Here is a 236,300-nt window from a genome sequence, read left to right as displayed (position 1 = left end):
TGGGTTGTTTTCCCAGACATGGACTAAGCCTAAAAATAAAGTACGTCTCTCTGTGGAATCTTCATTGGAAGACACATTGGCAACAGGCAAATAGATCTGGTCTCAAAGAGCACAAAACACAATCACTGCATCAACAGAAAATTGACCCTGACTGAAGGAAGAATACAATCATTTCGTCACTTCAGACTTCATCTTTTCCCGGGAAGCTGCCCACATTATTTCCCAAACAAAATACAGCTTGGCCGTAAGCAGGTTAGCTTAGAAACATGTGGGTGTAGTCCCTTAAAATAATGTGATAAATGGAGTGTCGCACATTACAGTAGTAGTTTAGGCCACGCAGGAGTGTTTATGCGAGATGTCTGTAGTGTGGAGAAAGTTTTCATGGGTAATTAATGAGCGGGAGGCAGAGGCAGATACATTGTGGTCTGAGTCCAGCTATGTGCTGTATAGACACAAGTTTCATGGATTATTCATCGCAGGGATATCCAGAGAAACGGAGAGGAATGAAGGCGGGAGAAGAAATACTGAGAGTAGAGGGCGAGAAATGCAAAGTCAGCTTTCCTGAGGTTTTGTGTCTAATTGCCCAGTGGCTCTTTTCCTGTTTTGTCTTTGCGTGTCTCTTTTCCGTTCCCTCCTGTTGTGTATAGTTGACTCATCTACAGTAACCTCGCTGTAACTTAATCTCAAAGGGAGTACACCTCACAGATCATCTCTCTTGCTTCCTGTTGCTCTCTATCTCATCTGCTTGTTGTTTTTTTTTTCTGCACTCTTGCAAAACCTTTTGCGTTCGCACTCCCCCTCTCATTTTACCGTCTCTTCTGTACCGTGCACTTCTCTCTGTCTCTCTTCTTGTGACGTCAACCACTACTGAGGCTCAGTGAGTGTGTGTGCGTAGGAAGGATGTGAGATGCCTCGGAGGTCAGCCCCCCGCTCTGCTCTGTGGCATCAGCTGCTGCTGGCCTTTTGGCAGTGCTGTTTACTGGCAGCTAATGACCCCAACAGAGGTCCACTAGTATTGGCTGCCTTGAAAGGTGGAGCGTTTTCTTTTTACCCCGGCAGTGTGTGATGAGAAGACGGAGAGAGACGCAACTTCACACAGTCCCTTTACAGAACCTGGGTTAGGATATGCATGAATTAAACAGCTGACCTTCCCGTTATACGCTTTGCATTTTACCCACTGTGTATTAGGTTTCTGAAACTTTACTGCACTTCTAAGCAGGGGCTAAAACACTTTAATACCAGTAATGTTTCCCGATTGATGATGGAGATTAGCGAATGTTAAGTCGAGATTAGAGAAAAAAGGCACTAATAGCAATGAGCTCAAGGCTGAGGGAGGCATCGTATTATTTTAGTATGCCAGTAAAAAGAAAATGCCCCTAAAGCTTCCAATCGTCACTTTCAACAAAACAATGTGCGGTTCAATAAAACTAGAAAACAATTGAGGGTATTGTGACCTTTTGTAATGACAGTCAGGCAGCAGTATCTGATCTGTCCAAAGAAATCTCTTTCTTTGTTGAATATGGCAAACAAAATAAACCTCGTTGTGTTTTCCAGATCAACGTCCGTGTGACCACCATGGATGCAGAGCTGGAGTTTGCCATCCAACCTAATACCACAGGAAAGCAGCTCTTTGACCAGGTGAGTGACATAACCACAACCTGAAAGCTCAAGGTTTGTACGCTCTGCAGGAGTCTTGGGGGTTAAAAACCCATGGTTTAACATCATTTTTAACATGATGCTTTCAGCACCTGTAAGACTTCCGATTTGTTTTGTTGTCAGGTGGTGAAGACGGTTGGCCTGCGGGAGGTCTGGTTCTTCGGCCTCCAGTATGTGGACAGTAAAGGTTACAGCACTTGGCTCAAACTCAATAAGAAGGTCTGTCTTACTCTACGTTCACTGTCTCTACCTCCTTCTCTTTTTAGTTCTTTGTCAGGGCCTTTCTCTTTTGCTTTTCTTCCCATGTTATCTGTTTGTCTTTCATCAGTCAGTGTCTTTTGTTTTGCCTAGAAGCTCTGCTGTGGTCTGGAGACTCTTTTTTTTTAACAGACTTCCTCTCTCGTTCAGGCCAACACACCCTTCAGCCTTAACACTCCTGCTGTTACAGGGTGTCTGTGTGTTTTTAAAGTATGCCTGAGAGAAAACCCCCCTCACACTCCACAAGTGTGTGTGAGAGGCAGCAGGGGGTACAGAAAAAATGAAGTGAATTCTGCTTAAATTGAAGTGCTGTGAAAACCGTGTGTGTTATGAGCACAGATGTGTTTGTTGTCCCCCAGATATATCAAAAGATCTGACCAGATTACAAACATTTATGCTGATGAATAGATGATCGGATGCTGATGTTGTGTCTGTCTTCCAGGTGACTCAGCAGGATGTGAAGAAAGAGAACCCTCTGCAGTTTAAGTTCAGGGCCAAGTTCTTCCCCGAGGATGTCTCGGAGGAACTCATTCAGGAGATCACCCAGAGACTCTTCTTCCTGCAGGTAAGAAGCCTCTCACTGGTGTAGTTCAAATGAGCCGATATTTATAGTTTAAGTACATTTAATAAGTTCCGTTTGTTAACTCCCTCCCTCCTGTTTCACCAGGTGAAGGAGGCCATCTTGAACGATGAGAACTACTGTCCCCCAGAGACAGCCGTGCTACTGGCGTCATATTCGGTCCAGGCCAAGTATGGAGACTACACCAAAGATGTCCACAAGCCTGGGTACCTCACCCATGACAGGCTGCTGCCTCAGAGGTACACACACACACACACAGCATATGTCACAATGTATAAGGCTCTGCTGTGGGTGTCGAGTTATCATACACAGACCTGTTGAACCCTGGAATGTTGGTTTGTGCCCTGTTGGAATGTTCAATGATTTCCTCTGGAGGAAACCGTTGTGTGAGGTGAAGTCATTGTGTTTGTGTGCACAGAGTCCTGGAGCAGCACAAGCTGACCAAGGAGCAGTGGGAGGACAGGATACAGACCTGGCACGAAGAACACCGAGGAATGCTCAGGTATGCGTCAGACGTTCCTTCTTCTTCTCCTGAGAACCAGATCACTATATTTCATATATATATATATATCTCTTCTAACTCCTGCTTGTCCTCCTCTTTAGAGAGGACTCGATGATGGAATATCTTAAAATTGCCCAGGACTTAGAGATGTACGGCGTCAACTACTTTGAGATCAAAAACAAGAAGGGCACACAGCTGTGGCTGGGCGTGGATGCCCTTGGCCTCAACATCTACGAACATGAAGACAAGTAAGGGACATGCACACACACGGACGTTGAGTTTATTTACAACACAAGTGATGCATTCTGGGGGGAAAATTCAGTCTAATCCTATAAAATGGCCTATTGGCCCGACAGTGAAGTTTTTAGTTACCACTGAGACGTGTTAAGACCTCAGCTTTCAGTCTAACAATCTTTTATTTTTCTAATTTTGCATGTGTTGTGCTTAGTGTGGGAACCCCGATAAATAATCAATACTGATGTGTATACAAGCTCATGATTACAAGGGCATCGGAGCTGTGGCTTGCAGTTGATTACTTAACCGCAGCAGACATGAGGACGACTGAGGAGGAGGAGGCTTATGATGCAACGCGCCACAAACCGATGTGTGTCTGTTCTACTCAACCTCATCTCAAGATCAGAGCCTTTTGTCTTGTTTGTTGGCAAAATAGATGAAAAATACAAAGCAAAACACAATAGTGTGATTCTGTAAGTTTCTGTCTTTGTCTTTTGGATTATTTTTCATAAGAGTGTAGTTTTTAATATGTTTTATAGATTTTTCAGCTTTGGAGCATTTCCTTTCACTGCTTTTCCCTTCCTGTTTGTTATCTGAAGTCATCACTACTGCCATCCTTGTTCTCTTGTCCAGGGGACAAAGGAAGGAAAGAGGGATAGTTTCTACTTCCTCTATCTATTATTCCCTTCTATTTTCTTTCTTTCCTTTTGCTCTTTTTGAGTAAATAACACCCACCATGCTTGCCACTCTTGGCAGGAAGTGATCAGTTTCATCCACCTACTTCTCTTTTCTGTCACGCTTCACTAAAACTGAAAGTGTGTTCAGTCTCATGATTTCCTGTAAGATGATCTGTTCACACTAGGCTCTATCTGCTGGCTGAAAGTTAGAAAACCTTCCACAACCAACGGAGTAACACCCACTATTCTGAATATCACCACATGAGTGGGACGCAAGTTGAAGTGTTAACTGTTCACCACTTATTTTCTCAGGTTGACCCCAAAGATTGGCTTCCCCTGGAGTGAGATTCGAAACATCTCCTTCAATGACAAAAAGTTTGTCATCAAACCGATTGACAAGAAAGCGCCTGTGAGTGTCCCATTTGTTAAAAGTATAACGAAGTCAACAAATGTCTTTCTTCTTAATGTATAGCGGAAACTTGACCTGCGTCACATTAAAGGATATGTTTCTCTCATGTAGGACTTTGTGTTCTACGCTCCTCGACTGCGCATCAACAAGCGTGTGCTGGCGTTGTGTATGGGGAACCACGAGCTGTACATGAGGAGGAGGAAGCCCGACACCATCGAGGTGCAGCAGATGAAGGCTCAGGCCCGAGAGGAGAAGCACCACAAACAGATGGAGAGGTACTTCATTTGGTTTGGTCCTACGGTCAGAGAAAAGAAGTTCAAATATTATATATGATTCCAATTGATGTATATGCCTGTCCAAAGTTTTGCAGATACGATACAATGGATATACACTTCACTGACTTTTGACAATGCATGAATATATATCCAAACACTTCCACTTGAATATTTAAGTCCAATGGAAATCAAAAGTAGCTGCTGTAGTAGAGCTTCTCCACCAGAGGGCAGTCTTTCCTCTTTTACTTTCTTTATCTGAGGCGTTCAGTTAAAGCTTCTGCAGAATTTACCAGCCCTTCATTCGGGTCAGGATAATTTGCTGCGTTCCTCTGTGTTTGTCACTATATTAAAGTAAAAAGCCTGAAAGATGTAATTACAAAACTTCTCAGGGCTCAGCTGGAGAATGAGAAGAAGAAGCGAGAGTATGCAGAGAAAGAGAAGGAGAGGATAGAGCGCGAGAAGGACGAGCTCATGGAGAGGCTGAGGCAGATTGAAGAGCAGACGATGAAAGCTCAGAAAGGTACTTTTTTATTCCTCTTTGCTGCTGCCCTCCTGATGAAAGATGAAAGATGAGATCATGTGTCACATGTTGGTGTGTCTGCCCTCCACAGAGCTGGAGGAACAGACTCGCCGGGCCCTGGAGCTGGAGCAGGAGAGGAGGAGAGCGAGGGAGGAGGCCGAGAGGCTGGAGAGAGAGAGGCAGGTGGCGGAGGAGGCCAAGGCAGAGCTGGCCAGACAGGCTGCAGACCAGCAGAAGACCCAGGAACAACTGGTGTGTGTGTGTGTGTGTGTTCACTGATGGTGTGAGCAACTACAGGCTGGCTTACATGGATATTCAAAAGTTTTTGTTCACACAATTCTCTGGTGCGGGGTCTATATTTTCTCCAGGCTGCTGAACTGGCTGAATTCACAGCCAAGATCGCTCTCCTGGAGGAAGCCAAGAGGAAGAAAGACGATGAGGCCTCAGAATGGCAGTATAAGGTACAGGATTACAGGGGAACACCGGCTTCTTTAGATGTCCCCAGACGTTCAGCCATGTCTTGTAACATGATGGGTATATTTCACACTCTGTCTCCATGCCCTCCAGGCTCTGTCAGCCCAGGAGGACCTGGAGAAGACCAAGGAGGAGCTGAAGACTGCCATGACTGTGGTGCCAGCACCTCCGGGTGACTATGCTGAAAACGAGCACGATGAGCAGGATGACAACCACACAGAGGCCAGCTCAGAGCTCTCCAATGAGGGCGTCAGCCAGCAGGACCTCCGCAGTGAAGAGGCGCGCGTCACCGAAGCCCAGAAGAACGAGAGGGTGAAGAAACAGCTGCAGGTGAGAACGAGGGTCCAATGTAGCATGGCCAGACCTGCCAGCCTGTGCACAGTTTGCACCCCTCCCGCTTCCCGCGTCCTGTCTCGCTGCAGGCAGGGTTGGGGCTCCAGGAGGGACCGTCAGCCGGGGCGGACTATGCTCAGTCTCACAAAGTCCTGTGATATATGCAACTTTGTGCAGCAATTCATTGTGCGGACAGCGGTGATTCCTGTATCAAGGTTGCCAAAGTGGGACTTTAAAAATTGGTCCAGGGTTGGCGTGAATGCGTCCAAGTAAAATCTGAAACGTTTCATTGAAAAGCTTTATTGATTAATAACAGAATTGTATGACCCTGCTCACTGCTTTTCCAAATGTCAAATGAACTCTCACACACTTCACTAAAAACTTCACTGTCGGGCCAATAGGCCATTTTATAGGATTAGACTGAATTTTCCCCCCAGAATGCAATATACAGTTCATTTAAATCCCCAAATATACAAGTACCATCGAATATATGAGAAATGACCCTCGTATAGAAAACAACCTGGGGTCGAAAATGAGTGCAAAACTTACCTTTTTGAATAAAACTTTTCAAATAAACGCACCTCTTCAATTTAACCAAAAGAGATTTGCGTCACACAAACACAAATAACAAGATTATATTATTTTCTAACAGCAGTTTTGTTGCAAAGAAGAAACACCAGTCAAGAAATGGCAAATAAGGGTAAGATAATGCATCCTTCTCTGTCCATTCTTTAAACTCCTGCTGGCTTAGACTGCTCTTAAGAAGATCTACTGGTCATGATCAATCAATCCGACAAAAGTGCATCAAATCTCTGAATGTCTTTCCTCACTTTGAATACACGACAGGGCCTGTAGATCTAGGCTGGGCTACTGCATAAGCCAGGACTGAAGCTATGGCAAGAAAAATTTTAACCGCAACCAAAGAGATTTTTAACAACCAGAGCGCCCCAAAAAGTATGACATCGCCATCTGAAAGGGCCAAGTTATGTTCAGGATCACATGAACATTGAAATGGTATTTATGGACCAGAGTGTTTTGTGAGTATGTTGTGGAGGCAGCGCACGTCTTTTAAATCATACTTCACTCAGAGGAACGTATGAGTCCATTTCTGTTCCACCAGCAAGATCCTCATTGAAAATGATCTCTAGTGGGAACCCTGATTTACATATTGGACATGCATAGAGGCTGTATATAAGTGGCTTTGCATCAATCTGATTTTAAATGATTTTTTTGCGCTTCTGTCCCGTCTCTTCTCTGCAACCTTTATACCTTTTCTTTGCCCTCTGTTGTTTTTCCTCTTCTTTCTTTTTTACCTTTTGCTTCTTTCCTTCATCTTTATCCTTCCTCCTCCTTCCTCATCGCACTCTCGTCCTTCCGTCTCTTTTCTCTCCCAGACGTTAAGCTCAGAGTTGGCCGAGGCCAGAGACGAAACCAAGAAGACGCAGAACGACGTTCTCCACACGGAGAACGTGAAGGCGGGCCGAGACAAATACAAGACGCTGCGGCAGATCCGATCCGGCAACACGAAGCAGCGCATCGATGAGTTTGAGTCCATGTGAGCGCAGCGCCTCAGGGGTACCTGCTCCAGAACTGTCCCCTCAGCAGCTGCTCAATTTCCATGGACAACAGTTGCTGCCCCCGACACCCCGAGGCAGTCTTGAGAAATCCTCTTGTCGAACTTTGCCAAAGTCCCGCCCCCACATCTCCATATATGGACGCCACTCTGAACAAGCAAATCTTGTCCTGCAGAGATCCCCTGTGATCCTTAAAGCACAGACGAGAAACTGTTCAACCGAAAGGGAAGCAATTGGATTTTTTTTTTTTTTTTTTTGAGCAAACATGGCCATAGAAAGCTACTTTTGTTGTTGCTTTTTTGCTTTGCTTGACAACTTGAATGCAAAGGTTTAGAATGATTACCTGTCTCCTTGTTTTTGAGTGACTTCCCTCTGCTTTAGTTAGACCCGCCCTTCTTTTTAGTTGGCCATCGAACACATTAAGCTACAGGCTGTGTATAAACCCTGGAGTTTAGGGATAAATGAGGTCACTACCATGATTCAGCCTCTAAGCTATATCCATGTCGAAACATATCACAAGCTAGTCATGCTACTTCTCTTAGCATCTGTGAGGTCTTTTCACTCTAATCAATCAATTCAAACTGTCATTTCAATGTTACATTTACAGGTTCATGTGAAAAATGACACTGCAGTATTTTTTTAAGTTTAATTTCAGGCTGGATATGAAGAATAGCAGTAAGTGAGTTGACCCTCGTAGGGAAAAGAGCCACCCAACTTGTCACGTGACGGGTTTCTATGAAGTAATGTAGCAACGGTAACAAAGGGAAAGTATGTTCTTTACATGCAGAGGTGATAGGACAGCATGTGAGCCTAGAAGTGTTATAAAGATATGCTAACTGGTAGCTGTTTAGTGTTTCATTCCCAGTCACCGTCGATGGTTTTCTCTGCCTACCGGCTCACAGAGGAAGCCAGCGCAACACACGGGACAGAGAGACGAGTACTTTGTCCCAGCTGTTTGTCTACCTGTCCAACCGTTTGGGTGAAAAGTATATACAGATGTGTAAGCTGAGACCTGGCACCTCTCTGGCTGGGGAGCTTCTGAAAACATCGGTCCTTGTCCCAGAACGAATCTCTACCTCAGTAATGTTAGCGGTGGTGACTGACAGTCAAACCCCCCCCCCCCCCCCCCTTCCAAAAATACTAAACAAAAAGGAAGGTCACATCCTTGAGTGGTGGTCCTGGGAAGGCTCCATTGGTTGGGTTCAGGATCTCAAGAGAACATTAAGGGTCGAGGGTGGACATTTTTTGCATTATGGGTCATTCTAATGTTAAGGGACCTTGCTATTGTGATTTCTACAAATCTCTCCCGAGTCAAATAAAAGGTTTGGCCAATTTCTTGCTGTAAAATCGTATTATGAATGAATCATTTGTGCTCAAACTAACTGACTCCATCTTTTGTGGGGTGGAAATATGTTCCAGGGTGCATTTTCTTTTTTTTAATGAGTGAATAAAGTTTTCTTCTTTTTTTCTATTTACAAAATGATGACAATGTTACGGAATAATTTGTTATGCTGTACTTGACAGCTGGTGTAGGTTGATATTTTTTTTTTTTAATAGTTTTAAAGTTAAAGCACTGAAGCGTCTAGTGTTAACGTCAGTGTCTATTGTTAGTTTGCCATAGCGGGTGAAAAAGTGATCCTGTGCTTCCAGCTCATATTTTTGTATTGTGTTCAAAGACCCTAAACCAGCAGCACACATCTCTACTGGGCAGCTTCATGAGAGGGGAAAACTCTAGTTGACACGTCCACACACACACACACTCAGTCTGAAAGGCTTCAGTTAGACTACGTTGTTCTTCAGACTGTTATCGGCCCTCCTGTCCCCTCCATTGAAGCCAGTGTCTGTGATGTGATCTCTGGCACCAGCTGTCATGTTTTGCCGCTTTTTTTTTCTCATGTTGGTATTCTTTGAGATAGATGGCACAGATGGATTGCAGTCCATTTCATTAGTTCTGAAATAAAAGTTTTAAATTTTGTTCTTTTGTTCTGACCCATTTGTATCACAGATTTATATCCTGATAACCTATCTGGATTCAGTTCTAACCCTTTTTTTCTTTCCTAATATATAAAGGATGATTTATCACCATCTCTAGATTAATTCATACGTTTGACTGATTTGGCTTCAAGCCTGAGCGACTATGATTAAAAACATATCTTGTGTAAATGATACAAAACATTTGACCAACAGACTGGTTCAGAAGTATAACCTATGGTGTGTGTGTGTATATATATATATATACACGTGTGTATGTACAGTATGTCCTCTGTAAAGCTCCTTCAGTTTTGTTGTTAGTGTTTCAAATGTGTGGAGGAAACAGACTGGACCTTCCTGAAACACAGTTGGGGTTTCATCCTTTCACCTCATGTTGTCACGCATCACTAGTGTCAGCACTTTCACTCAAAAATCACTGCACCTCACAAGGAGCGAACTCATGACCTCAGGTCTTCTGAGCAGTCTGCTAACTGACTGAGCTATTTGGTCACACCGCCTTCACTCAGCTCTGAAACACAGAAAACCTCTGGAACAAAACTAACATTCAAGCTCCTTTACAACAACGAGAGATTGTTCTGCACATTTACAAATAAAACATCAGATCACATTATGAATCGTCTTCAGCTCTGGTGTCTGATCGGTCGTGGAAGCAGACCGGACCTTCCTGGACCAGAGATGGATTTGAACCCTTCTCCTCAGAGCGCCGCGCGTCACTCGCTGTCAGCTGCTGATCTCGGTGAGCTGTCCCTGAAGCACCAGGCCCGCACATCTGTTCTGGGATTTGTTCTCCACACTGCTGCTGTGTTATCTTCTGACAATCACATTCCCAGCCCGCGAGTCGAGAACCGAGCAACATGTGAAAAACGAAATCCAACCCGCTTGACCACCTATGACGCTTTTCGACATTAATTCCCAGCCCGCGAGTCGAGAACCGAGCAACATGTGAAAAACGGAATCCAACCCGCTTGACCACCTATGACGCTTTTCAACATGTTATACGATGACTTTAAGAGACTTTTTTCGAAATGAACTCCACTTTTTACATTTTTTACAGAAATGTAAAGAAACACAAGGTTTGATAAGATACAACATTATATACACAGTTAATAAGAATTATTTAATAAATAATTTAGAATAAATATTTAAACATAATTATTTAGAAATTAATATTGTATGTTTACAACATACTATACTGTTTACTACACTAAGTTTACTAAACTTAGTACAGGTTAGGGTTCAAAACGTCATAGATAGTCAAGCGGTTTGGATTCCTGGTTTTTCATACGGCCGGTTCTCGACTGGAAATTAATGTCGAAAAACATCTCATGAAAGTCATCGTATAACATGTTGAAAAGCGTCATAAAATGAATTAGAATAGAAAACCCCTTACTGTATAATTGTCCTGTAACAGTAATAGATTACTCAGTATTACTTTGAGTCATACAAGTATATTTCTTGTGACAGATAATTTACCTAAAAAAGGTATTTTATAATCAAGCACGTGGTATTTTTAGTTGCTGTAGGCCTAAATGATAATTCAATCTGACATTTAATCGATAGAAAGAGAATAATTGTGATGATGTACTAATGTATTAAATACATTTGGGGTATTGTGTTGGGAATATATCACTATTTGACATGAGGCTCTACTTCCCTCTCACCGGTGAACTCTGACCCGATGACGCATGCGCACACGAGTGACAACAACTTGAGTGGATCCTCACACGGGAGAAGTTCTCGAGTCCTCCTGAACCTGCTCCACAGAGACTTATGGAGGATGAAGTGAAACAGGAGAGGAAGGAAAACAACATGGATAACTGGAGTTCATTGTGAGTTATTCTGTCATTATTGGGTTATTTAGTCAGAGGCTGAACGGACACAAACAAACACGGACAGGTAGCTTCATTTGTAGCTAGCCTAAAGCTAACCTATGCTAACGTCTCTACAGTTGGTACTTTGCCTGTTTGGGGTGAATAAATGAATGACGCAGCGGTCAAATTCACCTGAATCATGCGAGACGTAAACAAGAGATTATTAAACATGGCGTTTTATATCGATTTTATTCAGTTTTCCTACTGTTATTGTCAAAGGAAATCAACGCCACCTGTGATGCAATGAAGTTAGCGCACATGCTCTTGAACTACATCCGGATGTGATGATCCTGTCTACTCGGTTTCCGGTTTGTTTTGAAAGTTAATTTATGAGTGAAATAAAAAAAGACTGACGATACATCATCATTTTTTCCTGAGTGATGAAGCTGCTTGTTACATAAATTACACATTGTATTGTTTGACTATCATATTTATTGATACTGAGTGATACATGTGCCCACTGATCACAGAAGAAGTTGGAAACAACTTTGGTGATTTTGTAGTTAAAAGTCAAGCTCAAAGAACAGCCACGTCCACTTTCCAGTAAGGTCTTCTACGACATATTTCTTGACTTAATTTGATTAGAATTATTTAAAATAGTTAACGACAAAATGAACTGAAAGATAATTTATCAGTGCAAATATCCACTCTTTATTTCCTACAACAAGGTCTGTTTGAATGTTTGTGACATGGTTCAACTTGAAATGAATGAAGGACTTTATTTATTCTGTTTCATCGTAGACGCTTCCAGGAGGTCTGGTGTTGACTCGGTCTGTGGGAACTCTGGAGGAGTCTTCAGGTTTGTCCAAATCCTGCATTTCTCTGTCATTTTATCCATGAATGTGTTGCTTTTCAGTGCTTTTATTTGTCTCACACTTTTAGATGTTTGGCCTCAATGACATCTGGGAAGAAGACGTGATGAAGAGCAACTGAGAGAACATCGTCTCTGTGTTACAGCTCTGAGGTAGGGTATTTATTTTCTCATTACCAGCTGCATTGTGTTGAATGTTGAATATTGACGGCATAAGAAATATTTTAAATGTAGTGGCCTCTTTAGCTTCATGAACTTGTTGATATGATCTGTAATGGACGTTCAGTGTGAATATCATTATCTCTGATGTCTCCTCAGAATAACTGAAGATGATATTACAGCACATTTAAGGAGCTCATTTTCTTCTTTGTTGGTTCTCAGAGAAAAGACAAAAGGCGGTGGGGGAGGAGCAGCAGACAGGATGGAGACAAAGTGTTCAAGGTGAGAGACGGGCCCCAAAAACACCACCGTTCTTCCACATCTGGAAACTGCAAATGACATGATACTTGTATGTGAATGGTTGTGTGTCTGTAATGTGTTTTGTTTGCATCTCTGTCCTTCAGAAAACGCCAGCGGAGCAGCTGGAGAAGCTCAGGGAGGCTCATGAGAAGCAGCTCAGCCGTCCGAGATCTCAGACAGAGGAAGCTGGACCAAGTCAAAGTAAGGGAACACCAGTGAATCAAAATGTTGTCTTAATACTGTGATTATTGTTTCAGCAAGTAAAGTATGCCATAAACATATCAGTATAGTTTGTCATGAAAATGTACTAATATAGTTTGCACTCATGAAAACGTTGTTGTATTTATTGTTGCAGTAGTAATAATACATGTATGTGATGCATTCTCTAACGTTGTCCTTCTCTTCTTCTCTCCTCAGATGAGTGCAGACTTTCCAGACCAGACCAGACCAGAGGACGACGGGGTTTCTTCTCTTCACCGCACAGCAGCAGAAGAAGACGTGTGTCTTCTTCTGCTGCTGTGCGGTTACTCTGAGATCTAAAATAGAGAGTGGGGGGTGGAACAAATTTTGAAAATTTGCTGTACAGCTACATTTTTGAATAAAAACATTTACATAACCCTCGCCGGTCATTTCTCTGAAAACCCAGGAGGAGACGGACGTCTCGACTCCCGGGGTAGTGGACATTGATGTCTTCACATAGGTGGGGAGCAAACCCGGGTCTGCGCGATCCAAACCGGGAACCTTGTAAACGCACCATCATGTCACTCACGCTTTGAACTCTTCTCTCGCTACATTTGACTTCTTCCTTTGGCTGTTGGACCTCAAAAGTTACTGCACCACATAAGGATTGAACACACAACCTCCTGTCTTCTAAGCAGTCTTCTAAGCAGTCGTCTATCACCACGAGCTATCTGATCTGATGCACATATCTGGCTCATTGCATCTTTGTCTCCTCTGTTTTGACTGGTTGACCTTAAGATGTAACGCATGACTGAAGGTACAAACTCATAACCTCCAGTCACTCATAACCCAGCCTCACGTATGTCAAGTCGTACATCTTCATACAATATTTAACTTCCTCATCTTGGGTGTTGGACCTTAAAATTCACCGCACCACGGGATGGAGCCCACAACCTCCAGACTCCTGATCGGTCCTCTATCACCCTGAGCCATCGGATCTGACACGCTGAGCTGCTGCAGCGTCACACATCCTCCTGCAAAAATAAACCATCACTCTTCTCTGTGAAGCTCCTTCAGTTTTGTTGTTAGTGTTTCAAATGTGTGGAGGAAACAGACTGGACCTTCCTGAAACACAGTTGGGGTTTCATCCTTTCACCTCATGTTGTCACGCGTGATGCGTGTGTCAGCACTTTCACTCAAAAAGCACTGCACCTCACAAGGAGCGAACTCATGACCTCAGGTCTTCTGAGCAGTCTGCTAACTGACTGAGCTATTTGGTCACACCGCCTTCACTCAGCTCTGAAACACAGAAAACCTCTGGAACAAAACTAACATTCAAGCTCCTTTACAACAACGAGAGATTGTTCTGCACATTTACAAATAAAACATCAGATCACATTATGAATCGTCTTCAGCTCTGGTGTCTCTGATCGGTCGTGGAAGCAGACCGGACCTTCCTGGACCAGAGATGGATTTGAACCCTTCTCCTCAGGGCGCCACACGTCACTCGCTGTCAGCTGCTGATCTCGGTGAGCTGTCCCTGAAGCACCAGGCCCGCACATCTGTTGACCCACCTATGACGCTTTTCGACATTCATTCCCAGCCCGCGAGTCGAGAACCAAGCAACATGTGAAAAACGGAATCCAACCCGCTTGACCACCTATGACGCTTTTCGACATTAATTCCCAGCCTATGACGCTTTTCAACATGTTATACGATGACTTTTATGAGACTTTTTTCGACATTAATTCCCAGCCCGCCAGTCGAGAACCGGCCGCATGAAAAACCAGGAATCCAACCCGCTTGACCATCTATGACGTTTTGAACCCTAACCCTAACCTGTACTAAGTACACAATGTAAAACATGCAACAATGTAAAGAAACACAAGGTTTGATAAGATGCAACATTATATACACAGTTAGTAAGAATTATTTAATGAATAATTTAGAATAAATATTTTAAAATAATTATTTAGATATTAATATTGGATGTTTACGACATATTACACTGTAAGTTCAGTAAACTTACTATAGTGTACTTAGTACACGTTAGGGTTAGGGTTTAGGTTACGATGACTTTTATGAGACTTTTCAACATTCACAATTTCATAACAATTTCCATGCCGCGAGTCGAGAACCGGCCGCTATCTATGACATTTGAACCCTAACCCTAACCTGTACTAAGTACACAATGTAAAACATGCAACAATGTAAAGAAACACAAGGTTTGATAAGATACATTATATACACAGTTAGTAAGAATTATTTAATAAATAATTTAGAATAAATATTTTAAAATAATTATTTAGATATTAATATTGGATGTTTACGACATACTATACTGTAAGTTCAGTAAACTTACTATAGTGTACTTAGTACAGGTTAGGGTTAGGGTTCAAACGTCATAGATAGCGGCCGGTTCTCAATTGTTATGAAATTGTGAATGTTGAAAAGTCTCATAAAAGTCATCGTAACCTAAACCCTAACCCTAACCTGTACTAAGTACACTATAGTAAGTTTACTGAACTTACAGTGTAATATGTCGTAAACATCCAATATTAATATCTAAATAATTATATTAAAATATTTATTCTAAATTATTTATTAAATAATTCTTACTAACTGTGTATATAATGTTGCATCTTATCAAACCTTGTGTTTCTTTACATTGTTGCATGTTTTACATTGTGTACTTAGTACAGGTTAGGGTTAGGGTTCAAAACGTCATAGATAGTCAAGCGGGTTGGATTCCTGGTTTTTCATGCGGCCGGTTCTCGACTGGCGGGCTGGGAATTAATGTCGAAAAAAGTCTCATAAAAGTCATCGTATAACATGTTGAAAAGCGTCATAGGCTGGGAATTAATGTCGAAAAGCGTCATAGGTGGTCAAGCGGGTTGGATTCCGTTTTTCACATGTTGCTTGGTTCTCGACTCGCGGGCTGGGAATTAATGTCGAAAAGCGTCATAGGTGGTCAAGCGGGTTGGATTCCGTTTTTCACATGTTGCTCGGTTCTCGACTCGCGGGCTGGGAATTAATGTCGAAAAGCGTCATAGGTGGTCAAGCGGGTTGGATTTCGTTTTTCACACGTTGCTCGGTTCTCGACTCGCGGGCTGGGAATGTGATTGTCAGAAGATAACACAGCAGCAGTGTGGAGAACAAATCCCAGAACAGATGTGCGGGCCTGGTGCTTCAGGGACAGCTCACCGAGATCAGCAGCTGACAGCGAGTGACGTGTGGCGCCCTGAGGAGAAGGGTTCAAATCCATCTCTGGTCCAGGAAGGTCCGGTCTGCTTCCACGACCGATCAGACACCAGAGCTGAAGACGATTCATAATGTGATCTGATGTTTTATTTGTAAATGTGCAGAACAATCTCTCGTTGTTGTAAAGGAGCTTGAATGTTAGTTTTGTTCCAGAGGTTTTCTGTGTTTCAGAGCTGAGTGAAGGTGGTGTGACCAAATAGCTCAGTCAGTTAGCAGACTGCTCAGAAGACCAGAGGTCATGAGTTCGCTCCTTGTGAGGTGCAGTGCTTTTTGAGTGAAAGTGCTGACACTAGTGATGCGTGACAACATGAGGTGAAAGGATGAAACCCCAACTGTGTTTCAGGAAGGTCCAGTCTGTTTCCTCCACACATTTGAAACACTAACAACAAAACTGAAGGAGCTTCACAGAGAAGAGTGATGGTTTATTTTTGCAGGAGGATGTGTGACGCTGCAGCAGCTCAGCGTGTCAGATCCGATGGCTCAGGGTGATAGAGGACCGATCAGGAGTCTGGAGGTTGTGGGCTCCATCCCGTGGTGCGGTGAATTTTAAGGTCCAACACCCAAGATGAGGAAGTTAAATATTGTATGAAGATGTACGACTTGACATACGTGAGGCTGGGTTATGAGTGACTGGAGGTTATGAGTTTGTACCTTCAGTCATGCGTTACATCTTAAGGTCAACCAGTCAAAACAGAGGAGACAAAGATGCAATGAGCCAGATATGTGCATCAGATCAGATAGCTCGTGGTGATAGACGACTGCTTAGAAGACAGGAGGTTGTGTGTTCAATCCTTATGTGGTGCAGTAACTTTTGAGGTCCAACAGCCAAAGGAAGAAGTCAAATGTAGCGAGAGAAGAGTTCAAAGCGTGAGTGACATGATGGTGCGTTTACAAGGTTCCCGGTTTGGATCGCGCAGACCCGGGTTTGCTCCCCACCTATGTGAAGACATCAATGTCCACTACCCCGGGAGTCGAGACGTCCGTCTCCTCCTGGGTTTTCAGAGAAATGACCGGCGAGGGTTATGTAAATGTTTTTATTCAAAAATTTAGCTGCACAGCAAATTTTCAAAATTTGTTCCACCCCCCACTCTCTATTTTAGATCTCAGAGTAACCGCACAGCAGCAGAAGAAGACACACGTCTTCTTCTGCTGCTGTGCGGTGAAGAGAAGAAACCCCGTCGTCCTCTGGTCTGGTCTGGTCTGGAAAGTCTGCACTCATCTGAGGAGAGAAGAAGAGAAGGACAACGTTAGAGAATGCATCACATACATGTATTATTACTACTGCAACAATAAATACAACAACGTTTTCATGAGTGCAAACTATATTAGTACATTTTCATGACAAACTATACTGATATGTTTATGGCATACTTTACTTGCTGAAACAATAATCACAGTATTAAGACAACATTTTGATTCACTGGTGTTCCCTTACTTTGACTTGGTCCAGCTTCCTCTGTCTGAGATCTCGGACGGCTGAGCTGCTTCTCATGAGCCTCCCTGAGCTTCTCCAGCTGCTCCGCTGGCGTTTTCTGAAGGACAGAGATGCAAACAAAACACATTACAGACACACAACCATTCACATACAAGTATCATGTCATTTGCAGTTTCCAGATGTGGAAGAACGGTGGTGTTTTTGGGGCCCGTCTCTCACCTTGAACACTTTGTCTCCATCCTGTCTGCTGCTCCTCCCCCACCGCCTTTTGTCTTTTCTCTGAGAACCAACAAAGAAGAAAATGAGCTCCTTAAATGTGCTGTAATATCATCTTCAGTTATTCTGAGGAGACATCAGAGATAATGATATTCACACTGAACGTCCATTACAGATCATATCAACAAGTTCATGAAGCTAAAGAGGCCACTACATTTAAAATATTTCTTATGCCGTCAATATTCAACATTCAACACAATGCAGCTGGTAATGAGAAAATAAATACCCTACCTCAGAGCTGTAACACAGAGACGATGTTCTCTCAGTTGCTCTTCATCACGTCTTCTTCCCAGATGTCATTGAGGCCAAACATCTAAAAGTGTGAGACAAATAAAAGCACTGAAAAGCAACACATTCATGGATAAAATGACAGAGAAATGCAGGATTTGGACAAACCTGAAGACTCCTCCAGAGTTCCCACAGACCGAGTCAACACCAGACCTCCTGGAAGCGTCTACGATGAAACAGAATAAATAAAGTCCTTCATTCATTTCAAGTTGAACCATGTCACAAACATTCAAACAGACCTTGTTGTAGGAAATAAAGAGTGGATATTTGCACTGATAAATTATCTTTCAGTTCATTTTGTCGTTAACTATTTTAAATAATTCTAATCAAATTAAGTCAAGAAATATGTCGTAGAAGACCTTACTGGAAAGTGGACGTGGCTGTTCTTTGAGCTTGACTTTTAACTACAAAATCACCAAAGTTGTTTCCAACTTCTTCTGTGATCAGTGGGCACATGTATCACTCAGTATCAATAAATATGATAGTCAAACAATACAATGTGTAATTTATGTAACAAGCAGCTTCATCACTCAGGAAAAAATGATGATGTATCGTCAGTCTTTTTTTATTTCACTCATAAATTAACTTTCAAAACAAACCGGAAACCGAGTAGACAGGATCATCACATCCGGATGTAGTTCAAGAGCATGTGCGCTAACTTCATTGCATCACAGGTGGCGTTGATTTCCTTTGACAATAACAGTAGGAAAACTGAATAAAATCGATATAAAACGCCATGTTTAATAATCTCTTGTTTACGTCTCGCATGATTCAGGTGAATTTGACCGCTGCGTCATTCATTTATTCACCCCAAACAGGCAAAGTACCAACTGTAGAGACGTTAGCATAGGTTAGCTTTAGGCTAGCTACAAATGAAGCTACCTGTCCGTGTTTGTTTGTGTCCGTTCAGCCTCTGACTAAATAACCCAATAATGACAGAATAACTCACAATGAACTCCAGTTATCCATGTTGTTTTCCTTCCTCTCCTGTTTCACTTCATCCTCCATAAGTCTCTGTGGAGCAGGTTCAGGAGGACTCGAGAACTTCTCCCGTGTGAGGATCCACTCAAGTTGTTGTCACTCGTGTGCGCATGCGTCATCGGGTCAGAGTTCACCGGTGAGAGGGAAGTAGAGCCTCATGTCAAATAGTGATATATTCCCAACACAATACCCCAAATGTATTTAATACATTAGTACATCATCACAATTATTCTCTTTCTATCGATTAAATGTCAGATTGAATTATCATTTAGGCCTACAGCAACTAAAAATACCACGTGCTTGATTATAAAATACCTTTTTTAGGTAAATTATCTGTCACAAGAAATATACTTGTATGACTCAAAGTAATACTGAGTAATCTATTACTGTTACAGGACAATTATACAGTAAGGGGTTTTCTATTCTAATTCATTTTATGACGCTTTTCAACATGTTATACGATGACTTTCATGAGATGTTTTTCGACATTAATTTCCAGTCGAGAACCGGCCGTATGAAAAACCAGGAATCCAAACCGCTTGACTATCTATGACGTTTTGAACCCTAACCTGTACTAAGTTTAGTAAACTTAGTGTAGTAAACAGTATAGTATGTTGTAAACATACAATATTAATTTCTAAATAATTATGTTTAAATATTTATTCTAAATTATTTATTAAATAATTCTTATTAACTGTGTATATAATGTTGTATCTTATCAAACCTTGTGTTTCTTTACATTTCTGTAAAAAATGTAAAAAGTGGAGTTCATTTCGAAAAAAGTCTCTTAAAGTCATCGTATAACATGTTGAAAAGCGTCATAGGTGGTCAAGCGGGTTGGATTCCGTTTTTCACATGTTGCTCGGTTCTCGACTCGCGGGCTGGGAATTAATGTCGAAAAGCGTCATAGGTGGTCAAGCGGGTTGGATTTCGTTTTTCACATGTTGCTCGGTTCTCGACTCGCGGGCTGGGAATGTGATTGTCAGAAGATAACACAGCAGCAGTGTGGAGAACAAATCCCAGAACAGATGTGCGGGCCTGGTGCTTCAGGGACAGCTCACCGAGATCAGCAGCTGACAGCGAGTGACGCGCGGCGCTCTGAGGAGAAGGGTTCAAATCCATCTCTGGTCCAGGAAGGTCCGGTCTGCTTCCACGACCGATCAGACACCAGAGCTGAAGACGATTCATAATGTGATCTGATGTTTTATTTGTAAATGTGCAGAACAATCTCTCGTTGTTGTAAAGGAGCTTGAATGTTAGTTTTGTTCCAGAGGTTTTCTGTGTTTCAGAGCTGAGTGAAGGCGGTGTGACCAAATAGCTCAGTCAGTTAGCAGACTGCTCAGAAGACCTGAGGTCATGAGTTCGCTCCTTGTGAGGTGCAGTGATTTTTGAGTGAAAGTGCTGACACTAGTGATGCGTGACAACATGAGGTGAAAGGATGAAACCCCAACTGTGTTTCAGGAAGGTCCAGTCTGTTTCCTCCACACATTTGAAACACTAACAACAAAACTGAAGGAGCTTCACAGAGAAGAGTGATGGTTTATTTTTGCAGGAGGATGTGTGACGCTGCAGCAGCTCAGCGTGTCAGATCCGATGGCTCAGGGTGATAGAGGACCGATCAGGAGTCTGGAGGTTGTGGGCTCCATCCCGTGGTGCGGTGAATTTTAAGGTCCAACACCCAAGATGAGGAAGTTAAATATTGTATGAAGATGTACGACTTGACATACGTGAGGCTGGGTTATGAGTGACTGGAGGTTATGAGTTTGTACCTTCAGTCATGCGTTACATCTTAAGGTCAACCAGTCAAAACAGAGGAGACAAAGATGCAATGAGCCAGATATGTGCATCAGATCAGATAGCTCGTGGTGATAGACGACTGCTTAGAAGACAGGAGGTTGTGTGTTCAATCCTTATGTGGTGCAGTAACTTTTGAGGTCCAACAGCCAAAGGAAGAAGTCAAATGTAGCGAGAGAAGAGTTCAAAGCGTGAGTGACATGATGGTGCGTTTACAAGGTTCCTGGTTTGGATCGCGCAGACCCGGGTTTGCTCCCCACCTATGTGAAGACATCAATGCCCACTACCCCGGGAGTCGAGACGTCCGTCTCCTCCTGGGTTTTCAGAGAAATGACCGGCGAGGGTTATGTAAATGTTTTTATTCAAAAATTTAGCTGCACAGCAAATTTTCAAAATTTGTTCCACCCCCCACTCTCTATTTTAGATCTCAGAGTAACCGCACAGCAGCAGAAGAAGACACACGTCTTCTTCTGCTGCTGTGCGGTGAAGAGAAGAAACCCCGTCGTCCTCTGGTCTGGTCTGGTCTGGAAAGTCTGCACTCATCTGAGGAGAGAAGAAGAGAAGGACAACGTTAGAGAATGCATCACATACATGTATTATTACTACTGCAACAATAAATACAACAACGTTTTCATGAGTGCAAACTATATTAGTACATTTTCATGACAAACTATACTGATATGTTTATGGCATACTTTACTTGCTGAAACAATAATCACAGTATTAAGACAACATTTTGATTCACTGGTGTTCCCTTACTTTGACTTGGTCCAGCTTCCTCTGTCTGAGATCTCGGACGGCTGAGCTGCTTCTCATGAGCCTCCCTGAGCTTCTCCAGCTGCTCCGCTGGCGTTTTCTGAAGGACAGAGATGCAAACAAAACACATTACAGACACACAACCATTCACATACAAGTATCATGTCATTTGCAGTTTCCAGATGTGGAAGAACGGTGGTGTTTTTGGGGCCCGTCTCTCACCTTGAACACTTTGTCTCCATCCTGTCTGCTGCTCCTCCCCCACCGCCTTTTGTCTTTTCTCTGAGAACCAACAAAGAAGAAAATGAGCTCCTTAAATGTGCTGTAATATCATCTTCAGTTATTCTGAGGAGACATCAGAGATAATGATATTCACACTGAACGTCCATTACAGATCATATCAACAAGTTCATGAAGCTAAAGAGGCCACTACATTTAAAATATTTCTTATGCCGTCAATATTCAACATTCAACACAATGCAGCTGGTAATGAGAAAATAAATACCCTACCTCAGAGCTGTAACACAGAGACGATGTTCTCTCAGTTGCTCTTCATCACGTCTTCTTCCCAGATGTCATTGAGGCCAAACATCTAAAAGTGTGAGACAAATAAAAGCACTGAAAAGCAACACATTCATGGATAAAATGACAGAGAAATGCAGGATTTGGACAAACCTGAAGACTCCTCCAGAGTTCCCACAGACCGAGTCAACACCAGACCTCCTGGAAGCGTCTACGATGAAACAGAATAAATAAAGTCCTTCATTCATTTCAAGTTGAACCATGTCACAAACATTCAAACAGACCTTGTTGTAGGAAATAAAGAGTGGATATTTGCACTGATAAATTATCTTTCAGTTCATTTTGTCGTTAACTATTTTAAATAATTCTAATCAAATTAAGTCAAGAAATATGTCGTAGAAGACCTTACTGGAAAGTGGACGTGGCTGTTCTTTGAGCTTGACTTTTAACTACAAAATCACCAAAGTTGTTTCCAACTTCTTCTGTGATCAGTGGGCACATGTATCACTCAGTATCAATAAATATGATAGTCAAACAATACAATGTGTAATTTATGTAACAAGCAGCTTCATCACTCAGGAAAAAATGATGATGTATCGTCAGTCTTTTTTTATTTCACTCATAAATTAACTTTCAAAACAAACCGGAAACCGAGTAGACAGGATCATCACATCCGGATGTAGTTCAAGAGCATGTGCGCTAACTTCATTGCGTCACAGGTGGCGTTGATTTCCTTTGACAATAACAGTAGGAAAACTGAATAAAATCGATATAAAACGCCATGTTTAATAATCTCTTGTTTACGTCTCGCATGATTCAGGTGAATTTGACCGCTGCGTCATTCATTTATTCACCCCAAACAGGCAAAGTACCAACTGTAGAGACGTTAGCATAGGTTAGCTTTAGGCTAGCTACAAATGAAGCTACCTGTCCGTGTTTGTTTGTGTCCGTTCAGCCTCTGACTAAATAACCCAATAATGACAGAATAACTCACAATGAACTCCAGTTATCCATGTTGTTTTCCTTCCTCTCCTGTTTCACTTCATCCTCCATAAGTCTCTGTGGAGCAGGTTCAGGAGGACTCGAGAACTTCTCCCGTGTGAGGATCCACTCAAGTTGTTGTCACTCGTGTGCGCATGCGTCATCGGGTCAGAGTTCACCGGTGAGAGGGAAGTAGAGCCTCATGTCAAATAGTGATATATTCCCAACACAATACCCCAAATGTATTTAATACATTAGTACATCATCACAATTATTCTCTTTCTATCGATTAAATGTCAGATTGAATTATCATTTAGGCCTACAGCAACTAAAAATACCACGTGCTTGATTATAAAACACCTTTTTTAGGTAAATTATCTGTCACAAGAAATATACTTGTATTACTCAAAGTAATACTGAGTAATCTATTACTGTTACAGGACAATTATACAGTAAGGGGTTTTCTATTCTAATTCATTTTCTTTTTAAAGTGTAAATGTTGGAAACAACAGTCACTTAAGACAAGACTTTCTTAACCAACAATACAAATGGATATCACATGTTTTGTAGCAGTACTCTCTTTAATGAACAATCACAAGTTACAGTTGAGAATGTTACAATAATCAATTAGCTACACCATTATTCTACTGGCAAAATGGAAATGTAATTTGAAACAGAGGGTTTTCATTGTGTTAGTGTCGTGACTCGTGGCCGGTCGAGAACTTGAATGTCTTCAGCACTTCCAGAGCAAACAATGTTGGAGAAAAGTGTGATGCTTTCCAAAACATGCTTCCTGAACCTATGGAGTAAACATCAAGCCTTATACAAAACAAATACTATCCCCTCTTGACTTTATACTGTGTGTCAAAGGAGTGTGTTTTCCTGAAACAAACTCTCACTGATGTGTAAAATAAAACATGAACAAGTGTATCAGTAAGCCTATAGAGGCGTCTCAGCTGTGGTCATGTCACAGTAACATCAAGACAAAGCTTCCAGGACTTTGTCCACAAATTAAAAAACACAAGGAAACGTGCAGAAACAAAATCAAAAACATGCATAACAGTTAGCTGAACATAGTTCAGAGTATTGGATGTGTCATAAGCACAATGCCATGAAGAGGCATTACTTTGGGCCCACGCTCAGGGGCCACACTGACACACAGTGCCAGGAGGCCGGAGAGAAGGCGCTTCTTCAATACACACAAAGGTTCTCTCTCATCAACGGCACGCGTTGTTGTACAACTAATCATTATTTGCACAATGTGACACGTTGCGGTGAACTGTGTGACGAGCTCACTCTGCACACTCTGAAGTCCTCGGCGGCCATTTTGAAGTTGCGTTACACTTTGGTCGCGCTCTACCTGAAGAACAGCTGGTCGATACGAGCTTTCAGAATATATATCGCACTATGACTAGAAGTGTGGGTATTTCTACTTTCCCAGCATGCAATAGGCCACAGGCAGCTTAAGTGCTGAGGTAGCTTCCTGCGTGTGGAGAAGTTGAAACTTTTTCGTTGTTGATGTCGTTGTTTTTCAAGCTACATTTATGCCCTGTGGCCACATTTAAAAAAAAATAATTGTCCTTTGTGTCTGGAAAGAAGCGAGCAGATTAGATATGTAAACAGTTGTACCGGTAGTTGTTATTCTTGAGATTTCTTCAAAAACAGCTTTATATATCAGCAGATACTCCAGGTAGAGCTTTGGTAGAGCGTTACAGACATTCAAAATGGCCACCATGGTTTATGGGACTGACCCAAATATAAAACTTCTGAAACATGGTCGGGGTCCGTCCACTCAATTCATGATTCAACAGAAACAATAGATCAGCTAATGATAATACGTCAATTCTCTGTTATTTCAAGCATCCGCTTCCTGACCCCAACCTCACCGCCAAAAAACTGACTCGTTCACTTTCAACCAGGAACCAAAAGCATGTTTCTCACAGGATATAAATGGAGCTTCTGTAGCAAATAAGCCAGCTTCAAACCCAAAAATAGCAAATAAAGAAGTTGCGATACCTAAACATAGGCAGACAACTCCTCTCGCTTCTGAACATATTTGAAATAATTGTCTCAAAGCAATTCCCACAAGATTAAAAGTCGGAGCATCTCGATTGGAACGTAACTGTTGTCAATGCATTTTAATCGTATGGCAACACATCAAGAGTGTTTGATGGATACGGATCAACACGTCCATGGACTGTATGTGACATCAGCGACTTAGTTCATGATACAATTTGTATCAAACAAGGTTTTTCTCTGTCTCGCAAATGGACTCAGCCGGGATCTGCTACAGCCGGAGACGCTGTTAGGCAAAAGCACAGCAGGGGGAGTCTGTTAAATATATTTACAATACATACATGTCTGATTTACTGATGTTCTGTCTGTAGCAGATACCAGAGTTGACCCGAAATAAAAGGGCCAGAGAGAGAGCGAGAGAGAGAGAGAGAGAGAGAGAGAGAGAGAGAGGTCCCTTACTAAAACTAAGGTACACACGACAGGGTCACCCATCTCTACAGCTACAACTCTGACCAAAATGCTGACGTCATCTCAAATAAGACGACCGTCTTTCAGACAGCCACTTCAACCAACATGGAAAAAGCCCCACAAATGGCCTCACAACACACATCAAGAGATTGATATAATACACGGACCGTGGCCAAATGGTAGTTTTGAAACTGTCACGTGATGATGATGATGATGAGAGTTTTACAGATGTGGATTTGCCACTTAACAAATGAAGAAAAATCAATCAGAGCACAAAAAGGTGCCTTTTGAATTTGATGCCTGCGTGTGAAAGACACATTTCATCAAAAAACGGCTCACTGGGCAGGTCTGGATCGATCGGCCGACACTTCTTACAGGTTGAGTTGTCGCTGCGTAGTGACCAGAGAAACGTATGCGTTGTCTCGTTAACATCAGGAGATCGACAATCCAAAAGCATTGCAGTCTTTAAAGTTCCACCATGCAAATCCAACGTGCTTTCAAGTGTTGCAAAGGCAAATTTAAGTTTGCTCTGCTGATGCAAACCACCCACACTTTGTGTTTTCCTATTTGCACTCTAGACTACATGACTGCTTTCTAATGGGAGACTCGGCTTTCCTCCGTTCTTCAGTAGCCGGTTTGGGCTTTCTCTGCAAGTATAGCAGCTGCCAGCTGCTGGGGGTCTGTGATATGGGGGCTCCTGGCCATCACGCGGCTCACCAGCTCCGAGGGGAAGATGTTACACAGGTTGACGTACACTTTCTCCCTCGTGTCCCCGTAGCGGCTGTGTGCGGGGGATTCTGGGTGCTGCGGCATGTAGGAGGGAGCAGCGTGGGAGGGCACTCCGAGGTGAGCGCTGTGAGACGGGTATGGCGGGAGGGGAGTGCTGGATGGATGAGGTGGGTGGGGAGAGTGGGCCTGGGGCGGCGGGTGGCTCATGTAGTGTGTCGGCGATGGGTGGAGAGCTGGGTGGGAGGAGTGGTGGTGGGCGTAGCCGTCCTGTGCCCAGGGAGGGGCGTGCCAGGACGCCTGGCGTGTGTCCGGCAGACTCTGATAGGCGGACGGCTCATACCTGGACGGCGGCAGCAGAGGCTGCCGGTAGTACGTGTCCCAGCCGGGCAACGCTTTGGTCCGGTGGTGATGGTGCGACGTGGAGAGGCGTTCATACAGATGCGAGTCTGACACGCTCTCTCCTCGCGTCGGGGCCAGGCAACGGCCCAGAGGGGACCCAGGGGGGTGAGGGTTGGACTGGGGCAGAGAGTGGTAGTCGCCCGGGCAGCTGGAGCGAGCGGTCAGCGGCTGGTGCTGGAGATGAGGGGGCAACGGGTAGAGAGGGCGCTTCGGAGGAGCCTCCGGTGGAGGCTGATCGTGAGCGCAGCTCTGTCCGCGCGCCACACTCAGGTGGTAGCTGTGTGCTCCAGCGTTAGACGCGTGGCTGTGCTGCATGCTCGAGTAATCGGCAGGATGAAGGCCGCACAGCTCATGGTTCGCCGCGGCATGGTGGGGATACAGCCGGCTGTGGGGATGAGCGAAATGGACGCCGTCGTCCAGTGAGGTTTCCGGGGGGCAGCCGGGACACGGCCTCTCGCCGTACGAGTCGCAGCTGCTGCCGCAACTCGCGCTGCTCTCGCTGCCGCATTCGGAGCCCGCTGAGCCCACGGAGCCCAGACGCAGGTCCGTGTCGTTGGCGAAGCGGCAGTCTGGGCTCCGTCTGGAGGAGAGGCTCAGGCCGGAGTAAGCGCGCGTCGCCGAGTAGTAGCTCAAGTCTGGAGACTCACAGTGAAGGTAAAGGTCATGGCTGGGGGCTGGTAGACTGTGGGGGGTCACTGCTCTGGACTGCTGGTCCTGGGGAAGGCTGAAACTGGATGGGGGGCCTCCTGGGGCTGAGGGCATGCTTATACCCCCACTGCTGCTGCTGCTGCCGCCACACCCGCTGCTCTTCTGGCTTTCCGCCCTCCCCTTCGCCAGCTTCTCCTCGGCATCGCTGTACGACAGAGCTCGGACGCTGGGGTCCGACTGCCTTTTTTGGGCGCCTTTTCTTGCCTCAATGCTGCCAGCTGGCACGCTGTGGCTCTTCACCAAGCCGGCGTCCCCCTGGTTCTTTGTGGTGACGCAGGTCTTGGCACTGGCACGCAGCTCGTCAGCCACAGCGCGCTGAGGCTGAGCACCTCTTTCTGGGTGGTAGTACTTACACTTGTGGCCGTAAGTGCACTTCTTTCCTGGAGGCAAACGGTCTCAGTTTCATTTACATGGTTTCAACAAACATGATGCAAAACCTGCAATACATACGTGATGTTATCACAACATGTTTTGTGCGTTTCTCACCGTATGGACAAGGCTGTTTCTTCTGCTCAGGCATGATGGGTCTTTTCCTCAGGAAGTTGTCTAAGCTGGGGCCATGACGACCAAGAGGGTCATCTGGGGGCATGAATCTGAGAGACAGGACGGGAGGATCAGAAAGGACAAGTAAGTTCTATGACTTTTAGGTTAAGGACGACGGGGATTGTAAAAATAGATGCCCGTTCTTTATGTTAGGTCTCTCAGTTTCGGGGTAAATTGATGCAACGTGGAGGAAGTAGACAGAATAAAAACAACTGTAATTCTCCTTTTTAAACCAAGAGAAAATGTCAGCCTTCGTGGCATTTGTCAGACTAAATGTCAGATATGATAATGGGGGATGCGATGTGAAAGGTGTCGTGTAACTACGACCTCCGAGTCCAAAACTAGAGACATAAATGTCACAGTTGTTTTGACACCAAGTCACGGAGATCTATCCGATTGACAGAATCGGCCCGCTGACGAATCCGCCTCTACTCACTTGTCATTGACAAAGGAATACATGAGCAGCCGCTCGTCGATGAACTTCTTCCACTCGGGCTTCTCGTTAGCCAGGTCTCGGTAGTTATCGTTGGAGACGATGATGCCGTCTGACTCATAGGCCAGCTTCACGATGAAGCGGTCGTCGTAGCAAACCACGCGCCGGCCTTGGACGCGGCGCGAAGGAGTGAAGACCAGGATCTTCTCCTTCTCCAGGCGACGCAGGATCTCCTGATCTGTGTGGGAAGGGGGGGGGGGGCCATGGTTAAGGTTTAGAAAACTGAAAGCGTCTCTCTGTGCGTGTGTGTGGGTGTCACTCAGTCTCGCACTGACCTGTTATCGGGGCGTCAGGGCGCGACTGCTCTTTCCTCCAAGCAGGCACAAACACTGTGATGTCATGATGGCCACGCTCTAGGAACCAATCCACAGCCAGCTGGATGCCCTGGCAGGAGAACACTTCCTTGTTGCCATGGCTGAGACACAGAGGAGGCAGACGGTCATAGAAAATGAACATTTGGGGATTTAATGAAGGTTATTCAGCACATTAGCTGTGATGGAATCAATGAAAGGACATTTTGCAGTAATGATAGTAATGTGTCCACTATCTGCTCACCTCATGGCGACATTACTGCCGTCCACCACAACCGGCCGCAGGTTGTCCTGGTCGCTCAGAGAGTCTGACGGACAGGGCGAGTCCGACCGCTGGCTATCCAGCAGATCAGAACAGCCACAAGAAGAAGAGGACGACGACGAAGATGAGGTCGAGGCCAATGATCCGGCCGGCTGCTCGCTGTCCGACTTGGTGCCCAGTTTGACCAGCTCTCCCAGTATGTCATTGATGAGGGTGTCGGGGCCCAGCTTGGACAGCACCAGTCGCACCGTCTCCTCCGAGTAGCCCAGCTTCAGGGCAAACTCCAGCTTCGCCTGGTACTCCTTACCGCCGGCCTCGGGCAGCGGCTCTGATGAGGAGGGGTTGGAAGGAGGCCCTGGTGGGTGCTTGCATGGCGAGCCGGACAAGGGCTCGTGTTCAAGCTGTGATGAGGGCTCAGACGGGGGCTCAGGAGGACCCTCGGTGCCTAAGTCCACACATTGGGTCCGACAAAGCGGCTGGTGGGCGTTCTTACTGTGAGTTAACCCTCCCTCTCCTCCATCCGGGTCGGTGCCAGCAGCGGGGGCGGCGCTGGAAGACGGTGGCGGCGGCTCGCACTCTGCATCAGACCCGGCGTTTTCCTCCGCCGCAGCAGGGGGAGGGGAATCGGCGGTGTTGCCGGAGCGCTCCCCCTGCTCCTCCATAGCAGGGGGCCCGTCAGAGGCGCCAGCCTGCCGGTCAGACCCCGCTACGTGGAGATACTCCAAATCCAGCCCCAGGTCGAGGATGTGGCCTGCTCCTGCCTCCACATGGTCCTTCTGGCCCATGGGTCTGTCACAGACATCCAGCACACGGGGGCCGACTGCTGCCCTCTCACAAAGCTCGACTCATTGGTGCCTGAAGAAAGAGACGGACAGGAGGACGGGTCGGGAGTGAGACGTGAGGAAATAAGATCCCGACCGTGTCACTTCAAAACCACTTAGTATCACTTGATCGACTCTGTGGTGGGCCCTGGGAAACGGTGGAGATGGAGAATACTGGGGAAAGAGGTGCAGAGATACTGAAACTAACATCAGGGTAACAATATAACTATTCTCCCTTTTGTTTTCCCGGAGAAACACGCTGGCTGCGAGCTGATGCTCGGGCAGTTGGGGACGCCGCTGAGGCCCAGACTGGCTGACACAAAGAGCCGATGGGGCCTCTCACCCTAATTAATGGACTCCCGCGTTTTCTTTCCCGTCTGGCCCCAGTGTGTTATTACAGGGCCATGCGACGGCACATTAATCTGAGGGGGAACAGAGGGTGATCTGTTTCAAAAAGGACAGTTAGGGATGGGGCAGACGGACCCTTCCCCCTCACATTCTACCTGGTAATTAAGGTCCATATGCTTCTCCCCACCGGGGTGGTGGAGTCACTCATTAAAATCCAGAGGGAATGTGAATCTGAGATCAGGAAACTGATATATGTTCCGGGCTGTTGTGCTGTATTCTGACTGGAGTACAGGAAATGAACACCTAAAACCTTTAGACTCTGTGGTGTGGTGGTAATTCCCCCCAAAAAACATTGCTTTTCCAGGCGCAAACAATTTCCACGAATGTAAACGTGCAGATGGACGTTGCCTAAAGCACTTCATGACTCAAACTTCAACTCAAACCAATGCTATCTGGACAAAACGGATGATGGAAGGGGAAGTAACTTAAAGGGGGGGGGGCGCATTTTATGAAAAAGGGCTGCCTAGCAACGCGGCTGAGCTACTGTTGCTAAGCTACAGCTGTTGAAAGCATTCTCCCCTCCACATGCCAAGACAGAGGCTGTGGCGTTCAGCCGGCGGCCCGCCTTCCTCTCACACACACACACACACACACACACACACACAAAAAGATCTGGTGTGGGGGAGGGAGGGGCTTAAGTGTGCCTCACTGGCAACCCACCCCGCCACCAGGGACAACAATGGACCCGCAGGAGTGATTAGGACTGGGACCTTGGCGTCAACGGACGTGGGCGTTGACGGCGTCCACGCACACATGAACGCCTGCCTCACAAAGTGACTCATCCTGCTGTGGAGAGAGCGGGGCCATTGGGAACACACACACACACACACACTATTCCCTGAGCAGTGCATCAACGCTGCGTCCACATGACACCAACGGTCAAGGATGTCAAAAGTATTTCAATGCGACAGCAGTCTGTGGCTTCATGTTGCCGGGCATAAAAACGCCACACACTGAGGTGATTTTAAACGAGTGGAGCACAGCACCAGCAGATGTATGGGAATAGGTGCTGGAAGAGGAAAAAGTTGGATCAGTGCATCCTTTTATAAAACCCTCACTTTAGGTACCAAACTGTGGCAAAAGCACCAAGTATCTGGTGTCTATATGTCAGATAGATTAAAATAGTTACATTTTATTCTTGCTGCTTGTGTTTCACACTCAACATTCAAGAAGTTTGCCTTCTTCTTTTTTTTTTTTTTTTTACAATCTGTACAAATCCTACAGTAATCCTGTTGTCTTAGCTGCTTAACGGCAGAGATCTGAACAGTCACTATCAGCCCGATGAATGTGTGTTCTGATGAAACACCAGTCTTGGGATTTTAGAAGTCTTCTGGTGTGGTCCAAGCTCTGCAGAATTATGCATCCAGGGACTTGTGTAATCCCCAAATTCAGGCTTAGAAGTGTTAACGGCCCCACCGCGCCATCTCCAGACCTCCAGGCTGAGTGGGTGCATCTTTCAAACATCAGCGGGGCCGGCCCCTCTGTCACCCCCCCTCACACACACACACACACACAGCAGCTCTGCTGGCTTTGATGGAGGCAGTAATGAATATGTAACACAGTCCTTACAGCGCTTTGTATGTGGGAGCTTTGTGTAAAAAAGTGTGTGTGTGTGTGTGTGTGTGCAGCGGGTGACAGAGGGGGTAAAGGGTTTTGGGTTCAAAGAGAGAGGGGGGGGGGTGGAGGGGATTGTCTGGCGGGTACGTTGCTGCATGGCTGATACTGTGAAAAAGTTATTGTAAAAAAAAAAAAAAAAAAAAAGGACGGGGGGGGGCAATAAGTTGGTGCATCTTTATGGCGCGCTTGGCTTTCCCCGCCGGCAGCAGGGCAACAGATGTCTGCTGAGTGGTACTCGCAACTAGTGTCTCCCCTTCACACACACACACACACACACACACACACACACACACACACACACACACACACACACACACACACACACACACACACACACACACACACACACACACACACAGTAGAGCGGGAATAAAGACGCAGCAGGACAGACAGTCTTTGACACACTCACACACACACACACACACACGGTCAAATGTGAAAGCTGCATACACACAAACACTCACCGAGGACGACAACATCTTTAGCCAGCGCACTATTTTGCTTCCTCCAGCCGAATGTGACCCAGATAAGAAGACATCATGTTTCATATCAACACAGATCACACTGTTTGAAATTCAAGCAACTGCAGCACCAGAGCCACAGCTGCAGACTGAAGCAGCAGGTGTAGTCCGGTGCTACACACACGCTCATGACTCAGGGCTGCACATGAAGAGCTCTTGTGCTGTACTGGTTAAACTGGGGCCCTGTGGTACGCACGGTTCAAACTCATCTTTTCGTGTGCAATATGTCACATCCCAGAAAACCATCATCACACAGAGAGCACCGTGTCCTCTTTATTCCGAACTTATCAGTAATTTAGGTCAAGTATTTAGGGAGGTCAACATCAACGTGTTTTATGAAGCTGCAGCCCTGCAGCCTGTCCCGCACGAAGCACTGTTACAGCTACAGCCCTTTGCGTCATCTCACGGAGGTAGTGCACTTTCTTAAGCCAGACATCAGCCAAAAGAAGAACGATGCCTAGAGGGCAGACACACTTACCAGGCTTTAAAAGATCAACGAACAATGGAGGAAGGGAAGTCGATCAGTTCATTTCCACACATTTAAATCCTTGAAAACCAGATTGGAGAAACACGGCAGGTGACACAAGAGGAGAAACAAGCCCTGAAGTCCCAACAGCAGCCACATCCGAGGCCGACGCTCGCCAGCATCCGACTCCAGACCAACGCCTCTGTCCTCCCCGGTGTCGTCGGGGAGCTGTGTGTTTATTTTAATTTGTTTTACTACACAGTAGCAGGCAAGTTGGACAATGAGTGGCAGAACAGATGGAGCAACAACGTCTGCCATTCCCCTCGTTCCACCAATCAGGGAGGAGCGGCCTCACAATGAGGAGCAGAGACAAGGGGGGGGGGGGGTGGAGGAGGAGGAGGGGGAGGGGGAGTGGCTGTGGGCAAATGCCTGCAACACCCAGTTTCCCCAAGGCACGCGTACTCAACGTGCACCAGCACACACACACACACACACACCACTCTCCTCGGCCTGAAAGGGCTTCCCCTGTGTGGCCGATGAATCAATGAGGGGTGGGCGGCCGAACAATAGAGCTACACAATGGGAGGCCGTGGAGGGCAGCTGCAGTGTGAGGGCTGGTGCTGTTACGGCTCGGGGCAGCAATGGAGAACACCTGGCTACAGAGCACCACAGTCACTCTCCGCTCTTTGTCTGGGGCATGGGGGGGGGGGGGGGGGGGGGGGGGGGGGGCTCCACACAGAAAGAAAAGACCAGGGCTGGCTGACAGACTGGCGTGGCCTTTAAGAGAGCGCAAGAGGAAAGAGGAGAGTGTGGCCGGGCTGAAAGGGGCGAGAGACATCAAAAAGTTGTATGTCCCAATGAGGAAGAAGAGGGGAGCTGTTCCTCATTGTTGCAGCACACTTAGGGCAGATGACTCGGAAGCACAAATCTTTGCCGATTCTGTCTTTTATGTGATTATGGAGCTCATGTGAGAACAACAGAAACGGAATGATTTCAAAACAAAGTCACGTCCCGGTTATTATGATCTAAAAGTACTATAATAACATGTTTATTTGCACCAGTGTCATTGATGCAAATACATAAAATAAACAAACATGTTTTACATTGCATGATTCACTAAAAAGCTTTAGCGCAATACGATCCAGACTACTGGAACATGCACACAGTTTGAAGCCATCTTCCACTTCACAAAGCCGTCGTCCTTATTACAACTGAGGAATCTGGATCAAAGCCAGGAAGCAGGATATGTTCCAATGAAAGTAAGCTGTGCTCAAATACTAGCTGCTGAACGATCACGGGCTTCACCTGCAGATTCTTGAAAGGCCAACAAAAAGGCGTCTGTTCGACTTCAACCGAATCAAATCAGAGTTCTCTCAGCTCAGTGGCTCAACAGGAAAGCAACTGCCTGATTAAATGAGAATGTGGTCCGAGTCAGCTTCGCCCAGAAAGATAAGGCCGATGAGGGGGAGACACAACAGCTGACCAGCTGCACGGTATCCACACACACACACACACACACACACACACACACAGAAGAACACTCTGTCGACCATCTGTCCTGACAAACAGGTGTATGTGCCGCTCCCAACAACTGCAGCAGCAGGATGATCGTTTTTCTCTCTGGAGACAGATGAACGCGCACACAAAACAAACTGAAGCCGTTGGGTTCAATAGCAGAGAAATAGCAATTATGAGACCGCTCTATTGCTCCAACTAAAGGTTATTTTTCATTGTTGATTACTTTTCTTAATTCATCTTTGATCTCAAAAACATAAAAAACGGTGAAACTGTGAAAAAAAACTCAGAGACTTCTTAAAGCTGCTCACTCAACAGTCAAAAACGCAAAATTAAAAAAGCCGAAAACAACCCCTGCTGCAGCTCTTAAACCACCCAGATCTTTAAAAAACACAATCAAATTAAGAGTTTTTATCTTTTCTGGCTCATAAAACTGTTTGCAAAAGAGCTCTTTGCAAGGAAGTGCTAAGAAAGACAGAAGTGAGAGGGGTTTAGTTCAAGTTGAGAGTCAGGGAGGATGCACAAAAGTTGAAAAGAGAGGATGGAATAAAAAAGACAGCTGCTGGGGCTCGTGCTCACAGCCCTGACTGGACTGCTACTGTTATGATCCTCGGGGAGCCACCACCAACCATTGAGTAACAAAGACACAGCTGTCAGAGAGGACACACAGATGAACACTAAACAGGTGGGTGAGGAGGAGGAAAGGGGTCTACAGTGATCCTTTATGAATCCAGCAGAGAACTAGAGGAAGATTGTATGTTGATCAGGCCTTCTTGCACACACATTATATTTCCTCTGGTTTCAAAACGATAAAAAATATATGATTTAAAAAAAGAAGCCCCACACAGCAGCATCCCCGTGATCTGCCTGTTGAACTATATTATGGATGTTGGGGGGAGCGCGCGCAGCGGCGTGCACGGTCACTGCAAAACCCGACAACCGTCACGACCTCCCTGCAGCTTTCACCCACAGCAACCTGCGGCTCCTCTCGCTAACGAGTCCCGCTCATTGGACGCTGCACACGGTACTCACCCGGTCACCTGCAGCCGCACGGTTTACCTCGGTGGTGAAATGAGCAAAATCTTCACCATCACATACTGGCGCGTGCGAAAAAACATCCGGCTGGATTTGCAGCGTGACCCACAGCCAAAGTGCGTCAAGTGACGGGCAGAGAGTAGCGAGGCGGCTTCCGGTCTAGCTCGTTTTTCAGAATAAAAGCAAACATTTTAAAGCGTTTTACGTGGACATAAATGGACTTAAAATGTGTATTTATTTTTCCAATACGTCTAACATTTATTTGGTGTACAACATGACAGTGCAATTCTACGTGGGGGAAAAAGATGGCAGTTTACCCTGTTTCCGGAAGTTATATTCACATTGACCTCCCTTGCAATACATTTCCTATTTGGACACATATAGGTCTCTAATAAATAATCCATTTCTTGGCGTAAAGGGGAAACTATGTTGGGATGTATCGAGGCAAGCTTTACTAACGGATGGGCCGTGAGGTGCGCTACGGCGCCCTCTCGTGGTTGAAATATATAACGCAGTGTACGTTTAAATTAAGATTTTAATGGAGGATGTGAGCAGAGCACGAGTTTTTCTAATTGGAATAATTATGTATTTAATTATAAAGACCTTCTGGCATTTAAATAGCTTAAAATGTTTTTTATAGGAAGTTTTATAAGTCTTTACTTTCCCTTTCCACTCATACTGAGGCATGTGTTAGAATAAATAAGTTTGGGGGAACCTTGAGAGGTTTTGTGATAGGTTATTATTGTCAGGCTATGGAATAGGTGAATTAATATGGCTGATGGCAAATATATTGTATCATTTTTACTCCCCTACATCTATATGACAATGTGATTTTACATATATATTTAACCTAGACGAAACCTGTACATGACCGCTTATACAAGAGACCTGGGCAATATGGCAGCCTGGAGCAGTTAACTCACTTTAATATACAACAAAATTGCATGCATCAGAAACAGAAAGTACCCCGGAGGCATAAATGCGAGAGTCTGACCATTTAAAACAGTTAAAACGCTTCATGAAACATGTGAATGCTGCTTTTTCATGCCTGTTAAAAAGAACGACACCACACTGTAAATTACTTCTGATTTTATTCAATGGAAAAAAAAAGGACCTTCAGGAAAATACAGTAATTCCCATAGTACACACAGAGAGGACATAAATTAGAGAGACATGGCAGAGAGAGACGCTTGAGGGGGGACATGTCACCTGGGTGGTAGAAAACATTTGATCCACGCTGCCACACAGCCAGGGGCACACTGTGCAGGATGTAGAGGAGTCAGTGAGATCACACTCGACACTTGTGTAATTTATAACGTGAGCAAAAGTTGGTTATTCCTGTACACAAACGTCTAAATGATAGTACAAAAAGGGAATACGGTAATACAAAATACAAAACGGGGGGAAAAACTGCCCTCAAAATAAACCATAAATATTCATATCGATGCACATTGGTTTAACGAAACAATTGCTTCTGTAAACATTTTCAACATAAGGTGTGCATTACAATTTAAAAACCACTGCAGTCCCATACTTATCTGAAGGATTACATAATAAAAATTGCAGAAACAAGACTAAAAACTAAGTCAGAGTTAAAAAATATGCCGCTTAGTCCACGCCGTCTGGAGTGGTTTTGTAACACTGCTGTTAGAACGTGACTTCCTTTGCTTTTCACAGATGATCAGGACAGTGAAAGCATCTCATTCCCTTGTTCTGCAGCTCTCAGCGGGTCCCACCTTGGATAGTGAAGGCACCACTTTTACCGAGAGCAGGGTCAAGGGGTTGAAGTTTAGGCAGGAGGAGGAGGAGGAGGAGGAGGAGGAGGAGGGGGGGGGGGGGGGTGAAAGTCCCGTAATATAGTTTTCTCATTCACACAAACACACGGCTGCAGGATGGACTCTATATTTTAACAGTGGTTATGAGGATGTCTAACATCAAGTGACAAAGGCTTTCCTCGTCATTCGGGTTAAAAGAGGATGAGAGGAAGAAAAGTTAAGTGAATTCCATTCTGGGATGGAAAAATGATCCAGTTAAAAGCGTTTGCCTCTTCAATCCAGACTGGACTGAGAAAACAAACTAATCGCCTGTCTGAAGCCCAAAATGGCAAAAAAAGAAAAGAAAAAAAGAGGTCCAATATTGAGTCACATGGCTGATTCAGACTCAAGTGTTCCTACAGTACATAAAATCCAAACTTCACCGTCAACTTGTCAAAACCTGCAGAGGATTTTGAGCAGTTGTAATCAGCTGGAGACCCCTTCAAGGCAACTGTTTAGCTACACGTTAAGCTAAAGTCTCCTTCAAAATACAGTTGGATGATCGTAGATGTGAAATTCAAAACGTGGCGCAGACGGAGGACAGCCGGCTGATCCCGGTTTCCTCCCCACCAGTGGAGTGTGATGTTCAAAGCTTCTTCTCAGGAACTATGCACCTTCATTCCCTTACCGTCACTTCTGCCCACTGGCCTCAATGCTACCTTAATGGCCACCTGCTAACTCGGCATGTCTAATTCACAGTTTATCCTAGCCCTACCTATGACTGACGTTAAAGGGAAAAATCCACCTGGTGGTGCGTCTCACATTTCTGGGTCCATTTGCGGTTTTCGGTTGCGAGTTGTAGCAACAAACACAGCTGGTTGACCAGAGAAGCAAATCGCTATTTGGAAAGCCGTAAAAAAAATGACAGCTTGATGATAAATAGGGTGAATTCTTCCTTTGAAACTCATCTAGGGGTGTGTCCTAAATGCCTTATGCTTTATTTATGTGCAGCAAGTCACACACAAAATATACAGTGTATGGGGGGGAAAAGCTAAATTTTGTCGATAACACCAAAGCAACATGCGGTCATAAACAGGGCTACTTCTGTCCGCCATAACCTACAATATGTGAGGCAATGTGGTCGAGATAGTGTCTGTAAAACCTGGGAGAGTCTGAAGCCTACAAGGTAGCTGTAGTTAGTATGTACACGCTGATATCCAGTACCCTGTATTCAATGGATATATCAAGAAGGTCCCTTAAAAAACATCTTCACTTTAAGGAAGAGAAGGCAAAAAAAGTGAAGATACAGAGGCAGATTTACATGTCAAGCGTTTATCTACGTGGCGGTGAACTCGTGTTAAATGGCATGCTTGACGTGGAAATCTACCGTGGTGGGAATCGGGAGTTAATTTCACCTGAACGGGACCGCGGACTAAACTACAGCTACAAACGGCCACACCCGAGGTGTGGCACATAAAGTACTCGCCTTCTTTGATACAGTGACAGCCGCGTTTAGCCTCCAGTCGTCCCTTCAGTCATTCACATGCTCAGTGTTTCCTCCATTCACGCACATACACGATGCAAAGTTCTACTGTGACACATAAAGATTTACCACCAACAGGCAACAGATCCCGCCTCCCGCAGAGGAGGAGGAGGGGATCGGCTCCAAGGATGGGTGAGGGGGGAAACCCGGAGGCTTGGAGGGGGGTGGGGGGGGGGTTTCTGTTGTCGTAATATAGTTTACTAGTACACTCAGTGGACACTAACAGAACGCACCTCCTCGCCCCCCCGAACACACACCCGTCCCTGGATTCTTTTTCATGATTACAGTCCAATCCGTTGTTTGTTTCGCCCGAGCGGCTGAGAGGAAGCCGCGTCATCGTCGTCGCCGGCCGTGGTCACAATCGTCATCTGTTGGTCACTGCTTAGGTATGGTCGTCGAGTTGGCCGGCAGAGGGGAGGGGGGGGGTGGGGAGGACGTCCTACCAGCTCATGAGGGAAGTGCGTCCCAGGGTCATGAAGTACACCTGGCTGGCACCTCCGGCGCGCACGGAGGCGAAGAAGACCTGACGGACGAAGGCAAACGCGTCAGCCGGAACATTTGACCGTTATAAAACAGAAAACGCAGGAAGGAAGGAGTTGTGTTCTCACCTTGTCATTCCTCTCACAGAGGAACTTGAGTCTCTGGGCTCTCTTGTGCATGAAGACGCCGTCCAGGTGGCCCGTCTCCACTGAGCGGATCTCTATGGCCTTCTCACCCCAGCCCATGATCTGGTTTGACCTAATGTAGGCTGCTCACACACAGAGGATAACAGAAGGGGACGACAAGTGATTCATTAGACACGACTTCCCCAGCAAACGGAGCCGTTTAGCAGAATGAGTGGGACCGCCTCGGGATTTCTTTCACGGCCACACTTACCCACTGAAGTTGGCATTTCTCCCCACTGCAGCACCACGTCCTTGGTGATGCGGCCGTAGGTGTTGACGTAGACGCCCTCGTCCTCGTAACACACCAGCAGCTCGATGCCGTCAGTGTTGGGCAAGATGATGATGGCGTGGCACTGAATGCTGGTCTGGATCTAAAGGGGAGGAATCAAGGAGGAAGAGTTAGGAGAGTGAAGAGCATGGGAAGGAAGAAGGTGTGATCAGACTGCGCTAAGTGCTCACATGCGTGGGCAGGTAGATGTCGTAGACGGCGCCGGAGTCCACATCCACAGCATGGAAGCCTGAACACGAGCCATAGATCACCTTTAACCTCTGACCCTCCTCCACCGTCAGGTCAACCAGCAGAGGCTTGTGCACCAGATCACCAAACGACTAAGGCAGACCACGGAGCGATGAGTTAGTCGGGTAAACGTGCGTCTTCGTGGGGGTGCAACTACTCTTGCAGAATGACGACGCTTACCTTAAAGGCCATGAATTTGTGGTAGGGCTTGGGAGCCCAGGCGTACACCTCCACAGCGTTCTTCAAGGCCAGCACCAAGAACTTAATCCTCTCATATTTCACTGGGATGAAAAGGGAGTCATTGGTGAGTTATTGCTTCAAGTCAGTTTTATTCATTTGAGGTTCAGGACTCTTTGGAGACGTACCGACTTTGTAGTGGACGCAACCCTCCAGCTCGCCCACATTAACCCAACCCTGCTTCTTCTCCACCTCAGGGTCGTTGTGCAAAATCTTGTTTCTCAGCCACGACAGGTAGTACACTCGCAGCTTGTTCTTTTTACCTGCAGCAGGTGGAGGTGGATGAGAGAAAAGAGATATCACAAACTGTACAATGTGGACTGCGTGTCAACTGAAGGAGTATAGCCATCAATGACGTCGATTCGTTTTCAGAGATGAGCCAGCTCGTGGCATTATGTTTCCGAGATGCATCTAAAAAGTGTCCGACAAACACAACCACCATTATCCCGAATGAATCAAAAACGACTGTCTGTGTTCAGTAGCCCGAAGGCAGCACATGCACTGTACCCGATATGGTGACCAGGACGTTGAGTCCCTCCAGGACGTCCATCTGCTGGATGCGTCTCCTGTTGATCAGAGGGTAGACCTTCCCCTGACCGCTGCGGTCCAGCAGCATCAGACCGCTCTCCGTTCCCACCAGCAGGTTCACTCCTGGAACAATCGGAGAAAAAGAAACGATGAAACACCCATAGCTCGTAGCGCTTCGGTGGACACCAGAGCAGAATAATTAGGTTGAACAAGCGACCGCCATGATTGCCACTCTCACCCCAGAGCGCAGCACACAGGATCTCAGAGTTGAACCTCTTCTTGTACTTGCGAATCTCTGGCGTGTCGCTCGGCGGGCGCGTGTTGACCGGGTTGACGTTGACCACCGAGCCTTTACGGGACGGGTCGGATTTCAGCGGGTCTGCAAGCCGTCCGTCCGGCCCAAACGCTGCTGGAGGGGGGGGCACATAGCGGTCAGGCTGGATGCCGAAATGAGCTATTGCTCATAAAAAAAAGCCTCCCTGAAGGGGAACTGAAGCGGAGTACGTTCAACAGTTTTTAATTCCTGAGCCATAAACACATTGGCTACCTACCCATGTTGTTGAGGGAGCTGCCGCTGGATGGAGAGATCTGGAGAAGACGAGGGTCGATGAAGGGAGTGAAGGAGGAGGACGACTTGTGTTTGGACATGGAGTTGCTCTCCGACTGGGACTAAATGAGATTTAAAGACATTTAGAAAACGTCCAACTTGGACTTAACCTGCATAGAAAGCAAGAAAACTGTATTTAATCATGAAAGTTATTTTATGATGGATGTACAGAAGAGAGCTCAGGGGGCTAACACAATCAGAGATAAGGTCCTTGGTCCAAAAATGATTGATTTGTAATGTATAAAACTGACTGCGACTGTTTAACTTCAACAGCAACAGGCCATGAGTTACATTTCTACCTCTCAGGGCTAATTAACAGCTTAACTTTCAATCTAAATACATGTTTTGTGACACAACTCGGAATACAGAGTTTGGCACCGCAATTCAAATGATGACGAAAGAAAGATGACGTGCAGTTATGTTCGTGGTTTTAAAGCCAACGAGGACAGTTTGAAAGGAGGGAAAACAACCACACACTGCTGTGAAGTGTTAGAGGAAAGAGCGGCTGCTGTTAGAGGAAGACTGTAATCCCGCCACCAGAGACGCGTGTTGTTAGCAACGCATGTCACACCACGAAAGAGGCGGTGATCTGTGATAATAAAATAAGATTCTCTGGATTCTCTGTAGCCCCATTGCACCCCTACCATCACACCAGGCATGCCGTCACCCAACACTGCTAAGAGATGCTTGTTCACAGTTCACCCCAAGACGCTGCAGTTTAGTTTCCTCGATGCCGTGACCATGCTCTACCACCAGGTGGCACCAGTGTTAGCAGCGCGACGCAGTGAATTGCAGGAGGGAAGGAGGTTGAAGATCGGGAGGTGTCAGCCAAGCCAGAAGGGGGCAGAGGAGAGAGCCAGAGTGAAGGCAGGAGGGGACACAGAGGGGTCCGGCAGCAAAGAGGGCCGGAGAGGCTCCGAGCAACAATCAAGGACTGGACGGCGAGGTGTGTACAGGCGTTGAGATGCAGAGGTAAATATTACCCAATCCTGCACAAAGTAACTAGAAAAAAAGAGCACTTGCTCATCATTTATTGTACCTAGCTTCACATCCAAGGAGGGGATGGTCATTTAAAAACGTCTCTGTCTTCTCTGTCATTTTGGATACAAACAAATGCAACTGCTGTTTGAGTGAATCTGCTTTGCTGCACGTCGAAGCCTGTACCACCCCGCAACAGTCCACTCCTCAGTCGTTTGTCTCGCCGACGTGAGGGTGACATACCTCTATGGCAGTGAGCTCGTCCAGGGGGATCTGTGGGGACATGGCAGGACTGGCATAGCTAGACGACGAGGGGAAGGAGGAGGAGGAGGAGGAGGAAGGGATGGTTGTGGAAGAGGACGGGGAGTGATGGCTCTGCTGGATAAGGTCTGGTAGGTGGTGTATGCGGCCGGCAAAGCCGTTTTTCTCGGCGAGGCCGTGGCCGGGGGTTTGGGGCTGGCCGCGGACGTGACAGAGGCCAGCCGAGGAAGAGGAGGAGAGATCGACCAACTGCTTTATGTCAACGGTGCTCTGGAAGCAAGAACAGGCACACTTGGGCTCGAGCAAGGCAGGTGGAGAGACGCATGTTTGGCTGCTAGTCTGCCGCGTCGCATGGTGATTCACTATTCGTTTGATTGGTCTTTGGAGACCATCGCTGCTGTGCGTGTCGCGTTAAATGCAATCTACAACAATCTGAGGTATTAGATCTGTAAATGTGAAACGAGAAGCAGCAAGTCTGTAATGACTAAAACATAAAAAAGGCATGGGAATACACAGGAACACAGAAGAAATGGTGGAGAATGTGTGGTTAAACACTGACACTGGACAAAGAAAGATGAAAATGACATTTCTAACAACTAAACACAAGCGGAATGTGCCTTTAACTGTGACGCTAAGAAGTAGATATTCTCATTTCCCGCTTCTTACCTGTCTGATGACCAGCGTACCATCCTTGGAGGGCGTGCTGGCCTGGTCGCTCTCAGAGTCTTCCAGCAGCATGGTCTTAGCCGACTCCGTCTCCCCGTTACTCATCCTCCTGCGGAAGCCATGGGAATATCTGACGTCCGTAACCAGACCAGTGTTAACACTCATGCAGAAAAGCCATGCAGCACTTGAGAAGTGACTGAAAAGATGAATGCAACAGACAGTAAGGACAGTGGGCCGACACGTCACGGCAGCTCTACCCACCCAGCCCTGGAGTCCTCAGCTCCCGAGGTGGACTCCTCTCCCGCCTCCTGGTCCACCTCCTCGTCGTCTTCCTCGTCGGTGGTGCCCGAGTCCTCGCTCGAGGAGGAATAGTCGGTGACCTTGTGGGGAGGCCTCACGTCGTCTACCGCACGAAGCTCCTTGGCCAGAGCTGTCAGATCCTAAGAGGGACAGGAAGGAAGTCAGAAGTCCGATATCTTGGCGAGGGACACTTTCAGGCATGCTCAACAAATCAAATGCGCCACATTTTATCCGACAACAAAGCAAGGTGAGCGATTAGGAGCAAACCATCGGGAGTTACAAGGGAACAGGAGGAATGTGGTCGCATTCAAATCCAGGCTGGGGAGGGTTAACCCTTCCTGTGTCGACTACAAGCGTTAAAAGTGAGGAAGGACTGTGCAGGCACGGGGAAAGACGCCGGCAGAAGGCAAACAAGTCACAGGCACAAAGCACAGTATCCAGTGAGGTCAGACTTAATGCAGTCATCCTCACAAAGGGGGCGACAGCTCTTCTATCACAGACCGTTATCGTCGACATAATGCAATGAAGGGGGCAGTGGTGCAAGCATAGCATAGGTGTGATTATGTAATCTCGTTTAATAGGCTTACCGCATCACCCTAAGAGGTTCCCCAACAATCACCAACCATCGGATTCATGAGCAGTTGAATAATTAAAGTAGAGAAGAACACAAAACAGTTTTCACCTCCTCGACATCAAACAGGTTCAACAGCACTTCAGCAACAGTGGACTTACAGCTGGTCGAGTTGGCCTGGCGAGGTTCTTTTCATCTTGTTTTTTGGGAACATTTTCAGGCCGCTGGAGAGGCGATCCTTCAGATTTGGAGGAAGCTTTGAGGGAACAAAAGGAGGCTGAGTTAGTGAGGAGAACCGGAGAGCTGGCTCTCAAGCGATCTTTAATCGCCTTTATATAAAAAAACAAAGAAGCAGAAAGCGTCCTGGAGCGTGAGCGGATACAGTAAGGAGCGAGATTGGTGTTATTAGTAGAGTGCGTGAAATGTGGCCGAGTACAGTACCAGGGGACTCACAGCGTGGTCGGAAGCGGTCACCAGGACTGGCCTGGGAGCTGGAGTTGGAGGAGCCGGAGGAGCTGCCGCTGCCTGGCCGAGGCTGCAGCTTCTCCACTCGGTCCCACAGCGGCCGCTGCTCCACGTTACTGTCACAGAGAACAACGCCGCATGAACAGGCACAAGCTCCTATAATACTCTTAAAGCGGTTTAAATGTGTGCAGCTGCCTCTCACGTTCACAAACCGATCCGGAGGTCTCTTCACTTACCCTCCAGCGCTCCTCGGTCCAGCCTGGTTGCCGGGCTGTGATGGCAGAGGGGACTCTCGACGCGACAGTACCGGAGACCTGGATGTCGTCCTCACTGGGACCTGGAGGAAACAGATTCAAAAGGTCCTCATATAGGGGCAGCTTTGCATGAGGCAAGATAACATTCTATTTCTTTAGGTATGAAAAGAAGAAAACTTAAATCGAAATTTTACTGAAATACAGTACAAAAACATCTCTTGACCCACAACAACTAAGCGCTCAGAGAAAGCTGGACAGAAGACCAGCCCCCCCCCCCTCACTACTTCATGATATATGCAACGTTTCCTCTTTTTCACAACGGTGTTCAATGTTGATGTTCAAGAAATGGGGCTGAACACATCAAGGCAAACACAAACAGACAGCATGATGAGTGAAGTGATTGGCATGAAGAGGAAGTGAATGAGGGAGTCAAGGGAAGGATGGGGAGGGGGGGGAGGGGAGGAAGGGGGGCCCTCATCAGCTCCTTACCTTGGGAGGTACCTCCTCGCCGCCGGCCTGGTGTTCGGCCCTAGTAGGGGCCTGAGGGTGGTGGAGGGGAGGTTGGGGGTCAGTGCGTGCGGGCGATGGGTGGTGGAGGTGGAGATGGTGGGGGTCCTGGGAACGCAGGTGGAGTTGTGCAAAGTTAGAGGTCACCCCGCTGGGCTCACTGAAGGACTGGGAGCGAGAGACCACGGGCGGAGGAGGAAGAAGAGGAAGAGGAAGAGGAGGAGGAGGAGGAGAAGGAGGAGAGGGAGCGGCGCTGTTGCTGCTTTTTAGAGCAGCCAGGTGGGACCACTGGACCTTTTAGGGGGTGAGGGAGGAGGAGGAGGAGGAGGAGGAGGAGGAGGAGGAGGAGGAGGAGGAGGAGGAGGAGGAGGTGAAACAAGCAGACAACACAGTGAGACATGAGGGAAGATGCGTGTGGTTTTGAGCATACATGTGCTAAGATATATAGCAGACACGTGCAGACAACGCCCAACAGGACATGAAGATGTGATTCACTGTCGGAGCTTTGGGTCGATGCGACGGGTTCAATGAACAGTTCAACATTTTGTGAAATGTGTTTCTTTAGCTGGAGAAGATCGCAATCGCGTCGGTAACTATGAAGCTAAAACCACAACTTGTCGTCGTTCAATCCTCCCGTTTTCGGTCTTTATGCTGAGCTTACCTGCTGCTGCAGGTTGCTTAATATTTAGCGTATCCATATGTAGTGAATAAGCAGATTTCCTATAAACTATTCCTTTCACGTGACTATTGGATATAAGTGCAAATTCCTTCCGTTTCATTGCGGATTACCTTCGATGCCCCCGACTGTTTCTGACCTGAAGGAAGATAAACACACTTCACCGCCCTTCTGCCCAGAAACAGACCCCGCTGTTGCTTCGCTGACTCACAAAACCGTGCGAGCACACAAAGTCAGCGAGTGAGGGGAGGAAGAGAGCGTCGGGGAGGAGAGAGGAATAGGCGAGGGCGGGGGAGTTACCTGAGGCTCCATGGGCCGGTGCATGGCGGAGGCCTCGGAGGAGGAGCCGCCGTTGGAGAACGGTTCAGAGGAGCGGGGAGGCAGAGGGGGCTGCTTGGGAGGAGGGGCAATCTGAGGGGAGCCCTGAATGTTCTTACGGTACCGCTCGTCGGCCTGGGATGAGGGAATCGTACAGGACAGAGATGGAATGAGGGTCAGGGGAAATATTTCAATGGTTGACAAAATAAATAGTAGAAGGGAACCACTTGTTGAGAGAAATGGTTCCCCTCTGCGTGTTGTTTCTAATATTAATGTCTCTTAAGAGTCTTTTGTCAGACAAACATCTGGTGGCATCAAACATGCTTGAAGCCCATTCGAGGCAGCCGTACAGACAAGGGTATGTGTGCACAGACAGGACTCTTTGGAACAAATACATCCTTATAATTACATTTGCAGGATAAAAAAAAAAATCCTTGTTAATGACGGAACAGCTCTGTTGATGACGGGAGACACAGCGTGGGTGTCCGGCATGTTAGTCTGGGCCTCAGCCATCCACATGCAACGGCCCCGATCCACACAGAGAGTCAAAACAGCATTGCTGAAGAATTTCGCAGCTGGCCACCCAAGATCAAGAGAAATTCCTAAAACATGTTGTTCTGTATTGTTCTGGGGGAAAAAACCCTCCAAGAGAAAAGGATGAAAGGAGAACTTGGACTCAAATGACGGGAGAAAAAAAGTGAAAAAAAACCTAAAAGATGGAAGCATGAAATCTTTGTGTCTATGGGGAAACGAAAAAAACGAATTCTTTGAAAATGGAGCCTAAAAGATTTGAATGGGAGTGAAAGTGGAATCTTGCATAGTTTTCCTACGAATTGATTATTTCTCTTTCTCTTGCTCCGCCCGCTTCAAGTGAAAACAAAGACAAGACGGTTTTAGTCGGCAAGAAAGACGAGCAAGAGAGCGAGAGCGAGTGGAGAACAGCTCTGTTTTATTCAGGACATAAAAAGGCTGCTTGCTGCCAGCCTTTGGGTTTCTATTCTCCATCGTACCCCCCCCCCCCCACTTGTTGCATTCAAAAGGCCAATTAGCTGTTGCTTTGGAATAACGCCACTGCATCCAAAACACTCAGTGTCAATTAAATGTAACTATGGAGGTAAAATGTAAACCATTTTTTGCTGCTCGCACCACCTCTATTATTATGGTCGCAGAGGCTGTGTGAGGATAAGCAAGAAGAAGCTGGAAAGAGCAGGCAGCGGGGTATGCAGAGCCAACGAGGACGTTCACCTCTCTGATAGGCTGAGGAGGAGGACTGACGGGCTCCAAACGTTCTGCCCGGGGAGGTTCAGAGTCAGTGGTGGTTTCAGTCAGAGGGGCGTTGGGGGAGTTTGAGAGCTGGCTGAGACAGGTTTCAACAGAGTCAGTCTTCTCTGGCGCTGCTGCCTGGTACTTAGGGCCGCCTGAGGGGGCTGTCTGAAGGGCTCTGGAGGAAACAGCACTTTCAAGGACCTGAGCCTGAGGGGTTGCGGCGAGGACTCTGCCAGGGGGCAGGGTGGAGGTCTGTGGAGGTGTGCTATGGTCTGAGGGGAGTTTGGTCTTGTCGCCAGGCGGCTGTTTGGGTTCGTGCTGGAGTGACAGCAGGTAGGCCTGCTCCTGCTGCAGCCGCTCATGGAGTCGCTCGGCCTTGCGCTGCTCCTCGAGCTCCCGCCACTTGAACTCCTATTGCAGAGTGTGGGGTTGATTGAAGGCGGTGAGAAGAGACGGCCTCACGAACTGACTAAAAACAAGTGCCAGCCTTTATACGGCCAGTGCTCTGGCAGCATTTGTTCCTGCAGTTACCCGTTTAATCCGCATTACAAGGAGAGTGCACGGCGCGGACCGAATGAAATAGAATCTAATGTCATACAAGAAATGCAGAAGAAGAGTTTGGAGTTCCAATCATTCGGCAAATTATTGATTTGGTTCACTTTACAAAATGAATGCAAAATGTGAAAAAGAAAGAGGAAGCATTAACAACATGATACAACAATGATCTGAAGATGAATCTACATGCTGACAACACACCTGAAATCAGTCTGCAGGGGTGAATTGCAGTGGTTCACTGAACTGAGCTTGTTACTGTAAACACGTGGTGCGTGTGTGTGTGTGTGTGTGTGTGTGACTGACCAGCAGCATGGCCTGTTCACGGAGCAGCTGCTCCTGCAGCATCTCCAGGTGTCTCTGCTCCTCCTCCAGCTGACGTCTGATGTAGTCCTGTCAATCACAGCAAAGGAGAGCGGCCAGTGTGGTTAGCGGTCGTCGAAAGAGCGGAAATACAATGTCCACCTTTACGTCCAGCAGGTGGTCTCTTATCGGACTTTCTCACTTTCTTCCTTTCTTTCACCGCGACGAGCTAATCTTAAAACCGGCGTGCCAGAGCCCATCGCGAGGCCTCGTGCATTGAAGACATTCTACGTAAAGACGTTTTGAAAGCCGACCTGTTCACGATCGTTCCTCCTCTTCTCGTCATCAGCCCGCCGGCGTTCGTCCTCTTCTTTACGCCTACGATCCATTTCTTCGACGCGCCTCTTGTCCTCTTGCTCGCGGCGCCGCTGCTCGCGCTCCTGCTGCCTCCTCATCTCCCGTTCACGCCGCTGTTGCTGTGGGCGGCAGGAGACAAAGAAATGTCAAAATGTCTCACACAAAAAAAAACGCCATGTCCAGCAGCCACATCAGCCTCATCTCTTCGGAGCTCGGTTCACCCTACCTCCTCCAGCCGCCTCCTCTGCTCCTTCTGTTGCTCAATGCGTTTCTGCCTCTCGGCCAGTAGTTGGCGTTTGTACTCCTCCTGCTCCCGGAGCTGCTGCTCCTGGAGGAGCTGCTGGCGGCGGAGCGCCTCCGATCGCTCCTTGTTCTCCTGCTGCAGGCGGATGAAGTCGCGGCGCAGCGTGGACTCACCTGGCACATTGACAATGGAGCTGGACGACGGAAGGAATCCGGACATAGCGGGTTAGTTTAGAGAGACGCTGGGCAATAAGTAGGTACACTCGTTTTTAAGCATACCTGGGCTCTCCCTCCTGCTCTGGGGGATCCTCTTCCTCCTCCTCACTGCCACTGTACTCGTACTCCGTCTCATCTGTACACGATAAAATGAACAAGTAAGAACCACATCCAGACGCTTTAGAAATGCATGATCTGTTACCCCATTCTATTGTCACATTTCTGTGACTAGGCTGTATGCAAGTGAAGACAAAAGAGAGACAGACGCACCTTTCTCTCCCCTCTTCTTCTTGGTACGGTCGATGTGGTCTTTGAGCTGGATGCGGACTTGCCTCTCGTTGGGCTGGTCTCGGATGAAGGGGTGCTTCAGCAGCTGGTCTGTCGGGGGCCGCTGTGTGTAGTTCTTCACCAGACAGCCCTCGATGAAGCTGAAAAACTTTTTGGACCTGTCGGGGGGGTTGTGGAGAAAGAGCAGGGGAGCAGAGTCAACGGGGAGGAACGCTGCACGACAGAGAGACAGCGGGTGCCAGAGAAATACTTCAGCCAGTCGAGCGTAGAGCACATCCAAGGACGCTGAGTAAAACGGACTGTTCTGCAAACAAGCTCCGATTACAAATGACCCATCAGTCCTTGCAACACTCCCACAAGCCTGTGGTTTTCCCAGTATGAATTGAGGTGTATACATGCGGACAGGCAGCATCAAGCCTTTCATCACATACACCATGAAAGCTGCGATGTACAATTACATTATCATCACCATCGCACCTGCTGCCATTAAGAGGTGGGTGAAACAATTCAAACGACACAACAGCAAAACAACCTTTTATACTGTTTGTATTATTTAATGCAAGATAGGATCCACAATAGTGTAGAGGCCCAGCCAGACCACAACTTATGTTCAAAATAGGGACTACATCATCTTAGCTGTGGTGACAGAAAGTCTTTTCTGCAGCAGTGCGTGCCAGGAGAGGCAGGTGTACCACAGATGTTAGACTCGGCAGCAAAGCACAGAGGAAAAGGCCAATTCAAGAGTAGGACTATATGTAAAATAATCCCGTGTCACGATTTCTTAGAGTTAAAATAGGAATGGACGGGATAGAAATGCACAAAGAACATCCTCTCTGGGTGGTACTCACCATTTTTTGGACTTGAGCCTGGGCGGAGGGTTTCTTGGAATGAGGAAGAGCGCACGCATTGGGTGCATGTCACAAAGTGCTGGAGGAAGACGCACACACATACACACACACACACACACACACACACACACATAGCATCAATACGAGAGACTGAACCAGCGTAGAATCACAAATATTAACAAAAACTGGCACTCACGTGGTGCTCCTTCAGCCATTTCTATCGCTGTGATTCCACAAGACCACAGATCACTCTGCGGGACAAGACGGCGGCCGTTAATCGCACAGACACAAATCAAGGCGCAACACACCTTTTACACAACTACATGTCAGCTTTTGAGCGGTGGCTCTTACTCTGTAATCATATGTAGCGTCTGGGTTCTCGTCACAAGCGATGACCTCAGGGGCCATCCAATAAGGGGTCCCGATGAAGGTGTTTCTCCTCCCCACGGTCCGGTCGAGCTGAGCACTCACGCCAAAGTCGACTAGCGAGAGAGAAGAGAGACCTCAGACACTGATCCGAGGAAAAAGTTTGCAAACGCATTGGGAAAAACCTGTGCTGCTACTCACCGAGTTTGACTTCGGCGTTCTCCGTCAACAGGACGTTCTGGCCTTTGATGTCACGGTGGATGACGTGGTGGGCATGTAGGTGGGCCAGACCCTGAGGAGGAGGAGAAACACAGGACATGAGTGACTGTGAGAGAGGCGAGGAGACGAGGCGAGAGGAGAGGAACTCACCCTAAGGATCTCTCTGGAGATGTAGCCGATCCAGTCCTCCTTCAGCTGGTTCCCCTTGGTGTTCTTCACCAGGTCTGTGATGGAACCAGCGCCACAGAACTCCATCACCAACTAGAAACAGGCACAAATCACCAGAGGATGAGCTTGTGGTATTTGAGGAACAATCATACGTTTATTACATGACCCTTGGGGATGACAGAGCTTCGGATAACTAAATAAATCACGGCAGCTACATATTTCTCATACTTCTTAGTCAGCCGTAATATCTTGAATGGATTTGAGGACTTACCCATAGCTGGTCATCGTGTCCCGGGGGGCTCTTCTTAATGAAAGCACCGTAGTAGGTGGCTATGTTTCTGTGGTGGGAATACTTCTTCAGCATATTGATCTCCAGTTTAATTTCCTCCTCTTCATCCTAGACACACACACACACACACACACATGTTACAGAGGTATAAACAGACACGAGGGTGTTTTGTCCTTCCACTGGAAACTCTTCAATGAAACAAGAATTACTGTGGCCTTAAATCATCATTTCAGATGAATTCACTTCCATACTTGGGGTCATGGCAAGTGTCACGCTGTGTGACGACGCCCTGGTTTTATTTCAGCCGGGCCTCGTTCACCTTTCGGCTGGGACTCGGCTACGCAACAATGCAGAAGCGCTCGTCCGTCTACTGCCAAATGATTCCTTTGTTTAGGGCTTAATGATGCATGAGTGAGTCGAAGAGCTGATGAGCACAGTAGCCATTATTGGTCATCCCATGTAAAACAAAACTCACTAAATGTACATTAGATCGTTGGCAAATCCCGGACAGTTCATCCATTAGGATCAGGCAGACATTCTCCTGGATAAAGTTGCTGAGAGCTGTGAAGAAAGCTCAGGAAAGCACTGTAAATATCATGCATAAGTTGTGTCAGATCACTTAATGTTGGAGCATTAAATCAGCAGGAAATGGGTGCTGATGACACAAAGACCATGTACCTACAGAACAGCAAAGGGAAAAGCTTCATCTGCCACTTCAATGCAGCGTTTACAGCCTCTGTTGGAAGTGGCCTTTAGTGGAAGACACACGCCAACCTGTCCAGTATCACATCTAGATACAACAAAAGGTCAACTAGCTGCAGTGCTAACTCCCTGCTTGCACCCAGTAGCAACTTGGCAATGATTGACAGCGACACACTAATTGAACACATGCAGGGGTCGGCCCGCGAGCGCTTTGCTTTAAGGTTACATGGCCTCTCCTATAGAAAGTACAGTGGGAGGAGGAGGGGGGGGGGGGGGGAGGGACCACAGCATTATCACTGCAGACTGTGCCTCTTTGTACGAATAGTGATGCCATTAAATCACCACCAGGCTGCACACAGCTGCCACAGAGAGATGTGATGCTATGTGTGCGTATTTCTTCACTGTGTCGCGTGCACGCATCACCTACAGCAAAATGGCAGTTGGACATACTGCTGCTGCATGACTCGTTGGAGTTGACGTAAGCCTTTCTTACCCCCCCCCCCTCCCTCCCTCCCTCTCTCTCCCGTTTAACCCCCCCCTCTGCCGTGCAGCTCTTGGATTATCACGCTGCCGACTGCGAAGGCCTCGCTGCCACAAGGCACAGGGTGAGGGGAAAGACTGACACAATCAGAGTGGAGGTTTGTCAAATGACAGCACGGAGGATTTGAGGAAACAACGGCTTCGTGTACAATCCACAAATGAGAGTGTAGTGGTCGCACATCGTGCTTGAAGATGCATGAATATTATGAAAAACAGTATTCTTTAAGTAGGGGGCTGTTTGGAATTTCCACGGTCGAGCATGTGGAAGAACATCTGTTTGTTTTCATGTCTTTTCCAACATTACAAGTTTAGACTGTTTAAACAAATCAGTTTAATATAATCCAGAAAGACGCCGACAACGTGATGTTGCAACACACGAACAAAGCCCCCGATCTGCCCAAATCGTCCAGACAACTCTATACCAGGATGATTGGAAATGCTTTTAGATCATATGAAGCCAAGGTAGATAGGCGTCCATTTTTAGCTTCGGGGCTACGAGGCAGCACAGAAAGAGCAGTTGAGGAGTGTTTGAGAATGTGGGTCAGAGTGACACGGGACAGGCCAGCGTGCCTGTGGATGAACGGAGGAGAGCGTGCAACACGGCCTCACTGAACCACAGGGGAGATGACCAGGTACCCGTTATAAGACGAGGATTAAGATAAACAAAACTTGGTACTTCCTTGTAAGGAGTGCCCATGAGGTTTAGGGCTGCGACCAACAATTGTTTCACAGTCACACCGACTTAACAATCCCAGAGTACGATCAACCTTAAAGCAAGCGTTATCGAATGCTGGAGACACCATGAATCATTCAACTGTGTGCAGGTTATGAGAATATGGCTTAAGATCAAGCCGCCGAGGACGCAGGTACGCCTCAGCGTGCACCTGAATCATGAGAAAACATTGCTGCCTATAAGTCACTACACGTCGAGGAGGCACACCTTCAGCCGCGACCTGTCACACAGAACAGGAAATGGTTGAGCAATATTCTCTGGACCGGTTACACACGCAAGTGTGTCACTCGTGGCTCGTCGTGACGTCGGCTTGTGTGAGGAGCGGCAGCAGGCAAGTCGGGGCACACGGGCTGCCGCGTCAGCAGCTTCTATCGGGGTTTATGTGGATCACAGTGCCAGTGCATGTGGCACTCAATAGCGTTAAATGTGTCCTTATAAGGGTAGTGATGCGTGGGTGAAATCTAGCGGATGACTTTAGGGGGGAGGGCGATGGACGCCGCAAGTGAAACTCATTCAGCAGAATTCCCCTGCAAAGCCCGTTATCGGTGCAATGTGTGTGTGCGTGTGTGTGTTCGGTATCATCACACTTCCTCCATCGTTATTATGTCCGTGCGGGTGGTTGGCCCTGCTGGCCTCCACTGCTACTCTGAAACCGTCGGCCTTGTGTCTCTGCATATGTGCTTGTGTGCGTTCTCTCATCTGCAGACTGGACCTCCCACGGCTGAGGGCAGCCTGCTGCCCGCCAAATGACGCACTTTACTCAATAGGCATCCTGTTGCCTCTACCCCGCCCCTGCTGTTCATGATGGGGGGGGGGGGGGGGAGGACTCATTACAGAGCTCAAAAACATGTAGACGTCAGATACGATGGAATGTCTGCCGATTTAAATATTAACCAGACGATAACATCCAAGTTCTTAGCTCATGTTTCCAGCCAGCACGCCATTCCTACAGCTATAAATGTCGAGGATGAAACAGGATGACGTTTAGCCTTACCTCCGTGACGTCCATGACTTTGATGGCAGCCAGCTGTCCAGTCTTGACGTGTCGTCCCTGTGAAGAGACAAAAGACGAGGTGAGCGTCCGCTCATTGTACTCTTACGATCAAGTGGGCGATGATCAGTGAACTACAGAAGTGTGTGACTGACAGAATACAAACTCAAAACACAATGCGAATTGACACATTTGAAGAGACGTGGAACAAATTACTTAAATATTGCCGCCAGTGTCAAATCCTAATAATTGATGAATCCTATTTTCCCCAGTAACAATGCCAGACATTTAGTGGTTTCAGCTTCTAAAATATGATCCGTTTCATGTCACTGTAATTTGAATATCTTTGGGTTTTGGGCTGCAATCAATCAACTGAAAACAACTCGTTCCCATCAGAGATTACAAATCTCAAGACTGATACATCCCACGGTATAAATAAACCTACTATATACAGTGCAAACCGCAGATGAGCATTTTATTCCCAAGCCATATAGCCCCAACATTCCCAGACTCCTCTGCTCTCCGAACACCCGACTGCCACTCCTTACATAAACAAAGGACCGAAATAGAGGTCTCTGTACGACCCCTCCCTCCCGCCCCCCCAACCCAGAGAGGAGATAAAACACGGGACACTTTTGGGAGCTGGCCCAGTCGGGTATTCCCCTTCTGGCTCGTTAGGAGCTCGCTGCAGCGACAGTGCTGCCGAGCCTCTGCTGTGTCACTGCAGTGTGGGAGGGAGGCATGCATCCACGGACCTCACAGGGTTACAGGTTCAGTGAAGGCACGTTCAGACACCCCCGCCAACAACACCGTCGTCATCTTAGCCAGTGCATTCCATAGTCAATTGAAACTGTATGGATTATGACAATAAAAGCCATGCAGGCTTAGGGGCCCTCTTTTTTCACTGGGCAGGATGGGCAGGATGGGGGGGGGGGGGGGTGAGAGGGACACTTTACAATGCTTTTAATCCTCTCCACTTTGATCCCAGGGGTCACCACCACAAACAAATAAAAACACAGAATGGCCGTCAGCTCGCCGTGTTCTAGCTGCTAGCGCTGATGAGTCCTGCTTTACTGGGCCCACTGGTCACTTGTATTGTTCTGTACGATGTAACTTTTGAAGGAAGAAATATCCCGTTCTTCCTCTTACAGGTGTACAGTGAGAGTCCAAAGGCAATAAAACACACCCGTGTTCATTCATACACACTCACCGAACGTTTACGACAAAAGAATCAGTGTTGAATTTGGAGGAAGGATTGCAAAACTCGAAGCGAAATGCAACTGTATTCATCCTACAAACCCGTAGACAGAGTCAACAGTGACTGTCTTGTGACAGGAATCATTGTGGTTTAAAGCCCTCTAACCGGCCGTGAACGCGGCACCTGCAGATGTTAAATGGATTCAAGATCAGACGACTGCTTTCTCTGTCTTCAGGAATTAAAGAATCAAGATGTTAATTGTGTCCCAGCAACCCCCCTCTATTAGCGCGACGGCTCACTCTGAATCTAATAGTTTTCTGAGACAAAGCTCGCTTTGATCCAAGGATACAGTCACAGAGAGGCCATCCAGATCGTCTTGGGATCCAGCCAACTCGACAACAATGCCTCTTTTTGGCCGTAAACAAACTAAAGCTGTTAATTCTCAGTCGTACAGCCGACAGAGCCGAGATAAATGTGCGTAAAACTGACAGCCTCAGAGAAACGTCTGTTTACGCTGGCGTTATTGATGATTTAAAGACGCGTGGTTTGGAAGTGACACCGGGAGGTTTAGGATCTGAATGTGCTGTGATTCCTTCCCTGTGAGCCTGAAGAATTTATGGTCATATAAACCCAAAGATCTCTCAGCTTGTGGGTGGAGATAGTGTTATGTAGGCCACAAGGTAATTGCATTTTGATACCACGAAACAACTGGCTTGGTTGCACAACATTAGCATGCGAGCACTGAGATGAGTTTCTTGACGTGCTTAATCTCCTTATTTCATCATCCATCCTTTGTCCGGGGACAAGGAAACTGAGCAAGTACTTTGGGGATGACACTTCACTGCATCACTACAAATTTTAATTAAATTTTGGAGAATGGATGCTGCCAAATCTGCTCAATAAGTCTTAAAAACGTGCCGTTACCTCGGTTATTCTAAGAGGAACTGGCAAGCAAAATGATGGAGGGCACTAAAAGTCAAGAGATTCAGCATATTTCTCATCTGGACGACTGTAAATTAAGCTTCTTTAAAGCTACAGCTACGGCTGTGATGATTATTTTCATTATCTATTAATTTGCAGGATATTAAGCAGCTGTAACTAAGTGATGTTTAGCATTTTAGCATGAAACCTCACAGAAATGATACAGCTTTGGCTCTAAATGTAGTTTTGTATGCTTGACAGTCTTTTCACTTGTTATATTATATTATGCATCTTTTTGTTTCCAATTGTGCCCAAACACTGCATTTTTCAGGCCGAAACCAAATACCAATATTAGAGTTTAACAAATCCAACAGTGTGTCCAACACCAAAAAATATTTTTTTGTTTGTTATTAGCCGACATAACAGTCATATCTGCGATGAATCATGAATAGAGGATTTTTTGAGGCTGATTCCACAAATATATCATTCAATATAAGTCAGAAAATGTCAAAACGGTGTGAGAAATGCAAATGTAGTATAAAGAGCCAAAGGCCAAGTCTTTAAAAGTCTTGTTTAGTCCAGAACAATCATATTCTATTTACAATTATATTAAAATAATCAGATTTTCCTTGATCAGCAACTCAAACAATCAATTATGAAACTGTTGACGTTTACATTTTCTGCCGATGGACTCATTGATAATGGGCCGATGGTTTCAGCTCTGGCCCTGTGGTGGGGTTGATCACAGGAGGGCCGCGGCCCCGGAGGGCCCCTTGTTGCGGCCCGCTAGGCGTGGCTGTGGAGGGGTTATCTGAGGCACCGAGCGATCACTCAGCCCTGCCTCCATCGCAGCTCCTCTTAACCACGGCCAGATGTGCTGCTGGCCTCTCTCCAGCTCAGCACTAAACCACGGACCTGACTTACTGACTTTAGAGCCAGAGACATTAAGTCAGAATCTACCCCGAAACATGACGCACCGTTCTGTTCACGCCACTGTGGAGACGGACGTCTCGCCCAGCGCCACACACTGGATGAGCGAGGATTTTCACTTAACAGAAGTGAGCAGCAATGCTCAGCAGTACCGTCAGCGGTCGGACCGCTGAGTCGGGAGTGCAGCTTCCCATACACATCACACAAGGCTCGTACCCTCACCCGATATCCAGCCGCTCCCTCCCTACGCCGTTAATGTAAGATCAATCACACTTCGTAGCCATTGCAAAACGACGCCTGGCTTTCTAACCAGGTCACCACCAACAACAACACCTTTCGAACTAGTAAGTGCAAAGCAAACTCGTATTATTAGTTCACACAGCAAGGGGGGGGGGGGGGGGGGGGGGGGGGCGCTGGGTGCCGCGGTCTGGTTCTTCAAAAGGTCACTGGTGGAGCGGTGGTAATGAGGGCGACGTGAACATCTAAGGCGACATTTGAACCGGCAGAGTGAGTCGGTGGGTCGACAGAGGGGGTGATAAACCCGACGGGTTGGTAACACGCACATAGATGCACACTTCAGCCTTTCGTCTTCCTCGACACACATCAGATGAATGCAGAGGGAAGAAATGATCGATCAGTAAGAAGCAGCCCAATGACATCCGGGGCTGTGGCTCTTCCACTTTACACTGCATACCAGCACACTGACCCAAGTCTCACACACACACACACACACAGCCTCGGCCTTGCTGCCTCCACTCCGCCACTCTCGATTGATGGCAAAGACAGAGACGAAGATTTAAAAGACAGGAAGTGAGGAGGAGAGCAGCCGAAGAAGAGAAAACACAGTATGACGTCATTAAAATAACATCAAAACGAGAGGATGAGCTGTTGTGTCGGAAATGGGTTTTGGCTGCATGTGGTAGCAATGAGAGGGAAGTTGAGTGGGTCTTAAAAAGAATCAGAATTTACTCTGGAGAGAAAAACCCCATCCCTGCTTTGGACCGAGAGTTGAGAAGATCTACTCGTCCCGGCGCATTAAAACGAGAAATGTCTTCAGGAAATGTGGCCTCGGAGGCAGAAACACAGGCAAGAGACTGTCTCGTCAGCCGGCGCCTTTGTGTCTCATCTCAACCCCACTCTGGTAATGAGGTTCCTCAATCAGCTTCACACACTCGGACACAGAGAGGTTTGTTCAGGCAGCGTGGCCAGTCAGAGGACGTTGTGTTGGCGAGGCTGCCCGTAAGGTTGGAGGAGAAAACAAAGGAAGGAGATGGAGGACAGAGCAGGAATAAAGTATTAAAGTTGGAGGGATTTTGTCGTTAGCATATATCACATCACTGAGTAAGTCTATGAGAAAAGCCAGTTATGTGCAGTGCCTGTGTGCATAAAAAATATACAATATTATTTTAATTTGGTGCATCCGTGGCACACCCGATGGATGCACAGCAGGCGGGGAGGCAGGTCAGCCTGACTATATATGGCAACTCTGTGGAGCAGAAGGAATCTTCCCCACATACCACGCACAATTTGAGGAATTATGTCTTTTCCTATGTTACCATTACTCTCTCTCTCTCTCCCTTTTTTAAATTCCTATATTCAGAGTGAGGCACCTGAGATAGTCTCCAGAGCCAGCTGGTTCAGTGCCAACTGATAAAGAGAGAGAGAGCACAGCTCTCTTGTGCGAGAGCTGTGCCTTTCAAAGAGAGTGGGTATAAACGCATTATTATAAAATACCTTCAGACTGAGTGCGTGTGGCAAACATATATATATTATGACATCATCTTCCACTGAATAGTTAAACATGGAGGTATCCACAGAGATCATCTGCAACACAAAATAATGTCCCGATAAGCCGAAGGAAGTGATTTAAAAAAAGGGCTTTTTAGCCATAGCGTCATTTTCATTATGGCCGTCAAATTGTGCTGTGTTGACTGTAATGTGGCCCCCCTCCAGGGGCCACGGCTGCGAGACAACCAATCGGACCAGACATTTTAGGTATCATTACACAACCTCTGTGTTTTTAAATAATTTTCAAACAGACGGCAATGCACCAAAAGCTACTCAAGAGCACAAGTCAGCGAAAAAGCGTGCGAAACAAAAAGGTCTCACAGCGAGAAATAAAGGCAAGAGCAGCAGTTACACACTTGACTTTTGTTGTGAAAATGTTGTTCGACCAGATGAGGAATTCTACTCCCGTAGTCCACCTTAAATAACGAAAAGGAGAACGCCTCAAAGGGAATCAAAAGTCACCACGAATCAAAGGGCAGAGCAGCTCGGCCACATTGTGTGACCGAGTGGGGGGGGGGGGGGGGGGGGGCCTTGCGATCTGTGACCAAGTGATTGACAAAGCAGAAAAAAAGGCCTCGGAGGGGAGAAGTAACTCCACCCCGTTTTCAGTTGGGGGGCCAGTTGGGATTATTCAGTCTCGGTTCGGCGTTTTTTTTTTTTTTGAAACCCTGCAGACAAACTCCTCCTTTCTGTGAGACCCGACTGACGGCCCGAGGAGACAAACTCAGCTTTGTGAGAGTGGTGGGCAGCTTCTGTCTGGAGCTGGGCAGCTGCTCTTCTACCAGTTGCACCCCCCCCCCCCTTCCTCCCATCAGGCCACATGCTCATTCAACTGGTTAACATGACAGTCAATGCAGTGACCGACAGCTGATCGAAAACGGGGGCTATGACTTCCCTACAGAGGGTTTGGCTCATCACATGCAGGCTGTTAGGACCGTGTCTTTGTGTTGACTGCAGGCTAATCTGATAGCCTCCATTCCCACACTGCAGCACTCGCAAATAGAATTAGCGGCGGACAGTGAATGGAGCGAGAGATTAAAAAAAAAAGGAGTAATTCTCCGTCCCGTACGGGACAAAAAAACAAACAAAGCATGCCGGCATCCTCCTCCGCACACCGCACAGGGCCCATTCCAGGTGTGGCAGTGGGACGGGCACATGCACACAGATGGGGGTTCGCTCTGTGAGTTGAGGAGGGAGGGAGGAGGGGGGGGGTCTTGGAAGTTCACTGCACGAGGGGATTGAATGCAGGTCACTGGAGCACTGTGGGCTGTCAGAATTAAATACTCAGCTAAGCTTGCTGCTTAGTGCACAAGCAAATTGATGGGTTTTTTCCCCTGTTTCCACCAGCCTGCTAACAGCCGTGCTCAGCAAACTAGAGGTCTGCTTAACATACAGGCATGTGGTTGAATGTCATCTCACAGTGGAGCAGCGGGGAACAAAATGGAGCCTAGCTAGCTGCAGCAACAACAACACAAGGAGGCCCGCTGCAACACAGCTAAAGGACAGATGTGCCTCCGATCCAAGGCCATCGCTCCTATCAAACACAGCGAGCACATCTTTGACTTCCACGTCTCTCTCTCTCTCCTCGGCCGTGTCTTTCAACAGCAGCAATGTTCATTCGCAACGGAGGAAATGTGACACCGAGAGCAGATGGCCCCAGAGAGAGGTGGTGCTGATTCCCATTCAACTGGGGTCCTGATTTTAAAAACAGGATTTGGTTTTGTTACAATAAAAGCTGCAGCAGACGGAGACGTGAGGTCAGCAGGACTAGTCTCGTGACAGATGTTGTTCCTCCATCCTCGCCTCCTCACCTACTTTTCAGGAAGGCAGGTGATGTAATGCGGGTGATGCATCAGACTGTAGACTGATTCACACACACACACACACAATGAACTGTGATCAGACTGATGCATAAAGCAAACTGTGACTCGACCAGCATTGCATCTTTCAGCTTTGTCATCCACGATGTGGCCTGATAGCAAACATCTGAAAAGGATGTTTTTCTCTTCATGTCACTTCCTTTGTTCCCAGGCATGATCAGTAAACTAAATAAATAAATAAAAATAACATGATGTAACCTGAGCATTCACAGTGAAAACAGGCCATGCACCAACCTTGTATACTTGTCCATAGGTGCCATTTCCAACTACCTCCACCAATTCAAATATCCCAGCTGGATCCTGAAAAGAACAAGAACAGAAAAAGGGCGATTCAGTGTGAATAAATAGCAATATTATTGTTTTTCTTCTTCTTCTTCTTTATACACAACGTTGTGCACTGTGAGCCAGCTGTTGCGCCCCTGGTCTATATCCCCTACATGCACAAAATGCATCTCGAACAAAGGAAAACCAGACACTGGCAACACCTCGCTGTGGCTCAGCGGTCATTTTTTTTCAATACTTGTACTCGATACACAGTTTAAACTCGTTCAGTCGGACCGGAGCACGTGTGTTTTTGTCGAGCAACGTGTAAATAAAAGCGAGCAAAAACAACATTATGGAAGAAAAAAAACATAGGTTCGGTTCTGCAGCGCTCACCCGCAATGAAGCCAAGTCTATGTCTGCTAGACTTTTAGCCGGAGAGTCGTTCGCCATCTTTCAAATTAAAGCCGAGCTTTTCCTCTGCGTGCACGAAAATAAAAATATTGCCGCTGTGTATCATTTGCGGGGGGACCTCCTGCGGGAGAATAGGACAGAGGCCGTCGCGTATTCCTCTCTGTGGGATCCGCTTTTTAGCAGTGAATGCTGGGGGTCTCGCTACTCCATGTTGAGGTGGCAGCAGCGGGCAGTCCGCTCGCTCTCTCTGCTCGTGCCACTGACGTCAAGCGTCGCTCAAAACCCACACTTCCGCCTAAGAGTTTCAACATAAAAGCCTCGTTGACGCTGCTCTCCTTGTTTCGGTGTTTTCAACCAGACACGATATTTAATTGGATTTTAAACAATATAATAATTGTTATAATCCAAGTTTGGACTCAGATTCAATTCATTTTTTGATTGACAAGTTATTAACGTTGTAATTACTGCATATAATAGTTTAGTTATTGTGGATTTTCTGACTTTTTGACTTATTTAATATTCTTTACTTATTTATAATACTTGTTTTGATCTTGTGTTTTACTGTATCTCTTGTTTGCACAATCCACTATGCTGCTGTAATCCTGTACATCTATAATATATCATGTTATTTTCTTCCAATTAATGATTAATAAGCATGTAAGCACTTAAATGTTGCACTTGGTAAAGGTGGGGCCGTTTTAACTGCTTTATAGTTGAATTTACAAAAAAAGCCTCCTAATTCATTTGTTGATTGTGTTTAATATGACACATCTGGTTCTGTGAATTAAAGCTCAGTATCATTAAAAAGTAGCAATATTTCCCTCTGATATGTAGCAGAGTAGTTAAGAGGGGTCATACAATGGAAATAAACAAATAAATTACATGAAGGCTACCTCAAAATTGTACAGTATTTAAATGCATGAGTACCTTGTTTGTATGAGTGAATGTAGTTACTCCCCACTACTGATTATTAACAACAATAGCAAGGCTTTAAAAACAAATTAAACATATGTTTGGAATAACTCATAAAGACTCGTACAATGTATAATAACCTGCTTTCCTGGTAAAACAAATTACGTCATTCAGTTACCAAGTTGTGTTTTCTACTACTTCATATTTGTGATCTTTTATTTTGAAAGCAAAACCGCCCCATTTCCGCTGTCACCCTGCCTGCATCTGTCCAAATTGACGCAGCTTTGCTCGAGAACCGCACAAACACAGGAAGCCGGTTGGCTTCACACAGAAAGAAAAGGGCTGGGCCTCCATGCATCGAGCATGGAGGCCTTTTAACGCACTATCGACACACACACTCGAGTTACCACATTTTACACCAACCTGCATGTTTGCATAGAAACAACTCACACGAGCGGTGAGGCAGGTGGGGCAGAAGCAGCCCCCCCCCCCACAAACACACACAGCATCCTTGTGGACATGCGCATGATCGAGTGTCAATATTGGTAATCATGGGTGTGGCAAGTGAGCAATCTCAGGAGTGATGCTGGGTATGTTACCATGGGACATGGGGGGAAATAGCATTATTCAGCACCATTATAATGTATAACACTGTTTTAACTACCTTCTATACAGTATTGATATACTGTATAGCTAAATAACAGTATTTCATGCTTCTCAATTGAGTGTTTGGTCAGTGATGTACTGCAGGATGATTTTTGGTAATTACCTCCTTATTAATAATACATTTGTCAGAGCTCAGTCAATGCAGGCGGTCTGTGTTCTGCTTGAGTTGCAGCCTCAGCTTCCAAACACAGCAGATCAATGTGTAGGTATGCACATACTGGATTCTTAAAGGGCTGTCAGCTGTGCACCCAAAGGTGCTACAACCGCTGTCACCTTTCTGTACTCTCAAGGCAGGCTTAAGTTGAATATAAAGCAGCTACATAACATAGTATATGTTACATAAAGGGAGGATATTTTTAAAGATATATATTGATACTACCTTTTATTGGTGATCCTGGCTCTACTGTCCAGGTTGTTGAGTTGAGTCTACTAGTTGCTAATTTTATTTAATTAATACCACTATATTCATGGTATATACTGTGCATTTCTATTGTCTATTCTATTCTAGCTTATTTTTTATTAATCTATTCCTTCAATTCAATATCTGCTCTGTTATTTTATTGTACTGTAGATATTGTGCATTCCATATGTTATATTTTACTCTGTAAATTGCTGCTGCTACAAACAAATTTCTCCCTGGGGATAAATAAAGTTCACATCTATCTATCTATCTATCTATCTACCCGGCATGGATCTTTTGTGTTGAGTCCACTGCAGAGAGGAAACAGCTGCAGCCTTCCAGTTATTCATCACAAACCCACAACGAATCTCCACAAACAGAAAAGATAAGCTTTTGGTTAAACAGACCTCGACTCAACGTTGAAACGACGGGGCAGGGCGAACCAGTCTGACAGGGTGAGAGCGGCGACCTGGCAGTGGGGAGACACACAACATGAGCATGCATGCACAAAGCCTCAACTCAGACATTCAGTGTAACACATAACAAACGCTTCAGCTCCGTAAAGCAACTTAAAATCCAGCCGGCAAAAGGTGAGCGTGCACAGACGACACTGATACTGTAAATACTGCTCCACCCCGCTCTGTCTGGAAGTGTTTGTTGCTGACTTCTGGCTATGAAGTCATTGTTTTGCCCTGATGCCCATGGTTCAAATGTCAACATCAACAACAACCCTGTGTGGTGACGTTTGGTGGAAGGGTTCAATGTGATTTGTGGTTTCTGAACTCAGCAGTCACATTTGAGATGTTTTACTGCCACCTTGTGGGTGTTTGCTGTTATTGCAGCAACAAACTGACCATGTGGACCACATCCAGATGTGTGACTTGATGGTAAATGTGCTTTTTCAGAGCTCACACCAGTTTGCTTTTACACACACACACAATTTGTATCCGTGAGAAGAAACAGCACAATATTTCACATGGAACTTTATTACCAACTCGTGTCGTCCTTGTATTATAACCGCCTGTCCAAAAAGGGTCACCAGGTGGCTGCAGAGTTGGTGTCAGGTTAATAATGATGTATTATAAATAGCAACATGTAGTACAAATGTTGAGTTGCAAGACAAGTTAAAGAACATTTACACAGTACATTTCTGATAGAAAAACGATCCTCTAAAATCCAGTGCCAATTTCCTTCAATGTCCCAGTGCGGTTGAATAAAAGAAAAGTGTCAGAGATCAGCTTCAGTAAAGGCAGAACCACTGAGGGGCGGGACCAAGGCCTTTGATTCAGTGTGGAAGTATTTCCATGGTATTTGAAGAGTATTTTACTTTCTTCCAAGACATGAAAGGGATAGTTTGCCCCCGTGTATTGCAGTAACTACTGTCTGTTTCTGCTGTAGGAAATAAACTGACCATGAATAGGTACCTCATACAACCCAAAACACCCAAACAATCCCTTTAAATGGAGCAAAACCTGGTAAAAATATATAAAAAGTTAACCGCGAAAAACACTGACGTCCCAGAAGTCCCAGAACCGGTGACCCACGCAGTCCAGTATAGAAGCTACATGACAGGGTACCAGGCCTGGTATTACAGAGAACACCTCTCTCTATGAGGATGCATCATTCAACATTAAATATAAGACAGCAAATGAGTTCTGTACCTGGATTTTATCTTCATATTGACACTTTTCCCCCACACAAAATGATAAATTCTGCAGCTATTATCGCCGCTGAATGTCATTACGTGATACTACTGTACTTCTAAAATAAGAACGTGACAGCCGGGCTTTCGGGTCTGCCAGTTCAGTCAGCTACAATACACCTCTGTCGCAGTAAAGCACAGATGTTGAGAGGATTTCCTATCTTTTAGTCAGTGTGAATCATTGTTTTAGTTCAGTAGAAACTCTGGGCTTGGGTAGCCAAACAGCTGAAAGTCCCCCTGGTATTGTGCGTAGAGACGCCTGGTGTCCCGCTTGCTGATGCCTGAGAAGTATTGCTCCACCTTGGTCCTGTTGTAGCGGGTGATGCCTGGAGGAATATACGGGTAGGACACCATGCCGTCGATGCCCGCTGCTTTGAGGATGTGGGGCGCGTCTTGCGCCAGTGTCTCATGGTGGCCCACCACGCTGTATTGGATTTCGCACGGCGCGCACAGCTCCGCGTAACTCACCCAGTGGATGATGTGCTCGCCGAACTGCCGGTCCATGCGCTGGCGGCCCTCCGCGTCGCCCAAGTACCGGACAAAGTCCTCAAAGTGCAGGCCGGAGGCGGCGAGGTTGCTGTCGCGGTGGATCTTGCGGTACTTGCGGATGATGGCCGGGGCGATGTCGTGCTTGTACCACGGCTCGAAGCGCGGGTTCTTCACGAACTTGTCCTTGAAGGCAGAAATCAGGCGCTCGAAGGGGTCTCTCACGATGAAAAATTTAAAGTAAGTGCTTAATCTGTGGGGACAAACGAGGGTTTTAAGAAAATAATTGGTGTGAGGGGTCGAATCCATCTACTTGGTGAGTCTTAAACCAACCTGTGAGTAATCTCCTGCGGCGTGAGTGACGACAGACGGGGCAGGCCGTTCTTCTCGTGGTCATGAACGAGGTTTTCTGGGATCTCCTCCACAGACGGGAACGCTCCTGCCAATGTTCATAACACAAGTCATCCACTGAATTAAACAATTACGTTTGCCCATGTTTTACTCTCTAAACATTGTTATTACCCTCACTTACCATTGAGCACAATGAGGACCTTCTTCCACTGTGTGTTGCCCACTTTCGGCGTCTGGCAGAACAAGATCTTGTGTTTGTCGCAGACAAAGATGCGGTCCAGGACAAACTTGCTGATGACGGCGTGAGTCAGATTCCTGAGGCTGCTGTTCTTGCACACATTTGAGAGCAACTGGACTCGCCTCTCAACGACCGGATGCCAATCTGTCCCTGTAGGCACCGCTGAGGGCTGACAAACAGGTATACAATATTGTGAATGAGTGAAGTGTTATTACGGGAGATAAATGGGAGTATAATCAGCTGCATTAGTCACCTGATCAGATGGTTTTGGGGCTGGTTTCACTGGGCTGGAAACAGGGATTGGTTTAACCACCTCGGTGCCTGGTACCGTCCAACTCGGACCACCGACCCTCTCTCCGTAGTCTGAAAACACACATCAGAGATGGGTTGATCACATGTACCCCAATAGCTGCCTGTAGTAGTCAATAACAGACATGGCAGCTTACCGTCAACAGCTCTGAAGCTGATGCACTTGCTGACGAACAGCAGGATGAGCAGCACCCAGCCGCACGCCCCGAGGAGCAGCCAGTGGTGCCGCATCGCTTCGCCAATCAGCCGACGGACATGGAAACACCGACGCTCCCACCTGGACAAGCTAACGTAGCTGTTAGCTTAGCTCAGCTAGCGTGTCAGTTAATTAGCCGAACATCTAGCCACACCTGTCCCTCCCAGACATGAAGCAGACGACTTGATCCACGCGAAGTGTTTGTCGGTGAGGTTCATTCAGTGTCTAAAACTGACTCCAGAGCAGCCTTGCGGCTTAGCTTCTTATTGAGTTACAGCTACTTCACAGCTGCACAAACTCTGGCGGAAATGTAGTACGCTGCCGTCATCGTCTCTGTACTTCACAACATCCGACTGCTAGCAAACAAGTAGCTCCCTCTAGTGGCAGCATGGTGGTCGTGCTCATTTACTGCTGCCATCATCAGACTGTCTCCAGCTGTTTACTCTGGGACTTTGATCCAGTTTAATACATTTGGAAGAATGGTTATATAAAAAAAAAATGTATGACGTCTTAAGTTTCATGTCTGTTATTTATCAACCATGAAGCAGCTGTATGTATTGACTTTAGCATCAACACATAGCTCTAAATAATGTGTTAACCTATAACTTGAACATTTAATTCTGATGCAGTTTAATGAGACTGACTAAATTGTTTACTATCCACAAGACCTCAATGCCCTGCCGAAGCACCGTTTGCTACCAACCCATTTGTATCTTAAATACTTTAAAGCCAGAACAGGATCATCACTGTTCAACAAGACTGAAACATTTTCTTTGTTGTAGAAAGAGACATGGTCTGTCTGCATATTTGATACTATGCTCTTTATTGGGAAATGGTAGTTGCAGTCCAGTCAGCTTTCTTACTGTATACGGATTGAGTTGTAAGACTAAATAGTTAAATACATAACTATTCATCTGAAATGATTTTACTACAAATACAAAACACTCCAAATATAACATTCAGTGCAGAAACAGAAATAAAGACAAGCGGTCCTTTTATTTTATTTATTCGACTCGCAGAGTTTAGTTCTCATCAACATTGACTGTCTGCAGACCTGTTGGAAAAAGAAGTAAAAGATTAATTAAATGTCTTTACTGCTTCAGGAGGCAAATGACGGTGTCAGTTAGCGGCGTATTCACCTTTGCATGTGGTGACAGGAACGTATGTGACCAGGGTGTACAGTTTGTTGGGAGAGTCCTCGTCCTCATTACGCTTCCTGGACAGTCGTACGCGCATCCTGTATGGCACGTTTCTGCACAGCACAAAGTTACAATCATAACTAAATGCAAACTAGTCAAGATGTTGCCCAATTGGTCAGCAGATGTGTCACGGCCTTGTTGACAGTATTGAATCAGAGAGACAACTCCTCCAACCATCTTGCATATTCCATGATGCACAGCGGTCAGAGTATGTTCACTGGCTACACATTAAAAATCATAAACCACTGTGACGTCTCAGTCCTTGGTACAGAAGGCACTTCTTGTCTGAGCTGACAGACGGGTGGCGAAATCAACAATTTCACATAAACATTTCTTCTTACAACATCCGTCACCCTTCTTAAATTCAAGCAGGTGGCAGTCACAAAATGAAATGTTTAAGTGACAAATAGACAAAAACACAGTTTCTCTATATCATGCAGTCTCACAGAAACACAAACAAACTATGCTTTTTCCACCACAAACTAATAAGAGCACAAGAATGCAAAGTGAGAGGAGGTTTATACCAACAGCAAACTTAGTCATGAGTACAAATGGAGTATCATCTCACCGGACACCCTTGCTCCACACTGCCTTGTTGAGGCGAGTGTCAATACGGACATCAGGAGTTCCCATCTCCTTCATGGCGAACTTGCGGATCTCCTTGATGGCACGGGGAGCCCTCTTCTTGAAACCACTACAATGAGACAACACTTAATTTCACCGAATTGATCAAATCCAAAACATACACAAATTTTGTCTCCTGTGAGCAAATAAAAGATTTACTGTTAATCACATCTGGATAAACAATTTATCGACACATGGGCTTGCAGTACTCACATTCCATGGATGCGCTTGTGGACGTTGATGGTGTACTCTCTGGTCACTACTTCGTTGATGGCTGAACGCCCCTTCTTTTTCTCTCCTTTCTTGGTCGGGGCCATCTAGAAACAACATACATGGATCACTGCATGAGCATATGAATGCTACGTTAAGTGCTGACGTTATATCATACACACATCTAACGTTAGCGTAAAGCTAGCTTGCTCTAACTAACGTTGCTCTACATCAGCTAGCCTGCAGGCTAAAGGGTAAGCTATACAGCACTTAAGCTAAATAAGCAACTTAAACTACCAGTGGATTAAGCTAGAAACAATATAAACACTGTTTCTAGCTCAAAGTGGGCACTGGACAGGCAGGCTAATTGAAGCAGTTACGGTCGAATCAATGCCGTAACGTTCTTCGACTTTAAATGTATTTTAATACGCTATACCACATCAAAAAGCACACACGAAGGACAACGCAACACTAATGCGTATATTTGTAAAAAATACGCGGTCAGTGCGGTCTTAAATATCACAGGATGGTGATAGATTGTAGAAATAAAATTCTCGAAAAAATACTCACTTCGGCTCGTAGTTGAGGCGGAAGTCGGAAGGACGGACCAAACGCAGAGAATTGTGGGTAAAGGAAACCGGTCCGTTTTATATGATGTTCGTCAAAAACAAACGTAGGAGTAGAGGTTCCGAGAACAAACGTTAGCAGTGTGAGTTTATGAAGACAAGAGATGGAAACTTTTGCATTATCAGACTTTATAAAGAAAACATGGACACAAAATATAAAATGTATGAAAAGTATTTATGTGCAATGTAAAGATTCAGCTGATGTCACTTGTATACAATATGGTATGCAATAATGATCCGTTCTTCTTTTGATCAAGAATGTCAGCTGACCTCAGTGTGGTGAGGTATAATACTGAATAACGTAATCACGTGTGATTGACCTTTGCATACCAACGTAGAAGCATTAATTAAGGCTTTGAACCAGTTTATAAGACAGACAATAAGAAGAGGCATTTCAACCATTCACAGTAAAATAGGCTTTATTTTGAGTGCTAGGCTTATGAGGTCTGCAACCAGCTGAGACACCTGCTCTACTGTTGTCTCAAGTCTTCGTCAAACACTTGTATTAAATGCCCTAAAGCTGTCATTTGAACACAATTGTAAGTTATAAAATTGTGCATTTCCTGAGAAGAGGCTGTGGTTACATGTCAAATTCAACACTTACCTCAAAATGCAAAAAGTCGCATCTCGTAGCTCACCGTGGGAATTTAATGTGGCAATCCTGATAAATCAGCTTTACATTTAAGTCCTCCAGGTCCAAAGTTGCCGTCATTTGGCAAAATGTCATTACAATGTGAAAAATGTCATTCATTTATTTTTCAGTAAAAAAAAAACACGTTAAGTCACACATCACTTGCACATCTCAAAATTGACCTTCTACCTTAAACAAAATAAATATCAAGTAGGAAAAGAGTCAGATTTAAAGATAGGGGGCTACTTCAGAGCCCACTCTCTCCACGTTTGTAATGCCGCTTTGATTTCAAGTCACAGTTGCGTGGCCGGGAGGTGTCATGTTGAATCCAGGTCTCTACGATAACAGCCTTTTCCCACTCCAATTATGCTCTTTATGCTGTTCAGTGCAACACCGAAGCTGGTTTGTCCATTGATTTGCATCAAAGCACTCAAAGCATGCATGACCTGCACTTTTCAAGTGTCAATTGCTGAACTAAGAGTGATGATACAATCACTTCCCAGAGGTTCAGTTTATCCACCTGTACAAGTCTTTTTAAGTCTGACTCTGGATGGTGAACCACTGGAACACAGAAGCTCAAACTATTTATCCTTTCAGTCACTTTTTAAAAACTAAGCAGTCTAGTGTCTTTTCCTATCAGGACATTTTGGCTCCTCTTTTTGATGGTGTAGGCTGGTGAACATTAAGGAGCGGAAGTCCACATGTGGCGTGTTGGAGGTCTGGTACGCTGCAGTCTACAGGGTGCTCTGCACTCACTTCTTTTCAGGTAGAGATTGCCAAACCATTCAACACAAATACATCAAGGAATAAGCAATGACGTCTGCAAAGACTAACACGTGTAACAAATTACATTCAATGACGGAATAGTTTTGCAGTGCTTATTTGTGAGAAACGTTCATTCAAGTCCCTGCAGGATGCTTCAGTGCTGCTGGTCAGTAACACTCTGCAGCAAACGCTGTAGATTTGCTCTGCAGATATTTTGTAATACGACCGAAAACAAAAATAGCAATAACATCAAGCGTCACATGATCTGAAGGCCGAACAGTCACTTGATACAAAGCAAAAGACCCGTTACAAAAATGGACATCTAACCATTTTAATGCACAGTCGTAGAAACCAATGCACAATAAACAAAAACAAAATAGTCATTTGAACTTGGTTAGGCAGGTGAAACTGACAGTGAAAAAGCTGCTCTAAAACATTGCAAAGCACAAAAAACAGGAATTTTAGAGTTTTACGCCTCTCGTACATGGTTCATAACACTCCATAGGCTTGAATGTCCAGTAGTCTATGGCACAGCACGTCATCCAAAACATGTAAAGCACAACTGAGTAAGACTCACAAGTTTGCCGTTTTCTTTTTATTTCCTCTCATGACTAAAAATGCTGTGTATGAAATGAAACGGGACAGAGTCAGACGTGTTCACTTTCATGTGTTTGACTAATCAAAACCAATTTCTCTTAGGACACACACACCTCGGGTTGCGCTGTGCTGAGCTTACTGCTTCCAGCTGGAGCGACCTCGGCTGCTGGTGCCGACCCACTGGCGCCGGCCCGCTCTGGGCCCGCGGCGGGGCCAGCCACGGTCCTTCTGAAGAGACGCATGCTCATCTGCAGCAGCTCGGTGTCCACCACGGGCGTAGCGGGGTACTGCTTGGTGAGACCCTGAAGGAGAAGCAGATTTAAAAACACATCTCTCATAAACAACGCAGTTGAGAATACAGCAAAGATTGACGCAGAGTAACTGCAGTGTTGGATTCATTCTACCTTGTCATTTTTTAACAGCTGCCGGCGGATGGCGAAGTCCCTGCGGGCGCACAGGGCCTTGCAGCAGGGCCCGAGGTTTCTCAGCAAACCTGCCCTCTCCACCCGCCTGTTCAGGGCGGCCATATTCAGAGCCCCCAGGTCATGCTCAAACAGCTTGTCAGCATCTGGCAGGACAGAGTGGACGAAGTTTTAGACGAATGGATCACACTAAACAGACACTAACCCTAACCCACGTTGCCAATTTAAAACAGAAGAAACATAAGAAAGGCAAAAACAACAAGCATTGGTGTTAAATGCTGAAGATGTCCAAACTCTCACCTTTGGGATCGTCCAGCTCAGACTTGCACACCTCTCTGACCTGCTCCAGGAGCTCAGGCCCAGCGAGGCGCTTGGAGATTCCCGCCCTAAGAAGCACGGCCCCTGGGGTGAACCGGAGCAACGCTGCCCCCGCTGCCCGTGGCTCTGGCTTCGTTTTGGGCATCAGGCTGGACCAGTCCACATCAATGACATCCAGAGGACCTGTCGACACACGGCAGTGATGTTGATTAAAAAAGGAGCGTCTAGGTAGCATACATATATATATATATATATATTTTTTGCGATTAATCGCATTGTTATGGCAAAATTCAACAATGAATTCAAAAGTAGTGTATTGCTCACTTTTATTTTAACAGTACTGCTATATGTACAAAAGGGCAATAACATTTGTTTTGCAAACACTTTAAACAAATAAGGTTATTTTTAACAGCAGTATTCCCTTTACACAGTAGCTAACTGCTACGTTATAGTGATTCTGATCATAGATATTCAGCCGGTGTTCATAACTTTATCTTCATGTGTGTAATAGATGCAATTTAAATATACACCTTGAAAACTGCAAACCAAATCTACTTCTTTTTTTATGTTTGTTATATTCTCAGTAACGATAACTAAATGATGCTTATTCTACATATTACAAAGAAAACACTTTAAAAACTCGACAATTTGTATTTTAATATTATCACTGTTGTAAATTGTTTGATTGCATGATTTACTGTTATTGTGAAGAGCATGAAAACAGAAGTGCTTTTAGTTTGAAGAGACAGGAAGTAGAATGGTACGTGTTCGCTAACAATGTTGATACATAGAAAACCACATGTCAGGTGCAAGAGCATGTTGTGTTCACTGCAACACTGTAATACTGCAGTTCAGACAGTAAAGTGTTCCGTTCAAACAAGACCTGTCTTGGTCCTCACTAGAAGCTCCACTTCACAACAGTCACGTTTGATCTGTGTGTGTGTGTGTGTGTGTGTGTGTGTGAGAGACAAGAGTGAAAGAGGTGACGGAGTGTAGGAGGGGTTCTGGACCCGGGGGGGAAGAAGGAAGTGACGCTACACAAATACAGCTGTTCACTGCTTGCTGCCTGGTTCTTGTGTTAAAAATGTCGCTTAATAATAAAAATAAACAAAACTGCGTTAACGAGCGATAATATAATTGTCTGCGTTAATTAATGAATGCGTTAATGCGATAATAACACTGGGTTAACTTGCCCAGCACTAATATATATATTTCATTTTTCTAAGTATTTCCTGGTACCTGTAATTTTTTCATCGTCTTGCTGATCCTCTTTTTTCTGGCTGTCGGCCAGAATTTCATCCAGCTCATCATCACTGATCGGTTCATACTCCTCTCCCACAGATGCGACTGACTGGCCATCGTCTTCTTTCCCATCATCGTCTCCTGAGAACACAATGACTCCTTTAAATCCATGTTGGAAATTCAGAAAGAAAGTGACAAAGTAAAGAGTTTTGATCTTCTTACCATCGATGCTGTCCGTCTTCTCCAGCTCCCGCTGCTCTCCTATGACATGGTGACTGTTGCTTGGTTTCTCCGGCTCTGCAGGGCTGAAGGCCTCTCTTGGCAGCAGAGGCTCATATTCGCTCCTCTCCTGTCTCATCATGTCCCCTCGCAGGTCTCCCCTCAGGTCTCCCCTCAGGTCTCCCCTCAGGTCTCCCCTCAGGTCTCCCCTCAGGTCTCCCCGTCCTGGGGCCCTGGGGTCCCCGTGGGGCGGCAGGTCCATCATCATCACCCTCTCCCTCTCTCGATCGCCGCCTCGGTCACCTCTACTGTCTCTCTCTCGCTCTCTTTCCCGGTCGTGCTGCTGCATGAGTCCTTCGGGGAGCAAGCGTTCCCTGTCCCTGATGTCCCGCTCCCTCAGGAGAGGTTCCCGGCCAGGCCGCATCAGTAGGGGCTCCCGTGCCCTGCTAGGCCAGTCCCTGGGTTCAGGCTCCCAGTCTCTCGGCTGTTGTAGGGGCGGTTGGAGGAGCAGGGGCTGCTGCTGCTGCTGCGGCTGCGGTTGCTGCTGCTGCTGCTGCTGCTGAGGCCGGAGGTCCTTCCGGTCTCGTTCCCGCTCAAACGGCTCCCTGTCTCTCTCCCGTTCTCGACTGTCGTAGGAGCCGGCGCGGGACTCTGACCTGGCCAGCCTCTCAGAGTCAGGGGAGCTGCGCCTGGAGCTGTGGCTGTGTGAATCCTGGCGGTCTGGAAGACAGCGGAGACAGATATGAGTTAAGCTGGAATCGGAGTTCAGTGTTATAATTAAGCATGATCCTGTCAGTAGCGTTTACAAGAAGGTAAATGTAGTGTCAAGATGTGTGTTCATCTACCTGAGGAGGTGCTGCGACTGGGCTCTCCTCTCCGCAACTGGTCGATTCGAGACTTCCTCTCGGCCACTGGAGGGTCAGTCACGACCGGCCTCTCCCTTTCCCGCTCTCGGTCCCGAGAGTTGGCGGCCTGCAGCCTGCCCCGGCGGGGTCGTGGACCTTGGGGGTCTTCTCGGTGCGCTGACTCGTTGGAGGGTGATCGCAGGCGTCTGGATGACGTGCGGCTCTGGTTGCTCCCCATGCTGCTGCTGCGCGTCTGCTCCAGGGGCATTTTGCGGAGCAGCGGCTGGGACATGAGGGGCTGCGGAGTCAGAGTCGGCAGCAGCAGTATTAGAGGCTCTTGGGGGAGCAGAGGGACGATGGGAGGAGGGTGACACCGCTCCCTGTCCCTGCCCACTCTGGGGACAACACCTCTCTTAAGAGGCTCAGCCGGAGCCGGTGGAGCTTGTGTTTCCAGTGGTGCTCCTCGGTCTGTGACTTCCTCATCTGACCAGTCACTGAAGTTGTCCATTTTGGACAGAGGAGATGGCTCTGTGATGCCTCCAGTACCACGGTGATCCAGCCTCATCGACGGTGGTGGCGTCCTGGGCCCTCGCTTCCTCTTATTATGTGGCTGAGGGGCAGATAAATCTTCATCCGACACATCAGATTCTCCCTCTCGTGACCGCTTCCTCTTTCGATCAAGCGCCTTCTTCTTGGCTCCTTTCTTGGGCGAGTGTACGGGTGGAGGTACGTCTACAGCACCGCTGGTTGGGGGCTCGGACTTGAAACGTTCTCCCGCACCTGCCAGAATGTTGCCACTGCCAACCTCCTCTTCCTTGCGACCCTTCTTCAGTCCCTTCCTCTGAGACTTTGTCTTCTTTTTACCCTCCTCGTGGGACTGGGAGCCAGCAGTGTCTCTGTCTTCGCTGGAAGCGGCGAGGGCCGAAGGAGGGGGGGGAGGTGGAGGTGGCGGCGTGGACTCGCGCTGGTCTCTGCCTCTGCTCCGAGAGTCGGACGGGGTTTCCACAAGGGGCTCTCCTCGCTTGTCGCCTCCTCTGCTGCGTTCCCCGCGAGGCTCCAGGTCCTCATGGCGGCTGCATGCTTCCCTTTTGTCCGTGGCTCCTCTGCGCTCCTCATCCTTCCAGTGAGCGGGCTTCTCGTCAGACGGAGCAGCCCTCGGGGGAGAACGCAACAAGGGCTCCTGGGGCCGCACCACCTGGCTCAGCATGCGATTTTTGTCAGCACCTGCACACGAACAGTCACATACCACACTCAGTACTCAGCATAAAAGCAATCATTCTCATATCAGCCTGCTTATCTGTGCCATTTCCAGTCTTTTTTGTAATTGCAGTACACGAGCAGTGAATTCCCCAACAAACAGGAGTGTGTCCTTGCAAAAACATTTCCCCTACTGTCAGGTGGATGCAGACACACTGGGCTGGGGAGGAGGGGCGGAGGGTGGAGCTTGGCCGGCCCTCGGCCGATCGGCCGCTCACTTTTCTCTTCTGCACTGTTGTAGCCGTCGCTGTCTGCAGGACTGACGTCCCGAGCAGCTCGCTTCGGCGAGGCCCTGGGGCTTGGGCTGCTCTCCACCCTGGGCCTCTTGCGACTAAAAGGAGAGAGGAGGAGAATTATTACAAAAAAAGTAAACATACTGGTATTTGAGGAGTTTACATTTGTGAACTTGAGGATTAATTGAGTAGGCTGATACATGCCTCGTCTTGCGGTCATCCCGGGTGTCTCTGATGGGCCGGTCGTCCCTGGTGTCATCTCTCCTCTCCCGCCTTTCCTCTCGTCCTCTCTCTCGCTCCTCCCATTCCCGCTGCCGCTCTCTCTCCCGCTGCTCCCTCTCTCTCTCCCGCTCCCTCTCCCGCTCCTTCCTCTCCCTCTCCCTCTCCCGTTCCTCCCTCTCTCGCTCCCGCTCCTCCCGCTCCCTCTCCCTCTCTCGCTCTCTCTCCCTCTCTCGTTCCCGCTCCCGCTCTCTCTCCCTGGCCCGCTCCCTCTCCGCCTCCTTCTCTCGCTCCTTTTCCCTCTCCCTCTCTCGGTCCTTCTCTTTCTCCCTCTCTCTCTCCCGCTCCCTCTCTCTCTCCCGGTCACGAGTCCTGTCGTCTCTTCTCTCCTCCGTTCTATCTGTCCTGCGGTCCTCCCTCCTCTCCTCCCTCTCAGGCTCATCTGATCTCCCCTGGTGTCTATTTGGAGAGGCTGCTCTTTGATCTGGGAAACAGAAAATTAAAAAGCTTAGCCAAACAAATGTTGGATAAAAAGAAACTACCATAAAATACGATGTTCTTTGCCGACTTAAAATAAAGCAAATCCTCACCTCCACCTCTCTCTCGGTTGTCTCTGCGATCCCGCTCTGCGTGCCCTCCTCTCCTGTCGTAGGAGGAGTCTCTGGCCTGCTCTCCTCTCCTGTCACCCTCATAGCGATCTCTGTCTGCGCCCCTCTCAGAGCTCCTTTCGGTCGCGGTGCGGTCGGTGCTCCTCTCTACACTCCGCTCACGCACCGCGCTGCTCCGTGACTCCCAGTTGTCATGGCTGCTCTCCAGCTGGGAACCCCGGGAGTTCCTGTTTGTGCCTGAAAGGAAATAACAGAGGAACTTTAATGTGCTGCAAGCATTACCTAAAAACCCACTGTGGAACTGAAAGCACAATGTGATGTCAGTTCTTGCCTTTATCAGAAGTTTCATTAGCACGCCCTCTCCCTCGTCCATTTCTCTCAGTTCTGTCTGTCCTGTTGTCCGTCCTTCCTTCAGCTCTTCCGCCATCTTCCCGTCCATGACCTCTCCCATAACTCCTGTCCTCCTGAGCCGGTTCCTCCTTCCTGTGGGTGTCAGACCTCTCCCTCTCTCTCTCCTTTTCTCGCTCTCTCTCCTTCTCCTTCTCTCGTTCCCGTTCGCGGTCACGGCGCTCCAGCGACTCTCGACTGGAGCGGGTCTCTGCTCTGCTCTCTCTGGAGTCCTTCACGTCCCTGTTGTCTCGATTGTCACGAGAGTCTCGGGTCGTTTCCCTTCCTCGGTCGCGACCGTCCCCTCGCTCACGAGCACCTCTGGTCTCGCGGTCATCCCGTGATGAGACGTGTTCAGAGTCATAGTCCCGTTCGTCGCGCTCTTTTTCTCGCTTGCTGCGGCTTTCTGTTTACAAGAGAAACACAAAGTTTACCAACAGAAAGAAATCATTTGAAATGCAATTGCTTAATTGATCAGAATTGTGGCAGTTAAATTTTCTGTTCATGATAAAAGTGGTCAATGTGTTAAATGAAATGTGTTAAATATGGTAAAAAAAAGAAACTGTGAGAGAAACAAGAAAACACAGCACTAGAACAGAAAGTCACCATCTCTGCGCTCATGCCTGCGCTCCTGAGCAGGCGGACTCCTCTCTCTTTCACCACGGCTCCTCTCGCGGCCACTGGAGTGGCGCTGGCTGGGGCTCGATCTGTCAGATCGGCGGTGTGGAGAGGCGGCGCTGTGGGAGGCGGGAGGCGATCGGGAGCGCCGGGAGCTCGGAGGGGAGGAGGCAGACGTCGGGGCCGCCGCGCTCCGGTGGTAGGTGGGAGAGGACGAGCGCCGGCGGCGAGGAGACGAAGAGTGCCGCTGGGCAGAGGAACCCGAGTGGGAGGAGGGCGAGTGGTGGCGTGGAGGAGTGGGGGTGCGATGGTGGCGTGGAGGAGAGGGTGACCTGCAGTGACAAAGGAGAGACATTTAATGATTAAATCATACTGTTATGATCATTTTAACAAATAATACCAACAGACAGACTAGTTTTGTGGCGATTAAAGTCTTCTGCAAGAAAACCTTTGCTCCGTGGCCCAGGTGTGCTTACCTGCGAGGAGGGGAGACCAGTGTGGGGGTCTTATGGGACGAAGCTTTCGGAGAGGTGGATTTCTTCCTGGCTGGGGGCGAAGTGCCCCTGGAGGGAGATGACACACTACCGGAACGCTCCTCTGATGTCATTGACCGCTTGGCCTTGTGGGAACTGTCTGATCGGTCCCTATGTTCAACAAGAGGAATCCTTCGATAAACGACCACACAGAACACTCATAAGAAGACTCAGCTTAATGTTGATTGCACCATTACTCCGATCCACCACTTTACCTGCGTTTCTCCTTCTTCTCTTTGTGTTTTTCTGTATCTCGCCCCCGATCTTTCGCCTCCTTCGGCTTCTCCACAGACTTCTCCTTGTTCTTGTGCTTGCCTTTGTGTTTCTTCCCAATTACAGGAATATCTAGAGGGACTGGGGGAGGAGGACTCGGGGTCCGGGGCCCTTTCTTCTTACTGTGGCTCCCTTTTGAAGGCCTGGACGGAAGAGGATAGAATAAGTCCGACGCTGTTCTTGCTTCCCAAATGACCGAACTTTCCACCAAATGTCAGTGAAAACTGTTGAGTAGTTTATGAGACTCCTCATCCTGGAATCTAAAAATCAAGTGCAAACCCAGACTCTTACCTGGTAGATTCTGAAACCGGCGAGGGCACTAATGCCTTCTTCTCTTTCTTTCCAGAGCCCGGGCCTTTGGTTCCACTTTTGTGTTTTGGGGATCCACTTGACTTCCTGGATGAGGGCGAGTCTTGCTTGCTTAACGGCTCTGGGGAGGCCTGAAGGACAGAGACGACAGATCAAGATGAAATTAAAATCAGTCCCTCCTACAGTCAGCTGCTCTCCTGGAAGAAGATATGCTTTAGAAAACACTTTCCAGCTACATACAAAAAAAGCATTCTCTTCTTTGGAATCCAAACAAAGGCAGAAACGTACCTTCGGCATGGCGGTGGCTCTTGTTTTGGTGGGGGTCTCATCTTTCTTGATGACAATGTCCTCCCTCTTGTCCAAGTTCTCCTGCTCCAACTTCATCAGCTCACGCTGAATCTTCTGTCGCTTCATCTCGAGTGATAACTCGTAGTCGTAGTCACCGATATCTGAGTCTTAATCAAAAAAAAGAGGCTTCTATAGAAAAATCTGAATCTTAGCACCTGTCACGTCAAAGCCCACATTGATGATATTTAGTTCATTTCAAATCTGAAAATAAAACGGAAATCCCCAAATCATAAGGTGATTTGTCCATGAAACTTGAACAAAACAAGCTAACCTTCGCGATTGGTTTCCCACTCTGTGGGCTCTTCTTCACTGGCTGGGGTGCGCTCCTTTGTGATCTTTATATCCTCCTTTTCCCTGTGTCGGCTTCTGGATGAGTCTCTCTGCTGCAGAAGGATACGCACACGGATGTTAGAACGACACCGGCATGTTGCGTCACTTCCTGTGCTTCTTCTATATCGGCTATATGTCTCGCAGTTCCAGGTTCAAAACAACAATTCAATTTACACATTTTGACAATATATTGAAATTAGAGGCTGAGGGAGCAGAGAACTCACTCTTGCTGTGGGGGATGTGGGCTCGTCTAGCTCTCGCTTCAAGTTTTCTGGGTCAACATCCTGTCTTTTATTCTTCATCCTCTCCCGCAGATCACCTGTTGGTCTCTCGGCTGACCTGCTCCATTAAGACATACACAGACATGAATGCACACAACCTATGAGTCAACAACGCTATGGATAATAAGACAAGCAAAAAACTAAAATCATGCACCAAAATAAATTAAAACAAGCCAGCTTACCGGCTGAAACTAAATCCTTTGCCTCGTGGCTGAGTTCCATGTGTGTAGCGACAAGTATTGCCGTAACTGCAATTACCGGTCTTCAGCCAATTTCTGCAGTGACTCTGAAAGACGCATACAAATGAGCCTGATGAGATACAGGGACATCCACAAAAATGAGACAAACATCACAGCAGGGATGCAACAAGGACACAAAGTTCAGTAGAACACAACACAGCAGGCTGCTAAAAAGGGCGTATTATGCACCATCAGGTTATACATACATCAGCAGCATTACTCCCAGTGCTGGGGCCAAGTCTTTCAAACACACTGGGCCGGCGGGACGGGGCGGCGGGGTTGCTGGTGCTGCTGGTCGTGGTGCTGCTGCTGCTGCTGCTATCAGATATGGTTTTTGAATTCTCCACTGTTACCTTCCGCCTGATCTTGGACATTCTGCAGGACTGGGAAAAAAGGACAAGCGATGCTTAATAAAATGTCAACAATTAATCAGCTGCATCAAAACAACACCGAATAAGACATAAGCATGAATGTAAAGTAATTATTTCACATTGCACTAAAATATCAATAGAGGCCTGATTCCATTCATTCTGGATCAGGGATAACGTTACATGATTTAGCAACAGAAATTGCGACTAACAATCATTTAAACCAAGCAATCTTCTTTAAATACTGTAATATAAATGTGGCTACCTGCATTGCTGCAATAGGTGGCAACACATTCAAAACATAAACACCGCAAACGGCCTCTTGATGTCTGTGCAGGTGCTCCTCGAGTAGTCTCGCATGCTAGCTTAATATTAGCTCCAAATTCCGCGCTAACTGCACTATTGTATTTGCTTTTGTTTACATGTTTTACATTCATACACGTGTATGTGAGATTGGAGATTGTTTCGCCCGTTAATGACTGACTGCCTCCTGCTAAAAACACACACAACCGAAGGGAGGCTAATGCTAAAGTTAGTGAACCAAAGAGCAAATGACTTCATGTTTTCTCTCAGCGCGGGGCCTTCGAGCTAGCTTCAGTCGCGTGCTTTATGGATATTGTAGCTAAAAATATAGTTTCACCCAAGATATTGATTCGGCGTCGCATCGACTTGAGTCCAGGAAGTGGATTCAGCACTTGTAGAAATAACAAGGCTTATTCTTTAAAGTCAGGGGCAGAAACTGCCATTGGTCCCTTCATGGTGGCCGAGGGGGAGCGTTTGCCTTTTTCTTCTTCGGTGGTTTTCGAGGCCGTTTGTACTCCAGGGTGTTGTTGCATTGCCGCCATTCACCGAATACTGGTCGTCTTCTTCTTCTTTGAGGTTTATTGGCGGTTGGCAAACAACACATTGTTGCATTACCGCCACCAATTGGTGTGGAGTGTGGATTAGGAGGTCTAGTACTTGAGTATTTGTATGCTTGTAGTTACTCATTGTGGCCAGTAGACGGTGGTAACATTGATGACGGGAATGCAACCCTTACTAAATCAATTATTACCAATATTAAAGGTGATATTGTATTTATAGTAATTCATATTGACTGGAAAAGGCTGGTTATAATGACTCTACAAGGCAGATAGTGCGCCTTCTCCATGCAGAGCTGCTTAGATTGCATTACATCTCACATGGATTCACATTGTTTGCATAACTGAATGTATATTAAGACCACACACATTATTAATATGACTATGACCTTAAAATTGACATAGAGCAATAACAATCAATGTATTATATGTGTGATGTATAAATGATGGTCTTAGCTTTCATTGGAGCTGCTTTCTAACAAATACAACACGAGTACTAAATGTGCCCAGGAAGTAAAAATAAACAGAAGAAAGACATTGACAATTCATCTGTCACAGTTTTTATGTTCACAAAAATGACTTTAAACGTTGAACTCTCCGCCTTAATTGCTCAGTCTGTTTGAACTGGACTTGTTGAAGTTTGTGTTTTCTCAATAACCTTGAGAGCAACGGTCTTCACAGCAAGCAGAGCTTCGTTGCAGGCCCTGGAAATGAACGATGGTGGCAGGAGGAAGCCGTAGCGCCCGCGGTCCTGGAGCTCAAAAGTGAAGGAGTATTTGATGCCAAGGTTGTACGCCCAATCATCAGAACCACCAGGAGCCAAGTCTGGAGAACGGACAGAGACATGCATGAGTTCTTTGTGAGTGACTGAATTGAGCAAAGCTGATTTTTGCCATAAAAAAAGAAGCCCTTCTTACATATTGTCTTTGCCCCGGAACCATATCTGTAGGTGTTCCTGTAATGTCTTCTGATCAACTGGGCAGCTTCTTGAACCATCTCAAGCTTTTACAAAAAGACACAAACACATTTCAGAGTTTCTATGTTTTATCCGAAGAGACCATCTGATCCTTTTTCTGTGGAAACATCTACGACTCTCCACTCACCAGGTCTTTGTGGTTCTCCGCCTCATCCAGGGTGCAGGAGTACGGGAAGAGCAGCATCTGAGAGTAGGAGTGGATGCTGAGGTAGATCTGAACCGAGTCCTTGTGACTGCGCAGGAAGCTGGCCACGGCCCCCGTCTCTGGTTCCGACTCAGGAAACGCACCGCAGTAGATCTCAGTGCAGGGCTCATGAGAGGCCCCCTCCGCTGGAAGACACAGAATCCCCTCACCTTACAGATGCTACTGATACTCCCATGTGTGACAGAAAGAAGAGTTCAATGTCTTCCTCAAAAAGAAAGGGGACTGTAACGCCAGGGGAAGACTTACTGCACCAGTTGGCATCAAAGTTTCGGTTGAGGTCGACCCCGATGCAGTTGCTGCCCTTGCTGATTGAGCGGTTTTTCCTCCACATCCTGTTCTGAGACAAATAAAATCTTAATGTTAAACAAATTGTAAGAGCCATTTTGTTGTTTGTGTTGATGTACAACCTCCCACCACATGGGGCGGTAGTGGCGCTGTGAGTCAGGCCACAGGTAAATATAATCAGTGGGGTCATTGGGCACAGGTGTTGCTCATAGGTAGAAGCAAACAGTTGTTGACCGTGCAGAGGTAACAAAGGCAAGCGTTATGATTTATTGGTGTAATGGAGAAATGCATAACTGGAAGGAAAAGTGGTGAACTCTGATTATGTGAGGAATAAAATACCTATATTCTAAACTGGACTGTTATTTATGGCACGCGTCCGAACAGGCATTACAGCAACCATAGTGACTTTTACCACACAAATAAAACAAATAAATGTTATCTTTACAACTGCTCGAGCACTCAGCGATACAAACAATATGTGTTCTTACTGTTGTCCATGTGTACTGGTATCCATCAGGGTTCATAACAGGCAGGATGTAGACGTCCATGTTGTCCAGGATGTCTGTAATCTCTTGGTTTATCTTGTAAAATGACAACGCCTGTACAAGAAGGGACAATGATTTTAGTGCTCGACCAGTCTGAAACTGACCTGAGAGAAAACAAACAAACCCATGTACTGCAAGACATCCCCACACTATTGATACTACGTTACATGTACTCACATATTGTACAAACCATAAGCAGAAAGCAGGAGAGATCCACTCCCTGGCATGGATCCCACAGTCAATCCACATTGCTTTTTTATTCGGTCTGTTATTTAGAGACAACTGAGAAAAAAAACAGCAACTCCCAAGTCAGCTCTTTGACTGGAAAACAAAAGTCGCTGAACACTCTTCAAATGATTGTAATTCTAAGGGGGGGGGGTGGGGGGAAGATGCTGATTAGCTTGTGATGAATGCGTGCCACAAACATCTGTATCACCACTGCAGCCTGTCAGGCGATGGGTGGCTGTACCTTCAGAACGTAGAGCGGTCGCTTCTCATATGAGGAGCCAATGAGAATGACTTTAATTGTGCTCGGGTTGTCCTCTTGGGTCCTGTTGATCCAATAATAGATCTACAATGGAGACAAGTGTGTTTGGATGTAAATTGTGATATTTACATGAAGCGCAGTACATCAATACACCAATAGTCCACAAAAGTTTGTGAAGCTTAAAATGTTAAATTTGTTGCATTAATGCCTCTGACACAAAATCAGCAAAGAAACGAATGCTACGAAGCTGGAAAAGCGTACGTCCTCAAGACTGTGATATCTGTCGTAGAAAGTTGAGCTGCTTCGTGGGTCAGTGGAGTCGTTCCTCGTTTGCATTTCAATCAGCTCGTTGGCGTTGGCCAGTAACACCCTGAAATAAACACACAAGTAATTCACGAAAGCTCCAAACTAAAGTGCACAACTCTGTCTTCAGACAAGTGACATACTCGTGTGTTATGGCGCCTTTCTGTAGCAGATCCTTGACAGTCTCTGAGCTGTTTGCAGGAACAAACAGGTGGACCTCAGTTTCTTGTTGAATGTAGTGAGATGACACAGGCTGCCACAAGGCTGTCTGGGAGATAATATGCGACAGAATGATTAACAGACGGAAAATAAATAGAGGGATGCAATCACTGATCGAACAAAATCCTATTTCTACCTCATATTGAGTGGAAATATTCTTCAGTATGTCCACTTGTTCCTGTGTTTTCGGGGTGATTGATAGAATTTGGTCTCTGGATGAAAAGAAAAACAAGACATTTAGTCAAAATACAATGTCTCCAGGGAATGATGCAGATGTTGGTAATGTGTCAATGACCTGTATCTGTGTTCGTACACCACATCATACACGGTAGGAGGGTGTGTGTTTGCATAACTGTGTCACAACCTATTTTCTTTGTGGAAAACCATAACCTCACAGGTGACAAACACATTTTCTAGAAAATCAACTTACTGCGTTTCTGTGCAGCATCCTGTCTTCAGGAGTTTGTCCAAATTCATTAAAACAAACAAAAGCAAAAGAGTCCTCATGATGTCAGGATCCAGACTGCAAATGATCAAGGTGTATTCAAACCATGGAGGTAGGGACACAATATTGATTCAAACTGTGTTTATTTAGAAGTTAAACATTACTTCTTTTTTTCTTTTTTTTTAGGGCATAGATCAGCCATCGTGGCCGCGAGGGAGCCGGTTATTATACTGGTGTTGCTGTACAGCCAGCAGGTGACGTATTTGTATAGTTTACACAATACTAAAATAATATAATTGATTTTGTATAGTTACATTTTTTAATACGAGCTGGAAATGTCAGTGCAGTAATACCTCCCCGCCGGTAGGTGGCGCCAGATAAAGGACAGTTGGACAAACTGGAGGAGCGCGACAACCTGGAAGAAGGTGATGTGTTAGATTTCTCAAGGCAAGATGTCGGGCCACGATCAGTTGGTCCTCTGTTTGTGTGAATTAACAAGGTAAGAGCTTATACTAGGTTTATAACAGAGTATTTAAAAAAAGATTCAACGAAAAGATTCAACGCTAATGTGTTTTTTTTCATGCTAAGCTAATGCTACTAGCCACGAAGAACAAGCTCATGTGACGTTCGTAGGCAGCACTCACTTCCTTCGTCGTAAAGTCTGTTGTATAGTTATATATTGCAACGTTATTCTGACAATATGTGGCAATACGTAATGCTCAATTAAACCTGAGTTATGTACTGTATAACGCTATTTTGATAAGCTACAACGTCCTATGTCACATCAATGAATTTAATATTTTAGAGTCACAGCCTTTAATCACAGTATAGTCTTTAAATCTGACTCTGGAACAGCCTTCAAGCCAGTCTCAGAAGCCAACTCATCTTTGCAAAGCATACATTTGTTTCCCCTCCTTATTACTTAATCCTACTAGCTTTTATACATTCTCTCTCCTCCTTTCTCATCGTTTTATTCACTGTGTTGCATCTCTGTGTTTCAGGTTGCTGTGGAAGTTGCTGCTGCCCCTGGTGTTTCTGTGTGTGCTGCTGATCGCTGTCCTGGTCCTGCTGGTGCTGGCGGTGCGCTTCTGGCTTCAAAGCAGTAGGAACGCTCGGAGGGCGAGGGACGGCCGTCCCACGGTGGCCTTCTTCCACCCGTACTGCAACGCTGGTGGTGGGGGAGAGAGGGTGCTCTGGTGTGCCATCAGGGCGCTGCAGAACAGGTAAAGCTGATTTTATTAAAATTGTTACAAAGTCTTCGTTTGCAGTTTGGCGTGTCCTCTTTCCATAATCTATGTGCTTACTCGTTACTGATTTATGGGCATTTTCCAAGATGGAGTCACATTCAATTTAAACTGAATCTTGAATTTCATCTTCTGCTCAGGTACGTGGACATCAACTTCGTGGTGTACACGGGGGACCTGGGTGTGACGGGACAGCAGATTCTGGATGGGGCGCGACGGCGCTTCAACATCGCGCTCCCACGCCCGGTTCAGTTTGTGTTCCTGAGGCACCGGCTGCTTGTGGAGCCGGGCCTTTTCCCTCACTTCACCCTGCTGGGACAGAGTGTGGGCTCCATCTTCCTGGGATGGGAGGCGCTGACTGAGTTTGTCCCAGACATTTACATCGACTCCATGGGCTACGCCTTCACCCTGCCCCTGTTCCGCTACTTGGGGGGCTGCAGCGTGGGGAGTTACGTTCATTACCCCACCATCAGCACTGACATGCTGTCTGTGGTGAGAGAGAGGAACCCCAGGTAATAACTGTGTGTCTTTACCAAATATATTTGTGTCACAATGGCTGTGTTGAGAACATGGCATTTAGGGCCTTTAAAAAAAATCTTATGTCATAAGCATTCCTCAAAATACCACACTGAATAATTTTATACACATACATACAGAAAAGGCAATGACTGCGATTGACTGGTCATTTGATTCATAACTAAAATGTCCTTGCTAACCCCTCAAATAACACAAACTGTTAATGTCCTAGGTTAAACAACCCAGACTACGTCTCCAACAGTCTCTTCCTGAGTGCCTTCAAGGTGGTCTACTACTGCCTGCTGGCTCTGCTCTACGGCTTGGCCGGCTCCTGCAGCGACCTCATCATGGTGAACTCCTCCTGGACCCTCGATCACATCCTGTCACTGTGGCGCGCTCCCAACCGCACCAGCGTGGTCTACCCGCCCTGCGACGTCAGCGCCTTCTTGGACGTGCCGCTGGAGGAGGACGGGGACAGGAAGTGCCACTCGATCGTCTCCATCGGGCAGTTCAGGCCGGAGAAGGACCACCGGCTGCAGATCAGAGCTTTCAAGAAGGTGTTAGACAGGAGGAGGGAGGGGGCGGGGGGCAGGGAGGCCCTGAAGCTGGTTCTGATTGGTGGATGCAGGAACCAGGAAGACGAGGACAGGGTGCTCATGTTGAGGGGGCTGTGCCAGGAGCTGGGTGTGGCCGACAGAGTGGCGTTCAAACTGAACGTGCCCTTCGAGGAGCTGAAGAGAGAGATAGCAGACGCCACCATCGGACTGCATACCATGTGGAACGAACACTTTGGAATAGGTAATTAATCTGAGTGAGGTCTTCTTTAGATTGTCTAATTTGAGTTCTGTGATTTTTAAACGGGCATCTTGGCTCTTCTCTTTGCCCCCTGTAGGCATCGTGGAGTGCATGGCAGCAGGGAAGGTCATTCTGGCACACAAGTCCGGCGGACCCAAGCTGGACATTGTGGTACCTTTCGAGGGAGGCCAGACGGGCTTCCTGGCTGATGACGAGGACAGCTACGCGGAGGCCATAGAGAGGATCCTGGCGCTGCCGCCCGCCAGCCGGCTGCACATCAGACGCAACGCACGTCAGTCCGTGGCTCGCTTCTCAGACCAGGAGTTTGAAGCCTGCTTCCTTGCTGCTATGGAGCCTCTGATGGGAACTCTTGAACGATGAGAAGAGGACTCATTCTTTGTGTGTGTGTGTGCATGTACAGTTAACGTGACAGTGGCTATTTGACACTTTGAGCACCTTTACTTTGATGCACTTAAGGCTGCAAAATCTGATTAAAACGGATGCAGTGATTCCTCACACGGAAGGTTGTTGAAATCACAAACACTGCGCTTCTTTTGCATTTGTAATAACTCTTAGTACAGTTTAGAGGAAGTTCGCATCATGTGTTTAGTGAAAATCCTGCTGCAGAACATTGTGTAATTCTTAGTTGTATTTGTAAATATCAATATCCTGAGCAGTGACATTTTTTCAGTATGCATTCCTTTGTCAGTAGTGTCTAATTCAAAAGAGATGTATTATATTTAGTGAAAATGGCTGAAGGGGAACAAAGACGTCTTTTAGACAGCTGTAAAAGGTAACAGAATATATTTATTGTTTACAGGAACTAGAATTCTCTCCATGCCCAAAATGGGAAGTATTTTTGATATTGATGATGAATGTAATAAAGATGTGATGAGCGTAAGGAATTGTCGCATTGATGTAGTTTCTCAACGGATTATTTGTTCACGTCTATAAAACGTCTTCCACCAACAGTCCAAAAGCCAAAGATATCCAAATTACTATCGTAGAAGTAAAGCAAACATTCACATTTCAGCATTCTAGACCTCATCTGCAATGAGCTTGCATTTTCGAGGCACATTGTATCTGTTGATTTAAACTAAAATACTTTATGGAAACACCTAAAGTTTCCTAAGAAGCTGCTGAATGAATTTGATTTGAGCAGTATACAATAGAGGGTGTGAATGAAAGCAGTCTGTTCTGAATTCTTATCATAGTGCTCATGTAATGTGGGGCGGGATCAATAGTACAGAACAAAGGTTAACAGCCGTCACGTGACGGAAGCTAGAGAGACAAAGGGGGAGGGGGTTTTCAGGAGTTATGGAGGGTTAGGGGCGCTAGGACAAACGTTTAGGTAAAGGAAGAAGTGAGGAATTTCGGTCTGGTGCTCGTCAAGATGAGGTCATACGCGCTTCTCTTGGCCCTGCTGCAGTCTCTGGGATGCTCAGGTGAGTGGCTCTCTATCGAGTACTTCATGAGCAGATGCGGCGACTGACCTCCGCACCGTTGTCCTTGCAGGAATCCCGCTGCACAACGCGGAGCTGGAGGCTCTGGCAGACAGGGGTCTCGGAGCAGCTCTGGCTGAGGTCAACGTTGTGTATGCGGCCAACCATCTTTACCGGGTCACCCGAGGCTCTGTCACAAGGGTGAGTCCGCACACACACAAGTCTTTAGAATATATCAATTACCCATTTTTATAGCTTTTATTGCAGGTTGTAATATTGGCTGTGGATGCTTTTTACAGTATTAACAGCAGTATATGTTCTATGATGTCTGCCAGATGATTCCCATGGGCCTGAACACCGCTGACCTGCTGATGGTGTTTGGCATCAAAGAGACGGCGTGCGTGAAGGCTTCCAGAAACGACCCCCAGACATGCGCCTTCAGACCTGGCTTCTTCGTGGTGAGACATTCAATGACAATGAAATTCATTATGGTTTGTTTCAGTTTACCTGGAGTAACAATGATTTGTAAAACAAAGTAAATTCTCTATTTTCTGCAAACTGCCACTTATAGGTTAAGTGATCAATAGGATCAGTGCCAAAGGTTAAATGTCTAACTGTATCTGTACACAACTCTTGGACACTGGAGGCTTCATATCTCAATTCTGGGTAGGACCCATGTTGACTGACTGATGCAGCCCACTGTTTGTGTTGGCCCGAATTTACTGGGACAGAGTGTGTTGATCAACTCCGCTCTGCCATGATGGAACGGGACGAGATATGTGCATTACGCAGAATATTACAAATGCCATCCTCTCCTTCACTGCAGCCGTCCTTGTCCTGCTCCAGTCGGGTTCGAATGTCGACCACCTCGACCCAGGTGGTGGCTCTCAGATGCGGCCGCGACTCCTCGAGCTCCAGCTCCTCGTCTAGTGAGGAGGTGAGGACAAAGGAGGGGAGGGGTTGTAGTCACAATATGACAAGCGTCCTGAACTATATAGTGCATGGGAGTAATATCAAAGCTTTGGTTCCACAGATGATCTCAAGAGGGAGACACCAGTTCAACATCCCATTTGTAAATAATAGAGGTAAACTCGTTCGAACTAGTGATGGTAAACTACAATCAGGTGCTGAAGTATCTCAACATTCACCAGTGTGGTATTCAATGCACGAAACTAACCACAGCCCCAATGTCTTTCAGCAGTCCCGGCTCCTCCTGCACCTCCTCCATCTCCTCAGCCTGGTCGCTTCCTCCAAGGCCAGAGAGCAGAAGCTTGGCCCAGAGGCGACACTTTCACCAACTACCTGGTGTGAAAGTTCAGCTCACTCTGGAAACATTTCGGGGCTGATGAGAAGACAAGCTTGAATAAATGAACAGAATTTGCACATCAACTGCTCTGAACTGCTTTGTTACCCTTTTCTTTCTTAGTGTAGGACAACAAAAGACCACAAGAGGGAGTCTAAGCTCCACTCACCAACTAACACATTTCCCATTTGAATCATTTGTATGTGGACAGTGAAGTGGTGCTTCACCGACATAGCTCTTCCCAGCTAAACTTGATCTAAACCATTTGAACAAATGAGGACTCTGAGACGGATTGAGGTCTGGTTTGAACATTTATATTGTGATTTTCAGTTTATATGCAGGATCATTTCACTTGGCCCCACATGTTCACATCAGCACATCAATAACTTACATACTGCACTGTAGCAAACATCCTGTTAAGACAATGGCAATCAGTTATAAGAAATGGTAGTCTGCCTACACTAAAGCCAATTTAAAACCAGTTTAAACGGTATGAAATATTGATATGTCATCCTCGCAAAACAAGGACGTGTTGATGATGAGTTCCTTGAAAAGGACAGCGTTAGCACCCTGAAAATAAAAGGCATTGCTGCTAGAAATGAAAACCCCTTCATGATCCAATCTGCAGGTACAAAATCAAGAGAAACCGACGGACAAGCAACATTCAGTCTAATGCAAGTCCGATGTTTCCTGTTGTTGACTACATGATTTAACGCTTTGTACATGAACCAGACACATGTATCCTTTTTCAACCGGGTCACCTTGTGTGGATGAGTATACGTCACAGGGCTGAATCCAGCCTGTACGATCCACTTCCCCGATTTGTGATACCATGTGACGTTAGAAGGCGGCGGGGGCCGCCAGTAACGGAGTAGCAGCTACGACTGCACAGGTACGAACCGAAGGATAAGGTCCAAAAATCAAGCGCACGCACGGGGAACTCGCAAAGTCCACGAAGATACAGTCACAGGCCTCCTCCTCCATTTACAGTCTGTTAAATAAAAAAACGATGTTGGGCAGTCCAGACGCTGCTGAACCTTTGGAAGAAAATCTCCTTTCTGCCTTTGACCTCTGTGCAAGAGTTTGGGGATAAGGCTTCCTTCTGATTTGCATTTGCTAAGTGGTGGAACGGTCTAGAAATGGTTGAGTCGACAGATTTAAAAGTTGAACGGTGTTTATGTCACTGAACCATTGCCTTCATGTGTGTAATTCATGTTTGAAATGACACCGTCCCATATACATTCCATTGTGCCCTGATGTTTTCTTCCTCTCTGGACTTTGTTGAACAGCTATTAAAAGACAGACCTATAAAAAAAAAAATCCTTCCGTTTATCGCTCATTAAATAATGTTATATAAATCCAAACCTAACCGTTCCCGCTCCACGAAGGCCTTCTTAAACGGTTAACTACTTCACCACCATATAATCAGACACAGTCTCTCTCACTCATGCACACACACCAGAACAGCTGCATGTTTTACGGTTTGTTGTTACATGAAGTCCATGCAGTACCAAAGCAGAAAGATCCTGGCGTGTCTTTTTTTTGTTGTTGTTGTTTTTTGTCTCCAGTACGTGGCACAAACGTACGGCAAAGAAGCCGATAACATGGTTTGGCTCAGACCTGGATCCAGTCATATTTGCACAATTCTTATTTGTGTGTGTTGAAATCTGCTTGGTGTACCAGACGGGCGGGGTTTACCGCAACACAATGTCTTCCGGAGAGTTTCGACAATCGCAGAAAATTAAAAGACCGTTTTACTTTTCTGTGACCTCAAACGTACCTGCTCCAGTCTAAATTGTCCCAATAATATAAACCCCACCGATCCAGAATGCCAAGCATGTTAAAAAACTGCAATAATTAGCAAACACTAACTGACCGTGGTCTGGTTTGGGTTTTAGTATGTACACAGTCATCTATTTATCATTGGGATCAAGAGGACAGAAGGTATTCAGGAGTTCGCTCCCATTTCACTTATGAGTGTTCAGTTCCATATATTCTTTCATTGTCTATTCATCCATCTTCATAATGTCCTGATCTCCAAGTTTCAACACTCGCCAGTAAGTTTGGTTGTGTCCCCCCGTTTGGGTGGTGCGGGCGGCGGTCCTCGTCGTATTGTTGCATAGCCTGAGATGTTTCCGGACATGTAGGCACCGTTTCCTCCATTGCTTTGCTTTCCTTGGTCCAGGAGCAGCTCAGGGGGCGGCGGAGGCAGCGCCATGTCGTCCATAGTTCCCACAGGGTCCAACTTGCCCGTGAGGCCGGCCGAGTTGAGGGAACCTTGGCGACCCACTGACTTTCGCTTCAGTGTCCGGTGGAGATCATCCAGGAAATTGGGCTGGCCTGAGCTGCCCTTTGGGGAGGTGGGTGGAGGTGGTGAGAGTGGTGGGGGCTCCGGGGTGGCGTTATTACGCCGCACGAGCGTGGGTGGAGGAGTCTTCTTCAGTGAGCTCTTCCCCCATGTAGAGTTGCTAACAAGGGGGACAGGTGGAGGAGGAGGGGGAGCCTGGGGCTGGGGGTTGACCACGGCTACCCTAGGAGGTCCTCCGCTATGGGCGTCACTACCGGGAGGGGGAGGAGGGGGGAAGAGCTCAGAGGCCGGGGGAGGAGGTGGGAAGTAGGCACACTCAGGTGGTGGGGAAGGGAAGTCACCACTGGTTTGCTTTACCTGGCTCACTTTAGCCTGGAGCGCCAAGGGCAGGTTGGCCAGGTTGAGCTTGCCTGGTTTCGGGGGAGCAGGGGGTCCAGTTGAAGGGTCCTTGGAAGGGGATCCACTGGAGGAGGAGGTGGGACCCGGTGGGGGAGAAGGGGCGTTATTCTGGGGAGCAAACTTGCTGAGCAAATTTCTCCTGGATTCTTCATAAGAAGCCGAGGAGTCAAACTTGGTGCTGGAGTTCCTCTGCGGGGCGGGGGGGGGTTTCTTGGTTCCGAAATTGGAGGACCCAGTGGGTGACCTCCGCAAGGGGGAGCCCATGTTTCCAGGAGGGAGGGGAGGAGGAGGTGGAGTCGGGCCCGTGACAGGGGCTAGGGGAGGTGGCGGGGGAGGAGGAGGAGGAGGAGGAGGAGGTGGAGGAGGAGGGGCGGCGGCAGCGGCAGGGAAGCCAACGTTGCTGTCTGGAGGAGGAGGAGGGAACTCTGGAGATTGCAGCTGCTGGCCGCCCCCGGGCTGCCATCTTGGTTTGGTCTTGACTGCAGGTGGGGAAAGGGGGGCTTTGGGGCTCTCTGCGTGATTGGCTCCTTGGGATGAAGCTCCTGGAAACTGACTTGCTAGTTGTTTCACCAAAGACATGGTAGGAGGTGTTTGTTTAGAAATGCTGTGCTGCTTGGGGAGAGTCGGAGGGGGATGGCTGAAGTTGTGGCCTGCCTGGAGGCTGAACTGCTTCTTGAGGGGCGCAGGTGGAGGTGGGGGTGGAGGTGGCGGTGGGGTCGGGCCAACCAGGGCAGCAGGAGGTGGGGCGGGGGGAAACGGAGAGACAGGAGACACAGGTTTGAGGGCTGTGTGAGGGACAAAACCCGGGGTGAAGGTTTTGGGTGGCGCTGGTGGCGGTGCAGGGGGGGGCGGGAACTGGGCTGGCACTGGGAACTGCTGGGGAGGAGGAGGTGGCGGCGGAGGTGGGGGCGGAGGAGGTGGAGGTGGCGGAGCAGGAGCAGGCGGCGGGGACTCCTCAAGGACTCCATTTGGAGAGAGGAGGTCCCTCGGCGGGCTGGGAAACCTTTCCTTCAGTGCCTGCTTCAGCCCGTTGGGGTAAACAGAATGGCTCATGGGAGCCAGCGCAGGAGGTGATGATGGAGGAGAAGGAGGGGGAGGAAATGCTGCTCCGTTTGTCTGTGGAGCAGGAGGAGCCGGTGGTGGGGGAATGAAGGCAGGCGGGGTGGCCGGGCTGGGAGGGCCCCGCTTCAACATCGCCATGGCCGACCCAGGGGCCGGCATGGACGGCGGAGGGGGAGGAGGAGGTGGAGGTGGAACATTCGTCCTTGCTGCAATGTGATTCACGTTGGGTTTGACGGGCACCTGTGCTGCAGGTGGTCTCAGAGCTGAGGGCAGAACTTGCTGCCCTATTGCATGGAGGTGACTGGGCAGCCTGTGGTGATTGGCAGCCTGGGAGGCCATCTGGTTCTGCAGCCTGGTGATGGTGCTGTACTTGTACATGGTGGGAGCCGGCGAGTGGTGCGACACCGTTTGAACCGGGGGCGGGGGAGGAGGGGGAGGCGGCGGAGGCGGAGGTGGGGGCGGTGGAGCCAGCTGTTGCTGCTGCGGGGGCGCGTGGTTGTAGCCGCCGATGGTCTGCGGCTGTTGCTGCGGAGACTGCGGCGATTGCTGAGGGCGCTGGGGATACTGGGGATACTGGGGAGGCGGCTGCAGAGCCTGTTGAGGAGACTGATGCTGGGGATACTGGGAAGGCGGCTGCAGGGCCTGTTGAGGAGACTGATGCTGGGGATACTGGGGAGGTGGCTGCAGGGCCTGTTGAGGAGACTGATGCTGGGGATACTGGGGAGGTGGCTGCAGGGCCTGTTGAGGAGACTGATGCTGGGGATACTGGGAAGGCGACTGCAGGGCCTGTTGAGGAGACTGATGCTGGGGATACTGGGAAGGCGGCTGCAGGGCCTGTTGAGGAGACTGATGCTGGGGATACTGGGGAGGTGGCTGCAGGGCCTGTTGAGGAGACTGATGCTGGGGATACTGGGGAGGTGGCTGCAGGGCCTGTTGAGGAGACTGATGCTGGGGATACTGGGAAGGCGACTGCAGGGCCTGTTGAGGAGACTGATGCTGGGGATACTGGGAAGGCGACTGCAGGGCCTGTTGAGGAGACTGATGTTGGGGATACTGGGAAGGCGGCTGCAGGGCCTGTTGAGGAGACTGATGTTGGGGATACTGGGAAGGCGACTGCAGGGCCTGTTGAGGAGACTGATGTTGGGGATACTGGGGAGGCGGCTGCAGGGCCTGTTGAGGAGACTGATGCTGGGGATACTGGGGAGGCGACTGCAGGGCCTGTTGAGGAGACTGATGCTGGGGATACTGGGGAGGCGACTGCAGGGCCTGTTGAGGAGACTGATGCTGGGGATACTGGGGAGGTGGCTGCAGGGCCTGTTGAGGAGACTGATGTTGGGGATACTGGGAAGGCGACTGCAGGGCCTGTTGAGGAGACTGATGTTGGGGGGGCAGTTGCTGGTGTTGAGGAGACTGATGCTGGGGGGGCAGGTGCTGGTGCTGCGTCGTCGCCTGGGTCGGTGTCTGGGGGTGCTGTTGGAGGGGCTGAGGCTGCACCTGAAGTTGGGGAGGGGGCGTCAGGGCCGGGTGATCCGCTGAGTGCTGGCTGTGATGCCGGTGACTGTGGGAAGCGTGCGGCAGGGTGGCCCCTCTGGTTGCCTCCATTCTCATATGCTAAAAGGAGACAGTGTGTTAGCTCGGTGAAGTGGATGACATATTCTGTACCAGATTAGCAACTATAACAGATTTTCTTTCATCCCTGCCGTCTTTGAAACAAAGCCGTACCTTGGAGCTTTCCTCGATCTGGGTACCTCTCTTCCAGGCCTCAGAAAATATGGAGCTCACCACACTCTGGGACCGGCCATGAGAAGAGCCCGTGTCCACTCCACTGTCTGACTGGCCTGAGTGATTAGACTGGGACTCTGGAAGCAAACACACAAATGACAGTAAGACTTTTTGAGAGAAGACTATTATCAGTGGAGTAAAATCTGAATATATTTGTCTCTGCTACATCTTATTATGACTGATTAATTCTGACTTTTCTTTTTGTTTTTATGTGTCTCCCTTGAAAGCCCAGACTAGACACTCTGTTTGAAATCCTTTGTGGTGATGAATTAAACTTACCAGGAATGCTGGCAGAGCTGGAGCCTGATCGGATGCTGGAGGTAGAGAGAGAGGACCAATCGTAGGCCGCCTCTGTCCTCTTCATGGCCTCCTGGTAGTTCACATATAGTTGCTTGCCATACTACACACAAGCACACAATGAAATACAATTAACTAACATGAATGCCATGAGTTTTTTGTCTTTTTCGCAGACTAAACAAAGCGGAGCAGAAACTCACCTTGGCGATGCGAATTCCATTCACCCATTGGTGCAGGGTCCTGACGTCATCACAGCAGAGATACTTGATGTACTGGGACTTCTTCTGGATTTGGGGGTGCTGCAAAAAGAAAACGTTCATATCTATTTGACTGCATTATTTTACATTTCCGTGACGTTTGCAGACTGTTTCAGATCTTCACGTCACACAACACGAAAGTCGCCACTCGGAAGGAAGACGGAGGGACAGGGCTTCACCTTCAGGGCCAGGCAGTAGTCGGTCGGAGCCTTGTATTTGCTGCGGTAGTCCTGGCCGTAATACACGTTGACATGGTCCAGCTGCAGGAAGCACACGAGATCTCTGGATGCCTGCGGAGGGGGAGACAGAGGAGGATGGATCGACTTCGAAAAGGGGCCGAGGTTGAGTGAAGCTGCTGCTCTGACGCATGCCGTACAGGTACATCTAACATTTTTGGTGACAGTTTGGACTGACTAAATGTTTAGAAACGTCCGATAAAAAAGTCTTAATTACATACCAATAGCCTTCAAGTATTTTTGGAGCACATGCCGTTTCTATGCTTGAGTGACGTTGCTCTAGATGGGCTTTAAATAATTATGCTAAGAGGATCTAAGTCCCACTTTAGTCAAAGTGCTCATGTTTTTGAGGGTAATTACACAGATCTAAAATCAGTATACAGTGCTCTATTCAATGCCTGAGATGAAACTCGAATGTATTGTAGGACTCAACCTACTTTGTAGCGCACACAAGGTTGCAGGATTTGAATCAGGCAACAAAACAATCAACAGCATTGGTCTCTGGCAGCGCAGCCAGTGAATGCTGCCGTCACTGAAAATGACTTTGGAGGAGGATAGGGCTAAAAGTGGAGCACATGTGTTGTTTCTGTTGTGTTCATTTCGATCAACAGGAAATGCCACAGAGCAGACTGTGTCAATCTGGTTCTCATAACGCCAACCCACATCTCTGAACTCCATCTTTGTTGTGCCTGAACTACTCCCATCCCATGCCTCACGGACCTTGGCTTTGCCTTTGGGGACGTAGTAGATCCCCGAAGCTCTGAGGAGGAAGTAACGCTTCTTCCACGACTTCTTCCCGTCCTCCTTCAGCCACAGGATGCCCTCGATCTCCGGCACCGACACCGAGCCGCCACAGAAGCACTCCTGACGGACGCACAGAAATCGCCATCAAAGTTAGAGATCCATTCTGACGTGTCGGGAAAACGACGGGGAAGTTCGTGCTTGTACACAACCTCACCTCTAATAAAGCCTCTTTATTCCTGTCAGCCATTTCGGATGTCTCCTTCCGCCCCAGCAAGTAGTTCTGGAGATGATCGAGCGGAACAGTTAGGGAAGGAAGGGGGAAGTGTAAAGTCGGCGGCTCACCTCGTCTTATGTTAAATAAATTATTCACCTTTACTCGCTTTAGAGCTTTGACCCACTTCCAGCTCTCCGACACAAACACACTCTCTGGGCTCTGCCGGCACTCAGCATGCATAAACAATGTGTTTGTGTGTACAGCATATGTTGTCAGCATTTATACACGGAACGCAGGGAGTGGATATCGATAAGATGATCCGTCCTCTCGCTCCTCTGTGTGTGTGTGTAATGGTCAGTCACCTGAGGGTTCTTGAAGAGAGCATATTTCTCGATGCGTTCGATGAACATGAGCTTGTTGTGGCTGTCCCGGGTCCAGTTTAATAGATTCTCCACCAAGTTCTCGTGATCCTCGAAAATACGCTCTGAGAGAGGGAGGGGAGAGAAGAGGGAGCAATGAAGATAAGACTGCAAGATATGCAGCGTTTTTTGCTGACTCTTAATTTCCTCCCTCCGGGGATTTCAGTTTTTCGGGATGGGGTTAGGACTTTTAACTGTGAGCCGGAAAATTAGCCCGAGGTCGCAGACAGAGACTATTTTTAGATCACAGATAATAATAATTACACACGTTACCGTTAGTGCCTCCTTTCCGTATGCCACCAGTGCACACTAAGGCAAACCATAAACAATGTTCACTCCTCTCGTACCCATCTGTAGCTCAGTGATGGTTTCCACAAGAGACCAGTCGGGGCTGTAGCCACAGTGCGACTTATCCAGCAGGCTGTCCAGCACCTGCCTGACCGTCTGCCGCTCATCCACCATCATGGTCTTGGAGCTCTCGTCCGACATGTGGACCCTGATCACCAGCTGAGGAAGAGGAGGAGACGGGAGAGTGATCTCGGAAGATCGACTTGTTGTGCAACGTAATGCTAAAAGTTGGGACAACAGACACACCAATATAATCCCTATGCATGCACTTCAGCATTCACTGCTATTTCGGGCTTCCAATCATGTATTCATGGACTCGACAGTAATCTTTTAATCTATATTCTCGATTGGCCAGCATATCCAAATCCTATGGAAAGAAATGATTATTGTCTATAATCACTCAGCAGAAAGCTTGACCGAAGGAACAATAACTCCCAACGTTCATATAATTCCTTAAAAAGGCCTCTTTTTTTGGAACAATTTGCAATAAATTCATGTCTTTTTGCAGCAACAGTCCACCATGAATTAAGCCACAGGATCTGGTTGGGGATTGACATCTTTAAAAAGATGGAACGCAGTCATGTGCTTGTAGAGCTAGTATTAAATACTTGGGGATCACTACAGTCATAATGTCGCATATACGACCACCAAAGATTAAAATCAAATAATCTGAAACGGAATAAAGCGCTCTCAATTCCTTGACCTCATGTTTGTCCCCCCCTGCCGGGGACCCTGACATCCAATCAGAGGGTGGGTACAGTTGATTGAAGGGATCCTTGGACCAATGAGAATGCTGCGAGACAAAGACGTGGGGGGTCTGACCTACATTTCTCACAGGGAGGGACCCCTAAAACCTAAAACCTAGTCTGGCAGAAAAACTGTCAAAGTTAAATCAAAACCAATCCCACTGCCTCAACAAGGCTCAGAACCTTCTATTTATCGCAATCAAACCAAAACAGAGTAAATTGTGAGTCAAAGCTGGCCGGGGAAACCGCACATGACTAATAATTTAGCACATCGCAGCGTTCTACGCCGGCCGAGGGTTTTCCTTTCTGTGCCGGCTGTACCAGCACTCTTTATCTTGTCTTATTGTGTGCAGCCCTGCTCGCTGAAACACTGTTGGGTCTCAACTATTCATTGCATGTAAAAAGACACCATTATGTTGCTCTCATTCACAGAGACAATTCATTCACTGGCGGAGACACTGGTTAAAAAAAATTTAAATAAAGGCCTGCATGTGAAGTCCCATACGGACTTCCCAATGGAGACATGCACGCGCCGCGGCTTTCAGGGCGCCCCAATGTTCACCGGAAAAAAACCAGCACTTGTTTCGGTTGGACGTGGTAAATGAGACGCTTTGTGTCCGCATTGTCTTGCAGCACTTGGTTTTTCCTGAAGCCCGCTTCTGATGTCTCGCTCCCTCCCTCGGCAGATGCACACACATAAACACCGCAATGACCTATTTCTTTCTCTGCGCTTCGCCGTGAATGAAGTTCACAAAGAAATGCAGCGTGCAGTGAATGCGACCAGACAGCAATTTATTACACGAGTCAGAATTGTCTTTTAAAATAAATTAAACTGAGTTAGTGAGCGAGAGAGAGAGAGTGTGCAAAGGAAAGAGGTGGCTCTACCTTTTTGACCTGTGCCTCCTTGATCTTTTCCAGGGCGACTCGGATCTTCTCTGCCTTTAACTTGGCAGCTTGTTCCTCCTAGATGGACACAGGAGAGCATTGTTAACACGGTAATTATTAAAACAATAACACAACCACACATAACACCCTGACAAAAAGAAACCCCAACAGGGTTTCTGATTTCAGAGCCTTGCCTCATCTTCTTCACCGATGTCTTTCATTGTTCCTCTGGCAAGAACAAGACATCATGCGCACAGACAAACAACTTCATCAAATAGTAAGCAGCCTTCTAAACCATTTAAACGCACAAGCCTCTGGCATGATGGCGCTTGGTGTCATGGGCAAAAACGAAATCCAATTTTTGTTTTTCACGCCTTGGGTTGCTTACCTGCCACCTCCAACAAGATGCAATCACCTCCATTTCCGCAGGTTGCGTATGCTTCCACGTGTGTGTGTTTTTTTGTTTTTATTACTCGTGTGTGAATATTTGATCAACTAAAACCGCCGCGTTGCTAAATCGCTGCTGTCGTGACATTGGTCCGGTGTTCCCTTCAAAAATGGCGCTCCATTTGCAGTCTATGGCTCCATATTGGATTGGTATGGCGCTGCAGAGGGTTCCTTTGATCTCGCTATACAGCAGAAGGGGAACAATAGTAGAAGATCCCCGAAGGGCGCGAGGCTGCGGATGAGTGTGGGATCAGTTGAGAAAGCCTCTATGCCCGCCACTCAAAGACACAATGATCTCCTGCAAAGATCAGATTCGGAATTCGAGGGCAAAGAACAGAAAAAATATATCCAGATTCGTCCATAATTACTGATAAAAAAAACAAACACAATTTCTTTCTCATTTGTCTCTACATTGCAAGACAAAAACCCCAATATGTATATTTCTTTGTCCGCTTGCCACCTTTCAGTCAGCTACTGGTGTGTAAAAACTTACTCCACAATGATCCTCAGTGGGGGAAACTCAGCCGTGCATCCACGTCTCTCATCATTCAAAGCGAGACCGAGCGATGGCGCAGGTTCACCGACACGCAGACATGTGCGTCCTCGAGATGACAACTTGACTAAAACCCCAAATGAGACAGTCGGGAGGAGGACGCCCATCCCCCTTCCAACTCTCTCTCTCTTCCTGCTTCCTCCTCTCGCTCTCCTTCTCAATCACCCTCTTACGCTCTCTCTCTTCATAACAGATGCAGGGGTTTGGGAGCGTGCCCAATCAATGGAGCATAATCCCCACAAAAATAGGAGAGCGAGGGGGCGGCCAACCAGCCAGACCCCCCCTACCGCAGGACCCTCTACCCTTCAGCCAATCAGGACGAGCGGGGAGACCGTGACCGACGCCGGCCCCCCGGAGCTAAACAACAGTGACAACGACGGAGAGCGGAATTTGGGTGAATGAGTTGCTGAAGGTGCTGAATATTTCAAGTCGTGTGTGTGTATACACTCAAGAGAAGGGTTGAGGGGTCTTAACAACCTCTCCCCAAGCCTCTTATCTTAAGAGCCCCCCCACCCCCCTTGACCCAGACTACCTTTCCACATCAACGCTCCAGGGCACATGCACATTATAATGCAATGAAGCCAACACTATGTTTGGCCAACACACAGTGGCAGGCTTTTAGTCAGCCAAGTGTGAGCGAGAGGAACGGCGAGGGAGGAGAGGTCACGGGGGCTGTGAAGATTACAGTCCAGAGTCGATCTGCGTCACACCGGAGGTTCAGCTCCATAATTGTCAGCGTAACTCCGTCTCCCCTCCATTATTTCCTCTCCACATGACACCTACACCCTGCTTTTTATTAGACATTAATCTGATTCCTATTCCACAGGGGTTATCCCAGCCACTTTCACACTCGGCCACACCAGAGCCAATTTTGAAAGGCTCTTCTGCCGAGCATGGGGGGGAAAAAAAGAAGAAAAATCTTGGCACCCTCTCCCTTTGATGTCTCTCCGCTCGCTCCCTGCTTCTTCCCAAAAAGCCCACGCTCATTCAGTGTTCTGATTTGCGGGCGAGGAGCGGGAGTCGGGGGAAAAAGTGGAACAGTGAAACATAAACTCCCTTACAGCCTGAACGCCACGGGCAATACATCCTCTCCATTCAAATGCTTTCTGCATCCAGAGAGCCGATATTCCACCAACCTACAGAACTAGATTCCATCGTTTCAGCAATCGATTTTTCCAGGATTTCGGCTGTAAAATTTCAGGGAGGATGAATTGTGTGGATATTACTGAGGGAGTCGGCCAGCTTCACTCTTGGCATCCTTTATATTCAAATGAATGGAAATGACTGAAAGGGTTTTGGAGAGAAATCTGCAAAGCAACGCCAAGCGATTTCAGTTTACCCATACATGAATAATACAAGGCTGTCTTCTGTTTTGAAGTTGTTAAAAGAGCTGAAAATAATCCCCCAGAGTTTTCCAGACCCACAGAAGACCCTTATACTCTCTCAGATCAGCATGATTTGTGATTTGTCTCAGATTCAGTGAATGCTCTTGGTCTATTAAATCTTTGCACTTGGCTATGCGTCGTGTAGCGATGGCAGAATAAATCGCAATCAACGGCGGCCAACTTTGAACCACAAGTCATCACACATCTGATCGGCATAAGCTTTGCACGGGAGCCGAGGGCTGCAGCGAATGCAATCCCTGCGAGAAGCGAGTGCTGCCAAGATGTTTTACAGTAAGGGTTGAGAGACGACCGACACATGATGGATGAACAGATGTGAGAGATACTGTATATTAAACAGTGGAGCACAATACACACAGACGGGTTGTTTAGGTTCTGTAATGTTGGAAAGTGTCTTTTTTGGTCTGACCAACGAGTCAAAAATCCAGAGATGCTCCATTTCTGATATCAAAACAGAGAAAAGCTGCAAATCCTGGACCGACTCGATTTATCGCTGTAGCTCCATTGTTAATATTTCATAAACGGTGCAAATCAAAAGCCAGCTACATGGAGAGAGAAGCAAAATGAAGGAAAACCGAGACAAAAGATCACATGCCAGTGAAAAATGAATGTGGAAGCAAGTCGGAGAAACCTATCACGTGTATTCAATCTATAAGCATGGGACAGTGTGTGCATGGTGAATGCTGAAAAATGATGCAAGGGAAAAATCCAGTCAGGTGCACAGATACTCTCACCCCGTTAGATTACTCGGGATGTGGTCTTGTCATTTTTCTCTCAACTCGGCTCATGTATTTTTCTATTTGTGCATTCCTAAATGTCCAAGAGTATTATTTGTCAGAGCTCACATGTCCCATGAGAGTGCAGTTGGGTAAAGCTGACATCGGCAGAGAAACTGTTATCTCTGCCTCTTCTTCTTAATTAAGTGAAATAAATACGTTTCCTGTGATTTCCAGCAGCTGTTGGGTTTTTCCATGCAAAGCAGAAGAGAGGAGCAGTGCACACACACACAAGAGAAAAAAATTAAAAAACAAAGAAAAGAGTGTATGAGGAAGTCACCTTGGTCAGGAGGTGAGAAGGCTTTCCTGCTATGCTTTTCAGAATGAGCGAGGTTTCTCGGTCCAGATAGGAGTGCTTGGGTGAAGAGAGCAGAGCAGAGGAACAGACAAAATATAGAGGTGTCAGTGCCAGGTGATTCTCGGAGGCTTATTAATCGCAGGTGTTTTGATCTTTATGTATGACAGAAGCGTGGAAGCGAGAGAAGGTCCCATAAACGGAGCGCTCAGCAGTGGTGGTTGTCATTAGCTGCAGCTGTGGGCGAGGAAGCAATGACTGTGAGAAGCACTGTAGATATGCACAGAGCAAACATGACCGCAGTAGATTGGAGTGTGTGAATCTGTAGCATACTGTGCATTCTGGCTCACCATCAAACCTACAGTCTACGGCTAATTTCACACCGTACACACTTTACTTACATGTGCATGCATCACACGTACACAAACGGCTACACACTGCATGGGATTCAATTCAAATTGCTGGTGGAAACTAAAATAATATGTGATTGCCTGCAGCTTTACATGGGCAAATGCCTAAAACGCATTCATGCACACATGCATGCTCGCTCACGCGCACACACACACACACACACACACACACACACACTTACAGTGGCCCGATCCACTTCACCCTCCCGTGAGGTGAAGTCAAGCTGCCGTCTGGCCCGTCGCAGTGTGACATGCTGGGAATATCAGGAGGTGCAGGCAAGGTGTGTGTGTGGGTAGAGACCACAGATATAGGAAAAGATGCAAACACAGATAACATGATGACATGCAGGGGGGGGGTCATGCATGCTTACTTTTTCCTTCTGAACTGAAATACTACCTCTCTGTCACGGTTTCCCTCTCCTCCTTTCTCGAGCTTTTGCCTCTATACATACTGTTTTCGTGCATTAGCTCAGATCTTTTGCTTCTGAAACAGGTTAAACTCCTCTAAGACTTGAGGATGTTGTGCTTTTGTTACAGAGCCAAGATGCTTGGTGAGTGAGCGAAAGAATTCAGCATGTGAACATTTTAAATCCACACGTAAGCGAGCCTTATAGGAGATTACAACGTGCTCGTTAACACACCATCCAACGCACAATACACGTCCGTATTGTGGATTGACTCTCAACATGCAGTTTCTTCCAAACGTCATGCTGTGTGGTTAAACATGCAGGGCGAGAGCTTACCTTGTTATTAGATGTGGAAATGTGCACGCAGTCTTTGGCTCACGCACACTTTGTCATTAGCTGATAATACTTTGGACATCCTTGGTGTGTGTGTGTGTTTTTCTGTGTGTATTTCAGTGTGAGCCGTACCTCTGTGCTGGTCTGGTTCTGTCCCTGTGTGCTCGGGCTGCTCTGGCCCTCCACCTCTCCGCCCGCCATCACTTTGTCAATGTCCAGGGAGTCCATGCTGGACGCTGAGGCACACGCTGAATTTACACTGGACCGCTGGGACGGAGCTTCCTGCTCGCTGACCGCGCCCACTGAGCCCGTCCTCCTGTGCTGGCCGCCGCCGCCGGCGGACGACCCCGACGAGGGCCGCCGGAGCGTGGCGGAGGAGAAAGAGGAGGAGGAGGAAGAAGAGGAGGAGGAGGTCTGACGCGCCGCTTCGTCCATGCTGAGAGAGGCCTTCTCCAGCTGAGAGGTGATGTCATCCAGGGAGATGTTGGCGGCCGCGGGGCGGGCGTTGAGGCTGCCGCCGCGCACCGTGTTGGCCGGAGACGCCCGGGTACTGCTACTGGTGCTTCCTGTTGGGGATTTCAAGCACAGCTCAGAGGGACTGCCTTTGAAAATGATATGTGAACCATTGACGGAATACATTTGTTAACGTTACGCTGGATTTGTGACACATTCCAGTTGGATCTCAGGTGCAACATGTAGCATCTTTAAACATCAATATGAAATAACAACATATATTAGGTGAGATTGTTAGGAAACACTTTTATGATTATTATTAACCAAATGAGACAACAGTAAAAACGACTGGCTGCATTTATATTATACCAGTGTAGTCGTAGCTTGTGTTAAAGACTACATTTCCCTGCTGCAAACAGGATGCTGCTAATTGTCCCCCCTTTCCTCCACGACATCATTACTCTGCATTCGTTTGATATGGCTTCGGTAAAAAGGAAAAACACGTTTGAAGAGATTTTTGTTCACATTCTTCAGCACCAGAAGAAGAGTGACATCTTCCTGTTTTACTCCATGAAGCGTCCCTCTATTGTGTTTCAGAGTCCAAACATTATCCGAGCCCAGCAATGTGTGGCGCAATGTAAAAGAGTTTGGCAGCGACATCATTTGCTTACAATGATTATATACAGTTTTAGGAGTGGAGTAATGATTTCTGTTGTTGCTCAAATAACACATGAAGCTCCACTGTAAATGCAAATGGTTGAGCGGGACTACCTCCGCTGCTTCCCCCTCCGCTGGTGCCTGAGTGCTTGGTGCTGGCACTGCGGCCCCCAGGGGCCCGCTGCTGGCCTTTGTTCTGGCCGCGAGACGCCGAGTTTGGTTTGGAAATGGTGTCGAGCTCCTGTTCAATGGTGCACAGGTCAGCCATCAGGGCGTCCAGGTCCACTGTGTCGCCCTGGTTCAACGCCTCTGCAGGGAGCAAAGATAAAAAGGATAGAGGAAGCACAGAGAAGGGGGAGGGAGGTTTAATGATTTCTTTCATCTGTGCTGTTATTAAGCAGATCGGGATCAGATGAGTGAAGACTCACCGTTTATGTTATACATGGAGAAGCGGTAGGAGAAGTTGGCCATGTTCGTCTCCTGCCTGAGAGGAGGCTTCTGCAGCGGTTTCTGTGGCTTGCCATCATCCAGACTCTACAGAGCGCACACACACACACACACACACACACACACACAGGCAAAGCATGAGGTACGCATATGCAAAAACCACACACATTCTGACATCACAGTCAAAGCACAGGATCTAAGCAACCATCTCTGCCTGCTTGTGTGCGCACACACACACATGCACGATTACACAATACAAAGTGGTGGTGGGAGGAGAGTTGCTAGGATACAGTAAAGGGAGACAGGATTAGCAGTGTTAAGGTTGCTATGGATACAGCCCTTTTCTCCCTGCTCCTCTACCTGTGTGAGTGTGTGTATATGTAGCCAACCACCCTTTCATTGTGTGTGTGTGCGTTAACCTGTGTCAGCTTGTCCAGCTCTCCAAGCCAAGCACCAAACATCTTGTCCAGGTCCTGGTCCTCCTTATCGCTGTCCTCCTCCGCTCCGTGGTCCAGCTCATCGTCTGATACCTGCTCCATCTACAGACACACACACACACACACACACACACATGTATAGAAGATGTATACAGATCGCACCCACATAGCAGGAAGGATCTAAAGGAGGAAAATAAATAAATAAATGAAAACAAAAAACCTTCATCTCAGCTCATGCCAACCTCACTGCCTGTTACCATGACAACCGCTCATGGACCCCTAGCGGGCGCCCTGTGCAGTCTGATCGTCTGATCGGTGGAGTGCACCGTAGCGCCTCGTGTGACACACCCGACACATCAACTTCCAGCTAAGGAGCCGAAAGAGAGGGATGCCGATGGAGCAGAGCGGCATCCAATATCGCCTAAATTGACGTACTCGGCTCTTTCGGGATCTATAAACCTGCAGTGAAACCACGACACCAGTAGTGCACCTGTGGAGAAGGTATCAATGAAAGCACACTGAACAACACCTGGCAGGTGGGTTCTTTAATGCCGCTCATGGGGCAGTGCGAGTGAAGGAAGGCGCAGCCTGCTGGTTGCCAGAGCCCAGCTGTGTTGCGTCAAAGGTGATGACAGAGCTCCCTCTGCTGGACACAAAGGGAAGTGGTGTAACTGCAACATGCAGCTGTGCGGCTGGTTGCTCATATCCAGCAATGCAACAGAAGGAAGGCATCTTGATATTGCTATTTGACGACAGGAGAACATGACGAGACGACACCGTCTGACCTTCTAGTATTGCGCTGAAATAAACTGAGCACAAGAGATAACAGCATACTGCCCGACCCTTTTTCAGTGTATACAAGGACACTTTTCAGGAGACAAAGCACTAAATCAAAACATGAAAATCAAGGAGACGCAGCATAGCAGATGAGACCTGAGAAACAGTGCAAAAATGAGTCCATTCTACAGTATTTAACAACATGTAGCATCAATAACCGCTGATGTCCCTCCCCCTTTCCTTTATATAATTTCTAGGTCAGCTGGGCTGTCAAACTGTTGAAACACTCCGATATTACCCAACCTGCAGGATGAATAAAGACACATGAATGCCAGCGTGCATTCATGAGGAAGGATTTTGACTACAAGTGGAAGGAAAGCATTGTCGAGCAGAGGAGGCGGAGGAGTCACGCCTGGATAGTCAATAATCTGAATCAGACAGTACAACATGACGAAGTACTCGTCCCCTTAAGAGAGCCCCTGTCTCGGTGCAGTTCAGTTCCCCCTAATACTGTGCAATCAGATGGAATATTCCCTCCTGTTAACCACACTGTATGGTGGCAGTCACCAGTGGGGACCGTACCAAACCGGGATTAACCCCTCTGATGACCCCTCGTTTGATCCAGCAAAATGTGTGCGTGTGTGTGTGTGTGTGGCTTAATGTACGTGTGTGTTTGTGCGTGTGTGTCTAACCCTTTGTGGTCGCACAGAGAGCTTGAGAGCGATCACAAAGTCATGCGTTGTTGTTAGGAGGCGATAGAAGCAGGTAATAAAAACAGGCAGTAGGTGAGAGGCAATAAAACAGGCAGCGTTTGACAAAGCAAACGGGAAGATGACATAATATGACAGCAGCGGCATTGAAAAATCGGTCAGCTCAACACAAACACACGCGCAGGAGTCGAGGGGTGCTCGTTTCAGAAGCGGCCACATTCCACACTGCACACTTGTTCTGCTCCTTTAAGTCACTGTATGCAGCGCTGGAAGAAAATATACCCGGCAGTCTCCCATCGCGTCCCGGCCTTAGTGTCGCTACAGCTGGTTTTACAAGCCAGAGCTGCCTCTGCTGTGTGTGTGTGCGCGTGTGTGTAATGATAACCATGAACGTGTGTGGGAGTCAGAACAGGAAATAGCCAGGATGTGCAGAATTCCTAATTTCCCTCATGGCCTGTTTCTTGGCAGGAAGCACCAGCTGTCCTTCGGTTTATCTGTGCCACTTCTTGGGGACGGGAGGGACGGCGTCCTTCAGGACGACCGAGTGGTTTACCAGACAATGACAGAAGTACACAACAGTTTGCCATCAGTTAAATTACACGGGGCCATACCACCACCAAAGAATCATTTGTCTATGTAGCTACCCTCAAATGTGTCGCAATTTGGTCACAGACGCGTCTATTCTGGGATCCCTCGGTAGGAAAAGAGACGAGCATCGTCGCGTTAAGGCGTGACATCATGGCTGGCTGGAGACGGACAGGAAGAGGAAATGGCTAAAATCAAATGAGCTTGCATTGCATTTGCCAATACTCACCGAGGTGCTTTCATATGTAAATACACAAGCAAGAAATAAGTCTAACTGCAGGACACTCTAAAAACAGCTGTGTTTAAACAGCAATAAACCTGCGGGCCTTCACAATGGCTCAAAACACACATATTTGCACACACAGAAGTATACACACGCTGAAGGTACATATTCAATGTGCTTGCAAAAAATTAAAAAAAAAAAAAGAATCGAAATGATGCACACACAAAAACCAAGAGCACTTTGAAAATAGCTCTGCAGCTGTCATTCTAATGGAATCATCGCCTCAGTTGCAGACGATGCTGCAGGTTTAAGTGAATTACCACCTGAGGCCTTGCATTTAAGCTTATGGAGCATGACCTGAGAGGGACGCAGAGATGGGAGGAAGTTTATGTGTGCGTGTGTGTGTGCAAATGCACTCCTATAGGCATCATCGCAATGCAAACAACAGCCTTGGCCTTTTTCCCTCCCTGGCACTGCACGGCCCCTCTCTCTCGTCTGAGCATGACCAGCACTCATCTGTCTCCTGTGAGGGTTGGGTGGCTCAGAGGTCCAGGGTGAAAGGTTAAAGGTCGAAAGGTCTGCCCAACGGTGTCTCCCTCTGGAGACCTCGCCCTCTCTCTCTCTCTCGGTTAAACATTTGCAGTTCCCGCTGATGCTGCAGCACCAACAGATGAGGAACGACGGGAAGATGAAAAGTGTGTTCTGGGAAATCGGATCGCTCTACATCTCAGAGACAAGAGCAGCAGAGGATCCGGTGCTGAGGAGGATGAAGAGCTGGAGGAGGAGGAGGAGGACGACATGTCTATGTTTAGACTAAGTCGCTCATATCAGAGAGTGTCAAGAGGCAGAGAGTGTCAAGAGGATTGGAAAAGGGAGCGGTATGAAGACTAGATGTTAAGTCTCCGAACAACAAAAGAGTTTTCAATAGTTCCTACTCCTAACGACCAACTCTGAGACAACTGGGATCCTTCTGAATATCAATAGAAATTGGGCTTTAGGTTTCAAACTCAAAGCCGATACAATCTTCACAAAGAAAAGGCCCTGGGCTTTGTGTAGTGAGAACCACTACCCAAAAACAAGATCCAGAAAGAAGGCGACAAAGAGAGGGGTTGAGGAAAAACACAAGTATTTGGGTGTGCCAGGCAGAGTGCAACATGACATCATAGGTCAGTTTAGGTCTCCATGGCTCGCTCCTTCATAATCCCGTTTGCATGATGGGAACAGAGCGCTGTTGTTCATTTGGTTCACATTTAGCTGAATTAGGTACACCAACTTTTACCATACTAGCGAGAGGAGTAGTCCTGATGTTTGTGGGCAGTTTAAGTGTTGTTTAGTACAGTTTCCTCTGTTTATTAAAAGTATCTTGGGTGTTTATCCCAGTCAAGGGCTTTAAGACATTGGTAATGCTTGGAAATCAACATTCTGTGAACCTCTATATTGTTCATATAAATGTTCAAATCCTGGGCTGAATAGAATTACTTCTTCAGAAAGCACGAATTGAATCCATACAATCTAAAGAGAAATAAAAACAGGTCCCTACAACAATGCCAAAGCCATTCCCTGCCTGTTTCAGAACCACCTGTTCGGTTCCCAGCTGTCATTGAAATGATGAATTGCCTCCAACATTTAAGTCACAAATAAAAGCCTTTCATGTTTCAATCACACGGGAAATGGGAGGGCTGGGATGTGGAACATGACCCTCGCTGTGTAAACACTATTGTGGCCAGATACTCCCGCTGCGATGACGGCCGAGTGGCTGTTTCCATCGAGCACTCCTAAATAGACTATTTTTGGACTAAACACTCAATAGCGTGCGTGAGTGTAATGTCGCAATGAGGACTGTGGCGGTTAATGAAACCGAGCATCAGCCCTTTGGCTCTCATCAAATAAAAACTTCCACAGCCGCCGTGTCCTCACGGCTTTTTCCTCTCAAACTATCTGCACGGAAAATAACTTTAGGCCTCTCTATTCTAAAAATATTCTCAACACATCATATAATCCCGACAAAGCAAGCCAAACTTGAGAAGAAAGGGACCGGAAAAAGGGACTGGGCACGGGGGCTGGAGAAACAGCGTGGCAGTTATAGAAACTCAGTGAACTGCTATTAGGCTTCTGAGCGCAACGCCACGGAGCGCAGAGTGGGAATCCTTGAGAGTTTAGTGGGACACAAGCGCTTACACTGAGAAGGGTCCACGGGGGCCAAGATGCAGACAAAGCTCAAACTGGGGGGGGGGCCATTAAAAGATATGTAAATTCAAGCACAAATATTTTCATGTAAATTCCCCGGTGACTCTTCAAATATTTAACATTCTAATATATGGCAATATGTCCCTTGGCTTAACATAAAACACAAAAAGCGTGTACATTAAACCGCTTCCCTTTTCTCATGGTAACCAATCACCTGGCGTGAGCGGTGCCTCCAGCCCGACAGCCTGTGAATCACCTCTTACGCGTACATGTGTCCGATTGTCATCGTAGCCATGAAATCCGGCCATAAAACACACACTAAAGTGCCAAGATATCGTAATGACATCCTGTGTCACAGTGAAACCCATCCCGTCTTGTGTGCGTTTGCCGAGACAGCGCAGACGAAAGCATCCGTCAGGAGCGACGAAGCCTTCACCGCCGCTCTCACAATGTTTCAGTGGCGATGAGACATAAAGCGATCTCATTGTAAGACGTGCGAGCGTGTACTTATACTTATATGACTGCGTTTGACTCTGGTATATTCATCAAATGCCAGCGCTAAAGAGTGAGTCTCTCTCTATCGTTCTGGACTGTCATGAACATTGGGATCAAGAAGTGTCAGTGTCATGATGTTATATTAGGATATCGCCCGCCACCTTATTCCGAAAGCAGAGTATCTTTAATGTGAATGTGCACTAATGTCGAGACAATTCAGTCCTATAGAATCAGAAAAACAAGCGTAAAAGAGGGGAGAGAGCATGAAGGGGAAGGAGTGATGAGTAAGAGGCCAGCGAGGAGCCGGGGGAAGTGATGGAGGGGATGATGAATAGCTACAATAATGGAGGGAGGGAGCCGGCTATTAGATCGTGAATAGAGGGGAGGCTTTGACGGCAAAAACAACTGCTTCAGTGTCATTAGTCAAGCACGGCCGACAGGAGGAACTCGCATGCAAACACACACACACACACACACACACACACACACACATATATATGGATCCACAAAACACACGCGACACTCTGGCTGATACAGCCAATTAGGAAGGAGGGGCAGAGAAAGGGTCGGGGGAGAGAGGAGAAAGATGAGGAGGATGTCGGAGGTGGACAGATGGAGAGTGAGTCAGGGGGAGGAGAGAGGAGGCAAAACTGAGACGGGGGAAGAGAGGGAGTGTGAAAGTGCACGGTCACAGTGGTGGGGGGGCGGCATCGGCGCCAAACTCCAGCTGCCCCGCTTCCATTCGAGCAGCCATCGCCATGGCAACACACATGCACAGCTCCACGTCGACGGGCTCCGACAGACAGACGCGCAACTATCACAAGGCCTCCGGTGTGAGCCAGGGCTGGTTCTTCACGTGATAGCCGACGTATCGACGCGATTTTCCATTTTGCATGGATTTCTGGCTCCAATTCAAGCAGCACACAAGCGTACATGTGTCTGTTCTTGTTTTATTTGTGTCTCGGTGTCCCTGGCTCTGACAGTCGCCCCCCCCCACCGACCGAGGATGTGTCAGCCTCCCCGCTTCCCTCCAGGGCAGCAGTGCAAACGTGAAATCAATAGTCTTGTCCCTGCCCACGGGAGATTGGGTTACATCCACACACGCATGCAGGGGGCTCAGGTGGTCTGCTGCGGTGGGCTCACACAGTTTTAAACATGATGCAGCACTGCAGCAGCAGACGACAGCCAGACATTAAAAACAGGCACTCCTTATAAGAAGACGAGACCCACTGCTCAGGGGAAGCGCACGAGTAAAAAGAGCTGCAATGCTGCGATCTTCAGCTGGGTGATTTTCTTGTGTTGTTGCTTAGTAAATGTGTAGAGCATCAAGAACCTGCTGTAGATGATTTGGATAAGTAGGTTGTGGTTGTATCTAAGACACTGGTCAGGATAAAACTGGTGGTAGCCAAAGACTTGAGAACAGGGTTTCTGCAGGGTTCATAGTTCACTTTAAGACCTTTTAAATACCACATGCAATGCAGTTTAATGCCTGTTTCACAATCATACCGTCCAAAGTATGAAGGAAGCCAGTAGGGACCTTGAATTATTTAGTATCATTACATTGTTCTGTACTTCCCAGCAGTATATATACACACATCTACTGTAGATGAATAAAATCATTACGGTGCCAAGTGATTTTTCATCATCCTTTAGTTTCTTGGTCGAGCAAAACAGGAGGTTTACATCTGCCACCTGTTAGGGAATACAAAGCACAGTACCGGAGTAGCACACTGCACAAGCAACACATGCCCAAAAACACACACACACGCACACACACACACACACACACGCAGAGGGATATCCCGTCTGAACAACACATTCATACTGCAAAACGCCAGCATGCTGCACCTAAAAGCAGAGAGAAATGCACACATGCCGCTAGCAGCTGGGAATGTCTTCCTCCGTTGGCGTACGGCGGTTCCTATCTCCGCCTTTAGCTCACCCCATAACCCCCTGCAGCTGGCCGCCGATTGGCTAATGATGAAAAGCTTCTTGTTATCTGAATTCAAAGCAACTGTCCCAAGTGGTGGTTTTATGTTTCTCATCAAAACAGACCCAAGAACAATGACGTATTAACCGTGGCCCTGCATGTACATGTTGAATAATATCGACAGCTGAGCGTCAAAGTCAGCGAGCAGCTCCGCATCACACACACACACACACACACACACACACACACACACACACACACACACACACACACACACACACACACACACACACACACACACACAGAGAGTCACCCGCCAACATACGGCCATAAACCTCTCTGACACACAAGCATCCCGACTTCCTGGAACAGTTTAAGTGGAGGGGAGCAGGCTTCCTCCTCTCAGCCTCGGGCTGCATCACCACTGCTGGGGTCCCGGGTTTAAAACCCGGCTTCCTTCCACATCCGCACCGCTGGGCCTTCTTCTCGAACACATCGCGGGTTTGTTTCTCCGAGAGGAAAATAATACGGTGCGTGTCTGTGACTTTGTCCGTTCACGTTCCACCCGATTGGTGTTTTCTGGACACATTGAAATACTTATTCCAGACGTGCATTTTCCAACTGACAATCCAAGGTATTGAACTCGCATGAATAAGAACACTGTATTCATCCACAAATGGAAGTCATGTCTGGGTATTAATCAGGAAAGTAGATTCATCTTTTACTCCTTGGATACTCGTCAATGAACTATACACCACCCCTGCAACCACACTGCCTCCAGAACATTTGAATTGGCTAAAATGCCACCCAAGAAGCCATTTCATTTGTTGTGATGGTTTCCTTCTGTTCATGCGGCTGCTTTTGCTCCGAGTCTTCTGTCCTCGATATATAAGATATAACTCCCTATAGCCGTTATGATGCACTTTTCTTTCCTCCAATTTCTGATTTGTGAGTCGAGGATAAAATTCTTGGCATCGAATCCGACAGAAAGGCGGCCATGTTAACAGTAAAACAAAATACCCTCGGTGCTGATATGTGTGGTCATGTGTGCATTTCATAATGCCAGAGTCACACAGCCAAGACTGCACTCTCGAATATGACTCGGTTGCCATCCCTTGTGTCAATACAAGTGGAAACACTGAACCGCTGGGCTGCAAATTCAACGCAGATCTGTGATAGCGAGAGAATAAAGGCTCACTGTAAGGGAGCAGCTCTTTGCCACCGACCACAGCCGAGTCGGCCTCACATGGTTCCACTTTAGTCAGGAATTATCTCCTTCAGCGAGGAAGACTCTCCCCTGACATGATCCCCAGAGGCTCGACTCCTCTGTCATTTGGCTTTGATTTACAAGGCTCTCCGACGAAGGCTTTCAGGGGGGGGGGGGGCTCTCTCTCTCCACCAGCTCTGGATTTACCTCTTTTTTTTACAACACACACTCATGTCTGAGGCGCTGCGATAAAACCAGCATTTGAGACCACCTTAAATATAACTTCCCCGGCAGCTCGCTATACAGCGGCGGCTTGTCAAAATAAGAGTCTCTGTGGCATTCGAGCAAAGCTTACTGGCAGCAACGTCAATACTGCTTTTCCTCTGCTCTGAGGTTATTACCCACAAAGAGCAGCAGTGGCACCATTTACTCACTCCAGTTTACAGGAACTCTTACCTCTGAAGTGGCGTTCTCTCCTTCCTACCGAGGTTAAAGGTCAGACGAAACCACCACTCCACTCCACTCTGTGTCGGGGCCTTTTATCCTCTGGAAATGAGAAAAAGAGGGAAGAATCAAATCTATCAGATGTCATTAAGTGTCTATATTTGTGACTAAAGTAGCAGAACACAATCCCAGCCCCGTCATCCAGGGCCATTAGCCGGTGAAATTCCAAACTTATAGATTCGTTCTCACTGCAGTGCGGGAGAATTCAGAGACCTGGCAGGCGGCAGAGCTAGAGGGAGGCAGACCGATTTCACCGTCGCAAGAATGCAAGAGGATTAACTCTGGAGTGTGCTTGAGCGGAGGAGTTAACTGGGCGCAGACAAAAAAAACGACACGCACAGCCAGAGAGACACTTATGGCAGAGCTCTGGAACGCAATCAAGCGCGGCTCTCCCCTCGCCAGAAACCGCCGTCGTCATTACTGCGAGGGATTGGGAACGTGACATTTGAGGCCTTCTTCATTCTCCGACGAAGCCTCTCAGACCCACACAGGCAGCCATCGTGATGAGCACGCTTGACCACCACAGGCCAATCATTCCACAGCGTGAGCCGGGGCAGAAATCCAAACCGTGTCAAAACTTACTGTTCACCGTGACTCATCAGTCTCAGCATTGAAACATTTTGACGAATCATCAACTCATCAGTGCTGACTCAAAACAATGGATGCTGAATCACAGTCTGGTCGTGGAGACGAATGTCACACAGCCTGTTGGTTGTAGGCTATAACATGCTGAGCTGGAGATTTCAATGCTATGATTAGGTCCCAGTGTGTGTTTACCGTGTGTGTGTGTGTGTGTGTGTGTGTGTGTGTGTGTGTGTTAGAGAGGTAGGCAGCTGATGTTGTGGTTGCCTACTGGGAGGCTCTTCCCGCTGGCTTCAGCTGTTCCTTCATTCTTTTCTTTCTACACAGCAACTGTTCATCCACAGCATGTGGCCCTCTTACTCTTGGTCAAAGAGTGCGCGCGTGTTGTTTGCACAGCAAACAGACCTTCCCCGTCCCGACTTCTCTCGCCCGTCATCCATACATGCGTGTCACAAAAACACACACACACAATTGCCTTCTCGGATTACGGGTCACTCCCGTCCACCACCATCTCTGTGGTGTAATTTGCACATGGTTAACGTGTGATATCACTCAGTAAACGCGAGGCCATTGAGCAGGTGTGGCGCGGTGACACGCGGATCCGTGCAGCTGCGGGGGGGGGGGGGGGGGTGGGGGGGGCACAGTCGCTCCAGTCACAACAGCACGGGGGCCGGCGGGGCAGCTGCTCCGATGCTGAGGACAAAGGCACGGCCCGCGGCACACGCACTGACAAACATTAGCAACTTGTGATCAAAGAGGGGAAGACAATCATTTAAAAAAAAGAGCAAGAAATTGCAGACATGACATACCTTTTGCTCCTAAGTGTCCCCTCTAACTTCTGTCATAAAAATAGCAAAAGTATGCACCCGATTTGTATTTATGAAGCCTGTGCATTAAGCTATATAGAGCAAGATGCCCTGGAAACAATATCGTCCCTCATTACTGGATACCGAGGAGACTCCTTTGACTCTTTGAAAGCACACAACTGCCCCAAAAGGGTGCCCTGTGTGTCACTGCGCTACCTACGCTTAGTCTCAATAGACATTAAGTGGCCTAGATCAGTGCCCCACTTCAACAACAGACCAAGGGGAAACACAGGGTCCAATGTGGTGGACACAGGTGTGCCCTTGTCCGCCCACACTCCCTCCCATTAACGGTAATCCTTCGGGGCAGCTCATTTCCTGTCAGGGCAGGAAGTGGGAAGGAGGGCAGGGCACCGTACGAGCAGGGGTGACGATGATGTCAGAGCAGGGAAAGAAAGACGGGACTGTTGTCGGGGAAGTACAGCAAATGAGTAAGCGGGCAGAGCTCAACGCACCGCACAGTGCATGTTAGCCAAATCCCAAATATGTCACCTCTACTAATAACACTGTGAGAAGTGGCTACTGTCTGTGATGTGAATGTAGCGTGATAGACTGGTCTATAACAAGGGTTTTACATGACCACATAGCAGACTGTCATTAAAACACACAGTGCTATCATCCAATAAACACCATAAGAAAAAGCTTTATTTGAAATGAATCGTACTTTGTTAATACACGAATGAGCTGTGTAACAAAGGCTGGACCTGGAGAGCTTTATCGATCAGAAACACCCAACAGCATCTTACTCTGGTCTCAGAACAAGACCTCCGCAGTGACCCTGAGCGGTTTCCCTGTAAGAGCACTGAGGTAAACCATCAGTCAGCTGATCGATGGCTCGCCGCAACGCCGATCCTCGCTGGGAAGGCGCATTAGCATCGATCAAGTCAAGTCGTAAAGCGTCGCACGTTGCCTGACCTCCCGAGCAGTTTGATACAAAATCACCTCGATAGCCTTTAACGTGAACATGACCTTCCGCTATCATCACAGACCACTTTTGTGCCGTTCCCGCTGGCACACGGCGAGGTCTGGTTGCGATTACGAGGAGCTGGTCTCCTCTCCTCTCAGTGGGATTTCTCCACGGTCCGTGCAGGCGAGGCGCCCTGCTCGGGAGAAACCACACATGGTGGGAATTATGGAATAACGCTGCGTCAGGAATGTTCCCACGATGACCAGTGGGATCCTGATGGAGGTCCCACTGGCTGGATGGCTGCCAGCGGGGTTTACGGGTAATGTAACACACACACACAGAGTTACACGCTCAAATGCCTCTTGTGTTAAGTCGACACTTGGACCCGTTCCTCCTGTGTTGGATCAAAATAGTCCTTTGTGTGCACTGGCTTCATTTGACGGCAACATCTCGAACCTCATCGTTAGCGCAGCTTGCTCACAGCTGATCGGGTTAAAGACAGAAATATCGCTTCTCATTCACGCCGTTTCATTCCGATAATCTCCCAGAGGGGGGGGGGGGGGGGGGGGATCACCAACAGCAATGGAAGGGTAAAGGTCGGGCTGATGGACCTCAAATACGCCAGTGACCATCCCCAAAGCCCTTGATGCCGACCACTGTGCCAAACCCAGCGAACCGATCTCGAATCCGGTCACCGGGTAGAGTTGCCCGTGTGCCCGAAATAATCAGGAATCGCTAGAGAGTGAAGATCAGCGGAGCAGATAGAGATTAGCAAACTACTCAGCCACTAACTTAACCCAGAGACTCATTCAATAGAGGCTCGGGCTCACTCGCAGAGCTGCGCACACACACACAGCGCTATTTTGTGAGATTAAGCCTGCAGGTTTGAGTGACTGTCAAGGGATTCTCTTGCAGAAAATAGTGTGTCATTCCGCTTCTACCGCGGCTGTGTTCACTTGGGTTCTCGCTGCGTTGTAGGTCACTGACTCAAACGCCGGATTCCTTCTTCAGCGTCCTTCATGAACCCTGGTGTAAAAAATAGAAGAAAAAAGGAGTAGCCTGCCAACATCACGCCGTACAGTAAACGCGGGGCACTGGGTTGAAGCGAAAAAAGTGCGACTTCCAGACTTTGGCAGAGGGAACCGAAGAATGACATCATCGTTTCCAAGCAGTCGTATTTCACATGACATCAGCTGCACTGAAGAACATTTTATTGATTCTCATAAACCTCGCTGTCCTTCACCGCGTACTCCATCTCTTCCCTTTCCTCACAGGTCTTTTTCGGCAGACATCCCGGTTTGTGGATTCACTGGTGACATGGCGATGGGGGGGGGGGGGGGGGGGGGCCCCTGTGGCTCTTGGGACATTATGAACAAGGACGGGCACCCCCGTCCTCTTGTTTCCCTCTTCCAAGGTTTCACCGCACGCCGAAGTACCGGCTGGGTAGTGTAGCTACGTCTAACAGACATGAGCAGCGGGGTAGCTTTCATGATTATGGCAGAGAGAGTAGTTAAAGTCGGATGGAGGGGGAAAGTAGGCTACATATTTAATGGCAAAAACAAGCCATTTCAGCCCCAGTTTTTGGGTGTACCGCTAGTTCACGGCTTGAACTGAACACAGAAAACACTTGAAACAGTTGGAACATTTAAATAATATGAGAGTGAGCCTGTTTTTCGCCTTCAGTTCAACGCATGTATGTAATGTAGCTGAATCCCTACAACTGCTCCAGTTCAAGAGGATGACAAGTTAAATCCGGGTCTGGAATCTATTTTCTACGTGTGTGGCAAGATGTTTGTTTGTTCCATGACTCAGGCATACGCTGCTGCTTTTGCAACCCCACACAAACAAGACACCACCCCCCCCCCCCCACACACACACAGTGTGATGCTGGGGACACTATAATCACTGTCACTGGATCCTTGAGTTTCTCTGATAGTCGTATAATGCCGCAGTTGTTGGTGTATTCTCAGTGGTATATAACACGGAATCCTCAGTGGATTTGACTGGAATGTAACCCGGAGGTCAATGACGAGAAAGAAACTGTACAAGCATAAACACTTTTGGGCCAAGCGGCAGGCATTTCACAGCGGGGTGAGGGAAAACAGTGCAGTCCACTTTTCTCACATCTGTGTTTGTATGATGGACTGGAAGGGGTTTCCAGAGACTGCAAAAAGGCAAACAAACACCAGCAGCCCGGCCCCGCGAACACACCGACACGCGTAACTCCTGCCATGGTTTCACGAGAACTCGCCGAAGCGAGGAGACGACGCAGGAACTGGCCGCGCTCGATGTTTGTCACATCGCACCACCCGCTGCGAAGAACTGGCCATTCCATTTAATTCAATTAGGGATGCAAAATAGCACATGTGACAGAAAGCAATACAGAGAGTAGGAAATAAATCCCCCTTTCTCATTCCACATTTACGTCTTACACCAGACAGGTCATACATCACCCAGTCGACAGTGCATATATATTTTAATACAGCAGCCAGGCAGCACATGTTTCATTTTCCCTCTGAGTTAGCACTTTGTGTGCTCTTGCTCGCTCCGAAGAACTCCTGCTTGCCTTCAGCATGTTGTGTTCTCTCCATGTCAAAGACCCATTATCCATGGCCCGGCTCAAACAGGACAGGATTACATAGGCAGGTGGGGCGGAGAGAGAAAAACCTTTTCCAACCTTGGATGCTAAGATCTATTTCAAGGGGGATTGCCCAACTGTGTGCAACTTAACTTAAGAGACAGGTGTGCAAAAAAACACAGCAAAGGGCCTCAGGGCTTCATGGCGGTCATAGGTCTTGATGCATGTGATAGACAGTAACAATCCAGACCCGTGCACTTCTACGTTAACAAAGACTGACCCCCTGCAACAGTGAATGGAGCCGACCATCTGTGATACAGTAGAGGAGGTGGGGGGGGGGGGGGGGGTGAGAACCAGCCACCTGCCATTGTCAAAGTCACACCGATTAATAGCTGCCTAAGCTGCTTAAACACACTGTACAGTGAGCGAGGCAGCACACAAAAGGGACAATTAACGACTGAACAATAATGTTTCGTAGCGGATCAGATAGAATATTGGAAAGTAGGTCATGGAAGAAGGGGTGCGGAGATGAAAACTGACAGTTTTGAAGTTCAATAGCTGCATCATCATGACCCGATAAATGACATCTGATAGAAAAAAAGATATCTCCATAAAAATATGCTTTTTAAAAACAAGAACTGATTTAGGGCGTCTGTCCCTCTGAATTAAAAGTGCTTATTTCCAAACCCACAATTGGGGTCAGATGTGTAAAGGAAGAATCCAAAACAAGCAGAAGCAGAGGTATCAGTTTCTCCAATTACAGTAGCCTCAGTAGACCAGAATGCAATGCAAACCAGACATGTTGTGATGAGAGTAAGGTTTTGTTTTTTTATCCACTCGAAAGCTCACACTTTCGCCATCTACAAATTATAACCCACAGGTAGATGCAACAAGTGCAGGCCCGTTTTGTCTGATGGTTGTTGAAAGGTAACATGTGAAATGTAGGAATTTAGACAATGCTGTTCATGAAATAACTCCTGGACCACACCGGCAACTGTGAATGAATAACATCCAGCGATGTAGAAGTACCTAAAAGGGGACTTTTCCCACCAGGACTGACCCGTACTAAAAATGTAAAAACGCGTGAAAGTGCTTCGGGAGAAAAAAAGTTCACCCAGTGGCACAGATATTAAAATCTCACACGGCATCCAATTGTAGAACAAGTTCCGCCGTTTGCATTTCTAGCCGTCTTCACACAGCAGTGTGTGTGTGTGTGCGCTTGAGTGCACCTGCAGAGCCAAGACCAAGATCGTGCATTGCCCCGAGAAGAGCGGAGCGTGCCCTCCTTCTGCCGGCTCCGATCAGCCGTGGAGTCGGAGAGTAGCGGCCGCACAGTCCAGACATCGGTATACGACACACCTTGATCTCGTCCACGTACGCGAGTAAAAGCGCATGTTCTGTTTCAGGCTGCACAACCTTATCCTCACTGTTGACTTCGTCGAAAGAACAGAAGTCAATCATCGCGAAAGAATAGGCTGCATGTGGATTTAAAACAATAAATTTCCTGCCATAGGGGGCATGGATAAAAGTCTGTGTACGAAAAGGCCAACAGGAAGAGCAGGTCTCTATCGGGGAACGCTGGAGAATACGCAGGCTACAGGCGGGCGGGTTAGCCATTTGTCTTTGTTTCCAAATGGCAGGGGCAGCTGCCACCAAAGGTCAGCAAAATGGTACCAGAACAAGGCCCTATAGAGGCTGGGGACCACGTGTCTGTGACAAGAGGAGGGGGGGTGGGGTGGACACACCCAGGTGGAGCGACACACACACTTTCTCTGTCATACGCGTTGTAATGTGTGGCACCTTGTTTGGCATCAAGGAGCTGCGCGCTGATGCAGCTGGTGGAAGTTTATTTGCTGCCTCCCCGACCAGAGCCAAGGTACCTCCCATGTAAATATCAGGTTACCCCCTCCGGGTCTCCACCAGGGTGTGTGTGTGTTGAAGGCTGCGTTTGAAGTGCCATCCTCCCCCTGCCCTCCTTTACCCACCTACACCCGCGGCTGAAACCCGAACTGGGTAAACTTACACCAACCTCCATCGCCACCTTCTAACCACCATCTCTGGAGCTTTTGTGCAGAGCAGTCTTCTGCCCAGGGACATGTGGTGGGTGGAGGTCAGACGTGGCCCTCGCACGACAGAGCCAGTAAAGCGCTGACAGACGGCCAGACCAGCACGCAGGAGCTGCTAACAAACACACACACACACACAAATCTCTCTTCTCTAACAGTGTCATGGGATTATTCCTCAAGCCCAAAATCTATTTGACAACTGTTTTTCGCATCTAACCAACTACATCCCAAGGAAATCAAGCGTGCACAAAAAAAAAGGATGAAAGGCAGCCGAGAGATGGAGAGAGGAAAAGCAGAAGGGTTTTTTTACTCTCCCTTGGATGAATGAGAAAACCATGTTTCTGGTTATGTATTTTAAACTCTTCCAATATATATATACACACATATATACACATACACACACACACCCTCTCTCCCTCGGTTCTCTTTCCAACAGCTTCCAGACAGAAAGCTGACGGAGAAAAAAAATCCTTACATGCGCTTTAAAAACAGGAGCAGTGGAATGACACGCTCTCCTCCAACATGTGTTTTACCTCTGCGGCTGGAAATGTAATCCATGACTGAGCTGTATGCCATACTGCCTGACTATTAAGTCTCCTGACTGAATGTCTTGTATGAGCCTACCACATGACGTGCACGTGCACCGTTAACTTTCTGATGTTGTGCAGGTACGTGTGTAACTTTCTGGTGTGTTTTTTGCACCAATGCACCATCGGATTTTGTTCTTGGCATAAATAAATCACGACGCTGAATGTTGTGGCATTGCTGCAACTACAATAACAATAATCCTTGTTCAAATGGAGCATAAAATATGCCTCAGAAAAGCTGCCTGGAATTAATCCTCTATGCTGCATATTAAAAGTTATTTCATTCATAATGAGACACAATAACAAAACCCAAAAGGAACAAAACAACAGATCACGGGGTCTTCCAGACGTCCCTGTGTCATCACTCATTTTCTGTCCTCTTCTGACTGGATATAATAAGTGACATCTGACCCTACTGAACCCCAAAAACACGACAAACTCAAAGGCATCTCTGCCTGAGGGGGAAGCGACCAGAAGGCCAGTAGTTATTTTCATCCCATTAACTTGCACTGTAAGCGAATGGGCTGCATTGTCTCCACACCCTGAATAATGTGCTTCTCGTCTGGCGCTTTGTGGATGCAAATCAAGCGTGCCTTAAGGACACAGACGGCCCATTATAATGCCTCTTTGGGGGAATAAAAGGCCAGGCCAAGTGGCTTTTTTGTGTTTGTTTGTTTGTTTGTTTTGTGTATTCACCCTTGAACAGAAGAGATACAGTAAAAAAGAAAAAAAGTGCTTTCGTCTGGCCTTGGTAGTGTAAATAAAACTCACAGGGAATGTTGACTGAATGAAAACCCTGGGCCCATATGGTGGCCAGCCAGGCTGTGGCATGGCATGCAGCCCCTCTGCAAATGACCTTTGAACCCTGCTGTCAATGAGGTGAGGGGGGGGGGGGGGGGGGGGGGGGGTCATTTTCTTTCCAATGTTGATGTCTGACTGCAAGCACGCTCTGTGACAGACAGGTAAAACACAGCTTGGCAAAGTATAAACATGTCAGAGCTTTAACTTTAACTTCCCCCACCGGGCTCCACTGAGACGTTTTGTGTGGAACAAATAAAGCTGCTTATTCTGCAGGCTGGAGCGGACGCCAGCATTGTAAACATGATAACAGCCCCGCTGGTCATAGTGGCGACATGTTATCCAATCCGCTGCCCGGCGGCGTCACCCAACAAAGGGAATTAAAACAGTGCTCACGAGCTGCAGTGAAGGGAGGTAGATGAGTAACGAGCCCAACCCCGGTCACACTAACAGACATTGGCGGCTATTTTGCAGGTTTGTAAACGACATACAGTGCGTTACACAAATGCACCAGCAAGATATGAAACATTACGTTCAGCGTGACAGAAAAAAACATCGGCCATTGCCAGCAGCTGGTAGCCTCTCCTCCCGTTAAACAGGGTGGAGGCTGGACATCCCCTCTGCTCGGGGAGGAAAAATACATATATAGAGGACACCTTGTCGGCTAATACGGAGTGAAAGGGCTCGGTTCTTGCGACATAACCAACTAAACCACAACATAACAATAGGGTGTCGCGTTCAAATGCCTCTCTCCGTGGAAAAAGCTGCGGCTCTTTTCCCAGTCGGCCCGAACGCTGCACGCCCTTTCTCCCCAAGAAAGGGGGTCGTTCAATGGCCGCACAAGGGGGGGCACGCACGACCCCCCTCCTTCATTTAGACAGCCTGCCACACAACACACACTCTTACAGGATAACAACACATTCTAAATTGCTGGTAGTGCTCGTCTATAAGAAGTGAGGTGAACATACAGTGTAGCGACTCCCTCCGTCTCGTTTTTCCCGAGGACACTGTCTAGGATGGGCCGGCATGGTAAACTGTCATTTTATTTAGGATTGGCATGAGTCTCTAAGGGTGTTTATTCAAGGAGAGGGAGGAAATAAAGGTGTTAGATAATAAAACATAGAATAGAAAAGAGAAATCCACTTACAGTCAAATGGGATCCACAAAGAGGCTCCTCTCTTCTCCTGTGTTCTCCAATGTGAGAGCAAATATCACTGCCCTCGGGGGGGGGGGGGGGGGGGGGGGAAGAAACCCTCCTGCTCTGTGTGATTATCTGTTTGAAAGATGAATCTAGCTAAAACAAAAACTGCCCGTTATCCTCATGTTTTCACACGTTGCCTCGTCTACATACACAGTCTCGTTCCCTTTCCCATTCTTCTCTCCCGGAGCTGCCGAGGAGACACGCTGAGCGTCCTCGTCGTTTCCTGTCCAGCCCAGAACCCAGCGCTGCCTTCACGGCCTGTCGGAAATATCTATCATGTTATACAGATGATCGCAGAGAAGAGGAATTACGGAGCTGGACGGTAGATATGAACATGAAAAAAAGACACATTGCGGTGTTGCTCGAGTTGACCAAAACACACATTTTAACTCAGTTTTCTGACGATTATTTGGTAAAAATATATACATATACCCACGAAAGTAGGAGTCTTGGAGGAACAGTGAAGGCAGCATCAGTTTCCAGTAGCTATTCCCCGTCAGTGGCAGTCGATAATAATAATAATAGAATATAAATATAAACAATAAGAATGATGATAATTAGGTAATAATTATAATATATATTTAATATTATCATTACAATAGAGCAGATTACAATAATAATAATTATTATTATTGTTGTTATTATTGGAATACTATAATAACAGGGGTTCTTGCTGATGCTCTCCTAAAGCCACCACCACCAGACAAAAGGGACTTCCAGATTAGGAGATTATTGCATGTTATCCATATGGACACATGGCATTACCAACCCGTCAATCCCCCATCATCCATTTTCTGAGTCAGAATTACAGACAACATTTTAGAAATGCTATAATTCCCACTTCACAATCCCATGAATCCAACACCATGTGTTGCCACACAAAGTCAGTATTTTCCACCCTTTAATGGTCTCTAATACCTGCTCTGGGCAGGGAAACCTGTATAAAACAGGAACATGCATTGAAACAACGTGAAACATTGTTGCAATTAAGATACAATTGTATCTGAAAAGCAATTTTCCTGGTTTGTAGCTGCAGAGAACTGTTATTAACGCGTTGGCGCCATCTAGTGGACATATAAAGCCACTGCACTTTTTACTCAACCCCATTTTGTGGACACAGCCATGTCTTTTTTATTAACCAAATAATGAAAACGTGTGGAATGGAATTACCTTCTCATAGAGCTGATACTGCACTATTTTCTTCTCACTGACATATGTTAACTGTGCCAGTGACTCATACAGTATAGCAGCAGCTCCCAAACGTTTTAGGCCACGCACCCTCTTCTACATCCCGACCGGGTTCACGCACTGTGTTCTATTAAACTACGTCTGTGTTCTATTAAACTACGTCTTTATTATATTAAACTACGTCTTTATTCTATTAAACTACGTCTGTGTTCGATTAAACTACGTCTTAAACTACGTATTTATTCAATTAAACTACGTCTTTATTATATTAAACTACACCTTTATTATATTAAACTACGTCTTTATTATATTAAACTACGTCTTTATTCTATTAAACTACGCCTGTGTTCTATTAAACTACGTCTTTATTATATTAAACTACGTCGTTATTATATTAAACTACGTCTGTGTTCGATTAAACTACGTCTTAAACTACGTCTTTATTCAATTAAACTACGTCTTTATTCTGTTAAACTACGTCTGTATTATATTAAACTACGTCTTTATTCTATTAAACTACGTCTTTATTCTATTAAACTACGAATTTATTCAATTAAACTACGTCTTTATTCAATTAAACTACGCCTTTATTCTATTAAACTACGTCTTAAACTACGCATTTATTCAATTAAACTACGTCTTTATTCAATTAAACTACGTATTTATTCTATTAAACTACATCTTTATTCTATTAAACTACGTCTTTATTATATTAAACTACGTCTTTATTATATTAAACTACGTCTTTATTCTATTAAACTACGTCTTTATTCTATTAAACTACGTCTTTATTCTATTAAACTACGTCTTTATTCTATTAAACTACGTCTTTATTATATTAAACTACGTCTTTATTATATTAAACTACGTCTTTATTATATTAAACGTCTTTATTCTGTTAAACTACGTCTGTATTATATTAAACTACGTCAAAATAAATTAAAAATACAGTCTGGCGGCAGGAGCTGAAGTGCATTTTTTTTAAATTATATTTAATATTAATTATTACACCATTAGTCCACCATTACATGTTTCCTCTCGCGCACCCCCTAGAGGCAGCTTGCGCACCCCCACACTTTGGGAATCCCTGCATATAGACACTTTCAGTCCTTTTGTGAAGTTATGTGACTTTGGAAGTCACACAAGTGTCAGTTCAAACCTGCTCGATACCTGTTCTGTGCTTCTCATCGTGTTCAGTAAACCTTTGCACATGATGCACTGGGTCTTTGCAATTTCAGTCACTCACACCACCTCCAACGGTGGCTGCAGCATAACAGTAAACAGCAGAAAATACACATATTTACACAATACTTTCTCATATTCTGTTTTAAAGTGCCTATTTGCATTCATGCCAGGATTGCTACTATGATTAATGTCCGTACTTTCATGCAAAAGCTTTTAAATGTTTAAAATAGTCATAAAAAGTTGTTTGTGTGTGTTTTCATCTCCCTCATTCTTAATAAAACAAACAACCAGTTCACTTGATATGAACAGAACTGTCTTCCAATGACTTTTGGGTCTAAATAGACACAACCATAGTTTTACATGAATTAAACGCTGAAGTCGTCAAAGGTCACAAACCAATGGGAGAGAACGGAAACTTCAGAAGAGGAGGCGTTTTCTGCCACAGGATGTTTTCCCGCATGAGAGGATGTGTGAGGCTCACTCGCTGCAGCACCGTGGGAGTGCTTCGACCTCACAATTGAATTGCACAGTGAGGATATGATGCATTACCAGGTTTGATATCGGAGTACCACATCAGATTTCTCTTGCAGCGTACAGTCAATGCAGCCCGCTGAAGGCGCTTGGACTTTGAGCTGATGAGCGAAAGCCTCGGGGGGCGAGTTCACAGTCTCGGCGCAAAAAGATCACGATGAGAGCTTGCTGGGTGCTCATGATGCTCCTGAGCTGCGGCTTATCTCACGCCACCAAGTCCCAGGACGTCTGCAAAGGTAAAGCGTGGACTTTATTGCAACACACACATTATTAGCATTCAGATGGTTGTGGAATGCAAAGTAGTTTTGCAAGAAACAACTATTACAAGTAATTGCGAGAGACTTCACCGCGTATATGTGGTTACAGTGGGACTGTTTGGGTTCATCCGAGGTTTGCCCCCTCATTCGTGGTGCAGGGACACTTGAGTTGATGAATTGCAGCGTGAAAAGGTTTTGGAGCTACTCTCCGGTTGACAGCTTTGGTTAAGTTTATGCACGTAAAATGTGGGACGTTGAGTCTTAAGGAACAGGACGGTGCTCCTCTGTAGCTTGGTATATATCCTCACTTACTGGCTGTTTATCCGTTCCTAAAATGAACCTCGTTGTCTCCTGATGGCTGCATTTGTGGGGTGAGACATCTTAATGTGAACCAGCATCTACCAGAGGCAACAGAGGAATCTCAAAAGAAAGTTTGCCTCAACTTTAGGACCGTTGCTGTTTACACACAGAACACATTCAGCTCGACACTATTCCCTGCAACAAACGGTACAAAAACAAAAGAAACGCCGCCTCGGGAGCGGCACACTTGAGTCAGGCCGTGGGCCGACTCAAGTGTGCCGCTCACATGGTAAATATCCGTCTCTGCTTTTTGTGAAAGGTGAGGCTGGGTTAAAAGGGAGGTAAATGTAGAGATGTGCTGCAATTGAACAGATTCCATACGGGGGTGGAGTGGCTGTGAAATGACGAGTATCAAATGCTGAATTTCAGTTGGGGGAATTAAAAGCAAATAAATGAATCTTTGCAGGAGTTGTAGCTGTCAGAAGGTGTTTGGTTTTTACTGCATCAACAAACACCATGATGGGCTACTCCATCATGTTTCTATTTCCTCAGCAATCAGAGATCTGACATTATACTGTGTGATGATACTCTCTCTCTCTCCAGACCACATAGAAATTGTCTGTGTGCCTGCCGGACACAACGTGTCCGTGCCCTGCCCGAAGTTGACCGGCCAACACGTGACATTCGACCTTTACAAAGACGATCAAGTGATCTACAACCACACGTGCATAGGTGACAAGCAGGCACCCAACTGTAAACCGAGATACACCAGGGCTGGCGTGGAACTGCGTGAAAACACGGACAATGAATCGTTCAGTTTCACGCTCACCGGGGTGAACGCCAACAGCTATGGTATCTACGGGTGCGAGGGCTCAGCCATGTTCCCTCCTCCCTTCAGGATAAGTACTCTGAGGATGCTAATGCTGGTGGAAGGTAAGCATTCCTAAGAAGTTTGAAAAAGGAGCACACCTCATAGCCCAGTGCACTGACTACTCCCCGATTGTTTCTTCCAGGACACCAATGCAACTTCAACAATGACGACAGAACGCCTGAACCAAGTAGAGATCGGAAAGATGGATTCCTCTGGATTTGGATTCTGGGGCTGGTACTTCTTTGCATCTACAGCGTGATCATCACCATCATTGCCAGCATCATCTGGGTAAGCGATTCCTCACATAACACCAGGTGCGAAAGCCATTCCGTGACTCTGTGAACTACATCAAATATTTAACATTTTTGGGAAACTTTTGTATCTTTTAACCAAAAGAAGCGTTGTGAAATGAATCTCCCCAACAGCTTTCTCACCTTCACAATTAAATTCTCTTTGGGAAAATCGGATTTCTGAGGGTATTATTCATTTCTTGGCCCAAAGATAAGCCTTTACAAATTCCACCTTTAAGCCTTTATTATGACATATGAGCTACAAGTCAGGTCCCCAAAATCCCAGAAAAAAAAAATAAGACGTGCTGCGCGTCCTCGATGATCGCTGCAGCATCATTCTGACCCTTCACAGACGTAACGCTGTCGTTCATCCGTCCTACAGGTCAACTGGAGGAGGTCGGACTCCCAGAGTGACTACATGAACACCAAACCCAAAGCGCACAAGGACCGCAAGAAGAACAGAGGGGTTCAGATTCCAATACCACGACACTTCTGATCACCCGTGCATCTCATCCCCGTTTTCTTCAGTTCCTTTTTTTTGTTTTTCAGTACTAGTTATGTGTCGACGTAGCGAAAGTAGCAGTTCTTCCTTTGGCAGTTGTGGTTTTACAAAACAATAAAAAAAAGAATGCACCCGACTTCCTGTGTCGCTCACTGTTTAACACACAGATCTTCAGCTGGAATCCCTCTTTGTGGTCGAAACACAAGGGGGTGTCTGAATGAGGGGATTTAACCACATTCAAAGGGTTTACTCCACTTGTAAACCTGCGTGATTTATGAGTCACGATCGACCACAATATCAAAATGTAAAAAGTCGTTATAGGTCTAAAAAACATATATCTAAATACACGTATCTCCGTCCACGCTTTTCTTTCTGAGAAGGCAGAAACATCACAGCGTTGTGAAAGTAGATGAGAAAAAGATTTACAACTAGGAGAGGCAAACACTTCAAACAATAACAACCTGCACCGTTTCCTGTCTTCCTCCCTCTACTGTTTTCTGTAATCCGTCGTCGTTCTTTCTGCAGATGCGGCTGCTTCAAAGAGTGACGCTTTACCTTGCTCACCTTGCAGTTTACGTGCAGTTATTGCAAGCGCACGCACCGCTTTTATTGGTTTCATTCTGCGGCATGGTCTTACTCATCAACCTCCGCGAGCATCGGCAAGATTAACACATTGTTTCTGTTAGCAAAAGACGATAAAAGATCATTTTTCCATCCTCACAGTCACGCTTTTACACACTGGGTTATGGAGCACACACCCAAAGAAAAGTTCAGGTTCTCGTCGTTTTTGTTTCTCAATTTATTCAGATGTATTTAAATGCTTTAATTCCTTCCTAATTGTTTACAAGGCTTTAAATAGCACAACGAAATCTGTGTGTTCGTGATGATTGCACAGGTTGGGACTACTCAACCAGATATGGCCCTCGCCATTCGTCCTCAAGACCCCCGGTGGTCCCCTTTGGGTTGCGTGTCTGAGCTGAGGTGTTCTGGATAAATCCGTGCCCTGAGGAAGTCCGTCCTCTTTTCCTCGGACTGCAGCTCCTGCTCCGTTATCTGGAGAACAGGATTGGGATCGTGTAAAGCTTGCCATCGCTGATGCACTCACACAATGTTCAGAAAGGAGGAAAATGAAAATGAAACACTCATGTTTGAAAGGAACATGTGGCTGAAGGCAGGTTACATTTAAGTTGCTGCGACAAACTCATAAATAAATGTAGAAATATTATTCTCACCAAGACAGGGTTGTATCCCAGGATCTTCAGATGGCGAATCTTGACAGCCAGAGGGCCGCGGGGATTGGACGTGCCATGGCAGAAACCAGAGTGTGGTGTGCAAATTACTGCAATTCTAGGACATCAAGACAGGGAGTTTCTCAGCATTAAAAAGGTCAAAATTTGAATTTCGGTACAGGCTCGACAGGGTGAAAGTGGCGGTTTGCTTAGAAAACTAAAAAATCTGATACGTGAAAAATAGACAGAGCAGATTGTGGCTTTCCTTCTGACTTCCTTTGACATACTTATCTACAGATCTTTACCCCGTAAGGTTAATGTAGTTCTGGATTTTTGATTAGTTTGTTTAGAATTATGTTTGTCCATCTTTAAAAATTAGAATTTTTGTTGATAGAACAGTCGTGCAAACTGCATTTCTACTTCGTTTTCTGTACATCTAAAGAACCATTTGGTTGAATTTGCAGAGGTGAAATGAATCAGCAGGGTCAATAAAAAAAACAGTCCTGCTTATAAAGCACTGTTTTATGACGTTCTACTGTCTTGGGTTGAAATGTGTTCACTTTGTTGCATGCAAAGCGGTGGAAACAGACATTGGATGTACGCAATCATGCGTCAATGCCAGAGCAGAACGCCCAGACATCCTCTCCACCTGCTCTCACACCATCAAACCTCCACCAAACATGACATAAGCACATTAGGTCGTGCAAAGCAAAAATGCCACAGCAGCAGATTTGTTCAAGACGGAGTCTGGCGATGTTATCGACTGCACGCCGGCGTCTTACCTTTGACTGCTCTCTGCTGGAGGACACTCTTCTCCTGCACGACTACCGGCTTCAGTCACAGAGGTTTGGTTCGGCAGAGGTTTGGTTATCACAGCGTCTGAGAGTCGACGCACAGTTTACAAAGCAGCTGAAATGATGTCCTGCAGCCATGTTATTACAGTTAAAAAGCAAAATGAAGAGATATTTGGGCATCAGTTCTATCTCCCGGTTTCCCTTGAGGCTTCTTATATGATGAATCAACATTATTAAAGCATTTCTGTGGAGAGACAGGGGAAAACTTAACAACTTCACTTCTTTCCTCCGATATTCTGTCTTTACCTATGAGGTAGAAGTTCTCCACCACCACCATCTCCTGCAGCATCGAGTCCGCCTGGGCCCCCAACACACTCCGCAGGTCCTGCGAGAGCCACGGGTTGACCGGCGGACTGCTGGGGACGGGGTCTCCCAGGACAGATGGGGGGACCGACACGGGCTGAGGGAGCGGAGGACGCTCAAGGCCGAGGCACAAGTTCACTGTCTGAAACATCCTCTCCTGGTTGGGGACAAACTTGGGTGCTGAGGAGAAATAGAAGAAGATGGAGGAGTATAGGACGTCACAAGGCAGACTAGACTGTCCAACGTGACTAGACTGTCCAATGTGAGTGAGTCCATTGTCTCACCTGTCGTGCTAAACTTCTCCAGTGTAGTGCTCTGCAGGAGTTGCTCCAGTGGTGCAGAGGGGAAGTGGCCCAGCAGACAAAGATGGTACACAGCCTTTAACAACTCAAACCCGGACATCTTGGGCAGATAGGGGTCCAGAGCTCGACTCAGACTCTCCAGGAACCTGGAACAGCAACATGAAACCCCCCAAAGGAAACCAATTGTCATGTACGTTACGACTGGCTGGCGTGTGAGTAAAGTCTGACGGACGAAGACGTGCGAGTGACCTACTGTTGTCTTTGGTGCTGCAGGTCATAGTTAAGAGAGGAGTACACCTTGAGGACACAGAGGAGGTCTTTCAGTGTCAGGGCGTCTGGATTGGCGATCACCTTCTTCGCGAATGCCTCCATTAAGGCGGCGGGACAGAAGGCGAGGTTGTCAAACACAGACAGGAAGAGGACCACCTGAAGAAAGACGAGGAAACACTTATGGGTCACTTTTGTTTTTAAAAATAGATTGTAAAGGACATTAGATGTTATTTTAACAAACATACTTATCAATAGCATTGAGAATATTAAAAAGTTCACAAAAAGAGTTCGGAAACAGTCTGTTGCAGCACCTGTTTTTTGGTCCATATGTCCATTATAGAGGCGATGTATTCTGATATCCCAGTGAGCAGATCCAAGTCTCTGTAGTGCAGCTCCCTACAGGACTGCAGGACTTTATACAATCTGTTGAAGGGGATTCCATGGAGGTTTTCTACCAGAGAGGACAGAGCAGCTTATGAAAACTATAAAACAGAAGAATTTATACGAGTATAATATTATATTCCAGGCTCTTTCAATTGAACATGGGCTTACAACTCTGCATTTAAATTAGACTATAATTCAACAATCTGATGTTGTGGAAAAGGTTTCTACCTTTAATCGTCTTACTGCAGACATCCAGCAGTGGTTTGGAGTAGAAGCCCATCGTGGCCATAGTGAAGATCATGTACTGGGTGTTGGGAAGGCTGAACTGGTCCGTCATTGATAGAGCCTTTCTCTGGAGGAGACCGTGTACAGAATGAGTGTCAACACAGAATGGATTCAGTTACAATAGTCATTTTAGAATCACATACACAAAACCAAGACTCATAAACCAACCTCGAGTTTCCGTTTGAGGTCCAGTGGGGCATCTTTCCCCAACAGACGCATCATGGTCTGAAGAGCCATAACATTCTTGATCCTGGGAAGACGGGCCTCAACTACCAACCTAGGACAAAGCCACAGTAAACCTCAATGTAAACGGATCTGAAAAAGAAGTGGTAAAAATCGATACAGTCATCTTTTGATAATCCTGACCTCATGCCCTCTTTAAGTGCACTGACATTGGCGTTGCCCTCCATGTGTTCCAGACAGGAGGCCAAGATGGACAGGCCCTTCTCATCAAAGTCGTTCAGATTCTCCTGCCAGTGGACAATGAAATGTATTTGGATAAACACAACACAAAAAGTAATTCCAATATGAAGACATGTTCGACAATCTTTCTCTGCCTACCTGACAGGTTCGGAGGAAAGTCTGGACCACACGGCTACCTTGGGGAACACCCAGTTTGACCATACCCAGGAGAGAATAAGCCAAGTCGTCACTGCGCATGTGCCCGACTCTCTTCATGGCCTTCTGCAGAAGCTTGTCGAATTCAGGATGCTCGAACATCAGCTGCAGCTCATGGCGCCGCTGGTCGTCGGACATCTTCTTAGTGGTGGACCACATGTGGGTCAGGCTGTTGCTGACCTGTCGAACTGTGGGCGAGTATTGAGAGGCGAGGTCCAGCACGTCTGATGGGGAGCCACAGTGCCGCAGGTGGTCCGAGAAAGGCGAACTCCTCTCATCAGATTGGATCTCAGCGGGCAGCGAAGACTGTCCCATCGGTGAAGAGACATGCTCCTTCGCTTCCAAGTCCTGACTGTGAATCCCACCCCGGGAATAAAACCTCACTGAACTGACAGGACTCCTATCCAGGCACGTCTGGCTTTGCCTTGTGCCCCAAATGTGTGCAAACTGCTGACTTGGGAAAGATCTGTCTTTGATGGATGTTGTCAACAAGAAACTGCGCAGTTGCACTGGAGACCTGCGGCTGCAATAGCGCAGGCTCCATCTCACGACCTCCTCTGTCACCCGGACAGACATATTATTATTATCGACGATCTAAAGGGTGAAACACGACACTAGGACGTCCTTAATTTCAGCACTATAACGCTAACTCAATGGGCATTAAGCTAATATTATCTTTACACCCTCGGAAACATTATGCAAATAGTTAGCACCAATAATTAAATACAATTACAACCTATGACTAAACTGCCTACAAGGTCAACAGACTGCCTCCCTCAAGTCATCAAAACACTGTTAGCATTGATTTAACGTTAGCTAGCTACGTGACGCACCATTACTTATTGCTGTAACGGTGAAAACCATACAAATAACGCTCCCAAAATAGCACGTGGCGCTTTGCTTTGACATTAGAAGTTGTTTAGCAAAGAGGGACAGAGCTGCCTTACACTAAAAAGATGCATAGTCCACTCCATGTTAGCTAGCATTCTCATGTGCTTCTGCTTCGTGCTGTGTGCGACGCAATATTTAGTCCCCCTGTCAACTTGGTAGAGTACACCGCGTGCTCGTCATAATAAAATAAATAATGTTTATTCGGAATTGAAGCTAATATATTTAAATAACAATATTATATGATAATATACTAATACTTTTTGACAATTTTAAATCATATGTGTCACTGTTATCATAACACGTCCTGATCTGTTTTGTTCCTACACGGACCCAAATAAGTACAGCACCCGCGGTGTCCCAGCAACCGACGCCACCCTGATAGATATGGCGAAATTTGTGCTTGCTGGTAAAGTCTGATTTTACTCGCTACGTGATATCATGTAACTATATATACAAATATCACATTTCTGATTTAAATTTGAACCCGTACAGGTAAAAGTGACTGTCCGCATTACGCCAAAGCGGAACTATTAGCAGACAGTCTGCAGAGATCTCTTCCAAACTTCAGGATCCACAAGCTCTCCATTCTCCCACATGAGTGGCAGGTAATTGTCTTATTTCTTTCTTTGTTTTTACAAATCATGAGCATGTTTTTCTTATTTGTCACCTCGATGGGACCTTTCACTGGTCTCTGATAGGAATGGCTGGAGGCCACCTGCAAAAGAAATGGATGGAAACACGAGAAGTCCCCTCTGGTCTGGAGGGAACTGGTGGACCAAGGGGGGAAAGGGATGCTCTTAGGGGGCTTCAGTGACTTCCTAGAGCATTGCCAGGTAGGCATATTAGGTTTTCTTAATTAAAATCACTTCTAAACTTCCATACCTGCCAGTTTATGTAACCATTGGTTGTGCAGGACTACTACAGCGTCACATCAGACATGCCGACGGATGTAATGCTGACTGTTGCAGCAGAGAATCTGGAAACCAAGATGAATCTTGTTGTAGAGGAGCAGCATCGTGTCAGTCTCATCAAACCCCTTCACATATGGATCAGTAGGTGGGTGAGACTGAAACACCAAACCAAAGAAGTATATATGCATATAAATGTTTTATTCTCCCATACTTGTCCAGTGCTCTCAACCCAACCAGCCACTTCCTGATCCCCAATCTGCTCTCTGCTGAGGTGTTCCCCCATGTTTCCACAATCAGCCTCCACCTACTGGACGTGGAGGGGACCGAGGAGGGATTGCAGGGGCTGAGGATGGAGACGGAGGACCTGGCACTCCGTCTGCTCGATCAAGTATTAGGCTATTTCTTTTTGAAGGATACTTTTTGTTGTCACCATATCAGAAGGAAAATAAACAAACTTTATACATCCACAGGTGACTATTCACACAGATCTGGAACAGGCCTTCCAGGATGCGGATGTCATTCTACTGCTGGATGAGGGGTGGTCTGATGACAGCGATGAGGAGGAAAAGAGGAAGGGACTCTCAGACAGGTACAGAGAGTACGGACGACTGATGGACACAAGGGCCAACAAGGAGGTGACGGTCATTGTGTGTGCCGACTCGTTCGCCAACCTGAGATGCTCACTTCTTCTGGACAACGCACGCTCCATTGACAGCAGCCAATTTGTCACCATGTCAACTCAGCTGGAGAATGAAGCCAAGGCCATCATTGCCAAGAAGCTGAAAGTGAGGACTTCAGGTAAGTCTCTCTCCAAACTGCTGCTGTATATTCACATTGCATTTTAGCCACTTGCCAGAATGATCTCTTCTTCTGCTCCAGATGTTACAAATGTCATCGTGTGGGGAAACATCAGTGGTGGTTTCTACATCGACCTGCAGTGGGCGAAGGTTTTCAACTATGACGGGGCAATCAGAGGACCAGCTTTCTTCTCCCAACCAGCTCAAAAGATTCTCCACGACAGGTTTGTTACAACAGTAGATTAATGGCGTATCTCATTTTATTGCCTACACTTTATTGGTCAACTCTACCCACCTGGCACTTTGCAGGCTAAACAAACACACCAAAGGTCTAACATCAAATTACAAAACTCCCGACCAATCCATACCCAACTTCAGTCTGTGCAAAGAACATCCTGTGACATGCCCACAACCTCCTTCCCTCTTCCAGGAAATGGCTGGAGACAGACTTTCAAGACTTGGTGCGTTGTCGGCGTGCAGCCGTGGCTTCAAAGTCCTGCCGAGTAGCTGCCATGTCGGCCGCCAACGGGATCCTCGCTGTCCTAAAGGCCTGGAATGGCATTTGTAGTCCAGATGAGGTCTTCTCTATGGGTGTGCTCTGCCCAGGTGAAGACACAACACGACCCCAGACATTGATCTCGGGCTGATGTAGCAGGTGCTGAACCGTGATTGTCTTTGGCTACTTGTAGGCGACTACAATCTCCCAGATGGCGGCGTCCTCTCACTCCCAGTAACGTTCACGGACGGTAAATGGTCCGTGCGGTTTGACGTGACTGTTGGAGACGAGTTGAAGGCGAGACTTCAGCGCTCTGCGAGTGAACTAAAGCAGGTACGTGAACTTAAAAAACGCAGTCTGTCGTTACCATTTAAACATTAAAGGTACAGGTTAAAGGTACTAACGGGTGTTTTTCTTTCCCAGGAAAAAGAACTCTGATCAGACATTTTGCAGGATTGTTATGAAGACTAATTTGCATATTGACAACACAGACTGAAAGCATGGTTTAAATGATCAACGGAAATAATCCAGACACACCTAAAGTTTGTTTCAGTTTGTTCTTTTATTCTCTTACTTTCACATGTGGTGTCGCACTTTTATTTGACCAGTTTAATGACAATAAATCTTCTCCGCTTCGTGAAACTCGTCCATAGCCGTTACTTTTTTAGATGTAAAAGATCAAACTGAGTACTTTATGGAAAAAGGAGAAATTAGAAAATATATTGCTTTTTTTATTTTATTTTTTTTTAAATAAATTGCACAGTTCAGTAAGTGTATTTGTTATAGTTCCATAAGCGATACTTAAAGCATAAAACACGACTACCATACACAAACTAGTCTGTTAATATCCTCTACATCTGGTGTTATCACTTGCCACCTATTTCCATTTACAGTCCTGAAAATAAAGACATCAAACCTCGCCTTCCCCTCGTTGGTAATGAAATATTAAACAAACTGAATTTAATGGGCTCTTTTAACCTGAAACATTCAAATTGATTTTTCTCCTCAGTACTTTGTCAGCTGACAAGAAGAACTTGAACAGAGTGCTGATTTTACATGCAGAATATACACGTAGCGTTTCTACACTATACACAAGGAGGCGTTGACTGGAAAAACAGGAACGGTTAGTACAGATACAGTGCACTACGACAAGTCGGGAAATGGACACATGTTCTGCAATGTTATATTCAATTTGTACAACCCACCCCTGAGATTTGGATGCTGAGTGGTTCACAAAAGCAGTCGAGCATGGTGCTAGGTTTCTTTTTGTCACGTCCAAAGTTTCCCACAAATCCCCAGCAGATACATCATCACGTCTTTGAACCATCATGTCCTTCCAAAAACAGAAACTAAATCTGCTCCAGTAACTAACGCCTCAGGTATCGATTATGGTAAATACGTGCGTGACCCATGCATGGACTTGTCGTGGCACAGAGAAGGTTATACTCTGGGAATACGCAACTATATTTTAAACCTGGCCGTTCATGGTGTCAAACAGTTATCATACAATCATTATGGGCAACTGAGGGGATTCAATTTGCTTTTAAACTCCCCCCCCCCCCTTCAATATAACAATAAAGTTTCAGCGACTGACCGTTAAATTAAATAATTTATAGCATATATTAATAGTTGTATAATCCAACATTTCAATTCTTCATGACACCATCGAGATAACGCGTTACGCTCTTAGCCAGGTGGAAAATAAAGGCATCGTTATTCTCACGTGAGACGGAACATCGACCGTTTTTTTTTTTTTTTAACTACGGCGTAAGAAATTTGCCTAATAATTTATCAAGCAAATATCAATGTTAGATGCCAACGCTGAACCGGCTCTCATTGAAGATGATACGATGAGGCAGGCCACAAAAAAGTCTCTATGAAAGCAGAAAGCACCAAGTAATCTCAACCATATGCCAAACAATCACTGACCAACTGCATTAAACGCCAAACTCTTTGATAAATGTTTCGTATATAGCAGTATGTGTGGATATAATGTAGGTCTAACGGACAAATAAAAACACGCCAGTTTGGGGCCAGGAGGCGATAATGGGGAAGCTATGACTGTGGTTGATGCTGAGGGGACGGTGGAGTCTCTGGAGCTCCTGAGGCTCCTCCCACCGCCTGTCTGTCAGAGACCAGGTCCAGCCCCCCGTCAAACTGCTCCAGTTCGCTTTGGTCCAGAATCTCAAAGTCCTCTTCCTCGGCGGGAGCTAGCGTGTCGTCGGGCACCTCCTCGCCGGTGCCGCTTTCTGTCGCGATCGCCTCGTCCGGGTCCTCGTCGGCTCCTTGTGAAGTGTTAGCAGTGGTGTCAGTGGGCGGGGTGGAGGTCTCCACAGCGCCCGGTGGGATTTCAGTGGGAAGGAACTCAGCCAGGGAGGGGTCCTCGCTGGACTCGCTGGAGCGCAGCAGGGCCGACAGAGTGTTCTGCACCACAGTGGAGATGGCTGTGGTCACTATCTCCTCGCTCAAGGCCTCCAAGGACTGCTGTGGTCCCTGGGTTCCTGCAGCTTCCTTCTCCTCCGCCTCCCGCGCCCCCGCTACCCCCGCCACGGGCAACACGCCCTCCTCACCCCTGGTTGGTCGTCCGTATCCGTTGAAGTGCGTGTTCACAAAGTGGAGCGGAGACGCTAGGTGCTGGATAATGAGGCTGACGGGGCTCAGCGGTTCCCTCTCTGATTGAGCACCGGCCTGGGCTGCGTCACCCTGGCCTCGCAGGGGGAAGTGGAGCAGGTTGCGCTCGATGGATGGGAACTCCTCAACCGAGTGGAACACGGGGAGATCCCGCAAGTAGGACTCCTCCGGGTCGCTGTGTAAACTCTGCTGGTCCAGGTCTGCAGGAGAGATGAGACAGGAAAAGAAAGTGACTCAAGCATCCAAGCCAAACTAAACTAAACATCAGTTTTCTGCATTGTGGCTATGATATAATCAAGTGACCCTCACTTGATCGGGTACGAGCGATCGTTTACCTTCAGAGAAGTCGGTGAGTTGGGGAGTGGTGGCTCTGGACACTGAGAACCCTCCACTCTCTAAGATGGATGCCTCTTCATCAGACAACTCCGAGTCTGTGATGGCCATCGCCAGAGCGGTGGTCTTCACATCCACCTGACCAACAAAACCACAGCGTCATGTCACCAATGTACCATCATCCTTCTCACCTTTTTCCATAATCGCACTTATTGGAGCCTTGGGGTCAAAAACTAAAAAGCCAAACAAAAATGCATAAACATAACCTGCTCCCCACGCTACTTTGTATTCTCTGTTGGTGTCTATGTGGCAGTGTATTGATTATTGTGTCTCCATACCGTCGGGGCGAACAGGGACAGCTCCTCCTCACTGTCACTCTCGGTTTCGGCTCTCGGCTCGTCCCCCTCCTCTACCTCCTTCTTCACCTCTGTCAAAACACGCATACACACATTTAAATGTGAATAAGTGAGCACAACAACAGATTCAAAGACAGAATGGCACACATATATGCAACACATGCTGCTACGAGGTTGGACGTCAGTAAGAGAGACAAGAAAGATGATCTACATCGATTCAGGCTCCTTATGTTACGCTTCCTCCTCGCATGGTTAAGTCCTGTATTAATTCAAGCGTGTGTATCCGTAGCTTTGTTAATTTGATGTGACGCACGCGAGTCAGGTTTAGAATCTATAGCCCGATGGTGTCCCAGTAGCACTCACTTCTCTTGTCGTGCTTGCGGTGCTCGGTTTCTCCCTTCATGCTGTAGTCCAGTTTCATCAGGATCGGCTCCAGGCCAGTGTACATCCTCTGGATCAGTTCGTGGTACACCACCAGCGGCCACAACAGCACGCTCAGGACTGAACGGGGAAAAAACAGGGACGACTTTAAGTTTCTTTTATACGAGTATGAAAGCAAGTAAATGCACACTGAGCAGGAATGCAATACCACAAGAAAATCACTCCATTACCTGCTATCATTACTCATTATCACACACACCCTGTTTGTCAGGACAAGCACACATTCCCAAGTAAATTCATGGCTAAGTACAACCGTTTCTTTGTGCAAATTAGGAAAGCGGTGACTCACCAATAATATAGGAGATCATGATTCCTGGTACATAATGCCCAACCCCGGCAAGTACAAAACAGCCGCTGCACATCATCACACAGAACTGGGAAACAAGAGCAAGTAAGACAAGTAAGACACCTTCAAGCTGCACAGGGCATACTTACTTGGAAGTTTCTTTCCTTGCGTGTCAAAGTGCTGTACCTTGCCGTGGTTCTGTCGTTTGTACTGCAGCGTCTCCTGCAGGTACAGGCGGTAGGTCAGGTAGCTTTCAGCCAGGTGGTGGCTGAGCTCAGGAATACTGAGCAGATGCTGCTCCACACTCATCGCGTCACTGTGTGCAAACAGGAACAGAGGACACTTGTAAAAAAGGACAACAATCTGTATGTTAAGCGCTTCAGGCTGTTCTGAAATGCTTGCAAAGAGGTAAAGTGAGATTCCTCGAGAATGTCAACAATACAACAGACTAAACTCGACTGGTAGCTTACAATTAGTTCTGATGATATGGTGCGACATGTGACGGAAATGTTTTAAACATAAAGACAGACTTCACACGGTTGGAATTGAACGTATGCTCTTGTTTTTAATTCGTTCAGGAAATGGAAACGGAGAGGCGTCTGTTCATCATGTACACACTACCTACCGTTGTTCAGGGGGAGCCTCTGCATGTTGAACTGCAGCAGGAGAAAAACACACAGTTAGCAACAATTAGGCCATTTGATGTGATGTTTTAACATAAGGAAATTACAGTGAACATATTGGGGGAAATAATCCAAGAAAACCACAGCAGGAAAACTACTTCATCCACACTGACAAAAACCCGAGCAGGCTTCTCCATCCAGTGAAGGTACTGTGCCCACAAATATAGACTTAAACTGGCTCAGCAACATGGAGCAATTGCTTGGGTAAAGAGTGACAAAGCCTCAGGGCCATATTAAAATCCCATTAGGGGCTTACTGGTAATGATGGGCAACTTGTGCTTCCATCTCTCCAGCAGCATCAGTCCCAGCAGGGACACACTCAACAGGAACAGAGGCCGCAAGGAGGTGGATGACAGGAGCCTGTGTGGAGATGCAGAGAACAGCACACACACATTAATATAAGAAACCAATGTCATGAAACTCACTTCCATGTTAAACTTAATAGATACATCCGCATGGCACCTCTGTTGTCTGTAACTGACAGTTGGTGAACGAGGCCTGGGCCACTAAACTGTCTTGCAAGCTACGTTAGCATCATGCTAAAGACGTGGGATTAGCTAATTTATCCTCGCGGAGGTTAGCCAGCTAACTAATGATGTTCAATACAACCTCGTGGAGCAAAAAGTGTGAAAAAAACGGGATTAAAACACGGTTTCGGTTACCAGAATAACGTGTTGAGTGTCAAGGCGACAGTGATGCTGTACAACGGCCTTTCCCAGACCAGCAGCCTCTGCAGCCACAGCAGCATGGACTCGTACTGCGAGAGAAAACCCTGAAGACGCTCCCGCAGGAGGACGAGCTCCGGGTTCACGTCCCCGCAGACCTGCCCCGGAGACCCCGCAGGGAACAGGGACTCCAGGCCAACCGAAGAGGAGGTAACCGAGGGGTATCTTCTGGCCTCCTCTTCGCTCGCCATGTTTCCCCCTACTTTGTTATGTTGTTTTGGCTATCACGGGGTATATGGTAAAAAACACCATCAAGTGGTACACATTTACAAATACTAGGCATCCGGTTGGGACTTTCAGAATAAAACCAATCGCCTTTGGCAACAGGTTAACAAAGTACCAAAGCAAAGATGATGAATCGAGTCATATCTAGGCAATGAAAATATAAGTTTTTGATCAATTTAAAGGTATCTTAAAAATATCCAATATAATGATTTGCAATGATTTCATTACATTACATATATTTGATCAGGCATGTTTCTTTTTTACTTTGAAGGCAATATTAATTTCCGGCCTTATTGTTGATTACTTCCGGCAGCTTGATGTCCTTAACGCACAGAGGGGCGGACGGATCACAAGGCCCGTCACGGATGACATATATATATATATATATATATATATATTGTACAATATATATCAATATATATATCAATATATATATCAATATATATATATATCTATATATATATATATTGTACAATATCAATATATATATATCAATATCTATATATAGATATAGATATATCTATATCTATATCTATATATAGATATATCTATATCTATATATCTATAGATATATAGATATATAGCTATATATATATATATATATATAGTCACGTGTTTCCTTGTTTTTAAACCTCAGGTGCACCACCGTGTGGTCAGAAATATGGCAGCAATGCATGTCATGTTGCATAAAGGTAAAACACTTGAGACCTGCAAAAACTCTCCCCAACACGTGCATCCTCCTGCTACCACTTCAAGTACTGCAACTGCTATTATTGATCATTACCAGCAAGTTTTGATACAAATGTTTAATCCAGAAATATACAGTGTTGATAAATGTGATCAACTGCAGCCGATATAGACATTGTGCTGGAGACCGATAGAGATTCATTTCAGCATCACGGCCAGCTCACTGGTATTATTGTTTCTTGAACACAGCACATAGATCACAAAAGACATCTTAATGTAAAGTAGCGCTGTAAGGGGATTTTTCTTCCTGTTGTGATCTCTCATTTCAGTCTCAAGTTGATTTCTGAAAGACAGAAGCAAAAGCTACAATCATTCCACTCAGCAACTATTATGAGTATCCTAAAAAGAAACGGGCTTGAGAGGCCTACCTGGCTGTGTACAGGACTCAAGCGTACTCGGGTGGTAAAGGAGGGAAGGGGACCTGCTGTCCTCCGGTGCTAAGACATAAGGGCATCAATACCTGCAGGGGTTAAGACCATGGCCTGCAGCAGGTCAGACAGAGAGATGATGCCCTTCACCACATCAGCCCTGTCCACCAGGACCAGCCGATGGACCTGGGGTAAGGAGGAAAAAGATAGTGTCGAAATACCCTTTGATGTCATGACAAATAGAGCCCAAACTCTTTTCCTGCCTCAGCGTTGACCAGCCGGTCTATGATGGTTTCCAAGGTCTCATCAGAGTAGCACTTGATCACTCCCTCGACAAAACATGAGCGCCTGCGAACGGCCTCCTGCATCGGCATGTCCAGATTGTTGTAACTCTTCTGGGCTGCTAGATTCTGGAGCAAACACAGAAAACCTCAGCAAGGATGATACACTTTAGGGTGTCGTACGGTGTACTTTGAGATTACAAATAGAGCCTTAGCTCCACAAAAACTGGGCCAAGACACAGTACTTACAATCACATCAAATCTCGAGTAGAGGGACACCACTTTACCTGAGAAAACAAATGATTGGATGCAGTAGGATACCCATTAACACTGAAGAATACAGCTCTATAGTGTAAAACATATTCTAAAGAGCACACCGTGTTCGTCCACCACGGGTAGTGCAGACACCCGCCTTTCCACAAAAATGCCGAGGGCATCATAAAGCGTTGCCGTTTGCTGAACAGTGGCGATGTTCCGGAAAGTTCCGATCCCGAGCTCCTGGATCTGCCTTCCCATGAACGCAGGCTTGGGAACTTTTCTTTCCTGAAAAAAACACCCAGACCACGCCGCAGCAGAAGAATGTTAACGCATGCCGACATAAAGAACAGGTAGGTAGATCCCAATGCTAGACATCTTGCTTGCTCACAAATATGTGGAGGAACTTGAGGATTCTTTTGTGGGTGAGAATGTGCAAGACGTTTCCAGACTGTGGATCCATGACCGGCAGCCTGTGGATCTTATACTTAAGTAAGGAATAGATGGCATCAAAGAGGCTAAGAGGAAAGAGGAGAGGAGACAGTTTACTGCTGGTGGACTGAAATGTAAATTGAGTTTTCATAGATCACATCTGAGAGTGTTACCTGGCCTCTGGAGAAATACTGATGAGGATGTGATTGGAACGCTGCAGGTAGACATCTAGACAGAAGAAGACAGAGAGCTCTCATGCTAACTCACAGAGGTGCTCATCCGTGCTGGTTTTTTTTTACTTTGAAATGAATCACCTCTCCATGTCTCGATCTTGTGTCTCTCCAGCTCGTACATTTGAACCTTTCAGAGGGAAACCCAAAATGTCAAGTCACGAAACACCAAGCGGGTCAAATCAAACACAGCAACCCTTTGAAAGCTTCTGTGAAGAGTTCCACAAGGTGTTGCTTGTATCTGTGACATACGAGTTATAATAAAATATTCTAATAATGTCTGATATATGATGTCCATACATAGTGCAGTCATTCTCACCATAGGGGACCTGTAATAGTAATGGAGGATGTTGATGAAATCTGTAATAGTCAGCATGCCTGTGAAAGCAAATAATTTATGTTCCCATGATTATAAATTCACAGAGACTAATACTTCACGATGACTATTCCATGAATCCCTCGTCTTACCCACAAATCTCTGCAACTTGCTGTCCCATAACGGCGCCGCCCTCAAGCCATTTGCCACCAGTGCAAAAAAGGCCTTTTTCACCTTTGGAAGTCAGGATTTCACAGTCGGTGAGGAGTGACAAGCAACAAACAAACAAAAAAGACGCACAAGTTGCATTTCTTACTTGTAGTTTGGTATCAAATATGACCAGTTTACAGCTGGTTGGAATGGCATCATAGCAGCTGTGACTTTTCATGAAATTCATGTAGACTGTGGCATCAGCCTCTGTGAGGAACCCCATTATACCACGTTATATATGCAGTCACACACCTACAAGCAGGCACGGATCCTTTTACTCGCACGTGTTCATGCTCACATATGCTCTGGTGATTGCAATCGTACCTCGTTTCTTCATTTCCTGCCTCCGCTCTGGGAGGGGCACCTACAACAGAGCAAGCGAAACAACATTCTCCACATGACATTGTCAGAACGGTTTGAAATATGCTCAACCCAAAGCAACACGTCACCTGTGAGGGAGGCTCCATGATTGCTGTTGCGTGTCCATGAAAAAGTGGGGTTTTTCAAAAGCAGCAGACGCAAAGTGCTGGTGGCTGCGCTGGGTTTGTTTACCCTTTCCTCCAAGAAGCCCGTCGGGTCTATATAAGGAGCCCTGAAGTGGCTGTCAGGCCAGAGGAGCAGGGGAGGGGTGAGAGAGAGAGAGAAGCTGGAACAGGATTAGGGGGAGGGGGGGGGAGGGACGCTCAAGGTTCTGCCAGAACCAGACATCTGCTCGCCCCCTTCCCCATGCATTTATTACCATTTCAGATCACATAAAGTCGCCCTCATCTACTGGCTTCGGTGGCGTTGAAGTCATCCTTGAAGATGATTTATTGAGGGCTGGTTTGTGAGAAATGAAAATGGCATGAAATCCTGCTCTATATGGAGTGAATGTCAAGGCTTCACCCAGTTGAAGTCTTTCCAAGAGCCATAAGTTCAGCGTACTGTCGGCTCTCAACTTGCGACAGTAGTTTTGAATGAGTCACACTATGATGTTGCCAAAGACAAATGTCACAAAGAAGTGCTTCCTTTATTAGCTCCCGTTTTCTTTTTACAGATCTGTACAATATTTGCATTTTACACCATGTACAAAATGAAAAGGACTTCGTGCCGTATCAAATTCAAACGCTCCGAGCCGTTCTGTGAACGTTTTTTTTTTTTTCCCGATTAAAGTCAACGTCTTCCAACAGCTCTGTGCACAAACAGAAGTCTATTTAAAAGACACACCTGCCAACGCTGTAACAGTGGAGTGAAACGGCCCAACAAAGAAACACTGCCGTTGGCCTGTAGCATGTTCTATTCAGGAAGTTCACTTCAAAAAACACCCGCCAGAAACCCAATAGAAATAGCACATCCTCTCTATAAAGACCTATTCCCATTGGAGCATGGGAAACTTCTAGCTTGACCTCTTAAATGTCCACACATATTAGTGCCTTTAAGATTATGTGACATCCTGTTCCCACATAAAAGAAAAATGAGACCTTTTACGCTGTAAATGAGCAGAATGGGAGGAGTCGGTGGTTATGTTTCTGTGTGGCCAACGACCGTGACACTGAGGTATGAAGTCTACTTCCCTTCATTGATGCTTTCACCTGAATACACTTTGTTTCACTAACAGTAACCTGGTGTACAATATGAGTGCTTGCTGCAGACCATTGTCTGATGTAAAGCTTGACATGCATGAATGAAAAATAACTGCTGACTAAGCAAATATGGATAAGCCTAAATTAAGTAGACAGAGTAAACTGGTCTCGTCCCTTCTTCTCACAGAGCCCCTTCATGAAAAAATAAACGGACTGTGAAACCTCCACACACTTTCACCAACTTGCCAAGCAGCAAGCAAATATTACAGCTGTAATATAATAACTCAAAACAAAGGCCCTGCATCACCAGCCGAGGGGTCTGAACCTTCAATGACTAAATGTGGGCGACAAAACATATCAAACTATCTTTAAACTCCTTGTGATATTCTCTGCATTTAAAAACAAGATGCAGCGCATCGACTGTGGCATTTTATTTATGGCAACTCTATTCTGCAGTGCTGAGCGACACCTCTACCGCGTTGTCAAATTCGCACTCTGTCTGTGCACAATACTCAGATCTGGAGAAGTAAACAAAACATGACTTGAAGCAGTGGATGAGTCATGGAATCAACGCTGGTTTCCATTTCCAGAGTCCATTCGTACAGGTTGACAGCAGTGGAGTTTTTGCCGGTCGCTAGCCGGGCATGATCAGAGCTTGGGCTTTATCGACAGGTAACATGGACTTTGGGTGGCAGGGTCCCAGCTGTATAGGGGGAAACACCCCCAGGCGAGAGTTCAGACTTGGCTCCGCCCCTCCGAGGAGGCTGGGGGCCAGCCACGGTGCATGGCGTCGATGGTTATCAACGGGGCCGCGAGCGAAGACTGTTGAGGTGTTTCTAAGCCTGCACTGAAGAGGAGGGAGGGATGCGAGACAGCCAGGACAGAAGGAGACAGGAGACCAGGTTTGGGGGGTTTCTACATCAGAATCATTGTCGGGGTGTATGTGACCCATTGAGGCAAGGAGAGAGCCCCAGAGACACAGTACTGAGGTATGCGAGGAAGCCGATGGGGGACTTTGTACGTGGTCCTGGTCGATTCCAAGTGCACCGGTCTGGCGGTTCAGACTCTTGTTGGCCAGAACGCAACCGGGGAGGCGCGTGGCTGCAGAAGGAGCTTCTTCAGTCGGGTTGGCGGTCTGAAGGTCCGGGCTAATCTCAGCTGGAGGTGGGAGCAGGGACGAGCCGCTTCTGGAGAGACTGAGCTGGTGCAGCACAGCGCTGGTGGCAATGAGGCCAGCCACACTGGTCAGATACACCAGGCCCAGCATGCAGGAAACCTGAAAATACAATAACATTAGATTTGCTGCCATTGTTGTTGCAATGTTTGCCTCTAAATCTCCTCTCCATTCAGCTGAAATCCCCTCCTCACCTTGGTAAAGTGCTGGTAGATGGCTGTGAGGGCTTGACTCCACGCCGACTGCTCCAGTAGCACACAGAGGTCCGTATAAGTGAACCAGCCGCGTCTCATCCCCTGCCGCTCTGCAATGCTGGTGATACAGAAGCCACCGTCACAAATACGTTGTGTTTTTCTTTCCACACAAAGTTTAGTGTAAGTTTTTCCAACTACCAACCTGGTTTCCAGTTGACTCAGTATATCAAACAAGTCATTTGGCTCCGTGAAGAGGCTCCACTCCTAGAAGATATAGGACACAATGGTTGGGACGAAGAACTTGATCCAAAACACACATCAAATTCAAATGCACACACACACACACACTTACAATGGCATTCAAGAAGTTAATCTCCAGGTTATTGACGGTTTTGACGTCTAACTTCCCAGCTGCTCCCCACTCATCGTTGAAAACCTCTTCTTCCTCTCCTTCGTCATACAGGTACTTGCTGGCAACCATCTAGTTCAGAGAGATTAGAGCGTTCGTCATTGCAATACAAATAAACTCACTTTCTTAACTGCAGTAAAGGACCCATAATGCTGGGCAGATATGCATCAAACTCCATTCTGACATGAGCAGCGACCAAGCCAGAAATACCAGTGACACATTTGGATTGACCTTTGAACCCAACACACATACCATGGAGATCAGGAAGAGGTCAGAGGAGGAGATCTTTTGGAGGTACTCAGGGTTTCTATGTCGGAGCCTTTCGATGTAAACTAGAGCCAGCATCATGGCACACGGAGAGATGCAAGCCTCCCTGAAGCAAAAGAGAAATTGTGAAAGGCAGTGCTACATTTAGTTCCTGTAAGAATCCATACATGCACGCACCCTACAAAGTACACACCTGGAAACATGTGCAGCATACTTCTTCTGGAGCTTGCGTATTGGGCTTGGGGCAGACTTCTGGAATATTTCAACAGCGATATCTGGAATCACAGGAAGCAAACGAGACAAACGTGAACTCTCGTACTATCGCGATCGATCTAAGATTAGAAGTGTGTCATGTACATGGAAGCTACATAGGGGCACTAAATCCTCCTTTCTTTACATTGACTAAGTAGAGAAAGTCTGGAAAATAAACTTGTATATCCAGTTCTTCTTCTGAGGGTGTGTCGGGGAGGAGCTAAAGCTAGTTTAAAAGCTAATATTTAACTCACCTGTAACAGGGCAAGACAGGGCATCTAAAGAAACGTCTTTGTCCAGGCCATAATACAGTCGCTTTCGCACTCGTTCACTCAACTTCTGGTGTCCAGGAAGAAACTGTAAAAGAAGAACACTGGCGTTAGCTTACCTGAACTGTAGAGCTAGTTGTGGAAACAAAGCAATATGTGTAAACACTTCCATTGACACTGTAGCTTATGCGTTAACCTCGTAGTTTACTGCAGCTGTTACTCGTTTACGACACTGTAACGTTAGCTAAGCTAGGGAGCTAGCGTTGCTTTACGTTTTTTTTTTGTATTAAGGCTTTTTAAATGACTGATTATTTTGCTTGGATTATAAACACTATTCGAAGTCACTTAGCATTAGCTAAATTAGGTCGTAGCTAGGTCCCCGGTCAACATATTTGGACAAGAGATCCAACAGCGGACGTAAACATCAGCTAGCTGAGCTAATGCTACTAGCGTTAGCTTCCGTAGTTTGTTGACCTATCGTGGTCGTAACGCAATAACGTACCGTGAACTCCTGGAAGTCCGAAAACTGAAAGGTCTTTTCGTTAAACAACGCGTCGAAATCCATATCTACTGTGGATTGACCATCAGTCCGCTAAAACGTTGAAAAAGACGACTGTTTGCCCCCCCCGGAAAAAGTAGAGCTCCGACAGCAACACGCCCTGACCTGAGACAGCTCTTCCTACAGCTCGCATTATTGACACATTAGCGCCATCTGCTGGAGATACGGCACACCTACAGTGTCTTCTTCTGCGTTTTTGGTGGTTTGCGATACCTAGCTAGGTCTATACCGCCACCTAGCGTACCGGAATAAAAACGTATAATGTTATAATTTGTTTGCCATATTTTGTCTTTGTTAAAATGGCGAAAATAAAATGTGAACCGACTCTGGTTGATGGTTCAGTTTAGTTTAGTTATAGTTTGGCCTGATGGTAGTTCATGAATAATCACAATGTTGCAGTCTGGACATTCAGCTTTTATTTTGATACATTTCTGCTTTATCCAGCACTTTAATTTGCAGCCTTAGAGGAAAAACTTTGAGAGACACAGATAGAAAAAAACTTTATTTCTGGCGTCACATAAATAAAATATCACTGGGAAATACTTGATGAAAACTGATGATTTACAAAAATGAAACAATGAAAAATACATTGCAAATTGTTATTCAGAAATAGTGTATATGACTGTATATACATTACATTCATTACAAATAATGGTGGGTATTATTAGCTTGATTGTATGTCTTCTTCATGGCAGATATTTTGATCGTTAATGCAGCATATGGCTCCATAACATCCAAGTACCACGTTATATGTAAATGTCAGTCTGAAACGATTTTTAAGAATTCACACTAATTCTTTAAACCTCAACAATTTAGAAGACCCAGAACACCCAACTTTACCGTAGTGATCAAAGTTATAAAGACGCTTACACTATAAAAACAAAGAAAAAGTATTTTCACAACTTAATCTCATAATTTAAATAACAGCAGAACTCAGAAATCTCCTACCAAACACAGCTAAATAGAATCCCTGACATTTGTATACCAAATATTTGTATACCAAAGAATGAACTGTCACCCCTGAGTGTTTCTCATTCCCTCCCTTCTATCCATCCATCTATGACCTGACATGAATGATTCAAAAGTACACCTTTGAATCATTCATGTCAGGTCATAGATTATAAAGTTAATGCTTGTTTAGCTTATTGTGGACAGCATAAACTAACTGTCACCATTGAATATGAAAAATAAAGGCAACATTAAAAACAAAATGTAAACACTGGGACAACATGAACTCATTTACATTAAGCTTCGTAATAAAGGTTTGAACTAAAAAAAAATAAAATAAAAATAAGAACTACCAATGTCATTTTTTAAAGACTTGGTAATGACTTGATCTTTTTGCCCCGTCCCTACATATAAACCTTGGCCACAACTACAACAAATACCTGTAAAACGTATTTCTTGTGGTACATTTGGACTCGACCACATTGTTTGTGCCTCCTCAGTTTGGTTAAGGCACCTTCCCTTTCCTCCATGACCTGCTGTACATTCAGTTTCAGTAAAAAGTAGAGTTCTTCTAACCCCAACAAAAAACAAATAAATACATTCAGTGGCCGTGGTGGCCTGAGGAGGTTGATGGCGGCTGCAGTTTCTCAGACTTGAGGTCTTTGGCTTCCGTGTCTGACGAGGAATCGGAGTCCTGGGCCTGCTGTTGCCTCATCCACATGTCCGCATACAAGCCGCCCTTGACGAGCAGTTCCTCGTGTCTTGGATGGAGAAGAGAAAAAGCGAGTCAGTTGGAGCTCAGTGGAAAAAAGGCGGCTCGGCAGTATGACTTTCAGAACAACAGGTCACACACTCACCGTCCTCGCTCAGCGATGCGGCCATCGTTGATCACCAGAATCAGGTCCGCTCCGATTATAGTGGACAACCTTTTTTATACACAGAGAAAAAAAGAGATTCACACCACTCTTTAGATAACACTGAAACAGAAGAAATTAAAACGTTTCAGAATGAAACACACATTTCTCACCTGTGAGCTACAACAACTGTTGTACGGTTGACACACACTTTAGCCAGTGAGGTCTGGATGTTGCGCTCCGTCTGCGTGTCTAGTGCAGATGTGGCCTGCAGAGAGACGTTATATGTCACAACTGAAAATAACAGCAGTAACTCAGAGACAGTGGAATACGTTGGAGAAATAAGTGGTGGCAGACGTTTCCAAGACTTTAATCCCAGAATTGTTGTCCACTCAGGTATCACTGCCCCTTTTTGTAATCTCACCTCATCCAGCAGGATGATCTGTGGTGCTTTGAGGATCGTTCTGGCGATAGCCACCCTCTGCTTTTCCCCTCCGCTCAGCTTCAGACCTCTTTCCCCGACCTGCGTATCGTAACCTACCGGGAAAAAAACAAAACACAGGTTGGTGGTTAAAAAAAACAAAAACATCCCTTACATCGCAGGAGGGCTCCTCTCTCGCTCACCTTCGGGGAAGGTCATGATTTTATCGTGTATATCGGCAGCCGCGGCGGCCTCCTCCACCTCCTGGTCACTGGCAGAGATGCGGCCGTAGCGGATGTTGTCCCGGATGGTGTCGTTGAAGAGCACCGTGTCCTGGGGGACCACGCCGATGTGCGCGCGCAGAGATCTCTGCTTCACCTGAGGACAGACAATGAAGGCGGAGTGAAGACGCCCGTGAAGCTATGTTAAAATAACGCCGTAGTTCTGGTGCCAAACATCTACTTTTGATATGTCCTGCCCGTCGATGCTGATGCAGCCTCCATGAACGTCATAGAAACGGAAGAGGAGTCGTATGATGGTGCTCTTCCCAGAGCCGGATGGTCCCACCTGGGGAGATTAAGAGGACATGACACACAGTCTGAACAGAACACGGGCACTTTGACTGTGTTGGTGATTTGACTTGAAGTTGCTCCTCACCAGCGCACACGTCTGTCCTGGAAGCACAGTGAAGGAAACATCGTTGAGAATCTCCTTGCTGGGAAACAGTGAGGAGAGAACTGAGTCTTGTAAAAATAAAAACAAACAACAACTTTTCACAGCAATTTCAGCACACGCGAACCAACCCATTGACGTAGCTGAAGTAAACGTTCTCAAACTCCACCGTTCCCTTTTTGTACTGAAGACTCCCGGCATTTACTTCGTCTTTCACCTGCACGAGAGAACAACCACGGAACGTATTAAAAAGCGGATCATAATACAGACTTTGAAGTTAAAAAAATAAATAAATAAACGCGGAACAATCGGCTTCAAAAGTACCTCTTCGTCCTCTTCGAAAAGTTTGAACATGCTTTCCATGTCAATGAAAGAATTCTGGATCATTCTGCAGTAAAGAAAATAGAGCCGACGCGATTATTTGATTATAATTATTATATTATCAACCGATCTCAATGCAGCTCTTTCTTACCTGTAGTAGGTGCCAAACCAGTTGAGGGGGGTGTACAATTGGATGATGTAGGTCCCAAAAAGAACAAAATCTCCAACCTGAGAGAAGAGGATTTCACATTCCGATCAGTAAAACACGACACTTTCCGCATCATTAAGCATTGCGTCGACGTGGTCCGTACCTGAAACTTTCCTTCCGTCACAAAGTAGGCACAGAGCAGGGAGCCGGCCAGCAGGCCCGCTCCGATGATGAGGTTCTGGGTTTGGTTGAGGAAGGCCAGAGACGCCTGGGTCTTCCACTCAGACACCTGAAAACAGGAGGAGAAAAGATCCATCAGATGCATGTGAGGGCTTAAAAATCAACTACTAACTACTGATTTGCTTGTACACATGTAATGTAGAGTCACTTGTCCGACTTGCCTGGTATTTCAAGATGGCGTCCTCGAAACGCCCGACCTCATAGTTCTCTGCATTGTAGTATTTCACCTAAAAAAAAAAAAGAACAAAGTGTGAAATCTTGGAAGAATGGGAAACTCCTCTACGAGCCGGAATTTGAGACGGACGGCACGCTGTTCGACGCACCGTCTCAAAGTTTAACAAGGAGTCCACAGCCTTGGTCTTGGCGTTGTTGTCCTGCAGATTCATGTCTCGCCTGTACTTGGTCCTCCACTCGGTGATGATGATGGTCAGAGCTGGGGGGGGGGGAAGAGATCGGGAGATCGGAAATCTTTCAAGGAACGTCTTACCTGGCGACATCTTCCACGAAACTCTTTATTAACCGATATAGAATCTTGGATTGCTACGTTTCAACATGCACGACTTACTGAGGTACATCGTCATGCAGACGAAGACGATAAGGCCGAACCAGGCGTTGAAGTAGGTGATGAAGTAGATGATAGAAATGACAATATCAGCCATGGTTGGGACGATGCTGAACACTATGTAGCTGTGGGCAAACAAAAAGGGACAGGTGAGTTCATTTTCACTTCAAATCCACAGATACAAATTCATTAAAGACATTTGTTTAGAGGGGGGGGGGGAGACCCCGTCCACCCAAAGCCGTCTCACCTGAGCAGGCTGTTAATGGACGAGGTGCCGCGGTCGATGCTTCTCAGCACGTCGCCGGTTTTGCGGCCCAGGTGCCAGCGCAGGGAGAGCGAATGCAAGTGGCTGAACAGACGCACTTGAACCACGCGGTTGGTGTACTGCTGCACCCGGATCCACAGGAAAGAGCGCAGGTTGCTGATGAAACCCGACGCGCCTGGGAAGAAATGTCACGTGGCCATGTGATCAGGGACATGAACATCAGTGGCGCAGCATCACTTGTAGCGCGTCAGTGTGCGTTGGTCCTACCTGCACCGCCGCCCTGCATCAACTTGAGCAGGACATAAATACACACTGTGGTAGACAGAGTGCGCCAGCTGCTGCCATCAGTCAGTTCATTCACTGAGAGAGAGGGACAAAGACATTAAGGTAGATGAGAAAAGAAAAGTCAGGCGGTCAGGCTTGACGATAAGGTAGATTGACGAGACGATCAATGGGACAGCGGCGTCCTCTGACAGCGGGGTATCTAATATTCTCCTCTCTGGCCCTCTGGAGGCACTCGGCGATCAGGAAGTCTCCATTTTATCACATCCTGAGGATGTCTGCTGGGTGTACATTCAACATCACTTCATCATGTTTTTATGTGGCTCTGGAAGCTCAAACTGAATAAAAGCGGCCCATTGAACTTGAGAAGCAGCTCTGGAATAAGCAAAGACACGCCCCTCACCAATATTCTTGTAGTAAATGGGTACAAAGACGTTGATCGCTCTCTCGATTCCCAGCAGCGTCAAACAGAAGATGACCAGAAGCTGGAGGAAGACGTTGCCCCGGGGCCACATGTAGGGGACGAGCACGCGGACCTTCTTCCTGAAACCCTGCCAGGTAGACTGGTTCTCTTCTGCGCCGCCCAGAAGGCTCTGAGGCAGAGAAAAGGATTGAATACTTCACACAGCACATTACTAAATAGGAGCGTCCCAGGGGAGCTTGCAAGTCGCTCACCTGTCCACTGTTCTCTACGTCCCGCTCGTCTTCGTTTATCAGCAGCATGTATGGCCTTCGTGGCAACCCTGGAGCTTTGAGACCGATGAAGAAGAGCAGCCCGGTGCCGATGTAGCGCGTCAGCCACAGAGCGAACTGCACCTGAGGGGATCATTGGGATTAAAAACTGATCAATATGGATACCAGTGAATCAGCATTCATGCTCATAATGCAGCTTTGTATTGGAAAATGATGAAACTGATGACGGAATTCATGTCATTTGCTATACAATGACAAAGCCTCTGGGAAATTTACAATATGTAAGAAGTTATTATTGTAAATGACACAATATTTATTCAAGTTTTTAAAGGGTTTTTAATGAGGTTTCAAATTGAGGCTTGAGGAGTCGTACTGCATATCATAAACGGCAGATTAAATGATACAAAGAACACAAACAAGTCAAGTCATGCTTCCAGTTATATAACAGGAAGTGACGGCACTGACTCAGTGTGGGAGGGGCAAGACTGTGTCTTACGATTTGATTGGTTAACCGTGGGTCTGGGATCTGATAGTCAGACTCAGCAATGACTCAGCAAAAACAAAAAAACAAAAAGAGGCTCCAGTCTCACCCTCACTAACATTGGTGTTAAAGATGGTTTGCATGCCTGTCTGTCTTTGTTATAATCGAAACAAGACAGGCTGCTTTGAGTGGTAGGCGTGTCTCAAACCTACATTTATTCTTTACTGTGACACTAACCTTTGGCCCAGTAGCCTGTGAAAGCAAACATCGCCCACATTATAGAACATCATGAACAGAAAAGATAAAGAGTTGTATCCTTAAGCAGAATAAGGATATACGCTATAAACGCGTTGGTGGATCAAGATTAGAGAAACTTTGACCTGGATAGATAGGAATGGAGACAGTCTTTTTTGGGGGTTCTTTTTAGAACTTATGGTGAAAAAGAAATGAGTCGAATGTGACATTTGATCTCTCCTCACCTGTTTTTGAGTGTTCTCCAGGCCCCACCACCAGTGCGGACTGTACCAGGAGACGAAGGCCAAGTTCTCCGCTGAGAACGCCACGGCCCAGAACAGCAGCAGGGCCACGCTGTGGCCCCTCGTCCGGTCCATCAGCAGGGCCCTACGTCTCTCCACCCTGAGCAGGGCGATAGTCCACCCCCAGCCCAGCGCGGAGAAGCAGCCGTACAGCACCACATATCCCGGGAGCTCTCCTCCGCTGGCAGCCCGCCACACCGTCCCGCTCAGGGACTGGACGAGCAGGTAGACGGAGACGGCCAGCTGGAAACCGTAGAGGCGGGAGCGCGGGATGAACTTGGGCTCCATTGCTGTGCCATACTTCTGGTAGAATATGCAGTGGACGGTGCCGAGGAAGAAGGCGATGGTGAGCAGGATGGAGGGGACCAGCGTGAAGTAGAAGCAAGGGGAGATGCCTTCATCCACCCAGGTGCGAGAGATGGAGGAATTGACCTCACAGTAGCCCTGCATGAACACCATGGCTGCAGCTGGGGAGAGACAGAAAGCACAGATGTAGTGCAACATTAAACGTGCAGAGCACTGCAGGAAATTGTTGTTATGTTGTTTAACAACTGCCTCTCTTGCAGGGGTGAAACATGTCTCTGCCATATTAGGCTGTGGAGTTCAGCGATATCTTTAGTCGCTGAGTCATGGTTTACGGTAAGCTGCTGGTTGTACATGAACGCACCACCACACATTCCCAAAATCTAACATATTTGCGGAGGGCAGAGCAGTTTACAGAGACACTTATACCAACTCCAACATCGTTCATATTGAGACAGCAGGGATTTAACACGACTAGCAAACATGTCAGAGGCTCTACACATAAAGTTAGTTCGTTGTAAACGTACCGTATGTTCTGTCAACTCCTGTCACCTCAACGACGCAGACAGCTTGTCATGAACAGAGGTTACTCCAGAGAAGCGAGCGAATCCACTATTAGCTATTAGCTATTAGCTATCTTAATCGGCTTTACCCAGCTTTAATACCAACGTGACGAACTGATGCGAGTAGCAGTTTAGTTTAGTCATAAGTGATACACAGACAGTCTGTCATCGCTACCATCAGCTGTGTGTTATCGTGCGGTTACGGATGTTATCCTTGCCGCGCGCATGCTGGTTAAACAACTCCGATCGATGACTCGGCAATCGACACTGTTCGACTGCACGGCCTGTCGGCAGCCTGAACGTGGACATAAAACCATAAAAACAGACGCTCAGCGCCCCCTAGAGGTTGAAAACGGACCTGATTCATGGAGACCGGACCCCACAAAGAGGACAAAATAACATATGTGAACTATGATGAAGATATTTTAGGTAAAAGTACAGAACTAGGTTATTGCCAGCAAACGTATGTAAAGGATTTTAAGCAAAAGTACTCAATATGAAATCTATTTTTCATATGTAATTTGAAAATGTTTACTGATTAATTCACTTTTTAAAACTACTTTTGATACTGTTGGATAGTTCGATCAATACAAATAATTTATACTTCATATGTTTTGGATTAAACTTTGTTGGAAACAGTAAATGTAGTGGAGTAAAAGGTACAGTGTGTCCCTCTGAAATGAGTGTAAAGTAAGGAAATTACCTCGAGCAAATCTATTTAGTTACATTTCACCACTGGAAATGAATTACGGTACAGTTCATTAACTGTTCAATGAAAAAGAGCAAAGCTAAACCCATATGATCGAATGTACTTTTATAGTGATAATGCCATTAAGCCAACAGTGTGTCACTTATTTTTAATTGAGATTACATGTATGTCATAAACCAAGCACTGATATACAAAACTCTAATTTTCACACACACAAAATTATGCTGTGTATCTTTTACAATATCTGGAAAAAATGAGAGCTTGCAGTGTTACACAATGATCAGTAGATGGCAATAAATACTAAGGTATAATCAGAGGAAACAGCTGTACGCAACAGAGTCATATATGAACAATAACCAATGAGACACAGGTGGTGAGAAAAAGCTAGTCCTGGAGATGGAACTTAATAACACATAATAGCATGATATCGATGCCAACGCTGTGTCATTTTTCACTGCCATATGATAGTGGATGAGTGTGCCTCTTCCACCCGAAAAAAGAGGCATTTTCAAGGAAACACTTGAAGAAGTCTTTCAGTGATGAGAAGGGTTTAAGTTCAGAGCTTTTCCCATCAAACGGTAAAGTCAGGCTTTAGTACAAAGACGGGAAGTGACTCAAAAGCCATCTGTCGCCTCTGTCCTTCCTGTGAGGATGAATAAAAGACTCGGCAGAAAAAAAAGCATATATATGTGTGTCTGTGTGTACCTGCATGTGAGGGAATAAAAAAATGGGAAGCGTATCCCAATGTGGAAGAGGAAGGAGCTTACACTTGCACATGCACACACGCACAGGACACACACACACACATAGGACGTATGGGATGGAAAAAGGGGTAAATCTTGTCATTTAGAGCCTTCACAATGGGCATAAAGAGCTGCTAATCTGCTTCATCTCCCCGGCTCTTTTGTGTGAGTGGGAATGGAGCTTCTGTCCGTCTGCTGCTTGAAACCCCGCTCTTTTGTCTCCCAGTGGATGTGATGGCCTGCCCATCACAGACCCCTCATCTCTCTCCACCTCAGCATACGGGCTCAGCTGGAGCCCCATAAGTCCGTTAGGTGTGTCTTTTCTTGTCTTCAATCCCACCGTTTTTCTCTCATTCTCATTTGTGCTTCTTTGTCCGCTCGAAGCCGCCTGACACTCGATGGACGGCAACAGGCGGGGGATAAGACGCATGTGTGTGCCAATCTAATCCCTTGATTTAGTGAGAAGAGAATACTGGTGGTGTTAGGAATGCTACGTCCAATCTCATTAGTACTGAATGCGATCAATACAGCTTTGGGTTCCGCTGAATGTAGTATTCACTGAAGGATTGGGCTTTGTGATTGCAGTTCTTACCAGTAGCTCAATGGCAGATGACCTTTGCTCCCTTTAATACTCACGAATCAGCCAGCAGCTATTGTGTGGTGTTCACATACACTATTGCTTTGCTTCCAATGGTGCAGCATCATAATGATCAGATCTTCCAATGAGGATTAACAAAGGTAGCTCTTGTGTTATTTAGAAAATTTGAAAGCGCGACGCTCCATCGCATTCAGTCGTTTGTGTTCACGCCACAGCTTCACCCTCACTACTCCTGTGCGTTTCAAGCTTATCTGCCAGAAGCAGCCCCGCGGTTCGAATCACAAAAAAACAAAATGTGCTCAGTTCTTGGTTCAGACACGCGGTCCAGACTCTTCCTTTGACCCACATGCTGACGGCTGTGTGCAGGGGAATTCTCCATCCATGAAGTTTTCAACCGGTTTCATCATTACGGTACTTGAGTGAAAGGACCACCTCCAGTTTTTGAGTCGAGGCACTCTCGACTGACAGAGTGTGAGGGGGTGACAAAGAATGGGACGCTCTTATTTATTATTTTTTGATACTTTATGAATGTAACTCAGAGCCTTTAAATGGGTGATGGCTCCTCAGCACATGGGGTCGATGACCTCCGGCTTAAGAGCTGTTTGAAAGAGCTGTCCAGCTGGAGAGACTTTCCACTTGGCCTGCTGAGCTTGACATTGTACCTCTGAGTTTGAGCTTGAACCGTCCAACCCTGGCGGCCCACAGAGAGTCGTTCAGCCACCGTCTCCCACTGTGACGAGAACAGGGCGGGAGAGGGGAGAGAGTGAGAGTGTGTGTGTGTGTGTGTGTGTGTGTGTGTAGATAACACAGGCCAGAGAAACCAGATTGACGCCCCGGTGCCTCAGTGTGTGGGCGAATCTGCCACAGACACAGAAGCAGACAGGCTGAGGCAGAGAGGTATTGTTAGAGAAGACGCAGGGCCACAAAACCAACCTATCTACACGCATCAGGCACAACGGACTGGAAAACTAGCAGCACCTTTCTCCTGTACGACACACACACGCACACACACCATGCACAGTTGACATATATACTGTTGTCTGTGTGGAAATATTTAGCTGTGGCCACTAGGGGCGGTCTCACATCATAGCGACACCTGTGGCTCCCTGAGACAAGTGAAGCAAATTTTTTATTTAATCCTCTGAATAATTTATGATTCAATTTATGAAACCCTCTGAGGAAAATAATGCCACACATCTTCAAGGCAGCTCAAAAACAATCCACGGAAATGCAGGATTATCTCATCAAAAGCCAGGGAAATAAACACCAGCCATGATTGAAGCCACTGAAGAAGAAACACGAAGCTCAGAAGAAATGGAGCCATTTGAGGTTAAACAGTCTGCTGTTGCCCTCCCCTCCTTGCAGCCACAGATTTGTGGACGTGGGGGGGGTTGACACCACCACCAGTGATGGAGTCTTTGATGAGGCCATCCCGCTGCAAATGTCGTGAGGTGGATACCACAACCAGCTGTCACTATCAGTCGTTAAAACAAGATGGGAGACCGAAATAAAACTGCTTCTTCTCACGGCACAAAAACAGGTATATAAGCTTTAACAGTTGGTGTCTTTGATGCAACTTCTGCCAAAATCCTCAACCCCCAGGTGCACTGATTGGACAGGAGCAGTTAATTGGACTGTAGCTTTTTGAAACAGGGAGCAAGAGCAGCTACACAGGACATTGCATATAATATTCATATGAGCAGAATATGTAGCATGTGCACAAATTACCGCAGCAGAGCATACAGGAGTAGACAAAAACAGTGACTACAAATATTAATGACAGCAACAGCAAATAGGTATATTGATAAAGTCTTGTCCAGGGTTTAACACCATCAACACTTACAGTATTCCCATCATGCACCTTGCCATGAGACACAAACGCACACTTTAGCATGATTTATCCTCAACAACTTTGAACAATGGAGAATGAAGTGAGTATTAAATGAACTGGAAGTGCTTCTATGATCCCCCCCCCCCCTCCCACACACCTAAGAATGATTAGGAGGAGGAGGAGAAGGCACCTTCCTGCATGAGTGGCTCTGCAGCAGGGCTGACTTGCCGGCGACGCTGTCACGGAGCCGAGTGTCAATTTTTAGAAGAGCATCTCTTTCCTCTGGGCTGCAGAGTGACGGATAATGCTTTTGTGCATTACCGAGAGGAGAAGGCCATCCATTATGGGTACGTGTGTGTGTGTGTGTGTGTGTGTGTTAGAGTATGTGCATGTGCTGAATGTATGCAGGTAGCGTTGCTCTCCTCAAGGCTGTGGTGTGGTTATGGAGGAGGAGGAGGAGGAGGAGGCCTTCCGGGTAGATGCAAGGCAGGCAAAGGATCTGGAGACGACGACTCTCACTGGTGTCAAGCGGGGGCGGGTAATTTATTTGGTTGGGGGGGGGGGGGTCGTGGGAATACTGGAAGCATCTTCTCGCTGATGAAGAGCCGATGCTCTCAGACACATTGCAATGCCAGCGGTGGTGTGTGTGTGTGTGTTTCGTGTCAAAGGTTACCATTTCAACAGCAGATGTTGTCAGGCTGATTTGTGGGAGGGAAGGAGACACAGCAATGCACACACAAGTCGAATGCATCATTTTATATGCATGAGTTGCAGGAGCTGTTTTTGAATGGCAACTCTTTTGACAGTGTCACCAGTCGACACACAGCAGGGGACACGCCTGTGCAGCGGGAAAGACTCAAATTCTCTCCGGCTCGTTTGCAGGGAAAATATCAGGTAAAAAAAAAAAGAATCGCATTTTGGACACAAATGGCTTAAAAATACAAGCGAAAAAAGCAGTGCAGAAGTGAATTTATATGCGCATAATTTTCAAAAAATCTTTTGTATTTTCCACATAAATCTGGGAGGCAATCCACTCAATACAGTGGCGCCTAAGTGCAGAAGCACTTCTCCGTTTTTTGGCAAGGTGACGAGAGAGAGAGAGAGAGAGAGAGAGAGAGAGAGAGAGAGAGAGAGAGAGAGAGAGAGAGAGAGAGAGAGAGAGAGAGAGAGAGAGAGAGAGAGAGAGAGAGAGAGAGAGAGAGAGAGAGAGAGAGAGACTACAGTTTGACCTGTCATCCTCTCTGGGGCTAACCTACAACATCCAATGCTAATGCTGGTCCTGGAGTCGCTCTTGTTTCCATAACAACTTCAGGTGAAGGAGACAGGAATAAAAAAGAATAAAAAAAATTTAAAAAAATAAAATTAAAATAAAATAATAACCAAAATAAAAGTGGACCAGCCTGGGTGCATGGAGGACTAAACCTATGCATGCGCATGCACGGTTAATCTAAGACGAGCTGGTCCACGCGCATGTATACAGTTGCAAGTCGCGCTTCCACACAACCCGCTCTTGTTGTTTTTCCCTCCCTGTGTGTGTGTTCAGAGGAGGGGTGCAGGTGGCGCGCGCTCCCCTGGCTCCATCCTCTGAGGGGTTATTACTGTCACAAATAATCCCACGATGACGCCAAGTCCAAACTGTTTCAAAAAATAAAGATGGGATTCGGATTTGACATGTGCAGCACGGGATAGTCAGCGGATTCGCTTGCTTGTTGTTCTTCCCAGTGTTGTATATGGAAACTGCAGCGCTGCGTCTTTGTGTGTGGCCTTGGTCATGGGAGGAAGGCCCTTTCGTGCAACTTGCTTACTCTACTACGATGTGTTTACTCGACTCCCCGATCGGGTACCCCAGTGGCCTGATGCTGTTATGTCTCCAAGGGCCCGGACTGTAGCTTGAGAGGGACTGATAAGCAAATTCCCCTTCCCTCCCTCCTCTGTTTGGCTACATGACCAACGATTGTTTCATTTGCGTGCAGTGTATTGTCTCCTGCTCTCTCAAGCCCGAGCCCACGCAACTGCAAAATGTCACCTCTGCACTAAAACTATCCGTGCGAAAAACAAGACGGCGCAGAAAAACTGAGAGGAGCGCGCAGAGATAAATCTCCAAAAACACTTGCTGCAAAATGCCCCAGCAATCCACCGCCGTGACATCATTCAGCAGCAGTGCGTGTGTTGTTATGAGGATGGGTGTTTGTGTGCGTGTTGAGGTAGAGAAAAAGTGAGAGAGGGATTGCTAAATTGGCGGTTTGAATGATGTTTAACTGGAGCTCAGCACAGCTGAATGTGGCTGTAAATCCGCATTCTCCTGGGTGCAGTTACTCAGATGTCACCGCATTACTGTCGCACAAACACACGCGCGCACACACACGATTTCTGCCTCCTACAAGGCATAACATCTAACCCTCACCATCAACAGCAACCCACTCAGAGGATTGAGGATCACAGAGCTCCATCCCACATGAACCAAACACAGAGACCTCTCCTCTTGAGGCTTCACATCCACTCGCTGCCTCATAATCTCCTTCTGTTGTGTGGAACACTTTTCCACACAACATGCACTGCTTGGGATCAAATGTATGACACCAGAGGCAAAAGGAAAACAACAAAACAAGACGGAGGGCTCCAATTTCAAGCCATATTGGAAATGTGCGGAGTGTATAAATATAGATGAAGGATGGGACTCGTTTTTCTACGGTCTGCTTTAAGAAACATATCTCGAAATGTATGATTACAACTTCTCTAAAGGGAATTGGAAGTGCTTATACTGCACCTTTTTATTTACTGCCGTGTTTCACGCTGCAGTGTCCAACTTCATCAAAGGGGAAATGTGGCGCGTGTTCTGACGAAGCTGCTGCGTAAACACGCGGAGCTAATTCGATTCAGATGCGGAGATTTGTGTGCAGAGCCGAGGAGACTCGCGGGGTTGTTGTTGTTTTTTTTGAAGGGTAGAATCGTCAATTATTTCGCAACAGATGGGTCTCAAAGTGCAATTGAATCAGATTATCGCCTCGATGGAATACACAATGGAAAGGCCCTGATTTGAGCAGAAAGTTATTTCAATTACCCCACGAGCTAAACGGTGGTGGCAGCCTCAGACATTCAGATCATTCTCTTCTCAAGCTCCTCTTTTCTGTCTTGTTTTTCGCTGCCATTTTTCCTTTTGTCATGGTTGATTGATCACCGCTTTCCATGAAATACAACTTTGTTTTTTTTTGTCGTTCTATTATCGACACGCTTGTTCAAATAATAACAGGCCCGGCCACTCGACTCTGTAGCAAATCATTTGACAGAATCGGTGTAAAGAATTGTCTCCGGTGCCGGCACCGAGCAGATTGTTACCGACGCTTTAAGATGTTGTGTTCAAGAATCCTGACAAGCTGACAAGTGTGATCGCTCCACTAACAGCCTTTCTTCACTTAACTTGTGATTGGCAGATCTATTTTGAGCTGTTGTTTCCCTCTCAGGTTCAAGAGTTCAACTTGATTCAGGTCTCACGGAAGTTATTTTGATCTGTTTTTAGAATTAGGTTGTGTGAAAACGTTTCCTCTGCAGAGCACCGACACAATGATCACTCCCTCTGAACACAATTGTAGAGACTCAATTGCTGAAGGGCGGACTGGATGTTTGAAAGAGGACCCGAACCAAATGGGAACAGGTTGTTGGGGAAAACTCATCCCCCTGGTTTGCAGAAACTTCCAATGCCACTATTTATTCTGGTGTCCGGGTCACCAGAGCTCTGCAGCCCGCTCCTCATCTCTGCTTAGACGAGAGGTATTGACAAGGAAAGAGAATGGAACAAAAACAAAATACCACATCTCTTGTTTCCTGCAACATCGATTTGATTCAGCGGTTCCTAAAGCAACACAAGAATTTCTCAAGCTGTGCTTCTGCTGGAGTAACAATTGCACTCGTCTCAGACGGCAAACACGGCAACACCTTCAATCAAACTCAACCACACAACACCCCGGACAGATGGTTAGGACCCACTGCGAGAGGCCTCCCGCGGTGCCCGATAACAAGTTTCTCGGGCTAAATTGGCAAAGCGTGACTGTAAACACACCGGCCTCAAGTGGAGCGAACAGGTGGCACCACCGCATAGGTCGCACTGGTCACGTTGCGCGTCCACAACAAAGGTTCAGTCACGAGGAAAATGCCCCGGATACCATACGATGGCATCAAATCTGGATGCCAGCACGAGGCGTGAGCTTCAGTCTAGCATTCCAAACAAAGAAATGCACCAACAGTGTTGCCGTGGTCCCAAAATGGTCCCAAAATTATCAAGTGGGAGAAGAGGGAGGAGAGTGATGGTCCGTCTGGTGTTTACACACGACTTTGGCCTTTGTTGTCATTGGGTCTGCCGTCATTGGCGGGCGAGTTGCCACAAAGCCCCTTTCCACCCTCCACACACATACACACATGCACACACACACACACACCACTCTGACCCATATAGGGGCTTTGAACTGCTGGCAGGCCAGACAAGATTATCTGGGCCCCCTTCCCAGGAAGACCATTGGGATGTGGGTGCACGTGTGCGCGCGTGTGTGCGTGAAACATGTGAGTCTCTGCATGTGTGTATATGCAACGCTGCTGCAGTTTTGCGCCGGGGTTTTGGCTGCTGTTGAAAGAGATGGAAGGTTTCGTCTCCAGGTGGTTCTCTTCCCCAGACTGCCACCGAAGGTGCAGGCAGGAGGATATGGGGGATTTTTTGATTTCTGAATTTCTCCTGAGAAGTCATGCTTTATAAATATTCTTCATGATCGCAAGATATTTTACATGAATATATATTTTTTTGATAACAGTTAAAGCTAATGTACCTCAAGCTTCACGTCTTGTGAGAGTGACATCAAGGAAATACGAAGGGATTAAGTTAGAAAACCAAACAAAGTTTCCTCCCCAACTGTGACGACTAACTGCCTGTTTGCACTCTCTTCCATCTTGATTACCTAACCCCCCAGATTAATTAGCTGTGTGTTGCAGACACTTCCTGTGGCGCGACCCTCAAATGGGCTCCCTCCTCAATCTGCCCTATCGACTTACAGGGTGCCAGAGCTTTTTCTTTGAAGGCCGCCGCGGCTTCAGAGGCAAAAGAACTCTCTGATCTGACGGCTGAAGGAAAAGGGCCCCTGCAGAGTGATAAAAACCTGGAAAAACAACATTTACGCAACACACACACTCACAGGGAGAGAAGGAAATTCAGAATAATTTGGTTGTGAAAACAAGAGGTGGTATGGAACAATGACAATCTGGCTCCTTTGGTAATTTCCTGTCGGCGTTCCTGCGTGTGATGTGGTCGAGACTGTTCAGCCGGGATCAATCAAACCTGCGAGCAGATGGCATCGCGCTCCTCCAGTGTACTGGGGATAGTCTGTGGTTTTTTCAGAGGCGGTAATTGGCCCGCTATGTCACGGACCGGAGCGTGCTAACAGCCGCCACCATCGCCGGTGTGCGGCGACAACACGTGTCGTTTTTGCTTTTGTACGGCTCATAATGTGGTACCTGAGCTACAGGCTCCATTTCACATCGACCCAAAGTTGTGTTCACCGTTATGTCTATGTCAGAAAGGAAAAACACATTTCAGAAGCGCACGCAAGCGAAGAAACCCAACATTAACTTCGGCTCTCTCATTAAATCTTCCAAGTCACGACTGGAGCAGGAGACCCCAAGGAGTCAAAGGCGTCACGTTCTGCATCTGAAACGGTGCCGTGTTTGCTCACAGCATTTGCATTTCGGTGAGGGAAGCTTATGTGGATAAATGGAAGCGTGTGTGGGAGACTCAGCAAGCCGTATGAAAGAGACGCAGCGTAATTGCATGTGTACTGTACGAGTGTGTGAGTGGCTGAGACGCCGGGCACTTCAAAGCTTTGATGTTGGAGCTCCTAAATGAGGGCCACCAGAGGTCCAGACTAATGGGACATCATGTGGAGATTAGAGGCCGAGTGTTGCAAGCTGACAACATGGCATTATGACGGTGTATGTGACGGAGGAAGAGATCGAGCGTTTGTGTGTTGCAATTAAAAGCTAGTGTTTGCAGGAATGCCAAGTATCACCCGGAAATGCTGCGACAATCAGACTTCACAGTAAGAAAATCCTGGCCAGCTTTTTCCTCCGTATGGTATAAATCCTTTATTAAATAATCATAACAATAATTATAATAACAATCATAAAAAGAGCATTTCTGTACAAAGAACAACAACAGCAGTCCGAGCAGTGCGAGAGGGTGGGTGGGGGGGTCCTGTCCTTTTTATGTTTGGTCCTCCCAGGCAGAAGGGGGCGCTGTGAATGTGACTCAAGTGTTACGTTACTGTATCTGAAACCGGCTCCAAAGGCAAGCTGGATCCCCGAGGCTCCAAGGCACTTTGAAGAGAGTCAGTGGGGTCCGGAGAAGCGGGCCTCAGAGGAGAGGGATGGCATGTGTGTGTGTGTGTGTGTTTACATGGTGAGGGTAGATAGGATGAAATGGCATTTACGTTCTGCATGGTCTCAAATATAGCAACCAGTGTTCCCTTCATTTTTAGGTCTGAGCCAGAGAGGTTGTGCATTCATGTTCTGTATATACAACTGAAGTAATGTGTGTGTGTGTGTGGGGGGGGAAGGGAGACTTCTTCTTCTTCTCTCACCCTCTCCTTCTCATGGCTTAGGCACCATGCTGTGCGAGAGATGACATTGAAAAAACTGGCCACAATCAGCCAGTGGTTTGAGGAGGAGGGGGGGGGAGGGAGGGGGGATCTGTGTGTATGTGTTGGGGGGGGGGGGGGGGGGGACTAGGTCCTTTAAATCATGGCTTTTTGAGGTCCACATGTGAAAAGAGAGAGAGATGGATACCTCCTCTCTCGTCTTGGTGTCGCCTCAACGTTCCTTTTTTCAACATTTCCGCTCACAGTTTGCTTTTAAGGCTTGTTGTGCGTCCGCGCGCACAGTCAGTGGCTCGAGAAGAGACGCTTGTTTTTCCCCGTCCTCGGCGAAAAGCACAGGGAGAACGTCGCCCCTGTGAGAGAGAGGCAGGGGGATTATAGTGCTCCGTCAGTCATAGTCTCTCTCACTCTCTCTTTGTCTCTTCAGTGGTTTTCAGTCTCTGCCCTTAACAGCAATCCATAGGTTGCACCGACCAAAGTTCCTTGACCTTTTACTATTAACCACAATGTAAACATGACCTTCTCTTTGACAGGAACCAGTAACAACGAAACCTAACAATAACTCTCTCTGTCATTAAAAGAATGTGTTCAAATCCCCCCCCCACCCGCCCCTCCTCTAAACACACATACACGTTCTTCGCCTCTTTTTTTTTTTTTTTTCTCTACTTATCTGCCATCACAGACTGCCGATAGGCCAGACGGGAAAACATGAAACAGAAAGAGAGTGACCCGAACAAACTCGATGGACGTCTGTGACTAAAAATACCGCAGACTGTCAGGAACTAAGAGGATAACCGAGGCTGATCGGTGGCAGAACAAAAGAAAGAAAAGAAAAAGCCAACGGGCCACACAAAGGAGCTAAATTCTAGGCCACTGTGTTCACATGTGATCAAAACAGACGCTTTCTAAGCACGTTCCTAACCTACCACCTTTCCAACACCACGTGTTCTGACGCAGTATGTGTAGCTTACAGTATCCAGCTTCAAGTCTACGATGCATTTATAAACAGTTCTCTTTCGGTGGAGCAGGACTCTGTAATTGATATGTGCAGATATTTCTTTTTCAGGCCTAACATCCCCGCAACGGAACGATCCATCTGAGTCACCCCAGTCTTTCTGTCATTGGTTCTTTCGCCACAAAAACAACGGACTGTGCCACGTTCTTCCGAGCAGGAAACAAGTTGTCATTCGAGCTGAAAAAAAGAAAGAAAGTGGCTTTCTCTGTCCCCCCCCCTCCCCCTCTGGTGTTCCCTCTCTCGAAAACCTCCTCACGCCTCGGTGCAGCAGCGCTGTTGGTTCAGCTTGACCTTGTGCTTGAGGCCGTCGTACAGTTCGAAGTTGTAGTTCTCCAGGGTGGTGGAGGAGCGGGACGACAGGCCGCTGTAGGAGCAGGTGCAGTAGAGGAGGAGGCCGGCGCACACCGCCCCGAGCAGGACGCCCAGGGAGCTCATGACGATGATGGTGACCAGGATGGGGTCCAGGGTGTACAGCCAGGAGTTGTCCTTCTCCGACACGCGGGTCACCGGAGGCTCAGCTGACGGGGATGCTGTGTTCCACTCTGGGAACTGTAAAACTGTGAGAGAAGGAGAAGCAGAAAAGTTCATTTCACGACAGTGACTAAAATTGAGCCTCTATGGATCAAAGGGTGTCGTGGTCAGCTCCTTGGGCCTCACCTCCGCCGAGGGAGTCTCTGCCGCTGAAAAGACGTCCATCTCCAAATTCATTTGGTCTCTTAACTGTGAGAGAGAGAGAAGAACAGAAAACAGATTTAATACATTTTGTAATCCGAACAACCAGCAACAGGACCACACACACATTTACTGAGAACTAAACATTTAGCGTATTGCAAATTCCCATTTCTGCAGTCGTACACACACACACACGAGTCTTGGAATAATAGAAAAATATGACTTTATTAGTAGAGAAAGATCATGATGATACATTCCTGTCAAACACACAGTCATCACATAGCATACTGGTGGTATAAGACCGTGTGAATAGAGATGCAAACATCATGAAACACTGAACATTACCCATCATTATCACCATTAAAATCATCGACACTGTCGCTGTCAAGTTTAAGAGTGGTGTATAAGACGATGAAAGAAAAACAAAAAACAACAGCTAACGGGAACAACATTTAAGTAGTGCTTGTCTTTCCGTTGTGTGCGACTCACAGCCGTGTGGTTTGAACTGAACATTGATATGTGTGCGAGGGTCTGAGTCGGAGGATTATAAGTGTGGCAAAACCGGCAATGACTGCGGCGCTTTAGTTGAGCCAAATAGCTGAAGTGTACTTCTACTTTCGACGAGTTTTCGTTCCACTTTGCGTGTGCGTGCGCATTGGTGTGGTTACGCGTGCGAGTGCGTGCTTGCGCTGGCTTCTCTTGGCAAGCATGCAGGAGTGGGAGTAAGTGCTTGGCAAGGCACACGTCTAGCTCTGGAGGTCTTTGACGGCCAATGGCGTTATTAATACTGTTTCCGGGGGGGCAAGTGAAGTTGGCAGCTGATTGGGCGGAGGTGCGGTAGATGGGAGGGGAGCGGGGGGGGGGGGGGGGGGGGGGAGTGCTTACCGCAGCCTTAATAAATGTTATCTGTCCATTAACTAATTAGAACTATTAGAGGCTTGGAGCGTAACGGTGTCGAGATGGCTCAAGTAGGGGGTCCAATCCCTCCTCTCTCCCCCGGGTTGATTTAAAAGCACATCGTGAGAGCGTGCCAAAACGCACTTCTTCTTCTTCACTCTGAAATGCGGCCCTCTAAATGGTGGCAACAAATCGAGGCGCATTCTGCTGAGCTGTGGGCTGGTGGGTGATGGATTTGTTTTGCTGGTGTGACAGATCACGAGAAAAAAAAAAGCACGGCCCGTTAAGCCGCAGAGTGAAGACCTCAATTTCATTCAATCTAGGGTGTTGAACCGAGCTCGTGTCCAATCTCCAATCTCACCACCCCTGCACCGCCTGATGAGACAGAGACTGGTGCCAATTTGTCTTAGCTCAGTCAGAGTTTTGAGAAATTTCACAACGAAATCGGCTTTTGGAGCCCATGTATGTTAAACATGAAGGAAGAAGTGCATTAGCTATGTCTTGTTTTATGTTAATATCCAGTCATGGCGTCTTATGGCGCTAGAGGAAGCGCCATCAACAGCTGGAGCTCTGCTCTGGTTTTCATAATGTCTTGGCTCGCTCTCAAGGGTGCACATGTACAGCGAAACCCTCCACGTATGCCTTCCAGCTGGTAAAGCGGCATTGTGGGATTTGTCGGAGTATAAATCAAGACAGCGCCGGTGATGGCAGACAGCTGTGTGTATTTACAACCCGAGAAACAACGAGCACATATTCCCAATGAAATCACAACAAGGCACAGCGCGAGTTTCATCTGGGAACAACGAGAGTGGGAGGTATGAAGTGCGAATGGGAGTGGGAACAACGTGCTTTATTACGCCAGAGGATCGAGATGACACACTAAACACTAAAGACGGCTGCATCCATCACTGACTGACGCCTTTATCAGGAGAAGGCAAGACGTTCAATCAAAGGAGCTGGTTATCACCATTTGTGATGCAGGACTTAAAGTATGATGGATTTGCATTCCTTTTGTTTTTAAATGTGCACATGCTCTGTTGAAAAGCACAATGGACGGATTTATTCCCCTCCTCCAATGCAGCCCCCTCACTATTGGTACAACTCATATCACAGCTATCTCATGGTTTTATGACAGAGATACCAAGAGCTTTATTTTGCCAGATCATTTCCACAGCGAGCACGTTGAATGCCTCTCAGCCTAACAGTTTTCTCCCCCCTCTCTCTCTCTGTCTCTCTCTCTCAGCACTGCAGAGCTCCTCATGTCTCTGGGGTCTTTTTTAGCCTGTGGTTTGGCAGCTCTGGCTGGCCCTCGCAGCGGAACCAGCTCGACCCCCGATCTCTTCCTAGCCCACACATGGCTGTGTGCTTGTCCGTGCTGGGGTCATTCCAGGAGGACCGCTGGGGTTATGAGGAGCCAGACGGCACTCAATGGCCCGAGACAAGCTGTTCAGACAAATAACTTACTCAGACTTCAGGAGTAGCACAGTGTGAAATGCCAACAGCAAACTCCTTAATGGAACAAAGACGGAAACAGCAACCGAAGCTACATCCATTAGAGACAGAGAGAGAGAGCACAGTGTTTCTTTGCAAATGTCCACGTGGCAGTTTAGGGACAGTGTCATCATCACCCTTGCAACTGTAAACTAAATAAAGGAGGGGTTCGTCGGGCGGATGTTCCGTCAGTGTGGTGGCGTGGCGGCGCACGCTGCCACTGACGTCATGAGTTGGCGTCCCGCTCTGCCAAACACAACGCGGCTAAGTGCTTCTTTTCAGCAGAGGGTACGGTGTCGGTCCCGGCTGTCCAACCTCACTGTCAGGACTGGCTCCACCCCTGGGGCGGCCATACTGGAGGACCAGTTAGAATACTGGAAGCACTGTGAGGAGCTGTGATAGGCCACTGACAGCTGGCTCTTCTTGGTGGCCAGGTGTTGTCGGCAGCAACAGAGGGCCCTGACCAAGATGGCCACAGCCAGGAGAAGGAGGGCGCCCCCGGCGGCCATAATGTAATACCAGTGGATGGGCAAGGGAGGCACAGGAACGCCTCCCCCTGGTGGAGAGATACAGAATAATTGGCCAGCGGGAAAAGAAAGGAGTGGTCTACATTTAACTGTCTTTTTTCTATCCCTATTGATTTTCATCATACGAACAGCAGGCGTGCACCTCATACGAGCATGCACAAGCATGCCAGTTGCAAAAACAATTACATAAATCTCCCAGGCCAACAAAAAAAAAAAGAGGAAAACTTAAAATGCATCCATTTCTCTCATGTAGCTTGGGCTGCAGTTGGAGGACAAGTTTTCACACCAAGATCATCAAGAGATTTGGTTTGAAATCAGGCCAATGGTGGATCCAGTCAAATTCAATGCAATTGATTTTTTTTCCAAAGCTCCGATGGAATGACTTGGTGTGAAACAAAAGCCAAAATGATTAGTTATGGAGGCACCCACACACATTGAATTAAGGAGCTTTCTCTTCCTGTTTCGCACTGGCACAGGAAGTCCCAAACAGCCCCCTGATAAAGTCTCAGAACCATGCAAGGATCAGTCGGACGGACACCACATAGAAATCCAATGTTCCAGAGCTCTCGCAGCTGATATTGGATGGGGATTTGTTATTTAGCTGGCTCGAGACGGCAGATTTCTTTTGAGCACATCATTTATCCTGTTCTCTGTTGCATCAGCCTCCTGGCCGGTCCTCTCCTCCTCAAGCCAAGCTCCGTCTCCTTGGAGACTATCTCCACAGATCCTCTACACTGCTGCCCCTGGCTTGAACCCCTCCTCACATTCTCGGTAACAACCAACTAACCACCTTCCAAGAAGCCTCTATTCGACTATCCAAGACTGCTAAAACGAACCCCTGAAGACATAAAAATAATAAAGCACAAATGCAGCATCCAAACTTGTGGGGTGAGTTGTAAGACGGGGAGAATGTCAAACTGAACTAGGGAAGCAGTGAAGCAGAGCTGAATACATCCAGATTTTTGGACCGTGTCACATAATTACAGAGGGAAATGGTGCGTGATGCTGCTACTTCACACACTCATTAGACAGAGCTGAGTTCGGGAGAGGAGAGAGAGACACACCCGTGCTTGCCGCTGCTCAGTCACTCTATCTGATTGCATTTCGCTGGGGACACTGATGCGTATGTGTGAGGTGATATTAATGTGTGTGTTGGTGCATGTTTGTCAAGGGTTAGAGACTCTCTGTGTGTGTGTGTGTGTGTGTGTGAAGGCAGCGGAGTAGAAAAGCCCAAGAAGTGCACACACATCACATTCGCACTGAAACCGCCAAGCTCTTATCTTATTGGAAGACATTATGAGATGCCAAAACACTAACATCAATCTCATAGAGTCCCCCAGGATGCTCTAAATATTTTTCATGAGGCAGACAGTTATTTAAAACCCTTCAGGCTGCGTCAGGCAGCACAGAACTGAGAATATGTGGCTCTTTTCAAATATCCGACTCCATGAGGTGTGCTTGATTTAGCTTGCCTTGCACGCGGAGTTTGCTCTTTTGAGAGTGATCCTTTGTTTCCACTGAGGCTGACACGAGGCACTGGCTTTAATAATTGAATGCAGATTTATTCATCTGGAATCACACAGCAGACTCAGCTTCTGTGTTGTCGGTGAAGGACTGGTTTGGGCTCTCTGTTGAGCCGTTGAGACAACTCAGTGCCCCCAAGCAAAAAAAACCCAAGGCTAGTGCATACCATCGGGCAGGAAGCAAGACCAGAGAGGAAGTGACATCATAACAAAGTCAAACTCACCTGGATTTTCTGGAGAAAAAGCTGCAAAGGGTTCTGCGAGGACAGAGAGAGCGAGAGACAGGAACAGAAAGAGAGAGAGACAACTGTAAGATCATTTTAAATATGAGGGAAAAGTCAGCCAAATGTCACACAAATGTCACAAGACTATCAAAGTCCTCCTGGGGAAATTTAAGTTAATTCCTCAGATAACTCACATGAGTTATGGCATTTACTTGGCTCCTTCGCCAGAATGCAATTTCAAACACTGTGTGAGTGGGCAATCTGAGATGGTCTGTGCTGAGAATTACGTGTGTGTGTGTGTGTGTGTGTGTTTGTGTGTGTGTGTCTGCGTTCACGCATTTCAAGTTGTTTATCTGCCGCATCCAGTCAAACGCAAAGAACTGGTGTGTGTGTTATGTGTGTGTGTGTGTGTCGGGGGCGGGTGGGAGAGTAAAAAAGAGAGGGGGAAACTGACTTGGGAACTGGCGCCTTTTGGCGCGAACCCCAACGCACTGTGAAAAACTCAACTGCGTTGGGTGATAAGCAACATCCCAGAATGCTTTGGGAGTGGCGAAGGAGGGGAGGGAAGGGAGGAAGGAGGAAACACAGCAGCATGGAGGCAGGAGGGAGGATCTGGGCTGTCATCTTTGCCTTCCGAGCTGCTGTGCTGCTTAGACTCTCTCAAGACTCCGGAAACACACATATGCACAAAAACGACGGCTACAACACTAAAAACACACAGCAGTGTTTGCCGCTAGCTTGGAAGTCTTAACGACACTCTGCTCCCCATCGGGGTCCAGCTCCAAAGCACACTGGCCGTCAGTCAGAAGTGATGACGGCAGTTTTTTTTTGGCTCTGAAGCCCCGGCTCGGTCTCCGATCTGTTTAAGACCCTCTCCAAAGCCCCTGCTCGGACCAGATTAGCGCTCGGTTTGCACCAGGCACCCGGAAAGTTGCCCGGGAAACAGCCTGTCTAGTAATTCCCTTTGACGACTCGGGGAAAAAGCTCTGTTCACAAATACGACCGAGGAGCGAGCGCACGAGAGATGGAGGGATAGGAGAGAAAGAGAAGAAGAGAAATCTAATAACACATAGATTAGCATCGCCGGGGCCCACGGGGCGTTTATGGCCTACTTTTACTATTCTTCTTTTCTTCTTCCTTTTTTTTTGTGGAGGAATAAATGCTGTCCCTCCCTCTCCTTCCTCCTTTCATCTCTGTATTCAGTGGGCTCTTTGGAGGAGAGGATGTCTCTGAAACTGGGATGGGAGTGGAGGGAGGATTGTGGGTGTTTATCACTTCATGTGTGCCACTGTTCAAGGACCTTCAGGCTAAAAGTGGAGGAGGTGGAAGGGAAATGGCAGATTGATGGCGTCGAGGTGACGAGGCGATGGCGGAGTTGATGGAGGATGAGAGGGAGCGGGTGGGTCAAATGTGGATTTGTTTATTTTCTCTATATTTTTCTGCATGGAAAAGATTTGGCACACTGAAGCAGGAAAAAATAAATAAAGTTTGTCCCAGTCTGTCTGTCAGAGAATTGGTCCCAAAGTGTGTGTGTGTGTGTGTGTGTGTGTGTGTGTGTGTGTGTGTGTGTGTGTGTACTTACGTGTACACTCTTTCAGAGGGGTGTTGGAGCTCATGTGGATGTTGTCTATCCAGATGTGTCCTCTGGTGCCGTGCACAAAGAAGCCCTCCATCACAACCTACCGCAAATCCGGGGAGGAAGAGGAGGAGGAGGAGGTAAAAGTTGAAAAAGAGAAGGAGGAAGAGGAAGACGGATGAAGGCAACAGGGAGCAGAGAGGGGGGGGGGAGGCAAATTGAGAACGGGGACACATAGGGGGGGAGGAGGAGGAAGAGGAAGAGGAGGAGAACGGGATGAAAAGTTAATACGGTGGCTGTGATTTCAAAGCTGCACTCAACACTTGCAATCATTCCCCCCCCCCCCGTTCTCTGCAAGCTTCTTCAACTTACTTTTTTATGAGAACATTAACTGCTCGCGATGTCTCTGACAAATGCACAACGATCCCCGAACAACCACACAGCCAGTAGAGACAATATGGCTGACGTTTGCTCCTTTTGAAGTCAAACCTGGCCTAAGGTGACACTGATGCCTTCATATGCTCTGAGATAAATGTGCCTCCCTCTAACCAACCCTGAAAAAAGACGTGTTTCTCTCTCTGAGAAGACATTTAACAAAGGGTCTGACCCAGATACTTATGATCAAGCAGACATACTTTATGACAGCTGATATTGGCCAGAAGTCTGACGCTTTCACAGCATTGCTGTTCGGACTTTTCCAGTGACCATGCTCTTTCAGTATTTCCACTTCGTCATAACAATAAAGTTCTTTATTTAGCTTCAAAAAATGATGGGTTTATCGCTACCTGGAAGTCTTTAGGGGAGCGAGGCAGGATGGTACGACCCTCCCTCCAGACGGGGCCCTGGTCGTCTTTCAGCGTCCACAGGACGGTCTCCTCGCTGTAGGCGTCCCGCAGCAGGACCTTCAGGTGGCCCTGGGCCTCCCCCCACAGCTGGTAGGAGAAGAGGAGGCAGAGGGGCCCGGTGTCGGCCGCCACCACGGGGCTCACGAACCGGGCTCGCTGCTGCTCCGTCTTCAAGCTGGCGTCCATGTACAGATAGCTGTTGAGCTCTGCGGGGCAGGTGGAAAGATGAAGATACTCTTTAACACGCGTGTTTCAACTGTAATGTCACCACACACTCTGACAGCCACTCTACTCTCTGAGTGTACTGACTAACTTTGGTGATTTCAGTGTTTTGAAGGTTGTATGAAGTCAGGAATACATTAGATCAAGTGAAAAAACAGCTGCTTTCGTAGTTGCAACACTGTGCAATAAATGAGCAAAGGTTTGTTTTCATTAACCCCGAGTTTGCTGGTTGCTACAGCCAAAAGAAAAGAGGAAAAAAAAAGATTGAATGGGTTTTCATTTCAGCCCTCGAGGCAATAAAAACGAGGAAATTTGAAAGGATGCATAGAAATGGATGCTGCCGGAACGAGCCCATAGAATCATTAATCATCACATACAGGCTGACTTACACTCATATATACACCCTCATGCACACATGTACAGTATGCTTTCACACAATTACAGATATCTCAAACAAAAACAGAAATGAATCACGAGTTGCTAACAGGACCGGGATGACTGGCACACAATAGTCACGGCAAACAATAGGGAAATGACAAATATAAACACACAGAAGAATAGGTCCAGTGAGAGCGTCATGCTACCAGAAGTCCAGCCAAGACCCTCGGGGGCTATTTCTCTTCATTCCCTTCCAGGTAAATGACTTAAACAACGGGAGAGTGCAACGCGCCGCTCCATTTGTTTACACCAGAGGATGTTTAGCTTGCAAAGTGGATGCCGACACAAATTCCATTGTGAGAGATTGGTGGGCCTACAGTGTGTTTTGAGCGCGTGTGAGAGAGTGACTCAAGGAGGCGTCTGGTGAAGAATTTCTTAAGTGGGTCCGGTGGGAAAATGTCTGCAGATTAAATCACCTGCTTTATCATGTACAACTGCGTGCGTGTGTGTGTGTGTGTGTGTGTCGGAGCAACTACGTGCCTTTCTGTCAAGCGAGGAAAAAGCAGTGCGAAGTAAATCAGGGCGCATACGGGTCGTTTTTTTATTTTAGGGTGCGTCTGCTTTTTTGTTTCCCAGGAACACCACGAGGTTTATCTTCATTTTCATCCAACGTACAGTAGCATCAGGCCGTGCGTGTGTTTGTGTGCGTGCGGTCTTTCCAGCAGATCCGACAAGCGGTGTCTGGAGGGACAAATCGTCCTCCGACGTGACAGCTCCCTTCTGCCCGCCATACGCCCAGACTCGCCTGTGTGTGACACTTCAGACGGCGTGTGACAGTGTGTCCCATGGCCCTTCGCAGCCCTGGAACGAGTGTGTGTGCGTTTCCCCCTTTGCTCCACATGGCACTGTTTTCATGCGTATGAACTGCATGTGTGGATAGGCCAACAGAGGATGTGCAAGTGACACAGATTTGTGACTCTGCGAGGCGTTTCTTCCGTCGTCTCTGGCGTTGCGGCTCGCAGCGAACCCCCCGTCGTCGTGCAAGTTGTTCGCCAGACGGCTCATAATCGAGACCGCAGCACCAACAGAGCATTATTAATCCATTTCACAGCGGTCTCCTGCAGCGAGAAGCAAACATTCACTCTATGAAGCCTATTTAGCATGTTTTTACTGGCGGGGGTATATTAGGCCAAATATCAGAGTACATGGAGGCTAATTCCACCTCTGTGCCCAAATAATTGGTTTCATGATGGAGGTCAAGAGGTGAGGAGATCATGGTTTCTGGGGTCACGTGACAAAAAGGAACCCTATTGAGGATTAAACAGTGATTTGATAGCAGTGAAATAATGATCCTGTGTTGGCTGGGATTCCTGACCTTTGACATCGGCAGGGAGAATCAAAGGCTGGCATGGCGCGTCAAAACGGCTGGAATTGATACTCCATACATGAAAGCCACAACCTGACTAATCTAAGCAGCCCTTTTCCAATCCGGCCGCGATGAAAGAAGCCGCTTTGAAGCTCCCTGTCAAAGATGGCTGTGACCTAAACTCGTCACGCTTCAGGAACATTTTTTGCCTTTGCTGTGAGATTCCGTTGCCCTGCTGAACACGACCCCGGTGACATCACAATGTCTGAGCCACATGCTGAGCCTCTTGTTTAATTCTCTCCAGCTGGAGGACTGCTGAATCCTTCATGGAAACCAATGAATTTTAAAACCAGGTGGGGATAAGAATCCCGAACCCAGCCTGTGAACAATTATACACAGAGCTATAAAACCCCCTAAAAGCAGCAGCATACATCTTCTATAGTTTTTAATAACACGCCCAAAGCTGTATGTATGAAGGGAAAATGAATAATTATTTATTCAAGGTGTCTAAGTAGATGGAAGCCGACACAGCATCATCTAGGATGTGCCTGCGGTGATGGAGGGGCAGTGACGGACGGCTGGGAATAACCGCTCGCCTTTGGAGTCTCCTGCTCTGAACTTAATTGGAGCTACTGTTGGAGTCACTGTCCATCAAGCGCTCGCCACATTGAGAGAAACCTCGAAGCCGCTCCGAGTCGTCCTGCTCACCAGACAGCGGCGGCGAGTCAAGCAGCGTCTTCCCATGAGCGACGAGGAGACTCACCGTGGCTGTGCAGGGACCAGAGCAGAGGGGCGTTGGGGTCGTGCGTCCACCCGCACAGGCCGTGGTCGAAGTCACACACGCTGTCGGATGAAGAAGAAGTGGCTACTGCGGAGGAAGAGCCAAAGGGCAAAAAGAAGGTGTGAGACATCGTTTCAGATAAAGGAGCATTCACGGCTGCTTTACAGAATGGCTTCAGTCTCTTCTTGTTGCTGGTTTTCTAATACGACTGTTAAACCACATGTCGCCTGGACTCACCTGTAGTCGCCATGGGGACGGTGGTGGTGTCAATGTCAGCGGGCAGAGTTGGCGTGGCGGTTTCGGCCGGCGTGGTGGTTTCTGCGGAAACAGACGTAACACAGCTCAGGTCAGAGGTGTGCGAAACAATCCCCAGATATTAGATCGCTGTGACGAGGACACATGAATCCCCCGACGTTTGTTTGAGGGATTATTTATGTGGAGTTTCTCCTTCCACGGGAGCATATGTGAGGGAGGGAGGGAGAGGAAGTGCTAAGCAACAAAGGCAGAAGGGACCAGGAAGTAATGAGGTACAGTGTCTTTATGCACCTTTAATAACTCCATTCTGCCTGTATTTAGACAGCAAAGTAAGTTAGAAGAAGCTAACCGTTGTTGAGCGCTAGATGAAGAAGACATTTTCACCCATAATTCAGCACATAAACAGTACGTCTCACTGTGCTGTGTATTAAGGCTGAATTAAAGCGCATGTCACAGTTGAGAGTGTGAGGTCACTTATCCGCTTAAAGGAACTTGAGCGGATGGTTGAATCCTGTTGAATCGGATCCTGTTGAAATGAGCTCTGCGGCGCCCGAGCTGGAGAAATGGCAGACATGAAAGGGCCGGCCACAGCTGGCGACGGCTTCTGCCATTAACCCAGCGTTAATGTCACGTCCTTTACTCCTGTCATTAACTACCTAATGAGACTCTTATCGCTGCCGGCCCACCGGGAAACAAAGGCAAAACGAATGCGACCCTCTTCCTCAAATCTAGGGCTCCATCTCTTGTTCGCCCTCTCTTATAATTATGTCTCTTCTCTTTTTGCTTTTTTCGCCTGACCTTTTCGCCCCCCACTCAAGCCTTGGGACCGGGCGTGAACATAAACAGAGTGCCGATACATTACCTGGCGTCCCACGAAACACACACGAACCCAAAACACACGGTCGAGTCCATTAAGATTCTATCCACTCTGCGCACTCTACGCTTTCAAAGGTCAGGCCTTGTCACAGCTTAAATGCGCTGACCTTTCCAGGGTGTGACAGGGGTGTCGGGGGCAATGGGAATGGGACCGACTTGTGCGTGTGTTTGCGCGAGACGAAGTGAGAACGAACGTATGCGACTTGCCTCCCCTGCCCCGCGCCTTGATGTGTGCGACGGCACGGAGCTGCGTGAAGAGGCCCGTGTGTGCAGAAGCAGGCCGTGCCGCTGTACATGCGCAGCAGAGGAGGCCTTGCACTGCAGGAGAAGTCCCTCTGCAGCGGAGTGTTGCCTTACATAATGTGTCGACCGCTGCAGGTGATGCTGCAAGTCATCATCATGCACGGGATGAGACACCGACACTTAAAAACCGGACCCAGGGGAGCCGCTGGCATAGATAATGGAGGCGCACACTCCCACGCACTGCAGCGGCACGTGCATGCACACATGCTCGCAAAAACACACACACACGCCTGCCTATTTTTTTTCGACAGCAGACACACCCAAAACACACACGTACACATGGGGTGGAAAGAGTTCTCTGCTAAAAGATATTGCTCCCTCCAAAAGAACCTGACTCAGCGATATGTCAGAGAAGAGAGGAAAAAAAATCTTCAATTATGTAGAAAGCTTTTCAGTAAATCTCTGCTTGGCAGTCCTAGGCACACACACACACACACACACACACACACACACACACACACACCAATAAATGGATGCACAATGCACGCACACTCACACATAAAACCCAAAAGAACATGATGGGAAAGATAAGTAGCCATTGTTTTATATTCTGGTGGGTGGGGTTAAGTGCTCAGATCAACGTTCACACACACACACACACACACACCGGACGGGATATTATGATATTATACAAAGATCTTATACGACCAGCCAAAATAAGGACTAAACTGAGCAAAGTCTGTCATCATTTTAGAGTGAGCTCCACTATATTTACTTGTTTTGAAGGAACTATGAAGCTACTGTGAAGCTGAGACACCTGAGATTTACATCACAGGTGTGCATGTGCATGTGTGAGCAACAACTCAGCGCTCCAAACACTGAAATGATCCGTCCTGGAAAAAGGGAGAGATGATATATATATATATATTTTTTTTTTACAGATCAGTCTCTAAAATTTCCTTCCTGAGCGCATAAATTTTGCATTTTTGGAGCATGTACACTCGAAAAAAAATAGTCACTGCAGAGGCTGTGAATGTGTGTGTGTGTGTGTGTGTGTGTGAGAGAGATCGTTGTGCGTCAACATGGGGAAACAGAAGTAGTCAAGACCAACAGCAGATGAGTAACAGAGGAGGAAAGGAGAGGACAAAAACATTTACAGACCCACGCACTGGGCCTCAGGGTGGGAAGAGGAAGAACTGCAACCATGTGCAGGAACGAGGGGAGAGACCAGCCTCACTGTGGGAGCTGCTGCTATTTTACACGAAGCAAGATAAAAACAACAAACACTTCTAAATTCATATTAAAGGAGAAGAAATTCAACGGAGGGCAGAAGAGAAAGAAGCGAATGGTTTGAGTGTTAAAGGAAGTGAATGCTTTGCAGGATGTCAGCAGTAATTCACTGCTCCTGCTGAGCTCTGGAGGCCTGTGAACAATGTGTGACCCTCAGCAGCAGTTCTCTTTGACGCGCTTCCCTCAAACCCCCCACACCATCTGATAAAAATCACCCCCCCCCCCCTGTGAAAAAAGTGGTAATCCTTCACCATGGGGTTTTTTGTTTCTGTTGTTCTGTTTCCATATTTGGCGATTTCTGTTCCTGTTGTTGCCTTCCTACAGTGCTTAGCAGAATTAAATACTTTCATGAGCACGTGAATTTCAGCTCTGTGCTCTGTCATCACCTTATTGTTGACTGTGTGTTCCCGTAAATGGTGATGGTGATGATGTGCTCTTCTTTAAGTTGCTGTGGAACGTTACGAAACAGTCTCAATTTAACACCGATGTCTCTCGGCGACCTACGTAAGAAAGCGAGACCATCAATAAGAAAGACGCAAAGTTAAAGTTCCTCGTCGTGCGTTTATAATTCATCTCTCTTCGACTAGAGAGCGCTGCACTTCATCGGCACTTGTACAAGCACACAAACGCGCTGACACACGCACACAAATCACCTCAACGACGGCTGAATGGCATGTATAGTGGTGTGATTACAGTACAGCGGTGTGTGTGTGTGTGTATGTAAGTGCTGAACGTGCTGTATAGACAGATAGTCATCCTGTTAAGGCACAGAGGGAGTTGTAAGGGGTCCAGATGTGTGCGAGATCGGTTGAATGTGTGTGTGTTTCTCCAGCGCTACCTCACATCTGGATAACAGACCAGGCTGGAGAGTGAACAAACCAAAATGATCCCTCTCTCTCTCTCTCTCTCTCTCTGGGGACGCATTCCTTCAAACCGAACCCTGTCCACTCCCTGCCGACGCAAGCACTTGTTGTAACTAACTCATATTTTCCAGGTGAAACAATCTCTCAAAATCTGAACCTCAAGCTTTTCACTTTCTCCCTTCTTCAGTCCCTTCACTTCTGGCAGACTCGAATGCCTCTCATGCATATCTAATGCAAACCCCACTTTTCCACCTTCCTCAAGGTCCGTTGAGATCTGTTTGGATCGCTTTATTAGAGCTCGGGACAAATAATTCAGCCTGGAATAGTGTAGAAATGATCATATATAAAATGATCCCCTGGCACCTACCTGGAAGATCACAGCCAAGTATCTCCACTCTCATCCCGATTCCTGCTGGAGACCACCTCTCTGGATAAAGCCTGATGTACTGGGACACTATCTCCTCAAAATGGCGCAGCTCCGGGGTGTCGTAGTGCGTGTTCCCCTCAAAAATCTGTCCGAGAAATACACAAAAACAAATGTCATCTTGATGGTTTGTCTGTATGTGGGGGGAGGGGACACAAACACGTCACTATCTTCCTTCCTTAACCCACCTTTGGCAGGCTGATCTTGCTGTCCATGATGAAATTCCACTCTTTCCCATTCAGGCTGTGCGCCACTTTGTACTTCCTGACAAACGCCCGGTTATCCGTGGTCGCCCCACTTCCTGCGTCTCCTCCCCTTGCGCCCTGCGTGATCACACCGCGCACCGTCTTCGGCACGCCGAGGTCCACCTGCAGAGATCAGAGTTCGATAAACGCATGGCGACATGGCGCTTTACACAAAACAACACATGCTTATGTTTCATTGCAGCCGCGTGCTTCTTGTTGTAGCTTGCTCGCCTCCGGCGGCTGGAATGACTCTACGTGGAAGCCAGAATTTTAAAATACTTCTTATTGAAACAACATGACATTTTAACCGTGAAAGTAACAATTACCCTGAAGAAACGACACCACAACCAGACTTTAGTCTTGCATATTTAGCACTAAATGTGACCCAATGGCACCGGAAACACGTGGCCAAAATGTTGCAGAAGTGCATTTAAAACCCCTTCGTACCTGAAGCCACTCCTCTCCAGCCAGGGGCTGTGCTGGGGCCGGGAACCAGCCGGAGCGACTGGCCACCATGCGGGCGGCCCCAGGGTTCCACACCATGTCCCGGCTGGAGGAGGCGGAGATCTGGGCGTCGGGGAGCAGGCCGGACAGCAGGCCCTGCAGGTCTGAGCACGGAGCATCTGGAGTGGAAAGCGGAGAGAGGGCAGAGATAACTTCAACCTTCACCTCAGGGGGGGGGGGGGGTTGATGGAGATGTTTCAGCGATGACCTAACATACACTCTGTTACACATATTCCCGCCTGGGAGCTGTTAAGCTTCACCACAGAATTGCACTCCTGGCCACTGAGCATTAGGAGTGTAGACTGGAGCGAACAGGAGAGGCTGAGGTGAGGGACTGGAGGAAAAGAGATGTGTAGCGCAGCACTATTGCTTCATGTTCAATAGACGCAATTAGACGGCCATTAGTGAGATAAAAGCATACTTTAACCCCCCTGCTTCACGATCTCACACAAACATCCGAAATATGTTATTGTCTCTCCTCTACAATAGCTTTTCTGTTCACGTTTTATGAAAACTCACGGAGGGAAGCTTCCACGTACATGCAAAAGCTCTTGGAAATGATGCTCATTCAGATACGGATGAGCGGGTAGCATTGACAGTAACTTGCAGAGGGAGTTGGTGAGAGGGAGAAATGAGGATTAAGGGGATAAGAGAGGTATAATACGAGGAGTCGGGTGGCAGAGAAGTAGAGGGAGGAAAGAGTGCGGGGTAGAAAAAGAGTCAGAGCCGAGGATGACGGCTTGGGGAAGCTGGGAGGAGAGCAAGATGAGACTCCTACGCTGACAAACAGTGGGAGAGGGAAGGATGGAGAGAGGAGGAGCAAGAGACTGAGGGTGGTGGGTGAGCGTGGAGAGGTAGCGAGAGCTTGAGGAAGAGAGAAAGGGCAGGAGGAAGGGAGACGGGGAGATGTTAGTTGTGCTGAAAGGCTTAAGAGAACACAGATCAAAGTTTCATGCTGTTATGTCACTGCAAAAGCAGGAGATGTAAATAATGAATAAAAGGCACAGGAAGTGTTGATGTGTGTGTGCGTGCCGGTGGGTGGTGTCTGTGTACATTTCAAAGGGTGTGCATGCTTTTGAGGTCATCTGCTATATTTAGAAGCCCGCCTGTGTGTGTGTGTGTGTGTGTGTGTGTGCCTGTACCGTAAGAGCTAATAGTTATTTCTATAGCAGCTGTTGAGGCCGCGGCGAATCACAGTTTCTGATGTAATAGTGAACAGGGAGGCATGAATGATTGATCGGAACTCATTTCTCAATATAGAGGAGCTCACAGAGCAAAGAGGACACTGCAACAAAAACGCATGTGAAGCCATGAGAGGGAAGAGAGGCGTCGCTGTGGGAGACGGAGACAGAAAGCGAGCGCCGTGAATAAGAAATGACACTGGTGGTGCCTTTGGAAGGAAGAATAGAGTTTCCTTTAATTAGCCGGAGGCTTTCTATGTTTAAAAGATAGCAGTGGGAGTGTGGGAAAGAGTGGAAATACACATGTACGCGTGAGTGTGTGTGTGTTCCTGGTTTTTCCAGTTTAGGAGGTTATTTTTTGCAGATGTTCAATGATCTGAAATGCCTTTGAACAAGAACCAAATGTGCAGCAGAAAACTGTTGTTTCTGTTCAGTCGAGCTGGAGGAGCGCAAAGCCGGGGGATTCTGGCAAAGTCAACTTTCTTCAGGCAAAATAAAGGTTGGGGAAGTTGCGCACACACGCGCACACACACACACACACACACACACACACCTGTAATCTGGCATCCGTAGAGCTCGAATCGCAGGGCGATGCCGTTCCTCCAGGTCTGTGGTCGTATACGGACAAACCGGGCCAGAACTGGCTGTGGGACGCGGTTCAGAACCACCTCGGCTGGGTCTGTGTTGGCGTGGAAAATCTGGGAACACAGAGACAAACAGAAGGCAAACAAAGGTTACTGTCAGAAGGAGATGTACTGCTCATGCCGGTATGAGTCTTATCTCTCCCTTTCTCACACACACACCCACCCACAGTGTGCGGTTTCGCTTGGCTACACACACACACACACACACACGGTGGCAGGCCGGACAAAGCAGAGACAACCCAAACACGGATCCAATGTCACCAGCCCAGCTGTCGATGTGTTTTGGGGTCAAAGGTTCGGCGCTGGAAGGCTGGGAAAGCCCGGCACACACACACACACACACACACACAATGCTCACTCACACACCAACCTCCACACACCTCCGTGCTGGTTGCCGAATCGGAGGCTGCGGGAGACATGACCTGACACGACCAAACATGATTGGCCGTCAGACGCAGGAAGTCTCACCAGGTGGGCAGGATGCGAGTGAAATTAACTTCCCAAAGCATCAACATTCACTTCTTCTCCGCGAACACTCCCTTCCTTCCATTTGCTCTTAAGCGGCGGGGCGGGGCAGCGGGGGTCGGAGGGCAAATGCAACCAGGGTGGTCAGGTTACTTCCTGCTTTGGGCAGAAAAAGCTTGGATGGGGACATTCAATGACGGCCACGAGTCTTCCGATCTTTCCTTTTTGTGTCACACAAGTTTTCGCAAAACTACATCTCCCTGTGTGTGAATAACTTCCTCTTCCCACCAGCTCCTCCCTCTGCATCTCAACACCTCCATCCATTTTCCTCTTAAATTGCCTGATATCTCTGCACACATCCTCTCTGACCCATATTGCCTTTCTACCTCTTGTTGGTGGCTACAAACTGAAACCACACACACACACACAAAGGCACAGGAAACCACAGGAACCCACACACACACACATCCTACACACCCAGCAGGGGAAGTGTCTTTTCACTGACTGACTGTTAAGTGTCATTCACTCTATCTGTCTGTGGTCGACCGGGTCGGCAGATAGGAGAACCAACCGTTATTCGCAAAAACCACACTGGCTAACGTCAGAGCCACTACGCACAATGGAGAGACGGAAAGACAACTACAAGCCGCTGAATTAAAGATTAAAGGCATCACTTCTTAAAAAAGATCCCGACACGACTTTTCTTTTACTCTAATCCAAGCACAGGATGATCAAACCAAAGCACGTTCCCGTAGCCTGAAAAAATTCCCTCTTATTTTGATGATGTTGTTTTTTCAGTGTGATTTTCCGTTCGAGTTAAAAAAATATTATATTGGTGTAAAGTGACCCATTTATGAAATTCCCTGTCTGGCGCATGACACCCCCCCCCCAAAAAAAAAATGATATTATATTCCAGAAATTCCATAACCAGTGGGAATATGAGTGATAGGGCTTCAAAATCCTACTCGAGGGGTTTTATTTGATTTTGGGCATGGCCTGATTTAATCAAGAGGAGCTGACACTGGTAATACAAAGCAGCGAGAGTGTTTGAACAGATAAGCGGGTCTATCTCGGCTGTATCTGCTGCTGGATTTGAGGATAGACAGCCGCTGTGTTTACCTAAGAGGCCAAACAGTGGATGCGGGCTCTTATGGGGGTTATGTAAACACCCACGCATGCACACACAAAGCAGAGCGTATGATGGAGGCTTTGCCTCGCACACAACCGACCCATCTCTACTGCTCCCAGGTATGTTCGGTCTGTGGAACAAAGAGCGGCACGGAGGACAGCCGGAGAGGACGGGAAAAAAAACAAGACTGCAGGGAGGAAGAGTCCTCAGAAGAATAGTTGAAAACAGATGAAGAGAGGGGTGAGGCGGGTGAGAGAGAGAGAGAGGTGGAAACAAAGATGAGGTTGAATGGAGGGCAGCAGATATAGCTGAATATGAGCGGAGGAATGTGGAAGAGGAGGTAGGGAGCGGAGGAAAGAACAATGAACAGATTCATCACCGAATCTCTTAATGGGGCTAAATTCAATGGCATTTCCCCCATTCTTAACTCAATTGTGGTCATAATTTAGAATTTGACAAACATCATGATTCAACCGCCAATGAATCATACAAACTATCAGGTAAGTAAACGATGTAAACGTGACTTTCAAAAGTATAAAGTTCGGAAAAAGTCTGTAAAAAAAATCGGTCCACTCCTTCCCAGAAATGTCCAATGTTCCAGTCGTAAAGATGCCTGTCATCACTAAAAGGCCATTAGCTGGTGCATTACAATATTGCTGCTTCGCTTTATTTTCATCTTTGGATGAAAGCAGAGAATCCGGCCAACATTACTGACACAAAAAGAACAGTTTGTTCAATGGGAATCGACTCACGGGAGACTCTTTCCATTTCCCTTTTGCACGCGAGAGGCCAATGAGATGTTGTCAGTCGGCTCTCGGCTTCTTCTGTCTCCTCCACTTCCTCCCGTCTGTTATCAGGGCACCTGAGAGGTCGCTCATTTGGCCCCTGACTCATTCCTTCCCAGGTTAAAGGTCAATGGCCTGAGGAAGCAGATGGCTGCTCATTGACCAACTTGCAGATAACGTGGTTACTTTTTGCCTGGCTCACAGTGGGACGCGACTTGAAACGAATGCTGGTATTGCGGGTGGGCAATGTTGGCGGGATGTTGTCTGGGCCCCCTCTATAATCTGCCCGACGACTGGCATGTTGTTTTGCACGTGTGCGTCTGTGTGAGCCGTCACGTGACAGGCTGGCGAGCCGGGCTGAAAAATGAACGATGTCATGTTGTGTCTCCTGGTGTGGAGAGAGTCATGAAAATATAACGAAGCCCCGCACACACACACACACACACACACAGCAGCAGAATGCCGCGGCCAGACTCATTGGTGTGGACATTGGCGGGACACAGGCACCATGGGTATTTAACTATTGATAACATCTCCGGAGAAGGAGGTCACCGTGAAAGGTGCGTAGCAAACACCCTCGACATATCTACAGCTCTGGACCAGTCAAAAACAGACTGAATTTCACAGTTGGTGTGGAAGAAAATGTGTTAAACCAGGTGTGGATAGATGTATACATCAGAGCTCGATTCATTTTCCATCTCTCTCTCTCAACACTGTGTTTTTGGCACATGTCTCCATCCTCTGCCAGTGTTTTCCTTCAAGCTGATGGCACCGCGGGGAGACGCGGCGAGCTCTGCACAAGACATTATTCGTTTCCCGGCCGCTTCTTCATCCCTGCGTTGTTCCCTCGATTCCCAGACTCCTTCTCTGTCCATTATACTCTTCATCCCTGTCTTCTTGCTCTAGTTATTCCCTCTGTCTTTCTCTTTCAAACCCCCCCCCCCCCCCTCCTCCCTCACTCTCAGTATGAAGATGTTGACAGTAGGAACTGGTTTCAGCTGGCCGCTCTCCACTACTGGCCCTAAGACTTGCTAACGGTGTATATGTGTGTGTGTGCGTGTGTGTGTGTGTGTGTGTGTGTGTGTGTGGTTGACGCAATGATCCTTGGAAATTGTCTTGCACCACCTTATGTCCAAGTCTGTCAAAAGTTTGTTTAATGTATGACCTTGAAGAATGAGTTTCAAACACATCTGTATGAGGGTGTGTGACACAGTGTGATAGAGGGGCAGGCTGAAATGCTGTGTCGGCATTTTTTTTTTCTTTCTCCCAGGTGTGTGTGTTGGACAGATTTAGCACAGCCTCACAATGCTTTTTAGTAACACAATGCTTGGTTAGCGCTGGGGCTGATGGGATTTTCCTCACAGACGGATGACAGTGTGTGCCTTTAATGCAAATTTGTGTGTGTGTGTGTGTGTGTCAATCGCTAAAAAAATAAGTGTATGTGTGTGCGTGTGTGAGAGAGATATGCAATTCCTTAGTGTGCACACGTCTCATCAAGTAATGAGGTGCACATGTGAGTAGTGTGATTTAGAATTAACAAATCACATGGGTGTCAAACTGAAAACGTGTTGGCGTGCAAAAAATTAGTAAAAAAAAAATATATCACACACGTGCACACACACACACACACACGGACGTGCACAACGCCTGTGTGCTGGTGTGACTGAGGTGATTGCAATCTGCAGCGCTGGTGTTTTTCTCTTCCGACAGCACTTTAATTTCTTTACAAAAAAAAACAAAAAGGCTCATTTCCCACAATGCCTTTCCTTTTTCAGCCTCTCATTCTGTCAAATAATCTTTATTGGCATTAAATCCTTCGCTCTTTGTCAACGCAGCAAATAAGATCATGAATCTCGACAGTAAATGGCCCTCAATAACAAACACAGCGAGGCAAGAACTGCCAGGGCCGACCCTTCTTTATTCACAGGTGATTCATATCTGATGCACAGACACACTCACGGCTCAACCTTCCACAAACAGCACCGGCGCACGCACTCTTCCAAAGCCACATTAGCTTTCGAGCTCACTGTTAAATGACAATTAGAAGAGCCAAATCCCAGTCATTACAGACCCCCTGACGAGATTTGAGTTTCACCCACTTAAGGGCTCTTTGGGGGGCTTAGGACGGGCTAACTGGGGGTTTGTACGACAGGACCGGTGGATTAGCAGTCACGGAAGATTCAACCGCAAACCTGCGGGGACCGGAGCAGAACCTAGCCGTACAGTGGACTGTTTAATTATGAAGTCGGGCTCAATCGTGACTGAAAACTGTCCGCTGTAAATCAAAAGTGTCGACCCTGAATCCAAATCCATCCGTCACTGTCGGCAAAAATACAAGGAGAAAGTTGTAATCTGAGATCTCTGTGACACATCAAAGAATGTCAATGAACAATAAATCCTTTACGCATAATGCGGTAGCCCCCATCACGCATGTAAACGCCATCTGCTCTTTATGATCATCACAAACAGATGGTATGTTTAAACACAGCCACATTTCATATAGAATATATGTACCCAGCAAAGAATATTCACAGAACTCTTTGGTGAGCTGATACCGAGTGGAACGTGTCTGCTGTCTGTTATTGATCTTTCGTTCTGCTGCTGGACGTTGTGCATTCTGAAAGCTGAAAGCAAAAACCAATTTTCAAAATTTCCAAAGCGATCGTACAAGCAGCAGCGCTCCCAAATTGCATGTTGATGCATCAGTCTGAAAGCGTCTGAGCAGTTTTTATTTTTTTGCTCAGCCAGTTTAGTGGACTCAGATTACACGCATGCATATGCGCACACACGCACAGATCTCCAGACAAAGAGAGATCAGCCAGAGGTTATTTAAAGGGGGGGGGGGGATTCTAATATCTCGCACAGATGTTGACTTTTAAAGTCAAATCCGCGTTCCGCCCAATAATCTCCACATCAAATACCCCCCACCGGACCCACCCAAACCAATCACTGGCACACATAGAAGGGGGCCCCCGGTGTGTGTGGGTAAGTGAGGGTGGATTAACCCTCCACACACACACACACACACACACACGCCCACTGCTGCTACTCTCTATTTGGCTGCTTGCAATCCACAGTGACCTTAGCCCAGATATGAGGGACGGAGTTCAAATCCCCCGGAGACGGGCTTCACTGTAGGACACGACAACAACCTACACTGTTCATACGCAAGCCCCTCCCACACACCTGACACACAAAGCACGAGACGTCAAATAATGTTGCTGTGAAACACCCAAACTTGCTCAGTCCACACCTGGTGTGAGTCCACAACCCCCCGGCGTGTGTTTATTTGCACGTTGATGTGAGAGAGAGATGACACATAGCAAGCCTAGATAAGGGCACATAGAGGACTCCATTGTTCTTGTTTGTCAGCTTCCCCGCCTCTCTCTATCTCTATCTCTTCCTCCCTCCCATCCCCTCTTTCTCTGCCTCATGACTGGGGTCATGACTCAGGTTCATAAACAGTCCTAGAAGGAGAATGACTGCTGCAGGAATGTTCCGTCTATTGATACCGCTCTGGGGCGAACACTACAGCCTCTGTTGTTGGAGAAAATATCATGATGGTAGAGGAAAGGTTAGAGAAACAGGCTCTTGAAACTAGTCCATGTCCTGGATAAGGAGGTCTGCTTTTATCTCTAGTGCTAGCTCCTACCTTGTGGTTCTTGCCGTGCCGGTAGACCATCCAGTCCTCCCCGTTGGTGCTGACCTCCAGTTTAAAGGTAGTGACGTAGTAGGACTTCTGCGTCTCCTTTGAAACGGCGCCCTGTGTTGCGATCCCCGTCAAAACCTTCAGGAAGTGGAGGTCAACCTAGAAAAGGGGAAGCGGAGGAGAAATAATGAAAAACTGGAACAGAATAGAACGCAGTCATAGGGCGACTGTGTCGATCGCTGAAGGGATTCGTGGGGCTCAGGGCTGATGGAGATAACAGAGACAGACCAGCTGCTGTGTCTACCTGTCACACAGACAGCAGGGGATGGACACCGACTGTGGCCTACTGCTGAGGGAGCTTAGGTGGTGTGTGTGTGTGTGTGCAAATCTTCTCATTGTCGTGGTGCAAGGGGAGGAAGGCTGCAGGCAAAGATCAATGGCGTAGTGTTCCTGGAAAGCGCCTTCATCAATCACGGTGCATTCTCCTGTGTGTGTGTGTGTGTGTGTGTGTCTACGTATGCATGCATGTGCGTTGGGGCCAGTGTGTGTTCGAGACAGGAAAGATTGAGAGCGCAGAAGCACTTCCTCATCATCAGTTCGCAGTTCCTCTAGTTCCTCTCAGCGGTCCTGCTGTATGTCTTCACCGCATCCTCTCCTCTACTCTAGCGTCACTGAGACATCTTTGTTCGCAGGAAGTGAAAGCAACGCTGATTCCGAATTTCTCTCTGTGTGGTTTTTATGGTCACGCCACAGCTGGAACTTGTGATGTTTTCCACTTGTTAAAAACCTGACCTGTATGTACTCCTTGTTGCTGTCCTCTGAAGGCGTCCAGGCGTTGTCGTCGTTGTTGAGACGGGCCTGCCGCGGCAACCAGCGGTTGTCGTAGAAGGTTGTCGAGGCGGTGATCTGATCGTCGCTGATCTTCCCCGACTCCATGCCGAGCGCCATGCTGCAGTGGAACGCTGGTGGGACAAAGAGAGGGGAGGGGGGGGGGGGAGACGGAGAAAGCAGAGCGTTAACTGTATATTTGTTGACGCGGCTTTACAGTGGAGATGAAAAAGCAGCTTTAGAAATAAAAAGAGGAAGGAAAGCTGAGTCCAATGGATGACAGGTGCAAGAATATGTTTAAAGAGACTGACAGGGAAGATCTAAGCAACATATTATAGAGCTTGAAGACAGAGAGGAAAATGTAAATCCAGACAGAGAAAGGGCAAAGGGAGACGGAAAGCAGCCCAACAGGTGAGCAGAGGTAAATTGAGGTGAAGTAAATTCATATTCTAAAAGAAAATAGCAGGAGTCTGCTTCTGAGAAACGGCGCTCTTAGGAGGGAGCGAAATAGACTGAGAGAGAGCGCCGAGATTTAAATAGCATTAAAGTTGGCAAAGCTGAAAAGATCGAGAGGGTGAGAGGAGCGAAAGATGAAGACGGAAAGATGAGTGTCAGCAGAGATGACGGAGAAGAAACTGTTGAAAGGGAGAAAATAGAGGCGGTGATGAAAACAGGTAAACAAACCGCCACAGAGAGCATCCGCATGAGTGCGAACACACACTCGCTTTTACGTTATCTCGCACTCACAGTCGCTGACTTCTTTGTGCGTCATGTTGTAGCGGGCGGAGAAGCCGTCTTTGGCCACGGCCATGTCGGTGTGGAAGGAGAGGGACAGCAGGCCGGAGGACGACTGGATCTCCGGAGGGATCTTTGTCCCGCAGTACCGGCCGATCAGAGGAGACACTGCAGACACACACACACACACATGAATCAAACCGATGTAAACATGTTTCATGATGTAGGTTGTCTTCATCTAAAGAGTTCGATTTTTAAGTCGTTTTCAGGGTGATATTGCATTCAAAGTTCTTAACAGATTGTGCTTTTATTTTGAAAAACTGAGTATCTGGTTTTGCTGTGTGACGCTACAGTGTGTGTCCTTTCCATGTAAAATAGTAAAAGCGATCCAGCCGTGCAAAGACCGGTGGCCAGTGGCCACGCTGCTTCAGTAAGCGTTGTCTAATGAGTCACAGCACGCTTCCCCCACATTTCTCCCTCCCATCATTCCTCTCTCCCTTCTCTCTCCTGTCCATCCCTCCATCTGCCATGTGTGTCTCAGCCAGGGCCCAGCAGGGGGATTGGAATCCCTGCCTTAATGCAAGCTGCACTGGGATAAAAAAGAAAAGAAAACACACACACACACACACACACACTAGCGAGGATTACAATAGTCTCAAGAGTAGCTCCCTCACCAGACACGATATTCTTCCCCCTTCCGTCTTGTCTCCTGGCCCTCTTTCATGCCAGAGGACTCGGCTCACTGGAACTGGGTTACACTTTAATTTCCTCCTAATTCTCAACTTTGAATGCCACAAATTGTTTTCAGCTATCAAAGCTCCCAAATTCAAGGCTATAATTGAAATTTTAAATCCACTTGGATCCCTTTTTAGCAACTGGAAATTAGAACAAACAGTACTCGGCTCCATAATTCAAAAAAAAGGGGGAAAAGAAAGTCAGCAAGAGAGAGGTGGGAAGTGAACCACTCACCACTCCTAATGAGATTTGTATCAGCGCTACAGAAACTAACATCACCCTGTGGCGGTCACGATCAAAGCCCTTCAAATGTTTTTTCCTCGCCACTTCCTGATCTCGGCCGATAGGCCACTTTCGCAACGCTCGGCACCTCCTATTGGACACAAGCAGATATTCATCGTGGCCATCACGCTCACTCGCCCGGGGGGAGGAAGGAAGCGCTAGATGATAAGGAGGGAGGACAGGGAGGATAGCATGGGGGTGATGAAGGGTGTTATTATGGAGAGGGAAGAGGGGCATGGGAAAGGGCTGCTCCTTAGGGGTGTCGAGGCACTTTCAGCTCCCCGTGTGAAATAATGTTTCCTCTATGTATCAAAGGGAGCGACGGCTGCTCGGAAAATTGAAGACTGCAAATATCTGTGTGGGAATGTAAGGGGGATAGTCTGTGTGGGTCCTGAATGTGAGTTTAATGTGTGTGTGTGTGTGTTTTATCCCCATGAACATGAGTCAGTGCGCCCTCACCTTGCGGCAGGCCGTCCCACACGTCCAGCCAGTCGTACTTGCAGTCGCCCTCTCCCACCAGCAGGGGGTCGTTCTCGAGGTCGAAGGTCAGGAACGTGAGGGTGATGTCCATGAGGGGCGGGGCGATGATCATGTAGGAGCACTCCAGATTGTGGGGGTATTTATCCGGGAAGCCCGGGGACTCGATCATGCCGGAGGAGCTGGTGAAGTTGCGGAAGCAGAATTCCGACCCTGAGCGGATGAAAGGATGAGAGGGTATTTAGAACGGAAGAAGCAATCGGTCATATTAGGAGGGGATGCAGGAGTGAGCAATCGATCACACTCGGATAGCCAATCTGACTTGCAGAGGGTGTTTCGGAGAGTCGTTCATCACTGACGGCGTGGGATATACAGCGGTATACACGCCGTTTATGATCACCGATGGAGGAGAAAATACAAAGTGAGTAAATGCTCAAGTGGGTGTATCCAACGCCATGAGCCGCTCTTTCTGTCTGTGCTACATGCCACCAATCAGCTCCGCCACCATGTCTGGCACCATGAAGTAAAATCGATTGTACTTTCAAAAAAAGTAGTAATATTATGTTTGGCAGCTTTATTGCACCCTCAAAAGACCCCTTCGTCATACGTTACACAATAAGACTCAATGATAAAAAGGAAGCGCAGACGGACCCCGGCACTCTTCTATATCGTCAAAACGAAATATTCTCCAACACTCTCTCTTCACCTCACAACCATTTTTTTTTTGCACAGCCTCTCTGTCACACACACACCACAAACGCTGTGTAACGGCTCTAAGTGGGCCCTTTGCGGCGGCTCCTCATTATCCATGCAGATTTATGCGCCCTGGGCGGCTCACCTTGAGCTGCGGCAGCTGTGCGGCTCAGATCATCTACCCATCAGCCACTGCTCCGCGGCCCGCCGGGGCGCCTGAGTCACGGCCCGAGTGTTTATGGACCGGCACATCAATGAGGGCGGGAGAGAGAGCCGACGGTCCGGCACACACAGTCTCATTCACAAACCCCGGCTATTTTCTGCCCATCCGCTCTCACCTCGAATGTTTCCATCTTAATACGTCGGCTATAAACACCTCGGTCTGTTTAGTTGAATCTCTTTCTGTGTCTCCATCTATTTTCATACTTGGCATGAGGGCAAATATCGTGTGATAATGTTGCTATAGAGACTGCCGGATTCTCATTCGGCCTTTGTTTGGCTGCATGTCAGAAATGCCTGCGGTTGTGTCCTTTCCCAACCAACTGATGCCACTGAAATCGCTGCTCTTCTTCTGGCTAATTATAAGCACGCTTGCATCGTTTTCCAAACTTCTCTCCAGTTAAAATTGCAACTGATAGAGGGCAAAAACTCCAAGACGCTCACAACTGGCAAGCGTATAACTAGCACAAGGAAAAGAGTCTGCTCTTGTACTTTCCCATCGTTGAGTGCGTGCGAAAAGCAGAGAGGGAGGCCAGGTTGAAGAGACTCGGGGGAGAAGCTTCTGGTGGATTTCAAAACTGGGAAAGTGGGGTTGCATCCGGCAGCGCTGCATTGTCTCAGAGAAGTGCCAGGCTGCCTTTGATAAGCAGATAAATATTCATAAAAGCAGCGTTTAAAAGGAGTGCAGACATGTCAACAGCTGCATTCCTCCAAGGCACCAGTCCTTATTATCAGGCAGCCCTAGAAAAGCTGAGGGGTCGACTGGCCCTCCCTGTCTGCACTTGGTTAATGGTAGAGAGCTGACCCCAATCACGCCTAAGAGAGATGGGGGGAAACAAAGGAGACTGCCTCTACAATATCTCTCTCACTTTCTTTTTTTCTGTTCTCCAACAGTTTCTTTTTGTCTGCTTTTTCCTAAATTCTACATTCATGCCAATTGTCTCACATGTCTTCCTCGAACCATCGATTGTATCTACGACGCCTGTGTACCCGTCTGCCGATCGATCCGTTTTGCACGCATGAGCGTATGTCAGGCTGAAGATGCTCCAGATCTGCCCACACATGTTAAAAGCGGCACTCAACCTCTTGTGTGTCGACTCCCACACGCTCTGCAGCATCAAAAACACAACCGCGGATCATCTGCCTTCGCGCTCGTAGCCTGGATGCCTACACACACACACACACACACATAGAACTCGGCATGTTGACATGTGACGGTAAGATATCTCCCCAAACTCTCAACCACTGATCTCTCCTCTCTGTGTATGAGTGAAACATGCACGTCATGAATTCATGACGTCCTTTTATGAAGCTCCTCGCATGGCTTTCATCTTTTGCAGCTGGCATGTTTGTCCCTCTGTATGAGCGTCTGTGTGTGTGTGTGTGTGTGTGTGTGTCTGACAGCGTGTGTGGTGGCTTCGCAGCAAGCGTCAGACCCAGTAACACACTGGCCTTGTTTCTTACTGGGTCACGGTGCAGCGGTTTGGAGTCCCGCTGCCAATAAAAACTTCAATCTGAGCACAGCTTGACTCCATCGCCTGCAAACACACCGCTCTTATGAGTTTTAGACACACACACACACACACACACAAAGTAGTCGCTTCACACACTCGGTGCCGCCACGCGCCATCGCTTGTGTGCGTGAGTGCGTTCACATATTTGGGGTTTTGACGTGAGTGTGACGCAAGGGGGCGAGAGGGCGAGTTGCTGGGTAGAAAAACCACTCGACTCTTGCACATGAGTGCTTGATGTGGTAGCAGCTCCACATGTTGTGTCAGGGCAACCCCCTTCCTTCCTCCTCCTCCTCCTCCTCCTCCTCTCCTCCATTCCCTGTCTTCTCAGCAGCGACACGCCGCGTCTCTGTTCATTCACTTTTAACTCTCATGTCTCACCCCGGCCCAGAGAGACATCAGTCTGAAGCAGCTTTACATCGGAAGGAATGCTCCTCCTAAGTCACACGGATGCCTCTGTTATGTGTAATGGAATGCACAAGTTAAAAAAAATCTTCCGCGCGAAAACAGCAAAAAGCCTCCTGCTGTTTGTGATCAAAGCGTTTCCTCATTCGTTTGCGGATCGAGCCTGAATATTTCATTCTCTTCATCTCTGATCAGTTTTCAACACTCTTCGCGCTCATCCACGTTATTCCCTCGTGGATTTAATTGACCTGTGCTCGTTAATTACTTGTGTTTCAGGAATAAACACCACGTGGCGGTTAGCCATGTAACAGCCAATCAACGCCAATCAATGCCGCAGCATCAGAAATACACACGGGGCCACTGTTGTGACTGGCACTTGGTTGGGGGTCCCGCCTACGGCTGCGCTCCCGCCGTGACCCCGCAGATGCCTCGACAGCGGTCACGGAGGAGACCCAACGCCCCGGGGTGATTTCGCCCCCCCCCCCCCCCGCCTTAACTCGGGATTGGCTGCGATGTTATCTGCCCCCGCCGCGCCAGTGGTGGGTTTTGGGGAACTGGGGAAAAGGGGGCTTTCCTGGCAAGTCTTCCCCCTGTAGCCGTGGTAACAGCGTCAGCAGCACATGAGGGATGGATGGGGCGTGGAGCGGGGGGGTGGTAGTCTGGGCTGAATAAAGGGTTAAGCACGCATGGGTAGGAGCAAAGTAGGCCACAACAATAATAGGGAGGAGGGGAGGCGTGGCCTTGAACTGTAGCTATGGCAGGATTAAGGCATACGTGTACTGTATGTGTGTGTATGCATGTGTGTGTGTGTGTGTGGGCAGGTGGGTGCCTGGGTGGATGTTGTTTCACCCCGGCTCCCCTGAGGAGGTGCACTGAAGGGTGTCAGGATGGAAGTCGAGTCAAAGGTCGACTCTTGCTCCTCCTCGCTGGAAATAATTTGATTTCTCTGTACTGTACCCCATTACACACACACTCACACACACACACACACACACACACACACTGACGCACATACACACATGTTGACACAAACAGATTGCTTGTCCAATTCAAAACCCCCTGGAGTTGTTACAGTCACCGCTTATGTAATAGGGTTGAATGAACAGAACAAAAACAAGCCACAGTATCATTAGTTCACAGTACGGAAGACAGGCCAAGATATGCCGCTCTCTCTCTCTCTCTCTCTCTCTCAGACACACACTGTCTGACTTCTAGACACAGTATGGTGGGGTCAGCCTACTGTCTGTTAAATACAGGAAGGAAGCCGAACACGTCCCCCAGCTGCGGGCTGAGATTTCTATCTCTGCTCGGTCGCACCCTTTAAAAACACACAAACACAGAACCCACCGCACACTGTACCAAAAAACATGTGCAATCTCGGATTTGCCTCACACTTTGGCTGCTTCGACACGAGCCAAAGTACAGTCACATCAGCTCACACGTCAGTAAAAGTCTTCCGAAAGCTGCTCGGTAATTACAGGTACACGGCAACGCAGCTAAAATCCATTGACGAGGGTAAAAGTAACGGTGGCGCAGTTACTCCCACTCTGGTGGAATAAGCTCATCGTCAGAAGTTGTAAACCGTGTTTAGTGGAGACTCGTGGCCCCGGCCCGCCGCGGTGACACAAACAGCTATGATGAGAGAGAGTGCAGGCGCTGGAAACGCCGTAATTAACACATGGCCTCAATCACGCTCTGACTCACATTCCCCCCCCCCTGTCTATGTTTGTCTCTCTCTCACACACACACACACATGTGCATCTATAATTCCGCCTCCACATACATACAGACGGACAGAATCTCACACAACGAGCAGAGTGGAACCACCCACATGCGCATCGAGCAGTGACACAATCTCTCATGCCCCCTGAATTTATACCAGGATCTTGTTAAATTCATGGCAACCGCATCCCCCATCCACCAGTGTGTGTGTGTGTTTGTGTGATACAGATGCAATCGTTGGGGGGTCTTGCTGGTGGCCTTGGTAACGCAGCTGAACAGTCAAATCTGGGTCACAATCATTTGACGGAGATATTTCTTAAAGGTGACAACTCAGAGCTCTCTCTGGAGGATGAACGCTCGTTTTTTTCGTGCTCCATAAACCCCGACTGTTACTTTTCTTCAATGGCTGTTCATTGAAACACTCGTTTAATTACTTGTTCATCAATCAAGATGCATTTCGAGTCCTAAATATCTAAATATCAGCTGGTAACTCGCTTGAGCATAAATCGTGCAGCTGCCTCAAGGCTACCTGACCATTTCGCCTCTCCTACTACACACACACCACCACCAGCAAATACAAATACACTTGCCGCTGCAATCTCACCTTCATTGTGCGCTTCACCTCGTGCACTTCGACGACCTCGAGAAAATTCCATTTCGGCACACACTCATCCCCATCAATCTCCTCGCCACCGCCTCTTCCCATAAACCTTTAACCTCAAGTCCAACTCCAAGTTGCCTTGGAGCTCTCTCCATCACCCCCCCCCCCCCCCCTCATCTCCAGAAGAAGCGGATCCAATTAAGCCAGCATTCCTCGCATGCTTTCAGGCGGCTTGAAAGTACTTTTCCCCCCCGCTCCTCTCTCTTAACTTGTGTTTATGTGCAGGGCTGCCTCTGCTGCTGTTAATGATTGTAAGAGTGTTGGGGATGAATGATCACAGGTTTCGGGCCATTAACATGCGACAAAATCATTAACTTAAGTATTAATGCACAGCGGAGCCTAATGTTTGGTTCGTGGAAAAGTCGAAACTCATGTTTCCCACAAAGGCCTTTGAGTAATTGTAGGCGCTGAGATAAATACATGCAGTGAGCAGTGGACCCTGGCCAACACTGGAAACACAGAGCAGCTGATTTCATCTTAAAGATAAGCCAACTGAATGAGCTACTATCCCTTTGTATTCTAAATAACTCATCTTGCACTTTTGATAGAATGACAAAGCCAAACTTCGACGAACCGATCGCGCACGCGTCTTCTTCTAAACTACCGATCGTGCTTCAGGTCACTCGCCCGTTTTGAAGATCTCGTAGCGCAGCGAGAAGCCCGCTCCCTGGTGGGCGTAGTCCGACACAAACCGGATCTGGAGGGAGGATCCCGACGAGATGATTGGCGCCGGGGCGATGTTGCTGCAGTGCCGACCCAGAACATCAGCATTTTCCGAAGTCCCATCGCGGATCTCGATGAAGTCATACCTGACGGCGGAACAAAAGAAAGAGATTATTTCCTGTTGCTTTAAAAGAAAACAGTCTTGAGTTGACATTGATCTTAACGCAGCAGGAAGAGACTTAAGAGAGGTAAAGAGATAAAAGGAGAGCATGGAGGGTGGATAAACACAGATGGATAGTGATGGGGTTATGCAACAAGCTAAGCTAATAAAAAACAGACAGGTGTTCCCATTAGAGTTCAGCCTCAGGACAGAATACAGTGTCCAAGAAAAGCATTTAGGAACACAACATCAAGACACACGTAAATATATCTGCCACAGGCTTGGCTCTCAGTCAAAGCTTCTCCGCCATCCTTGTGCTCTTTCCTCTCAATAAATGTAGCTCTTACAGCCCGTTGTTGCTCCCCAAATCACAGAAAACAAGACGGGGGGGGGGGGGGGGCTGTGTTTGGAACCGAGCGTACAATCTGAGGGCGAAGATGAAGGCAAATGGACAGCTGGACGGATTCATTGATAAGAGGCGTAAAAATAGACGGAGGAGCTTATGAAAAAGTAAAGAGGCGAGGGCTTGGAGAGAGGAAAGGTGAGGACATTAGCAGCACGGGGGGGGGGGAGGTGAGATGAGGGTTGGGAGAGAGGAATTGGGATAAATAAATGTCAAGAGGCCTCGCTTTTTAGCTCTCAGCTCATTATAACCTTTGTCTAGCCAATCCTGAACGATAAAAGCAAATTCTTAACTGTCAGGTCAGTGAGTGTGTGTGTGTGTGTGTGTTTTTATGAGATGAAAACAGAGCGAGAGAGAGAGAGAGAGAGAGAGAGAGAGAGAGAGAGAGAGAGAGAGAGAGAGAGAGTCCACCTGGCTGATCCAGAATGAGCTCATAGCCCTGTGTGTCATTCCTATCACATTATTAGAAACATCCAGCAGCACAGTCACAGACAGAATATGCACAACACGACACTGCTGCCGGGTCAGATATAGCGGTGACAAATTCCCCTGTAATTTTGGTCTTCATAACAGTCATTCCTGGTTCTCTCTCCCTCTACAGGGCTACCAAGTGTCTCTTCACCCCCCCCCCCCCCATATTGTGATTCCCAGCGTAACTAACTGCATCGCCACAGGAGCCCTGCAGCTACACGGAGGACGCCCTCCCATCATACTCGAATGCAAACACACACTCGTCTCAATTAGATCATTTGACAAAGCCTCCAAAAAGACAACAGGGCCGCTGCTGTCTCACGAATTACTGTGATGGCGTCTTTGATGTGGGGGGGGGGGGGGGGGGGGGGGGGCGTTATCAGAGATGCAGGGTTCAATGAATGCTGGTATTAAGTTGGATTCTGGGAATTGCAGGATCCATCAGGTTTGACTTAAAGTCCGGATCCATCTGCCTCTGCTGTCGAGATGATGGCTGTTCTTTCTCTCTCTCTCTGGAGGCCCCCCAACTCTACGGAAGTGCAACACTAAAATGCTGGAGTGCTCTTTCACCAATTCACATTATATCTGTGCACCAGCACGGAAGAGCACATGTGAATTATTCAAAGACAGCTGTCATTCCTCTCTGCAAAGCGAGCCGCGTGTTTTGCGCCGCCATCGCAGACAAGCTCCCGCGTCCCACCAGCAGTTAAAGTCTGCGACAGTCGGGGGGCTGAAGCAAATCTGCAAGAACGTGGGCCTGCAGAGCACTTTGTGCCATGTGAGCACAGAAGCCGTTGTCCAATTCTCTTACACGCGTCTTGGTTGTAATCCTGCATTACAGAGGCGATCGTAACGGCTTTAGCTGCGAGCGCCCACGGTGAGACCACCGCCGCTCTCCCTAAGTGCGCCTGCTTCGGGCTGTAACTGACACATGCTTTGGGGGGGGGGGGAAACACACACTCAAACATGTGGCAACAAACGCACGCATGCAGATAGACGGACACGTACGCACGGACACACTCCAGCGTCGTATGGCCAACGCCGAGGATAAAAGAGCTGAGAGCCTAATTAGGTTTTAATTGATTTTGGAGTGGGTCTCTCTCCCTCTCTCTCTCTCCTGTCGTGGATTAGCGTCAGTGAGTGAGTGTTCCTCAGATGTGATTATTGACCTGTTCGCTCAGCCTCTCCCCGGGCTCTGATGAATACATGCATGAGGGCCTGACGCGTGAGAGCCCGCTGTCTGCCTCTCTCGAAAACACACACTTCCACGCATTCCATGACACACACACACACACATGAATTATTTGCACACACGCAGACCACGTGATCCACACCCCCACCTATGTCTGACACCCTCTGTTCCCTGCTTTCTGTCTGACCTCCCTCACATTGCCCATGGAGAATAGCTGGAGCAGAGGGAGAGGGGTTGAGGAAACTAAAAACCCTTAAGGGCCAGTCATTCTGCACCAGTCCAGACATGTCTTCTCTTCCTCTGCTCTCATATATCACTCCGCCGGAAAAACTAATTGCCTTTCGCACCTTTGCTGTTTGTCGGAGACTAGGGACGTCCCCGGCAGGCATTGGCACCTCACCACAGAGAAACACACCTGCAGTATGTATACTGCTGTACGTTTGTTTATTTACGGGTCTAGGCTAGCGGTCACTCTCTCTGCTGCTGAACACTCGTTTATAACTCTTTATCTTTGTGAAATCAGCAAAGGAGCTCTGGCTGCAACATGACGGGCTTGTGTTTCATTTAGTGTCATCGAAACGCCGACACAAACGCACAAAGCGTTCAGCGGGAGCGTCGAAATGACACAAAAGATGTACACGTCATTTGGCCGCGGGGCGCGGGACTTATTTAGTTTGTGCCCATAAAAGAGCAACAGCTGCTCGCGAACATCAGCAAACCAAACTTGGCTGCGCTCACACACTTGAGGCCTTCAGTAGAAATGATGTCCCTCTCTGCTCCATTGTGTGCGTGTGAGAGTGTGTGTGTGTGTGAGAGTGTGTGTGTGTGTGTGTGTTTTCCACTCTCGGAGCACAAGATCCCAATCCGGTAAACAATGAAGAAACGTCTGTCGCTTCTTTCGTCTCCCTCTCGGTGATGGATACAGAAGCAGAAAGTAAGTAAGGCGGAGGGTGTACAGTAGACACACAAGCTTTTACACACACACACACACACACACACACACACACACACACACACACACACACACACACACACACACACACACACACACTCCTCCCGCCCTCAATCGGGACTCTAATAAACCATAAGTGCCTCTGAAATATTAACTAGATGCTGCGAGTGAAATCCCTGCAGATCCACGGGGCCTGCCATCTTCAATCTAGCCCCCAAAACAAATGGCACTCCTCTCTTCCTCACCCCCCCCCCTTCTCCTGTCCATCACAGAGTCATACTTACACAAGGCTGAGGCCAAACCGCTGACCGCAGGCAGTCTGGGCTCGGCCCCGGACCTTCTAGAGCGGCATCGATCTGAAACATCAGACTCTAACTGCTGTCTGAGCTGAAGTCGTGACCCTGCTGGATGCATGTTAAATCCTCTATCAACGCGTTATTAGCAATTGAGATCGTTGCAATTCACCCCGACAGAATTTAGATCTGCCAGTCCACTTGGCTGACTCAAGCATTTGAAAGGGCTGTTTCTTCTTTTTTACATTGAATCATCATTGAGCTGACAACTGCAACAGTCGTGACCGCTGGACGCTGATGACCATGATCTTGTCCTAAACGCCGGCCAAGTGCCAGATATTGACGGATCAGAGCCTGAACAACTCCCTTCAGCCGTGACGTCTGGCAGCTCATCTGTCTCTCCTTTCATCCTCAACCACCACCTTCCTGCTCGTCTTCATCCACGTCTCCCTCTGCCCCGGGCCATTGGTGATCATCTATCGATTTGCCATTACAAGCGGAACACAGACATTGATCCCACACCTCTCTGCGCCCCCTTTGGGTATCAGTAATAAGGGTGATATCATGCACACGGGAGAGTTGTTGCTTCATCTCACGGGCCAAAGGGATTTACAGCTGTGTGTGTGTGTGTAAAGTTGTAAAGTTGTGTCATCGAATCTTCCCACCTCGGGCTGCAGTCAACAACAAATAACCAAATAAATAAGTGAGAAAATAAAAACCACAAAGGTGGAAGAAATGGATCTTCTGGAATGACTGCAGTTTGATGGCGCGTGCGTGCGTGCGTGCATACGACGGGATTCTGTTTCAATGTTTGATTCGAGTGTGTACAAATCAAAACACCTCCTCCTCAGGCTGGAGGTGAGGGGGAGAATGGAGGAACAAAAGGGAGGAAAAGAGATCAAGAACGGGAGGCAGATGAAGGGAAAGAAAGAGGGCTGGCGGGAGAATCGTTCAGCTGGTATATCACTGGGCAGCATCCTGGGGCTCGGCGATGGCAGATTGCATTAGAGATATGGGCCTGATATTTCATCTAGCCTTTATTACATTTAGTTCACATCAATCGGCTGGCAACCTGGAGGTAAGAGCTATTTGGCACGCGGCCGGGCTCCCCCTGAAATGAAATCCTGAATTAAAGTGCCACCTCAGACACGGAGCGCCTGCATCGGGCTGCGGATTTGATTGCTGCAGTGGAGCCGCGGTTCGGCTACGCCGCATCGTCAGAGTACCGACTGTTTGAACCCACTGAGGGGAAATCACCAGTTGGCCAGGGATATTAGCCAGAGTTCAGACCCCTTGCCTGTGCTGACCAAGCACTTTTCTCAGTTTTATAAGGGCTTAATTAAAGTGCCCAAAGGGGGGGGTATGACAGGTTGCATGCTTAAGTGCGTACGTGCATGTGTTCCTAAGCGTATCCACTGAAAACATGTGTCCATTTACCATCTCTATGACCATGTTATCGTGCATATATTTATTTTTTTTGTCCTTTTTTTGTCCGGAGCAGCGAGTCCGACAAACTAATACTCGCTTACATGCTTGCAGAGTTACTCATTCGGAGACGCCTTTTTCCCCCCGCCCACGCTCACTGACTCCCCTCTCACACACACATGTTCACACTCATGCATACAGGATGAAGGGAGGTTGAGTGGGAGTGTGTGTGTCAGAGGGCAGGCAAAGGCCTCAGTCCCTCCAGGCGAGTGTAAAAAGAAGTAAAAAACTCATCCCAGTAAAAGCTTCGGCGGAGAGGAGAAACGAGGAGGCAATTTCAGTTTCCTTTCCTCCTCCCTCTGCCTCCTACTGCCCTGCTCGCCTCGGGCTGTGAGAAACTGCTTGACACACTGCTTATCAACAGCTGAGCCGGAGTCCAGTGTGTGTTGACACTGTGACGCCGGCGTAAAGGCGGTATTACCGAGAAACACACTGCCGGGGAGATAATCATGCAACATTTCTGCCTTTGACAAAGGCGACAGACACCCGGAGACACAAAGCCCGAGACGTCAAAATATCCTTTGGCCAGCCTCGCTGCGACGCGACACGGCAAATTGCTTTGTCAGCGAACAATGCAAAATAGATAAATAAAAAAACACCCTTGCAGGATTATTAATTCTTCAATTTGCAGAGGGAAAGGAGGGCTGGAGGAAATACACGGCCATGACTGCACTGATACATCTGGCCTGTGTTCACTTTAAGCAGACAATGAGGAAGTCTCGAGGTGGGTGAATTGTGCAACATTCTCCCTCACTCTGTTGTATAAACGTGGATTAAACAGCGGAGATCGTGAGGGTCCTCTGAGGTCAAAGACAATAGAAGACCACATGATTTGGATTATTCGTCTCTCTGAGAAAGGAAGCTGACCAACGCAGTCATATCCAGACAAACAGCTGGGCTTCATTCTCTTCTTCTTCCCCGTTTATTCACAAACCTCAACACAATACTTTTCTTTCATCCAATCTGGTCTGCCTTTGCACTCCATCTGCCCCCACGCTGAGACAAGATAACCCTGATCCAATCGAATAGGTTGTTAAAGGAAAATGAGAAGAATAAAACGTATTACATCATCAGTTTAGCCAGCGGAAGAAACACATGGACTCATTATTGGGACATTTTGAATCATTCTTTCCAGGCAGCCTTAATTGCGAGCCGCTTTGCTCGTCTGCGTTCACCGTCATGCGGATGAGATGTGGAAAGCCCGAGACGAGGGACATTTGTGTTCTGCCCTCTGAACTGAGGTAACGTGCAGCTGATGTGCCCTTGAGCAAGGAATTTAAGGCAGAAGTCGCTCCAAAGAAGCCTTCAAAAGGGCCAACAACAAAAGTGCACTGGGCCGCATCCAGGACACGATGTGTGCGATGGCGTGAATGTGAAAAGGGGACGGTGCTGAAAAGAGCTTGTGTGCTCGCCATTCTCTCCATAAATAACACCCCCCCCCCCCCCCCCCCAGAACAAAGAAAGACCACAGTCCACTTAACGATCTGTGTTTTGCAGAAAGCTTGTACCGACAATTAAAATTTCCTTTGCAACTGACCTGTTGTGGTCAAAATGTGGAAAATGTTTCAATGACTTGGGTTCGAGCCAAACCGCCGGCAGTGAATAACAATAAAAAAGGTGCTTTAACACGAAATTGCTTATTTGAGATGCAAATGCCTTTGCAGCATACTTATCAAAAATGGCAACACAAATCATCCAGAATAATTAGACACCAAGACTTATTTGTTTCAGATATGACTCCATCTCTGCCCCCCCCTCCCGTTCTTACTTGCAGTCCAGCCTCTCGATCTCAAAGTGTGGGTTGAAGTTGAGGACGATGCGCTGCGACGGCTCCGGCGCCGTGATGATCCAGTGACAGTTCTGGTGAGGCGGGTACTCCAGAGGATAACCGGGGGAGGTGATGTAACCGGCCTCGCTGGCATCGAAGACGCCTCCGCACTCTGGCGCTGTGAGAGAGACGCAAGGGCGGGGTACAGTTAGTGATTGATCAATTCAGTGAACTGAGTACATTTCTGTTCTAAACATACATTCCTACATCTGCCGTTTGCACGGCAGGCCGGCGTCACGCCAAAATAAATCCCCGGTAAATGACAGCGGCTCAGAGGACGCTCTGTGATTGATCTCGTTTCTCTGCGTGAAGATGCGACGCGCAACAAATGCGCAGTAAAACAAAGGAAGCAATTTAGGCCGTCAGTTTGGAGGAAATTGGAAAAACTTCTCCATTGTGCGTTGTCAATGCGAGTGGGACCACATGGGTAAGCGATTAAAACAATAAAAGATCATCAATGCTGCATTTGTTGGGCAGTGCACTCACTCTCACACATGGAGAGAAACACACAGAGCCTTTTTTCACCCTCTTCCACAGCCAGGCTCTTATCTCTCTCTCGTTCCCCCGTCGGGAGTGTTCACCAAGTGTAATTGTTGCTCCGGCAAGCCAATCTGCAAACATTAGGACACATTCCCCGATCCTATCACGCGCTCCCAGGAACAATAGCCTGCCAATGGCATCGCTCGGCAGGCTTCGACAGGAAGTGACACGCAGACGGCCTGTCTCGCGGGGTTCTGGGGGGGGGGGTCACCCCGACTCTGTAATGAGAAGCTCGCGCGGCAACAAAGGGCCCTATTCTCTGCTCACGCCCTGACAGCTAAGCAGCTCTCGCGCTCCGCGCTCCGCGTTATCGCCCATAAACACGCTAAACACATAAACTCACATGCACATACAAAAGAAACATGTATTCTGCATGTACACACACACACACACACACAGGCGCGACGTTGTGCACAATGGCTCCTTTATTACTCTTGCATTGCAATAGATTTGCAGGCATTATTATTCTCTACGGAGAAAAAGGAGCAACGTGTTCTCCATGACAACAGCAGGGGGGTGGTTGATGCTGGGGGGGGGGGGGATCTCGAAATGTAATGAACTTTGTGATATTGAACTCAAAGCCACAAATGTTTTCTTAATATTGTGGCTGGCGTGCGTCGGCCAAATAAGGAAAACAACATCCAGAGGAAGGAGAGCGGCTATATCAGGCAAGAAACTGAAGCTTATGAATGAATGAATGAATTTTATTTATATAGCGCTTTTCACAGACAGTACTATCACAAAGTGCTTAACAGAGCAGACATTTAAAAGCATAAAAAACACAATGTGACCCTAGGGTCAATAAATTATCTACACAGAGTGAATAAAAAATGTTAAAGAATACAATAAAAATTAAATAAAAATTAAATAATGGGATGCTGTCATTAACAATGCACCGCCAAATGGTGGGTTTAACCACTCAGCCGCTGAGATGCGTTCTTGAGAGAAATGGGTTGATATTCCTGCCTGTTTCTTTCAAATTTCTGTGAAAGCATCAATAAAGGAAGCGGAAAAGAAAGAAAGGAGAAGGAAAAAAACACACACACACAGCACCAAAGGCTTGAAGTGTAATAGACCCTTCAAGTGTTGACATTTCCACTGCCTATTGTGCTTAAAAGCCACACTTAAGATTCTCTGACATTTGACAGAGCGGCGATGGCTTCCTCACTTTGTTGCTGGAGAGGAGCGCTGCCCACGCTCACACACACCAGGCGCACACAGCTGCCGGTGATTTTCGTGCGCGACTCCAGCCGCCCACGAGCATGCACGCAGATACACACGCATGTACGCTGAAACACACACCCACGCTTTTACACACACACACACACACAGCCAAAGCTCCGTGTTCAAACGGCCTCCCACGCACGCACACATCTAAATACATACAGAGGGCCTGTCAATCACAGGGGCCGGCACAGGTGGGGAAAACAGCAAACTGGAACATTTCAAAAAGATAGCTGGTATGGCAAAGAACGACAGAGACATACACACACACACACACACACACACAGACAGACATCTCTTCATCTGCTGCAGCTGTGCAGACACACAGTCATTGTTGGGAAGCCTATGGAGGGAACGGTGTGCAGGAGGCTATCAGCACCCAGAGCCGTGGCAGATTAAGCCGTTTGGGGGGAATCCTGCAGCCTCAACTCTTTTTTTCCCCCTGAGCTGCCCATTCAATGGCCTCCGGGACGGATGAACTGGGGTGGAGGCGAGAGGGTTGAAGTGTGGGGTGTGGGGGGAAGGAAAATGGAAGAGGCGAAGGAGAGGATGAAAGGGAGAGAGGGATTGGAACGAGGAGGAGAGGCAGTGAGGCGATGGATAAAAGACGGATTGAGGAAGAAGGGGGAAGATTGATCGGACGGGGACGAGGGTGAAGGCGGTGGGTGGGGTTGATGTACGACGGGCGGGTGCGAGGACCTAGGTGGGAAGAGTGAGGAGGAGAGAGGACGGGTGACAGGCAGAGAGTGAGGAAGGGAGGGAGGCGACAAAAGGTGATGAGAAAGGAGGAATACAGAGGGTGAGGAAGAGATAGAAGGATGCAGTGAGTGAGTGAAGAGAGGGAGAGTGTGTGTGTGTGTGTGTGTGTGTGTGTGTGTGTGTGTGTGTGTGTGTGTGTGTGTGTGTGTGTGTGTGTGTGTGTGCATGTGTGTGTGTGCAGAGAGCCTGACGAGCCTCATTAAGACATGCCTGCTATCCAGCAGCTCCCTGTAGACACTGACCCCACTGGGAAACCTCTGTCAGTCAGCTCTCTCTCACACACACACACACACACACACTAGCACTGGCAACATGTGTGTGTGTGTGTGTGGGTTGGTGGGTGTTTGTTTGCTGCTTCTACTAAGAAAAATAAAATATGATGGGGATGCAGCAGCAATATATCTGATCTAAATGAATGAGAAGATTTTCTGACGGCAGATGTGTGTATTTTTCCCTAATTGCTTGGATGTCCGCGGTAATTAGTTGGATATGTATACACGACATGTGTGTGAGTGTGTGTGTGTGTGTTTCATCGCTAAGCAGAATGTCTTGGTGAGAACAGAACTTGTGGTGTTGGATGAGTAACACAGAGGAAGCACTCAGGAGCTGCCAGCGGGCTTCATGAATTACACTGTCTCTTCTACTAGAGGGGCCAATCTGTCTACACACACACACACACACACACACACACGTACGCTCACAAGCCCCTCATATGTTTCTACCATGCGGGGACCAAACTTCTATTGGGCTACATGAGAACAATGTCAGCACTATGTGTGTGTGCACTGTATGAAGAGTGAGCGTGTATTTGCAAACGTGTGTTTTTCATCATTATTCTGGATGAAATTGAAATGCAAAAGAATATTACGAATGTGTGTGTGTGTGTGTCTTACATGCAGCCACATCGTTTGTTTGCAACGCAGATTCTGTCAATGAAGTGAATGTTAAGTGGGATCTGTGCATGCACATTTTCTAGTCACTCCAGATCAAGTCAAACCCAGAAGACGTCTTTGTACGAGCTGCGAGTGCCTTTATCTTCATTATCTGGGAAAATGTGCATATGTCTGCATGTCTTAGCTCGTGTGTGTGTGTGTGTGTGTGTGTGTGTGTGTGCTCTCATTTCTATTATCCGCCTTATCGGGAGAAGTATGGCGTCATGCTCTGGGATAAGCTGCGAGTGTGAGGAGAGAGGCGCTGATAAATCCCTCCATCATTCCTAGTGCCCCCCCCCCACCCACCTTAATTAAAAAGTGCTATCGCCCAGAGTGAGGGAATGAGAGGGGAGAGTGGGCCGCACTCATCCATTCAGTCAAGAGCAGGGGTTGTCTCTCTGACTGCTTTTAATCTCACCCATTCCACACTAGACTGGACCCAAGCAGAGGGAGAGGAGGATGAGGAGGGAGGGAGAGGAGGATGAGGAGGGAGGGCGAGGGAGGGAGATTCACTTTTGTCGCCCTGAGCTCTGACACCTTTATGCGGCGGTGGCATGGCGGTGCTCTGGGGAATAGAGGCCGTGGTACGAGCTGCTGTGCATTATGTGGACATTGTGTCCTTGCTTATGAGCTAAAAGTGTACAAGTTTTACTACTTACTCACAAGAAAATGTCCACTTTAAAAAGACTTCATTCAACGACGTTGCGTGTTGAAGTTTGTTGATGGATTCGACATTTTCCGCAGACAGTTATCTGCCAGAACACATGAAAATTGCCCAAACAACAATCAGCCCAGACAAAAGCTTTTTGTTTAACAGTGTTCCATGTCTTTAAAGCATGAAAGGCTGCAAATATCCCCCAAATCCTCCTTCCCTCCCTCCCTCTCTGTCTCCTTTCCTTTCTCTCTTTCTCCTCCTCCTCCCTAACAGGATAAGTGCTAATCAGCTCAATGCACAGCGCTGGCCGTGGTGATCAATGGTCCAATGGATCAATCGCGTGAACAGATGGTTGCTGGTGCAGGGGGGGGGGGGGGGGGGGGGGGGGGGGTGTAGTGGTGTGGGCCTAATCCTGAACGCTACCTGACTGACTGACAACAGTATCATGTCTCTCTTCTTTCTTCCTCTTTTGTCTCGAACCTGCACAGCCGAAGCTGCCTAAAGAGTGGAAACGGTTGAGCCGACACCAGCGACGGGGGGGGGGGGAGCTGTGGAGAATTGAGCTCTGCTGCAATAGTCTTGGTGTTGCCCCCCTCTATACCCCCCCCCCCCTCCCCCTCCCCCCCTCCACCTTACAGAATGTTACCTTTCAGTGGAACTGACCGCTGAGATAAAGCCTTTCTGGGGAGAATTGCAGTTCTCACAAAAGCAGTTCCTTTTAATTCACACTCTTCACTCTTTCCTCGTGCTACCCTCTCCTCTTTAACCCCCGCTCGTGAATTGCAGTGAATTTAAAACGCTTTGCCTCTTGACAATGCCAACCCTCCTCCAGCTCCCATCTAAACCCGTCCCTGAGCACCCGTTAAGACCACCACCTCCCCCTCCCCTCTGCGGCTAATGCGGCATAGTGAAAGACCCGGCTCTGTTTTATTTATGGGGGTCTTGTTTTTAATTTCACCCCAAGTGCGGCAGGCTGCTCCAGAGCTTAGCGTGAGCCTGCGACTCTCATACCTGACTGGTATTGAACGGGCCGCTCGGTCGGTCTTTGGCTGTGAATGCTAATAGGTGACCTTGTTTTTCGCAGCCGATGCCTCTGAGACTGGGGCCAGATTAAAACACAGAGAAATGCAAAGAATTGAACGGCGTGGTTGCAGAGGAGAGGGGGGCGGGGGAGGTCGAAGCCGCAAAACAAATAGAGAACCGTTTAAAGAAAGACCAACAGAGAAGATCAAAAACGACAAAGTCCATTCAGCCTGGACCTAACATTTGGAAAAGAAATGATTCAATGAATAGAAATCCAACTCTGGAGGAAGTCGATTTAGGTGGAGCGGATGCACAGCAGCCCACTCAATAAACATGCAAATGAGATGCTTAATGGCCTGAATATTAATGCTTGTGGTAGGGAGTAATTGATGCGCGTGTCACTGAGTCAAACTATTGTGATTACAGTACAAGTGGATCGGAAGTCCTTCTGCTTCGGGTATGACGATTGCAGCAAAAAAGGGACCTTTTTTTCGTGCCACAAGGGGAAGCAGCAGGGAACAGCAGGCCACAGCTGGAAATGTCCAAGCACCAAACATCTCTCATGGGCCATCGAGCTTTCAGACTGGGTTTACGCCTCGGGCGCGCATCATTTTTGTTCGGCAACATTGTATTTTTTAAGGGGAAGTTTTTGCTACTGGCTACTCCATCTCAAACCAGATGGAGTCGATCATCAAAAGCAGGAACCTTTGTTGTCATGCCAATGCGCTTGAATTCCATTGAGTAACAGTTTTTTAAATGCTCGATTCTAACCACATAAGCCGTGTCACACCAGACAAGTGTCGCTTCATGAACCGATGTGTTCCCTCTAAATCCAGTGCCCTTTTAACTGCTGACCCCTGCACGCTTTGATGTCGCCCTTTTCCTCTGATGCACAAGCCACCTCCCCCCAAAGTCCTCCTCCTCCTTGTTGCCTTCTGTTTCCTCACATTAGGACCCGGTGGATTCTCTGTGCCTTAGCTTCGCTTCCATTCTTCTCTGCAATCGCTGTCTCTCTGTCCCCTCACGTCTCTCTCTCTCTCTCTCTGCCTCGGCTGCACCCTCCTCCTCCTCTCTGAACCTCCGCGTTCTGTCTCCGTTCTGTTCCCCTTTCAGTCTCTCTTTCCTCTGGCATCTGTGTGTAATGTGGCTCTTGAGGGGAGCATAGAGGCAGGGACATGTGGTGCAGTGTCTTGGCAGGGGAAAGAGAGAGAGAGTTGAGGGCGGGAGGGAGGGAGGGAGGGAGGGGGACTAGCTTCTTGCTTGCCTGATGGCTGCCAAGAGGCCCACATCTGTCTCTGATCAAGGGGTGCACAGGCAGCCATGAAACACAAACACGCACCGACATTGAGAGGGACGGCTGGGCTGACTGTCCTATTTACAACAAGTAGCCTAAACAAGAGGAAGAGCCCACGTGAAGGGAACAGAGCTCCAGAGCAGACGGATACCACACATCTTATTCTTAACGCTCATTGTATTATTATAGGAAAAGATTACACTGTTGTGAATTAAACCAAGTGAATAAGCATGATGGAGCACACACAACATGCTGAAACATTATATTTACTTTCCTTTGTGCGAAAACGCGCATCCACATTCTATAAATATAAACTGTGACACAGAGAGGAAAAGCAGCTTAGCGCGTGAGCTAAAGGCCATGTGTCATCCCCACCGGTGGCGTCACTTCTCTGTGTGGTGGCCCCCGACGTACAACCGTTCCCCACCACCACCGCGCACATTTCTGGTGACATAATGAAGCAAAAAGTCATGATTGCGATGATGGGATCCTGACACCAGTTGGAGTACTGTGCTCCCTGGTGTTAAATCCACATTTAATGAGGCTTCGAAATACATTTGGCGCTGTTTCAGACTTGAGCGTCGCTCACTCTCAGTGCCGTTTCCGCGCGTTACAGAAAGAATTATCCCTGTTTAAGTGCCTTAAAGCAAGGCTCTGAATCCCCAGCAGCTGCAGGGCGGCTCACCCTGCACTACCATCTCCCTGCTTATTGTTATTTGATTGCTGAGAGCGCACGGAGGAGGTGACGGTGCGCCCCCCGCCTGGAGCTGCCGGGCGCCCAGCCCCCGCAACCCTGACTTCACCCTGCACAGACAACCCCGAGGAGCAAGGACGAGATAATGAAGGAGGGGGACTTGTGGTGGCTGATGAAGATCATGATTGTAATGGTGATAATTACAGTCTTATTAGTGAAATCCGACGATGACAGTGTAGCTTTTACGCACGGTTTCTTGGACACCGGCGAATTCACAAAGCAGCAGGTGATAGTGCAGCCTACGCCTAAAAACCTGTTCTCATCCGGATGTGAGAAATCACTTTAATCAGGCACAAGTTTGTTTATTTCCCTTGATGAATAATTAAATCGCAGAAAAACAAGGGGGAAACTCGGGGTAAACAACGTGATATTTGCATATAATCAGCTCATTCACAGTCCAGTGAGCAGCTCCCCTACGAGCTGGGACAGATAACTGTTTCCGATCCTCTAAATATTTCATGTTCTTTAGTTTTAAACGTGTAACAGCTGGCCTGGCACGGGGCTGAATTAGTCAGACTTTAATTTAAAAGTAATCTTGGTTTACACACACACACAAAATACATATATATATATATATGTGTAACCCTTACCCCCATATTTATGGGTTATTGGTGCACAATGCCGTTACCATGCAGGCTATTATTGAAATAATGTGAAATACATGATGGGGATCTCCTGAAAAATACATAGATAAACAAACAGTAACGTATAAATCCAGCAGATGAAACCAAATGTCGCGTTTAGACTGTGATTTACAATGTTATTTGTTTTCCTTTTGGCGTGTTTTGGTGGAGACAGACCACGCGTGCGTCAAAACGAAAGAAGTGACCAAAACTCACCATCTTGGCCTCTGACTCTCAATGCCAGATGACACATTGCAATTAAAAATCCAATCAGCGATGACTCAAAATCCATCTTGGATGATGCAGAAACTCGCGGCGAGCTTTAAGTTGATCACGTTTCCACCTCGAACAAGATAAATGCTGCTGCTCCTCCAAAAAAAATCCACACCCCTGTAGGACCAGAAACCGCTGGCAGCACTCAAACCGAGACCACTTCAGGAATAATCCCACGGCGTTTATCAAACCATTGATGGAGGGAATTGTGTGCCAACTACATGTCATTGATGGAATTATATTTGCCTTTTAAGTCTGTCCATTTAGTGGAGCGATGCCACTCAACCTCATCCACAAATATAGTGAACAAACAAACAAACTCCTTGATCAATACGGCGTGCGCTCCGCAGCAGGGAGGCTTCGGGCGATAGCTGCGCTCCAGAGACAGCGGCTCCAGGGTGCGTCAAGTTCCGACTGAGAGCCTCTCAGTCCCCCGTATCAACCCTCTATGCGTCCCCGCGTATTTTGCGCACACGAGGGTCGGTCCTCCTGTAGAGGCTTGGTCGTATAGCAAGTCCACAGTCGCAGCTCTCAATGAAGCATGAGTCCGAGTGTCAGTAGCTGCTTTTTTTTAATGCTCACAGAATAAGGCATCAGAAAAAGGTGTTGCGCTTTTGCTCTCCAAAAAACAAAGAGACCGTGCAACCTCCTGCGGCACCGCTCGTCTCTCCTGTGTGTCTTGCTTCTTTCTGGTAGCAGCTCCGTATAGCCTGACACCGGGACCGGCGTGTGTCCTGTGGACGCGTCTGGGAGGCGTGCGTAGTGAGTGTGTGTGTGTGTGTGTGCTGGAGTGATCGCGCTTTTGAGCCGAGCAGCTATCGCGTTACAGTCACGGCGCCTCGGCTCCGCCCCCTCCCGTAGGTCGCTGATCATTGGGGGGGGGGAGGGTGGGGGAGAGTGGGAGAGGGAGGGAGGGAGAAGGGGGGGGGGGGCACGTGCCCCCCTCTCTCTTTCAGAAGATCCCACAGATATGAGCTCTTCCACAGATAAGACATGTAATGGTAAACCAGGATGCAGAGCTTCTCCTGAGGCTGCCTTCAAAAGGAACACATGAGGGGGGAGAGGAGGGAGAGAAAACCCCAAGACTGAGAGAGAAAGAGAGAGAGAAGCAGGGAGGAGTGTCTCACTGGGGTAAGGGGTGGCAGCGCAGCAAACATGGCACAAGGCCGCCTCTCACCACCAAACACATCAAACGCCCTGCAGCCAATGTCAGAGCCCTCAACTCAACGGAGGGAGACCACCGCCTCAGCCCTGCCCCAATCTCTGCCCCGCAATCAGCAGGCCTAAATACAGAGCGGGAGGCCGTATAATGACACAGCTAGTGAGCCCAAAATAATCTGCTGAGAAGGGCCTCTCTCCGGCGTCCAGCCCATGCGCCCTGCCTCTGGCTTGTGTTACCGTGTAATGTAAGGGCCTGGCTGAGGCCTGGCTGTGCAGCGAGGTACAGTATGCAGCCTCTCTGGCATCTTTATTTGGAGCGGCTATAGTCGCATTCCTGCAGGTCAGGGCACACAGGAAACTTTAGGGGGCAATGTAACACACGGCGCACCTTGCTGCATGAACTTTGCACCTCTTATACCAGCTTTTTTAACTGAACGGTGACCAGAAAATAATACGCTTTCAGAGTCTCTCCCATGACAGCCGTGAGCCGCAAACAAAGTCAACAAAAGACCCCCCGATGCCCTTGACAGTCGGCTGTGTGACAGGCCCGGGTGTCACCGTCTGCCTGTCGCCTCCGTCAACTGTCATCCCCTGCTGCTCTGCACCCCCACAGGTTGACAAGATGCCGTCAACTTGCGGCTTTCTTGCGGCCTGTCAGTCTTTTCTTTAAGCCCACCTCTCGCCCGAGGGTGCGGCGGCTGTCAGACGTCACTGTGATTGGCTAATCTGAGCCTCTGGGGGAAGTGTGTGTGTGGGGGGGGGGGGTGTTCGGCACTGGTATATACCAGTTTGCCATGTGCTACTTTGTGTTGTTTTGGCTGTATCGATGAGTGGGCATTGATTAAACTCTTTTTGATGAGCGGCGGGCGAGATAAAGAGAGATAAAGAGAACTATGAGACCTTCAAGCAACACTGGGTCACTTCTTACTCTGCTCTGTCCCTCCCTCCCAGTCCCCAGGGGTCATTTGATACTCCTCTCCCCCATTTGTCAACATCTCTGCCCCCACCGCCGGCCCTCAGCTCCCCCCATAATATTGGGTCACCGCATGGCTAATGGAGGGCAACAGTCCACTGGAGAAGCAGAGAAAGAGAGCGATAGAGAGGAAATGTTGTATTGATCCCACGAGGGAACGCTGTCGCCTTCATATCCCCAATTGGGTGATACAATTGTTTCTGGACTTACATGCAAATGAGAGTGGAACACATTCACTCCCCAGTTCTTCTTCTCTTTGTCTAAATAAAGAGGAGCAGCATAGACATGTATCATAGAGTATCGGAGGCCGTGCAAGCACCACTGCAGTGGAGTCAAACACTCTCAGCCGCTTTCTCTCGACGTGTTTTAGGTCTTATCATCTGTATTCCTTCTGCCGTCTCCCCCTGCACCCGAAAATACAGTCGACAAATGGCTGCCATACAGTCCAGCACACCTGGGCTGCGTTCACTCGTGGGTGGTGGAGGGGAACACAACAGGGTCTTTCTCCCCCGTTTTGTGCGTGTGTGTGTGTGTGTGTGTGTGTGTGTGTGTGTGTGTGTGTGAGAGAGAGACAGAGAGGGAGCGACAGATAGCAACCGCTGCCATACTGCCTCTCTTATCACAACCTGCCCCGGAGACTGACAGCATGACTGATAACTCTCCCTCTCTTTCTCTTTCTCTCCCCCAGTCTCTCACACATCTCCACCTCTTCCACTCTCTCGACGCCTCTCCCCCCCCCGCCCGCCTCTCCCGTTTCGCCCAGTCAGCCGGCTGCAGGTTCAAGGAGGAAACTGTGCGAAAGTCTCGTCGTCTCTTGGAGAGGCTGAGTGATCCCAGTCGAGGCCTTCGGCTTTCCTCTCTTCATCACCGACGGACACGGTTTTAGATCTAATGGTGGGGGAGATAAGCTCGAGATAGCCTCGACTTGACCCTTTCAACATCTCGAGAGTGTGTGTGTGTGTGTGTGTGTGTGTGTGTGTGTGTGTGGGAGGGCATGAGGGCATTGAGAGCACATCAAGGGTCAAGGAAGGAGTTTTGTGATCCCCTTTGGTATTCACTGTGACACCTCAGCCAGCAAATATCAGAGCTTTCCATCCATTTTTAAGGACTGTATAAGGACATGAACTGTTACACACACACACACACACTACAGGAGGCAAGCCTGTAGGAGCCCCGTGTCAAAATGGGTCATTAAAGTTCCATTTGATCTTTATCTCGTAAGCACAACGAGGTGCCCTGTGATATTTTTACAAACACACCGATTCCTCCAGCGAGGAAGAATGTGCCTGCTCTCACCAGGAGGGCCCGAAGCTCTCACATCTTCTGCTATTTCTAGACTTACTGCCACCGTCAAATTCCTGATGGGCCACCCAGGCTATGGGCATGCCCGAGCCAGGGTAATAATTACACACACACACACACACACACACTTCAACCCACCGTACGGCATACACTAATCTTGCTTCTGCTGTGCTGGCTGGATTGTATGGAAACATCTGGTGTCTGGCTGCTGTCTCACCCTCACTCCTCCTCCCTTTCCTCCCTTTCCTCCCTTCTGTACGTACCTTCAATCCCAAACCATCTCTATTCAGGCAATAGAGCTGGCAGCCTGTACGCAGAGCCTGTTTCAGTGCAGGATGATTCATTTGCAGTACACAGCTGAGCCTGATGGGGGCAGGCAACTGCATCAAGCCAAGCGTTGAAGAAGTCCAGACTCCAGGCAATCTGTAGGAACATGGTGTAAATATGATCAAACTCGATGTTGGATGGTGCATACATTAAAACGATTACGATGATTTACATCAACGTGCACTTGACAGCCATCGACGCATCTAATTGGCTTCATGGCATAATCCGGAGTGCACTTAAAAGCAGGCGGAATGCGTGAATCATTCAGGAAGTAAGTCACAGAGGATGATGTGCCAAATGCCCGATTTTGATGAATGTATTAACCTGCTTCCTAACTTGCTGTTTCTGATTCAGACATGAGCTCTGCTCCTCTCACATTCCACGGCGTGCGTGCTGCTGTCAGCTCGCTTCAAAGAAGGTTGTTTGCTCACTTTAATTTGCGAGACGCCGGCTCTATTCCCCGGCCGCCTCTTGTTTATGATACAGCATCATTATCCTCCGAGTGTTGCAGGGGGAGCAGAGAGAAGGCTTCTCCTCGGCCGTTCCACCAGGATCTATTTTACCTCTGCTCCGTCTCTTTCATCTCCTTCCACCGGCCCTGCTGTGTGTCTTTATGGTCACATCAAAGTGACCTTCACTACCCTTTTCCCTCCAAACCCCCCCCCCAACACACACTCCTCCTTTCAGTCTGGAGACCAGAGAGAGGGGAGGGGGCTTATCCAGACAGCAATACAATACCTGACATGATGAGCAATTTTCAGTGAACAATGGAAATACAATTGCATAAAAACACTGCAGATGTTACAGCTAATCCGTTCACGCATGATCTCTTCTGCTTGACGTTAAAACACTGTTGTTGTGATCAGAAGAAAGTGAGCGGCAGGAATGAGTGCTGCATTAGGAGGCTATAATAAAAAGGCAAGAGGCCATTCTCCACGGCTTGTTTACTCCATGAAAACCAAAAGTGCAGGCAGCCTATTTCTAACTTTAGACACCAGAGATGGATCACGCATGGATATATTAGCAGGGCTGCTTTATTGTTGATTTAGCTCATGACACGTGTCAAACGTGATGCAACGGCGGGACGGGAAGAGGAGGAAAGCGACATTTTGTTTCTGAAGAAGAGCCACGCCACCGGGTCAGACGCCAACGACAGAAACAGGGAGACGAGACGGGCCGAGGAAGCTTGAGGCGTGAAGAGGAGATGTGCTGTGCACCTGCGAGAGAGGATGAAGCACACAACAGAGGAAAAGTCACATCGACACAAAGAGGCAGACGGAGCAGCAGAGGACTCAGGATAAGATGGTCGGCAATTTAAAAGAAGCAAGGATCTTTGAGAAAGGCGGCTCCCTTAATGCGGGTTAACCCTGGTGCATTCGCATTACCATGGTAATCGTATCAGTATCGTGTGTGTGTGTGTGTGTGTGTGTGTGTGTGTGTGTTTGTTTGCGTTGGAGACGGCTAAGCACTCGGCCCCCATTAGCAAAACCTAATTGACTTACAGCCTTCTGACATGTAAGGGAGTGCCCCGTGTCACCTCACACACACACACACACACACACACACACACACACACACACACACACACACACACACACACACACACACACACACACAGGGAGACACACAGGTTTATTTCTCTGACACACGTGGTCATTTTAGGATCTTAAGGATGGAGCACATTTGGAGCTCTAGTATATCATGTTGCAAAATTCGAAAAATACCCAGGGTGCACTGCAGTTTTCTGTATCAGGCCTTTTTTGGATGGCGGCCTTCCAGGAAGTTAGCAGCAGATGAATCAATCTTGGCATGTGGGCTGTTTGTGGTGGGTTTTGGGTTATTACATACATTTTTTGATGCAGCTTAGTTTTAGAGGGCTTACTGAACAGAATGATGACTTTGTGATATTTTTATATCATGCTGTGAGCGCTCCCTTCATGTCAGTGCATAGAGGATGAGAGACTCAAACCGGCAGAGAGCAGGAACAGGGCGACAGGTGAACAAGACAAGCCCAAGGATCCATCATTACTTAGCCATGGGTATCGAATATCAACTGGAGGACAGGAGACGCCTCCGTCTCAGCCTGCTATTATTGAAAATGACTAATATATTCTGAAGAGAGCGAGATGGATGAGATATGGAATCCGATGGAGACCGACACTCAATCTTTCTGAGTAGGAATCCAATAACGTCTCCTGAGTTTCCTTACGGCTAATCAATTGTGCCACCGCGCAGAAACAAATCACCATATCGCCGAGTCAATAACCGTCAGTCACGGACATACCTCGCCTCAACTGTCAGTGTTTATCAAGCCCGGGCCCGGAGTCTCGGGCTTCTCGTGGCGGGTATGTTCGGTATGCAGCTGCTTGTAATTTAGATAGCGATAAGCGGGAGATTGCGTGGCGTTATCAAACGCGGCCCTGACCTCAGGTGAAGCCAAGCTCGACCAAAGTAAAGATGGATGATGATGTATGGCTGACAGGGCAAACACAACAAACACGTTTACCAGGGGAGGGGAAAAGGTCATCTCGCAGCTTCATAGCACACGAGATATATATATATATATATATATGGCCTTCATGGTCCCAGGACAGCCAAAGCAGAGTTGACTCACGTTCGGCTCTGACCTAGATAAGCTCGGTGAAACGTTCACGATGAGGATCTTGTACCTTTTTACCTTCCTGTCGTCACTGAGAGGATGGGCGTATTGGACCCGACATTGAAATCACGAGTATGGCTGATTGGGAATGTGCTTAATAGCATTATTCCTTTTTCTATTTGCTTGAATTCGCAGAACGTGTCAAACGACCTTCTGAAGTGGGGCTTTGTTAAGTGAAAAGAAAAGCTTTTCCAAGTGAACGTCTCTTGTAACCAGATTAGCAGAATCCTCTGTGTCTCCACAGCCGTTAATTATAGAACGTAATTATGAGCGCTCAACTTTCTGACTTGTTATTCTTTCTTTAAACGATGTATGAATCCCATTTAATGTAAGGAAACGAGAAGAACAACGTGAGATGTTTTTCCTGTTGTACATGTCGGGGGTATCTCAGTGTGATATCAGTATATCAGCACAACATCACATCATTGTTCTTTCAGCACCACAGCTGCAAAAGAACAGACTGTAAAACCACCACTTTTTGCTGCCATGGGTGCATATCTGACTGTGTTCCAGATGTTGACAACTGACGCTCTGTCTGTGTTGAATGTCACATGATGAGTGTTCTGCTTCGGGCACGTGTGTCTCGTGCTCCTGTGGTGCAGAATTGACACGATGGGAATCTACCCTGAGGTCAAACGTCTAGCGCAGTAATAGTATTTATTACTTAATGAATTACCAATTAATTAGTCAATGATTGCGTCTCCTCGGGCGGCTTGCACTGATAGGCTGACCTAGTATCCTGTTTGCTGATCTTTACAGCAGGCTTTTTGATTCCTGCCATGATCAGAATGAGAAATGTTGGCTTTTATCTGCAAGGTTGACTGTTTTAAATGCCTTTATGCCATTCGCTACGACTCCAAAAGGTGTATTTTCTGAATGAAACGCACACGATGCCTCTTTATGCCGTCATGCAGCTCAATTCAAGATGCTTGAACGGGTGTTTCATCTCGATCATTTATGAACAAAAAGAGCTGTAAACCACGTGACCGTTGCCCGAAACATGACATTCTCATTTGCAAAAAAAAAAGCTGCTGAATATAAACCCCGCGAGGAGTCTGACGTGTGTCAGTGTTCACTTTGGATGCTCGTGAGATTCATTCTGTGGCAGAGTTATGAGTCGGAAGCGTCGCTGTGGGTTTGGCCGGGTTTCACTTTGTGTGTGTGTGTGTGTGTGTGTGTGTGTACCACCATCTGTAAGTGTGTGGTTTCACATCTTTAAAGGAGATGATGTCGTGGGAAGAAAGTGGATTTAGAAAAAGAGGACGTATCAACTAATTTGCTGAATATTAAAAACCATGACTGTAAGAGTCAACAGTACTAAATGAACTGTGCATGTGTGTGTGTGTGTGTGTGTGTGCGAAGGAGACAGTGATTGTCTTCCTTTCCCTTTCGTTCTCTTCCTCCGCCTCTCACTGCTGCTTCTTCTGAAGAGGAAACAACAATGGCACCACTAAGTGTCCGCGGGGGTCTTTGATGTGAACGGACCCTAAATGGCCCTTTCAACAGCCAGTCGGGGGAGGGGGGTTCGGGGGGGGAGTCAAGTAGCTGTAGTGAAGGGTAACCTTGCTTCAATGCAGTATATGTTAATGAGATTGAATGTATATCATTAATAACTACAATGACAAAGTCAAACCAGAGCTTCACCAAGTCGACAGGATTCTGTATCTGCTGCTGTATTTTTATAATACTCAACAACTTGATTGACATGAATAGCCTAACTTCACTCCCTCCCCCCTTGTCTCCCCCATTAAGTATAATTTCCCCGGTGCAGATCCATCTCCTGCATCTTATCAAACCATGTCAAGCTTGCCCCCCCCCCCCCCAAGTCACCCGCCAACAAGCAAAGAGCTCTCAATAAACGCAGAGTAAGTTGTCAATCATTTTGGCTGCATAGCCCATCAAAGATGGCAGACAGAAGTGCAACCCAGAACACGGGGATCTATATCTCATGAGCTGTTCGGCTGGAGAGGTCATGGCGATGATTCGTATCGCCGGGTGTGAACGAGAAGGCGGCTGGAATAATACAAAAAAAAAAAGGAGAGGTGATGAGAAGGAAAGAAAAAGACACAGGGAAGGAAGGAGGAGGGAAGAGAGAGGAAAGAAATGAACCATAATGCAAGGAGGGCAGGAAGAAGGAGAGACACTGTCATATCTCTGCTGTAATAGGGGAACAGGAGCCTTTTCTGATTGGAGTTGCCATGGCAATGGTTGGCACCTAGTGTATGTGTGTGTGTGTGTCTGTGCATGATTGTATTTGTGTGTGCCTGGTTTTGTGTGTATGAATGTGCTTGTGAGTATCTGGAAATGTTTGTCAGTGTATGTGCGCGTGTGCGTGTGTGTGTGTGTGTGTGTGTGTGTGTGTGGAGGTGGGGGATCTTGTTGGGGGATTATCAGTGTTGTCAAAGGCAAATGAGGAAGGGGACCAGAGAGGCACAACAAAGCGCTACTAGCCGGCTCTGTGGATGGCACACACACTGTAAACACACAACCAGGAGGCAGACAGATGAGAGAGTGCATGTGTGTGCATGTGTGGGTGAGAGAGAGAGAGATTTCGATCTTTTTTGGTACGAAAGAAAGAGGCAGAGAAAGACGAGAGCCAGCGACAAAGAAGGCTTGGATGTCTACATGTGAGAATAAATGTCTGTCCAAATCTTTAGACAGCGACACGGTTGCCTGCTTGAGTGCGAGCTTCTTCCTGCCAACAAGTCCAGCTGACATGAGCCAAGTCACAGAGAACTTAACATGCAGAGAGTCGTGGAGATACACACAGTCCTGACTCTAATTTGCATGCGAAGGCGTCGGACTGCACAGGAAGTTACTCTCCGGCATGGCAACACAAAGAACACGCAGAAAGGTAAACGCAGAACGTCTTCTCAACAGCACTGTGTGGGCTGTCAGCGCCACCGTTTGACAGCAACACACAAAAATACCAACAATGAACCATATTGAGTGCATTTGTAATCCAATTGCTCTCTGACAGCAATACACGAACGACTACAGCCAGACTCATTATTCTCAATCCCAGGCTACAGGGTGGTTACCGCCGAAAGGTCAGGACAATCGCCTCTAATTGTTTTCGGAGGGGGTCACAAACCTGTTTGTCGAAGGGTCTAAGCCAGCACCTCGCGTCTCGTGCTCATTATTAATAATGGCCACAGCGCTGCGAGCGGCTCACGTGCCCGCTCCGGGTCAACATGCTTTCAATCCGAGCGAGACAAACTTCAAAACGGGAGCCGGTCAGAGGAAGCAGGCTGGATGCCATGCTGCTAAAGCCCACTCAGTCACAGGATGATGGATGTGTTGAGCGCATTGGCCAGACTGTGTTGGACTGTACATGTGCAGTGTCCCTAAAAGGATTCATCTTTGACATTCATGGATGTGTTTCTGCTGTGCACTTCCCACAAGCAGTTTTGTTGGATTTTCTGTTGACAAACTTTTTTTTGTGTTCAACTTTTCTAGTATTGGTGGCTATCGCTGCTCACGCTAACACCCCAGTTCTTCTATTTCATATAAAATGCGTCTCTTGCTGCTCAGCCAAAAGTCTTCCCGTGGAAATAGCCACCAGACGCCGGGTATTAACGAGGCGATCGGCTGAGCCACTAATCTGTGATAGACAGGTGCATAATGAACATGTATTTATAGGCAAGACAAAGAAGGTTTATTTATAAATGTCATACACAAAGGCAATTAAAAGTGCTTTTTATAAGCCGGCGTTCATTAAAATACTCAGCGTGAGATGTCGAGACGCAGAGAATATATGGAGTGTTCAGAAACATCGACGTTTGTTCTGGATTTCACGACACCTCTGCAGAATGCAGCTTCTCCGTGGTCCGTTTGGAGCCGGAGAGCAGTTGGCAGAGTGCAGAAATGCATTAACGGGATTTGTTCGATGCACTCCGGTGAAATTGGATGTCATCTGCATATCAGTCGATGGATTCATTTGGCCAAAGGGATGCACGTAAAGGGTAAATCGAAGAGGACCAGGGATGGAGCCTGCTGGAAACCTTTCCGATGATTTGACTTATTGGGCTGTTTGCGATCACAGATGCATCTCAACTATTAGTGTTGTTGTTCGAAGTAAGCTGCCTCGCCGAGACAAATCCCTGCATCATTGTTCCTGATTGCGATTACATAATTATTAATATCCCTGCCATGAAGGGATGAAAGACAGCAGCAGACCTGTCATTACAGTGGGCCAGTTTCAGTTTACACTCGGAGCTCCTGCTGAGTAAATACAACAATCTGCCTGGGCCTGTTGTCGTTTCACTTCCACTTCAAACCCTCCGCCGCTGTGGGAAAGGGCTCCAGTTCATAAATCATTCACTTGTTATTCTGCAACCCAGATATGGAGGAGACGGATCCCACAGCCTCCTGTTCCACGTTGTATATTTTCTGCGACTGTGATAGAAAATGTGAGTGTGAGTGCGTTGCATGCGTTGGTGGCGGTGGGTCGGGGACGGTAACTGAGCTGATCCACGGTACACAATGGACCTGGCAGCTGCTGTAAACGATAGCAAGGTCATCACTACTGCAGCCGCTCGATCAGGACTGTGTGTGTGTGTGTGTGTGTGTGTGTGTGATGGAGAGTGAGAGAGAGGAGAAAGTTGGCAAGTGTGTGTGATAGAGTGCTGCTTTATTTCCATCCATTTGTAAAAGGGTGTTAAAGAGGACTTTCATAAGTTTCCGAATTAAATGCAAATTAAGTGCATGTGCAACTACTTTATTAGAGTCTTAAGCAGAATGTATGGCAGGTGTCAGATGACACAAAACTACACAGAGAACGATGGATCAAAGCAGAGATGTTGAATTGCTTTTCATGTTGCCATATTCATGTTGTCTGGAGACTGTTCGGGATCACAGCAAAAACAGCTCATCAGTCATGTTTCTTGTCTGTTCGTTGTCCATTGAAAGCATAAAATCTTTTTTTTTTCACTGGGTCCGATTTGTCTCATGTGACACTTCGCGACGTGCAGAAAAAAGACTCGGAAATCTCTCCAGTGTGCGAGTAAGGGTGTGAAACGGAGGAAGTAGAGAGACGTGTGCACAGGCACAGGCTGTACCTGTGAGCTGACCGTGAAGCTGCTGTTATTCTGCTGTTTTTCTCCTCAGTTGATGGGGACTCTGACCTGCCCCCCCCCCAGGTGTAAGTCCTAATAAGCAAGCAGCGGTAACCAACACTAGAAACACCTGTGTGGGGGGGGGACATAGGTGTGTGATAAGCAACTAACCCCACCTCCACTGGTTTGACTTCTCACCTTGCTGCAGTGATGTAGCAGTCCAACACATTCTCACTCCCAACTCTTCAAACACAGAGTGTTGTGTCAGCGGCCCTGCTTCAAACTGTGACGCGCTATCATGACTATTGGGACGCGTGCATCATGTGATCATCTTTGTGACGATCGTAAAGAAAGAAGTCTGGATTTAATGAAGTCTGGAGTGTAAGCAACAACGATAGGAGTGCTTGATGGGGAGATGGCTGCACAGGACCAAACCATGTTGGCGCTTAAAAGACTGAAATTCCAGCATGTAAACAGAGAAGCAGGGTATTGGAAATGTCACATTAGCTGTATTTATTAAAAACCTTCCCGCTCTGCCTCGCTGTGCTCTAGATTTCCTTCTGGTGCGATAAGGTTTTTAATGAATTGGCCAGCATCCAGCAGCACAATATCAGCCCGACAATAGAAGCCTTTTGCATGCCACTAAATATCTGATGGGCTCTGCCGATATCTCTGCTGATGTGAAGCGCTAAATACGGAGATGCCATTAGTGTGGGCCAGGCAGTCCCCAGCCATTATCTTAGCAACGCCATCTTGACATAAACATTTTGAAGGCAATTAAAGCGTACGTGTGTGTGTGTGTGTGTGTGTGTGTGTGGTTCCGGACGGCTCATTTTCACATCAGAGGAGGCCTGCGATGTTTCACAAGTTGATTAATGTGTTTTCAGAAGGACGTGTTTGCAAAAAGAAAAAAAAAAAAGCCCACGCACGGAAAACACATCTGAAATCACACGCGCATGGAGACGAGATGGATGCGAGGCGGTAAATGTCTCTTAATTGATGCACGACATCCTTTGTTTCATTATTTACAGGCTCGCCTCATTATTCGAACATTCGCAGCTCGAAGCACTCGAATAGCAAATGGCCCAACTTCCTGTGTGTGTGTGTGTGTGTGTGTGTGTGTGTTTGGGAAGTGGAAGTGGGGTTTATGTTGTGTAACAGAATGTGAAGATTGGTTTTAATGTTCACATGTAGCTGGTTTTATAGATTCCCACTGTGTGTCATCGCCCCTGAATGGCACCGAGCAGGCTCACGTCATCATTTTCCTGAAGCTCCATTATCATCATCGACATCGAAATGCAACAGATGTGTTCATATTGAACCGGCTTTATGACTTGGACAGGTATTCAGACACCACCATTCTACACCATTACTTCTCTCAAGTGGAAGGTGTTAATATGTCTCATGAATTATGAGGCATTAATTGAAGCAGGGTGCTGTGCCAGACTCGCCATTATGGGGCTGAATCTAGATCTAATCCGCAGAGTTAGTGGCCTTAAATAGATAATGCTTCTGTACTGGGGTCCAGTCTCACTGGGGAGGCTGGGCATACAGTCCGTGTGTGTGTGTGTGTGTGTGTGTGTGTACACATACAGGAGTCGACAGCTGAAACCAAGCCAAAGGCAGAACGGCATGCCTGTAGCATGAGCAGCAGAACTTTCCAGAGTAACTGAGACCCCCAGCTGGTCTCTACGGAGCGGTGTAACTTTAACACCGCTACGCTCCGCTAACATGAGCTGACACTCCGGATCCAAGAGGAGGAAGGCCCGGGTAGGACCCGCGCGGAAGATGAAAAGACAGACAGCGATGGAGGGCGGGAGCGGGACGGACGGACTGAGAAGGAACACAGCGGCAGACAGATGAAAACTAAAGAAGTGAGAGAAATGGCAAGAAAACAGAGTGGAAGAAACCCCGGTGTACTCCAAATTGCAGGGTATTAGAGTAGCTTGTCAATCACGCCCCCCCCCCCCCCCCCCTCGACACGAGCAGGTGAGCCGAGGTTTATCTGACACACACACCGACGAGTCAATTACAGGCCGGCGAGGCAGAATGTCACGGCCGCCCGGACACTAAACCGACGGCTTAACCTCCTCACACTGCATCAATATGCCTCACCGGAGAGGAGGAGGAGGAGGAGGAAGAGGAGGAGGAGGAGGAGGCCCTGGATGCTGCTGGAGACTGGGAGCACGTGCATACTGCGGCATTCTCAACAGTCAAATATGCATGTGTTCTTCTGGTTTTAGACCACACAATGGAGGAAAGTTGAAGTTCATCTGATTTCATTTCAACCTGGACTTCATTCCCCGAGTGTTTGCCAAAAAAAATCGCTTTCTGTTTGGTGTCAAAATTTCATCACTTACCTCACGGACAAAGTTGACGTAGTTGCTGCGAGAAGCCTGGGAACGCACGCACACACACACACACACACACACACACTGTGTCATTGCCAGGAAGCAATTAAAACTTTCCCTCGTAATAGTCACACTGCAATGGAAGCCAAAGCAGAAAGCTGCTCCATCAGGAGGCAAAAAGCAGTGCATGAGAACATGACCCTCTTAAATGTATTACCTCGCTAATTCCAAGTCTTCTTCAATCCGGCATGACGTCCATTTGGTAAAGTATGGTCCCATTTCGAGCCAAACAGACAATAAAGCAGGGCATCCTTTAGGGCGGGGCTTCCTGGTGATTGACAGATCGGACAGGTTGTTCGGAGTAAGACATCAGTAATATTCACATCAATACAATTAACTGCGCTGAGAAAAATAACGTGGATGCCTTTTTTCGAAGCAATGAAATGAAATCCTTTTGTTTCCGCTGTTTCCGGAAATGGGCGCTGACTCTGCGTTCGACGGCACTGACACTGGCCCTTAACAATCTGGCCTTCTGCACAATCGTCCAGCATCAATGTTTTGTTTGGCGAGAGGCTCGTCTGGAATATTAGGAGTCCAGCAGCAGCAAGCAGAGAGGAAGTGTGAGCTAAAAGCGTTATCACACAGTGCCCCCCCCCCCCGCCCCCCATAAACAGCTGCTTGAAAGTATGTGTCGTGTTCCACTCTTTCAATCTCATGCATTGTGGGTTGCTCCCCCTGAGCACCGTCTGTAGAGTTGCTATCTTAAGAACGAGTGTGCATAAAGGGCTCAAACACTTGCCAGTTCACAATATCACACACACACACACACACACAAGGAGAAGACTTCTATAGGGCTCAGTTTGCTCTCCACTCGAGAGGAGGATGTGACTCGCCCTCACGGACATCCATAGGCCTTCACCCATACAGGGCGTCTCCATGTGTGTGTGTGTGTGTGTGTGTGCGTGTGTGTCTTTCATAAGTCACTTATCAAGTCAAGGCAGCCCCTTTGTCTGTCACGAGGCCAGACCCTCACCTCTAATAGTCCGTGCAAATGCCCCGCACAAGGCAACTTTATTCTGCTGTAACGCATGATTAAATGGTTTGTGAATGCGTGTGTGTGTGTGTGTGTGTGTGTGTGTGTGCTAGCTTGGAGAATTAAGCAAAACACACAGGGAATCCCCGGCTCAGATCCCATCCCCACCGGCCTCCCGCCCGTCTCCCTCTGAAGTGGGGTGGGCTGAGATAAGGCGTGTTATAAAAACACTCTCTCTCAGAGGGAGGTCAGAGCGAGCAGGTCACATATCGCTGATGTTTACAGGGGGAATCCATGAAGCGTGTGTGTGTGTGTGTGTGTGTGTGTGTGTGTGTGTGTGTGCTGAACTTTTATTTTGTTAGGGAAAGATTGTTGATCACTCAAGGCGACGGTACACTGTGAGTGCGAGGCCGTGCCAGGGAATGTGCATATAAACCAGGGAAGAGGTCACACAAGTGCAGCGGGGGGGGCGACGAGGACTCGGCCCCCTGTCGGACAAAGTCAGGATCAGCATCGCTGCAGGAATAACCAAAATATAAAGTCAATGCTTTCATGAAACCGTTCCTATGTTTTATTCGTCTTATCTGCAGTTTTTTTTCTCCCAAAGCAACTTGTGAAAGAGATTCATCAGGCTGTGTGTGTGTCAAACTCATTTCCTCCCTATCATGGAGCTTATCTGTGGACTGCAAAGAATTATGGGGGGGGGGGGGGGGGAGGAGTGACAGAATGGAAAGAGGAGACAGAGGAGTGTGGCGGAGAGAAGCACACAGACGGAGGGATGGAAAGTCAAGCCGCCGAGTGAGAAGGGCAGGCAGTTGGTAACGTGTGCGGTTGTGGCAGTTTGACTGTTATGTCTCGAAAGGAGGCATAATGAAGGGGAAGGCGCACCGAAATGACTCAGAGAAACTCCCGATCATGCCCTTTTTCTTTGTGTATCACAATGTGTCTGCAGGAAAAAAAAGAAGCTCTGAGCTGTCTCAGCAAACGCCGGAACGTTTATAATAATAATAATATAATAATAATATTGTGCAAAAAGAGTCTTGCAGCACAACAGAGAAGGAGGAAAAACTTCTGCCTGTGTCTTGCTCCTCAGCTCCCTCGGGCTGCAGCTCAATCGACTCGAGCAAATGAGCTCGAGGTCGGAAAAAAAACTGGTCAAAATGCTCACGTTTGTGTGTGTGTGTGTGTGGGGGGGGGGGGGGGGGGAGCTGGAATAAGAGAAGCACGAGTTTGTCTTCACTGCAGAGAGCTTCTCAATTAGCCACTAATTGCCTCGCCTTAACGAGCAGGACATTTCTTAGCTCTAATGAAGCTGGTGGCAGCCGCAGAGTGTTTGTGCGTGTGTCGCTCGCAGCGACAGTGTGAGGTGTGTGTGTGTGTGTGTGTGTGTGAAAGATAGAAAGCCTGGAGACAGAGCGGAGATCTAATGGAGTCGGGTCCGCAGCTCATTTTCAGCGAGCTGTTTGGCATTCTCTGGAAGGAATGCGTGGATGGATTACACTGCTGGCTGCGACAGCGACTTTCCAATGAGGCTCCACTTTGTCTTCGCCCTCGTCCGAGCCACGCTGGAACGAACCGTCTCTGCGAGATGAACACGAGGCCCGGAAGTCAAATGACCCGCCTGACAGTTACAGTCGGACGGACGGACGTGCGATTTAAGGAATCAAATAAAAATACAGACGCAACGAGCAGACTCCTCCATGAGCATTAAAGGGTCTGTTTACTTTAGTTTGTTATGAACCAGGCACCAGGAAGCTGAGCTTAGACTACAGGAAGTGACTGCACCCGACCAAGAAATAGTCCACCACATGGCTCCCTAAAAGACCACACCTTCATCTTCGTATGGATTAAAACTAACAAGATATAATATGTTGATAAGGGAGCATTAGACGGATTTTGTTACTTCAGCCAAAGCCAAGTTAGCTGCTTCCTACTGTTTCCAGTCTTTGTGCTAAGCTAAGCTAACATATGTATCACACAAATATGCAAGTGGTTTCAATCTCCTCTTCTTCTCTCTTCAGACTCTAAACCAAAATAGGTTTTTCTGTGAGTTACGAGAAGACAATATCACACGCAGCGTTTTTGCAAGCCCGTACGGAAACGAAGCGGTCTCTAATTCCTCTCGGACCCGGCGGGGCTCGCTCTCGGGCCACGCGACATATTACCCCATCCTTTCCCCTGCCGTTCACGGCAACCCAACACCCCTGACACAAGCTCACCCCCAGCACCCCCTGCACTGCCAAGCAAAACACCTGGCATCTGCATGAGAAGGCCGCCAATTTCACAGTGGCTGCCAGCCGGTCAGCTGAGCCTCTGCCACACACACACACACACACACACACACACATTGGTAACGTGTGTGTGTGTGTGTGAGGGGAGAGCGCTGCGGATGTGGCGCTGTGTGTCAGGAGAGACAGCGTCCAAGTGTGTTGGAGTAAGAACTTCAAATACACGGATATGAGTGTGTGCATGACAGACACTAAACCGCAAGTTTGGCAGCTTCTGAACTCTGGGAACATTTCTAACTATATATATACTCACATGCACAACCACACGGCTGTGTTAACGCGCATGCCGGTTTGTACTGTATGCATGTCGAGTGTTGGACAAAGTGTCTCCATATGATTTTATTGTACGGTTCCAGTGTCTCCCTGACATTGATGCAGTTCCCCGTTGCGTGCTTCCAGTCCTTGGCTGAAGTCTTGTGTGTGTCAGAGGCCAGGGCTGGCGCTGAAAGCCTGATGGATGGGGTCCAGGGGTCACGGACTTCAGCTGTTGCCGGCCACATCGCAACCCACTGAACCGTGCTGCTAGCCTCGGGGTTAGCACCAGAGTGCACGGCACTTTTTTTTTATTTCCGTTCTCTGGGGAGACGCGCGACGAGAGGAGTTTGGAGGGTGTTTGGATGCCGGAATCTGACCAGGAAGCCAATTCACAATGCAGCCTGTTCATTTCAGGTGGGAGCCCACAGGGGAATGCTGTGTGTATCTTACAGAATATTGGTTTGTATTCATGCTAACTGGCTGCAGCGCTTACCACCGCTCTTCTCCATAGCGGGATGTGAACCTTTCATTCTTGCCACGACGATGTCATCAGCTCCGTGGGCTCTGGAGGCCCCGTTGCCATGGCGACAGTCGTGCGTAGAAGATGGCAGCCGGTGGGCACGGCTGCGGCGGCGTGCGGGCAAACGAAGAGGCTGCTTTTCGGGGTAAACACGGTCGAAATGAACAGCGTCGCTGTGTCGACTCGCCAAGACAAGAAGGAGGAAAAACACATTAAGTAAAAATGGACGTCTTAAACACAGCACAAGGGGAAACCAAGCAAGAATATTGCACAGGATATGAAATTATTTCCAATATCAGCCCAGCTGTGGAAATTCAATTTCACAGCTCATGAACAATATCAAACAAACATGCTGGCTGACAGAGCACACTCCAACCTGAGTGATACTGTATCAAAAGGCTACACAGCAGACACAAGAGCCAATGAGGTGGGTGAAGGGCAGGCTAACGGGAAACGGTAATCCATAACTCCACCAATCTCCATATTCAGCCCGTTTAAACTGCACATTAGCCACCAGCTATTCCCATGGCCTGTCTCAGACCTGGGAGGAGGGCCGGCTTTCTAATGAACTGTATAACTGAATGAGAAGCTCCGCTCGGCCCGCTCCGACTGCTCTCCATGATGCCTTAACGAGGGCTGAATTGAAATGAATGGCAGCGGGTGAAGGGCAGAAGGACAGCGGGGCTAATACGGCGGAATGTGCCTTTAATGAAGAGGATGAAAGCTGGAGAGGTGTGGTGGTGGTGGGGGGGGGGGGGCGAGAGCAGGCCCGAGGTCACTCACCCGCTCCTTTTACCCCGTACGAGGGTGACGTCCCCCCCACACCTTCTACCATCTCCTCCCCCCTCCATCGACATCCCGGCTCTGCTCTTCTTGTGTGTGGGAGAGAGATAACTGTTTCGGCTCCTCCACTTTGCCCTTCCCCAGAGCACGGCTTTTGATTGACACATGCTAACAAGCTAAGGTGTTCGACAAGGGGCGAAGGCAGAATAGGTGAAGCTCAGAGAACATAAGCGGGGAATTCTCCCACAACCCCTGGTTCATGACTATCCACCGGGGAACAGCCTGTGCTTCTGCATTTTTACTCTTTTAGGAACGGTGACAGGAATGCGGGCGTATGAGGTGTCAAATTACGGAAATTCACGTAAAATAAAAAATACGACCCAGCAGAAAAATCGTCAGGGAAGTTTAACGAGAGGCGGCCTTGACATCATGAAAGAAGAAGAAACCATTTTTACAAATACATGAAATTTGACGACTGCATTTGACCCATCCCTGTGTATAGGGAGCAGTGGGCTGCCGTTGATCGGCGCCCGGGGGTTCAGTGTATTGCTCAGGTACACTTCGACACGTGACACGTCCCAGTCGGGGATCGAGCCGTTGACCTTCCCGTTCCCAGACGACCCTCTTAACCCAGTGAGCCACGGTCGCCCCTAAAACATGTCTTCTAGAGACGACCACGAACAAAAGTGGAGGCACTCACAAGACACGCGAACGGGGCAACCGATTACAGAAGACGTGCGTGACAGGCGAGCACTCCGCTTTTGTTTAATGGCCGTTAAACGCAGTTAATGCCGGGATGTTCCGTCGCTGTTGTTTATCGTCTTTGGCAGCGAACTGACCACAAGCACTTGAAGGAGGCCGTTTACTGCGTGGCTATTCTTTAAAGTACAGTGAATAGCCAGTGAGGCCAACTTAAGTGCTGTGTGATGCTTTGCCCTCCGTGAGAACGAGAGAAGACACGTAAACACTTCCATAGTGGTGGAATTTAAAGGGGGCATGTTGTTAAATACACTTTTTGGTCAAATATATGTTGTGAGGAGGAACTGGTCGTTGCACGTGATTAATTCAACGTGTCAGCGAGACATTTTGTCATCACAGGATGGTCAGCAGACAGCTGCTGTGCTTTTTCCTTCCGTTGTTTATCCAGCTTGTGTCCATTTCTGCTTGGTGACGCTGTTTTGTAAAGGACTACATCCATCTTTATTGCGTCACTCGGATAGCTTGTGCCTTGATGGGTGCATTCGCTCCATCTGGGGAAGAGTTCATTCGCGTCAAGTCGAGCGTGTATCTGCGCGGGCTGGCTGGGTTTGAGAAGTGTGTTCCAGTCGAGGGTCAGAGACGAGACGGATCAGCAGAGGCCCGGTCCTTGTTGGCCTTGACGCTAATTAAAAACTAACTGATAGAAAAAGCCTCCGCCACACTCTAA

General features: G+C 47.4%; 18 protein-coding genes and 1 long non-coding RNA gene across 35 annotated transcripts in view; 6 read left to right on the top strand and 13 right to left on the bottom strand.

Moving 5' to 3' along the window:
* LOC306797256 (radixin) overlaps nt 1-9,460 on the top strand; it is a 15,119-nt gene extending 5,659 nt beyond the window's left edge. The window contains exons 3-15 of the mRNA XM_079296516.1: nt 1,555-1,638; nt 1,780-1,875; nt 2,357-2,479; nt 2,582-2,733; nt 2,913-2,996; nt 3,098-3,244; nt 4,220-4,316; nt 4,428-4,591; nt 4,981-5,111; nt 5,203-5,363; nt 5,480-5,572; nt 5,679-5,915; nt 7,313-9,460. Of these exons, the coding sequence (XP_079152642.1) occupies nt 1,555-1,638; nt 1,780-1,875; nt 2,357-2,479; nt 2,582-2,733; nt 2,913-2,996; nt 3,098-3,244; nt 4,220-4,316; nt 4,428-4,591; nt 4,981-5,111; nt 5,203-5,363; nt 5,480-5,572; nt 5,679-5,915; nt 7,313-7,477 (1,734 nt within the window). The 3' untranslated portion in view covers nt 7,478-9,460. The remainder of the gene's footprint in view (nt 1-1,554; nt 1,639-1,779; nt 1,876-2,356; nt 2,480-2,581; nt 2,734-2,912; nt 2,997-3,097; nt 3,245-4,219; nt 4,317-4,427; nt 4,592-4,980; nt 5,112-5,202; nt 5,364-5,479; nt 5,573-5,678; nt 5,916-7,312) is intronic.
* A 1,717-nt stretch (nt 9,461-11,177) lies between these two features.
* On the top strand, nt 11,178-13,117 carry LOC306797365. Its single transcript, XR_013773121.1, has 6 exons — nt 11,178-11,313; nt 12,097-12,154; nt 12,238-12,319; nt 12,548-12,607; nt 12,730-12,826; nt 13,043-13,117. It is a non-coding gene; the product is annotated as an uncharacterized lncRNA (long non-coding RNA).
* A 10,617-nt stretch (nt 13,118-23,734) lies between these two features.
* Nucleotides 23,735-29,813, bottom strand: LOC306797288 (putative ribonuclease ZC3H12C; the record flags this gene model as incomplete). Its single annotated transcript, XM_079296567.1, has 5 exons — nt 23,735-27,799; nt 27,906-28,012; nt 28,399-28,633; nt 28,731-28,870; nt 29,011-29,813. 5 exons carry the CDS (start codon nt 29,811-29,813, stop codon nt 26,208-26,210), a joined length of 2,877 nt encoding a protein of 958 aa, XP_079152693.1. The 3' UTR covers nt 23,735-26,207.
* A 6,670-nt stretch (nt 29,814-36,483) lies between these two features.
* On the bottom strand, nt 36,484-61,929 carry LOC306797313 (mitogen-activated protein kinase kinase kinase kinase 4-like). 11 transcript variants are annotated; one of them, XM_079296622.1, is made up of 32 exons: nt 61,714-61,929; nt 61,291-61,356; nt 54,343-54,399; nt 51,356-51,481; nt 51,067-51,177; nt 50,899-50,989; nt 50,683-50,813; nt 50,528-50,582; nt 50,332-50,410; nt 49,466-49,641; nt 49,259-49,331; nt 48,963-49,173; nt 48,694-48,855; nt 48,383-48,469; nt 47,504-47,935; nt 46,241-46,393; nt 45,247-45,558; nt 44,740-44,840; nt 44,480-44,619; nt 44,200-44,294; nt 43,429-43,607; nt 43,168-43,297; nt 42,484-42,771; nt 41,207-41,324; nt 40,894-41,064; nt 40,635-40,778; nt 40,256-40,390; nt 40,071-40,171; nt 39,833-39,982; nt 39,585-39,744; nt 39,317-39,456; nt 36,484-39,231 (listed from the first exon to the last, which is right to left on the bottom strand). In XM_079296622.1, the coding sequence occupies exons 1-32, from the start codon at nt 61,768-61,770 to the stop codon at nt 39,148-39,150; spliced, it is 4,515 nt and encodes a 1,504-aa protein (XP_079152748.1). In that variant the 5' UTR covers nt 61,771-61,929; the 3' UTR covers nt 36,484-39,147. The 11 variants fall into 11 exon arrangements, with proteins under 11 accessions (XP_079152748.1, XP_079152749.1, XP_079152739.1 ...); XM_079296623.1 differs by having other exon boundaries at nt 43,168-43,276; XM_079296613.1 differs by lacking the exon at nt 47,504-47,935.
* Nucleotides 61,930-64,714: 2,785 nt separating this feature from the next.
* chst10 (carbohydrate sulfotransferase 10) lies at nt 64,715-67,285 on the bottom strand. Its single transcript, XM_079296084.1, has 5 exons — nt 66,933-67,285; nt 66,740-66,849; nt 66,430-66,655; nt 66,231-66,336; nt 64,715-66,150 (listed from the first exon to the last, which is right to left on the bottom strand). The coding sequence occupies exons 1-5, from the start codon at nt 67,024-67,026 to the stop codon at nt 65,598-65,600; spliced, it is 1,089 nt and encodes a 362-aa protein (XP_079152210.1). The 5' UTR covers nt 67,027-67,285; the 3' UTR covers nt 64,715-65,597.
* A 683-nt stretch (nt 67,286-67,968) lies between these two features.
* rpl31 (ribosomal protein L31) lies at nt 67,969-69,650 on the bottom strand. The gene is made up of 5 exons (XM_079296738.1): nt 69,595-69,650; nt 69,028-69,131; nt 68,759-68,884; nt 68,131-68,243; nt 67,969-68,045 (listed from the first exon to the last, which is right to left on the bottom strand). The coding sequence occupies exons 2-5, from the start codon at nt 69,129-69,131 to the stop codon at nt 68,014-68,016; spliced, it is 375 nt and encodes a 124-aa protein (XP_079152864.1). The 5' UTR covers nt 69,595-69,650; the 3' UTR covers nt 67,969-68,013.
* Nucleotides 69,651-70,121: 471 nt separating this feature from the next.
* zc3h13 (zinc finger CCCH-type containing 13) lies at nt 70,122-81,468 on the bottom strand. Its single transcript, XM_079296191.1, has 20 exons — nt 81,333-81,468; nt 80,531-80,707; nt 80,268-80,371; nt 80,029-80,143; nt 79,746-79,857; nt 79,415-79,581; nt 79,109-79,257; nt 78,760-78,960; nt 78,488-78,655; nt 78,000-78,343; nt 77,338-77,799; nt 76,989-77,243; nt 76,384-76,882; nt 76,081-76,277; nt 74,690-75,913; nt 73,848-74,564; nt 73,623-73,766; nt 72,366-72,566; nt 72,048-72,211; nt 70,122-71,945 (listed from the first exon to the last, which is right to left on the bottom strand). Exons 2-20 carry the CDS (start codon nt 80,696-80,698, stop codon nt 71,742-71,744), a joined length of 5,595 nt encoding a protein of 1,864 aa, XP_079152317.1. The 5' UTR covers nt 80,699-80,707; nt 81,333-81,468; the 3' UTR covers nt 70,122-71,741.
* Nucleotides 81,469-82,162: 694 nt separating this feature from the next.
* On the bottom strand, nt 82,163-85,079 carry cpb2 (carboxypeptidase B2 (plasma); the record flags this gene model as incomplete). The annotated part of the gene is made up of 11 exons (XM_079296311.1): nt 82,163-82,377; nt 82,470-82,554; nt 82,656-82,858; nt 82,980-83,070; nt 83,507-83,617; nt 83,741-83,845; nt 84,033-84,134; nt 84,312-84,420; nt 84,497-84,621; nt 84,709-84,784; nt 85,003-85,079. The coding sequence occupies 11 exons, from the start codon at nt 85,077-85,079 to the stop codon at nt 82,163-82,165; spliced, it is 1,299 nt and encodes a 432-aa protein (XP_079152437.1).
* Nucleotides 85,080-85,420: 341 nt separating this feature from the next.
* On the top strand, nt 85,421-88,464 carry alg11 (ALG11 alpha-1,2-mannosyltransferase). Its single transcript, XM_079296203.1, has 5 exons — nt 85,421-85,516; nt 86,019-86,240; nt 86,402-86,773; nt 87,010-87,575; nt 87,670-88,464. Exons 1-5 carry the CDS (start codon nt 85,470-85,472, stop codon nt 87,951-87,953), a joined length of 1,491 nt encoding a protein of 496 aa, XP_079152329.1. The 5' UTR covers nt 85,421-85,469; the 3' UTR covers nt 87,954-88,464.
* A 430-nt stretch (nt 88,465-88,894) lies between these two features.
* On the top strand, nt 88,895-90,325 carry spp2 (secreted phosphoprotein 2; the record flags this gene model as incomplete). Its single annotated transcript, XM_079296822.1, has 6 exons — nt 88,895-89,017; nt 89,088-89,215; nt 89,350-89,472; nt 89,841-89,951; nt 90,048-90,099; nt 90,213-90,325. The coding sequence occupies exons 1-6, from the start codon at nt 88,966-88,968 to the stop codon at nt 90,323-90,325; spliced, it is 579 nt and encodes a 192-aa protein (XP_079152948.1). The 5' UTR covers nt 88,895-88,965.
* A 296-nt stretch (nt 90,326-90,621) lies between these two features.
* On the bottom strand, nt 90,622-124,969 carry raph1b (Ras association (RalGDS/AF-6) and pleckstrin homology domains 1b). The gene is made up of 17 exons (XM_079296478.1): nt 124,779-124,969; nt 115,203-115,292; nt 106,615-106,734; nt 106,177-106,282; nt 105,863-106,057; nt 104,771-105,204; nt 103,474-103,548; nt 100,015-100,092; nt 98,383-98,542; nt 97,979-98,100; nt 97,617-97,682; nt 97,379-97,522; nt 96,602-96,712; nt 96,366-96,464; nt 96,148-96,268; nt 95,809-95,945; nt 90,622-95,697 (listed from the first exon to the last, which is right to left on the bottom strand). The coding sequence occupies exons 3-17, from the start codon at nt 106,732-106,734 to the stop codon at nt 92,362-92,364; spliced, it is 5,304 nt and encodes a 1,767-aa protein (XP_079152604.1). The 5' UTR covers nt 115,203-115,292; nt 124,779-124,969; the 3' UTR covers nt 90,622-92,361.
* Nucleotides 124,970-127,700: 2,731 nt separating this feature from the next.
* Nucleotides 127,701-130,092, top strand: LOC306797091 (uncharacterized protein). Its single transcript, XM_079296274.1, has 4 exons — nt 127,701-127,972; nt 128,897-129,226; nt 129,307-129,452; nt 129,837-130,092. Exons 1-4 carry the CDS (start codon nt 127,894-127,896, stop codon nt 129,948-129,950), a joined length of 669 nt encoding a protein of 222 aa, XP_079152400.1. The 5' UTR covers nt 127,701-127,893; the 3' UTR covers nt 129,951-130,092.
* A 648-nt stretch (nt 130,093-130,740) lies between these two features.
* On the bottom strand, nt 130,741-135,206 carry fastkd2 (FAST kinase domains 2). 2 transcript variants are annotated; one of them, XM_079296659.1, is made up of 11 exons: nt 134,145-135,206; nt 133,950-134,053; nt 133,752-133,860; nt 133,527-133,650; nt 133,226-133,365; nt 132,898-133,070; nt 132,627-132,790; nt 132,286-132,522; nt 131,968-132,064; nt 131,189-131,303; nt 130,741-131,048 (listed from the first exon to the last, which is right to left on the bottom strand). In XM_079296659.1, exons 1-11 carry the CDS (start codon nt 134,775-134,777, stop codon nt 130,893-130,895), a joined length of 2,052 nt encoding a protein of 683 aa, XP_079152785.1. In that variant the 5' UTR covers nt 134,778-135,206; the 3' UTR covers nt 130,741-130,892. The 2 variants fall into 2 exon arrangements, with proteins under 2 accessions (XP_079152785.1, XP_079152786.1); XM_079296660.1 differs by having other exon boundaries at nt 130,741-131,009.
* A 270-nt stretch (nt 135,207-135,476) lies between these two features.
* On the top strand, nt 135,477-137,747 carry mdh1b (malate dehydrogenase 1B, NAD (soluble); the record flags this gene model as incomplete). Its single annotated transcript, XM_079296565.1, has 10 exons — nt 135,477-135,498; nt 135,585-135,697; nt 135,791-135,925; nt 136,006-136,148; nt 136,223-136,391; nt 136,474-136,801; nt 136,883-137,024; nt 137,231-137,406; nt 137,490-137,629; nt 137,720-137,747. 10 exons carry the CDS (start codon nt 135,477-135,479, stop codon nt 137,732-137,734), a joined length of 1,383 nt encoding a protein of 460 aa, XP_079152691.1. The 3' UTR covers nt 137,735-137,747.
* Nucleotides 137,748-137,834: 87 nt separating this feature from the next.
* retreg2 (reticulophagy regulator family member 2) lies at nt 137,835-142,967 on the bottom strand. Its single transcript, XM_079296563.1, has 9 exons — nt 142,689-142,967; nt 142,283-142,386; nt 141,969-141,999; nt 141,530-141,659; nt 141,347-141,431; nt 140,980-141,117; nt 140,599-140,687; nt 140,263-140,398; nt 137,835-140,127 (listed from the first exon to the last, which is right to left on the bottom strand). Exons 1-9 carry the CDS (start codon nt 142,940-142,942, stop codon nt 139,352-139,354), a joined length of 1,743 nt encoding a protein of 580 aa, XP_079152689.1. The 5' UTR covers nt 142,943-142,967; the 3' UTR covers nt 137,835-139,351.
* An 821-nt stretch (nt 142,968-143,788) lies between these two features.
* Nucleotides 143,789-146,385, bottom strand: prkag3a (protein kinase, AMP-activated, gamma 3a non-catalytic subunit). 3 transcript variants are annotated; one of them, XM_079296266.1, is made up of 13 exons: nt 146,265-146,385; nt 146,140-146,179; nt 145,922-146,022; nt 145,758-145,839; nt 145,609-145,667; nt 145,374-145,419; nt 145,233-145,287; nt 145,019-145,145; nt 144,750-144,915; nt 144,622-144,659; nt 144,355-144,501; nt 144,092-144,277; nt 143,789-144,006 (listed from the first exon to the last, which is right to left on the bottom strand). In XM_079296266.1, the coding sequence occupies exons 1-12, from the start codon at nt 146,280-146,282 to the stop codon at nt 144,161-144,163; spliced, it is 996 nt and encodes a 331-aa protein (XP_079152392.1). In that variant the 5' UTR covers nt 146,283-146,385; the 3' UTR covers nt 143,789-144,006; nt 144,092-144,160. The 3 variants fall into 3 exon arrangements, with proteins under 3 accessions (XP_079152392.1, XP_079152394.1, XP_079152393.1); XM_079296268.1 differs by having other exon boundaries at nt 146,114-146,179; nt 146,265-146,374; XM_079296267.1 differs by having other exon boundaries at nt 146,114-146,374.
* A 429-nt stretch (nt 146,386-146,814) lies between these two features.
* Nucleotides 146,815-150,597, bottom strand: cnppd1 (cyclin Pas1/PHO80 domain containing 1). Its single transcript, XM_079296574.1, has 8 exons — nt 150,445-150,597; nt 149,928-150,030; nt 149,615-149,696; nt 149,407-149,527; nt 149,098-149,226; nt 148,948-149,009; nt 148,746-148,863; nt 146,815-148,653 (listed from the first exon to the last, which is right to left on the bottom strand). The coding sequence occupies exons 1-8, from the start codon at nt 150,505-150,507 to the stop codon at nt 148,012-148,014; spliced, it is 1,320 nt and encodes a 439-aa protein (XP_079152700.1). The 5' UTR covers nt 150,508-150,597; the 3' UTR covers nt 146,815-148,011.
* A 391-nt stretch (nt 150,598-150,988) lies between these two features.
* abcb6a (ATP binding cassette subfamily B member 6 (LAN blood group) a) lies at nt 150,989-157,919 on the bottom strand. Of its 2 annotated transcripts, XM_079296161.1 has the most exons (20): nt 157,755-157,919; nt 156,868-157,391; nt 155,890-156,030; nt 155,618-155,807; nt 155,200-155,292; nt 154,915-155,107; nt 154,671-154,792; nt 154,429-154,538; nt 154,267-154,332; nt 154,029-154,154; nt 153,869-153,945; nt 153,721-153,784; nt 153,528-153,613; nt 153,382-153,439; nt 153,187-153,291; nt 152,928-153,102; nt 152,728-152,840; nt 152,477-152,571; nt 152,307-152,375; nt 150,989-152,210 (listed from the first exon to the last, which is right to left on the bottom strand). In XM_079296161.1, exons 2-20 carry the CDS (start codon nt 157,381-157,383, stop codon nt 152,051-152,053), a joined length of 2,559 nt encoding a protein of 852 aa, XP_079152287.1. In that variant the 5' UTR covers nt 157,384-157,391; nt 157,755-157,919; the 3' UTR covers nt 150,989-152,050. The 2 variants fall into 2 exon arrangements, with proteins under 2 accessions (XP_079152287.1, XP_079152288.1); XM_079296162.1 differs by lacking the exon at nt 150,989-152,210 and having other exon boundaries at nt 152,468-152,571.
* A 9,860-nt stretch (nt 157,920-167,779) lies between these two features.
* Nucleotides 167,780-216,943, bottom strand: nrp2a (neuropilin 2a). 3 transcript variants are annotated; one of them, XM_079296431.1, is made up of 18 exons: nt 216,109-216,943; nt 208,029-208,206; nt 201,269-201,450; nt 195,413-195,643; nt 193,949-194,104; nt 193,166-193,335; nt 192,377-192,532; nt 186,255-186,399; nt 184,464-184,639; nt 183,960-184,139; nt 183,715-183,859; nt 180,058-180,138; nt 179,803-179,907; nt 177,014-177,279; nt 176,235-176,331; nt 174,653-174,685; nt 169,976-170,038; nt 167,780-169,875 (listed from the first exon to the last, which is right to left on the bottom strand). In XM_079296431.1, the coding sequence occupies exons 1-18, from the start codon at nt 216,182-216,184 to the stop codon at nt 169,571-169,573; spliced, it is 2,745 nt and encodes a 914-aa protein (XP_079152557.1). In that variant the 5' UTR covers nt 216,185-216,943; the 3' UTR covers nt 167,780-169,570. The 3 variants fall into 3 exon arrangements, with proteins under 3 accessions (XP_079152557.1, XP_079152558.1, XP_079152559.1); XM_079296432.1 differs by having other exon boundaries at nt 179,803-179,904; XM_079296433.1 differs by lacking the exons at nt 167,780-169,875; nt 169,976-170,038 and adding an exon at nt 170,290-172,934.
* Nucleotides 216,944-236,300: the final 19,357 nt, after the last annotated feature.

This window comes from Melanostigma gelatinosum (genome assembly GCF_949748355.1).
Source record: "Melanostigma gelatinosum genome assembly, chromosome: 24".
Lineage (NCBI taxonomy): Eukaryota > Metazoa > Chordata > Actinopteri > Perciformes > Zoarcidae > Melanostigma > Melanostigma gelatinosum.
This window is presented reverse-complemented; position numbering and strand designations above follow the sequence as displayed.

What these genes read in the sequence shown, in the direction of transcription:
- LOC306797313 (XM_079296622.1), bottom strand. Translation starts at nt 61,770, where the DNA reads ATGGCGAACGACTCTCCGGCTAAAAGTCTAGCAGACATAGACTTGGCT. An exon ending in CCTATGGACAAGTATACAAG is followed by an intron (nt 54,400 to 61,290) that starts GTTGGTGCATGG and finishes GTCTCTTCACAG; the next exon opens with GGACGACACGTCAAGACTGG. An exon ending in TCTGTGAGAGGAATGACAAG is followed by an intron (nt 39,232 to 39,316) that starts GTGAGAACACAA and finishes TTCGTCCGTCAG; the next exon opens with GTCTTCTTCGCCTCCGTGCG.
- retreg2 (XM_079296563.1), bottom strand. Translation starts at nt 142,942, where the DNA reads ATGGCGAGCGAAGAGGAGGCCAGAAGATACCCCTCGGTTACCTCCTCT. An exon ending in ACACTCAACACGTTATTCTG is followed by an intron (nt 142,387 to 142,688) that starts GTAACCGAAACC and finishes ATCTCCACACAG; the next exon opens with GCTCCTGTCATCCACCTCCT. An exon ending in TGTCCCTGTTCGCCCCGACG is followed by an intron (nt 140,399 to 140,598) that starts GTATGGAGACAC and finishes TTTGTTGGTCAG; the next exon opens with GTGGATGTGAAGACCACCGC.
- abcb6a (XM_079296161.1), bottom strand. Translation starts at nt 157,383, where the DNA reads ATGGTGTTCATGCAGGGCTACTGTGAGGTCAATTCCTCCATCTCTCGC. An exon ending in CTGCATGACGATGTACCTCA is followed by an intron (nt 154,539 to 154,670) that starts GTAAGTCGTGCA and finishes CCCCCCCCCCAG; the next exon opens with CTCTGACCATCATCATCACC. An exon ending in CGCATCGCTGAGCGAGGACG is followed by an intron (nt 152,211 to 152,306) that starts GTGAGTGTGTGA and finishes TCTCCATCCAAG; the next exon opens with ACACGAGGAACTGCTCGTCA.
- LOC306797091 (XM_079296274.1), top strand. Translation starts at nt 127,894, where the DNA reads ATGAGAGCTTGCTGGGTGCTCATGATGCTCCTGAGCTGCGGCTTATCT. An exon ending in GTCCCAGGACGTCTGCAAAG is followed by an intron (nt 127,973 to 128,896) that starts GTAAAGCGTGGA and finishes CTCTCTCTCCAG; the next exon opens with ACCACATAGAAATTGTCTGT. An exon ending in TCATTGCCAGCATCATCTGG is followed by an intron (nt 129,453 to 129,836) that starts GTAAGCGATTCC and finishes TCCGTCCTACAG; the next exon opens with GTCAACTGGAGGAGGTCGGA.
- chst10 (XM_079296084.1), bottom strand. Translation starts at nt 67,026, where the DNA reads ATGCGGCACCACTGGCTGCTCCTCGGGGCGTGCGGCTGGGTGCTGCTC. An exon ending in CCCCAAAACCATCTGATCAG is followed by an intron (nt 66,656 to 66,739) that starts GTGACTAATGCA and finishes CCTGTTTGTCAG; the next exon opens with CCCTCAGCGGTGCCTACAGG. An exon ending in CCGCAGGAGATTACTCACAG is followed by an intron (nt 66,151 to 66,230) that starts GTTGGTTTAAGA and finishes TTGTCCCCACAG; the next exon opens with ATTAAGCACTTACTTTAAAT.
- fastkd2 (XM_079296659.1), bottom strand. Translation starts at nt 134,777, where the DNA reads ATGTCTGTCCGGGTGACAGAGGAGGTCGTGAGATGGAGCCTGCGCTAT. An exon ending in CTGCAGCACCAAAGACAACA is followed by an intron (nt 132,791 to 132,897) that starts GTAGGTCACTCG and finishes TTGCTGTTCCAG; the next exon opens with GTTCCTGGAGAGTCTGAGTC. An exon ending in GGAGAAGTTTAGCACGACAG is followed by an intron (nt 132,523 to 132,626) that starts GTGAGACAATGG and finishes ATTTCTCCTCAG; the next exon opens with CACCCAAGTTTGTCCCCAAC.
- nrp2a (XM_079296431.1), bottom strand. Translation starts at nt 216,184, where the DNA reads ATGGATTTTGAGTCATCGCTGATTGGATTTTTAATTGCAATGTGTCAT. An exon ending in GCAACAAGGAGTACATACAG is followed by an intron (nt 192,533 to 193,165) that starts GTCAGGTTTTTA and finishes CCCCTTTTCTAG; the next exon opens with GTTGACCTCCACTTCCTGAA. An exon ending in CTGGAGAGGAGTGGCTTCAG is followed by an intron (nt 184,140 to 184,463) that starts GTACGAAGGGGT and finishes TGATCTCTGCAG; the next exon opens with GTGGACCTCGGCGTGCCGAA.
- cnppd1 (XM_079296574.1), bottom strand. Translation starts at nt 150,507, where the DNA reads ATGGATTTCGACGCGTTGTTTAACGAAAAGACCTTTCAGTTTTCGGAC. An exon ending in CGGACTTCCAGGAGTTCACG is followed by an intron (nt 150,031 to 150,444) that starts GTACGTTATTGC and finishes CTTCTTTTACAG; the next exon opens with TTTCTTCCTGGACACCAGAA. An exon ending in CCTGTCTTGCCCTGTTACAG is followed by an intron (nt 149,697 to 149,927) that starts GTGAGTTAAATA and finishes CTGTGATTCCAG; the next exon opens with ATATCGCTGTTGAAATATTC.
- rpl31 (XM_079296738.1), bottom strand. Translation starts at nt 69,131, where the DNA reads ATGGCCCCGACCAAGAAAGGAGAGAAAAAGAAGGGGCGTTCAGCCATC. An exon ending in GTGTGGAGCAAGGGTGTCCG is followed by an intron (nt 68,244 to 68,758) that starts GTGAGATGATAC and finishes TGTGCTGTGCAG; the next exon opens with AAACGTGCCATACAGGATGC. An exon ending in TCCTGTCACCACATGCAAAG is followed by an intron (nt 68,046 to 68,130) that starts GTGAATACGCCG and finishes TTTTTCCAACAG; the next exon opens with GTCTGCAGACAGTCAATGTT.
- zc3h13 (XM_079296191.1), bottom strand. Translation starts at nt 80,698, where the DNA reads ATGTCCAAGATCAGGCGGAAGGTAACAGTGGAGAATTCAAAAACCATA. An exon ending in GAGAAGAAGGAGAAACGCAG is followed by an intron (nt 78,656 to 78,759) that starts GTAAAGTGGTGG and finishes TGTTGAACATAG; the next exon opens with GGACCGATCAGACAGTTCCC. An exon ending in GTGTCTGCATCCACCTGACA is followed by an intron (nt 75,914 to 76,080) that starts GTAGGGGAAATG and finishes GTTCGTGTGCAG; the next exon opens with GTGCTGACAAAAATCGCATG.
- raph1b (XM_079296478.1), bottom strand. Translation starts at nt 106,734, where the DNA reads ATGGAGCAGGTATCAGACGATGAGCTGGACCACGGAGCGGAGGAGGAC. An exon ending in CGGAGGGGGAAGCAGCGGAG is followed by an intron (nt 105,205 to 105,862) that starts GTAGTCCCGCTC and finishes AATCCCCAACAG; the next exon opens with GAAGCACCAGTAGCAGTACC. An exon ending in CTCTCTTCAAGAACCCTCAG is followed by an intron (nt 97,683 to 97,978) that starts GTGACTGACCAT and finishes GATCATCTCCAG; the next exon opens with AACTACTTGCTGGGGCGGAA.
- prkag3a (XM_079296266.1), bottom strand. An exon ending in AGTATTTCTCCAGAGGCCAG is followed by an intron (nt 145,146 to 145,232) that starts GTAACACTCTCA and finishes CTTTCCTCTTAG; the next exon opens with CCTCTTTGATGCCATCTATT. An exon ending in ACCGGCTGGTCAACGCTGAG is followed by an intron (nt 144,278 to 144,354) that starts GCAGGAAAAGAG and finishes TCCTTACCCCAG; the next exon opens with GTCCATCGGCTGGTCCTGGT.
- alg11 (XM_079296203.1), top strand. Translation starts at nt 85,470, where the DNA reads ATGTCGGGCCACGATCAGTTGGTCCTCTGTTTGTGTGAATTAACAAG. An exon ending in TGTTTGTGTGAATTAACAAG is followed by an intron (nt 85,517 to 86,018) that starts GTAAGAGCTTAT and finishes TCTGTGTTTCAG; the next exon opens with GTTGCTGTGGAAGTTGCTGC. An exon ending in GAACGAACACTTTGGAATAG is followed by an intron (nt 87,576 to 87,669) that starts GTAATTAATCTG and finishes TGCCCCCTGTAG; the next exon opens with GCATCGTGGAGTGCATGGCA.